Below are 242,711 nucleotides of genomic sequence, written 5' to 3'. Positions count from 1 at the left end.
GGAGAGGAGAGGAGAGGAGAGGAGAGGAGAGGAGAGGAGAGGAGAGGAGAGGAGAGGAGAGGAGAGGAGAGGAGAGGAGAGGAGAGGAGAGGAGAGGAGAGGAGAGGAGAGGAGAGGAGAGGAGAGGAGAGGAGAGGAGAGGAGAGGAGAGGAGAGGAGAGGAGAGGAGAGGAGAGGAGAGGAGAGGAGAGGAGAGGAGAGGACTGCAAAGAGATGAGACATCACATACCAAGATAAATAAGTTTCATCAGGTGTAGGAGAGGAAAGGGCTAATCATCTGTCCTGATGTAAGGAGTTATAGGGGAAGCCTCTTAATCCCCTGCTTAAAAATGCTTTTGGTTGGATAAATGAGCAGAAGAGGAGAAAAGCAGAAAGGGAAACATATGAAAACTTAGAAAAGCAAAAAAAACCTAACTTTTCTTTTGGGTGGGGGAAAGAGAATGTGCTGGAATGGAATAGAATGAAATAGAATGGAATGACAGAGAGTGGGAGTAGGGTGGAACAGGATAAGAATGTTGGGAAGAGAACGTTGACCAGTAAAGTTAGGAGGCACGTAGGTGATGGGATGCCTACCTGCACTTTGAAATGTAGCAAAATGCCAGGGAGATCTTTGGTTTGGTTGTCTAAAATCACAGAAAGCAGAGAGACTTTTAAGCCTTCTAAAAGATGATAATGCCTTGGTGTTTTGTTTGGGTTTTGATTTGTTGATTTGTTTTTTGTTTATTGGTATTCTGCATGGCTTATTGATTTCCTTATATGTCATCCTGTTGAGTCTGACCTAGTACTCTGAGGTTTTTCTTGGAGGTTTGTACTTACATGGTGTATTACTTGTTCATAAAGTGTGTGTCTAGTGCAACCTTCTTTAACCTTGAGCTTGGCTGTACATTCAGCAGAGGGTGGATCAGATACTCTGTGACTTATAATGTTGTGAAAAGCTGTGCATTGGCTGTGTATAAATCCAGCTTAAATGGTGTCAGCCTAAGAACAGCTTGACTCTACATGGAGCAGGAGAAATGTATGTAAATGTTGGGGGATGTTTTTTGTTTCTAGAGCTAGAAAGTGTAAGTAGTCTTAGTTTCATCTTTCATGATTCTCCCTTAGGAAGCTTGTAAGGGCATACAGAAAATAATCTAAATATAGTCCATAAGTTAGAGATAGCACCTGTAGAAATGTTGATAGGAACTATTATGCAAACAATGCCTGCGTAGATACATTGGAAAAAGAACTAGAAGCTGTCCAAAATCTGTGTGAGTTAATTGTATTATGCTTTCACTGAGAATCACTTATATAACCTGGCTTAGGTATACAGAAACAAGTCACATGGTAACCAAGATAAACCTCTGTACCTTGTCCAAAGTTCATTGTTGTCCTTACCCTGGCTCTGTGAAAGAGGCAGCGCAGCGTTCCCTGAACAGAGGAGACTTCCTCACGTGTCTTGTTTAAGATCCTGTTTGTGCTGAAATGCCTGATCATTCTCTCCAATCTCAGGGTTTTCTATGTCTTTCTACCTCTGCAATATTTGCTTCATGCTAGTATGGTAAGTGAAGGCAAATATGTTTGTTTGACAAAAAGAAGAGTCTTTACTTCAAGACAGCCACCACCACCAGCTCTAGAAACAAACTTTTAAATACAGAAACAAGATCTGGGAGTTTGAAACCACTCCGGTTCTCTAAAAGAATGCCTAGCAGAGTATGAAAGTCTAAGTGTTCAAATAAAATCTCTGCATATATATATTTGTGAAAGAAATAACACAAAGGTTCTTCACTTCTAAATAAAATTCTTGAGAGGTCCAACAAATAGGATTTAGATGAAGCAATTTACTGCAGGTAGAATATTTTCACTCCTAAGTGTAACAATGTAGTACTTTAAGCTTTATTTGATGTCTATATCTGTAATCTGCAGAACACGAATACTCTACTGTAGTACTGCCTCCATGCATGCCAGGTGTTTTGGAAAGCCAACTTTCTTCCATGTCTTTCATAAAAATTATGTATTGGTGTGTTGATTCAAATCCTTAGTTCAGCCCTTTTGGGGTTTTGTTGGTGCCCAAGGCCAGACGGCATGTTTTGAGCATACTGACTTGCCTTAATCTAGTGCTTTTAACTGTGGCATTTATTTAGCTAGGTGGGCTGCTTTGTGTCTTGCTACCTCCTCCTTCCAGTGGATGTGGGAAAATGGATGCTGGGACTGTGAGTTAATATTCCTCCTAGAGCCTAGGGTAAAACTTGTTGCAGGATTGGGTAGTGTGTGTGTGTGTGTGTGTGTGTGTGTATGTGCCAAAAATTGAATTTATCTTAGAATCTACCTTAGCCTCCTCATACCACTACATGTATGCATCAATGCACTCTCATGTGTTTTAATTCTAAAGGGATTACTGTTGTTGCTATAGTAATAGCTGAAACACTGTTTGTGTCACAGAGTAGCTCGGCTTGTGGAAAGAAATAATATTTTCATACTGGTTCCCATCAAGAAGAGGTGTTGCTTCACCTCAACTGGCAAAATAAGTGCTGGTTAAAAAACCCCTAATTGCCTAGAGGTTATGTCATGGCAGTTATAATCCAAAGGGAAATACACTGTCAGCAATTTTTTTTGCTCTTGGCTGTTACATCTTGTTGGTGTTTTTTTTTTGTTTTGTTGTTGTTGTTTTTTTTTTTTTTTTTTTTTTTAACAGAATCCTATATCTGACAAGTTTCTTCAAATATCTATGACTGTGGTTTGCCCCTTTTTTTTTTTTTTTTTTTTTGCCTGCTTCTAACTCAGTGGAGCAGTAAGAAATTTCATTCTCTTGCTCTTGAAAGGTGTTCCTCAAATATGGTGATTCTGACTCTCTCAAAAAATATTTCACAAGGTGTTTTTGTGGGTAGAGTCACACATAGTTTGTACTGCTCAGAGTACTCACTGTTCTAATAGGTAGTTTATGAAACAGTACTACTGGAACTAGGCGGGAGTTGGTTTCTGCCCTGCTTACTTGCCCTATCTCCATCAGGAACCTGCTAATTGTTTAATGAGTGTTATTTACAACTTTGCAGTTTGAGTCTAAGACAGAGTAACACTGCTGGAAAGTAGCTGTAGCACTGCTAGGGCAATTTCCTAGGCTTCTTTTACAGAGAGCCTATTCACATGGATAATTTTCTAGTCTTCAAGGAAATTGAATCACTACCAAGTGTTTATACTGAGCTGGATTTTATTCTTCTATATTATCTAATGATAAGGGGCAGAATAGGACTCTTCATCCATGTAAGATCTGAATTTAACTGCTTAAACTGAAAACAATACAAAAAGAAAGATACTTCTTTTTCCAAATTGTCCCATGAATTCTTATAATGAGATAAATTCACAGTGAATAGCTATACTGTGAAAGGCTACACTAGAAGAGTTATTAAATGTCCAAACAATTTTAACACACAGAAGCATGAAAGTTGTGGCTGTGAAAATGGGGAACATGTAGGCAGGCTTTTTTGTGTGGGAATTCTATCCAGCTATACTTGACAGAGAACAGACTCTCAAGGTCTTGCCTCCTCTGTCAGATCACAGCAAAATCTTTCAGCATATCCACTGGAATGTTCCCTTAATACTCTTTGAAAGATTAGCAATGAAACTCATAATCTTCCTAATTCTTTCTGCAAGACACCTACAGTCAAATGGATAGAAACAAGACCTGGCTGAGAACCGCTGCAGGCTTCTCAAAGGATTAAGACCTATTATTTTTGTTCATATTCCTTCAGAAGTGATATGTTTGGTTTTGTTTTTATAATGGAAAACTGTAAGAGGAATTTACAAAGATTTTCTTTAATCCTTACATTTCAAGTGAGAAGGGGAGGAATAATTAAACTCAATTAAAGCAAATTGGGGTGTGGTTTTGAGATGTCCTTTTTGATATTTGACAATTATTACATTATTAAATTACTTTAGTAAAAGCATGCACTGTGGAAGCTTCTAAAAAGCAAGTAAAACTCACAAATGGCTCTGCCATTCCCAGGGCTTGTATTCAGACTTCAACAGTAATTTTCCTGCCTTAGCTACCTTGATCAGATGTGATTTGATGCAGTCATCTCCTCCACAATTATTTTAGTATACATCTTTGTTCTGACTGGAGAAAGGCTATTGATATATATCACCCTCAATCAGCCCAAGAGTAAAAATGAACTAAAGGACTTGGTGGGGAAGAGAGAATATAATCATATAAATGAAACCTATAAAGAGCTAATTTTGACAAAATGGTGATGAACTAGTCCTTGATCCTGAGCTTGCTGAGTACATTAACTCATGGAGCTATGTCTTCCACACACAGAGTAACCAGGCATGACTTAACACTCTGCACATTGATGGTATTTCCCCAACCTAACTGTAGAAGTGTTGGTGCTATAGTACATTAACAGTTTCTACAAGAACTTGATCATGCTCATGCTATGTTTTTATTCTCTGTTGCTAGTGCATAACTGCTTACATGTGTGGCTTCTACTGAATGGCAAAGCTAGTTCTCATCCAGACCTTATGTATTAATTGTTATCCTATACATATAATGCATATCCCACAGTATTCTGCTAAATAATAATAATGGTTAAAAACTAGGTTTGAAATAGAGGTAGTATGCTGCTTTAAGCTAAAAGATACCTCAAAGTGATTGCCTTTGAAGTGGAAAAACAGAAAGGGAATCATTTCTTCAAAAGAGATTGATAAGTTGCAGAATAATTCTTGTGAGCATCATAAAAAAGGTTTCAGGTGGAGCTGATGTGGGCAGAAATGACTGTGCTGTGAGTCAAATACAAAGCATGTATGAGCCTGTCTTCTGCTTTTGCATGACTGGTATATTTCATGTGCTTCAGTTCAATTCTAGAAAATATTAATATCACTGGAGTATCTTCCAGGAAGTTTCCAGTAAAGTGAAATATGAGAACGCCATTCAAATGCAATATGTCATTCAAGTGCAATATGAGAATGGGAGAAGAGTGTGTCTGTGGTACCCTAACAGAATTTTGCAGGAAAGATGAATGTATTTGTGCTAGGTTCCTCTCCCCTTTTTACTTAGCTGAGCTGGGTAAAAATAGCAGATATAGCAGATCCGTCTGTCTAAGGTTAGTGGGGACACTTCAGTTGTCAGTCTACAATGAAAGGCTACACTTCTGCCTGTTCTTAGTCTTAAGGACCTATCTAGACTATATTCTCAAATCTTGCAAAAAGCTCTTAGACTGTATCTTCCTCCTGGTTAGCTGAATCTGTTCAATTCTCTTTCTCTGGTAATCTATCTCTGGTTCTGATGGAAGCTAGACTAACAAGGACTTTTTTAACAAGGACTGTGACAGACAACTAACCAGTAGGAAGTGGGCATCATGCTTCCTGCCTTTCAGTTGGCATTGAACTCAGCTGGCAGAATACAGAAAAGCGGAAATTGGTAGATTTTGAGCAAAGATCACTATGATACTGTGAACCAAAGACAGAACAATGCCAGGTGGGGGACTCTAAAAGTTTTCAGAGAGCTGCTTTGTGGACTTGTTTTGCAATAGCCAGTATGGTGATGAAGCCGCTCTTCCCCAGATCCTGGCCACTGGGAGCCGAAGCGCAAGTTTCTCCCAGACATCAGATACTGAATACCTGTAGTCACTGACAACATCGGAGGGGCAGGGTCTGCACTCCCCTCCGCACACGAGCACAGCCCGCGCTGCCCTTCCCTGGAGCAGCCGGCCAGCCGGCGCGGCAGAGCCCGGCCGAGGCTGCTGGCGCCCGGCACAGACCGCCAGTCCGCCACCGCTGGTTTCGGGGCGCTGAACCGGCCCGGGCTGCCGCTCAGGTAACCCGGCACTGCAAAGGACACCGCGGGAAGGACTGCGAGAAGCTCTGCGGCACCTCGGTCAGTGAAGCCGCTCACGGTGGCGCGAAGCGTGGCTGGAGGTGGGGGAAGGACGGGGGCTTCGGCATGAGTTTGGGACGACGCTCCGCTTGCTCCGACCCGTCCAGCTGCACTCGGACGGCCCCCGGGTCCGGCGGCCCCGGGGCACGCCGTGCCGCCCCGGCCCGGAGCGGGCGGGCGCCGAGGGCCGGCGGGCGCGACCGGCGGGGGCGGGCGCTGCCATGCAAACGAGGGGGCGCGGCCGCCGGGGCGGCGGGGCGGGACGGGGCGGCGAGCGCGGCCCGGGCGGCCCGGGCGGGAGCAGCGGGGCCGGGCCAGACCGGGCCGGATCGAGCGGGGGCGGCCGGGAAGGGCGGGGGGCGGTGCCGCCACCGGGCTGTGAGCCGCGGACGGCGCCCGGCGGCCGCAGAGATCTCTCGCGGCGGGCAGCGGAGAGGGAACATGGCGAGTGTAGGAAACGGCACGGAGGAGAGCGGCGGCGGCGAGGAGGTAAACCGGAGGGCGGCTGCCGAGGGGCTCCGGGCGGGAGGGCAGCGAGCGGCCGTCCCCGCCGGCGCGGCGGCGGCGGGGGAGATGCGGCAGGGGCGCCTGTGCGCCCGCCGTCCGGTCACCCACCTGCTCCGCGGCGGGGCCGGGCGGCCGGACAGGATAGGGGCAGGCCTGACCGCCGCTCTAGAGGCGAGTCCGTCGCCTGGAGTTGGGGAGAGTTGTCCCGGCAGCGGGGCCGCAAGCTGCCCCTTCCCACATCCCTCTCATTTGCCTTTTTTTCTTTTTCAAGTATCCTTTCTTGATTTCTTCCTTTTTTTCTTTTCTTTTCTTTTTTTTTTTTTTTTAATGTTTTGTTTACCCCCGGCTCCTGCGCTGCTCCGTGCGCGGGTGCCGCGCCGCCGCTCCGCCGTGCGCCCCGCGGGCGAGGTGCGGTGCGCGGGCAGCGGCGACCCCGCGGTGCGCTTGGCCAGGCCTCGCTGTCGGGGTGCCCGAGAGGGCCCCGTGTGCCTGGGGTCTGCCCCGGGCACTTTCTCTGCCTGCGAAATGCAGCTGGTCAGAGCTGTAGCTTATGTAAAATGTGTTTTTAATTTCACCGTTGTTTTATTAAGCGTCCTTCAAACAGCCCAGACAGAAACCCTTTCAAACGATCGCTTGAACTTGAAGATTTTCCTTGTTACACTGTCAGTGTAGGAGAACGCGGTAGCAGGATTCCTTGACAACACCTCTTGGAAACTGGTGATTGGAAAGTATTGTCCTAGATGAGCTTTTGAGAATGCTACCGCCAAACTGTGACAGTTTTAACTGGGGCGTGCTTTTAAACACAGATACACAGATACATGCAGTCCTGGCAGGCACGTGTGGCAACATAGACTTGATTTTTGACTGCACAGTCTGGAATGAATGATGTGTGCATCCAGCAGCTTCTTCAGGAAGACTGGCAAGGCAAATCAGCCCAAATTTTGCTGAAGACACTTTATGAATGAGTACTTAATAGATTGGGGTTTTTTTCAGAGCCCAGTGTTTGAGGTGTGGCAATATTTTGTACGATGTGGTAAGTGACTAATGTTTACGTAGGACTTGCTACGCTGTGTAGTTCAGTGGAACTAGCTTGTTCTTGATTAGGGAATGGCAATATATGTTAGCCTGTATTTCAGAGCATGCTGTGAAAGTTTCTGCTTCCCAAGGTTATATGTGGCAACAGTGAAGAGGATGTGAAATGCTTGAATTTCATTGTATACCAGAGTGAATCACTGCAAAATGATAAAGTCATCCCTCTGAAGCTGAAATTTTTTTCCAGAGGAGGGAGAAAAATGTTATTAACTAGTTCTTGCAGCTCTCCCAGTAAGCAAATAGTTGGAATTCACAGCTGTTGAAACAGGTGTTCAGCAACTTTGTTGTAGCCCAGCTGTTCTGTATGAACAGTAGGAAAGAATATACTTCATTAAGTTTGGTGTTAAATGCTAATGTTTTTTTAAAGGAAAAGAAGCTGCCATGCAAAAAAAAAAAAAAATAGAATTAAAAGGTAGGCATAAAAGCCCATGAAAGAGGCATTATTTGAGCAGTACCTTAAAAAAAGTGTAAAATTTACTTAGTGTAAACCTAAAAGATCTCATGCTCTTTGCGTGTGCTTGATTTGCTTAGTGCTTGATTCTTTGGAATCTGAAACAGACCTATAGTGGTAATGCAGAAAGTACTTTGATGTTTTGTGGTCACATTCCAGAGTTCAGGAGGAGAGGGGATGGTCACTGCTTTCGTAACAGAAGTTGTCTAGACTACTGTAGACTCTCTTTGCCTACAGGTTCAGTATAGTCTCTTTACTAATAAGCTTGTTGTGATTTTTTGCACATGGTAGTTGTTTTTAAGAGTCAGCATTTTTTTTGTTGTTTGCAGTGGCTGTGATGCTGAGATACAGAAGTAGCAGAACACTTATAAGCCTTTATGAGCTATGTGCATCTAAATAGTATTGTTTACATAGAACATGGCAGATGGGAGCTCTTCTTCCTGATTTAAGTGTGCATGCTTAGTACTATATGAACATAGCTTTTAGCATAGAATTTTGCTTTGCAGGGACTTATGAATGGTTCTTCGCCCCTGAAGCTTTGAAGAGGAATATGTTAATCTAAACCTTGAAGTTGTTTTCTACTTAACAGCAAGAACCCTTCTTCTAAAGTCCAAGCATAAGGTACCAGGCAGCTGCCCCCTGCTGTAGTCTGTCCCTGAATAAAGTTTGTGCTTTTCCTCATGCTTCTTGCAGCTCAAGGAAGTGCTAGATACCATGGGGTTTTTGTTTGTTTGGGTTTTTGTTTTTCTTTTTGTTTGTTTGGGGTTTTATGGCGGTTGTTTTATTTTTTTTTCTGATTTATGTCTTGTTGGCTGCAGCTGTAGCTTTCCAGTGTGAGCATCGAGAAAATGGCATGAAGCGTAAATAAATCCTTGGATTTTTTTAAACTAACATAAGTGTATTAGTCCATTGGTGGTTTTTTATTTAAAGGAAAAGAAACCCACCAAGAGGAACCAGAGACCTAAGACCAAGAGGCTGTATAAATGAGATAATGTTAAGGGTATGCTATCTGGGAAAACAAATAGCTGTTAAATTCAGGATTTTCCTGAGTGAGTGTTGCTTCTGTGGTGTTGAAATGTGTTTGTGGTCATTCTCTGCTAGGAAGCAGTTCCTGATTATATGCAATCGAAGTGTTCACCTGTGGTGTGGCTAGTTGTGAACTCAAACCTGATAAACCATCACCTAAACTGCTATATGACACTGACTTCACCACCTAAAAGAATTCACACTGGTATTCCTTTGGAATGGGCTGGCAATCTAGAACAGATACACTTAAGGGCATAGTAGCATTCCCAGCCACTGGAGAGTCTTCAAGCAAAACTTTAATTCTTCTCCCCATCCACCCTTTTCCCATCCCCCCCACCACTGTCTGAAGATTACTTAAAATAGCGGACCAGATCTGCTTCCCATTAAGTTCACTCTTTGCTGCCCTGGTTTTTCAAAGTCTTAAAGCCAGCTTAATTGGTTACTTGGGGATTCCCTATCAATTAAAAAAAAAATTAACCCACAAACCCAGTCGCGGTCCTTGTTTATCTGAGGGTTGTGGCAAGACAGAAAGATTTATGATTAAGAAGCATCTAGATGCTAAAAGAATTCCTTGCTTGGCTGAAGGGAGCCAGACTAAGGATTATTTACAGATCTGAAGGTGATTTGGTGCCCTTGCTGTGGTAAACTCTAAGGTTTGTCCTGACTTTTTCTGGGATAGAGTTAATTGGTGCTATGCTGTGTTTTGGATTTAGTATGAGCATCCTTTGAACAACAGTGATTTCTAGCTGTTGCTAAGTAGTGCTTACCCTAAACCAAGAACTTTCAGTGCCTCATGCGCTGCCAGCAACCAGGTGCACAAGAAGCTGTGAGGGAGCATGGCCAGGATGGGTGACCTGTATATTCCATACCCTTGAATATCATGCCCAATATATAAACTGGGGGGAGTTGGCTTGGGGGGGAGCCAATCACTGCTTGGGGGCAGTCTGGGTATCAGTCAGCAGGCAGGGAGAAATTGTATTGTGTATCGCTTCTTTCCCTTGGGTTATTTTCCTTTCTCTTTCTCCGTTTTATACTGTTATTACTTTTACTTTTTTTCAATTATTAAACTGTCTTTATCTCATCCCATGGATTTACCTTTTCCACCCAATCTTATTCCCATCTCACTGGTAAGAGAGGAGAGCAAATGAGTGGTTGTGTGATACTTGGTTGATGACTGGTGTTAAACCTTTTTCTCATGTCAAATGGAAGGTATGATGAGTTCAGGTAATAACAAATCTGACTATAACATGTTAGAACAAATTTTTAAAAGCATTTGTTATATTAGTGACATGAGAGGATTAGAGATGCTGCTCCCCATTGTAAGGAGAAAATCTGTGTGTTCAATGCTCAGCTGGAGTTGAAGATGGCCAGGACTGTCACAAGAATTAAAAAAAGGTTTTGCCGTTTGATATGTCAGTAGCAAAAGGCAATGCAGAAATAATGTTATCCCATTACATGATGAGGATGAGCACTTCACAAACAAACACAGACAAGGCAGAGATGGTTAACACTTTCTTTGCTTCTCTTGTCAATACTGAAAAAGGGGTAAGCATGTCCCTGCACCCTGAGCTGGAGGACCATGGCTGTAAGAAAGAAAAACTAGCTGGATCCCCAGAAGTCTGTGGGGCCTGATGGGATTCAGCCACAAGTACTCAAAAGAGCTGGCTGATGTCATTCATCACAAGATCTCTTTCAATAATTTTTAAATGGTCTTGAGAATCTGGAGAATATGTTCATCACTATAAACCAGACTGTAATGACAATTTTATACTTTGGGGTCCCTCAAAAAGAATCCCAACAGCCCTTCTGATGCCACAGGAGTAGCACTGAAACAATTAGACCGATTAGGGTGTTGGCTGAGTAAGTAGTTCAATGCTACCTCCCTTGCATTAAGTGATATGTTAACAGATATCAAAAGTACCAGTCAATTGCAATCTTGGCTAACATTTTCCCAGGAGAAGGGACTATGAAGGTGATTCTGGAAATTACAGGCCTCTCAGTCTCACTTCAGTGACCAGTAAAAGTGTGGAGAAGATTGTTCTGGGAATTACTGAAAAACATCCAAAGGACAGTGCAGGTATCAGAGCCAGTATGGCTTCATGAAGGGAAAGTCCTGCTCAGTAGCATCAGAGGAAGAGAAGATCTTTAAATATGTCAAGAAGGTGACAGGCTCTAACTCCATTGATGGGCATTGCAACTGGAGCAACCCTTACAGGTATCAGCCACTCATATAAACAAGAAGAAATGAACAGAGAAGAAAGCTCATAGTAAAGTAGGGTGAAGCAGGGTTATTGCAAGAGTAGGAGGAAAAGACAGAAAAGAGACAACAATTCAATACCTTATGTGTGAGTGTGAAATATGTGAAGAGACTTTACCCATCCTCCAGATGAGCACATTGTTACCTGCCTGCTTTGGTGCTGCAGTAACAGGGTTAGTAGCCTGAAATTTTAGAGTAGAGAAGCAGGTGGGATTATTTTCTACAGAAGGGGGCATTAACAAGGCAGTTAGGAAAAGGATACAAGTCATCAGCCTCTGGAGGTGACTCCTGTCAAGTGTGAAAGAGAGGTATCCCTTCAAGGGACATGTTATATGCCACCCAGACTAGTGGGATCATCATGTCCAGTACCTGAGAGAATTAACAATGCTAGAGATGATTTATTATGACCAAAACAATGTGCAGTTACTCACAGATCCAGGTGAAATCCTGTGTACATGACTGACAGGGGTGGTAATATGAGTAACACGCACCATGCACCATTGTTATGTGGCAGTTTATTGGTGGTAATGAGACAAAACTGGGTAGCTGGGGAGACAAAGAGGCAGTGATGGTGGGCAAAGTGGCTTGCCAACTCTGGCAATACTGAGTCACTGTGGATTTGCTGTGGAAAAACTGGTTGAGAAATGGGAAAAACTGTTCTAAGAAGTTCCAGCAACAACAACAACAACAAAATATAGATCCTACTCCCCATCTGTATTGGCCAGTATCTTTGCTGTTAAGAGTAAATGTTCTTCTGCTCAAGAGAGAGGATGTAGACGGTAGACTCAGTGGGTTGCTTTGTGTTTTTATCTGAGGGATCACAGAGTAGATGTGAGAAAGTGGGATAGAAGACCTATCTTCAGCCCTAGAGGCACTGGTACCTGAGTTGTAGGGAAAGAATCCCAGAAGGTTTTTTACCAGGAAAGTTGTTCCTCCAGTATCCTGTGGGCAGTTTACCAGAGTAAAAGGTCTTATCTTACTCCTAATTTTTGGGAAAGAAATTCTAATCTCATTTTATTTATATGAAGTGGACAGTCCAGTGACCGGGGGAGGGGGTGTGGGGCATGCTCCAGCCAGTTGGAGGAGTGGGGCAACCATGTCTGGATCCGATAACCTAGCATGTCAGACCCATGGGTGTATAAGGCTCTAGCAAACACCAGTGCAGAGTGAAGCTATAAAGAACTCATTTGTACTTTTGGAGTGACAAAGGACAAGGGCATCCTGGTAGCTGACTATTGGAGGCTGAAGTGAACTTGACTGGGAATGAGTGGCAAAAGCACCATACTATGATGGCCCCAGGGGCCCTGTATATCCTTGGCACAGGCTACCTCAGGAGAGTACATTTCAAGGGATTAAAGGGTACCAGTGGGCTCTTGGTTTCTCTGCCTAGCACCAGCAGAGATGCCATGATTCTCACCCAGAATCTGATCAGTCGACTCCTGAACCAAGGAGTGATCAGCAGGACACACTTATCCTCTGATAGCACCATATAAGCAGTCAAGTCTAAGTGAGAGTGGAATCTGACAGGAGACTCTTGTGGCCTGATTGAAGTCATGCCACCTCTCAGTGCTGCTGTACTGGATGTGCTGGGGCTTCGATGGCAGCTGGAGTCAAAGGCAGCCAAGTGGTGGCACAACTGATATTGTTAGTGTATTTTTCTCAATCCCTTTGGCAGCGGACGTGTAGGCCACAGTTTGCTTTCACTTCTGCTTAGAGAGGTGTCAAGTACACCTGGAACTGACTGCCTCAGGGTTGAAACACAGCCCTGCCGGGGTCAGGGGGATGGGATGGGGAACACGAGGTGTGATGGGGTGAGAGAGCATCTGTGTGGTATTTAGTTGCTGGCTTAGTTGTAGGTACAAGCCATGATAGGCTTGTATTAAGGACAGCTTGACCAATTCAGCTAATCTGTGCCTCATCTCTAAACTAAGCTATTAAGGAAAATTTAGGTAATGAAGGTCTTATGATGCATGGTGTACTCTCTTGAACTGCCCAAGCAGGGATAAACACTGTATAGGCTGGCTTTACCAGCCTGGACAGTTGATCTTCAGAGCTAATTTCAAATGAAACCAGCATCATCTTTAATTCAAAAGCCGGTTAGTACTTGGTTTAAGTACTCAAGAGTTTCATCCACTGCTGCAGCAGCTGCTGCTCTTATGCTGAAAGAACCTCCTAGTGGTATGCTTCTTTACATCAGTAGCTTAATATAATAATGTACTTTAGAATAAGTTATAGTATGTGCAGCACTGGCTATTTTCTTTCTCCTGTTTATGCTGAGGATTCTTCAGCAGTCTCAAGATGGTGGTAGCTGCATTTCCACAGAGACTTTGAGAAACTGGAAGCAAGCTATTGTGGTGCCTTTCTTACCTTAAAAACCAGATGTGTTGGAAATCTGGAATTGGGAAGCAGTAGTAGGGGTGCTTTCTCTCTTGAAGGATAATTAAAAAAAAAAAATCTAACTCATCTAACTTGTATGGTTTTGTTTCCTTGAGAAATACACTTTAGTCAACTGAATAATGTAAAATTTGTACTCCTCTTGCCTGCTTTTCCCAAAGTGTTGTGCTTTGGCACATGGCTCATCTGTTTTTCCTGGTTCTTGGTGTTGGTCTTTCCTAGTGTCAGAGCACATCTGCATCTAAGATAAGGACCATTCTATTTCAAGAGCTCAAATGGAAAACTAGACATGACTAGTAATTTCTTTTTTATTAAAAAAAATTAGGTCGCTATCTATGCTTCCAAGATTCTGAAGTTCTTAAGTTCAAACAAAATTTAGCTTTACTTATAGGTGTACTATTGAGAGGTCTGTGTTTCCTTGTGACTACTATTCAAAATAAGGATGTGTACTCCAATTTTATCTTACCTATGCTGTTCTTAGATGGCTTACTTTTGTTTTTTGTGTTTTTCTATTTCTTACTTGCTTCCTAGAGTCACGCATTTGCATTCCTTGTCTGACTGCGGCCAAATCTGAAAGCTGATTGCATTAAAAAACCCTGAGTCTTTGTTGATTTACTGGAGGGAAAAAGGAGTATGGAGAATTCCAATTAAATTTTCTTATTTAGTATTCACTATTATTAACCTGTGAGCTGTTTCTCCACAGAGCAAGTGATAAAATGTACAGAAGATATGGGAAAATGTGGGATCACTGTAGAAAGCACCATGTGCCTCTTAGGGGGGTAGAGCTGATGTAAACTGGGAAAGCTATGTACCTATGAAGTGAATTTTAAAAGGGAAGTAAATTTTGCCTTTACTTCTTTTCTGAGGCTGAGGTTTGATTTGGTTTTTGGGTTGTTTTTGTTTGTTTGGGTGTTTTTTGTTTTTTTTTTTAATTGGAGGAGGGGTGTGAGGTGGTGATACTTGTATATGAATGGAAAACAGTATAACCAAAAGGAAGAGTTAGCTTTTTTTTCTTAAGGTTTTGGGTATTGTTTGTATATTGAACTGTTGCTATTCTGGTGTGGGAAGTAGCATCCAATATCTTTTAATGTAGCCTTTTCTTGGAGCGGTGGAAGTTACTGTCATTGCAATTCTAAATTGTACAACTGCCTTAGTAATTGTAGCTAATAACTTGCCAGCCTCTGTAGAATCACAGAATGTTAAGGGATTGAATGGACATGAAACATCATCTGGACCCAATCCTCCCACCCAGGACAGGTACACCTCCTACACGACCAGGTTGCTCAAGGCCTTTTCCATCCTAGCCTTGAACACCGCCAGGGTTGAGCCATCCACAACTCAAGAAAGACAGCTCTGTTTCTTACACAACCTACATGGGAAGCCAGTTCTGTTTCATATATAAGCTTAAAGGGGGATGGTTTTCTTCTTTCAGTTCCAGTCAATCCATGTGAGAGTTATAACTTTGTGGAAACAGGTTTGGTTCTGCAAATGTTCTTCTTTTGCATATTGGTGCCAATGTGCTTGGAAAACCCTTGAGACCAGATGAGCTTGTTGAAACTGCCAGAAGTTGATGCCTAGGCTTGGATAAAGGTTCTTGCTAGGCCCCCTCTCTTGGCAAAGTGGTTGTGTGTTGAAAGAGAAAAGGAGTTGGTTTCTTGGCAGCCTATACATTACTTCACAGCATGGACCAGGATGACTCAATATAGGAGTAGGCCATAGACATGTCTGATCTTGTGCCTCCTGTCTTAAGTAAGTCTTCCATAGCTTGCCTAACCATAAGGACATACTGCAACTAGTTGCTATTGCAACTAGTATGACTTTCTTTTCTGTGTGACACCAGCACAGGAGGTAGAGATAAGATCACAGTTTTTGGTGGCAGGCTGGCAGGAATACTGCCCAGCACACCATGTCCATCTAGTGGGCAGTAATTTCAACAAATACTATTTCTTCTGGATTAATAGAAACAGTATGATATTCGAGGGAACAGAAATGATAGATCACTGCTCTCATTTTGAAAAAGGAGCAAAACTGTGCAGCTAAAGACTTGAGAAGCAGTCTGAGAATTGGATAGATGTTGCTGTTAGTATGTGTTTTGATTAGAGCCTGGACATGGCCAAGACCTGTGTGCCACAGTTAGTCAATTATCTGCTTAAATAGTCAGAAATGGGAGAATCTGTAAGAACTGAAAATTCCTTCTGCTTTTCTAAGCCCTCTCAGGTTAAAAAAAAAAAGGTTTCTGCTAAGTCAACAGTAAGTAAATATCACGGACATGTGGACTTAACACCAAGGCCCAAACACCAAGTGCTAATGTTTGTTTTCTTATCAAGCTAGTAAAGACTTTCTTGTCATCATATTCTGGAGTAAGGAAGTGTGATGCTGTTACCACATACTATGGCAAGATAATCTAATATTTTAGTAGCAATGGTATTTTTTGTTGTGATGCAGTGAATGTATCATGCTTTTATTCCAGTTCTCTTATGCATTCACTTTGCAATAGAGTGGTATATAAACTTTTGCAAGCCAGTGTTTGGATGTGCATCACTCTTTTGACTTCTTGTCATCCCCAGAAGTCAACCTCACACGCACTCTTGTTCTCCAGAAATCCTCTTATTGAAGGGTGAACGAGGACAGTCTGTCATCCAAACAGAGAAGAGGTTAGTGGAAAACCTGTTTCTGAAAATAAATGTGTATCTGGCAATTCTTGACAGCAATGGTTCTTCTACAAGTTGTAGTGTTTGATAGGTGAGTAGGAATACTTGTATGTAACTAGTAGTAGGCCAGAGGAAAGAAAAAATATTTCTATTAATTTTAGTTGAGCAAAGTGGGATTATAGTGATGGTAGAGTATATCACACTGACTTTTATTTTCACCAAGAAATAATGGACTAAGATGAAGATGTTTTATCTGGATTCTCTCCCTTAGGACTGTTATCAAATCCAGTGGGGCAGCAGTTGGTAAAACTGTAATGTAAAGCTGGTAATGGCTTTGTGGCTGTGTCATTTTCTGTTTTGTTTTTGATATTTATGTTTTGGTTTGGTGGTGGGGATTTTTGTTGTTTTGGGGGGTTTTCTGTTTTGTTTTTTTTGTCGTTGTTTTGGTTTTTTGTTTGTTTGTTTTGTTTGGGTTTTTTTTTTGTTTGTTTGGTTTTTTTTCCCTCTTCTGCAAACTTACTAAGTTTCCAGGGCTGGAGAATATTGAATATTTTTCTTTTTTTTTTTTTCCACTTCTCTTTAGTATATATAGCTATTTATGGTTAAACAGCTACTCTAAGATCCTGTGGCAAAACCTAAGCTTGCCACTGGAAATATGGGGGAGAGGTAGAATTACTAGTTGTGGACTTAGTAAATCCATCTCTTTTTAGGTGTATATTATTGTTTAAGCCCAGCTGACAGCTCACACAGCTGTTTGCTCACTACCCCACCAGTGAGACTGGAGAAAGAATCAGAAGGGTAAAAGGTAGAGAACCTCATGGGTTGAGATAAAGGCAGGTTAATAGAGAAAGCAAAAGCAGTGCACAAAAGCAAAGCAAACCAAGGAGTTAATGCACTGCTTCCCATGGGCAGGCAGGTGTCCAGCCATTGCCAGGAGAGCAGGGCTCCATCCCAAGTGACAGTGACTTGGGAAGACAAACACCATCACTCCATTGACTGTCCTACTTTCTTCTTCTTCCTCCCTTTTATGTACTGAGCATGATGCCACCTAGTCTGTAATATCCCTTTGGTCAGTTTGGGTCACCTGCTCCTGCTGCGTCCCCTCCCAACCTCCCATGCACCCCAAACTGGAATACAAAAAGCAGAAAACAGAAAGCCTGTGGGTAAGCCCCTCTCAGCAGTAATAGAAATGTGTCTATAGTATCAACTCTTGTGTTCAGCACAAATTCAAAAGACAGCCCTATACTGGCTACTGTAGAGAAAATGAACTCGACCCTAGCCAAAACCAGCAGAGTGAGGCATCTTACACATATGTTCAAAGTTCTTCTAGCTAAGCTGGCTAGAAGGAGCTGAAGAAACATGCAAAAACTGAAGTTAATTTTTGACAAAACCCTCCCAACTTAATTTGAGGAATCAGTAATTTACAAAAGCAATTTAAAATAATGATGTTGAGAAAAGTAATATATAATATGGGATGTGAAACTTAAGTATTTTCTGACTTTTTTGATGAACTGTAGCATAACTGAGTACTTAATGAAGTACAGCTTTTCTGGCTCTTCTCAGTAAGAGGAGTATTTTGAAAAGTAATTTTGTTAACTGCATTGAGGGAGAACAGCACTGTTTGAGACATTTTAATCTAAATATTATATTAATGTTAATAGATTATGATGTTAATTATTATGTTCCTTTTCAAAAGAAGAGTGAAAAGCTTAGGAACTAAACTTTGGAGACAAAGCAGTCTGCCTAAATTTAAGTGTGTGGTTTGGTCCAGAGAAAGAATTTTAAGGTAAGACTTGATGGTGTAAGCATATTGCTAAAGAATATTTAAACTGTGTCGTGTCCAGATGGGGAATCTTACGCAGAAAATCAAGTGCAGCTCTGAGAAATCCAGTTAAATGTAGCTGGCTGTATAGTCCTACTTGACACCACTGAAGTTACGGGGTGGTCTACTGAACTTAAGTAAAGTTTTCTTAAAACCTGGGGAAAGAGACATTCAGTAGCAGCTCAGTGTCTGTTTTTTAATGTCATTTGGATTGAAGTGCCACGCATGGTTATAGCTCTGGAAAATATGGGGTAGCTCATGGCTATTCACTTCTAGAAGACAGCATACTTGGTTTGATGCTTTGCCAAATTGCTGTATCTTCTGCTAAATGTGAACTATGTAATTTCAAGTCATGCCGAGATGAAGGGATGATGGAAGTTGTATAGTTAAGCTTTAGAGTGAATATATTTCTCAGCAAGTGACACCAAAGGAATCTTAAAATCCAAGTTAAAATAAAAAAAGTAGGTTGTTTAAAAGTCCATTTTACCTTTTTGAACAGTGTGATTTTTAGCTGCTGAGTTCATTAAGTTATATCTGGACTGGAAGTGCAAACTAAATGCAGGTTTCCCCAGCTTTGTTCTTTTTTGTGAACTGGAAATAGAAATACAGGGTCATGTCAGTGCCACAAATCAGGTCCCATATAGGAGGGTCTTCCTGGAAATCATGCTCTGTATTTATTCTCTTCTGCAGTTCAGAGTTCCACTGTGAAAGACTCCTCCTAACTGCTTCCTTAGTTAGTCTTGTGAATTTGTACACTGGAGCACTGAAAAACTGCTTGTGATTTTAGATAGTAATGTGTGTGAGTGAAGAGGAGGGTGTTCAGGTCTGTAAGGGAACGTAGGCAAGAAGTTAGTTGATAGACTGTACAGGTGTGTGTTCATGGTGCCCTGCATTGGGGGTTTCATGCTGAATCAGCCAGGATGTTCATCTTACAGGTGTGTCATCACAAGTAGCTGTGCATGGGCACAACTGAAGGAATTGTAAAGAAAACATCATGCGGATAAAGACTAGAGATTGCGTAGTGGAAGCGGCTTATGTACTTTCTCCAAATAGTTTGAGTTGCAACATGGAACGCAGTTTGTGGTCCTGTAGTTTCTCTATAAAAAGCTGCTTGTCTTGGCCAATGGGATTTGTATTGCCTTGAATTCCTGTCAGTGTGTGTGTTCTTCTGTTTGAGTAGAGAAAGGAAGTCACCTGACATCATTGAAAGAGCTGACATCCAGTGTGGCTATTTTGGCTTAGTTTCTTTTTATTTTTTAAACATAACATGCTGCTTTGTGTTTGATGTTTGTGGAAGACCTCTGGTGTTAGGAGGACAGGTAGAGTGCAAGAAGGGGAAGCTGAGGTTACATCTTGTGATGGCAACCATAGACACAGGGCTTGCCTTTGCAGTTGTCTCTGAAACATGCTCTTCTTGTCCTTGACTGAAGGTTTTGTGTCTGATATGTTTACTTTATTTTAGGTCTGGTCTTTGCTGTAGATGAGATAAAGCAGTTTTATGCTGGGAAGGTAAACTCTGTATCAGTTTTGTGGTAGATCATACCATACCACTTGGTCTTTTCAGTTTATGCATGCGAGGTCTGATACCTACTGACCTTAGATTTTAATAGTTGCAGAATTTGGCCTAAATTGTGTCTTTCTAACATGAAAAAAAACTCACCCTTTGGTAAATGTTTGTGTGGTCTGAAAAAGTAATTTAAAAATCCATGTGAAATTTCAAAAGCTTTTGAAACAGTGTTCACAAATTGAAAAAAACTTTCTAGTAGACTGTGGGCTAAAGTGAAAACGAATAAGGATGCCAGTAATAGGTAGAGATCAGCTATGACATAAGTAGTTTCCTGGCAGCCTGGAAAATTTGTCTATCTGATACTTCTCTTTCCATAATTTAAAAGAAGTTCTCTACACCTCATGTAATGTTTCTGGCTTTCTCCTGTTCTGTGTCTCTGGGTGCTGGCAGAAGGAAGAACTGTGTAAGAGGAGGTTGTGTGCTTTGGGTTGAACCATCGTGTGGATGTGCAGGATTTCCTTTGCCAATATATGAGTCATGAGAGCCAGAGACCCTTGCTGTGGTGTGGGCTTGCTGTAGAGGAACCAGTGCTCTGATTGCTCATGAGTACTCAGGAGTAGGAGGAAGGAGTGTGTGTGCATAAACAGCTGCCTAGAGGCATGCTGTACATGCTGTTTACATACTGTAAACTTACATTTGTGGTAAAGTGGCCCTTTGAGTAGAAGGAGTGACAAATCTGGTAACAACTGTGCATTAATCCTGTCCTTGTTATTACATGCCATCTGGACTTTTCAAAGGCTATAAATTCCCCATTACGTCAGTAAGCTGTAGTGGAGGGTGTGCATCCTGGGGGCTGGAACTACAAATGTCTGTTGAATGTTACAACTTTGACTGGGAAACACATGCTGCTTTCAGAGCACCTGTGTAGTCCATTTGGTAGGTCTCTATTCTGGATTCTGCAGCTGTCCTGCAATACCTGAAGAAATACCATGCTCTGCTTGGGGGTGGACTGGATGAAGAATTGACATTGGGGGAGTATGACAGAAGGAAAGCTGTAGGTTACATGGACACTTGCCACATTACCAAAAATTATGGGGACATTAATAGGCTAACTAGTACTTTATGTTAATTAAATTTTTGTGTTACGTGTAGGGTTTTCCTGTTTTACTTTAGGGTTTTCTGGGTTTTTTTGTAAGAATTATTGTAACTTCAAATGAGAATGTGTTCTTTTTCTGTTTGTCTGTAAGTAGCCCAGGAAGAACGAACACTTTAGCTTACTGGGTGGTTAAATCAAGATCTGATTCTGCTTAGTGTAATTTAATGTGACATTTGGTCTGAATGTGACACTGTATTTCTGTGTTAGGTGTTTGGCTTTTTTTCTGTTGAAAAGAATGAACTCCTTAGAAAGCATGTATAAAGCAGTTAATAATTAATTAATTTTATACTAGTAATGAAGTTAAATTGCCACAACCTTGAGACAATGCTTTTCTGTTAATGAAAATATATAAAGTAGTTTTCTGAAGAGATGGAAGCTGATTTTGCACAGAGAGAACAAGCTGTACTCTGGACAAAAGTCACTGCTTTGATCTTGTATTACAGCCACTTTTAACTACAGATAATGTTGATTTCTAAAGGTCTCTTCTGTTACTGCAATTAGTACTGCTAATGGATCAGAAAATACAGAGACTTCGAAGTTCTGAAGTAGGAACAACTTTATCAAAAATAGGGTTGTTGGAATTAGCATCACTGCAGTCTTCTTTTAAAGGAAATGAGCCAGTTAAGAAAAATAACTTAAATTGCTTTTCACTATAAAATAGAACCTGCTGGTGCTAAATATGTGGTAACTGCTATTATAATGCTTATTTACAAATGAGTGATCAGCTGTGTAGTCAAACAAATACTTAACCTGAGGAAGACAGGAGGAAGTTAAAACCTAAGATACTAATTTTAATGTCCCTTTCATCCTCTTTTATTAGTTCTAGATGAAGCTAGGCTTTATTAGTTAGAGGGAGATTGTTTTTAATATGAGGTAAGCCTGTTCTGTTCCCTAGCTTGGGGTCATCTCTGGACTATATTAATATTACCAGTGGCAAGGTATTGTGTCTTTAATGAGAGTTAATGTAGGATTGTTGGTTACATGGTAGTTGATAAGCATTCTGGAAAACTGCCAAAATATCTCTCTAAGGAAGCTGTAATTTGATTTTGTCCGCATAGTCTATATTAAGTGCATGGTGAACCATAATTAGGGTTTTTCCAGGTATCTTTAGACATCCATTGGAAGCAGGAAGTATCAAGCAACTTTATATGAAATTGCTTAGTAAAGTCCAGGACAACACAATATGCTCTTCCTCTAGATATCTAATTTAGTGGGAGGTAGGTAGACTCCACTATGTCTGTTTCTTGAGTCAAGGCTGTCTCTTAATTGTAGTTGCAGCTTAACTTTCATTATGTCTGTGTGTTGAATCCATCCTGATATGTCTGTGTGTTTAATCCATCCTGATATATGTGAGTTATGTATAAGTAAAAACTCTCAGGTTGTGCCTTATCGGTCACATCACGAAGACTGAATTATGGGACTAAAGATGGGAAGGTTAGATGAGACCCCTAAATAGACCTGCCCTTTTAAGACAGGAAGCAAGATATTCCACCTCCAAGAAGAGCTCTGGTGTTTGTTTGTTCTGGTGTTAAATAGATCTTCCAGTCATGTTTTTCTTTCCTCTCCATGTAACTTTTTATTTTATTTGGTAGGTTGTGTTGACTCACGTGAAGGCAAAAAAGTATCTTGGCTTCTTATCTATTGATACTGTATCTCTTAAAGTGATAATATTTTGTTAGCAGCAAACTGTCTAGTGATCCTTTGACTAAACTGAATTGAAGTTTCTGTAAATGTTACTGAGTCATGGAAAGTTAAACTTGATGAGAGAGAGCCAGTTCTGAACTAGAGTAGGTGGTAAGTCACTGGCTGCACAATACTAACCTTGCCAGATTGAGAAAGACCAAGCTTTTTGGTTTGAGTTGCAATGTGGCTAGAGGCTTTCAATTTGCTCATGTCTTGACTGCCTATGTTGAGAGAGTAAACACTTGCTCTGTTTCTGCTGCTCTACCTTCAGTTAGTGTCTGAAAGTACTCTCTGTCTGTGTCTCTGAAATTACGTTGTGTTTACCTCTTTCACTGAATGAAAAATAATAACTGATTTGTCTTATTTGGAAGCCAACAGTTTATTGAAAGTTTATTGTTAAGCCATATGGCTGGAAGTAGGAAAATATTTATCAGAATGGTCTTTCAGCAGTGGTATCTCATCCACATTAGTGTCCTGGAAAATACAGCTGTAACTAGTACTTACTGGTTATGGTGTTGGAATTATTAGGATGAGAAAGATGTAGTAGAACTCTTGCTAACTTTATAAATATAATAAATAGCCTCCTAAAATTATTTTTTATTCCAGTGGGGTTTTATACAATTTCTGTGAAATGGCTGGATGATGGTACAAAATTTTACAAAAGCTGATGAGCTTGACACTAAGTTCTTGCAATACTTAGAGGCTTGTCTGCTGCAAGAAGGATTAATTTGATTGAATAATCTTTCTTATGGCTAAGAAGGAAAAATTTAGTGTTTTCCCTTGTGTAGTAGTATCTATTTTGAGAAGAATGCTTGTGTATTCTTTCTGTCTTCTCAGGCTCCTTAGTTGCCTTTGCATTCTTCTCAAATCTCTCTTCCTTCAACAGGAAAAAGAAGACGTATCCAGACAAGATGGTTGTTTATATTTGTCTTTCAGTTTAGGATTGCTTGGCAATCAGCTTTGTGTAATGAAGTTGTCAAGAGTAGAATCATATGCAGTATTTGCAGAGATTTTCTACAAGGAGTGCTGCTGCGTCTCTCCCTACAACTCAACAGAGTGCACTTTGGTGCAAGTGTACTGAATGTTAAACTCCTGATTGAGTATGTAGTTTGTTTGTTCTGTCTCTATTTTGGTTTGGTTTTTTTTTTCTGGTACTGCTTTCAAACAAATAGAAGCTATATTACACTCCTTTGGTCTTAGGGGTGACCAAGGAGGTTTGTGTGAGACCAACAGGAAAGGTGATCAGCTAGGAAGATCAAAGCATTATTGCTGCAGTGAAGTTCTATGCTACTACCCTATGATTCTGCCTCTTAGAAGTGCTTCCTGTGTAGAAACAACTGCAGGTTGAATAGCAAGAAGGTGCCACTGTAAACAGTAAGTAAAGTTGTCTTGGTGTTTAGCCAACTTTAAACTGAAACTATTCTGCTTTCTTGTGCAGCATGTTGGAGATGAATCTGATAATGGATAACTGTTGACAGCATCCATTTGTATGTCAATCAAAGTAAAGTGATCATAATGCTGTACTTGGCGAGTGTGTAACTGAATCTGCTGATTTCCACTTTTCAGTCATGAGGGAGGGGTGCCGTTTAAAACAGTAGAAGCTCATCCAGTTGTTCACAGCAGGTGAGAGTGATATCAGTTTATTAAAATGTGACTGCCTGGTGCCCCATCATTACAAGTAGGTTCAGAAAAACTGTCATTTTGAGGCTGCCTCTGGTATGCAGCCAGCCACGTCTGACTGCAGTTCATTTGGCTGAGGTTTGTTCTTCGTCCTGCCCTGTTTTATACAGTGTGGCTGTCTAAGAATCATCTGGCTGCATGCATCTGAAGTCAGAGTAGGAACTGTCCACATGTGCTCTTAATTATAACACTTGTTTCCATTGCAAATGTCTGTTCTCTGTAAAAAAATGGAGGGTAGATTTTTTTTTTTTAAGACTCAATTTTCTTGTATCTTCTGGAAATGTTTGGGTAACTAGCAGCATCAAAAGGCCTTTGCTTTCTAGACTGTCATGGAGAAACCTTTGTTCTTGTGGTTACTGGCATCTAATTTTTGGGCTAAATGACACAGAAATTTGTTTTAATTTCTAATTGTTTATCAGCTCTTTAGTTAACCTAATTTCTAGCAAAAGTGAGTTTTACCTTACCAGTTCCTCATTTCTTCTTGGTGTGTGAATGTGTTTTTTGTGATATTTGGTGTCTTGTTTTTGTGGTTTAGTTTTGGTGTTTTTTGTTAAAGCATGTCGCCCAGTCAAGTCTTGAATGTGGCATGTTCTATTTAGATGAGAGTGAATAAGTAATTCTGAACTACTAAGTCTGATCTTTGGCTTCTGATTACTGAAGTTCTTCTTCTGCAATGGAAAACACAGCTTCTCCAAAACCACCACCATTGTCTGGCCACTCAGCTCTCTGGAAAAAACACTCTTATTTTAGGCAAATAATCTTGAGAGTTTTTAAAAAGCGGATGAGTCGTGGTTATATTTCAAACCAATAAATATGAAATAATATGTAACCACAAAAATATGTGCATTTTTTCTTTTAGAGAAATTAATTTCATTTTTTGCTTTTCATGTGAAAATTGGTTGTACCGTGTAGAGCAGAACTTTTGCCTTTTCATACCATTCTTGCTGCCTCAAGGCTATTTCTGTCTCTGGTAAGGGGAAATAATTTTCCTGTTTTGTAACAGCTTCATCATCTCCTTCCCCTTTGAACTGAGTGTTATTCATTTGTTTCTGTTCCTAGGCTATTAATTGTTAATACCAGGATCTGGTGTTGAAGTGTCAAATAAGGCATGTGTAGGTGGCAGGGATGAAGAGATGGAGATATCTTTTCCTTCTTTTGCTCCTCCAGGTTGTTTCTCTGCCAAGGCAGCATTGAAATGATGTTTCTCTCCTATGTTTGGGGGTTTTTTGTCGGTAAACATAAAGATGTAGTTTAACTTCCATTTTATTTTCTGCTGGTTTGTAGAGTAGACTGCTCTTTTCTGTAAGAAATTGCTATGAAGTCTAATGAAACAGTAGCTAAAAAGTTAGGATTTTTAAGCACTTTATAGTGCACTTTAAAATACTTATTCTTTACATCAATACTTTATAAATTAGCTGAAGATATGTGACAAATTAGCTTTCGGGTCCTGCTGTAATGCTGGGGATTTTGTTTCCTAACATATCGGAAAATATGTAGTCCTGAGTTGGGTTTTCTCATGCAACTGGCCATTTAAGCAACAGTTGTTCTGTCCACTGCCATCTGATTGTTATGGAGACCTTTCCTGCATATTAACAGATTATTTCATAAGTCAAGTTCTCAGAACTACTTTTCTTTTTTTAGTTCATGCAGGTAGTATCTGCAGTTTGTAGATGTGTGTTAGCTGTGTTACTCTACTTCTTTTAACTGCAGATGAATCAAACACAATTTTCATAGCTGAATGTATTTATTTTGGACTGAACAGTCTTACAAGCTAAATTTTTGTTATTTAAGACTGATGAGTTGCTCTGTTGTTCACCTCTGTCATTCTTTTTTATGAAGTAGTAATTTCTGATATTTCACAAAAAATCCACAAAAATGTCCACAAAAATCAGAGTTGTTAACTGATGTACAACAAGCTAATAATTCCACAAGAGAGACACTAATTATTTATTTCAGAGTTGCACAAGCCTGGGTGCTCAGAGGCATTCCACAAGTCAAGTATGCCCTTGCAGGCTTCCTATGCTATTTAGATACCTTCCTATGCTATTCCTATGCTATTTAGACAGAAAGTTCAGTGTTAGCAACCTCCCAAGTACGGCCCTTCTATTTAATTAGTGATTTCCATAATCACAGGGCTGGGTCTTCACCTGGGCAAGGGTCTTCTTGACTTGTACATCTGGGAGTTTTGCCTGTTGTGTTGCTTTCTTTGTGATTTTCCAGCTTCAATTGGCAGTTCTCAGTTCAGTCAAGTCAGCTAAGTGGAGAGATTGCATGCTGTTGTTTGGTATTCAGGAGTAATGTAATATTCTAAGGAGCTTTCATATTGCTGTAATGTTTGGTAACTTTTAAATGTGCAGTGATTTTAAGTTATCACTTTGTGGACCTGAAATGTAAAATTCTTAGCAATGAGTTTCTTTGAATGATTTTTAATGTAGTCCTGGCTAAGGAGAAAAAAAATAGTCACAAAATTTCATAACAGAAAAGGGAAAAAAAAATATATATATCAACTCCTTCTCTGCAATCCATTGGTGGAGATTACTTTCTTACATCTTACGTTGGAGGTCAGGTGTTGTTACACCACGCCTCCTGGTAACAAACTGGCCTTCTCCAAATGCCCTGACTACTAAGGCTATTACCAGAGGGAGGGGAGAGAGGACTGTGGGAGGACATATTACAGTAACATCGCTATTTGATGCTAGGACCTCTAACATCCAAATAATATCTATCTCTTAATTTTGAGAGCCAACTATTACATTACTCATCTATAACAAAACAAAGACCATATGGAAGGTCTTCTGTAGCCTCTGTTGATATTATTAGCATTGTAGGTCAGTTTCTTGTTATACCTCGCCCATTGTCTTCTCACGATTGCATGTGTTTCCTGTGTTCAGTATTACCAAGGGAGAAGAAGTTTAATGCATACTCCCACATGCAATGTATATGCTAGTGCTATTTCAGCTGAGTCTGCCAACTTTTAGCCAGGGTCAATAGGAAGCCTCTCCTGTAATTTTAGGAAGCTGCTTCTGAGCTTGTTAGTTTTATTTAAAATCCCTTAAGTGCTGTGGGATGAATCCACATGCAGAATGATAATTTTAATGTGAATGCAGTGAAAGGTGTGTTATCCTTTCTTTTCGGTTAGAAAATTTAGACCTCTTAGTGGAGCCTTTTTCTCTTCATGTAGAATTCAATCACGAACTTCCAAACTGGTAACTGAGCTTTCCATAGACAGCTGCAGGCGGTGAATAGGCAGGGCAGCATGCCTGAGGCCAGAGATTGGGTTTCCTGTGCATTACTTTCAATGCCCTTTTGAGAAGAAGGATGGTGTGAGTCAAAAAGACAAAAGGATAAAATAGTAGTGAGGATGTACCCATACTTGAACAGAAGTTTTGACAAAAACATCTTGAAGTGCATGTGCCTGCTAAATATGCAACTGTCTTCATAGATTTCCATGCTTTGCAATATCTTAATATGTGTGTTTCCCAAAGAGGGTGTTACAGATAAGTTTGTAGTTTTTCAAGTCACCTTAAAACTATTGTTTATTTAATACTGACAAAATAAAGCTGTGAAAAGGACAAACAGTGTGGTTGAGCAATACTATTAAATGCTGGGTAGGAATGCATTATTATTTTATGTGGTCTTATTTATCTGTCAAATTAAAAAGGACCCTTATTCATGTTATATTTGTAGTTTTGAGTTAACACTTTTGGTGGGGCTTTGTTTCCTTTGCCCAATCAGTATGCAAATTGTAGCTGGTGTATCTAGATACTACTGAATTTAGTTTTTTGAAGTGATGTTGTTTTCAGTGGGGAGAACCTAGATGCTTCATACTTTACTTGGTAGTCATAGCTTATCATAAATCTGAATTTTAAAGGAATAGTTTAGATTGATCAAATTGGCCAGCTTCGCTTGGAAAAGAGCAGTGTTTAAACACTTAGCTTGATAAAACATTTATTCAACTTAAAACAACAGTAGAGTATACTGAACTTAAAATAACAGTATCACAGGATGTAGTCTGAAATTCCCTTCTAGTTGATTTATGATGAATGTGGAAGCAGATAGAGTTCACATTTGTTGCTAGGATCTCTAATAAGGCAAGAAGTTGTTTCTTCTTTCTTCCAGTGCATCACAACAGAAGTTTAGGTACTGATCGAGGTCCTTGTATTAGTGAAAGAATCTCCCTTACATGCTGCTTTTGTGAAGCTTGAGAGGTGAATTGTCTGTGAATTGTGGGTGGTTTCTGATCTCATTGCTAGAGTGCAGGAACTCTTCTATTTTTCTTATTAGTACACTGTGTCCATTTATGTGTCTGTCTGATTTTCACTTTCTTTGCTTCATAAAACATATTAGTATCTCTGAGTTATGTAAACTTAGTTGTTTTTAAGCCCGTTTGCATCTTGAAAATGATAGATCATAAAGATTTAAAGAAATAACGCAATTATGAAACAAACAAAACAGAAGACTATGCAATTCAAGAAACACAATTTTGAGACAGCTTTATTTTGCTAAATCTTGTGATTTTCGGCTGTGTAAAAGTCTGAGTCATGCCATCTAGTGGCAGTTTTACATATATATGTTTTAAATTCGTGGATGGATATGTACTCTGGAAAAAGTGCACTAAAAATCTGCAGATTGCAGCATTAACCAGCATTGTATTGCGCAAGATAGTTGTCAAACTGTTTCTCTTGGTACTAGTTTGTGTTCAGGTATTTGTTTTTCTTGAGTAGAATGTCTGAAAAAAGACTCTTGTCCTTTGTGTCAAGGAAAGAGCAAATACTAATTGATTCTTTACTGTTTTTGAATAAATACAACTAGGAATTGTTAAACAAAGGTAGCTGGGGCCAGGTCCAAGTAGAAATTCTTACTTTGCACAAAATGGGTATCAGGCTCATGGAATTCCTTACTAATGTTATAATTCATGAATAAAACAAAGTCTATGTGGGATTGAGGAAATTGGACTGGTATTTCGAACAGAGACCTACTGAAAATCACAGCATTGTCAGACTGTATTTGGGCCTTGATTACATGGGGTTGCCAGAGACTGGAAAGTGAACTGGAGAAGGATATGTGTGGGAGTGTTGTAGCCCATTTGTCCTTGCTACTCACTTCTAGAGCCCAATTTTTTAAACTGGATACAGAAATTAATTATCCTAGAGCTAAGCTGCTCTGCCCATTTTTACATTTGTGCATTTCTTCCTTTATTTCAATTTGAAATTTGAACCTAGGTTGAAAGAGCTTTGAATCTAGGTGGAAAGAAACAATTTCTAAATTTCTGGACTAATCTGTTCACATAACAGCTTTTAATGTGGGAGCTGGCTGTATGTGCATGCTATCTGTCATGCATTTCAGACCATTTGTATGTACTCTGAGTACCAGGTATATGCACAGAGCACCTTTCGTTTCATGTGTAGATTATATTGTTCAGCTACTGCATCCTGAATATGTCATGTATGCAGCATGAACTCCTGAGGCATAAGCCTGTATTGCCTTCTGTGATTTACATGGTAGAAGCTTAGGATCTAAAAAGGAAAAGATCTTTGGTTTCATTCAGCTGTAGTCTGATGTAGTGGGCCCATAGGAAATCTGTCTGTATAATGATTTGCAGTGAAAGCTTAGTAAATGGTCAGTAGACTGTGACTATTCTGATGATTACTGTCTATTGCAGAAGTAAGTGCTACTTGGTAATGGTAAATTTCTCCTGTGTTACAAAACATAATACACATTAGATTGAAACTTCTTTCTTTCTTCTGCAGGAAAACTTTGAAGATGCCTATGAAAACATCCCTGTGTAAGTAGAATTTTTTAAAATGTGTGTTTGTTGAAACTCCTTATAGAGAAATGGAATACTGTGTGCACACCATTACAGGGAAGCATAATTTTATATGCACTGGCTACATTCACATTTTTCAGAACAGTTAAGTTCCTCAAGAGCTGAGAAATGAAGTATGATTAGGTTGATATATGTGATGAAATATTTGCCAACAAATGTGAAAATTGTGAACAATTAAACCAGGAAATCTAGTAACTGAGTTACATACTGATAGCTCTAGACACTTTTGCATTGTGAAAATATAGTCACTTAACATCATTAGGAAAGTTTTGGATCATACATTATGTAAGACCATCTAAGTAAGATTTTCAAATGGAAGTTCCTATGTCTTTATAATGTACTGCTGCACAGATTTTTCCCCTAATGAAGTGAGATCATCACTTCTCTGGTGTAAGATCTCATGCTGAAGCAACACCTTTCTTAAACTGTGATGAAAACACATTATGCTGTTTGTAAGTGGTTTTAGTTTTTCTCCAGGATTTTATTTCATTTTTGTGCCATGAAACACATGAGGAGTGGACTTCTGCTGATATCCTCAGATTGCTAAAACACTTTTCGACCCAGCTGTAGGTTTGGACTGAACTTCATGGCCAAAACATCCATGGTCTTGGCAAATTGTATTTTACAGATTACAAGACCCTCTGTATCTTTCCTAGAATAGAAAGGTCTGATCTGTGTAGAACTGAGAAAAATTAAACACTGTTTCTTGACACTCAGAAGGAAACAAGAACCTGATATGTTCCCATTGAGAATTCTTTATGTTAATGATTGCTTATTCTTCCTTCACTGCTTAGCAGTTTGTCTATGTATAACTTATCTCTTTGGCCTCTGTTTTCCCCTGGGAAAGGGACGAGAGGAACTTGAAATACTGTTTGAGAATATTTATCCAATATTCATTCATTCTATGAGAATGTGTGGTTTTTTAAATTTTTTTTGTTTGTTTTTTTTTCTGTTGATGTCTGAGCTGGGCATGGTTGTTTATTTTTTGCATTCTGAGCTTTGATTTGTTCTTTCCAAGTGTCTCTTCTGTGTTCGTAGCTGTCTTACAGATACAGTTTTTATAACAGAAGTTAAGATGTCAGTTTATTCTGGCTCGTATTGCTTCCACCTGCAATAAGCATTGTCTAGAAGAGTAAATGAAAGATGATAGAAAGAATATTAATTGGACAAAAAATTGTGTTGTTACTTAACATCACATTGAACATAGTGAATGTATATATTCTTTTGTATCTGGGCAGGAGTCTTCACTGGATTAGACTCCCCTTTCTCAAATTATTTCAAAGATATGGCTATTTTTAAAAATATGCCTAAGGAACTGAAAAAAAATTTTGGAATGTTATGTGAAAGTCTTCCATCTTATCTTTCTTGAAATGCTTTGATTGTGGTTTTCAGATTATGCTAGTAGTTTGCTTGAGGGAAAGTCTTTCATAAATTTAATGCCATACTGGTTGTTCATGACCTTTCTCTATCTATGAACAGAGAATTAATTGTAGTTTTTTCATTATTATATTGAAACAATGAATGGCCAGAGATTTAAACTTCTGGAGAGCTGTGTCTATATTTTTATTTTGCTTTTGTTAATATTCACTTTCATAATTTTTCCGTGTCAGTGTTTCTTTCTCTCTTATTTTGGATAGGAAGGTAGCATTGTTAGAGCTCTGTGATGATATGCCTGGCATTGGTTTGAGTGCTTTGTTGCAGTTAGTTATATCCTATTGAATTTAACTAAAATGGACCTTTTTTATAGGGAGTTGGGTCAACAAAGACTCACATTTACTTCTGAGATCAGTTTGGATTCAGATTCTGTCAGATCATCATGTTGGTTTAGAGAACTAGGAAAGAGCGTAACAACCAGATCTTCATAGTATTTCACACACCACTCTGCAATTCTTAGTGTAAAATACGTATAGGGTAACACGGCTCTGTATTTTGTGCCAGTAGATGCTAGTGAATGGTTTTGCTAATCCAACTTTGCTTCAACTGGCTTTATTATTTAAATATTATTGCGTACTGATAGATACCAAACTGTGCAGGTTAGATGTTGAAAGGGCAATGTGTTACCTTAGGTAAAATCCTTCCTTAAATCTCGTGTGCTGGCTTTCACGTCTGATGACAGGCCCAGGAGGAAATCAGTTTTTGTTCTAGTGGTTTAAATTTCAGATTCTCTGTCTAAACTCGTTTGTCATCTTCGACTTGTGGTAAAAAATATGTAATGATCACAAAATACTTGCTTTGTAGAAACATTAAGAAGCCTTTAAATAGAGTTATTTACTGTAAATTTTGTTCACTGGTACTAAAGCTGAAGAAAGACTATTACAGTAGGTAACTCTGCTGTTTTAGTTATAGCAAGCACTAGCATTTAATACCTTCTCTGCCAACAAAACTGAGTTTTCAAAGTTCTGGTTTGATAGTAACACTTGATAGACCATCTTCAACCTTCCAAACATAATAGGTGGACTATATATCAAAGTAAATTCATCATTACCTGTTTGTGTTAACTCAGAGCTACTCTGATTGGCATAATGTTTTGTAAAAGGACCTGAGTAACTAGTGGCAAACTGTGATTTTTGTTGTGGAAACTGAAGCCTCTGACAAGAAGTTTTGTGGTGGTAGGATGCTTTTTACAATTTTTGCACTGGAGTGCCTGCTTCCAAGTTTTGGCCTGGGTGGATGTGTTTGACTAAGTTACCCAGTGGCTGCCAATCATCTACAGGTACAAAAACATATGTAGATGGAACAGATTTGTGTGTGATTCTTATTTTATTTAATGCTTGCTAAAAATGCCTCATCAATACTTAAATCTTACTGTGGAAAAACTAGAACTTTTAGTCTTACTGAACAAGATCATTCTCTACTTTGATTTTTTTTCAAAATATTTCTGCTGTCTTAAGTTTTACTCAAATAATTCTGAAAATCTCTTTGTAGAATGTAGATATTCATGTTTCCTGTTGCCAGAGTGTAATTTTCTAAATTATATTGTCTTTTCAACTAGATTGAAAGTGGTTTGAGTTCTCAACAGTTTTTAACCATCACTGTATTATGCTTAGCATGTACTAACCTTGCCACTGCTATTTTGATTTCTGAAGTTCTCAATTTCTTTAGAACATATATGAAATATTATTTCTGTTGGTATTTCTGTCCATCTCATTTTACTAACTGTTCCTTAAAATGTCATCTGTATGTGAAAGGAATAAGTAGCCATCAAGTTTTTATGTTTGTCCATGCAATCTTCTTAGATTGCCATGTGGCCTTTCTTTTTGAGGTAAAGGCGAAGATAGTGCCTTTATTTACTAACCCAATGTCAGAGGCTTACGTAAATGAATAGCAGCATTTAGAGCAACTGTGTTATGATAACAGCATGGGTATGTAGACTCTCTGTATGAAGATGCTCTGTGGTTGTCTTTGGGAAGAAACACACTGGTCTGCTGAACTGCTGCAAGAAGTCATATGCAGAGGAAATCTTCATGTTGTGCTATTTTCATAGAAATTTCAGACACCAGACCCTGTGTTATGGCATCAGTGGAAAATAGGGAGATCTCATTTAAACACAATTAAAACTTTAAGTATTTGAAAAGTGGGAGCTTGCATTCTGTAAACAAAGCAGACAGATGATTTTTGATCAAGAATGGAACTCCTGGGATTTTTTGTCATTTTCAATTTGAGCAAAAGGAGACATACTTCATTGATTCTCTTTTGCATTTTCTTTGCCTACCCGAAGCTGTGTACTGTTAATCCTTGATCCTGCCAAAGCAGCTCTGTGTGGTATTACTGGGGTGATAGATTAAGGGTCAGAAGTGTTTAAGGAAGTTAGAGCAGGTTATCCTTGTAATCTTAGATGTGTAGTTAAGATTTCAGTTACACCTGCACATGTGAGTGTTTTGTCAGTGAATGAAATTGAACAGTTAAAGAAATGGCTCTAAATTCAAATTTTAATTCAACAAGAATTAAAAGAAGCCAACAACTTTTAGGAACAGTTCCTGTCTTCATGACTTTAAACTCACATTTTGACAGTCTTGAGATGGTGAGAAGCAGCTGTGACAATTTAAATGATCAAAATTTTATTTTCTTATGTTTAGTGCAAAAAAGGTCTAGTAAAGGTAGTTTTTGTGTCTAGAAGATTTTTTCATAGGTGCATAAATATAAAAATATGACACAGTAGCAACTTTATATTTTGAGTTTCAAGATTTGAAACAGCAGTAATGATACAGCAACCTTATCTCTTTAATCTTTCTCTACTCCAAACAGTTCTAAGATTATAGATTAAATTTGGGGAGGTTTCCATTGGTTGCACATTTTCATGGTTACACATTTTCATGTGTAAACATGTGTTTATTGCCAATACATCTTTTGCCTGTGCTGTAAGATTTCTTTGTGCTTGTATTTCAGTAGAAGACTTCAAGCCACATTGTGCTATTGTTTGCATTGGTATCTTCTGTTTATTTGAAATGTGCATTTCCACTTGTGTTCGTAGCTCCTTAGAAAGTGAGGAGAGGAGGTAGACAAAAATCCAAAGTCAAACAAACAGTTTCAGAGACATTGTACATAGAAGAGCCCAAAACTCTGCATATGTTCTCCACCCTGTTATTCTTTTTGCAAGCTTTGCTGAAAGTCTAGAGCACAAAAATATACCACAGCATGTTTTTCTTTTATTCCATGTTCACTGAAAAAAATCTGTCTTAATTGAGTGTAAATATTTCTTTGCTGTTCTGTGACTTGATCTTTCATTACAAATTAATTAACACTGTGGCTTTAAATTCATATAATATTTTAGGGTGGGACTTTCTGGAATTTGTTTAAGTATCATGTCGGAATCTTGATATTATGCTGGAATATGTGATCATATCTGTGTTTTCTTTCTTTAAAGGTCTTTCAGGAAAATAATGTTTGTTCTGTGCTTTAATAAAGACTGCATAATGCTATTTGTAGCCCTGCAGCTCAGGAATTGCCTTCACTGAATAACTTCTGAGACTTGGGAAGTGATGTAGACTTTTGGATTTGTGGTACAACTGTTAAAATGTAAGTGCCTCAGATAAGAAAATGGAAAGACGAGTTTTAACTCGTCACTGAAGAAAAAGAATAAATTGGTCAGAAATTGTTGAGAAGTAGGATTGTTTTTAAGGAAAACAGATGGAAACCCAGATTTGCCTGTTTGTTTATTTTAAGCTATCAAACGAAAAAAAGCAGTCCTGTTTTTTAATAGTGTTGCTTTCGTTGTTTGATTTGGTTATGTCATGTCCATCCCTTCCTTCCCTTCCCTAATGATTAAATGCTGTCACAGCGTGTTTTGGGAATCAATCTGTGTGGAAGGTTTAGTGTATATGTATAAGTTCATTTTCCTTTAATCAGTCCAGGGGAAAACTTTTGAGCATGTGCTGATACCTGCAGAGACAGAAAGCTTATTTTTGTCAGTTTTGTGGAAATGTTCTTCTGATTCACTCAGCTTTTTGTAGAAAGTAGTTTCTGAGCCTTGAATATTGGCCTGTCTGAAATGTGGACTGTCTGAAATTTACACTGCATTAAAAACAGAACACCGTATATTTTGTAGGGAAATTGAGTTGACTTCTTTGTGACTGGGTAAACTTGACTGAAATTTGTCTATTCTTCATGTGTAGGCAAGGTCACAGAAATTCTGGCACTTTTACTTTCCCTGCCCCTAATATTGTTAGTATATTAACTGACAGTATGCATAAGCACTGCTTCAAATTACATGATGGAGAACTTGGGTCTGAACTCCTTGGTTTTTAACACTATGGGGTCAAGTTTTATGGAAAAGGTAGAATGTCCTGACTTTGAAGGTGCTGTTGTCCATAAATTACAGGTGTCAGTCTCATCTCTTTGAAAGGTTTACAAGATTTATGAAACCTTTTTCATGTCATCATAGCCCTTGGTTCCCACAGGTGGTGTAGGAAATACTGGGCAATTCTTTTCCAGTATGTTACAAATAAGAAAATTTTAACAAAAGTAAATTGTTTAAATAAATTGATTTGAAGCATTACTGTGATGCTACTTTGCATGTACCTGAAATAAGTAAATGCAAACCTGTGGTTTCCTGCATTTTGCTTTAAAAGATTTGTTTGAGCCAGTTCATAACTGTAAACATAGCTAGAACTAGGTACTATTAGTCCAGTTGGTACAGCTTTAAAGAATACCTTTTGAAGCTAATAGTGGAAGACAGTTTAATTTTCTGCTGCTTAGCTCCCTTGTATTGAGCTTTCATCATATCTCATCTAGAGAGATTATACCAAGGGGATAAAACTATTGATGTTGTATGTTTTGCTTTTGACTCCTGCTTTCTTCTGTTGCAGCTGATATTCATGAAGAGAACTGTTTATTAGCAGCTCTCTGTATTAGTGATTTATTTTGGTCATAGAACTCTAGCTGAAAATTTGGATTTCTGGGGGAAAGACTGTTGAAGGGTTAATTTTTAAAAAGTGATGTTGAGTACTATCAAATAAAGAAAATCAAACATGAGTTATTTTTCTTCAGTGTTCCTTGCTATGAACTCTCATGTATTTGATCTATTTTCCTGCAGTGGCTTTAACATACTTTACTGCAGTTTCATTAGCATAGTTTTTTTTTTTTTTTCTGTCTGACTTTAATTGTGGGTTTTTGTTTTTTTTTTTTTTTTTTTTTTTTTTCAGGAAATACTAAAGTGTCTCCTTTTTTGTCTTTAAATATAAATTACTTTGTATTCCCCATGTCTCAATTTTCCCGTTGCAGTTAGGAGTGATGGATTAGAATTAGGCTGCAGCACAGATTGGTAGAATCTCCCAGCATCCTCTTCCTGCAGAGGCATCAGCTTCCAGCATTGACTGTAGCTGCTGCCACTCTCACTGACATTTTTTTTGAATTCGGCTATGGAGAGTGCCTCTGGTGCCTCTGTTGCTAGCTGCTGGCATGGAAACTTTTATTCTTTTTGATTGATAACTCATTAATGAAACCTCATGGATATTGAGAAATAAAACAGAATCACTTTTCTCTTTATGCTTTTCTTTGTCTTTTTGCCTTTTTTTTTTTTTTTTTTTTGGTGTGTGTGTGCGCACGGTGGAAAAGAGTGAAAGAAGCAGCACTTATTTTTACATAAGGACTGTATTTACATACCTGAAGTTAACTGAATTAATCCTGTAAGTATATTATCTCTGTCTAATAGTCCTTGAAATCAGTAATGGGTTAGTAAGATTTATAGGATTTTTTTCTGTGAAAATTTGCTTTGGAATGTGTGTCAAAATACAACATTGTTGTTATTTTATATAGATTTCCTTTTAGATAAAAGAAAAAGATATATTCACAATGGGATTATGAAATAATTGCTTTTCCTCTGCACTTTGCAGTGGTGAACAATGCTTTTAGAGAGCAGAAGCTTCTCTGCTGATGTCAGTGCTTAATCAGCTCAGATACTGTAGGTTGCAGAACACTGCAAGGTGTGTATTTTGGGATTGTATTTTGGGATTTTTCATTCTTTAAAATGTAGTAATTTAAGGACTGTATCAGACTTAGAGCTACTTTTTCCATTTATAGACTGTCTTCTGCTCCTGGTAGCTGTGCTGGTTTAACCATTTGAGGTTATATAATTTTTTACTTTAACGTAAATAATTTATTTCATGGGATGCAGTGCAGTGCTTTCAAGGTATTAAATGTTAAGTATAATGCAGTGTGCTTTTTAGTTATTTCAGAATATACCTCCAGCATAGGCTGTAAGTTCCCTATGTAATAAATTCAAGTAAATTGCTTTGAAGTTTAGGAAGAGTGTCTTGCTGGGATCATGGTGTCCTAATTGTCTCTTTGGATCTGGGCCAATATTTGTGTGACGCAGTGTTAGTCCCAAAAACATCTGGCCTGATCTGATGTCCTACTTGCAGCATGATTTTTTTTCCTCTATAGCAAGATAAGTGAAATTTTTATTCATTTAATGTAAAACTGCCAGTGAACTGTAATTATTTCATATATGCTAGCTCTTCAAGGAGATTCCTTCTCAACCTATTTTCTTGTCAGCATGCCTTATTTGGACCTACTTTCTAGTAGAAATATTGAACAGATCAAAATTATGTAATTTTTAAGGTGAACATCTATTTGTCTGTATCTGCATGCTAATATGTTAAGTTTTGGCAGTATTACTCTCTGCCATATTCAGGTGATCATTTTTGTACACCATATTGCATGCATTGACCTCAGCTTATTTGATACAAGCTATTAGTCTGATAAGGAGGATACAAACATAGTAAATTCTCAGTTTACCTGCAAAGATCTCATCTTAAAACTTATATCTGAAAATACTGTCTAAACACTGAGTTCCATTAAATATATCTGATAATCTTTTATAGTGTTGTGTATTCCCATTAATGTTGAACAGAAAAGTGTAAATTGAATTTTTCTTCTACTTGTTAACCAATATTGACTCTTACTTGATTTTTCTGCCTTTGCAGTCAGACTGGTCAATTCTAAATGCCTGTGATCTGATTGTTTTGTTGTTGATTCTAAATGCCTGTGTTTTTGTTTTAAGCTTTCATATATTTAGTGTCAAATTCATGCTGGAGTGACTTAAGTAGGATTATTTTGTAATAATTTTAGTGATCAGATTAACTATGCATGCCTGTTCAGGTGGGTAAATAGTAACTTAAGGAATTGGCCTGTCTTGCTTTCACAATATGGCTGAGTCCTTACTGGAAATTTGGGTCTCCCCTTCTGTCCATGTGCAATCTGCTGTTGAACTTAAGAACTTGTTATATAAAGCTGCTGATGTTTCTCAGATGATAAAAAAAACACCTGACTTGAAGTTAATGGATTACTTAATCAATTAAGTAATTAAAGTTTACTGAATCTGAATAATGATCAGTCAAAATCTGGAACACTTGGCTATGCTCATGTATATTTTTTAAAATACAAACAAGATAATAAAGTGGCAAGAAATGCAGCCTGTGTTGTTTTCAGTGTAGTAGATTCTATTGGCAATGGTGGATTGATGGTGAGCCAGCAAGATGAGCTTCATCTTGGCACTATATCCTGTGGCACCTGAGATTCAAGCAGATGGTCAACTTAGTCTAGATTTTCTTCCTTTGTGCTTATTCTATTGCTTTGTTGCAACTCTAGAGCAATATGTGAGGAGACACCAACCAGTATTTTCTTGCATTGTTCAGCTGCTGCATTGGTAGAGATATACAGATAAGCAAAATCCATGTTTTAAATAAGACAGATGACCAGGAAAGTTCCCTGTCTCATCATCCATCTCCACCCCCTTAGTCATTGAAATATTTGGAAGCTAAACCTCTTGATCTTTCTTGTAGTCAACTGTTAGATTCCCGAGAGGCAGCGCTGTGGGTGCTGGGCTGCTTTCTGACTGGAAGGCAATCCAGTGCATATTCTCTTAAGTTGGAGATTGCAAACAAAACTTACATGCAGAGCGTAAAGCAAATAAACATTCATCTCCAGACACATGGTGATCTGAATTTAAATTTCCAAGATCAGATGAGACTTCCAAGATAGAATTTTTGTTTGTACAGAAAGGTTTTGTTTGGTTGGTGGCCTTCTATTGCATTTCATTTGTAAGACAGCATTACAAATGCAGCAGCATTACTGCTGCTGTGAGCAGTAATAACTCCTAAAATAGAACATTGTCACTTGTAGGTAAATCTGTTTAGTTTAGAAGAACTAAGACCGAGAGTTCTAGTTCTAAAAAGAAAGAGAGGGCAAACACTTTTCCTAAGTGTTAGCTAGCAGGTTTCCCCAGCTCCCAGCTTCTGGTCTTTAAGACAGAGCTGTATCTGCCATCCTTGCCCTTGCCTTGTTACATTATATGTAACATTATAGCTGTTAATGTATAGCAAGGGATCAATTAAAATCCTCTCTTAGTGAAATTCCAGTAGTCTATGAAAAGCTATCAGCCTCACCTTTTTGAAAATGCTAAGGTATAGCTAAAAACTGTGAAGTCATTCTCAGCTCATTTTAGTGTATATTATTTTAGTAATAATTGGTTTGCAATAGGAGCAGCTGTCTCCTTTTTTCTCCCTCAGTTACCTCCTCCTTTCTCACTGTTTTTCTGAGTGCCATCTCCTTTTCCACAGCTGTTCATTTTGAAAAATAGTTTTCAGTGCTTTCTCTTTATGTATACAAATGCATAATATCAGCTAGCTTCTGTTTCTTTTTACTCTGAATTATCTTTTCTGACGCAGATGTAAGATGAGGGAGAAGAAACATTTTAAAAAATCCTAACCCAAAAATAAACAAAAGCCCAAAACAATGAAAGAAACCTCCCAGTGCTATTAAAGGAAAGGAAAATGCCCCAGTGGTGAGTTGGCTTGATCATTCAAAGGATTGTATAGGCAGGTCCATTGGTATTGCAGCAATGATCCAGAAATTCACTGATATACATACAACTAGCTGGTTAAATGCTGCTATCTCATAGTCAGGTAGTGCTGAGGAGGGAGGTGCAGCAACACTGACCTGAATTGCTTTCTACCATGGTGTTTGCATCATGCACATATTGCCAGCTCTGTGGGTGGATAGTTGTCTCGAAAAATTCAAACGGAAGGTAGTACCAAGGAAGGGCTTGGGTAATAACAATGCTGTTTGTCTCTCTGCTATAGAATAAGATTTCAAATACAGTGTGAGGAAGTCCTAAGGGAGGAATAAGTGAAAATAAGTGTGCTACCCTGATGGCTTTGCCTGAATACCAAGCTACATAGCCTAATGTAATTTAAAATAAATGACTGTTTAGGGGTTGTTTTGTTACTCAGTTGTGTGTTTTCTGGTGGGGTATTTTATTATTTGTTTGTTTCTTTCTTTTCAAATTTGCCTGATGTTTGGTATATTTTATTTAGTGAGCTTTTAAAGTAATTTTTGCCCATTTGCAAATTTGGCTAGCACAGTACTGCATAGTTTTGCTGCCAGTTGGATTTTTTAAAATGAACATTCAGCATACAGAATATTGCATACATTAGTGAAGTTCTGGAACAGTGAGACAGTGAACCTTCAAAGGAATAAAGTCTGCCTTGCATTGGCAAGAATTTTTTTTCACTGCTTACTATAAATAATTTATTTACCTAAAATTCATGCTTGTCATAAAATGGGGTGTATGCATCATGAATGCAGAATTTGCTGTGGTGGTATGGCTAGTATATACAATACATGGGTAAAATATGTTACTGCTTACTATACTGACCAATTGACTGAAGTTTTCAGACTTTCTATATTAATGGTAATAGCCTGGAATAGGAAATGCTTTATTTAAATTGCAAATAATTTCAAATGCTTAGCGGTATACCTTAAAGCATTTTTCTTATGGCATTTAGCCATTTTTCTGTTGTGTGATTATAAGTGGTGTTGAACACTGAGTTTTAGAGTTCACAACAATCTTTCTGTTTTCATTTAAAAAATATTGATCACATGATCTTATATTTCTCCAGGATTATTTTAAATTAATACAAAAGGTTTAAGGATACGTTTATTCATAAACTGGATGTGATAGGCCACTTTAAAATATTGTGATCCCTTTAATCTCAAGGATGAGGTATACTTAAATATCTTTACAGCAAGAAATGCTCAACTGTGAGACAGGTTACTCAATTTGATTCTGCATTTCTGAATTATTTTCTGGGTGAAAGCATGTCTGTAGGTGAAATAATAAAATTTCAGCTTCGTGAGACTTGCCTAATGGCTCTTCAGACGCTGAGTCCTCTATCTGTCCAACAAGATACTGAAAGATATATGCCAGCTCTAGCATAGTGTGGGATTGTGCAGTTTCTTGCATATGTCAGTAGTCCCTCAGAATAATGCACGTTCATAAGAATTCTTTAGTTTCAGACTTGACACAGGACTTGTTCCTGAAGGTTTTACATTTCTGCTTGTATTTGTTTAAAACCAAATCATACAGAAGTCTCTGACTTGTGACATAAGAGTAATCCCTTGTATAAGAAAATCCAACACAACTAAAAAAGCTATTTCCATTTGCTTTTTTGAGCATTTCCTGAATGTGTCAGTAGATTATATTACCTTCAGCCATCCTTCACTAAACAATCTAGAACATAAAATGTACACCTAACGGAGTATCTCAGTAGGATTTTGCAACAAGTTATTTTTTTCATTTCATGATGCTCTTTGTGGTCATTTGCCATGATAACTAGTGCAACCCACTGCTCTGTGGTAGGTAAGGTAGTACTCCTACAAGTATTTCACCACCTCTTTGATGACTAGTGTTGCAACTGTATGTCTGTGCAAATGACTAATAAGAGTGATAGCAGATAATACTGTTCCTTAAGAAGGGATTGAAAATAAATTTGGGGTACAGCACTAGACAGAAAAACTACAGTATTACTGTTGTCTCCTATATGAGTGATGTGTAAGAGAGATAAAATGCAAAAGCCATTTTTCTTTTCAAATTACAAACTTAGTGGTGAGAAGTCCATTGCTTTCAAAACATGAAGAAAGTTATTTGAAGGAATATTTCCAGATAGCAGAAGTAATATCTGTGTTGTCTATATGACTGCTCAGGTACAGTGAATACACATGGATGTATGCCAGTCTTTATGTGAAAGTAGTTCCTGCTGGACATTTCAAATCTTTGCTGTTGCTAGCCATGCATATAAAAACATCAAATGCAGTCTTAAAATAGGTATTTCATGGACAAAACATTAAAAAAAAAAATGTTCACGAGGAGATAAGTTATCCTGCAAGCTTTTCAGACATAGGAGGCTGCTCTCTATTTGGATGAACATTAAATAGGTACTAAGAACTAAACTTCACTGGTGCTTCCTTAAATAAATACGGTAGAGATGCACAGACACACAGTTTGCATTTTCTACTTAAAGGTTATTGAAAGACTATGAAACCTTATAGTGGAAAGGTGTTGAATCACAAGAGGAATTGACACGTGTTGGTGGACGATAAAATAGTACAAGAAAATAAGAGAGATGGGGTTTGTAGTGGTATTTTACAGAGCTAGGCAGAAAGAAAATGTCTCTGCCACAGTAAAGGATGACTCTTTCCGCTTCACTGAGATTGAAGTAACAGTACACTACAACAGGACTTCCAGTGTTTAAATGTTTGAGGACCGACAGAAATCAACATCAAAGAAACCATTCCTTAACAATTTACTTTTTCTTAATATAAGATTTTTAAGTGTTACAGAATTAAGGATGTAGTGACATACTTCTAATGTGAAGCGTAGTTTAAAATTAAAACAGCAAAACAGAATTATGCCAGGAACAGACTTTTGTTGCAGTAATACAAGGTGTTTGGGTCATTTCAATCTAAAAAAAGAGTGGTAATATGGTGGTGACAGTTTTGTCAAATGTTTTGGATCTTTGCTGTATAGTAAAACCAGGCAGGAGGACATCAAGTGCATTTTGGCAATGTAAAGTTGTGCGAGACATGAACAGGAAGTGATAATTTAATATCTCTCTGACCTGTAAATTGTGACCTTTGATACTATGGTTTTAGGACAGCTTTTGATGTTGGGTGGGAGAAAGTCTTTCAAGGACACTGGGTTTAATGGGTTCTTCTGAGTGCGACCAGTGCTTTCGGGGCCCAGAGCACGCTTGCTACAATGGCTGGTGAAAGAGGCAAAGGACAGGTCTTTCTTTGGAGATTCAAAAGCTGATTATTGCTTCCAAGGCAGTCCAGGGACAACAATGAACTTGTGCTGAGGGCACAGGATTTTATATGGGGGAAAAAAAGGGGTAGATCTGAAGGTCAAGGACCAATGGGGACAGGTAAAAGTTGTGCAGAGGCAGGACAGCCAACCAGGAGAACCAATAGGGTAACAAGAGTGGAACACTGCAGCAAACTGGGACCAATGGGGATCAGGAGAGGGGAGAACATTGCAGGGAATATATAATTATGGTGAACTGAAGGCTGAACTGGAGTGGGGTAACTGTACAAACCAATAGAACTTAAGACGTTTATGTGTGCCTGCATAGACCTATGGGAGGGAGGTACTTCTCACCCTAATCTTAGAGGGGTGTTTCTCCTTGCCTGCTTCGGCCTTTTGAGGGCTGGGCTTTATATGCCTAGTGGCAGGCCCTTGGATCTCTACATGGGAGGGGTTGGATTTGAGTTTATTTTATGCTAAGTAGGCACGGAAGTACACAGCACAGGGTCAGATGTGTGGAAAAAGCATAGTGTGGTCTGCACATAGTCCCCTTGATACGTGGAGGGAGGGGAAGAGGAATCCTATAAAATAAGAAGCAATAGAATGGCCACTGCTCTTGGACATTCCAAGGGATCAGTAAAGTTGAAGGAGAGCAGTGTACAGTCAGAGCCTTGTAGCTAAGAAAATGGAACTATGGGATGGATTCTACTGAGGATCCCATTTCCCATTCCTGTTTCCCATTAAGAAGTCATGTTGTGGCTGTTTTAAGACTGACAACCAGATAGTTACTCTTTTTGATATGGTAGAACATAAACAGTTCAATATTGAGTTTTCTTGACCAATTCATTGCTGCAAAAGGAAAGATCAGGAAGCATATAAACATTCTGTATAGTGACAATATCAGATTTTGACAACATATTACAACTATTTGATTTAACAATCTTCCTGCAGAAGACAAGAACCAACTGAGAGCTGTTTTTTTTAAAGCTGTTTTGTCATTGTTAGTTTGGCAGTAAATACTCCAGCAGACATTTGCATAAATGTTATTCAAGACCAGTACTGCATAGCTTCTTGCTGCCTTACCTGTCGATACTGTAGATCACACACTAGGTGATTTGTATTTAAGTTTATGGAAGTAAATGCCTTTTAAATACTTTCCTTCTGATTAAGCTTCTGTAAATATTAAGTGTCACTGGTTTGCTAAAGTATTTATGTTCTGGGAGGATGTTCTCTTAATTGTAATGAATCTTGTTTTCTTGATACTTGTACTCAAAATAGCATTTTCCCCATATCCCCTGCATTAGAAGACCTTATTTTTCCTCCTCTAGTTTGTGTCAGATTTGCATCTTAATATGATTATCTTAAAGCTGTTATTGATAGTTTCACTTTTTTTTTGGTCTTAATTACTTAAAATTTTGCTTGATTCTAACTAATAATTACAAATATTTTTGGTAACTGTGGTGATACTTCCATTGTTAAGAACAATTGGATTTTGATAAGAACAAAATAAATTTGTTTGCAGTTCAATTCAGATAAGGCTGATTATTTTGGCTGTGTTGTAAAAAGAGCCTACAGAGTATTGCAGAAGTTTAAGAATGAAATTCTTCAATCCCTATTCATGCTAAATGATGTTTAACATTTGAGTCTAGCTGATATTAATAAAGGGATGTGGGACTTAGTCCTAAATATTTAATATAAATGGTGAAAAGCATTGGTAGATTACAGGTAAATTTTTTTCTGCAGTTCTCCCATTTCTAGCTTCTGAATCCCCTTCTAAGAGAAGAATTGGTAAATCACTGCACCTGGGGTGATTGTTAAAAGCTTGCTAAATCTGCAAATACGAAGACAGCCACATACACCAAGTTAATGTTTAACTTTAGCTATTATAATGGATTTTCAAGAATACTCTTACACTAAGCCCTGATGTAGAGAGATAGATGTCATTGCCTAAGTTATTACTCATATTTACCTAATTTTTAAATACTAATTCAGTGACTTTTCCTTTGTTTTAGGCCAGTAATTATGCTCCCTTTTTATATTAATGTATACCAAGGGGGGAAAAGGAAAGGAACTTAAGCTGTAAACTGTTTTGACATTTTAAATTAGTAATGTTCTTGTTCAATGTACATCTTGAGGACTATCATCCTAATAAGTGAATATTCCAATTCAGGTTTGTCAGGTTGTACTCTTATGCTTTGTTTCTATTGTGGTTCCAACTAGTTTGTTAGAAGAACCTACTTAAAGTTGTTAATAATTAACTTGCTTATTGACAGTATATCCCCACTGAATTGGAATAATTTCATTAGTTTAGCAGCAAGCTCAAGGTGTGCAAACTATTGCTGGAATTCTCAGCATTTCCTCTTTTTTTCTAAAAAGTTGGAAATACTAGTGAGAGGAAAACTTAAAACATGCTATGTGTTGGGGAAAAAATACCCCTAAAATATCAGGACTGGAACACAGTAGTAATTTTATTCTACTCTTTATTCTCCTTGTAATGTGATGTTACTGTCTTTGTGTAGCATTCAATATTGCACATTTTTCTGTTCCTTTTTATTTCATTTAGAAGTGAACCTGATTTTACTGGTTTTGGCTGGGATAGCATTAACTTCACAGTGGCTGGTATGCAGCTGTCTTTTTGAGTTTGTGCTGAGCACAGGATTGATAGTACAGAGATGCTTTTGAAACTGGTGAGCAGGACTTACAGCCAAGGCCTTTTTTGCTTTCTGTAATGCCACATTGATGAGAAGGCTGGGAGTGCACAGGTTAGGAGGGCACACAAGAGGGACAGCCAGCATGGATTTCAGAGGTGCAGGTCCTGCCTGACCAACCTGGACTTTTATATGACCAGGTGACCCGACTGGCGGACACAGGAAAGGCTGTGGATGTTGTCTATTTGGACTTCAGCAAGGCCTTTGACACTTTCTCCCACAGCACACTCCTGGGGAAGCTGCAGCTCACGGCTGGGACAGGAGCACTCAGTGCTGGGTTCAGAACTGGCTGGATGGCTGGGCCAGAGAGTGCTGGTGAACAGTGCTGCATCCAGCTGGTGGCTGCTCACTAGTGGTGTCCCCAGGGGTCTGTGTTGAGCCATCCTGTTTTATATTGTTATTGATGATCTGGATGGGGAGATTGAGCAAATTCATCAGCAAATTCACAGGTGTCACCAAATTGGATGCAAGTATGGATCAGCTGTAGGGGAGGTAGGAGGGCTCTGCAGAGGGACCTGGACAGGGTGGATCAATGGGCTGAGTGCAACAAAATGAGGTTTAACAAGGTCAAATGCCAGATCCTGTGCTTTGGCCTCAACAGCCAGTGCTACATTTTGGGGCAGAGTGGCTGAACAGTGGCTAGGCAGAAATGGACCTCAGGGAAGTGACTGACAGCAGCTGAACACGAGCCAGCTGTGCCCAGGTGGCCAAGAAGGCCGATGGCATCCTGGCCTGTACCAGCAATGGTATGGCCAGCAGGACCAGGGCAGGGATTGTCTCCCTGTATTTGGCACTGGTGAGGCCAGTCCTGTGCTGACACCCTCAATTTAAGAAAAATGTTGAGATGCTGGAGTGTGTTAGGAGAAGGGCAGTGGAGCTGATGAAAGGTCTGGAGCACAAATGCTATGAGGCATGGCTGAGGGAGCTAGGGTTGTTTAGCCCGAAAAAGAGGAGGCTCTGGGATGACCTTATCATTCTCTACAACTGCCTGAAAGGAGGGTGTAGCCAGTGGGGATCAGGCTCTTTTTGCAGGCCACCAGTGACATGACAAGAGGACATAATCTTAAGCTGCACCAGGGGAGGTCCAGGGGACATTAGGAAGAATTTCTTCACAGGAGGATTGACTCCACATTGGAATGGGCTGCCCAGGAAGGTGGTGGAGTCACCACCCCTGGAGGTGTTTAAGATTCAAGACTGGGTGTGGCATTTAGTGTGATGGCCTAGCTGACACCATGGTGTTTGGTGATAGATTGGACTTGATGATCTCAAAGGCCTTTTTCAGCCTAGTTAATTCTGTGTGGTTCTATGGTTCAGGTGATGCAAACTGACCAAAGGGATATTCCATATGATGTCATGCTCAGTATATAAAGTGGGGGGAAGAAGGAAGAAGGGGAGAACATTCAGAGTGACAGCATTTGTCTTTCCATGTGTCCATTATATGTGATGGGGCCCTGTTTGCTTGGAGATAGCTGAGCACCTGCCTGCCCATGGGAAGCAGTGAGTTGATTCTTTGTTTTACTTTGCTTGTTTGTACAGCTTATGTTTTCCCAATTGAATCCCCTTTATCTCAACCCACAAATTTTCTAGCTTTTACCATTCCAATTCCCTCCCTGATCCTTCCAGCATGAGAATGAGTGAATGGCTGCATGGGGCTTATCTGTCAGCTGGGGTTAAACCACAAGAGTCTCTTTTGGTGCCCAATGTAGTGCACAAAGGGTTGAGATCAGGAGATACCTGACCAGAGTGTGTTAGAATAAAATTGTTACAAACATTTATTATATTGGTTTAATAGTTGCTGGTTAGAATGTAGATTTATTTACTCTCATACTGCTGGTATTTTGTCTATACTATAAAAATAATTCCTTACTTGAATTACATGTTCTGTGTAGTCTATTTTATGGAATGGGCTTATCATATGATAGTGTCGCTGGTCACCAGTCTGGTGTGTCTATATTCAAGACTGCAGGCACCTTTGTGCTTTGGGTGTCACCTACTGGGAGCAATTATTAATCACATCTTTGTTTTTTTGGTTCCTCAGAGGAACAGCCTATGAGGGAGACACCTTCCTATGTATTTTTCTTCTCCTTTATTTTTTCTTCCTTGTCTTCCAGGCTGGTAGTCAGGATTTTAAAGATTTTTGAATATCCTTTGACTGCTCTTGAAACCAACCTGGGTTTTTTTTTTTTTTTGCTAGGAGCCAGCATGTTGTTGCACATGGTTCAATTCTTGTTTAAGGTCAGACTAATAACGTAACATCTGCCCAATGGCAGGGTGTTTGGGTTGTATGAGCCACTACCTAGGGCAGTGAGCACCTTCAGTATGCTTACACCTTACTCCTGAACAAGTGCAGAATCCAGAAAAACTAGTAAAATACTGAAAAAAGTTGTTCTGTCACTGTGTTCAACACTGCTTGGTACCTGCAGGAGGAAAAGGTCTCTAAATATGACAATGAGATGACAACAGGCCCTGCAGCTGCTCCAGCCACCTGAAGACACTGTGCCTGCTCCACTGCCACTGGAACCACTGAAGCAGCATGGTCTGGTAGCAGTGGACCCTGCACAAAAGTAGAAGAAATGTACATGAAAATCACCCTGTCAAAATGCTTTAGCAAAAACAGTCAAGGACAAGGAGAGTGAAGATGATGAAGCAGAACCATCACAAGGGTGATTCTTCAGAGCCATTATCAAGGCCATCACAGGAACCAGAAGAGGAGACAGAAGAGACATGACTTGATCCCTATGCCTGAGTGTGCTATGTGAGGCACAAGAAGATTTCAGCAATCATCCATGAGTGTATTACTGCCTGTCTAGTCTGCTGGTGGGACAGTGGAGCCAACAGTGTGGAATGAGAGGGTAAGTAGCCAGGCTGAGATCAATTGCTAAGGACCCAGACACTGACAAAGTAATGGGGAAAAAGACAAGTCTTTATTCTCTGGAGGCGATTCTTATCAAGTGTGAGGAGGAAAGATATCCCTATAAAGATGATATTCCATGTAATTTAGGCAGATGGACTGCAGCAGAAAAAGTGACTCACTTCCTAAGGGAATTAGCTGTTCAAGAAATTAATTATTTTGATGTGGACAATGCCCTGGTCCACATTAATCCAGACCATGTCTTGTGTCAGTTACCCATGTTGCAGAAATTTCTACAGAGTGCTGCAAGGGTACACGAAACCCTTTGACAGCAGTAATTTGGAAAGATGATGCATAAACAACAGCAGATGATGCAATTTGGCAACTCAGGTAATATGAAGACAGTATTACTTCCTCCATCACAGCATCTGTGGAGAAGCTAACCGATGAGCTGACTCAGGAGCTCCAGCAATTCAGAGGGAATGTGTCATACTCCCTACCTGTGTGGGCCTGTATTTCAGTAACTGAAAGCAGGTATCCTCTTCCTTTGAGAGAGAGGATATAGAAAATACACATCACAGGGTACCTCTGGTTTTACCTGCAGGACCATGGAGATGATACAAGGAAATGGGATGGATTGAAATACCTCAATTGTAGATGCACTGGTGCGGGAATTGCAGGGAAAAATAACCATAATTGGAAGTTGTTGCTCCAGTCTTCAGTGAACAGTTTTTCAGGCAGACTGAAAGGTCCAATCATACTACTAACTCTATGTAGAGAAGCAGAAGTCCATTTCTGCAAGGCATTAGTGGGGAACATTGTGACCAGTTGGAGGGGCCCTGCCTCCACCTGGGCGTAGGGGGGAAGGGGGAGAGAAATAACCAAGTTATTGGACTGTGTGGGTTTGATGGCCTTGCACAGGAGCCCCACAGCAGTACAAGGCTTCAGTAGACACTGGTGCACAATGTACCCTAATGTCATCAAACTGCATAGGGATGGAATCCATTTGGATTTCTGGGGTGACAGAGGGATCCAAACAGCTGACTATATTGGAAGCTGAGACTAACCCGACTGGCATGAGTGGCAGAAATACTCCATCTTGACAGGAGCAGAGGCTCCATTCATCCTTGGCATAGACTATCTCAGGAGAGGATATCTCAAGTATTCAAAAGGCTCTTGATGGGTTTTTGGTATACCTGCCCTGTAGATGGAGGAAATTTCAGACATCCCTTTTATTCTGGGGCTGGAGAACAACAGGTGCCACTTGCTACCACAACAATGCACCAGAAGCAGTGTCTCACAATCTACTCTGTAATTCCCATTTATAAACTAATTTGTTGCCTAGAGAGCCAAGGAGTGATCAGCAAGACCTGCTTAGCCTTTAACAGCCCTTTATGGCCAGTATGAAAGTCCAGTGGAGAGGGGAGGCTAATTGTAAACTGCGGCCTGAATGAAGTCACACCACCTCTGAGTCCTGAAGTACTGGACGTATTGGAACTTCATATGAGCTGGAGTTAAAAGAAGCCATGTGGTGCCTCAATGAATAATGCTATTGTGTTTTTATCAATCCCTTTGGGATAGAGTGCAGGCCACAGTTTGCTTTTGTGTGGAGCTGTGTCCACAGTACCTGGAATTGACTGCCAGCCAGAAGGAAATACAGCTACTGTATCATCTGACACAAACTGATGAAGGCTGGAACAAGGTAAAGCTCTGGTACACCTGCAGTGTGTTAGTGTCCAGATTGAGAAGCAAGATGTTTTCTATTGCCATCTGTGTAGCAGTTGTCCTCTGGGCAGTTTTCCTTACCTCCTGTTAATGGGCCCATCAGTGTCTCCCCACATGACTCAGAGTTAACTCCCTCCAGAGCCAGTTCTGTTTAACAAGTGATCAAGGACACACTGCATGACACAATGACATCAGTGAGATGCTCTGCCTGGGGGGAGGAGCTAAGCATCCCCACCTAGATATATCCTGGGGTTTTAGGACAGAGCAGTCAGCCTTCCCACCGGTTTTCAAGAAGACACACCTGAGGTTTTCCACTTGACTGACTACGCCTTTTCTACAGGACCACTGCCCCAACAGAACCACATCTGCCACTCCAGGAGGACTGCAGCCACTCCAATTTAGACTGCTACCAACACGCTGGCCAAAAAGGCGTCAAGTTGAATTCTGACTTTGACAGTGGTTTTCCTTTTATATTATTGCATGTATTTTATTTCTTTTCTCTTTTCCCAATAAACTGTATTTCTGACTTAGAGTCTCTCACTAGTTTTGCTTTCAAACCATAACAGTTAGTCATAGTGTTTTGTGAGAGAATACAGCAAAAGAAGTTTTTTAGAAAGGGAAGCAAATAATCCAGTCCTTTTAAAAGCTGATTTTGCCATAAAACAATAAGGTAAAGGGACCTACAGAGATCCACCTTTTAGGAATCAAATGTCAAGATGGACATTGTCAGATCCCAGTGGTTTTTATTAAAATAATAGTGATGCCTCCACCAACTAACAAGAAAAAGACACAAGACTTTCTAGGTGTTGTGGGATTTTGGAGAATGCACATTCCAACTTGCAGTCTGATTGTAAGTCCTCTCTATAAAGTTACCTGGAAGAAGAAAGATTTCAAATAACCCTCTGAGGAGCAACAAGCCATTGAGCAAATCAAATGATGTAGCCTTCAGGCCAGTCTGAACAGGGGCAGATGTAAAAAATATGCTTTTTATTGTAGCTGAAGAGAATGGACCTACCTGGACCCTCTGGCAGAAAGCACCAGGGGAATTTTGAGGGTGACCTCTAGGTTTTTGGAGCTGAGCATACAGAGGATCTGAAGTCCACTATATTCTAACTGAAAAGGAGATACTGGCAGCTTTCAAAGATGATTGGTACTGACACACAGCTTCTGACACCACAGTTACCTGCGTTGAGTTGAATACTCAAAGGGACGGTCTCCTCTACACATCATGCAGCAGATGCAGTATGGAGTAAAGGAGGTGCATTGATCACATTAAGAGTTTGGATAGGAAACCCATGTCATCCAGTAAAATTAGAATTAATCATGGACTGGCCAGAAGGCAAAGATTTTTGGAATATCACCAGGCTTGTGCTGAATAAGCCCCACTGTATAATAAATTCCCAGAAACTGAGAAGCAATATGCCTTGTTAACTGATGAATCCTTCTGTCTTGTGGGAAAGCAGCCGTATGGAGTCCCCTATGACAAGTCACAGAAATTGCTGGAGGAGAACATGAATTGAGTCAATATGCAGAGATGAAAGCCATCCAAATGGCCTTAGACATTGCTGAAGAAGAGAAATGGCCAATTTTTTTTTTTTTTTTTTTTTTTTTTACATCTGTACTGATTCATGGGTGGTGGCTCTGTGGGGTTGGTGGCAGCAATGGAAGAAGAATAACTGGCAACCTAGGGGTAAACCCATCTGGGCTGCTAAGTTGTGGCAAAACATCACTGCCTGGTTGGAAAGGTGTCTTGAATTGAAATGACAGGTGTCTGCTGAGGAAGGCAGGAGCCTCTCTTGAAATAGAAAATGTAAACCCCCTCCTTCTGAATTATTATAAGTTTAAAATTAAGGGGCTTTCAGGAAAAGATATGAGAGTAAGAATAGCAGTTCTTTACTAGGAAAAAGAAAAAAACCACAAAAATAAAAAGGCAGTAATAAAAAACAACACTGACAGAGTCAGAATATGACCTGACACCCTGTGGGTCAGGGTGTTGGTTGCAGTCTGATTAAATGGTGGATGCAGTCCTCCTGGAGTGACAGATGTGTTTCTGTTGAAGTAGTGGTGCTGTAGAAGGCTGTAGGTTTCCTTTGAAAGTCCTGTGGTGGTGTAGATGAGCCTGGTCTTCCTCTGGGAATACAGTGGGAAAAGGCTGCCTGTGGTGTTCCAAATCTCAGATTTTATCCAAGTAGGAATGCTTGGTTTCTCCCCCTGGGTAGAGCATGTCACAATGGGATGATGTGATTTTTATCAGTCATGCAGTGAGACTCAAAGGCCCATTAACAGAAGATATCTTTCTGGAGGGAAGATGGGTTGTGGAAGAGATAAAAAAAAAAATAAACTCTGCATAGACATGCCAGCAAAGATAACAAAGTTGCTTCTAAGTCAGTAACTGTCTTCTGACTATTCTGCTACCAAGTTATGAATCGGAGTTGAAACAAATCCTTTTGGTTACATTCTTCTGCTGCAGGATGTCGGAAAACAATAGAAAATATACATGAAGAGTAATGAAACAGGAATGAGGAATTCTCTGGTATAGAATATAATTCACTTACCAGAATAACAGTTTGAGAAAACTGGCTACCCAAATTTTATTCCTGAAGTGGCAGAGTAACTTCATAAGCCATGCTTGATGCAGGAAACAGTAAATACATTAACTTAAGGAATACTGTTTGCATTGTCTGCAGACTTTGGTCATATATAGGCAACATCAGGGGAACTCGTCTGTAATAGAGGGGAAAACCATGATAGCCAGGTGCTGGAGAGACATGCTGCTTACTCATTTAACTGGGAAAATACAGTTTTGTAATGATGCCAGATTGTGTAAGGACACTGGTTTATGGGATCAGTTTGCAAATACTGATATATAGTGTGGTGATGCTTGAGTTGGTGGTGTGATGGGATTTGGAAGCCTGATGGCAAACCATCCACACCTGCAGCTAAAACGCTGTCATGTCCATGGGTGCTATAATGAAATAAAGATTAGCTTTTCTGTCCAGGGGAAGTTCCAGCAGTTTCTGATTGCAGAGTAGGAAATGTGCAGATTTACAACATACAAGTACAGAGAACATATTTCTGTTCACTAAGATGAGGCTTAGTAAAGCAGTTGAAAACAAAACATTGCTTTTACATCTAGACCCTTGTTTTAGGAGAAGTGCTACAGTGGTGGAGTACTGTAACACTACTTCTCTGCTATTGCTTCTCACATGAGAATAATACTCTTTTGAGGCTGAACACCAGTACTTTGAAACTAAGTGTTTCAGGCAGTCATGAGCTGTTAAATTACCTGGAGTTACCAGTGGTCTGCGCTTCCGCAGATTGTTTTACATGTCTTGCTTGCCACTCTCTTGACTTCAGATCACTGTTCATATTCTCCATAGTCTGTGAAGCAGAAAATTGCCTCATATGGGATTTTTCTGTTCCTAAAGTTGACAGTTGACTTTTGGCCCATCACAAAGTTAGTAAGCATGCCTGCAAGGGGGAGAGGACCAAAAGGTCAATTTGTTCTCTGTAATTTTGAAGATTCCACACACCTTAGTACTGACCCTGGCATTTGTTTGAGAAGAGACCTGGAACAGGCCACTGCTTCAGTGCTAGTCACAAAATAATTGTAGTGTGCAAGTATGAAAAAATAAAAACTCATTCTTTGTTTCTAGTAGATATGAACTTCAGTTACTGATGTGCTGGTGGTTTTTTTTATTTTGCCACTAAAGACAACTAGTACCAATTTGGTATTTAAAGGAAAGAAAAATTACCTCCCCCACTCTCCCACCTCTTTTTTTTTACCTTCTTGAAAAACTTCTGAAAGCAACTAACCCATTTGCAGAACAAATGGAATGAGTAATCCAACTAGGTATGGACCAAGTGAAGTACTTCCATTAGACACAAATGTGAAAAGAAAATATAAAAGCATAGGAACACACAGGCGGTAGGGATGATATGTTAGTAAGGGACTAACTCAGGTCCTTGCATGTGTACAAGGAAGAAAAATCATCAGCCTTTAAATCTAGCTAAAAAATACTTATTTGGAATGTTTTTGCTAGCAGATGGTGTTCTTGGAATTAATTAATAAAAATGAATGGTTAAAAAAATTTTTGATCTTTATGAGCAAAAATTTTGGTCTTTATAACCCATTTTAACATTCTTCTTTGGAGGGCAAAAAAGCCCCCTGTCCAGTCATATTTTCATGTCCACTTCACTCTTTGTTTGTTTTGTGTGTATGTTACTGTTAGATTTAGAGGAGCTGTACTCCTCAGTTGTTCTCTTCTTAAATTCCTCCTTTAGAGTTCTTTACTACTCGTCAGTACTTAAATATTTATCTCATTGACATGATCTGTTGCTTACCACTGCTTAACCGTACTTGGAGAAAGCCCATTATCTAGTTTAAACCTGTTGTTTTAAAGCTGTAGAGAGATTATCTTTTCCAGATCAATCTGTGGATGTTGATGGCTGTGTAGCTTCTAGCTGTATGTCACTCCCATGATTGTCAGTTTGTCCCCACTTTGGCTCATGGAATCATTTGTAAGCACTCCTATTTCTGGCAGAACTGGCCAAAGAATGGGTTGTTGGGATGGCTTCTGCTTAAGCAAGTGCAAGTGCTTTTACTTGAAGTGAATTAGGCCAAACAAAAGCTTTTGGCATAGCTACAGGTTTCTGACAGGACTATTTGTAGTTATACCTGTTTGCTGAATGAGGGTCTGTTTACTGCTTTTTTTGATAAAAATATTACCTTGTGACCTCTTTCAAAATTCTGATATGAACACAGAGCCTGAAACAGTATTTGTACTGATGGAAAAGATTGAGAGCTTGGATACAATGATAAATTTTGAGAATTTCTCTGCTAAGATTAGGAGGACAAAGTTATAAACATTGCTTAAATAAGCAGAGGGTGCACTTGTGTAACACAGATAAAATGTTAGGCATATACTTTGGTTTTTAAAAGGTAAATTTTGAAAACAAAATCACCACAACAGACCTTCTGCATTACATAGGGAAAAGACATTTTAAATTTTTTGGTTTATTAACAGTTTGAGTAAACTAAGAATCTGTTTTTTTAGGGCATCCAAGATGGATCTCAAGTGTGCTCTGGAAGAATGTTCAATGGCACTGAACTTATTTCTAAACAATAAGTTCTCTGAAGCGCTGGAACTACTTCGTCCATGGTGAGATTCTGTTATTTCCTGAAGTTGTTGTTAACAGGCAGTATTTAGTACCTGAAGATTAATTTAAAGCCTTTGAAGACAGTAGTTTTAATTTATTTTCTTTTGTCCAGAAGCATTTCTCCATATTTGTGGTTTTTTAAATTTATCTTTAGGTCATTAAAACAATCTGAAAAACTGTTCATGAAGCACTGAATTGTTATGTTAGACTTGATCGCTCAAGCTGTCTTTCCTCATGCAGAGGGGAGAGGCTGGGGAGCAACACCTTATTCAATGCATCTTCAATCAAATAATTTGCACAATGAAACTGCTTTTGACAATACATAAAATCTGGAACAAAGCTCCAGAATAGTATTTTTGTTATGTTTTATATTATGTTCGAGTCTGGTGTTTATCTTTAAGCTCATCTTTCTATGTTCTGACTATTTTTCTTGTTCCCCTGTTGCTTTTCCTCCACTGAGAAGAAAACTATGACAATGCAGATATAGGGAATAAAGAATATGGAGAAGTTTACAGGTGAAACCTGTCTTTATCTGTGACTTCATGGGGAGGCAGTTTGAGTGGCTGATCTTTAGGACTGGGACCTGACTCCCATCCACCATTCTTCTCTTGTCTATGTCTGAAAGGAGCATGTGGTATTGATGGATGCGTTAGCAAGAGGGATATGTAACCCACACTAATAGAGTGGAGTAATGTTCTCGCTCTGCAGTTTGGTGCTAGTAAGAATGGGCTGAGAGTGATGTGTTGGTTGATGTTGCATGAACAAGTTCAAGGACAGCTTTAATTGAAACATCAGAAGGATGCCACAGCTACCAAGTGTTTGCTTTTAGTGCTCTGGAGAGCTTAAGTGAGGAAGGCAGTAGGCCAGAGATATTGTCTCTTAGAATTAGTTATAGTTAGGCTCATTGGAAGATGATATTACTGTTGGAATACCAGGCTCTTTCTTGCTCCAAGGTCAGGGTGAATAAAACTTGGGAGACGTTGTTTTTGAAGTCACATGCTGAAGTTTATTATCCTTATCTATTACAAACTCACGAGATGTGCGCACTCACTAACAAGTCAAGAAAGTGAGCTAAAATGGTGTCTGTTCAAGGCTATTTAAGTCCCAGTTATCCAACAAACAGTTATAGGTTATATTCTCAGATCTGTTATTTTCCTGCTTAATTCTTCTGTCTTCACAAATTAATACAAGTGCCTCTGCATTTAATTTTGTATTGCAATGTAAAGTGTTGCTTAAATGCACAAGATTCATGTTTTCCCTAGGTCCAAAGACAGTATGTACCATGCACTTGGATACAGCACTATTTTAGTTATGCAAGCTGCCATGACCTTTGAACAGCAGGATATACAAATGGGAATTTCTACAATGAAGGAGGCTTTGCAAACCTGCCAAAGGTAAGCCCAAGCAAGCCCAACTGTTATGAGATACTAAACTCAAAAAGTGTTTTTTGTGCAACACCCCAGTTCTCTGTATGCCTTTAAAGCAGACTCTTGTCTGTGTGAGAGTGGTCTAAATTTGTAAAGGCGGAGTAAATCCCACTACACAATTATTACTGATGAGCATATTTTTCTATGTGGTATTGTGGCAACAACAGACTTGTCCTATGTGGGTATTAATAGCCACTACAGTTAGTTAAATGGTTGTTTCCCTGTGTATACCTACGCGTAAACTGACATCACATGATTGAACTCTCTGAGCCATTGACTGCTGTGACTTCTTGTTTTTCTAAAAGTTTAAAGGCCTATATTTTGAATTTTCCCCTCTTAGCATGAAAACAGTCTTCTTTAAAAAGTTGTTTCTAAAGGTTGAACCAATAGTCTAATACAATTAAGCTTCTACTAAGGTTTCTTCTGAAAACAAAGTGGTTTTTTTGTTGTTGTTTTTACGTTTGTTTTTATTGGTTTTTTATTGTTGTTACAAGTGTGTTTAGTTTACCTTAAAATGAAAGATTTTAAGAGCAATTTCTGTTGTTTATATCAGAAATTATCTGGGCTGAATATTTTGCTTCTGGTCTTTCTTTGAACAGAAAAAAAAACCTTGGAAAATGGGTTGTGAAAGCTGAAGCTTTAACAAATCTCTGACAAAAATAGAAATTATTTTTGCTTTGTGGGTGGTTCATCACACTGGTTAGTCTATATTTTATCACAATGATCTCCCAAGAAATGCCAGATATTAATTTAGACATTTAACATCATCATCTTAGCCATGGCAAAAAAGAAAAGAAATGAGAAAACATTATTAGATGCTATCTGAACAAGAGAAGGGGTCAGCAGTTTTTGCATTTTTTTCAGATGTGCTATCAATTTGCAGTTTCATCTGAACTATTTTGTTTAGTGTGTCTCAAGATTAGATGTCCCTCTAGTCTAGACAGCTGTAGTACAGGATTTCATCTCAGCAGGATATAAACTTTAATTCATGAATACTGTGGTCTAGTGTATTGCAAAACTCATAAAAATGCAAGAGAAAGGCAATTAAATGTTCAAAATTGAAGAATTACCATAACTACATGTACCTTAATTGACTCTTTTCTTGTATGCATTATGTTAATGTGTAGTGTCATAATCTTGTTCTCAGGATCCCATAACTGACCATGCGTAGTGTAAAATGATAAGCTAATGCTTAGTATTTATAAGCCAGTGTCTCCCTGGTTTACAGAGTGCATTCATTTTCTGAATGTAGAATTGTTTCTCTAGCTTCTTCATAAAGCTGAGTTGTTCTTAATTTGTTGTCAATAAATAATTTTTGGAATTAAAACATGTAGAGTTGAGATCTCTTGGAAGTGAAGTGTTTGATTGTTTTGGCACCTTATCTGGCATAAACCACCATAAAATACTGAAGCATTTTTGGTGAAAACAGAAGTCCTTTTCATTTTGTCATTCTAATTCTGAGTGCAAGTTTAAGTAACAGAAAAAAGCAATTAATAAATCTTTGAAGTCCAGTTGAAGTGTCTTTCCCAGCATCAGAGACACCTCTGCAGCTGGTGAGTGACAGTGGGGTTGAAGCTGTCATATATTTAGTGTAGATGAATTGAAGTTGCAAGCATGCATTTAATGTTGGATAGGTTCTTTAGCCTAGAGGCATACAAGTCCTTAGACTACTGAAAGAATTGAAACAGTTGACAAATGATAATTTTGCTAAGAATCTCTGTAAATTTTGGTTGGAAACTATTAAGAATTCCAGTAATTAAAGTTTGTGTTGAAATGTATGGCTTTCTTTTCTTCCATTCACAACCTATGTAGATTCAGGAAAAGAAGCACAGTGGTGGAATCCTTGTCCAGTCTAGTTTCTAAACAGCCAGTGGATCAGTTGAGTGAAGGTAAGTAGTTAAATAATACAGTTAAAATAAAAAAAGTGAAAAAAGCTCAAAACTGCCCCTATTAATGTGTACAAATACGCTTAACTCTGTGACTTGACTAATGTCCTACAGTAATAAACATACAAATGATGTGTATAATCTTTTCTAATTTGAATGCAAAGCTTCAGTGGAAAATTCATTCTAATTTTTTTTTTCTCTGAGCATGCATGAATTAAGAATTGAATGCCTTTCACAACACATTCATTATAGGACTGAAGGGAAATTTCCTTTTTTTGACTTAAGAGAGCTCCCAAAAGTTTAAGAACCATTGATGCGGAGGAGTACATCCTTGTCATTAGTTGCATTGGAATCTGAATATATTAACAAGTTTTGTGCTTGTCTGTTTTGCCTTAAGGTGTTTTGGGAAATGGTATCAGTACATTGTTCATGGCTCTGAAAATGCTGATCTCCTATTTCTGATTCAGGCAGAGTCAAGTATGCATTTTTTTCTAACCTGGCACAAGAATCCTCTTTAATACTTGGACACATCAAACTCACCACGTATGCACTGTACATACAGCAGCCTTGTGCATGTGGCTGGTCTTGCAGCATGGGTGCAGAGCAACTTGTGTCATGTGTGTTAAATCAAATGTACTTTAGTGCTGCATGAAGACAGAAAGTCTGCCTGGGGCTTTCAGTTTGTTAAGCATGACTTGGTGAAAACCTGTCCATAATGTCTCAGTGGATGTTGGAAAAGCCTGAACCTCCATGAGGGTCACTATTCATTTACAGAAATTTCTTGTAAGACATGGAAGGAGGCCTGAAAGGCCAAGTTGCTGTGGGCTGTTAAGCTTAGAATCAATGAAAAGGACAGGAGATCATCTACCAGAATGTCAAGTAGCTTTTGCCATAGACTGAGGACAGCTCTGACAATGTTTTGTCTGAGAAGAAGGGAAATAGAAGAATTCTGTTGGGATTTGCGTGTTATAGCTATTACTCAGCAGTTATTGAAATGGCAACAGCAGAATTTTGCGCTTTTTTTTCCTTTCTTTTCTTTTTCTTTCTTGTCTTGGCAGCATTTTGTTTGTTCCATTGACCCCAAGAAGACAATGTTGACAATGACTTCACTGATAGTAAATAACTTTTCTTTCTTATATAGAGGAAATGCATGCTGAAATCTGCTATGCTGAATGCTTATTGCAGAAAGCAGCTCTCACCTTCGTACAGGTAAAGTCAATTTCTCATTTTGTGTGACAGAGTAATAGAAATAGATTAGTACTTATAAAACATCATTCCAACAATAGATGTGATATTTAAAGCAAAACCTTTTGCTAGTGAATGTTATTTCATGGCAGTGATTGAAATCTTATGCTGCTCAGCCACTTCTCTCTGTTTGTATGAATAACCAAAGATGATACTCAGATACCAAGGCATTACCCTAAGGTATAAACATACCACCTTTTAAACATACCTGTTGTGTTATACAAGATGGTATGTTTAAATGATTTGCATCACATTGGACAGTGCCCAGTACCTGTATAAAAATATTTTCAAGTATGAGGAAATGTGTTGTTTGAAAGTGGAAGTAATTTTTTGCATGAATGGGTAGAACGCTTTCCAGCTAACAAAACTTCAGCTGATAGACACATATAATTTCCCGTTCAGTCTTGCTCTAGATCTATGTATGTGGTGTCAGGAATAATACAGTAATGAATGCTTATAAAATGGGCATGCTTAACTTTGCTGAGGTAACAATTCAGCTCACAAAAAGTTCTGATATTTTATACTGTGTGGTGCTAGTGATTTAGGTTGTGGTTCAGGGACTTCATACTATGGAGTTTTCAAATTCAGTTTGAAATTTAATTCCTGAAAATAGGAGTTGTTAGTCATAGTTAGGGTATGTGAATGTTTGACGTTTATTTAATATAATTTAGATAATATTTTCCAGTATTAATTATAAGAAAGAAGTGAGGCATATAGATACTAAGGTCAGATTAAGTTCCTTTGGCAAATGCTTATGAACTACTTGATTTGGCCAGAAGTGTCAGGACATACTATTAATGGAATGCTAGTCTTTCCTGTAACTGGCTTGCTCCTTTACTAACCAAGTGGAAGCAGCCCTCTTTATTTTTATTGGGTGTGTGGGGTCTATGTTAACCATGAAAATAATTTTGAAACAGTTGTTGATGGAGGTGAGTTAGGACAGTATAAAATAATAAAAAAAACCCTTAGATGTATATTTTCTCTGAAACACCACATCTGTATTGCTTTTAACTGTGATACCCCTCTCTGCTGATTGTTGTGCTGCCCCACATTGACTGACCATGATTCATGTTAGGATGATGATGATAACAAAAATGTAAATGCTCAGAGGGAAATAGAATTCTTTTACTGAAACACTTGTATTTGGGTGTTCAAACTTGCAGACAAGAGAGATGAGGTTTTTTGAAATGGTAATCTTAACCGATGCCAGAATTTCCTTTCGTTGATCCTTCTGAGGCCTTTTTTTTTGTTGCTTTTTAATTTCCACGTTGTATATACTGTTCCTAAGTATTTAAATTTGCATTTCTGAAGTGCCAGCACATGTTCCCCTTTTATGTGAATTCTAGGAGAAAAAAATTCATCCTGTGGATGGATGTCTTGCTTTCCAGGAATTTAGTTTTGATGGCAAATACATTTTGGCTTTGTTTTGGTTTTTCTATAGGTTAGTAAGCACATAAATTGAGTAATACAGGTAGTTACTTTTGATCAGCAGTGGAATTTCATCTGTTCAGGGGATTTTTGAGTTAGTCTGCCAGTTTCTGTACACTTCCTTGTGTATGTCAGAATCGTCATTCCCAAATATTTGAAACGGTTCCTGCAACGCCATCTGGTGGAAAGCTTTCTTGGTTAATTTGTATACCTCGCAAATTCTGCTATAAGTAACACTTTAACTCTCTTTTTCACATCTCTCTTCAGTTTTAAAATTTGTTATGTGCACCAAAGAAATGTTACCCTGACAACTTAGGGCACATGTTAACGTCAGTCTTAGAGACACATCCAGTGACTGAAAAACATTTTTAGTGTTTCCTATGACATTAACCAATAAATAAATGTAAATGTAGCTGGAGGATTTCTATGTGTATGTTGTGTAATATGAATGCACAGTACTTTACAGTTAAATCTTTTTGTTCCAGGATGAAAATATGATCAACTTTATCAGAGGTGGCCTGAAAATCAGGACAAGTTACCAAATATACAAGTAAGCTATTAGAAAACACTTGACTTCAACATTAATATAAACAGTTGCAGTGGCATTAATGCCACCAAAATAAAAATTAATATTTTTGTATCAATCATAGTCACTTCTGTGTTGTTTCCCCTTTCCTCCTTTTCTTCTCCATCAAAAGGGAATGTCATCAGGTGCTACAGGCAACTCAGGGGAACAAAAGCAAAAATGAAACATACTGCCAGTTTGAAGGAGGAGTAAAACTTGGAATTGGAGCATTCAACTTGGTATGACTTCTTCCACAACAGAAAGGCCATTGGGTTGTTCTGTAGGACTGTATTTCTTTGTATATACATTACTGTAACTGATTTAACATTTACACATTTGTAAAATAGAGATACAGGGTTTGGAGGTTTTATGTGATATGAAACCAGCAGCAACTTCTGGCATGCATACTTTCTGGGATGTTTATTATGCAATGTTTCATTCTCTGGGAATAACTAATAGATGTATTTCTGAAATGAAAAAGTAGCTGCATTTACCTGTGTGTAGCAGGATTTTAAAAGATGCTTACGCTGTGGTTACAGAATGCCTAGAGTGACTGTTTAATTCTAACTCCCCCATGTATCCCATTCTTTTGCTCCAGTGACATACTCTAGATTCACATGGGTAATTATAGTTGGAAGAATGAACAGTAGTTTACTGCGTTTGTGCAAAAGAGAATTGCCTTTTCTTTACAATTTGCTACAGTTCCCTTTTCACATCTGTCATGGCAATGGTGAAAGTTGATTTCTGCCAGTGTGTTAATTTCTGTATCATTCTAGATTGGAGATGGCCAATTTTAAATATGGTCAAAAGAACTCAGGTCTATCTGCACCAGACTTTAAAATTCAAGTAACTGTGTTCATAAGTACTCTTACCTCTCCTATTCTTCACGGAGTCTTCTCAGTAGAAGGCTTAACAGAAAAAGTGTCTGATGGGCAAAATGTATTAGGGTGAATGGAGCTATATAAAAAACTGACCCTCAAGTTGATCTGCTTCTTAAAGCTCATTGAAAAGTTGGTTATGGTGTTGGTACATTTTCTGTTGTGTAGGATGTGGAGGATGCAGTTACAGAGGGAACAAAAATGCCTATAATAGAGGGCTAAAGGATGATAGCAACAGCTAGAATTTCTAAAACCACTATGCTCACTGATCTGCTGCTTCAGTGCTCCCACAGGAGGAACAAGTAGAGTGTCTGTGAGACTCCCAGGAAAATGGAATAATGGTATAGGAAGATGGCAGTTATAGGTTGTAAGTAATAATAAAATAGATAAGACTACTGTTCCAAAAGACCCACAATTTTCAAGCAATTCTGACCAGCTGAATATAGAAACATCTGTCATTATCTGAAGAAGCACAGCTGAACTCTGTCTATTTTCATGCTGGATGGACATCAGAATTCTGAACATGCATGTTTACTTTCTAATTCTTTCATGTTTTAATTTTTTACTTATGTGTAATAAGTTTACTTATGTGCATTTAACATAATAGCTGGCCTTTTTTGGTTCAGATTTATAGCAATGTAACTTTTTTTTGAAGTGTGCATGTTTTTAATTATCTTTTTATTTTAAATGTATTTCAGATGCTGTCACTTTTGCCAGGAAGGATCCTTCGACTTTTAGAATTTATTGGATTTTCTGGCAATAGGGTATTTGATTTGATACTTGCTTTTTCAAATTAATTTTTTCTCAGATAAAATACTGGATGGATTTAATGCCATATATTCCACACTTGAATTATAATACCAACTGTTTATCAGTATTTTAGAGCTGTTAAAAAGATAAATAGGTTAGATGATGCAGGCATAGAAGCACATATGGTGATATACTACTCTTTAACATGCATTGGAAATCACCAGTTTATTTAAAATGAGATTTTGCCAGTGCAACTTCCTTTCCTTTTGCTGATCCTTAAGTTGAGGATATCAGCTTTCTTTTCTTGTTGACATGGTCAGAAATTGACATTCCTCACCAGTAACTGAGGGAAGAATCCTATTTCTACATTTTTCTACCCAAAATCTGAGCCCATTTCTTTGGAAAAAAAATTCTGTATATCATGTGTCACCCTGGAATCTAGATACATCTTTCTCTTGTGGATGAGAAAAATATTTGTAACTTGTTTTTTAAGTAATTTTACAGCTCTTTAAAACTTTTTTCGATGCCCATAAGAAAAGAAAAACCCAAACTAAACTTAGGCAAAAAACTGTAATAAAGTAACCCACAGAACAGTACACAGTTTAACTTCAAGTTATTACTGCTACAGTCACCATATGGTCTTATTACTGTTAGATTGTCCACAATATGGCTCTCCTGCTGTAAAATTAGACTTCAGTAGAGACCTGTTTATTCAGTTTCTTCCCCTGAAAAACCTGGTTCTTGCTGAGGCTCTTCCAAAATACACATTTTTCCATGACTGAAAATGCAGTAAAGGCTGAAAGAAAAAGAAATATCATCACAATTTTTTTGTGTGGTGCTTGAATTGTCCTATAATTCATCAAGTTGCTATGCAATAAAACTGATCTTTTAATATTTGTTTTGAGGCAAAATTATGTTTCTGGGGAGTCATTGCTTTTGATCAGGGAGGCTGTGAGCTCAACGCCACTCAAACAGTCAAGCTGTTATGTAATGGGTCTAAACAGAAACATAAATCTCATATATTAAGATCTGTTTAAGGATCCATGAATCTGGATCTGTCTTTAGACATTGATGTATATCAGCAGAGGTAATATATTGGTCAGTGCCTCAAGGTAGTGGCTGACTTGATGGAAGAGAATTGAGGATAACCAGGGTTTTCAATGAAAGAATTCTCACACGAACAAGTAGCACTGGAACAGCTGGGAGAGTTTCCCACCAAACATAGGTTGAAGGGTGTTATTCTGAAAGGCTCATAGTCAGAACATAATGGAGAAAGGGTTGTAGACCTGTGTGTCTGCATGGTTCATGTGGTGTTCCCATTTCACCAGAGCACTGAAATGCATGATTTTATTAAGAGTTAGATTAGTCTTCTCCTTCCTGAGTGCTGTTAGCTGTGACAGAAGTGTTTTGGTAGAGGGTTGTGTTGGATTTGAGGTAAGTACTGAATTATTAAATAGTTACATCTGAAAGGAAAGCTGAATTTTGGTTAGCCAGAAAAAATTGGTAGTAACTCTGTATACTCATAGTTAATTCTGCATGTGTTTGTGATATTTCTTAGGAGTTGGGCCTCCACCAACTACGGGAAGGCGCATCTGGCAGCAGTTTGAGGGCCATTCTGTGTACTTTCACCCTGTTGGTTTATCATACTTACGTCTCCTTAATCCTTGGTGAGACCCACTGTGTAGCTTTTTAGTCGTGCTACACCTTATGATAGATATTGTGATATATTTTTATAACTGAGTTTCAAAATTGTGGCCAAATAGGAGTTTGCTGTATACTTAATTATGATTTAAGATTAATATCCATGACATAGATATGTCTGCAGAAACAGTGAGGGTAGATAGCATTATATTAGCATCTTGCTCCATTTTCACGGCTGTCTGAAAAGCAAAATATTGGAAAACATTATTAAGTTCAGAAAAATCATTATCCATAAATTAACAACAGATGCTGTAAAAACTATCTCCAGAAAAAAGCTATACAACCAGAATTAATTGCTGCTTTTGCCGTTTAGAGTTGGAAGTCATAATTAATTCTGTATGCTTCTTTATGATATATTTTCACATTTTAATATTTGAGTATTTTAGTATTTGTCCCTCAGGCTCATCAGGAAATTAAGGAGAACTTCATTTCTTCCAGTATCACTCGTATTTCATTACTGAGTTCAAAATTAGGAAAAGAGGCGGCTGAGGAACGTTTTCCTATCTCGCTAAAGCAATTAAAGGGATTTTAAAATATAACTAGGATCAGTAATGGAGCAGCCTAAAAAAATATTTATATAATTCCAATTTGTTTCTACTTACAGACATTTAGTATTTTTAAATAACTTAGTATATTTGGGACAAGAATTTAATTTTATAGAAACAGAGTATGACCAAATAATTCTGAGTTCACGTAAAGCAGTCATCCATTGATCTGTCAAATACGATGTGAAAACAAAACCATAGTCCATGAAACTTGGATTCTTTTAAGTACATTGAGATTGGTTTGTAATGTTTTCTAGGTACAGGGGAAGGCAACCTTCAGGAAGCAGACAGTCTCCTCGAACCCTACCTCCAGAAATTCCCAAATGTGCGTATTTCTAATACATTTTATAACAGAAATGTATTTCCCTATGCTCAAACTCCTAACTGGTTATTTTATTCATGTCTTTTCAAGGGTTCCATTATTCTATTTTATGCTGCCAGAATAGATGTACTGAAAGGAAATTTTGAAAAGGTAAATCAGGTTTTCTTTCTAAGATTTTTGTTTAGTGTTTAGCCTAAGCACTAATTTAGGAGGAAAAATAATTAATTCATCTACATATCAGTTGGACTGATGAGTATGCTGTTATCTCTGTTCATATTTACTGTCAATGTTGATTCCAGCTGTCTCTCTAAGTGAGACTGAAAGGCAAGTTTATCTTATTTTACTTGTCAGGTATTTTCCAACTGTGTGCTAGGTAAGAACTTGTCCTGTAATTAGACACTGCTCTCACACGGAGCTGTAATTGAGACAGTTTTCATCATTCTTCCTTAACTGCTCACTCATAGGCACAACTGACGTTCCAAGACTGCATAGCAGCCCAGCAAGAGTGGAAACAGATTCATCATCTCTGTTACTGGGAACTGATGTGGTGCTACACCTTCCAGCAGGACTGGCTTCAAGCATATCGGTATGCAGACCTGCTCAGCAAAGAGAGCAGGTGGTCTAAGGTAAATAGGCAGGTGGACATTGTTGTGATATGCCAGTGGTCTCTACGGTTAAAGTTACTTTTCATTTCACACAACAAGTGTAATGTTTGCCTTCCTGAGAAACTCATAAACAAAGACACAATGGGACCAAAATATTTTTACTGGGTGCTTAAGAATGGCTTTTTATTTCATGTTTCAAAGCAGCAGAAGCATAAGCAGCAATGCTTTGGCCCCTCCAAAAATTGGTACTTACCTGGGTTGGGAGAAAGAAGAGGGATAGGAAAACTGCAAACTGTTCTCTCAAGTCAAGTTCTACCATTCACTAGTAAAATTTGGCTGAAGAAACTGTGTTTGGTGCTTATAAACACACACTCCTACTCAGCAGATGCTTTGTGGCACAAAATGAGAAAGGCTGCTGGGGACAGGATCTCACAAGAAAAGCTAGGCTATCAGATAAACTTTTCCTTGTAACAATGTTTTTCAGAGTATGAACCAAGCGCAATGTGCCAATGACCTTTTATGCATTATTATTATCTATTCCTCTATAGATTACTGTTTTATTGTCTTAATAAAAAAGGGTATACATCTAATTCTTGGCAAAAGAGGACGAGAATAGTATATTTAACATTAAGTGCAAGTATCTTTAATAGAATTACAGATTTTTTTCCTGCAAAACCGAGTTATTAAACTTTCCTTGAATCAGTACCCAGATATTTCTTTCTGTTTTTTTCAAGCATGTCTCTACATGTAATAGATCATATGATAACAGTAGAAAACTTTTAGATAAGTTAAGTAATTTAACCTCATCTCTTTGACAGTGGTTTGCATAATAAATTCTGCTGTTCTTTGCAGGAGATACCTTTAACTTTCTGACTAATATAAAATATTAATATAAATACATAAAAAATAAAATTACAGCATAAACTATGTGACAAAGGGAATACTGAACTTTTATAGTTATATCTGCCTGAGAATTATGGAAATACTTTGCTGTAGCAATTGGAGGGAGAGATTTCAGTCTTTAATGTATTGATGAAACAAAATTAGATGTGGTAATCTGTTGCTGTTTCTTTTTGAAATAGGCAATATATGTATTCCAGAAGGCAGCAATTCTGTGTATGCTTCCAGAGGATGATTTGAAGAGGACTGGTGAGGACATAGTGTCTTTATTCAGGTAAACTTTTATAAAGCAGCTGAACGTGCACTCTTTCTCCTCTTGTGTCTTTATCTTGTTTATAACCATGATATGCCCCGTGTTTATAACCATAAACTTTCCATTTTTTCTCTTTGCCTTTAGCATTAGAATTGCTTTTATCAGCAAAGATATATCCTACACCTCTGGTCTTCATGGCGCAAAACAATTTAAAGATGTTATATTTCAGAGGAAAACAGTAAATCTTTCTAACTGAAATGAGATGAAAAAAAAAACAATAAACAACTTATTTTTTCCCATTTTCCTTTCTTGTAGACAAGTGGATGGTCTAAAACAGAGAATTGCAGGAAAATCTATCCCAACTGAGAAGTTTGCAGTAAGGAAAGCTCGACGCTATGCATGTCCTCAGCCAGTGAAGCTGATCTTACCTGCCTTGGTATTTGTTCTTGCTTTGTTTTCATTCTTTTCAAGGAGAAAAGAAATCAGAATAGCTCATTGTACAGGGAAGGAATAATATTGTCAGGTATTATATGCTTGCATTTTAAATTTTTAAAGGACATACTGCATTAATGTGATGTGATTTTGGTGAAAAGTGTTAGGGACTGGATCATACTACCAACTAAGCAGCAGTCTGAAACAAGCGACTTATTTTTCATGTGAAAAATTCAGCATACAGAAAACTACATCCTTTAGGTTGGCAGGATTTTAGTCCTTGTCTCCTAGACTCATTAGGAAGTTGAAGAGTACTTTGGTACTTTCTTTTATTGATGAAAATGAAGAGTGGTGGTCAGTTTTTGTTGTGATTTTTTATTCCCCTTGTATTGAGTCTGATTAAAACATGCAGAAGTATTTCACAGTCTGTTTTTATGTGCACTTTTCATATGTGTATGCTAAAATGCATAATTTACCAACAACATGAAAAACCTAATTCAAGAAGAAATTTCTTACGTTAAAGTTCATTGATATAGAAAGAGGAGTCCAAAGAAAATTAATCCACAGGTTCTAAAATTAATTCTATATTAAATTCCATGTAGAGGACTAAGCAAAATTTGTCTTGGGCTTATACAGCAGAGTGCTTCTAAGTTGTGAGTATATATATTTGGTCTTGCTGTCGAATCAAGTATCTAATGTTGTAATTTAGGAATTTTTTCATCATGGACTGAGCATAACCAAACATCATGTATGGTTTATTTCAGTATGTATAAGTTAGACATGACTGCAGAATTGAAACAAATCTAGCATGATGTAGTTGATGATGTTAATAACACTGTTTCAGACTTTGATACAACAAGATTTTTTTCTCAGTCTGAAAAGGTACATATTTACAGTATAAATGCAAGTGGAAATACTTCACCATTGTATTGTATCAGCTTCAGAATGACATTAGGCTTCATATTTCAGAGGTGTAATTTCAATTATGGTAGAACAAGTGTACTCTAGTTTGTAATGACTGAGTAAAGCTCTTGGCAAAGTTACTTGTTAGCGTTGTTGGTTAGCATCCTTGTTGGTTAATGCATTGTCCTCAAGTTTTACAATGTGATGCTGTATCAAAACAAGATTTTTGCTTACTGTTGTACTGAGGCATCTGGGAGGGCATGTTTCCAAGATTTGCCTTGTTTTTTTTCCAGCAAAATTTTGTAGAAATGATACTCAAATAATGGATATGCCTGCCAGAATCACATTTTTATCTAGAAAGTTGTATCTACTTGCAGTTTTGCTGTTGATTAGAGTGTATATATATATATATATAAAAACACCAGAGCATGTTTTTGGGTGCATACTTACATAAGTATACTGTATATACAAGCACACACTCAAATGCACTTCAAATTTATGTATCATCCTTTAGACAGATACTACTTTTAGCTCCTTCTTTAGTTTAGGCAGCAGAGGCCACAAGTTGAATATAATGCATCCAGTTTTGCTGATGTGTTATATGAGTGATGGTAAACTGTCCTGATAAAATCTGTTCAGTTTAATTTCTGAATATCTGTGAAAATATATCATAGTAGAATCCATTAAAAAGGCATCAAAACACTGAAATCTTAAAAACCTATATGTTAACTTCTCAACACACGTTCAATGTAATTTTTCCTTTCCTATTCATAGATATGTTGTACCAAAACAAACTTTGGTAGTGTACTCAAAAATGTTCCACAGCAGCCTTTTCAGAGGCACTCTTTAGTTAAATATTTATGCACTTCCTTGAGTTTTTCTCACCTTTTTGTTTTGGTTGGCAATTGGTTTTGTTTTTTTTTTTTTTTTTGATCAGGAAATGATGTATGTCTGGAATGGATTTGCAGTTGTGGGCAAAAGAGCAGACCTCACTGATAACTTACTGGTAACAATTGAAAAAGAAGAAACCGCTCTACAAAATGAAACTAGTAAGTGATCAATTAAGATGGAATGAATACTCTTGTAAGGAATGCTGATACTTTTCTATGCTTTTGTCTTCTGATATTCTGCGAGGTGAATGTTGCTTTGACAATGATTTAATTAAGTCTAAGTATGGAAATTTTGTAGCCTCATGAAAGTTAGGAGTGGTTCTTCTATACGTTCTTTATGTAGTGTGATTGATGCTGCAGACGAATACAGAAAACTCAGGGAGATGATGTTATTAGTTACAGAACACGACTGGTCTAGGTTAGTTTTTCTTGTCTTTGAGAGTGTTCTTGGACCATAATCTGCTAATGTCTTAAATGTCTGAAATCTGCTAATGTCTTAAATGTCAGAAAATGTCTTTTTCTTAACCAATTTATATCATGCTTTATTGCATAGGACACATGCTGCATAGAATATGGCAAAGTATAAAAGATACGATGAAGTGCTATGCATGAATGATCTTTTTTGGTTTACTTTCTGGCAAAATAAAACATGTTTGCTAGTTGTAAAATGAAACATACTTAACAAATAGACTTTGACCGTGGTTTTACATCTTGGAGTAATTTTTAGAGAATCAGCCCATAATTTACTCCTAAAAGAATTAAATTCATTTATTATAACTGGTTTACTGCACAAGTACTTGATTTTTATAATATTTTTTCATGGTGGTTCTTTCACCTTTAAAGTGAATTTTTGGGGAGAATTCTCTTTTGAGTTTTTCTAGAATTAAATATTTAGCATGTGAAACTTTTAAAATTATAATTAACTAAAATAATTTCTATTGAATCCAGATTCTAGTTACACTTACGAACAATTTAGCAGTGGTTAAAACAGCACTTCTGAAACATAATATGTATCTAAGTATGATTTACAGTGTAAATTGACACGATGCATAAGAAATTATACAGGGACATGCAAGAAATATATAATGGTCAAATCTGGATGATATAATAAACCAAATGAGAGTAACCTGTATGGCCATGTTTGAAATGAGTTTCTTTATTTTCTATGTTGCCCTTCACTTTTCTGCAGAATCAGTAGCATGCCTCTTAAATCTCAAGCATTTTCCTTTTTTCTTGTTGTTGTATTAAAACAAAAGTGTAGCGATATGCAAGATATTTGCAAATAAACTAATTCCTGTGAGCTCCACAATCAGGGCTTTGGCAGAACCTGTTGGAAATCCAGTGCTGTATTGTGCAGAGATTTGTACTAGAAATGCTCATCAGTTATAACAGTGAAGTAAATTTCCTATTGAATCACTGAGTAAAGACATATAAGGTACCAAAATTAAAGCAATGGAATAAAAGCACTCTGTTTTATTTACGGAAATTCAATGTTTGCAAATAGAATATAGTCTGAAAGTGCATATAATTTCTGTGTTGTTTTTTTGGTAATAACTTCAGTTACATATAATTTTATTCTGGACATCACATATGTGATTTTGATCTGCTTTTAAAGATACAGAATCGGTGAAAATAAAGACTTTGATTATCAGAGTTGCTGCTGCATCCCTACAAAAAAACGAGATTAAGGCTGCAAGCAGAGTGTAAGAAGGTTACAATGTAATTTTAAGAGACAGTTTTTAGTGGTAGTAATATCAAAGGATTGCAAAAGTGCTGTGAAAAAAGGGTGTTGATTATACATAAAGGACACATAGGAATTGAGACTTAATAGAACTGTTTTTATTTCATTTGCTTCATATGAACAGACACAGCATGGAATCTCTCAAGGACTGAATGAGATGATAGAAGAAACAAATGGAAGACATTAGAGATGGGGTTTTTATTTTTTTTTCCCAAAAGGATTTCTGGGAATCTTTTTAATTTAATTTCCAATATATAAAAAAAGAATATTTGACTTTAAGAAAAAATAATTTTTGTTTGTTTTTTTGTCCTGGTAATGTTACTTCCTTTGGTGTAGACCACTGCAGGTGCAAAGATGGTTGTCCCACATTTATTGCAAGGTTATCTGTATTAAATTGGCCTGTGCATTTGTAGTTTGTGCATTTAGTGTTAATGTTTTGGCATAATAGCCTTTATTCTTTTGGGAAATAAAAGTACTAGTTGAAGTTGGTAAAGACTGGCAAGCCTTTACTGACATCAGTGCATGCCTCCAGTAATTTAAATGATTGAGTCCTTCAGGAGACAGTCACAGAATCCAGTACGTTAGCCTAGCAAAAAACAGGCTAGAGAGAATGCAAAGTACTCATGCGCTGCACTTCTACTATCACTAAAAGCACAGTCTGTCAGTTATAATCTATCAAGACTTTCTGGGTTTAAACACAGACAGAAATAAGGCTGAACATGGTGGCAAAGCACTTTGCTGAATCCTAAAATGCGTTTGTCTTGCATGTTTCAGAACTGTTTACGTAGGATTTCTTTGGCAGACTATTAAGGAAAAAATTAATGTGACCTTAGAGAGCTGGTAATTAGTTGTAAACAACATGATCTGAAGGGAGAGTGTTTTGCTTCCTGAATTGTTAATGTATGTGGTGCCATCTGTCTATCCATATGTGTTTTCCTTCCTTTCTTTTCCTTCCTTGTACCCAGCAAATGCTACAAACTAAGGGAACTAAAAAGGATCACACTTGTTAAGTAAATTTTGAATTGAATCAATTACCCTCTTTCATCTGGTATTTCTAGTCCTATTGAACATAAAACTTTCATTATAGTTTTTTAAATATTATACACTACTACTTATTTTCAAATATTTTTCAAATATTATACACTACTACTGAGGTTTCTCAAACATTAGAGATGATGAAAACACTAGGAAACATGCTTTCTTGAATTTGTACTGCAAAATGATGCTTCTGAAGTGTTCTGTTAGAGAGTCGTGGTGTGGTTTAACAGGTTTTTTATGCTACTTATGCTTCTGGAGGTCTGCCAGTGCTCTGTAGCAGGGAAGCTGTTAAGATAATATGATGGTTTCTGTCTCACTGTAGTTTTAGCTATTGCAAGTAAGAAATCGTTAATTAATGACTGTTTATGTAATGTAAGTTATTTAATTAATGACTGTTTAATCTTCAGTTAATGATGTTTATTCCTATTTGTTGGATGTTTCAATTCCTTCTTATTTCTTCTTTGCCTGTCTTGTAAGAAAAAGATTTAGATGTCATGGACACATCTACTTTAGTAGACAGTATTTTAAGTCATGCCTGAAGGTTATGTACATTTTGAAATTTAGAATATATGAAATAACATCCTATGTCTGAATACATATTCCCTGTTGAAAATCAAATTTTTCTTTTCATGATGTCTTCAAATTGTTTGACATATCTCTCTTTTGCTGTTAGATCACAATGAATACTATGTGGACGATATGTGCATGTTGCAGCTACTGAAAGGCCTTTGTCTGAAACACTTGGGAAGACTGATGCAAGCTGAACTGTGTTTCAGCAAAGTAATTCAAAGGTAAAAAAATAACAGAAATAGATTTTATAGCTCTTGGTGACATTTTTGATATTCCTGTTGCAGCTGTCATGTTAGAATTTTGACTAATTAAACATTGTGTTAAGGACCTGGAATTAAAATACATCTGAAAGTAATTAGAAAACCAGAAAACTGCTGGTATTTTTCTGTAACAATTTAACATTTACTATAGCTTTATATATGTGGTGTTTGAGGCTAAATAAATCTAACTGGTAGGTAACATACCCAAATAGATTTGTAATTGTATTTGCAGAGCTACCTTTATAAGGACAATTCAGATAGGTGTCCTGTTTGTTTGGTTTATTTTTTTTACTCAGTATTTAGTACTTCAGTAGTTAAAGCTCCTCCATGTAGATGAGAAGTTGTTACATATTTCAGCTGAAGACTGGTTTCTTCTGTGTTACAGATTTTCAGGTGTCAAGCTCCATATCAGCTGTAATAGCTTTTCTTTATAAAACACGAGTCAGGTACTGGTTGTAGTTGAAAACTTCTTACAAGATTTTAGGTATTTGGACTGAAGAAGCATACTTACATGTGCAATGTTTCTAACAAGTGATTTAGAAAAATTAATAATTGATAATAAAATTGGTTATTGAGAATTATGTGTGTTTTAGTTCTCTTGCCATCTTGTTTTCTCTTACCATTTCTAAGATCCCATGTGAGTTTACTCAAGCACATTGCAAGTTACAGGGCAGAGGGGTTTGATTCATTACAAGTTAAAGGAACACCATTTCTGAAACATCTTTTTCCAAAGGTAGTTGGCAGCAAGCAGGCTTTTATAGCTGAGAGATCTTAAAAAAATCTAAAGACAGCAGTTCTTCATAAACTGTATGTTTTGCATGGGTAAGAGTAAAAGTTTGCTGGTGCATGGATTACCTACATTTTGTTCAATTTTATTTTCTACATGTTTAGGGATGCTTTGGTGCTTTAAGACTGTTTATCAATGTGTACAGAATTAACCAGTAAAAAAGGCTTCAGAATGTTTTTTCTGGATATGTGCTGTTACATGCAGTGATTTTTCTGGCTATGTGCTGTTATAGGCAGTCACTGCTTTTAAACTTCTAACTAGTCACTCAAGACAGGGTTGCAAGTAACCATTTCTGTATTTTTATGGTATTCTAGTGAGAAGCAAATAAAATATGACAGTTACTTGGTGCCATTCACGCTGTATGAATTGGGTCTTCTGTACAAACAACAGGATGAGAGAGAAAAAGCAATAAGATACATAGAAACTGCAAAGTAAGTGGATTTTATAATTTTGTAAATCAAGAATAACTGTATATTTGAAGCAATGAGGACACTTGTTTTTTCTTCCTGACAGCTTCTTTGCAAAATCCAAGTAATTATAAATCTCTGTTCTTGATTTGCAGGACTTGTCCAATATAGTTGAATTTTGCAGTTAAGACACTGTATGAAGGAAAAATGTTTCCTTTTGTATGGGCTGAGGGTCCACTGCATGCATGGGATGAAGCTGGAGAGTCCAGGGAAGGGATATGTACTATTCTGTCCCAGAGGGCAGCTGTGGGAATTAAATCAGTTGCACTAAAGGTGTCCATAAGAGAAGGTCAAAAGCTAGTACACCAGTCTGACCACACCCCTTTTTCCTTTCACATTGTGTTGTAGAAGACCAGTTGAGAGTTTAATTTACTGTAGAGGAGCATATTTGCATCATCTGTAGATTGTAGTATAACACAGAATGTGCCTTGTCTTTATAGGGAAGTTGCCCAGTCTTGTAATAGTGTCCACCCATGGGGTTTTGTTTGTTTGTTTTGGGGTAATGGGATTTACAGAATACAATTTATGATGTTTACTACTCTGGCTGAATTGTGTTCTGAGTTGAAGCATACATTTTCTACTAACACCTGTTGTATTTTCTGTAGTATTTTGGCTTGTCTCTTCACAGCAAATTTCAGTAATTGGGAGGGCTGTTAAAGGATCAAAATAAAAGAAAGATGCTAAGACACAGGTTCAGTTTATCAGGACATTAATTTTAGTACTGGTCTAAGTTTTCTTTGCTCAATTTGTGGATGTAGTTTTAAATGTCTCATAACTCATCTGTGTGTCAGTTTCTGCTTCGTGTTGAAGGAATAAAGACACCTTACAAACATATGAAGTATAAATAATTCAGTCCAAAAATCTTTTTCTTAAAAAAATTGTCTTTTTTGCAGAAACAACTACAAGGAATACTCTATGGAGTCCAGGTTGCACTTCAGAATTCATGCAGCACTTGACAGCTTGAAGGTGTCACCTGCTTCTACACCTTGAATGAGGAGCGATGCTTTTCATGCACACAATAAATAGCCTACACAATCTTTTTTCAATATTTTTTTAATCATAGAGAAGAACATAACGATTGTTTTCTGTCACTTCTGATTTGATGTATGTAATTCTTTTAGACTTTTCTGTATAGCGCATATACTGTATCTACGTGCTGTTTTAAAGAAGACCTTATATTTTGTTGATAAAAATAATTTAATATTTGACTTGAATGGGGGATATTTTTAAAAAAAATGGTGATGGTGCAATAAAATTTAATGAAAATACTTTATTTTTTTTTAATATGAGAACAGATGCAGGTTATGCAGTGGAACTGGTGATAATTTCTGTATTTTATGAAAGTTTTATTTTCTGCAGTACACTTAAGACATTTTTCCCTCTGGAACAAAAATGCAATGTCTGCAGATAACCTTAACCATGTTTTTTGGTGTACCATATTCTGAAATTTGTGTTCCAGAGGAAAGAATTAGTGATTTTTAACTTAAATTTCATTTTGGGAACAAAATTAACCTGTCTGAAGTGCAATATTTCTGCTCTGTCAGATGAATCTAAGGAGGGCTTCAGATGAAGCTAAGCAGGGCTACAGTTACAATGTCTCTGCAGGTCTGTTTCAGTCAAAAGAAGGGCATACAGGGGATATTTTTCACTTGTAGAAAAGCAGAGCTACAAAGGGCATTATGTCCTTGTTCTAAAGTAGAATCAGCAGTCTTAAGTTGATCCTGACAGATTCATTTCACCTGTTTAAGAAAAGAAAAAAACCAAAGCACTGAGAAAGTAATTTTCTAAGTTACACAGGATGGTCTTTCCCAGCGAGAAAAGATGGAGAAATTTTGCCTGATGTCTACCCCAAATAGTTCTTGACACAAATGAAACTGATTGTTTCCCAGCTTCCCTGTTGTGGATCTGGAGAAAGTACTGTTCTTTCCCTTTTTTAAGCAATCATTTAGTATTTGTAGATTAGCACGCTGGTTGGTATTCTCTGTTTTTGGATCCCAACCAAAGTAAATAAAATATTGGTGGATTTATGTATTTTCCTAATAATGAGTTAGAATTCATATTAACAGAAGTTGATTTGCATCAAAAAGTGAATCCAGTTTTAAACTTGCCATTAAGAAAATATGCATATTCTAGTCTAATTTCTACCAAAAATGCGCAGTAAAATTGAGATGCTTATAAGTGTATTTTTCTTGTCATGCTTATATGCAATCAGCACTATTAAATAGAATTTTCCATTTCCCTATGAATTTCTTATAGAGACACACATCCTACCTGTCTGTTCTTAAAAATAAAAATGCATTTTTTTAAATTTACATATACACCCAGGAACTCTTCTTTCACTAGCTATTGCAAAACTTGCCATTTCTGTATTTTATCCATGTTCAGTATGTTTACTTCTGTGCAGTAAATTCATAATACCTAATTATGAATTACATAATTACATAATTCATGTATGTAATTTGCTGCCCTTAACTACCACCCAAGCAAAATCAGGATGAAAGAAATAGGTGAAAACTGTGTCCTTAGTAAATAAATAACTGAAGTTTCTAATTAAACAGTAATATCATTTAAATGCTATAGCACTTCTCCTCAGGTTACTGAGAACACAGCTTTCTTCTATGACTTATACATATAATAAATTTATAATAACTTATACATTTAATTGCTTATAATTCTGTAATAGAGTGGTATATTTACAGGAGAAGTAAGAGTATAAAAATATTAGCTAAATAAACATAATGGGTCTTTCAAAATGGAAACCTGATCCAAAGTGTTTCTTTGTTGAATTTGTGCCTACTGTAAATGTGTAACTTAAGTTATTGTGTAAAATTATGCACATGTAAGTTTGACACTTAAATACCCAAGACACTGAATTACTGATAAAATATGCATGTTTATTTTCAAATGTATTCAATTGACTGTAGCTAAAACTCAAAACAGAGATTAGCATATGCTGTCGAATGACTTCTCTAAAGATTTATCCATTCTTATATATATCTGATTGTAAACTGTAGTGAGCATAAACTCATATATTTTCAGAAAATACTTTTAATGTATCTGTGGGCATTGTTTGTTCAGTCTAGGATTATTTTGGTTTAATCTGATTATTGGATTAGGATCTGCTTCATTTTTCTGTAGAAGGTGATGGGAACAATTGCCAGTAAAACTTCTGTAATTTGTGTTCCAAGCAGTACTTTGGTTTATATAATTGGGACTACAGATTCTCAGGGCGGAGCGTGATGTAGTCTCTGTTGTCTTGTTTTTGAGGGGAGTGTCTTACAGCTAATATTTAGGGATGATTTGAGATAGAAATTAAAATTCACAAAAAATGAACAATTATCTTCCTTAGAAACTGATTTTTTCAAAGTTTAGAAAGCTTCAAGAAGCTGTGTACTTTTTTCCATGGGTGATGTTACTGACTGAAGAGAGAGTAAAAAGAAATATTTTATTCAGTTCAGCCTTCCAAAGGTAATATTAGTTCTGTTGTATGTTGTACTGTGTTTCTTTTGGGATCAGCCTTTTTTGCACTACTGCAGAGGGCAGGCTCATCCACACAAATTTGCAGTACCCTCCATATTGTTTTGAGGACCCATTATTAAGTATTTAGAGCTTGCTTCTTTTTTGTGCTGCTGTTCCAGACTTTGCTAGAAAGATTGACTGTACAGAATTCTTACTTTAAGCTTTATTCTGAACATTTTTTTTCAAGTTATTAACAGTGGACATACAAATGTGTGAGAGTGATTTATAACCCTTCAGTTAAGGTAGGTCTCCACAGAGCTGCAAGAGATGCTTAGTTTTCCAAATGCTTCAGAAAAGTGCACGTATCCTTGACACAATACTGTGATGCAGTATTATTTAGGACATTACACCTGAGTTAACTGATTTCTGTCTAAGAGTCAGACAAAGGGTCTGTGGCTTTTTTAAAATATTTTTTTTATCTGTTGTATTCTGTACTGGGCCTTAAATACAGCTCTTAGTCTTAACTGCTGTTTATAATATTCACCGCACATGCTCATCTTCCACAGGAATTTTGAATATTGTGCTGAGACTTAATTAAGCAAAGCTGATAATTTACCTATGATGATATAGCCTCTCTTGATAATAGTAGGAATTACAATATATACAAGAGCAAATTTAAGTTGTTAGTTTAAGTAAGAAAGGCTGAGCTTACATTATGACAAAAAGTCATTTAGTTCTTTCTTATAATAGATGTTTTGGGTTTTTTTTTAATAAGCAATAATAAATTAGCCTGGTTATAGGACAAAGCTTCTCTTTGATTAAGAATTGCCTACTTAGAAACTATTACAAAAAACTTTGTCTGTGCAAATCAATCAAATGTTTAATCTGTTGAAAGATCATTGTACTATGGTTTGTAAGTCTTTATTCATCAGAATAAAGAATAAATTTCTGTTTTTAACAGAAAGTGGAAGTGATATGTTAGAAGAAAGCTGAAGCAAGATTGTTATATATCTGTTCTAATACATATGGGGTAGCAGCTGTATGTAGCACTTTATGGCCAGAGAAATGTATAATAATCAGATCTTAGTAAGTTTGTAAAACATCTTGCAAAGTAATGTCTAAAACAAGTAATTTCTTGTAACAAATTCAACTTAGACTTTGCACTTATTTTATTACTAATCCTAATGTTTCATGTCTTTTGTTTCTGTATATTCTTACACTGCCTAGTGGAACAAAGAATGTTTATATTTGCCCTGGTGCTGCAGTCTCTTTGCTTCTAATCTACTGAGGTTTGCACATGTTCTTATCTGGTACTTGATGAATAAACGATGAGGGCAGAAAAACAGAAAATGAGGAATGAAGTGTGTTCTGGTTTAAAGAGCATATAAAAGTGTTCATTGTGATGGACTAGAATGGATTTACACTTCAGAGGAATAAATCACATCTGCTTGTGCTACCAAGTGCTGAATTTGCACTGTATTCTGTTTGTACATCAAGAACCTACAGCTAAGATTTACCAAGGCATTATAATCAAAAAAAGCCTGATCTCTAGTTTATAAATGCAACCTTAAGTGTAGAGCTCTTATACAACCTGTCCAGACTGAGAGGTTGTACAAAGCTGTTAAAGTCAATTGAGTAAATAAAGGATCCTTTGAATGTAGATAGCAAATGTAAAATAAGCTGTGGGGTTTCTTGATTTTTTGGGGGGCATTTGTGGTGCTACTTGTGTTTAGGAATTTTTGTGTTTTGGGTTTTGGTTTGTTTTTTTCCTTAATCTGGTAATAAATGCTGTAAGACAGCTTCATGAAGAAACAGTGTGGCTCTTAACTTTACAATAGGTAGAAGAGTACCTTTCTGGAAAATAAAAGTCAAGAGTTCAATGTTGGCATAACAAATTTAATGCTTAGTGATTGCAAGACTAAATACTTTACTTTTTGTAGTAGTGTAAGCATGTACTTCCAGTCTGTAGAGGAGCATAAATCAACTAGTAATCCCAGGTAGGAACATCTTCCTAGATCTAAAGAGAGAACTCTTCAAACACATAAGCAATAGGAGATGTTTCTGTTTTCTGAGTCAGGTCTTCTGTTCCAGGAAAATTACAGTAGTTGAGATTCAATATCTGTGCCATTGAAGCATGGAAAATACTTAGTGTTCATGTCATATGACTCTGGGAAAAGTTACGGTTTTACTAAAATCCTGTCTGAGAGGTTAATGGCCTTATCTGCTTGAGCATGTAAATGTGGACCTCAAAACTCAATATTCTTACTGTACAGTGGATGTAAGAGTATATAAGGATAATTTTATTGACATGCTTAAATGGCATGTCAGTATTTACAGTCAGCAGAGTGATCTGTAAAATCAGGTTAATGCTAATTATATAGCTTATGTTAGGCATAACTTGTTCCCAGAGCATTAGTGATCTTCACAACTAGGCTTGGCTGTAGAAAAGAAGGCAGTATGAATTTAAGTATGATTTTATTTTCATTACAGTTTTGCTCAAGGTTGTGGAAATTACATCTAGGCAAAACACATTGTCTACATATACTCAGGTGCAGATATAAAACTTTCATTTGTAGCACCCCACCCCCAACCTTGATTAAATTGTTTCTCTTTTAAGAGAGGTCCTGTGTTGCATGCATGAATGATCTTATGTAAGCAGTGTTCTACAAAGGAATCTAGCTGTAGTTAAAAATTTCATATGGTGTAGAATATGCATGCTCAAGCTTTACTTGGAAAAGATGCGTGGCTCAAATCTCCAAATTCTGGTTGTACCAGTAAAGTTGCTTCAAATCCATCTGTATTAGTTTTTAAACAGGAGCATTGAAAACTTGTTGCTGACAATGAAAAGAGGGTCAGATGTTCCTTCACCTACTATTAATTAGTTTTACCCTTTGAAGAAAGTTTAGACTTTTTTTTTCTATAGTATGCATAAAATTAAAGATCAGTTTATTTTCACAATGCAAATGGAAAGTATTCCTCCTGTTGTTTACATTAATTTTATTAGACTGTTCATATGCTGTGGAAACAACTTACTTCCTTTATTGCAAGTAATAATATTAATAACACTGTAATAATTGTGTCTGCTTCATAATGAATTTTTGGTGTGGAAGCTGCTTTAAATAGATTTTTGTGATTTGAAAGAGTGGCCATAGAAGATGAACAGTTACATCAGGATGATACTTTAAATGCAGTGTATTCTGGAGGCCTATGAGAATACATCTAATGAATATCAGATTACAGGCTATTTTTTCTACAAGCTGAGATTTTAATAGTTTAGGCAGAAAAAAAACCAAACAAAAAACCAACACCAAAAAAGAAAACAAAAAACAAACAAACAAAAAAAAAAAACTTTGCCTGAAAAATAAAACCTGCAACCCAAAACACTGTATGCTGTTGAGTAATAACAGTTCTTCTTATTGAACAAGTCTTTTGAGGAAATCTGTGAAAGTTTTGGTACTGGGTTCACTGCAAAATTGAATTCAAATTTTACTGAGTGACATTGGCAGAACAAAAAATGGAATTCTGGCTTCTGAAATAAGCAGTTTAATTTTCTTCAGGAATCTTACCTATGCAACTAAATATGATTAGGTCGACCAGTCTGAATATCCTCTAATGTGTCATCTGGAAATTTTATCCTGGTAGACTTTGGAAACTGTTACATCCCCAGTATTTCTGTTGAATGAAACCCCAGAGAGAATTTGTCAGCATCTGTTTTCCTTCTGGAGAATTCTGCAGCTGAAAAAGGAGCTTTCCTTTAATTTTTTTTTTCCTTGAATTTTTTACTGCTTTCCTAGGACAGCAAAGTTGGATTCCTATTCTCACCTCTTTGCTAAACTGTCTGAAATTGGTAGGAGTCTTCAAATAAAAATCTTGTTTTTCACAAATGTCTAACTCCTGGAATAATGTGCAGCTGAGATACCTGCTTGTCTTTGCTGGCTGTAGCACTTGCCCCCACTCAGATGGGAAAGAGGATACCCACTAGGAAAGGGAGAAAATGCAAGAGAAATTCATGTGTGATGGATAAGAATATGTTGGGTAGGAGTTTCTGTGGCGCATGAACAATTGATGTCATATTAGACTGTGGGACCAAATAGAATAATATGAAATGTTATCACAAGGATTGACAGAAACGTGTCTAGAAAGAGAAATTATAGTGCAGAGTACTCACTTGCTAACTAAATGGAGGCAATGTAATCCAGAGGTGGTGGTGTCCTAAACAAATTAAAATCAAAAAACCCACAAACAAAAACCAAAAAGAAAACCAAACCAACGAACCAAAAACCCCCAGACTGCTCACTTTGCAACAGGGAGGACCTGCTGGGGTGTTACACAATTTCAGAAATAGCTTCTCCATCTGGAAGTTCTTAGTTACAATGTTGTTTTTGTAGCATGGCTATGACAATAAAATGAAAAATTATAACAACTGTATTGTTAACTATTATAATCAAAAGCATTGCTTGTCAGAAAATAGATCAGTGTAGCTGTAGGCTCTGTCTCCTAGCTATTTCTTAGGGAACATTGAAGGAACACTTAAACTGTCCTAACTAAGATTGGCAGCTGCTGCCCAAATTGTGTGGTAGAAGCCTGGCTCAGTAGCCCTGCTGGATCTCACAGAAGACTCTGCATTGTAACTCCTAATCTGTATGTGCCAAACAATGCACCATTTTCTACCCAGTGTGTCCATATGGATTTCCGTGTGCTTGGTGCAACATGTCTGATCCTGTGCTGTCAGTCAGGCCCTAAGAAACAATATACCATCATCCAAGGCTTGCTTATATTGGATTGACTCCAACAGTGTTTGTGGAAACAGGTGTTTATTAACAATCATGATACTGTGTCTGAGCTTTTTAGGGGCCAAATTAGAACTGTTTTCAGGACCAAATTAAAGTCTCAGACTTGCATTTCGATTCCTTCAAAACCACTAAAATTTGCTCTCATAGATGCGAGAAAGGCATGTATGTTCTAAACAAAGTAAGATAAAACAGCAGTGCAAATAGTGTTCATTGTTTCTTATTTATTTACAACGTGAAGTTACCTTACTAGTAGCTGACCATGAACATATGCGGCATAAAATCCCTCTTTTTTGAGACTTGAGGCACAAGTTTGAGCACTATGCAATTCAATCCAACCAGAATGCACAGAGGATAGAAATATTTGGCAGGAAAATAATTGTTACAAAACAAAATTTTGTTTGCTCAATCTTATTTTGTAGGCATCTTGTCCATATTCTGTAGCTAACAGGTCCTTCATCACTTGTAGATTTCACCCTCCTTTTGTGACTGGGTTCAGATCTGGAAAAGAGAAGCTGGGAGGGGTGGTGATCTTGCTCAAAGAAAATTTCCTGCTCCCCTGCCCCACTGCCTTTGCCCACCCTTAGCAGGACCTAGTTTATCTTGTCTCTCTTCTCCCAGCTCTCTGAAAACTCAAGCCTGCATCAGCTGGTTTCTGCCTAGCTCTCCCTCTTTGCCAGCTGAATGGGGGTGCAGACAGTGACACAGTTCAGCAGCTCACAGAGCAGGGAAATGGCGCGGTGTATTGAAGACAGATGCACCAGGGGTACCATGTAGAGCCAGGGGAGCAGCCCTTATCCTGGGCACCTGGCTTTGCCTGCCATTGGCTCACATTGCCTCTATGTGTGGAAGTGACCCTGGTTAATGGCAGCTGTACATGGTCAGCATGAGCAAGGACAAGTGAGAACACAGAGAAGATGCCAAACCCCACAAGGTGCTCTTGTTAAAGAAAAAAGCCCCAGCAAACAAGAGCCCTGTGTTCTCCATCACAGACATGTTATTGACAGGAACATGTGCAAGAGACTAGACACTCACCAGGTCTTGGGCTGATCTGCAAACCTTAGTATGGAGCGAGCCTTCTAGCAGCTGGGGGATCACAGTCACTTCTGCTGGCCAGAGGGTGCACACTGGGAACTGGGCTAAGTGGTTTCTATGGGGAAACTTTCCTCTAAGCAGAGCACCCCAGACTGGCAGTCTCTCCAGTCTTGAACTGCTGTTTTGGCACCTGCCTGGAGGTGAGGTGCATTGCATAAGCCATTTCTCGCACTTGGAGCATTTAAAATGAGAATGCAATAGCAAAAAATGACACTGTGAGCTTGCTCAATTGCAGAGCACAAGATACAGGGTGGCCAGAACCATAGGTCAGCAGAGAAAATGAGATTTTCTGCTGAAGGTGAGACAAGCCACCATCGGTGAGAATAAACTAGTCACAGTCCTCCACCTCTGTGTCCAGGATAGTGAGAGACAGCAGCAGAGCCTGGCATGTCCCAGTTTCAGAGTCCTCAATGACAAAATGTTCATCCTTGCTGACCTGCTCACAATTTGCAGGTGGAGCTGGTTGTAATCAGAATGTTAACTGATGGTAAAAATAATAAGTACATTCATATGTGTAAGAACAGAGCCTTGAGCTTGAGATGTTCCAGACTGCTTAACATGCTGCTCAATATTAGTACAGCAGAAACTGCAGGCTTATTGTGCTGGCCCAGAATTGCAATGACTGGACAAGGACTCTGGAATAACACCTGTAATGGGATCTTGCAACCTCTTAATTTTTCTTCCCCTCTACTATATTGTTCCAGGAAAATAACTTCAATGACAAGATCAGCAGTGAAAGGCTCTATTCCTCAGGGAGGGCACTGGTTACCAGAAGCTAACCTCACTCTTGACAATACAAAAAACAAAGGATCCTGAAATTACACCAAAAAACAGAGGGCTTGCTCTTTACAGGAACTAATTGAATTGGGAATACAAAATGCTGTGGGAGTTATTTTCCAGGATATGAAATAAATAGCTGTGGCTGTAATAAGATTAGGAGAAGCTGATAAATGTGTGCAATGTTACTAAGGACAATCTTCTAATTGCTGGAGAATCAGTTGGAGGACTGAATACAGGCATCTGAAGATTATAGAGAAAGGAAACAGTAGTCAGAAAGCAGTACAGGCAGAAAGCAAGACATGGAGACTGAAAAAATACTATTGGTATCACCGTGGTAAAACCTCTTTAAAAACTAGTGTCACGGCTTTGGTGTTCCAGAAACTGTTAAACCAGTCATTGCCTTTTTGGCTGCCTTGCCTGAATGAGTACATGACAGAGTAGACAGCCAAAATACCAGCTGAGAGAGCACTTTGGATTGGAGGCCCATAGGTACAGTGCATGACAGATCCAAAGCATGGAGCTCTTATGGGGGGCTGGACCACCTTCTTTAGACCTTTAGGGTGGGAAGGGTAAAGAAGTATCTGAAGGGGCGGTTGAGACAGATGGATGTTTATTGTTGTCAGACTACTCTGAGTCTTGTGCATTGCCTGTTTGGATCTCATGCGATTCACACTTGGGGTCTGTTCCCATTTTGGAGAAGAGCAAGAGCACAACTGTGGTGGACACATAGAGACTGAGCCTGATGCTGTCACTGGGCTTAGAGTTCCTAATGCACGGATGTCTTGCTCCACCCAGAGAAGAGAAAGCAAGCATTGCAAAGCTTCAAATCTGCAACTTTCCTGCTAGGAGATTGCAGATAGATGTTGAAAATGAGAAAGGAATGTAAAACAGGGGTTACTGAGAAAAAAGCTGTGCATGCTGTGAGCATGGAGGGCAGCATAGCAGTAACCAGAGGTGTTATCCTGACAGCTCCTTGCTGCTCTTGCTATGAGAACCAAATTGTGTGCCTTGGAAGAAATAAAGACCTGTAAGAAATATTAGCTAAAAATGCCCCAGAGCCAGATGGCCATACAGCTGATTTTATGGGACATTCTGTGGCAAATTACTTCCAATTGTACATAAAGATTTTAATGCACTTAAAAAACAAAACATTCTCTCTTAATTATCCAGTTAGAAAACCAGAAAGAAACCCAAAGAAATGTAGCATGTACAAATCTATATAATAATCTTGACAATGCTTTTAAAATCAATTACTTTTATATTAGGGGCCAATATTATAAGATTTTCTTAGAGCAAATTTTCCAGAAGCCACTGCTCTCTTCATCACTGCATGAACTGAACATGTCAGCTTTGCTCTGGCATTACAATTTGATTGACTAGGAACATCTCAGCAGGGGATTCAATTTGCCTCCCAAAAAAGTAAGGCATTCACTCAACAAGTTACTTTCTCAATCTACATGCTGTAAGACCAGCAATTACCCTTTTCCAGTGGTGCTCTGGCAAGCAGAGTACTCTTGCCTTGCATGTGTCAGAGCCCCATGGGTTCTGTGCAGCCCTGATGACTCTGGGGCTCTCAAAGTGCTGACACAGAAGTTGACAGCAGTGGACACCAGATCAGTGTGTAGAGAATTAAGCCTTTGTGTGGGTCTGAATGCACACTGAGTGTGCAGTCATTGGTAGAGTTGCATATGCCATTCCCAGAGCCTTGCAATAGTAACATTTTTTGTCAAGAAGTATTTCTGAGTTTTAGGTTGTATCAGATAAACAGAGATTTTCTATCTGTGTAGGATGAAATCCTATCTCCATATTTATGCACGTGGATATTATTCTGCAGAATTACTTCTGTCAGAGATGAAGACTGAATGACGTTACCCATTTACCAGAGCCTGGGACTTTGTTCAGCATCTTTGTTGTATTGTACATGTATTTCAAGTACATCTCTATTAAAATGTATTTGTTTGACATTGGTAGCCATTTTGTGTAATACACATTCCTGATATAGACATACATATGAAAATGCATGCATATATATGTGTGCTATTTTAAAATGTATCTAAAATAAATTAGTAATTATTCAGTTTAGGTGTAATTTCACATAGCAGTGTCAACCTTAGGATTATGAATTTCTGTGTGCTGGGAGAGCACTTCTCCTGTGTTAATGCTTGCTCTGCAGCTGCAGCATAGGCACTAGCACAGAGGTTGATTGAAGGAGGTGAGCCCAGCTGACTCCCTCCATTTAGAGGGTGTTGGGTCACTGTCACATGCTCAGGCAGAGATACTAATTTGCTATAGATGAGGTGTGATTGCTTCTGGTGCAGGATGAGCCTGGTAGCTCTGATTTCTAGATTCAAACAGGGGCCCATTTGGGGCAGAATACTTCACCCTGACAAAGCTTACCTGCTTGGCCTGGAATCCGGTCGGAAGATACAAACAATGCAAACTATTTGTTGTGAGCTACTGGAGGTGCCAGTAATTTTTTGTGTTGGATATCCTAAAAGCCCTACTTGGCTTACTATCTTCAAACCCTTTGAAGTAAAATTTGACAGATAAGATGCTAAACTGACCTGAAGGCATATGTCTCATAGCCAAATCCTTTATGTTATAAAAGTCCAGAGTACTTTCTTTCATTTCTTCCATGTGAAGTATATGGAGTTTCTCTCATGGATTGGGATGCCTCTTCATGGTTGCTTCCCAGGGACTGATATAAAGAGGAAGAAGTATTCCACATAGAGAATTGTGGTGAGATACATCAAAACTTCTACTTAAAGTTTCTTTTGCTAGGTTTAATAAATAGTTGCTTTAATATAGTGCATTTTTCCATTTTATGTAATAGATAACTAGTTTTTTAGCTTTTGTACTGTAAGTAATTCTGATACAGGTCTTCTGTTTATTTCTCTAAACAAATAACTCATATTTTATAAATATATCTGATTTGCCATCTTTAAAACTTTGGTTCATAGTTATGAAAAAAAAAAAAACTGTTGACAGTCTGAGGCTACAATGAGATCCTAAGACTCCCCTCTGTGAGGTGGAGTTAAGAAAGCAAGGGGGATTTTTTGGCCACTTGTGACTCAGTGGCAGGGTTTCTTTAATAGACTTTGTCTGAAGCTCCCACTTCATGGACAGCACCCACCTGTGAGCAGCCAGAGCCAATGATTTTTGTTCCACCAGGAGGCACATGAAATCTGTTGTGGAGCTGATGCTCTCTGCTGTGCCAGGCAGCAAATTCATCTGTTAGCAGGGAGGTAATATTTTGATGAGGCTTTATTTTTACCCTCATTGACCACATGCTAAGGAAAACCAAGATGCACTCTGAGTCTTCTCTACCTTTTATGTTCTGATTTTTAATTTCCATGTCTCCATTAAGGTTATTAATAGCATTTTTGTGTTTATACATATTTTACCTAAGAGAATGTGAAATGAAAGCAACACTGTCATGCTCAGTGATGTCTTCACATCCTGTGTGAGCACCCTCTGCCTTTCTCCAGGGCCATATTATATTCTATGTATTTCACAGTAAAGCATGCTGAGAGAACTTTCCAAACCTCAACAGATCCTTCTGAACTTGTTAACAGGTAGTATTTCTCAATGATCCTGCTGTAAAGGCAGACTCTTAGTTTCTTAACAGTACTTCTAATGGGCCTGTGAGGTAAATATAAATTACCAGTATAATTCTAGAAATGGCTACAGCATGACATTTTATTACCTAGCAGTTTGTGACTAAGGACATCTCAACACCTCAGATGGTTGAGAAATTATGTTCCTTGCTGAAGTTGGGAGTAATTTTTTTCAGTAATTTCTAGGTTTGTAAGGCAAAATCTAGGACTGATTCACGGTAAAACACTGCCTTTAGAGCTTTATGTGGAGAGAGCTTTAGGAAGAGAAAGAGACATATTTCTCTTGTTTATTTGGTCCTTTAGAAACTGTATAGAGGTATTGAGAAGCCTTTATAAACAGTCTATGAGAGCAAATATGCCTGTAATATCTAATATCTTCAGCACAATTAAATTTTTTTCACCTTGTATTTTCTGGTAATGCTGTGTTGTGCTTTCCTCAGTAGGTGGCAAACTTCACAAGCTGTAGCTGGGTGGATTTTTTTTTTGCAGGCCTTTGACCTCAGATAAAATAACGTGCTGGAAAGCTTTGCTTGGACCTCATCCAAATAATATTTGCCTTCTTTCACTTGCCAAGAAGGAGCCATTATTGCTCCTCATTCAAACATTTTCTCTTCTGAACTGATCTGTGAAAAATTGTATAGCTGCTGTAATGAAGTATTTACTCTCTGTGTGTATTGCTCTTTGAGATCAGTGAATAAACAACTGGGAAAATATGTCCTTTTTGCTATTTAAAAGGAAAAACAATGTATCCATGAAACACAGGCCTGGTTTGTTGGTTTGTTGATATGACAGATCAAGCACTAGTTAAAATAAGAAAGAAGAACTCCCTTTTTTGAATAATAATTATCCTCTGTTGCTACCATTTTTTTTAGTATCATTAAGTGTGTGGGAGCACATGAAATTCTTCATATTACAGAAACAAGGGTCATCTTCAAGAAACTTAAGAGGTCCCTCTGGCATGTAACAAAAATTACTCCAGTTTCAGGAACTGTGGAATCCAATTCCATCAATGACAGAGTAAGTAGGCAGGTGAAATAGAGAGCATCCTCTTGGGATAGACCAGAGGCATTTCTGCTAACCATCCATGGGCTTTGCAGAGGACCTTATGTCTCGGGAGCATTTGGAAGGAAAAAAGTGGATATCTGATGCACAGGGGCACAGAAAAGAGCTGAAAGCATAAGTGGCTGTGACCTGCCTCTTTTCAAACAACCTGGAAATATTTGTGGTCACATTCACAGTATAAGATGTTTTGCATGTAATGTGTATATTTTTTTTCTGTGGATATTTTTTCCTCTGGTGTTTCTTCACTAGGAAGAGGTAGTGAAGAAAATTATGGAAAGAAACAAGAAGTAATAGAGAGATTTTAATGAAGACCTGAAAAGAGCCAGGAAGGTTCAGTCCCTGGGATGACTGGTTGAAACTGTTGTTGCAGCTGTTCAGCCTGTTTTTAACGACATTGAATTTAGACAAAGAACAAAGGCCCTCTATTCCACTGCAAGCAACTCCTCTGTGGGAATGTTTCTGGGTGTGTGAAAAGAGATTGCTTCCTCATTAGCAAGAATGAAGTGTGTTGTGGGGGAAAAACTGAAAACAGGTTGGAAAGGAACTGTGGTCTAAACTGGAATTTGCTCTTCTGAGTGGTAATGATGACAAGCCATACATCCGGTGGCAGATAATTTCATTACTCTGTGCATGTTTATTTGCTTTTCAACCATGAGAGCCTGAAGCAATGATGGGAGTTGTTTTAAAACCTAATATCTACTTTTTGAGCTGGAGGACCAAACTTTCAGTATCCATTTAAACTGAGGAAAGCATATTGGCTTGCTGTGGGAGAACTCTGTTAATACTTTTCTCATCCTTGGATCAAGTCTTCACTCTCCTTTGCAGCCTTCGCCTGCCCCCTCCTTCTTCCCCACCATGTATTTCTTCATCTTTAACCAGCAGGCTCAGTAGATCTATTAACATAATCACCTGTGGTGAGCATATTCACAATACAATACCCTGTTTTCTATCTCCTCATTTGTGCTCTCTCTATACGCTGCATATTCCCCATATAACCTCTTGATCCTGTCTGAATTACTGTTCTTAATCATGTTATCTCTCAAGGTTTAAGGTAAGGTTTTTTCTTCATATTCTGGCCCTATAATTTCCTCCTCTTTTTCCCCATGTACTTTCTGCATGCAACTAATTCCTCATTTTTTCACCTCTGCCCTCAGTTTAGGATGTGAGAGTTATGTGTCCTGGGGGAAAACCAGCCCCTGACAAAGCAAAGAAAATAGCAAGAGCTCGTAGCTTTCCTGAGGAGGCACAGGGATCTGTGCTAGCACACTGGCTCTGCTGGGGCTAAAATGGAAGACTGCATTCCAGTAAGGAATAAACAGTATTGTATGTGAACTACAAGATACTACTGCAAGGAAAATGTTCCTCTCCTAATCAATAAGAGACATTCAAAGCACAGAAATGTGGAAAGGTTCTGCAATCATGGTCCTTAAGGTCTGCTTCTGACTGTTGTTATAAGAAGAATGAGAAAGCTTGAACTTTATAACTCATCACCTGGGAAGAAGTGGAAAGAAGAGATGATGCCTGGATATCAAAGCTTGACATGTCCACAAGCTTCTGAGACACCAAGCCAGAAGGGATAGTCCTTTCAGGGCTATCCCTTGCAGCCAGCTCTAGAAAAAGAAAGGAGGAGGGCCATCTGGCTCTGATTTAGCACATGCAGTCAGTTTGTCAGGCAAGACAAAGCAGATGCTTAGGGGTATGTGGAAAATGGGCATCAAAGCCAGGGAGTTGGAAAAATATTTGGGGTAAATTTCAGGGAAGGGTGGAAGAAGATTGAGGTACGTGTGTCAAACTGAATGCTAAGAAAGAAGATGGTGAAGAGGCACATCTAATATGGAGCTCATGTTGAAGAGCACTATGTCTTGTGGGAAGTTGCACGTGTCTTGGGAAATACAATATGATTTATAGGGTGGGGACCATGGTGGCAGAGGACATGTACCTGAGAATTTAGCTGAAGTATACGCACTGGCCCATTGATATCCAACCAAAAGTAATCTGTTTCTTTCCCTTTCAGGCACAACCCAAGGTCCCTCAGAGGGCTGGGATGAGGACCAGAGGACTGTGCTGACTAGATGTTTACCCAAGCTCAGCCACCATCACCACGTGTACCTACACTGAGCAGCACACAGGCCAGCTGTGGGGCAGTGGTGAGAACAAGGGGAGCTGCACAGTGCCAAGGCTGCAGTTCCAGCTCCTCACGGCATAGTCCTGTGGATACAGGAGCCATCAGCCCACCCAGACTGCACCAGAGTTAAAGTCCCATGTTCCCTGCTGTATGAGAAGCCATATCAGGCTTCAAGGGTCTAGGCATGTCTCCTGTCCCACTGACCATGATCTGCTTGATGGGTCAAGACAACCAGAGCTTCACAAAGCACTGGCTTGACTGGCCCTCCCTTTACCGTGGCACAGGCTTTGGGCTAATTTTTACAGCTGACATCAACAGTGTGCATCCATCACAGGTTTCCATGCAACCTGTGCCTGTTGATGGAAGAAATTGAAGCTATATACGTTAATCTCACAGGCCAGGATCTCCTCCCTCTGCATGCTGGCCTAGTGAAGCCAATGTGTTTACTGAAGGAAAGAACATTTGAGTAATGTTGATGAGTGTTTACTGACATCCTGTGCAATCTGACAGGGTCCATGCAGAAGGAAAGGAAAGCTTAGTCCTGGCTCCATGAGGGTTGAACACAGAAAATGCAACTAGCAGCACAGTGAGGACTTTTTCTGCCTTATTGTGGCCATGTGATTGGCAGCGTGTAATGTGACATACAGGTGAATGAATGTTGACTCTGATGTAAATAGTCTTTTCATGTATGTCTCAGTGGTATCCCAGGTATTTAAGTCGTCTTTTCCACTCTGTGTGTTACTGTATGAGAGAAACAGTGGAAATCAATATGTTCATATACCTGTGGCTGCCTTTTACCATCTGTGGTGTTTGTTCAAATATATTTCAAAGTAGTATTTTTAATTTATATGACTTTCAGAAGCTCTCTCTCTCTCTCTATATATATATATATTCGTCTGGCTTATTGTATTTAGTGTTATTTGTTTGTTTTTAATAGCTAATCCTCATCCTTTAGTTTATCTATTAGCTGTGCAGTCTGCAAATTCAGAATAGCAAGTAACTGACTGCCAATTCTCCTTGTGAATATCAAGCATGCCTCCTTTTCTTTGCCGTGGCATTCTTGGGGTTTCATGATCCTGTTTCGTCTCCCAGTTGGAAATCTGATTTGGCTACATTGCTGGAATTTAAAGCATGCAAGCACAATTGCAAGTAACTTATTGCTAGTCTGGTCATAATTTCTCTTGTGAGTTGTAGTTGTTATCCATGGCTCAATTGACTGCTCTTCATCCATTAGTGATAGAGATGCATCATTCAAGTAATGAAACTATTCACAAGGCACCTGGCTGGTCTTTTATAAGATAGAAGGCTTGTAAGCAACATTTTTAGCTGCCTGTGGGATTTCATTATTTCATTTGCTCATACAAAGACCAGAAAAAGTCACTTTGCAGAAAATCTGTAGAGGAACTAGGAATTACATATAAATTCAGAAAGAACATCATGAAATGTCTTCCCATGAATACCAGTAATTTCTTCACTGGGAAGAGGTGTTCTAGCAAATGTTTATCATTTCTCTGGAATGGTTTTGTTCAGCACACATTTGATAAAAAAGCTACAGTTTTCCACTGTGTTGCACTCTTTGCTGTTAACCTTTCTGTGAATTCTCTGCATCAATTCTTGTGACCCTCCCTATGACTATTTAGATAATTAAAAAATATTTTATAACTAGTAATTATTCAAAATATAGGTAGGTTTGAATGGAAAGACCTAGGGAATAGAGTCAGTGTTACACTTATAACTAAAGGTGTATCGGGGTGAAGTATATTAGGGACCACTACTCAAAAGGCAGACTTGTACAGGTGCTTTTTAGGGACAAAATGCAAAACTAGTGTTAGTACACTATGGTATTAATTTGATTGGCCTAGTTTCACTTTCAGTTTGGGAAGTTGCTGCAAGAAATAACTTCACAATCATAGTTTCACAAATTAACACTTAATATATGAACACTTTTCTTTAGCTATTAACCTGTGCACCTTGGTGAGATAAAATGTTTCTGTGTTATTCATCTTTCTGATTTTGACCAGTATATTTTACTTGAAATTTGCTGTGAAGAAACAACATGCACCCAGTTTGCCATAGTGAAATGCAGAATAACAACTTTGTAAGATTTGACACCTTTTGATTTTCCGACCTCCTGTCATTGTGTATGCCTTAACACTTCCTGGAATCTGATATGAAGACAAAATTTATAGCCAACAAGCCTTGTGTTTGCCAAAGTTCAACCTGTTTACCCATAAATTTTCATTCCTTTTAATCAGAATTCCATTTGCTATTAAGCAGTCAAGCTCAGTCATCCAGGAAGACTGGCAATGTAATTTTGCAGCTTTTACTCCCTCAGCTCCCACTGGTTGGAGGTCTTGCTGATTAGCTAATAAAGTGCTTTTTGGTCTGCAGAGTGGAGGAGGAGGAATTCTTGTTGGCATTGTTCTTTCATTACAACCTGGACATATTATTCTCTCACACATTTTCCCAGTTCCAGGGTAAAGTGGGAATCACTGCCCTGTCTGTGGGATTTTTCACTTTGCTCACTGTATGCCTCTAGGAAGTGCTGCAACTGCACCATAATTTTGTTTGGATTTGTTCATCAGTTGATGAAATCTGTGCTATATAGTGAGTTTAGCCCTTCAATGAGGTGCTTTTACAGAAGTTTTTATTTGGCCTACCAAAATTTATGGTATCAAGTATAATGTATTCATTCCAAGGTCTGTCACAGATGGTTGCTTTTTAAATGGCAGATATTTCAGTGTTCACTTATTTCACTGTTCACTTCAGAAGATAAAGTGACAACTGGAGTTTTCATGCAGAAATTTTCAGGACAACACCATTTTTCTTAGTTGTCTCTGAGCAAGCTTGAGATTATTGGAGTTTTCAAGGTATTTGCATAATACCTGTTATTCAGAGCCTGGCCAATGATACCCATCTGGAAAATCTCAAAAATACTTAAAGGCAGAAACTCAGAAATAGTTGAGGCAGTAACATTGAATCTTATTACATACATTGGGGTTATTTGAACCTATTACAGTAAAAATATTACCCTTAACGAGTACTGGAATCTATTTACCACTGAGTCTGTGTGTGTCCACAAAACAGAGAGCAAGAATGGTGCGGTGGGGCTGAGATTCCAAGAATCTTCTCTTGCCTTTTATTCTTGCATCTTTCAGGTTTAGGAGCAGTTTTAGTCAAATGCAGCCAACTCTAGCAAATGTTCATGTCCTCATTGTGGTCATATGTGTTGAGAGACCAGAAATGGTACTCAGGTTGGGATGCAAAAGTATATCTTTCTGTAGTTCCAATTTAGCGATTTTCTGTCACTTTAATTGCCAGCTTGTGATTACCCTCAATAGATAACTTTTGAAACTAAATAGGGCTTGGAGAATGGAGGCGAGTAGATTAACAAGAAATTGAGAAAAAAAATTCTGGTTTTTTTTCTAAAAGAATCTTGAAAATAGGCATAATCAGTTAAACACTGCCAAGAGCAGTGTTTTAAATAACTCAGTTGCAATTTACTTGAGTTTTGTGGTGGTTTTTTTTTTTTTTTTTTGTATTGTTGTTTTTTTGGGTTATTTTGGGGTTTTCTATTGTTTCATTCTTAGTTTGGTTTTGTTTGTTTGTTGGGTTTTTGTTTTGTTTCTTTTTTTTTTTTTTTGTTTGAAATATTTTGTTTAGGAGAGTAAAAAAGTTTGTATGTTCTTATCGGATAACTACTGCAACTGGACATTGTTTATGTGACTTTGCAGCTACATTTCCAGATGTAAAATATCTCCATAAAAATTAGAAGACTTATTCAGAAAAGACACAGTTCCTCTTTCTACAAAACAACAAACACTTATCCTAATAAAAAAGGAACTGAATTGTGGTTATTAATGTCATTATTGGGAGCTATTTTTATTCTCATTCTAATCTTAAATGTGTATTTTCCAAAAACTTACCAATGGATCTGCATTGGATCTGTGAAATGCTTCATCCTCAGCTGCACTTCCAACAGTGCCAAAAGCAGGTGATGAGGAAAAAGGGTAGAAAAGAGAGGCAACCATGTATTTCAGCCTTTTCTGTTCCTCTTCCTGCCCTCTGTTCTGTCCAAGCCTTCCATGGACAATTGACAACTGCAAATTCTGTCTCATATTTAGCAGTTCCTAAGGGCAATGTGGCCATATAATTTTGCTAAACACACGATCATTTTATACCTGGGTTCACCATGTAGGGAAGGTGTGAAAACCCACCACAGGGTTAGAGGTTTTTTTATTACCAACTCTATGACTCTTGGAAGAATTTCTCTCCAGGTGGGAATTCATGGCCCAAATTTCATTTAATTTATCTCTAATTTTCAGTTTCCAGATCTAGTAAGAATTTATGGTGTTGTTTTAGCTCTTGCCAGCTAAGATACAGCACTTGACCCCCTTTGCCTCTCACCAAATGTAGCTGCTTGAGGTTTAATATTCCCTTCTCTGAGGTGCTTTTTCAAAAACTTTTTTTTTTTAAGTGTGAAAGCCATATGTTCCTTGTCACACAGAAGACCATCAACCAAGCCAAACCTTTTGCCAAATATCCTGGAGCCTGTGAGATACTGTATTTCTGGACATGCTTTCCTTTTTTATCTTTTCAGTATTTCTCTCCCTTTTTCAGGGATCTGGCTGTAATTTACAGCTGGTTTAACTAAGAGAATGTAACACAGCTGGATTTTCATCTTCAGCTGCTCTAGGAACAAATCACATCCTAGGCTCCCTTATCAGCTATGAATGCTGTTACTGACACAGAACAAATTGCTTTATGGCTGCACCAGACAAGTTATGGGCAGAGATGTCAGCCTGATAGGCTTTTGCACAGTCCATGCTTGAAATATCTCATGTTTGTATGTCAATTCTGGTGAAAGGGAGTGAAAAGACAGCTGCCTTAGACAAGTTACTACTATTAGGTTTGGTTCACTCTGGTATTCCTAATGTTTTATTCTAATTATAAATTTGAGCAAAAGACAAGAAAATGCATCAGTTCACAATATTTATTTAGAGGCTTTCAGGATCATTTAACATAGAATGTGGTAGAGTGCTTACTCAGGATTTTTGTTATTAATGAGAAGCCTGTGTCAGCTTTTTTTTTTTTTTTTTTTTTTTTTTAGCAGTGGTGCATTTTAGTATTAGAAAGGATAGTATTTCTTATCATCCATTGTAGAAGAAAATAATTTTGGGTTAGAATGAACTGGACTACTAAAACTGGCAACATTCCATCTAATTTCTTTAAAGAAAAGTTGAATTTCTGTAAACATAAACCCTGTAAGAAATCATGTAGTACTACATAATACACTTGAATAGGAGATCCAATGATGACACTGAACAAAGTAGATTAGAAGTTTTGATGGCGGAATATCACCCTTATGCTTGCCCCTGTGGGGTTATCTCCTCAGGGCAGGAACATATCAGCTCTTTAAAAAAACACAGCTTAGGTACTGGTGCAGCCATATTTTACAAATACATTCCTGAGGGATAAGTAAATGTTGTATTTCTTTCCTCCCCTTTAAAGCTTTCATGGACTAAAAAGGTCATGCATGGAGGTAAATAGCAATTGTACATGAATAGATCTCTCTGTTGGCATGGAAAGCAGCTGTCTCTTCTGGAACTGATATGAAGCTCGCAAGGACAGAAGAGCAGACAGCTACTTTCCTGTTCAGCCTCCTGTCAGAAGTTCTGCCCTGTAAGTCAAAGGCTGCTGGAGACCACACAGAATTTTTCTCCATGAGCTTTGCATTTCTCCAAGACTAGACTGAGATCCCAACTCCATGACTTGGACCTGCCATTTCCAGTAGTCTTCGCCACTTCCATTGAAGCAAAGTCCTAAGAGCTCAAAAATAATCCAACATACAAAAATTTCTAATGTTTCAGAAATAAAACAGCAATGATTTTGTAGAACACACATCAACACCATTGTGCCATACTTGTTTAACCACAAGAGGTTTGGGAAGAGAGACATTTGCTCATGTAGGCTAATGAAGGATCATTAAGGATCCTCTTTCCGAGCATGTCTAAGCGCTGATATCTCCACACCATGTATTGAAGAAAACTTGTATTGGCAGCTTCTGGCAACCTTAACTTCTCTGTGTTACCTGTGGATTATTTTTAATACATAATTGTTTTACACAGATATGTGTTCTCTATTAGCATACATGTGTCCCTAATTGTCTTCTGTAAGTCTGCCAAATGTTAATTTGTAATTCTTTTATTCACTGTTGGCTTTTTCTTTCTTTCAGTATTTCATTTATATAGGATTAAGGTTCAAACTGATTATAACTCTTTAATGTGTAGATGCGAATACAGTTTGTGGTTTATTTTAATTCATGTTGGGCCTTATTTTAGCTTTTTTTTTCTGTATGCACAAAGCTCTGAACAAATATTGTAAAGTATTAGAGAATGTGGAATATTTTTTCAGCACTTAAATGCTTGCCTGGGACAAAAGTTTATTAATAAAATTCAATGCACTGAAAATGATTAAAGGAGCCTCGTTACGTTTTCTGACCATTTTGGGAGTTTTAGTACCTGTCAGAAGAAATAAAGGATGTGAACTTTTTTCACTCCCTTCAGACTCAGTATGCTGAGTTACCCCAGAAGTGTAACACCGTTTCTTTGTCACTCTTACCAAACACACATCTTTGCTTTTGCCTGTGGAGAAAATGGTGAATGAGCAGTGTGTTAAAAACAATGGAGGGAAATCATGTGTTCAGTCACACTGAGAAAACTGCTAGTTTTGACTAAAACAAATTAAGTAGATTAATGTACGATCTAAGGGAGATATACTTGATGTTCCATGGTTATCTGTATTTCATTGAATTGTCTGGGGAACACGAAAACTATGCGTGACTGCCTGCCTATTGTGAGAGCAGGTCTCAGAGCAGTTTGTTCAATTCCAGCTGTCTCTGGCTATGCTAATCACAGACAAGATTTAGTAGCAGGGGTACCATAGGGTGACTTCTCACAGTTTAATCTTTGAGCAAGGTAAGTTGTGGTGTATGGTTAGACTTCTAAAACTTGCTAAGACCTTCTAGGAAGACATTTATCTAGATGTGGATATCACAACCAGTACAGTGTCCAGAGAGACAGACCATGGTCCTGGGGAGGACTATCTACATCCATCACACAAACTGGGCATGATTTGAAAAAATGGGAGGGGTTTTTCTTCAGCAGGACCTGAAATTTCCAGTCACAGGGAGATGAATCAAGATGAAACAATTAATAGCATTGCTGGAAGTGCAATACAAGTGCTTTTTCCACCTACATTTAGGTTTTTCCTCATGCTTATTTTGCTCAATCTTCCAGGGCTACTGGTAGAAATAATGAATTGAACATGATGACTCATTTAACCTACTAATGGTTTTGAAAAAAAAAAAACATATGTACCATACAGGTACAACACTTAAACTGGATATCTTATTATGAAGTATTTTGGTGTGTTTTTTTGCTGGTTTGTGGGTTTTTTGTTTGCTTGTTTGTTTTGTTTTTTTGTTTTTGGTGTGCATTTTTTTTTTCTTTTCAAGAGGGTACACTACACATTTGTGTTGAATTAATGCAACCACTCCTCCTATTTTATGGCAGAAGAGATCCATCCATCCACTGTTCAGGAACACAAAGGAGATATGTTATCAACATGTCACTTTATTAACCTACATTCTTGCTGCAAAACAAGTATCTTCCAGACAGGTGAATTTTTGTGTGTTTAAACACAAAATGCACTGTAATGAGTCTATGCAATGAAATCTGACTAGTAAATATTTAATTGTTTTGAACAGGAAACAAAAGACTTGACACTACAATTATGATATTATTTTGTGGTGGACCAAACTATAACCCATAAAAGAGCTTTTAAATCTGCTTTTTTGACTTTCCTGGCTGTTAGAAAGAGCTGACCCTTTCTACTCAACCTTAAAATTTCTGATTTTTAGAATAGTCTCTTTGCTTGTTTTCTTTCCTGACAAGCATCAGAAATAGCTGCTCTACCCAGTGCTGGTTCAGGTGAAGGATGTCCTGACAGAAAAGAAGGCTCATATATGTGTTTTCTGTGTGTATTCTTTGACTGATGGGAAGATATTTCAAAGTGTTAGCCAACCACTATTAAAATCAGTATAAAAAGCTGTGAACAAAAGCTTAGAAAGCCCCCAACGTGATAATTTCCCCAGGCTCTTTTTGCCATATTGTTTGCCTTCAATTTCTTAACTCCAGTGAGAAAACAATTTTTCCAGTTTCCCCTGTATCTTATATTTGAAGTGACCGTGATTGAATGTTCTAATCTAGCAAGAAAAGAGTTTCTGCTGCAATAGACTTACTTCTCTCTCTTGTACACATGCATCTTTGCAATTTTAGTTAAAGGATATTATAAAAAAAAAGAAATTAACTTCCCCTTTTTTTCCCATATTCCCGTAAAGGAAATTTGAGTGAAAAGATGAGAACAAAGAGACAGGGAAAATAAGACTGTAACCTAGCAGGCAAAATACTACTTGTCTTTTCCTACAAAAATATTCTGGATGGGCCCCTGACCCCTGAGCTCCCTCTGCTCCTGGCAAAAATTATAGGAAACACTTTTGTCACGGGGAAGGAGCAAATTTCTTCCAAAGTAAGCAAATGCTTCCGCAGTGTAGCCAGCAGGAGGTTATAAAGCAGCATTAGCAAAGAAACGTGTTTGCAGCGAGTAGCATTATGTTTAATTTCCTAAAGAAACAGTTCATTTTGTTGTTAAACTGTACATGATGTAACATGCGTCAAGTATATTGACTCTTGCCATTATTAACAGTCTGTTATTTTTGGGAACATTCCTATCCAGCTCCTCCCACAGCCCATCTTTCAGAAATATGCTTTTCATTATCCTAGTATCCTGTTTTAGCAGGGCTGGGAATGGCATGCTAAGTAGTCATATGAATGTAACACAGGCCTCCAGATTTTAAGAATATTTGGTATGGGTAGTGAAAAGAGTGTTCTCATTAAAGAATAAAATTATATAGTGCAAATCCAGTATGAATACTAGCTCTGGCAGTTACTTTGTTTATGAAGGGTGATATACTTGCTCCATATGCTGTTGTCTCCAGTATTTGGCAGTGCTCTTAGCAAGAACTGGTTGGGTTAATACAGCAGAACACACTTGGGGCCCCTTGGACTGTGACTATTCAAGAAGCCATAGTCTTGGTTTCAGAGGGGAATACTGAAATAATAGTAGTCCCTTTAAATACATTTAAAGGCATTTCTTATATGCAATTTACTTCTGTTTACATGAGATGTTATCTAGAAGATGCAAAAATTTTAAACATCATTCTTCATTTGTGCTTACTGGGAAAAGTTGATTGTAACCATCTGTTGTAAAACAAACTCAGAAAGCGATGACGTTTCCAGTTTCTTGCCTGCCTCAGCTCAGCCTAGCAAAGTGAGAGAGCAGTGACTACACTGTTGCATTGCTGGGACCTGTCTGACTGCTAGGTAGGATAGAGGGGATCCTTCAACACTTCATGAAAATGAAAGTAGACATTTCTCTTTTACAGTGCTGTGTGGTTGTGTCAAATTTTTAAATGCAATCATTTGGCAGGGTTTTTGGCACTGGCAGGATTTCTGCTTTGTTTGCTAATAGTGCTTCTACTGAATTGTTGATAAATGATGAATTTTGGATCCCCTGATAAACTCTGAATAGGGAGAACAAGATTTATTTCAGTGAGGCTCCATGGAAGCAAAAAGATCCACCTAGACAATGATAATTCATTGCAGAATTACAGGTTGGATGCTTGGACTGCAGGGTAAGCAGCTTTTTGACTAGTGTTTAAAATCAAGATAACTGAAGTTTATTGTTTTTGAATCACATTTATAGACTATGGTTAAAATGAATATACTGTTAAAAATACAACATCTGATCTTACTATCGGGCCTCTGATGGTGTGCTGTTGTCACCTGAACACCTGGCATCAGCAAGGGGGGATGCTAGAGGCTCAGCACCTCTGCATATCAGGGTATTGCAGGAGGACATCGAAACACAGGGCAGCCAATTGTCATATTCATATATATAATTGTCAAATGTCCCAGTTTTCATGGGAATTTTCTGGCCCAGTCTGGTACTGACACAACTGAGCAGGATTCACTATGACAGATTTCTGCAAATAGGAAGATGTTAAAAATTGTCAGGACACAGGTTCAGGACTGAGAGGAATGAGGCTCCAGAGGGTGTCATCCATGACTTAAATGAAGATTGGGAAGGAGAAAACATGTGCTGGACACATTAATACAGAAGAAACAGGTCATCAGTTTGGAGTAAGGGTTTTCAATTTTTTAAAATAATAACTTCAGTTAGACCTTCCCCTTCTCTTTTTGGTTTGATACACAGTGACTTTCTGGTTTTGGTACAACATGTTTGGTCTACTCAAATAAATACTTTAAAAATAGAGGTATAAAATGTGTTTTGGCTGAGAATGTCAGTTATATAGAGACTTTAAAAACACAGGTTAAGTATAAAAGGTCTTTTTTCTATTTGCATGATTATCTTCTCAATGGTCAATAAAAACTGGTGGATTCTAAGGAGTAAAGCCTGGTCCTAAAGGAAAAAAACAATTCATATAATTGTCAGGTCTTACTTATTTTAGCGGAGATGGTCTTCCATCTCAAAGCTGACCAGAATTCTGTGGTTTTGTAGCTTTCCTGCACCCTTGTTTATAACAGTCCTGATAAGGTCAGCTTTGGGAATAAAGGCAAGATAATGTTTTCTCTCAGACAGATCATTTCTTTTGTCAGTTGTTTTGTTGGTCAGTATCCTGCATAGTGCTGGAGAAAAAAGGGAAAGGCAGGAAAAAGGGAAAGGCATGTGAGGAAAGTGAGTGATATCTGCTGGCCAACAGATTCGACTTACTTTGAATATTGAAGTCAACAGATAGTTTAAATTAAACACCGAGGTCTGGTCAAGAACTTGCTCTTAAACTTCAAGAACTGCCCTTAAACATTGCTTATAAATGTAATTGGCTATACTTCCCTGAAGCTAGAAAAGCTTGACTAAGCAATTTCCTGCTTCTGTGAGTCCCTCTTTTGGAGAGGAAGTCAACTATATTAGGAAGATGCAGTAGTAGAGAGAGATCAAAAATGTAAAGAATAAATTTTTGGTAAAAATATGGAAACTCTCCAAAATTTGCTAATGTATGTATTTACCAGTTTATCAATGCATCCCTCAGTTGTACTAATGACCCTCTTCTCCATTCAGTAGTCTTGGTATTTGGTTCTAAATATCATGCTCTTTTACACTATTTTTTTCAGACCATAGCACAAGCTAGGTAACAGCATATGTAAATCATTGCCTTCTTTGGCCACATGCAGAATATAATTCCATGGCTTGTACATCTGTGCTAAATGTTTGTAGGATGAGGTTTTTCTGACACCTCAATTTTCTGTAGAAATGCTGTGGCAGTATTGTGAATGGAGGGAATAGGCGTGGTGAAAGGAAAGAAATGTTCACTGTTAGTTGTTTCCTCATACTCCACTCTCAACCCCGTTAGACCTGCCAGTTCACAAGAGAATGGTTTCCTTGTCATACTGGGGAGACACAGCAGCCCAAGCTGTGCCTGAGGAAGGAATGCTGTTTGCAGTCATTGACAGGAGCTAGGTCTGCCATAGCTGGGATTTCTGCTACTATCCTGCTCCTCCACCTTGAGCTCCACCAGGTCCCACCCAGTGGCACCATGTCCATATTTATCAAGAGCCTCCAGCTCTCTCTGTGCCCAAACTGGTGGGCACAGAAGTAGTGAATTTCCCATTTTGGTCTGGAGCCAATGCACCACATGTGGGAAGAGTAGTTCTGTCTGATTTCTTTGAAACATTTCCCCTAGCAGCCATGTTCTGGGCTTTTCCAGGATATAAGCAGTGCACAGAGTGTCTTCCAACACTGGGACCCAACAGTGCTACTTCCCTCTGAAGTCAGTGTTGGAGGATATACACTGTAGATGCACACATGTGCTCTAAACTGTCAGTAAGAGAAGGATCCTTGAACAGTGTTTGCACAGCTTTTCCTGTAAACTTCATGGCCATGCAAGTGGCTTCAGCTGAGGAATCTCCTCACTTATGAAAATACTTCCCCTCTCCTCAACATAGCAGTCAGGCTCTCATTTCTCATGTTGCATGCATGGAAAGAGAGATCAAAGTTTGTTTGTTTGTTTATTTTAAAATAGGGCAAACTTCTCTTGTGTTATGCTTTCAAACTCTTTTACATCAATAAGTCTTTTTGAAACCATTGTTTCTACCTTTTCTTAGGATGAAAGAAAAATTAACAGAATAAAATAGCCTCAACGTAGTGAAATTCCTTATATTATAAGGACCATAAATCTTTACCACAGGTAAGAGGTCCTTGATACTGCCTCTCCCTTCTGTGTGATTACAGATGTGTCCTGAGTACATGATTTAAAAAGATCAAACTACAGTTTTTGCCTATGTTCTTAACTGGGTTTTTGTTGATGTGTGCATTGTCCTGTTAAAATAAAGCTACTTGCTGCAAGATTGAATATCTCAGTAAGTGCCACTGGTGACTCTTCTGGCTTGTCCTGGTTCAACTTTGAACACGAGTGAAGAGGAGTTTGGTACACTTTTTAATGGTGACCCTATGATGCATATTTAAATATGTCTGTTTACAATTTCAGACTTTATGTTCCCAGACAATTTGAAGTGCAGTCTATAAATTTGTGAAATTAACACTTTTTTTTTAACCAAGTTGTATTTTAAAAAATGTCTTTTTTAGGTTTTGAAATATCCTTAAGTATTCAGTAATGCTGTTGCAGGTAGTCTAACCTGCTAGGAAGTAGGTCCTGTCAGTTCTTAAATCTGCAGAGGAAGGGATTATCTCTCCTCAAAAGCTATAAAAAAATTCAGTTCCAATGTTCCATCTCACTGGAAAATGAACCAAGATTCACCCACTGAAAAACTCTGTATATACTCAAAATACTAGGGTTTTTTTGGGTAGAGGTTAAATCAGAGTCAGATCAAAACCCCCTGTCTGTAGATTCAGGTAGAGTTATCTGCTTTTAATAAAAGGCTTATTCATGTTGGTTTACATTTCTAAACCCTCAGCTGTTTCAGCTGGTGGCTGAAGAGTCTGGTGGCTATCTCAGTTCTTGTGCTGAAGCTGCTGAGGAGCTCTGAGGCCAGCTCCTCTGGTGACCCTGCTTCAGACCCAGTAAGCTCTGAACAAATATAATTGCAATCTACTGGAGCTGGGGTCAAACAGATGCCCCTGAAGTTCTCCTGACTGTTCGTGTAGTGCCTTAGCTCAGTACTGCTGTATACTCCAGGACAAAGGTCCATGTTGACATGGCCACACATCTGCTGGAGTGAAGTGAGCCCCTTCCACACTAGCCAGGCAGTGTTTGCTCAGCATGATGGTGTCCCACAGGAAGTTTCCTTTGGGCTTGCAGTCACACATGTTTTCAAGGAACTTAGCATTCTTGAATTTAAGGTAGATTATTTTTTTCAGATCATTCAACCTAACATTTAACTCAATCTGGAAAATGCCATTTTCCAAAGTTGTGAGCAATCCAGATTTAGGTGTGTGCATATCTTATTTTCTTAATTACAGCCATGTACACTGTAATGCTGTTAAGGTTGAGTAGGTTTTTAATTGCTCTGCCCAGGCTCTCTTTGGCTTTCTCTTCGGTCTGCACTAATAAAGTTATTGTATATTTCAGTCTAACAATACTTGAAATGTGCCCCAATCCATCCTATGAGATGAGATTTAATGAGACTTTGAGCAACCTGATCTTGTAAAAGACACTTCTGTCCATGGCAGGGGGCATAGGATAGATGATCTTTAAGGCCCCTTCCAAACCAGAACACTCTGTCATTCTATAAATCTGTGAGGCTTGTTGGTGGCCTGGAAATACTGCAGCTGGTTCAATATATGTGATTTAGTGCTCTCACAGTCTGGATTTAACCTTCGGTACCTTTGGCTTGGGAAAGTCAGAAAACAGGACAAATTTCTCTGTCCCTCATTTATATTTCTGTTCTTTCACAATATCCCAGCTCTTTCTGCAAGCATCCGGTTTTTTGGCCAACACCCTACATTCCTCAAAAACTTTTTCACTCAGACCTAGGCTGGCTAATTTAAAATTCTGTTTGGACAAACTGCCAAGAGAAAAGACACCTCACATTATTATTCACCATTACTCTGTAAAGGACCTCAGCTGGAAAGTGGTTTTAAATGAAGTATATTTACTTCCTTTAGCTTTTTTTTACGGGTTCATCCTTTTGCCAGTTCAGGAAGGATGGTTCAAGCAAGAAACATATACTGTGAATAAAAACTAGGCACTTCCAGGTGAAACTGAAATGGAGCTACATTTGGTCATTTGAAGACTTAGAAAAGAAAGACTTAAAAAAATAGTGCAAATAATGAAAGAGGAAGAGAAGGTAGAACTGACTTTTTTATAATGAAAGAAGAATCTACTGACTACAGTGACTATGTGCTGAATTTTTAGAAATTCCCTGTTTTTCATAGCATGTCTTTTGCCATTTCCTTTTTCAGATATGGAAGTTCATGAAGTTACCATAATTCAAAACATCTATTCGAGATTCTTTCTCAGACATTTAGAGGTTCTTACTTAAGAATTTTCTCCTTCTCTTTGTATTATCAATTATAATCCTAAATTCTTGAAAAGGAAAGTATATTTCCTTGCTTCCAGTGACCAAACTTAATTGCATTACTTGCATAATTTCTTATAAAATTCTTGCTGAGTTGTATCTGTTTGTACACATAAAGATACAGATCTGTGTCAGGCTGGGAAAGCATTTCCTTGGTCTCATAAGATCATGTCTTAACACTAGCATGCTGTTCAGTGAGAATGTTGAGACAAAGGTGTGCCTTGGGCTGTGTGAGGTGAAGCTGTTTTCCATAGCTGGTGTCTGGGTTTCAGGCTCTCCTTTCCAAGCCAGTATTTGTTCTGCCCTCCTCTTCTTTTCTTTTTGGCTTTGTCTCCCAAACCTCTCATGTTGCCCATTCTGTTCTACCTTCCTTAGGTCTGCATCTGCCCAGATGACAGTGGGTCCTGCTTGTGCCACAGCTGGGCTTTGATATTAGAGCAGAAAGATGACAGGAATAACCACATGTAAAGTGGGGATATTCTGAACAAGTCACCATTTTTCCCATCGCTATGTTTCATTAATTACAAGCAAGAATCATATCTGGTGCTGTTGGAATTAACATAACAGATCTTCAAAGAATTCCCTAAGCTGTCCTCAGCAGGTGCCAGCTAGTGCAGTTTCTTTTCTTCTTCTATCTCAGAAGGCTCTTTCAATTTTCTTTAATTAACCTCTCATCTTAATAACACCTTAGCTAAATGCCAAGATATGAAAATTCTTCAGAAGTAATCTTTTTAGAGGATTATATCAGCTTAAAGCACTATTCTGTGCTTAAAGACTTCTGCATACCTTCTGAACAGTTAGGGATTGCAGTGGTTTTGGGACTATGCTGTCACACCTAAAGCACTGCTGTAGGTAAACGCATAGACTTCAGAGGCAAGGGAACAGAACCAGTGTTCCTGCTTTTCAGCCTCCATTCTCTACATAAGATGTACAAGGATAAGCATAGGATGATTTCAATATTCTAAAAAGTATTGGTTTTCTGAACTACTGCTAAGGTCAGGAGCAGTATCTACTATGTGTTAGACCTACCATATTATGCTTCTGAGATATATTCTGCCTTTGCAGAACTTACACCCTTCTGTAGAATAGAAAAATAAAATCTGTGACATTGTTTGGAAAATTATTTTTGCAAATCTTTCATAGCCAGTGCCAGAGTGAGCTAAATAAGGAAAGTCAGTGAAACTTTAGAAACATGAACTGAGATGAAAATCCATTTGTACCAGCTGTAGTCTAAATCCATATGTGGTCTAAAGCCAAAATAAAGGCCCTGCCCCACAAAAGGCTCAGTTTTCAAAGACTGGATAAAAATCTCCAGAGTCTCATTAAATTCACTTTGATTGATCTCAAGGAACCTTTCCTGAGTGCATATTGCTTTAATGGCAATAAGGTAATGTTCCTAAAAGTCTTCCAGTTTGAAGTAAATTGCAATTGAAACAATTCCCCCTTTGAATAATGAGGACACATGGTCTGTGGGTTTTGGTGGAATGATTGGACAGGTAACAACAGACTTTAAAGACAGAGGGAAAACACAGGCATTTTAAATATGCATTTTGAAGCCTGGTTGTGAGCACTGTTACAAGAAATTGACAGACTGCCAACATGAGCCAATCCTTCCTGTGTTTTGGGATTATTGTTAGGTTTTTTTAGCCTAAATTTTGTACACATAGTGTTTATACTTTTTCTCCTATGCTTCTTGATGTGTGAAAAATTGCTTTTTCTATCCCTTGTTAGGTACCTTAATGAACAGGCCAGCTCTTTGCAAGAGGGAATATAATTATTTCCTCTACCACAGAGACATTCCCATTCCTGCAAGGTCTTCATTAAGTGCTGCTCTCCAGTGGTGCCAAATTGATGCTTTTCTTGGTGCTCAACCTGTCTAGGATCTCTTTGGCCAGGAAGAGGTAAGAAAGGGTTTATTGTGACCTCATGTGTAATATTTGTGTGGCAGACCAGACCCCAGCCACCCTCAAAAGTTAGAAATGCTGATGGTCATCTTAGCTGCTGCCACCTATTTCATACCATGTCACCTGAAGGTTTGAAAAGCCTAACCTTTAACTTTTTATTGCAGATGAGAAGGGTATGGCAGCAGCTTTGAAGACAAAGATTTAATACCTATATAGGTATATACTTGTGCTGGGAGCACAAGTACAAATACTCCTGATTTCTAGAATTGAAATACTATGATGAAGCTTACATACACAAACATATCTTTTAATGCTGCAGAAAGTGTCTTGAAGAATGGTGATAGCTGAGTTTCTCTTCCTACAAAATTATTATGTGTCTCTACTATCCTGGTCCAGTGGGGGACAAGCCTCTCTGGTCACACAGTCCCACAGCCCTGGCCATGCATGCTGCAGTGAGGCTGGCCTGGAGGGCATCGAGGGAAGACTTTGCTGCTTTCTATCCAGCTATGCCTAGTGTATACCATGGCCATGAAGAGGTATTTTTATGATTTACAGCATGTATGCTAATCACTACGGATGTATAATTTGAATAAACCTTACTAGTGGTGACGTGTTCTAGATACATTCAGGCAAAGGACTACAGGGGTTGCCAAGATGCCAAAGTCTCTGAAGATGTCCTTTCACTGTCCTCTGCAATGTCTGAGGGTCGAGCCCAAGATACAAAGTCTTCTGGGAAAATATCAATGTCTTTAAAAGTTGAGATAATAGAACTAAATATGGATTTCTCAAGGAAGCTACTCATTTTACTGGAAATGCCACTTATATTTGTCTCAGATATTCAGGCAACATTTTTGATCTGCTTGACACAAACCAAATATATTTGTGCTGCCTTGTTGGATTTTCCATAATGCCATTCTGTATGCCTAATGCCCCTTCTGCAGTCAAAAGTTTGAATGATTTATCTTTGGTCAAGAACTTTGCTATTATAGATTCTCTGCATGTATTTGCCAGTGAAGCAGCTGGCAATAACCCAGTATATTTGATCTTCTGACAGCTGTACTACATGTAAGACATGGATGCATTAGAACATTTTCTTTAAAAGTTGCATGAAGAATGGACTGATGCTACCAGGTATTTTTCCTCACACAATAAAATTTATGTCATGTAGTAAATGCCTGGAAAAGAATTGTATTGTTTCCCCTCACAATGCAGAAGATCACGTTCTTGTACAGACCTCAGATTAGGACAGGAACAATTATTTTGCTCCTTTAAGAACCTCATCCTCCTTACAGGAGTGTTGACTGAATGTGCAGATATCAGACAACAGGAGTTTAGGCCTTTGCTTATCAATGTAAGTCAAAATGAAAGAGCAGAGATGGGGCTGTGTGTGAGGTGTCAGGGTGTGTGTGTGTACTCTTGCCTGCTTTGTGCCTCAAGTATGTTCTTTTTAAACTATTTTTCAAATAAAAGCCTGTGAAAAAAGTTGCTGATTTTGACTGCATCTTGTTAACATAAGCTTGCAGAAAACCTATAACTTATTACCTTCGTACCAACAATCTGGACTGCATGATTTTACTAAAAATTTGTAAAAAATATATCCTGTGCATAAGTTTCATCTATGGGAAACAGAACTACTCTATTTCCTGTGTGGGCAAAACTTGAAATGGAAAGACTGAGCATTGTACAAAAGGCTTATCTTCTCTTCAATGCTCTGGCATTTATCAAGAAAAGCTTGGGTAATTTTGTTCTATTCTTTAGATAACAGGACCTTGATATTTTGCAAAAATTAATTGTAGTTAAGGAGTGCAATAAGAAATGAGATGTTCAGTTCATTGCTGCAGTAATAAAACTGGTTGAAGACAGGTTCTGCAATGATATTATTGATTAATATGTCACAGACTTTAAAATAAGCTGCCACTATTTTAATCAGCCTATAAGGACAGTTATGCTGATGCTCCTAATCAGACCACTGTACCATACAGAGAGGCCATTCATCACAGTGAATTAAAAGCTATGTTTCAGCAAGCAAAACTAGAAACACACAGGCTAACCCACAGCCATCTACACAACTCAGAGGAGACAAATATTTATTGCAGGTTTTTCTGAAACCTGACAAAATGTGTGGTCTGAAATCCAGGAGAGTACATTACTCTAATATGAGTAATGTACCTCAAAGAAATTTTTTTTGCATGGTGTTTTTTTCCTAGGGAAATATAAACCAGATTGCATCGTATTACACATTGTGTAGCTTTGAGTTTGTTTTAATTTTTAACAGCCATCTGTTTTCTTCATCTGTACATAAGTCATGCCACAGGAACATCTGCTGGTTCTTTTCTTTCTTCCTATTGACTTCAGTTTTGCATTTTTATATTGTGGTTTTGTTTCCATATGAGAGTCAAAGTCAGCTTGCTTATTCAAAGAAGGACAAGGGGAGACAATGTTACAGCACTACAGTTATGCTAGATTTGACTCCTGTTTATACAAGCAACCTGGAAGTCAGTAGCTCTTCCCCATGGTGTCCCTCTTGCCATTGTCACAATGCCCTGTTGCTGGGCTGAAAATGTTTTTCTGGATACTTAAAAACCTTTTTGGGTCCCTGTGCTGAGGTGGATGTAGGGTAGTCTGTCCTTGTATTGTGACTTTGCAATACAGTCTTTGTGCTCTGAAAATTAGGGCTGCCAGGTTTACTCCTCAGGTTGCAAGAGCCACTGTATGGTAACAAATTTTACTTAGAATCTCATCAGGTAGTTAAATCTCATGTGAATCTCATGACAGAAAGCTGGAGAGATTGAATCCTATGAGATATTTAACAATTGGTAGGATTTTGCTCATACTCTTCATCTTTCTTGCTTTTCTGAATGGGAAAAAAGAAAATTATAATTTGAATAGTACTATGGTAGAGTGTTTGTGTGGATTTCAAAGGAAATAAACAAGGAAAATTGAGGGGAAAAAAAAAAAAAAGAGTGAACATTAATAACAGCAGCTTAGTTTTTGGTCCCAACAGACTTAACTAGCAGAAGGGGAAAAGAAGATCTAGGGCTGGCTAGCAGAGAAACATTGCTGAGTGTAAACACTACAAGGCTTCTCTGAGTGCTTTTATCATACGGAGCCTGAAAGTATTTGTAATTTGTGACTCTCCAGTCAGGAGCAGTCTTGCAAGCAAGGAGTGTTTGTTGTGGATTTTCAGTACAGAGAAAACTACAGCCAAGCTGACCAGAAAGACTGGAATTTCATCTATCTCTCTCCCCTCCCCCCTCTGCTTTCTCTCTGTCGCTCACTCATTGGATTTCTTTCTCTGCCAGCCTTTTAAAACAGAAATTACTGGGTCAGTGACATACATTTTTCCTCTTTTTCTAGTTTGATCTCATGTTCAGCCTCCAGCAGAAACACTACTACCTGTAAGTATCTTATTCAAGTTTGTTGTACACACTGAATGCCTTGGTGTTTGTGGTTGTAATAGTGCTTAACCGCTTGCAGAGTCCAGTTTGTTGCTGAATGTTGCAGTAGAGCAGCCAGGCAGTAATTTTTGAGCTCGAGATAGATGAAAGCTCTTTCTAACTTTGAGGAAAGCAGGCACTGGGTTTTGCCAGTGGTTTAGTAGATGTTAACTTGAAAGTTTGGATTCCAAACATCTTCCTTTATCCTAATATTCAAGTCAATATATGTTTCTCAATTATGCTGTTGTTTTTTTTTTTTTATTATTCAGATATAATAAAACTTTGTGGCTTTGAAAGCTTGGAAGAACTAAATAAGATTTATTTGCTTAAAGTTATAGCATTAATGAGACACACTAAAAGAAATGTGATAAAAAGCACTGAGACATATGCTAAAAACATTTGATATTAATAAGTCTCTAAAAAGAATATAATTCAGTCACTTGGGATAACTTATTTTTAAATGAATGTTTTAAAATTATACACTTATTTTGCAGTAAGAATCTGTCAGCAATTTTACATTTTCATGTTCATTCAGACAGCTGATTCATCTAAACTAGGCAGAGGCTTATTAGTTATATGCATGTATAAAAGTTTACATGTATCCCCTAACACATGTGTGCTTAAAAAGGTTTTATATTTCCTGCTAATTTCTATATATTTATCTGGAATCATCACCTTTTAAAAATATGTTGCTTTTATGTTTTGCTGAGATATTCCAACAAATTCTGCAGATAATTATACACTGTTTCTTCAAATGGTTACTAAGAGGGGATTTTTCAAGTTATTTATTTTCTAGTTAGGGAATTTTACTAGTCACAATCTCAGCTAATTCAGGATTGCACTTTAGGCAAAATGCATCTCTGCTGTTGGCATGCGTCCAAGGTGTAACTACTTCCAGAGTGTTATCTGCCATTCCTTAACTCAGCAAATACCTTGCCAAATACTTAGCTTCTTGGTGACCTGTAACTTTTGTTTGTAGTGCATGGAACAAAACTATTAAATAGCAAGCAGTCCAAGGGATGCATCTGTTAAGTACACATTCAGAAATTATAACCCCCTAATTTAATAGCTCATGATTCATTGCCCTGGGCTAGATTTTAATTGCTGTAATAATATTCATCTTGTTTCCTAGAAATCATGGAAAGCTCTTACTTGTTTTCTTTAAAACTGTCCTCAAAATTTTATGTATGTTTTTCTGTTTCTTGAAAACTTTTTCTGGTATTTATGAAAGCAAATCATTCTCCATTATCCCCTTCCAGCTTTGCAAAAGATTAGGGCAATTTTGATCTATCTGCTCATGGAAATATCCCAGACAACCAGAGATTTTGTCACATACAGAGAAACTCTTGAAGTCTCATCCAAATCCCAATGAAGGCTTTGGGCGTCATTGAGACTTGGCTCAAAGTCACTTGTGATTACTGGTATTTTAGTCAAGGTTTAGTTATTAAAGCTGAGACTTACTAGTGCTGTTCCATATTTTACTTTCAGTTGTTTTGTGTTGGTAGATAGCTATCTAAATAATTTGTATTAATCTTTAACTTACATCAGTGTAACTCTGCTCACAATCAGACTCACTAGCTTCTTGTGTTTGTAATTCACCATTGCATCATTTCTCATGTGCACAGCAGCCCTGAGGGAAAACCACCTCTGGCACTTGGAGGAAATTTTAACAGAAACCATCCTCTTCATTGTCCCTGGTTTGGTACGTCCCTCTGTCAGCTCTGCAGAGTCGCATTCACCACCTCTTCAGAGGCCCCTTCTCCTCTGCCTTCCCCCCAGCCTCATCTGCTGAGTGGGCAGGAGTTCCAGCAGATGAGCAGCTCCTTAGCCAAGTGTCCCTTTTTCAATGCCTTGAGCATATCTTTGGGTCTTACCTTCCAGACTTCCAAATCTCAGAGCCAGCTTGGCCAATTGCCTAAAAGTATGGGAAAGGAGATTTCCTTGATTGTTGCCACAATTTTTTATACTAGTATGGGTATTGGATATCAGGGGAATTACTGGATAGGTGGCAAGGTATAACTCTGTGTTTTGCAGAAATATACCAGGTAATTAATTTAGATCCTAGCAGTCAGATGGCTGTGTCTTTTCAGGTTAGAGTTAGCACATGATTTAGGGTGAAAAGGACCTCTGCAGGTAACTGTACCCATTTCTTTCTCCATTAAAAGCAAGTTTTATGGCAAATCTGGCTTCAAAGTTTGATCAAACAACTCAGGCCTTGATTGGTTGTTTATTAAATAAACCTTGATATTTTACTGGGTTTGTAGGTCTCTTCCTTTTGCTCCAGGCGCTCCTCTGTTAGAAGTCTAAAAATAAGCAATACCGCCTCTTCTTCAGGCTGAACAAATCCAGCTGTGTCAGCCACTCCTCATAAATCATATGCTCCATCCCCACTGAGAAATAACAACTAGCATATGATATATCGTGGAACTGACATGACAGTTTTGCTTCTGGGAACAAAGCTGGTAGCTTTTTGTGAGATATGCACCTGGAGTTGTTCAGTGGTTTCAGTTATTTTGGCATTATAGACAGACCCTGAGGAAGTTGATGAGAAAACAGCTTAATTTCAGCATAATTTCCTTCTATGTCATTTGTGAATGCTGTTATTTCTTTAGGCCATTAAGTACATGTGAAATATTTTGGTACATTTAGAATTAAATAGTCCCTTAGCTCTATGTCCATTCTGAATACACAGGTGGCATGGCAATGAGTAGCAGAGGAGAATCAGGTTCAGCTGTGATATTAAGGGCAGAGAAGTAAGAAGATTGTAAGGAAGCTCAAAGCAGCCACAAAATGTGACAGTGGCATCACCAGCAGCTGTCTATCTGCTGAAGAGCAGAACACTGTCAATCAGTATAAATACCATGTAGCACACACATGAGTTCATTGAAGCAAAGACCTTCACAGATAGGGAGAATGTTAATACCTTGGCACTCACCTCAAAACCTTTTTATTGTCATTATGTCCTAAAAGAATCTCTTGCCATTTCATCTTGCTATGGTTGTGTAAGTAATTAAGGAAGTGAGGTTGTACTTCCCAAGATCTTTACTTGGCCACCTCAAGAGACAGTCCTACAGTATCTAAGTAGAGGCCAGTGGCTGGAATATAATGGATAAGTATATAGTGATACAGGAGCTCTGTCTGCAAGACTGTAATACACAGTGACAACAGGACCAAATTTGTAGCAGAGAATGTCTCATACATCCACCATTAAATAGACCAAAATGCTCCTGATTCCTCTTGAACACTTTCTGTTCTGTTTTCAATGCAGGAAAAGGCAACATAGAAACCACTAGCTGCACCCAAGGTTTACAGTTGTATTCCATGCTGGGATTTATGGGGCGGGCGCCAGAAACAAATGAACCTGGGCTGTAGCATAGTCAAGATGCAGATGTTTCTGCATGAGTGTAATTTTCAACCTGTTGATGAAGCTGTCTCTCAACTTTAACATTGTTTTATGATAGCTATCCACACTGGAGTGGAGAAATTCAAAACTATCCAGGCTTTAATTTTATAATTTCTGAAGAGGTGCCATGTAAGAAAATGCCTGTGGATAAAGCTATTTTGCACCATATTTCTATGCTTCAGCCTGCTATTATGGAGCAGAGAGTTAGTGGCATTGTTATGAGATATAAACTATGAGGTCTATGTGTCAGAGTCATTAACGACCTCTTAGCTCTTTGCCAAGTCCTAGTCTGAAATAAAAATTTCTAATTGTTTTCTTATTTGAATTTTCTACCATGGATTTCATTTTATTCCCACTGGCTAAAATTCTACATGTTCTCTCAGATTTTCTTTAGCCTGGTATGATTTCAATATTTTAAACCAAAATGGAAAGACTTTCAGATAAATACCTAGAAAACTAAAGTAAAAATTTGCATTCCAGCTACATAGTCAACATACATCTAACTTTATATGTATGTGAGACTCATTGTCTTCAACCTTAAATATGGGATAAAGTAAGTGGATCTGTCTTGTTTAACTTTTGGAAGTGAATCATTTTACAGAACTTCTGAACTGCCAGTTGTTTTTCAGTGAAGTTTGAAACTGGGTAGATATGTGCATTCAGTTACAGGCTGCTCAGAAAGTTATTCTGCCAGAAACAGTGGGGTGAACACTTACCTATTAACAACAAAGAAAATAAAGACATACAAGGAATTTTTTTTTTTTTTAAAATTCACTTTCAGGAAACTTCACTGTTGGTTGCAAGGTTGTAGCAAATAAGTAGTCAGGGCATTAAAAATTTACAAAAACGAAAACTTTACTGTCTTGGAATTCTTATGATCTCGAATTTAATTAAATCAATATCACTTCCTATTCTTTGTAACTTCAGTTACTTTAGAGGATTGTAGATATTAGGCTTTTAAAAGGATTTCAATAGTGCTTGTTTAATGTCAGAAAAAATTCTTATGAGGTTATGAACATGAAAGATGAAGAGTCACTGTAATTAGGGGCATGAGAAACTTGTGTAATTTATTTTCCATATTATCTTGTCTTCTTCATTTCCATCAAATTTTTCTCAGAGTTTGGGGTTGTCTGCTGTTTTCTGATCATGTGTCACTGAATGGTATTGAAATGAGCTGCATTTGTGAGAAATGGTGGAAATATTTTATATATGTAAGTTGTTTTGTTTTTATCCCTATAGTTGCCTGATGACTTATAGAAATCTCCTTTCTCTTGTTTTTTTCAGGATTTACAAACCTTGGAAGGACTTGGAGAACACATTCATTATTTTGTCAGGCTTAATCAATGGATTTTATAAAATACCTAAGGATATTTTGAAAATATCTGCCCAATAACTGCCCAAATTTCAGTCAAGTAGAGTCTATTAATAGAAAACATGTCATACATTTTTTATCTGTGACTAATAATGCCTTCATTACATGGTGAAAGTCTGCTGGTGGAGGAAGAAAACTCCTTTTGTTAAGAAATTTTTTCACTGGTGTAAAAGGCTGGCACTCCCTTATAATATGAAGCCCTTTGAGAAAAGCTGGCTGTTTCTACTGCTGCCTGTTATGTTAAGAATTGTGTACTCCTCCTTTATTAGTGTGAACCTTGGGGTGAAAGTGATGAAAGGACAGTCTGTCTTTCTATCAGAAGAAGACCTCAACTTTTCCATCCCCAGAGAGAAAGATGCCTGTAAAGTGGAAGTAATCAATGAACCAATAACACAGAGGGTTGGAAAACTTACTCCACAGGTATTTGACTCTATTTTGCTGCCTTGAGTGTTAGTGTGTGCAGGTCTGGGAGAAACTAAAAGGAGTTTCTTGATTGATTTTTGTTCTTTGGGTAGTGACTAAAAGGCATGGAACTGAATGGTGTGTGGGATTCAGCCCTTTGCTTAAGTAGATATCTGGCAGAGAACTGCAACCCTGAAATCCAAAAGCTGAGGTCAATAGCACAGCTGCACAGAAGACAGTGCAGTCAGAGTCTCCTTTCACAAGTGAAGAATGGGTATTAAAACTTCCAGTTAGGAGATATCCTCCAATCTCTCAGCTGCTTATTTTTCTCCCATGAGGGTAACCAGTGCCCCTTGAATAATGCATATCCCACTACAGCATTTTGAATTTTAGTCACGGAGCCACTACTTAAGGAGCAATTAAGAAAAAAATAATCACACACAATAAGCACATTTTGTGCAGCATTGTTTGTTCTGCTCTGCAACAGCCAAATTGTTAGCAGATGGCAAATACATTAAAATTCCCCTGTCTTCTGTTCAAATATTGAGCTTGTAGTAATAATGAAATATATTTCACATATTACCATTCAGCTACTCATCTGCTTTACAAATTGCCCACCTGAGTTATAGCAAGAAGGAGTTGAACACAGTTGTCATGAAGATGTAATGTTATAGACAGAAGATAAATGATTTTAATGGTTCATAACCAAGCAGGTTTTGGTGATTGAAAAATTCTGGTTTGTGCCACAGCATATATTTTCATGTGACTGTATACAAATCTATTTTTTAACCTCCTTTCCAGGGTTTTTGGTGGCTTCTGTGAAGATAGGTGAAGAACCACCAATCTCAATAGATTTTTCAAAACTTCTGACTTGGTTATCAGTATTATTTTTGCAAACCACTGACAAGTACTTCAGCTGAATCAGCATTCCTAAGGAGCAGAGACATATCAGGAAAAACAGAAGGTGATAGACAAGACAATGTGTGATCTTTAGAGACTGGTAGTAAGTAGTGTAGTGCATCTGCTGAAACTACCCAGGGCTTGTTTTCTGCCAGTGCAGGGACACTGACCATAGTACCCCACCTCTACTTTCCCAGTATTGTTGGCCCTTGATTCATACAAACATAGAATCATTAAGACTGAAAGATCTTGAAGAACATTGAGTTTAACCATTAACCCAGTACTGCCAGGTGCACTACAAACCATGTCCCTAAGACCTACCTATATATAATTTTCGAATGTTTCCAAGTATGGTGATTCCACCATTTCCTTGGGGAACCTGTTTTAATGCCTGACCAACTTTTCAGTAAAGAAATATTTCATGATATACAACCTAAAGGAGAGGAGGAAAAGAGGGACATGCATGTGAAACCTACAGCGAACCTCTTCTGTAGGCAATCTGTCTGGCTTTGCTTTTAATTTCTGCCTCAGCTTCTATGTGCAGTAGGACCCAGGTGTTTTGAAATACCACTTAGTCCTGTGTAACCCAACATGTTTCAAGCACGTAGCTAGAGGCCCTTTTCAAGAGATGCCAGGAGATGTGCATTCCCTGCACCTTATTTTCCAAACTACCTCCCCTCTCCGAGCCCCACTTCTGTTGAGCACCTGTTCTTCCATGGCCTGAATATGTGCCCAGGCAGTTGGGTGTGGAAGTGGCAGGCACACATGTGGAGGGAAGAGCTCTGCTGGGCAGGTGGCTCTAGGGCACCAGGCTGGACAATGGCTGGGCCTGCTAGTGGTGCCTGAGCTTTCACCATTCCTGAAAAAAGGTGCCAGAGTCCAGATCTCCTAGTGCCACTCACGATCTTTCCACAGGAAATTCTGCAGCCAGAAAATGTCTCTGGTTCACTTCCATTAAATAATGTTCTAGAAATGTATGACAATTTAATTATAAATTGTAATTAAAAAGCAGTTGAAGTGGAAAAATTCCAAACTCAACAGTAATTAGGAAAATATTTAGATTTCCTTTGTCTCACCCAGTGAATTTATAGACAATTAGAGTTGCCTGTTCATACAAAAGGAGAACATATCAGGAAACATAAAACAGATGTTTTTTTCTGCAAAGCAGATTGTGTCTCTATACACATATAAACTGACTGTCAGTCAGTGGTGACAAACCTTTGTGAAAACGTTCTAAATTTTCCAATCTCTTGTTGCCAATTAAGATGCGGAACTAATGTCTTAAAAACAAGAACATTCATTCTTTGATATGATTGGACCCAGTGAGATGCATCCCAGAGTCATTAGGGAACTGGATGATGTAGCTGTTCCATGATATTTGAAAAGTAATGGCAGTCAGGTGAAATCCTGGTTTTCAGACTGGGAAAAGGGACATACAGTACACATCCTTTAAAAGGGTAGATCTTTCCTGGGAATTATTGACCTGTCAGCCTCTGCTCTGTGCCAGGGAAAATCCTCCTAGAAGCTGTGCTAAGGCACATGGAGAACAAGGAGGTGATTTGGGACAGCAAGTATGGATGCACCAAGGGCAGGTCCTGCCTGATCAACCCATTGGCTTTCTGTGATGGCTTTCTCCATCAGCGGGCAAGGGAAGGGCTCGGATGTCTTTTATCTGGACTTCTGTAATCCCTTTGGCCTTGTCCACCACAACACCCTTATGTAACCAAAATCCTATTTACTCTGAGGGCTCTACACTGATTTACATCAGTGAAGAATCTTACTTTCATTGTACAACATTAAGCTTCTGAAAATGTTAGTGAGTTTTGTATAAAATATATTTTTTTTCTTTAAGATAGCGTACCACATAAGTTCTTCTTAATTTTATTTTCTGTTTTTGCAGACTATCATATAAGTAATCCAATTTATTACTTAAATATCATGTCCTTTATGTTAGTTTGTACTAAAAAAGAAGGGACATTAACTAAGAAAAAGACATAGAAAAGACAAAGAAAAAGACATTTTTTGGTTTTCCTTGGGAAAAAAAAAAAAAAAAGAGCACATATTTCTATGGCATTTGAAAATAATGCACGACAGAAAAGCCAGAAAATAGTCAAAACTTTCATTGTATGAGAGTAATTTTGTTTTTCACATATTGTTTTGTCCTTCCTTTCTAAACAGTCCCAACAAATAAAACAAAGCGTACTTTCCATAACACCACAGATTATTCCAAGAGGTTAATCCATGTATATATGTCTGAAAAGCAAACATCTCATCACTTAAAAAAACCCCCAAAACAACCAAATAAAGGAAAGACTTTGTACAATGCACTTCTTGATGAAAGTTAAAAGCAGGCAATAAATTAATTTTAAAACTGCTTGGAATGTATAAAAATGATCACATTGCTTGAGCACCTGAAAATGCCTTCAGTGGAAGTAGACCCTTTCACTAATAATGAAAACTGAGAAACTAACTATTCTTCCATTATAGAAGAATGTAAGTTCTATTCTGTGCAATAGTGAGAAAGAAACAAAGTTCAATAATTCTTAAATCCTTTACTGTAAATCCACAAGGTGGTAATGAGGTGCTTCAGTTAATAAGTATTAACAATTAATTTAGAATTAAATTATTACATCAATTTTACACTGAAAGAGCATCCAGAAATGTTCTCTATGAGCTACACTTTCAGTCAAAATTTTAAAACCTCACTAAAGTCCCTCAGTCATTTCACTGTCATCTAAAGTGTTTGGGGAAATGAAGAAAATTCATGCAAGGCACTTAATTTTCATGATTCTTTTGTCATATTTTTAAAAATTACTATCATTAAGAAATTACCTCTTATTTTTTTAAAAATAAATGGCTAGTCAGTCGGCCATATACATATATTAATTGCTATTAGTTATGGTCTCATTATGTCTGTGAGTGAGTGTTGAACAGATTTCACTTTAGTGTGTGGAAGTCCATAGAACCATTTGTGAATACTGCCCTGGAAAAATGCAATGAAAACTACATTTAGATTCACAGTGAAATGCATTTTACTGAGTGGGAACAACTCTAAGTTAGCAAAGTTTCTAACAGAAATTTCACTGTTGTACTTTTGTGGTATAATTATAGTGGACATAAAGCAAGATTTATTATATAATCAAGCTATTGTCATGAGCAACTTTAAAAGCCAATAAATCTCAAATTATAATGCTGGAGCTTCTGGCTTTTCAGTACCACTGCAGTTGTATGTACTGCTGGATATATCTACACCCTTAACTCCACAGGCTGCAGTAGTAGAGAAGGTGAGGTCAAATTATTTGTTGTATTAGGGAGGGCCTTGGCAGTATGAAACAATCACATATGACTTTGCCCTTCTAATTGTGGAGTGTGGGCAGCCCCATGTTAAGTAGTTGCTCTAACTCTCACTGGGAGATTACAGTACAGGTAATCTCCCAGTAGATATTACAGGTAATACAGTACCTATTCATAAAAATGAATTACATATTAAACATTTTGTCAGTCTGATGTATTCCAGGCACTCTGGAATAACTCTGTGAAGTTAACATCTTTGGCAATGTGGTGCCAATCTATTCTTTCTCCTTCATAGGTTTTTGACTGTCACTTCCTTCCTAATGAAGTCAAATATACCCACAATGGATGTCCGATTCTAGATGAAGACATGGTCATGCTTAGGCTGTACAGGTAAGCAGCAGCAGCAGATCACAGTTCACTCCTTTACCAGGAGCCCAGATGACATTAGGAAGAGTAAGCAGTCCATTTTTTACTGTTAAAGCATGTTCTGCTGTACATGTTGTAACTATTTAGATTCAGTAGCTGCATCATTAGTCAAAAAGTGACCATCTGTTTACAGAAATATTTCTCACCATGTATTGCAGATACACTCATTTAATGTTCATTATGTATTGCTGAAAAACCAGTGATTTTTCATTATGCTATGGAAAGTGGCAATAGAACTTTCAGAGTACTGCATGTCCCCTGCTGTCCTGCTGACAGAACTCTCATATACACACAGAGAATAACCTCTTCCTTCACACACACCATTATAAGTAGGGGAATTTGGGCAGCAAGATCTGGGTTATGGTGATTTAAGGCTTGAGAACACGAGAGAAATCAGTTCAAGTAATTCCATTTTGAAGATGAAGACGGACAATGCCCAAATCACAAAACAACAGAATATGGCATGAAGAAGCATAACTAATTTTCTTGTGTCCCTTGCAGGTTTACAGAAACTGAAACGTTTGTAGAAACATTCACCTTTCGTGTGCAGCTACTTGAGCCAGACTGTAACATCATAAAAATGCGCTCCCATGCTTTGGAGGTCCCTGAATACTACGGTCTGTCTAGGGTGATTGACAAGAATGTCCTCACCTTTGATTATGACGGGAAGATTAACCTGGATTGCACCATTTCCATAATCTCTTCAGAAACTCACCTGCCTGCTCATGGCCAGCTTATCACCAGGAAAGTGCAGCAAGGGCAGTTTCATGGAGATCAGTCATGGAGCTTCTTCCCTGGCACTAGTATGACGTGCTTTTGTTGTTTGCATTAGCACCTCCAAAGAGACACAGCAGATAAGTCTGCAGCAGTGGGTTGTTTCAGACATGCTGTGTAACAGTGGGTCATGAGAAGTTTAATGAACATCTTCAGCTATTGTGGGCGTGAAAGGGACATGAAGTTTTTGTAAGATACCATGTAGATCACAGATCTGAGTCAATAATTCCTTGACTGGATTGTGTTTCTGGCCCACAGATATGTGGGCCAATGTGATAGCTTTGTGTGTGCCAAGGCTCAGTAGAAACAGCACAGGTAGTTGCTGGAAGCAGCACCTAACCAAAACACCAAGGTAGGATGTATCTGGAAAACATCAGATGAAAACAAAATCCTCTAGGAGAAATTAAGTCAGGAAAGGAGCCTCATCACACTGTCTCTCTCATGGTTACTTTAACTACATGGGCAGGTTCCCCATGGTGGTTTCTGCTCTGGTAACTTTCACTATTGCTTTTGTGTTACAGAGCACAGCCTGGGCCAAGAGTGCAGAAACGGGAGCTGTACACTGGGCCAAGGAGACATTAACAACAAAAAGATGAGTTGTGAAGAATTTCTGAGGATGGGAATTCAGTACCGACACCTTGACCCCCCCTCACCTGACACTGATTATATTCCTGTGAGGTTGGATCTCTCAGACAGAAGAAGCAAAACTCTGCACAAGGTAGGTTTTTATGCAAGTTTAAAATGTCTGATTGTCATCCTGTGTTTTTGTCATTGTTGTTTCTTTTTTAGTATTTTTTTTCTCCTTGTCCTGTTTGAAGAGAGAAAGGGAGCCCTTAAATTTTTTCAGTTCTTAGAAATGTACCAGCTAAGCTAATGATAGGCATTATCTTCATGCCTCTATGATTAGACCATTATGGCCACAGAGAAACACCTCTGGTTGATTACTGTCAGACGTAAGTAGTTTATCCTAAGAGAAAAATTAATTCTGGCATAATTCCACATTTTTTTACAGCATGATCAGCACTGACTTCAGCATACACAGTAATTAAAGTTAAGAGCTCTGTGAACATATTCAGTTAATAATAATTAATAGCTTGTGCATGTTTCCGTCAGATAAAGTTATTCATTAAACTCACATCAAATTAAGTAAGTAGTTTCAGACCCAAATTAAGGACAAATAAGACTAGTAAACCTGAAAGTCATATTCATAATGTCTCAATATTTAGTCTAGGCATTTTCTAATTAAAATATTTTAGTTTTTCTTTTAAAATTAATTATTGTTTCAATATGTAACCTGATTTGCTATGTGAAGATAGAAGAAATTTGATTTATTTTTTCACTTTACTTTGCCTTTTCAGTTGTCTCATTTTTTCCTTTTGTAGACGGAGTATGCATGGCTCCCTGTTCAGATTAGAGGTGCTGTTCCCAACCAAATACCCAAAGCTGCCCCAATGGCAAAGTTCATCCTCGAAGTAGACCAATTTATTTTAACTCCTATTACAACCACAACTATTGATGCTGAAGACAATGAAACTCCAAAGTCCCTGCTTATATTCAACATTACCAAGCCACCTCCACAAGGCTTTATCACTCACCTCTCTGACCACACAAAACCTATTGGCTCCTTCACGTGGAAGGATCTCAGTGACATGCTCATTGCTTATCAGCCTCCAAACAACAGCCACACAGAGAGGAGGAATTATGAGGTAACAGTGGGATTTGTCAACATTTGCTAGTTTTCACCTCCTTAAGATTAAGTAAAATGGAAATAAACGTAATTGTATGTAATGGATATTTTTCAGGAAAAAAAGTTTTTAAAACTATATGCAATACAGGAGCAAAGGCAAAATCTTTTACCACTTTCTCCTATGACACATCATCTTAACTAACACAAAATAGATGTTTATTGCTCACTACATAAGAATTTCTTTGTACTGAAAACTTTTTATCCTCTCTGACTGAGAAATATCTAAACAGGATTTTTGGTTAGTAAGAGAAATAGTGAAATAACAGTGCTTGTACATCTACCCAAGAGTCTTTGGAAGGATCAGTGGTGCCTTTTACACACAGCTTTTATCCCTGCATGATGTTACTGATCCCTGTGACCTATTTAGAGGTGACATATTTAAAGTAATGAAAGACCAGTTAAAGACCAGGATTGCTCTTTGGCCTTACAGCCTACCTGCTGTGATAATAGTGGTTTAGGGATAACAAAAAGGGGCTCCCAACAGTTCCTGCTGTGAGTAGTAAAAGCATATCACTAACACAGAGAGCATGATGCAAATAGTGAATGAGATCAGGCTTCTGTCTGCAGGTTCTTGAGTAAGTTATGAAATAACTGTCTGATAAGTTACTTAAGGAATTATCCAATCAAACAAAATGGTTAGTACTAAAGTAATAAAACTGAATAAACAGGAAATCAGAGCAAGGAGATGGTTGCCTGGAAAGCAGAGCAACAGCAACAGTAACTGGCAATTAATGCTCACAAGAGTTGTCTCACATTTTTTTTTTCTTGGCTGTCACAGGAACCTCCTTTCCCTGTTTCCTTAAAGTGGGGACCAGACATCCTACAAAAACATCTGCTCCTTAAGTGCCTCATCTTAGTTCTGCTTTCAGCATTGTCTGATTGCAGTTTCAAAAAAATTGACAGTTCTGGAACCTGAAAACTCCAGAGTTTTTTTAAATTTTATTTTTTTCTGTAGTAGTGCATGTATTTTCTGTCATTTCTATTTCTGGTCCTAATCATCTTAAAAGAGCAGGAAATGTCTCCTCCACTTTTTATTACTACTAATTTAAAAAAGCTCTACATTAGCTGATGATTGAACGCCAAATAAACGGAAAATTACACACACTACAAACTAAGTTTCACAGAATTCACTGCAAAGAGCAAAGAAGGTAGATACTCAGTTTCGTGCATAGCTTTCATGACTCCTTTTAGAAACTAAGTCAGGTATTAACATATTATCAGATACCTGTAAGATCTCTCAGGAGAGAATGCACTCTATGTGTTTTGGATTTCCAGTTTTCAATAAGCAGTTTATCTGTTTTCACAACAGGTGGAGTTTGAGGTGCATGACTTCTACTTTGAAAGGAGTTTACCAATCACTGTGCATCTTTCTATCAGAACCACAGATACAAATGCCCCTCGGGTTTCATGGAATACAGGTGGGATCTCTTATGCTAAGTTAATTTTGCTTCAGAATTAATAATATCTTGACACACGTATTCGACAAAGCTCTAAAAATCAGATTTACACATGGAATCTACAGATAATTAAACTGAAGGAGCAGTAATCTATTTTCCCCTATATCCATTTTGGAGGGAACATATTACAACAACTTGAAAAAGATCTAATGTCTTAGCTGGAATGAAAAATAAAAATGGAGTTACAGGAAAACTGTGATTTATTTATACAGCATTTTCTTGAAGAATGAACTGTACATAAAATGTATGAATATTAAGTAAAAATATATGATGGACTAGGAAGAGTGGGGTAGCATGTGGGAAAGACCAAGGCTTGTTGGTGTTGTTTAAAGTAAAAGTGCAAAAATTAACATCTAGGAAAAAGGGTTGATATACAACCAGCCATTTAAAGCCTGAAAAACTTACAGGGTTAGGTATAATTCAAACAGATTTATAATGCCTGCACTGGAAAGGAAACAGTCTCTCATGTAGAGTGCATTGATATTTAATCATCAAAAGGAAAAATACAAAAGATCAAACATGTCTAGAAGTTAACACCAGGGAAAGTGAAGTTTTCCTATAGTAGAAAAGGAAAGGAGCTGAGAAGAAGGTATCCCCATGTCCTCCAGAGAAACCTCACCTGAAATGGCTCTCTAATTAAGAAGGAGCACTGTCCTCTGACAGGAAGATCAACATAAGTTTTTAACTGCAGACTCACTAAAGAATCCAAATACCCACTTACAGACATTGTGAGATTTCAAGTGCAATGCTCCGGTCAGTGCAAATGTCCAGAAATGGGCCTCCTTAGATTATCAGATAATTAGAAACCAGATGTCAGTGAAATTTCCTGCTCACCTTTTCAATATCCCTCTCTGTGAGCCACAATTGCACTACCCAAGACTTTCACTGCTGGGACTGAAGCCATTCACAGCAGGCGGCTCCAGTGACCTGATGGATGTCCTGCTTGACTTCCTACACTCACCACACACATAGAAACAGACATCTTTCTGTTACTGGCTCAACCTGGGTTTCTCATATTGGAATCCTACCTATCTGTTTCCTCTATGTGGTTCAGCAACACAAAGTTGACTCAAACTGGGTGTCTCCAGGGAGGAACCCTGAGCAAAGGAATTCTTGACTTTTATACCCCCACAATCTATGTGTACTTGTTCCAGTGTTGATATTTGTTTTTGTTGCAGTCTCTGGGTGAGCAGCCACACCCCATTCCCTCTTTCAAACAAAGGGCCCATTGACAGTTCTTTGCCTAGGCCTCCAGATATTTCCCCCTGACCAAGGGCAAAATGTGAAGCTACCTGCACTAGGTGCATTCTACAACATCAGAATTGGTTATTTCTCTGAAAAAAGTTCCTTAAAGAAAATGAAAAAATCAAATATGTCAGAAGCTGTTATCATATTTTTAGGTGGCCTTAGAATAATAGCATTATAGAAGTATTAAGGTTGAAAAGTACCTCCAAAATTATCTTCATCTGAAGGTCACCATGCCCACTAAACTATATAATGAAGTGCCATGTCTGCTTTTTTTTTAAACACTTCCAGTGATGGTGACTCCACCATTGCCCTGGGGAGCTTGTTGCAAAGCTAAATTACTCTGTGCGTGTAGAAATTTTTCCTAAGATCTAAACCTTCACTGGAATGTCTTTCACACATAGATGAGTAAATGGAATTAAATATTCTGGATTTTTTCCCTGGCTGGAAACACCTTTAGAAATGTTAGGTGCTGACAGTGACGTAACTCTCTGCTCTTTGCAGGCCTCAACCTTCTAGAGGGGCAATCCCGACCCATCACATGGCAGCACTTCCAAATTGTAGACAATGATGACATCCAGAATGTTCGCTTGGTCACAGTTGATGGTTTACAACATGGGAGACTGTCAGTCAGAGGTAGGTAATTTCAGCTGCAGACTGGAAAAATCTCTATGATAAAACAGCAACTTTGCTCCCTCTGCTGACCACCTTCCCCTGCTACAGCCATACTAGGTGTAGGTATTAAAACAAGAATGTTCAAAAAGTTAAGTATTTAAACCTTTAATTTCCTAACATATGATTACACTCCAAAGGCAAAATTTTAAATAAATTAGCTATGCTTTCATTGAGAAACACGATTTGGGAGAATCACAGAAGAATTTTCAGTTCTTACATTTTTGCTTGCAGATGTTAAGGAATATCAAGTGCTTTTGTTTTGTTGGCAAATGCAGACAACATTTGGATATAGTAGTTACTGGCAGCTTTAAGGTTTATTTCAAAAAAGTTGAAATTAAATAAGACTTCTAACTCATTAGCCTTCTGCATTATAAATATTACTAGTTTTCTCTCCAGCATATCAGTCACCACAGTGCTTGGGTAAAAGGTCATGTAAAGGAAATCACTCTGCTCTTGGCAGGGTGAGAACATGTTGCCACTATGAATGCTGAGTTTTTTTGATAGTTGAATGTGTTCATGTAACCTAAAGACATGAAGAAACTATTTAAAGAACAAAGAAGGTGGTGTTTTGCATAGAGCAAACATAGAAACTATTCAGAAGTAAACTTAAATCCTGGAAACTCCTGACGAGTAGTCCAGTATCTGCAAGATCATCCTCCTGCAAAACTACAGACAGGAACTGTGTGTTGTCAGCAGTGCTGGGTGTGTTCAGCCCCAGAGACAGCATTAGGGAGGCTGTGCAGCCACTCAGGGCCCATCTCCTGGTGGCAGTCCTGCCCCTACCATGCACCAAGCAGAGGTGGAATTTTATCTCCAGTGACTGTGTCTTGTTCTCTTTTGTCTCTCCTCACACCAAGGAAAACATAACCACAATTTTTGGCAATCCTCTATTTTTTTTGTAAAACTTTAGAGGAATGCTTGGCTTCTTTTCTTGGTGGCCCTTTTAGTGCCAGCTTGCAGTTCTTGAATCCTTTAGCTTGCCTGAATATTTGTCTGTACGCATAACATTTCTAGTGAAGCAGAGGTATAAAACTGTCTTACTACAGATCATAACCTTAATATGCCAAAATCCCTACATCATTATATTTTACTTGAAATGAAATCCTGATCTTTAATTATAAATATATTTTAATATATTCTTTGATGCTTGAAATAACTTTAAAATGCTCTGATAAGAAAATAGAGGTTGAAATTAAATTGGAAACAATCACAGTTAAAATTCCTTGATGTCTCTGGTTATCTTTAGTGACATTTGGAGGATTTTCTCTGCTCTCACACTTACAAAATTTGCATTCTTATCAGCTATTCCAACTCTTAAAAACTTTTTTTGGTAGGTGAAGTTACATTTGATTTTTTTAGTTAGCAAGAGTTGTTCATATCTCTCCTTCAATAATCTTCATATTAGTGGAAAGATACTTTTCTCAGCTGAACCACACATTTTTATGTGCTTTATTCCACTATTTTGACAGGAGGGAAAGGATTCATGTTCACTGTCTCTGACATTCAGGCTGGAGTTGTCCACTACCATCATGATGACAGTGATTCTACTAAGGATTTTGTGGTATTTAGAATTTTTGATGGCTCCCACAGTATTCGCCACAAGTTTCCAATAAATATTCTCCCTAAAGATGATAGCCCTCCATTTCTGATCAGCAACGTGGTCATTGAAGTTCATGAGGGACAGACAATCCTGATTCAGCGCTCCATGCTTCATGCTTCAGACATGGATTCCAGTGATGACTACATACTATTCAATATTACCAAACCATCAAAGGCTGGAGAAGTCTTGAAGAACCCAGGATCAAACATGTTAGGTAATGAAGCACATTCACAAAAGCACACTTTCCTTTGTCCCCTCCTTTAAAAATTGCAGCAAATGTTACAGTCAGATGCCTTATTTTGGCTCAGGACAAATAATGGCAAATTTGGACTTCTTTCATTGTAGTGTAAAACCTCTTGATTAATTAATGTTGGTCTCTGTACTAGAATAACTGTCCCTGTGTACACAATTTATCCTGCAATTCTTCCATTCCGAGTCCATTTCCCTGCAGTACTTTACTCTGGAAAAACTATTCAGCTAATCAGAAGTTAGTGTACATGCAAGGATCTGTGATAAAGTCACAGCTAAGACATGATCCTAATTATGCTAAATGATGAGAAAACTCTTCTTCCATATAACAACACAGAAATTCTTGTGCTAGGCTATAGAGGCTGCTAGTCCTGCAAATTCTCTTCTGGCTTTTGAACAAGGCTTTCAGCCTGTTTGCTGTGTTGCTTCATTTTTTAAATGATCTTCAAGTGACACAGAAAAGAAGTTGATGGTGATCTTCAGAGAATATGGAAGACAATGGCAGAATATTTAGAAGGACTTGCTCCAGTTAGGGTGAAAAAGAGGACATTATACTTCTCCAGTTACTTGGACAGCTAATGCAAAACTTTAATGTAGTATTAAAATCATGGAGTGTTCAATAGAAGATGAATTCTTCATTTCAACAGGGTATTCTGTCAACAGTTTTCTTCAGAGGGATCTATTTAATGGAATGATTTATTATCATCATTTGGGAGGAGAAGTATTTGAAGATTCCCTTGAGTTTGTGCTATGTGATAGCCATGATCCTCCAAATCTCTCAGAGCCACAGGTACGGAATGGAAGCAGCTTTGCAGTCTTCTGATTTTTTTCTTCAAATGCATGATATCTTACATGTTGTGACAGGCTTTCAAGTAGAACTGGTATAGATTTTTTCTGATGACTGTCATCACCACAAACAATGGTGCTATTTCTTTTCAGGGCTATTTCTTGTTCTTACTTTTAATGGGGTAATTCCCTCCTTGGCTGAATAGAGACAAGTTAATTGAAAAATCTTCCTATGTTATAAAATGAAATGTTGAAAACATATAGCATTTGGGTACAGCATAAAAAAATTAAACAACCCATCTGAAGTCAACTGAGAATAGACTATTTTTTTTTTAATGCAAGAGCCCAACATACTGAATTTAACTGCACATTTAATTTAAAGGGAAACCTCTAAGATTCAAAAGCTTTGCCTTTAACTGTTATATACCTCCATTACTCATGTGTTGATGGTATGGCACAACAGTCACATCCTGTATCTCACAGTCCAGTGATCCCCTTCTGCACATGCATGTTGGTAAACAGCTGCTTGGGACACTCTCTTATTGAGAGCAATGACCTGATGATTCTACTGTCTCCCCAATTCCAGGTGATGATGGTTCACATTATCCCTGTGGATGATCAGCTACCCAGAGAAGCTCCAGGAGTGACCCGTCACCTGGTTGTTAAGGAGACTGAGATTTCTCACCTAACTAAGAAACATCTCCACTTCATAGATGTGGAAGAGCAAGACAGGGAACTCACATACACCATAACCACTTCCCCTTTTTTCTCTTGCACCCATGGGTAGGTGCAACCTGACATACCTCTCAGATGGGACAGGGGAATAACCCATGTAAGAGGAGCAGCCTGAGTGGCAGTAACATATTTGTCCCTCAAGTTCTTCCTCTGTTTGTTGAAAGTGCAGGTGACAATAGCTGGATGCAGCTCTCCTGTTGATGATTAAGGGTAAGCTAGAGCCTGAAGCAACAGTAATACACAGAGTAATAAAAAATATGTAATTCATAGTTGAACAAGAAATAAGAATCAGTAAATCTTGTGAAGTACTTCCTTTACTTCTGTTTGATATGAATTTTACTGGCTTGTGGGATCATGTACAGCCTCAAGCACAAGTCACAGCACGTCTCCTGTTAGAATGGGGCTGACCTGCCCCAGACTGGGACCAGGAGGTGCTGCAGCTTTTTCAAGAATTTGTATCAGACACTCCTGATTGTGGACTAGGAAGATGTGGAGCAGAGAGCAGACAAAACACACTGTGTGAGCAAGGGAGGTATGGACTGAATGGGTGCAGTGGCAGTCTACATCAATTGCTGTAATCTCATTAGAGCATCAGCAACAATTTGCTAAATGAAAAGTTTTAAATCCAGAAATTGCATGGTTTAAGCTGAAGAACAACACTTTCAATTTTGACCTCAAGCAGCAAAGGATCATTATATAGCTGGGGAAGAAGGCTGTTTTCTAATCAGTCAAATAGCCACATGGTTATCCAGTTTGCTGGTTACTGCTGTTGTACTGGGTTGCTGGAAACGGGTTAATTTCAGAGTTTATAAGATGCATGAAACTAGAAATAATTAATTTTTCCCCTTAAAGATAAATGCAAGTGTACAAGTAATAATAACACTGTGATTGACTAGACTTGCAGATGGTGTAAATAGTATCTGGGGTCTGTAGAGACACTTGCAGTAATTCTAGAGCTTGGTTAAGAGATGATTTTTCATGATCATCCTGAAAAGTATTTCTTTTGGTAAGTCTTTTGTGGTAATGTTAAAATGGATAACAAGAATGGAAGAAAGGAAAATATTTTTCCTTTCAATGCAGTTGGAAATGCAAAGCTAATTTGAAATGCAAGATTGAGCTATTTTTCTTGTTCCTTGGTTTTGCTAGCCAAGATGTGACACATATTTTTTGTGTAGCTACTCAGATGCTGGGAAGCTGTTTATGGTGGACACCATCCCCAAACTGGTCAAGGATCCTGCTGCTCTTGCACTTCGGTCATTTACTCAGGTGAGTTATGTTACCTGATACCATAAGGAGTTTCAAATAATTTTCAAAAGTTACAAGTGTGCAGCTTTTATTTGACAGGAAAACAGGAGGTGAAAACTGAGGAGCAGTACTATCACAATCTCTGCTTAAGAAGCTCAAAACTCTACTATTCCAATACAAGATTTTAAAACTAATTTCTATAATGTTTCAGTTTTCCAATATGTCCTAAAAGCCAGCAGGGGATACAGTTGCTTGGGTAGGCTGAATTTGGCTTCACATGATGAAAGAGGAATGAAAAAGTATGCAAAATGTGGAAATGAGATCTTGAACAGTTTTTTGCTTCATTTCAGTGTCTCATCAGTAGATGTAGTACAGGATAGAACAGGCTGGAAGAGACTTTTCCAGGATTTTGTAGTTCAATTTTCATGCTTTTGTAATTTGACAAATAAGCATCACTGAAGTGTTCTGTTTTATATCCTGCTTGTATGGATAAACTTGCATAATGATCATTGCAGTACCATCATGAGAGCTCTGACCCTACAGATCCTAAACCATGTGCCTAATATGGGTATCTGAATGCATGATTTTGATGTTCCTATCACCAGCCTGTCCTCACCGTTAAACACAGGGCATGCAGTTACTATTCATACAGATGAGTGCAAACTTCAGATGCTATGGGAGGTGTTAGCTTTTATGAATTGTTTATTTAAAAGTCACAGTTAGAAAAGGTCCTTGGACCAGCATTTTGAAAGGCATCCATAAAGAAGTTCAGGCCATCACCTCTGTGATCGCTTCTAAACTGTATCTGTATTTTTTGCTACAGGTTTGAGTACTCCAACCTGTACTTACCTAATTTGTACCTAAAGATGCATTTAATCAAGGTATGGCTGGTAGATAAAGAGTATATGAAAAATTTCTAAAATTTATTTTGATGGCTGGATAACACCTAAAGACAAGATGATAAAGATCCCTAATGTAATGGATTATGGATACCCCATTAACTCCTCTTAAATGCACCCCTCTTCTCTTTTTGTAGCATGCTGTGAACTATATGAAAGTTGCTTACATGCCACCCCTGCAGGACATCGGACCTGAACCTCAGCAAGTCCAGTTTATTTTTTCCGTCAGCAATCAGCATGGAGGCACATTGTATGGGATCTGCTTCAATATTACAATTCTTCCTGTGGACAATCAAGCCCCAGAGGTAGGGTGGTGGGTAGGGTAAGAACATGAGAAGGAAGGCCTTGGAAATTGGTTTGGGTAGAAACAAAATCAGAGAAATGTTCTGATTTTGCTGAGATAAAAAATGAATTTTCCATGGGATCAGGGTTTCAGATCTTGCACACAGCTTGCATTGGGATAGAAGTAGAAGGTAAAGTCTTGCGAGTGTGCAATGTCATTTTTTTGTACTAAGCTGAGGATGATCTTTAGCATTGATATATCTTTACAAAAACATGTATGTTGCATTTTGGTTAGCAAAACTGCATTCCTATATTTTGTGTTCTTATTACCTATGGAAGTCAGAAGACTTCAGGAATGGAATGAGAATTAGGATGCATATATTATAGCCCACTGTTGGTGATTTCCTTAGCTTTTCTAAAACAGCAGAAAAGAGTATATCCTTTGTCATATTTTTTTAATATGTCACACATCTTTATAGCACAACAAATGGGAATAACTCTGTTTGGTGTGTGTTTAGAGGTGCAGCAGCACAGAAAGCTCAGCATTTCTCCTCCCTGCAGGTTTTTACAACCCATGTGAGAGTGCAAGAGGGTGGAATGACCCCTATTACAGAGGGACACATTCTCATCTCTGATACAGACACGAAACGAGAGCATCTCTTCCTGCTCCTGCAGAGGCAGCCACAGCATGGAGTAGTGGAGCTGGATAACATTCCCATGAATGGAGGTGACAGGATTTCCTGTGAGGACCTGCGTACCCTGGCAGTCAGGTTAGAAGAGTGGTGGCTGTCTTTTGCAGTGGCTGAGGCTTTCAGTTGAATGAGCTAAAGCCTGAAGTGGTGCAGGGTGTAGAGGTTTGCAGTGCTCACCAGAGCTCTGGCAGAGCTGCTCCAGGACAAGATTGCTGGCTGAACCTTAGGATTGCAATGTCACCATGAGATGAGCTGTTGAGTGGCCAGGAAATGGGAGTCAGCATGCCTGCTCAAAGTAGATTTCTGTATAAAAGTGCTGCTCCATGCAGGCGAGGAGACAAATTCTATATTCAGCCATGCAGTTCCTGTGAAGAAGGCACTGGTGCCTGCTTTTTTCTTTTAAGGAAGGTGTGTGTTTATTGAGCTTGGTTTGTTTACAAGAAAACTTTTGTTAACATTAATTAATGTCGAGAAGAAAATTTTGCTTCTTTATTTGTGGCAAGAACAAGACATGACAAATGCATGCAGGGTTAGAGCTCCCTGTCTCTTTTTCCATCTATTAGAAAGGAGGCAATAACCACAGTCCTGAAATACATGTTTAGTAAACACCTCAAAAGCATCCAAGATGTAGATGACAAATCCTTAATGAAACCTTTTTCCTGACTGATGAAATGGTTTGCTTTGGGAGTTTTCTTTTTGTAGGTGACCCCAAAAGCCCTTTGGAGAAACTCTGATTCAGAATCAGCAGTGTTAAGTGGACATCCTTACACATAGAGCAGCTTTTTATACTGGGAGGGATACACATTGTAGGGCATGACCAGAAATCATGGATTCTTTCTATCTGTGAAAAAATTGTGTAGCTCTATTATGATCTTTTCTCCACAGATATCGTCATGACGACTCTGAGACTCTCATTGATGATGTTTTCTTTGCAGCCACAGATGGCATCCATTTTGTAGAGTTCATTCTGCAGGTCAAGGTTAGTGTATTGATTGTTTCTGAGAGCAGTTGTCTGTGTGGAGGCAAATGATTCAAAGTTTGGCTTATGAAAGTCCTTGCATTACCTTGGAAACAGGAAGATAATGGATATGTTAGGCTTCCATTTCACCCCTAGGTTTCAGGTTCATGTGGCAAATTTAAGAGGAACTTTGACTTGCACTTTGTACTTAAACTATAATTATCTAGTTTGGTTTACTTTTGTCTTTTATTCTTAATTCAGATGGTTTCTTTTTGCTCATAGAGAAAGCTCAGTGTACTCTGACAGTGGTGTCAAACTGTTAGTTTGAGCTGCAAAGAAGTGCACTGAAACACCAAGCTTCCACTGAAATGAACATTAAGAAAATCTTAAATTATTTTTCTGATTAGGTGTTGCCTGTGAATGATGAGCTACCTGTTATGCAAACAGGCCTTGTTCCCGTGCTTCACTGCCTGGAGGGTGAAGAAGTAGTCCTCTCCTCGGAGTACATTTATGCCACAGATGTGGACAGCGATGACATGGAACTGATGTTCATGCTGGCCCACCAGCCCTACCATGGGGTAGTGAGGAAAGCTGGCCTTGCCGTGGATCGTTTCTCCCAAGCTGATGTCATTGCTGGTTTAGTCACATACAAGCACACTAGTAAGTGAGTTAAGGACAGAATTAGAATGAAAGGTGGTCAGACAAGTAATAGTAAAAAAATCTTAACCTGAATCAATGCCTTTGCAGAATTTCAGTAGGAACATTTTAGAAACCATGTGTTTTGACTAGGGAAAAAGATAAATTTGCTTTAAAAAAGAGTTGTCTGTTAGACAATTACCAAATGTTTTAATATGTTCTCCAAATCCCTGCTTGAACTGAAAATTATATTCAGACAAGTATATGAAAACATCATAATCCAGGAGGAACTCTGTCCCTGTTGCTGACAAAATATCTTGGGCTTTTAGGACAAAATTATTATTAAGTACAAACTAGAGTATTTTGATGTGTTTTATGACAGTAAAAAACCCCATTTTTACTTCTTGCTTGCCTCTCCAATCTAGAAGGCTATCTACTTTGGAAAGCTTGTAGTCTTTTCATACCACAAGATAAAGGAAGTTCTGACTTTCTTAATGAGAAACAAAATGTTTAAAAAGGTTTTATTTTGTCATTTTATTGTTAGTGTATTTTTTTTTTAATGACTGGCAGAAATCAAGGGCTGGTTAGCTCCCTTTCTTGCTTAAATTGATCCTTCCGTTTGGATTAAAGAGGTTCTACATCTCTGAATAACAGCTTTAGTTTTTTTTTTTTTTTTCCCTAAACATTCTGGTTTTCTATTTAATTATTCTGTAATTCTGTGTTAGCATGGAGAATAGATGTGATATTTTCAAGTTTGGCACTGTCTAAAATGAACAGCTGGTATTTGAAAAGGAAGTACTTAATTGTGACCACCAACAAACTTCTCTTCTACATTCTAAAGATATCACAAACTGTATTTCAATGACAATATTTTGCAGGGGCAATGAAGTTTTACTTTCAAGGGTGTAGCATTTGTGGTTTTTATTTCCAAATTTCTAACATTAAATGTGATGTCTGTAGCTATCCCTGAGATATCACAAGAGAAGTCTGGGAGTCACTGCCTTTCCTTTGCAGGCTGCTTATTAATGAGATCTTGCAGCAATGCAAGACACAATCTGCCAGAAGTGCTGACAGCTGGAATACTCTGAGTCCACAGATGCTTCTTGCAAGAGGTGGCTGTTCCCAGTCCTGTATCAGCCCACATTTTAAATGTGATTGCCTATAGGCATAATATACAGTAGAGTAATAAAGAACAGCAATAAAATACAGCCCTTGTTATAGTCCATTTTGTAAGGATAAGAAGCATCTAGGAATAGATTGATTACTTGCTATACTAAAGAGCTTTATTTTGAAAGAGCATGGATATTACTACTTGTCATAGAGGAGCACACATATAAAAGAAAGATTTTTCCTACATTCCTTGAGAAAGAATGCAGAAAAAACCACTTTTCCCACACAATATAAATTTTGTACATACATTAGTACACAAAGAACAGAATCTTGAGGACTATTAGCCTTTTTATTACAATGTAACATAATATCATAACATTATAATTATTTTATAACAATGCTAAGACTCTTTTCTACACCCTCTTATTATATCATAGAAGTGAGCTGGTTAAAATTAATTATGAACAACAAACGAAATCTCTAATCAAGCATCACCCCACCAGTCAGAATTAAGAATTCCAGTAATTTTACTGCTTCTTTCTTTTGATTCTGACTTGATACTGGAGACTGTCCTTGCAGGATAAAAATAAGTCATCATGAAATTTTGGTCAGTAATTTCTTCTAAATATTTTTTCACAGGTGGTGAGATTGGCCTGACTCCTTCAACTGAGATATTAACCTTGATTGTCTCAGATGGTGAGGCTGGCCTAGATGTGAAAGACTGCTGCTATGATGGACCTCCTTCTCCCCCACTTTCACGTGATCCATTTCCTGTCTATGACCTCAACATCACTGTACTTCCAGTGGACAACCAGCCTCCATCTATTGTAACTGGTAAAAGCTTCCTCTCACTATAGGAGTACAAAGTGGGCTACCCAGTACTGTAATGGCTAAAGACTTAGGGTGGCTTTTTTTGTTGTTTGATTTTTAGAATTAGAAATAGTTAGTTGAGATCAGCATACAAAAGTTTTGTATCAGAATTTTTGTCAATTTTATTTTCATTTACTTGTACAGTGCAAACACCTAATCCAGCTGCCACTGCAAGTATGAATTTGTTGCTCTTCAGCTGCATGTTTAAAGTATGCAGTTAGAGATGAGAGCACTCAGATCTGCTCCCTACCATGTCTACATGCTGATTGCTGCATATGTAAGCATTTCTAGGTAAAAGTGATCTATATCTTGTCTTTGAACTAATGGCATCAGGTTTATACAGGGCAAAAGCATAAACATAGAGATGTTTATTTATCTTTGTATGTAGAGCATGAAACAGAAATTTGGGCCTTACATGAAGGAACAGCATCATTATATTTAATTATGTTAGCAAATAAAGACAAAAGCTATACATTAATACACGTAATTCTTTAGAATCTAAGAAATCCATTTCAAATGGAAATAGAGTTCATAATGTACATCTAGTCCAACTGCAGCCCATTATGTGAAATTTCCATCAGTTTCCTGGGTTTTTTAGTGTGGTTTGTAGTATACATATTAAAAGTATATTTTCTATATGCTTGTGTCTTTCACTGTCATTTGTTTGTAAGTATCAGGTATATGGTATGTATCTCAGAGAATATTTAAGCATATGTATGAGTAGTTTTGTAATTTGCAGGCACTCACCCAAGTAATGTTGTGGAAATGAAGCATTGTCCCAGCAGGGAAATTAAGCAGTGATGCATGAAGAATTGTTCATTATGAGCAATTCTTAACAGCTCTCACGTAATTAATCCTCTGACAAACAGAGGTAACAACTGTTTTTGAACAGTATATAAACCTTAGCTAATAACTTAACTGGTAAAATAATTTCATGATCCCCTTCTTCTCTACCTCTGTGATGGAAAAAGCAGAGATGTTGGTGAAAGCAAAGAAGAAAATGTTAACCCAAAACCCCTCAGTAATTCAGTATTTGTTGTATTCCCCCCCTTAGTTATTATTTCCATTGTTATTAACAAAAACAACAGTAAAATCAGCTCATGACCAATAATACTTAACATGCTTTTTGTGCACAGGTGCAAGCTTTGTGGTGGAGGAGGGCTCCTCAGCAGCCCTTACTGCCGAACATTTATTTGCCACTGACCCTGACACCACTGCAGATGACTTAGAGTTTGTGTTGGTTTCTCCTCCCCAGTTTGGTTACATTGAAAACATACTGCCTTCTCCTGGGTTTGAGAAGAGCAACATTGGAATAAGCATAGGTGAGTATTAACAATTCAGGATAATCAAGCAGATTAGGTCTGGAGGCTTGTGGAAAGCTCTGCAGTGGGCTCTGGTGGAGCAGATGCAGATGTGGGCATTAATATGGGCTTATTGAGGATCACAGGTGCTGACAAATGAAGAGCAGTGGGACTTTGTGGAGGAGTTCAAAGGGAGACTGAAGCAATGCAAATGTGAAGAACTGTCTCTTAAAGCAAATAAGGCAATCCTTGTGTTATGCAACCAGCTGAGATATATTAGGAGTCACTATATGAGATATTAATCTTCTCTCCCTGCCTTCCTCTTCAGTCCCCCACAAAAGGCTCCAGTGTCTCTTCACCTAGACATCTGTCAATTAAATACAATAGCCTGGGTCCGACCTTAGTTTCCAAGGCAAAGTTACAAAAGTGATAGAAGTGGTGTTTGACTTAAATGGTGACTTTTCTTGTCCACTTTCAAACTGTGTAAGGCAGTTTCACCCTCAGCAGACCAGATTGTGACATGCTTTGTAATGCTACCAGCTTTTATCAGTATCTTCAGCTGGATACCTGAATCTTTAAATTCTCATTTTTGTAGTCTGTCAGTCAAAGTGTAATTAGAATAATATAATCATAGAATCATTTAGCTTGGAAGAAGCATCAAGTCCAGTGATTAGCCTAGCACTATCAAGGAATCTTGGACCTCTGATATTTACTCCTACCTCTTATTTGAGTTGCTTTTATGTGAGCTCAGTTTTTTAGTTTGAATTGAAAAGTGAGAAGCTTCAGAGTCCCACCTGAAGCAAAATATTGCATTTCTGCGGGGGGAAAGGCTTGTGTACTGGAGCAACATGCACAATGTAACTCTTACAGTCAAAAAATTCTTTATTCTTTGAAAAAAGATATAGTTTCAATTTTAAAAGTAATGGGTAAGACTAGAAGGCATGAAAGTATTGTGCTAACTAATTTTCTTTTTAAAATCTGTAGGTTCATTTAAGGTGAAGCACCTGAAAGCCATGAGTGTAAACTATGTTCAAGCCAGGCACTTGGGAATGGAGCCAACGGAAGACAAGTTTGTACTTTATGTCACTGATGGGCTACATCGCTCAGCAGAGACTCCATTTTTTGTGCTAATCAGCCCAACCAATGATGAAGCTCCAGAATTCATAGCTAGGAATATTACTGTAAGGAAATAAGCAAAATGCATACCATAGAACTACTTTAACCAGGAACCACTCTAATATAAATAAGAACATTATCCTGATACTGTTCTTTTGCATATTTCCCTTACTTTGTGTAGTTTAGCCTACTTCAGGAAACAGCCCAATGAAATCCCACGTAAACGTATAAGACAGAACTTGAGTGGGATGGGAGCAGTGCATAGCTCCTGGAAATTTGCATTTAAGTAAAAAGAAGGGATAAAATCTACAAACAAATATGTGATCTAGAAAGCAGAGAAATCCTTTTTCTCTTTCTGCATTCCTAAGAGCTTTCACATTTTTAATACAATATCTTTTTATATTTCTAGCATTGCTTCTCCCCTCTCTGTAGACTGTTTTTAATATGAATAATTTCATGAGCAGAATGTAAACTTACTCTTACTGTAAAGTAAAAAGTGGATGCATAAATTTATATACATCCACATTTTTGGATATGTTTATACCTTTGGATACTTTTACAAAAGACTTTCTCCTTTGTGCATTTCTGAGCGCTCGATTTGGCCTTGACTTACTTTATGCATTTTCTATTAATTTGGGCAAATATGAACTCCTTTTCACAATTTCTCTCTTCATCACTGTAACTACTTACTTTCTCTGTCGCTTAAACTGGTTGAAATCAGTAGCTGGTTAAAAAGCTACTGGGTAAGGGGTGGATGAATCAAGAGATGCGCTTCTACACAAAAACATTCAAAAAAACATGCTAGAATTCTATTATTTCTTTTTATGTAAAAGAATTTGATGTCTTTTCTTTCAAATTCAGGTTCAAGAAGGGGAGATGAAACAGCTGGATCTATCTGTTATCAATGCTGTTGATTTGGATGTGCCTCAAGACCCTCTGGTATTTGGGATTGTGCAGAGGCCCTCATATGGGTTCCTTATTAATGGTGTTCATGGCAGTGATGTTCTACACTATAAAGAGTTAATTAACCATGATCACCACAGCCATGGGTTGATTGTTCATGGCTTTTCCATGGAGTTACTGAGGAATGGTAGGTGCAGCATTCTTCTGACAATGCTTTTTCATTATTTAAATGAAACAAGTGGCACACTAAAAGAAATCTTCATAATTTATTTATTCACTTGCCTTATGTTTTTTTTTCAAGACAATGTTTAGCAATGGAAGTTGTCCTATTTAATGCTATTCTTATCTTTTGATTTTAGGAATTGTCTATAAAATCATCCTGAGAGACCTCTGTATCAAAAAGTGTAGTAAAATTAGTAGGAAAACCCTAAAAAAAGGGGGGAAATGTAACATAATATAACATCATCAAATATATTTGTAAATGTTTTACAGTACTTAGACGAGAGAGAAAACAAGACTGATTTAAAAACACATTAAGTAATCATGGGGTTAAGTATTTCTTCAAATGATCATAGAATCCTAAAACATTTTTGGTTGAAAGGGACCTTTAGAGTTCAACTAGTCCACCTCCCCTGCCATGAGCAGGCACAACTTGCACTGGACTAAGTTGCCTGAAGCCACATTCAACCTGACCTTGAACACTTCCAGCATTCCACAACCACTCTAGACAAGTTGTTCCAGTGTCTCACCACTCTAGCCGTAAAATGTTTTGTCCTTATTTCCAACCTAAACCTACTCTTGCCCCTTGTTATGTCTCTTGCCCCTTGTTATGTCACTTACAGGCATTGTCAAAAATCTCCCCTATAAACCTTCTTTAGGCATTGAAAAGCAGCATATGTCTATATAGCAATATACCAAATTTGGACTCCACAGCTTAGCATGAGCAGGAAGCCTGCATTAAAGCAGCAAATCTGTTTCAAGTACATGTAATAAAAAAGTGTATTTTGCAGTGCAAGGAATACAGTGCATCCCTCCTGGCTGTGGCTATTTAGTAAAACAAGGAATCTATCAGTATAAAGAGGGGCATGGATTCAATACTGTCACTCAAATTTCAGTTCAGCCCTCAAAAATTGAGGAAAGATTGTTTGTTTCTCTGCCTGCCTAATATGAACCTCCAGAAATATCAGGTGTCCACCCCAAATTCTTCTGCCTTCCCAAGTCTTTGTTTTGACTTCTTTCTTGGCTTTTTCCTGTTGTTATACACAATGGTGAACAAGCCATCTTTGGCCTAGAACTTCTGATTGTCTATGGTCATAGATACAAGGCTATCTGTCCTTCCTAAGGCTTCCTCAAAGTTCCCTGAGGATTATTTAAAGCACAGAAAAGTATTGCCTGACAGTCTCATCCTCTCTATGGTTTCCATCAAAGTGATTTGGAATAAGGAGAGGAGAAGAAATGTAATTTTTTCAGATTGACAGAGACTTCTTTTTTGGAGAGTCACTCCTTACTTAGGTCAGGCTGGTGACCTTGATCAGTGTACTGATCAGCAGTGGCTTATCAAACTCACCTTCTGATAGCTAAAGCAAGTTTATTGTTACCCTAGCATACAAGGAAGGGAGATGGAAGAAAGGTGATTGAATCAGAATGAAATTATGAGAGGGATTTTGTAGGAGTCAGATTAAGTTGTTTTTTTCCATTTCTCTCACCCATTCTCCCTCTCCCTCTCTTTCTCTCTTATTTTTCTCCCTCTTTTTGCCTCACATAGGACTGAAGCTGATGTACATGCATGACAACTCTGAAAATCTCACTGACAGCTTTAAAATCCAGCTATCAGATGGAAAACATAAAGTCCTTAGAACCATTTCAGTAAAGGTCATTCCAGTTAATGATGAGAAACCAGTGCTGAGCAAGTAAGTCATATGTTCCTGTTCCTGACAGTGGAATGTGTTTAGACAAAATGATGGAAAAGAGAACAAAACACCAAAACATGGACAAATGTTTTGGTATGTGGACAAATAGAGTATGTCAGCTATCCTGGCATCCCCATTACGAGCTTCATAGAATCATATTGTTGTTAAGGTATCATATCGTATCATATCATTATGAGCTTCATAGAATCTTATCATTGTTAAGGTTGGAAAAGGCCTTTAAGATAATAAAATCCAACCATCAGTCTAGCATCCTACCATGTTTACCATTAAACCATGTCTTTGGTGTCTGATGCAAAGAGGAAGCCATAACTAGTAACAGACTAATGTCAGTAAAATGTTTCTATATAGGTCTCTCTCTATCAGCCTGTTTAACAAAAAAAAAAAAAAAATACTGAAAGGAGAGCATGCTAAGTATTAAGGAAATAGAGGAAAAATAAAAGTGTGTGGAGAAAAATTTTAGTTCTTTCTTTCATAAGTTGCTTCAAGGTGTTTGCCAGGTGTTGTACCTCTGCTGAACACTGACCACCATGGAACTGCTTTTCTCTTCCCTAAGACAAAGACCTGCCTAAAGCACCTCTCTGAAAGCAGCTCTGGATTTTGGAATGAGAAGATCCACAAGGCTGAAGCAGGAGAATGGCTTTCCAATTATAATTCTCTTCTTTTATAGTCTAAAATTCTTTTTCTCTGCCATAATTTAACTGCTGCGAAAGCACACACTAGCTTCCCTTACACTTCATAGCTAGGAGTCATAAATGAATTAGACATGATCAGAAATTGCCTGGCAAACCATTTATAGATAGGCAGCTGGCTGCAAGAGAGCCAAACCTCCTGGGCATTTAAAAAGGAGCTCATCCCTTGGGATCTCCATCATTTCTGATGACTTGTCACAGAGCATCAGGACCTCCATACTTTTTTCCTAGCCCCAGACTGACAGACAGGAAGCTAAGAGACCAAAGGTTTTGCAGGTATAGCTCAGAAAGTTTGCATTTCAGACTCACAACATGTTAAGCAGACTGCCACTAAGGAGGGATTTTCTGATCCCTCGGGATATTTGGCCTACTTTCAGATAAGAGATATTATTTTTTTTACCAGACAGAGCTTCCTGCAATAAAAAAGGTCAGTTTCTTAGTTAAAAGATTTTCAATGACCACATAATGCTCACATGAGAGAACGTCAAATTTCAGTTGGAAATAAAGAGTATAATTTATATATGCATATATCATGCACAGATAATTACTGATAATTGCCTATTTGTTCCTCACATGCTACAGCTTGATCTGCCATTTTCCACCCCCTCTCTGTGAAAGAAGATGATGAAGTGCAAGAAGTCAAGTGTTTTTAGCTTTGCCCAGCTAGATCCAGAATATTGCTTCCTTGTCTGGCAATATTAGGTCTCACTACTTGCCATTCCTGTGGTGAACAATTTCATAGATTGAGACATTTACTCCCAAAATGTCTATTTTGGGAGTAAAAAAAAGCTATTTCTTTAGATGAAGTTACTGCCTCTTGCCTATTTCCCCTCCACTTAGATGAGGTGTACTGCCAGTATTTAAGCAGTAGTGCTTTAAGAAAATCTTCAGTTTGGCACTGAGGTGATTTAGCTGCCACATTCAGTTACTACATCTTCACTGTAGGGTACAGAGTTCCTTATGCTAGTGCAGTTTTACAGGAGAATATTGGGCAGTACTTGAAAGCTTTTCTTAACCTTTTGATCTTGGGGCACTTTCCACCCCAGGGATATTTAGCTCTCATCCCCATTATTTATGGTCAACAGACTGAAGAACCTGTGATGGGATGTTTTTGGCTGGCAAACAGTGCCTCTTATTCAGAGGGATTGCCAAAACCTCAATCTGTCACCTCTTGGATTGTGTCCTGCAGCAGAGAGTGCCCTTGGGGAATGTAAAGCTGTCACACATTCCTCTTGAGAGCTTCTTCCCCAAATGAGGTGTGGGTGCTAGAAGGAGCATAGAGAAACCAGTTAGATATGGTTGTGTCTCTCACAGATAAAGGTGAGCCTTGAAGACTAGTTGTTTGAAAGACAGTTGTTTCCTAAATAAAAAATCAGTTCATTAGAGCCAGTGTTGCTGTGCTCTATATTAGCAGTTATAGTGCAATCTACTGGTTTACATTGTCTTCTTCCTATAAATTGTATGAAGGTAAGCAGAATAGGGCACAGGGAATAAAAGAGATGTGTTTAATCAGTTTGCTTTAGGTATCTTTTGCCTCTTACCATTGTAAGGAGAAACTTGTCTGCACTGCTTGCTGTTTTTACTCCTTTGAACTGAAATAGGCATCCTTCTTCTATTCTCTCTGAAACTGTAATTTCTGTCAGCATTTGGTTAATCTCTATTTCTGGCAGAGAAATTACATGTTGAAAAGGTTATTTTATTGCGTCAATACATGACTTTATTTTTTTCAGGAAGAACGATATAGAGGTGAACATAGGTGAAGCTCAAATAATTTCTAGTGCTGTTCTGTCAGCAGAAGATAAAGATACCCCCAGGGAGAGAATTTACTACTTATTTGAAAGACTTCCAGAAAATGGTCAGCTTCAGCTCAAGGTTAGTCTTTGCACTTCAACAAAACAAACAAAAAAGGCATGCAAAGAACTCTCTTTAGGACAAAATGAAGTTCATTTTCCTTTTCTCCCAAATGCCTATCATATTTTGAAGTAGACAGTTTGGCCAGTTTAATTGTTGCAGGAGCAACAATAATGATCCTGTCCCAGAGGCTTTGGCACTAAAACCTAGATCCTGAACAGGAAGAGATGGAAGGTAAAAAAATATGGCAGATCACCTGCGGTGAAAATTGAGAGAGATTCTGAGATAACCATCCCACAAAGGGGGAAAATCAAGCTGGGGGGAATGGAGGAAAGTCCTTGGTTACAGAAAAAAACCAAAAACAAACCCTTTACTTCAGTTACTTCAGGGTTCAGAATGCATGGAAGGAGTTGCATGTTAAAGAGTGAGTAACACCTCATCAACTAAAAAAAAAAGCATGGGCGAAAGAAGGGAAAAGAAAGATGATAGAAAGGATGTGTCAAGAGGAATCACAAAAAATAAGATTAGAAATGGAAGGCAAGATGATAATCTGTTGACCTAAAATAAGAAAAAGGAACAAAGATAGAAAAAATGCTTCTTTTAAATGCCGTGCATATGTGATAGAAATAAAATTATTTTTCTAAAACTTGTGATCTTGGGAAAGCATTTTGTTGCTGGATCTCAACATCAATCTGTGGATCATATGAGACTTGTGAATTAAGTCTAAGGCAAGAGACAGCTGCTGACTGGAGTCCTGTCATTTTGAACATATATGGTACATATATCTTAGCTCTCTGTCCTCGACAACCTTTGCTCTAAACCTAGTGATGCTGCTAAATGTCAACTTCATGGATCAGTTCAATTTAGGGTACTAGGCTATCTTCAGAAAGGCAAGAAAATTTATGGTGTAATTCAGGGTTTCTTTTTGTTGTTGTTGTTGTTGTTTTGTTTGTTTTGTTTTGTGGTTTTTATGTTTGTTTGGTTTTTGTTGTTTTTGTTTATTTGGTTGGATTTTTTGGGTTTTTTTTGCAGCTGAGGACCTCTGGGGCTTTAAATTTCTATGTTTCCCCAAAGTTATTTCTGATACTGTTTCAGCTATGATTTCAGATAGAACCAAGAGCAGATTTGTGAAATTAAGAAATAGAAAACATAAGCTGGATCAGGAACTGTCTAATTTTCATCTTGGTGTCTGACTGAGAAGTGTGCAGAATATGATTTCCTAGAGTAGAAGTGGCTAAACTCCATATTACTCTATTTTATTAATGATCATTATATCTTCTCCAGCCTTATATCTGCTGGAAGAAAACTCCAGTTATTTGCTGCCCTTCAAAACATACTATGAGGAAAGAGTGTATAAAAGGAAGGCCAGGTAGCTGTCACTAGCAGTCTATATAACTACAAAGAAACACAATTAACTGAGAAGGATGTGTGGGTCATTATCAGTTAATGAATGATGCTTGTGCTTTCTAGGTAGGACAAGGGTGGGTTACTCTCCTAACTGGAATGAATTGCACTCAGGAAGAGCTGGATATGAACCTTGTGAGATATGTCCACACAGGAACTGTGGGCTCCAAGAAAAAAGACAGCTTCACATTTTACCTCTGGGATGGGTACAACAGATCCCCAGCTGTGGACTTCTACATAAATATCAAGGACTTGGAAAAGGGTAAAGATACATTAAACTTGATGTTTTACAGTGCCTGTTTCTGAAATCAAGATATTTGATCACGTGTCCTGATCCATTCTTTAGCACTATATAGACCCTGGCAAGTGTCCCTGCAGATCCTGTAAATTTAACTGCTTGGATTTCACTGTTGGCCAGGTCCTGGGATTTGAAAATGCTCTGCCGAATACAATATATTGACATTGCCTCCCAAGACTCCCAGCTGCTTTGCAAATAGAGATGAAAATATCTTTCTGAAGCTAGCTTTGTGTCTGAGTAAATCAGCACAAAAAAAATGCCAAGAATATAAAAAGGTAGGCAAAGACTGTTCAGAAATAGCTCTGTCTCCCAGGTTATTCTATAGTCTTACAATCTCTTTTTCTTTACTTCTCTTACTAGAAACAAAGCTTTACCTGACACTGCTAAGATTGGAAGATGTGTCAGAAGAGGCTGTGGTCTGTTAATCCTTGGCCCCAAAAGTGCAATAGTTTTCAGGTTCCTACAGAATAAAGCTCCAAGTAATGTGGCTGTGCCTGATCTCATGGATGACCCTGCTTTGAGCAGAAGGTCAGAATAAAGATATCCTGAAATTCCTTCCATGCTGATTTGCTCTATAATCTTAAAGTCTTACAGTTTTTCTACCAGTGACAGCTTTCCAGCAACTAAACAATGCAGAAGAGATCATCCAGTTCAATATGACTATTTTAGTGTTGTTTTGTCTACTATGCAGGAGACATTGCTGTTTTTACAAAACCTCTTAGAGTGCCAAAAGGAGATCACAGCTACATTACAAGTGATGTCCTCCTTGCATTGGACGGTACTGACAGGCCAGAGGAGCTTCTTTATGTGATAACCTCCCCACCCCAGTATGGACAAATAGAGTATGTCAGCTATCCTGGCATCCCTATTACAAGCTTCAGTCAAATGGATGTAGCACAACAGATTGTCTGCTACATTCACAAAGCCAAGGCAGTCATTGGTGAAGATACATTCAGGTAAGGTGTAATACCTCACCCTTCAAGCCCTTCCCCTTGAGATTTTTTGGCATTTAAAAAACCTGCACTACACAATGCAAAACACACCCCCCCCCAGAAAAAAAAAAAAAAAAAAACAAAAAAAACCAAAAAAAAAACCAAACAAACAACCCAGAAGAACTTACTAAAAGAGCTGGAGGCTCTGTGTGAATTCCCAATGTTTATATAGCACATGTATTTCTACTGCAATAAATATATTTGGGAATACTTTAGTAATAAATGAATTTTCTCATTGACTCTGAAAACATAATTAGAGACACATTTACTCGATACTAGCTTCAACATTATTATAGCAGCCAGATATACACAGCTGGTGGAATTTTCTTGTGGTTTCTTGCTACAGCTGGATGTGGTAAAGCTGGTCCATTCAGGTATTAAATAACAGTTCTCTTATCTGTCATAATTTATCGTGTTAATTTGATTAGAGGTTTTTAAATGCCTAAGTATTCTGGAATATAATGAAAACAAGTCCACTTCATCTATTTTGACACTACCATTGACACGCTATTTTGACATGCTTGAAAATTCATGTAGACACATGAAATTTTCAGGTAAATCCATAGGTTTACCTACAGGCGCATTTCAGCAGCCTAATGATAATTATTTTCACCTGTGTTGGAAATTTTCCACTTAGAACAGTTTATACTAGGTGCATTCATTCTATTCTTAAATGAGCCTCTGTTGGTTATAAGGTAGAAAGATGGAATGAATTATCACAGATAAAGATCAGATGTACTGTGGACAGTTTTGTAAAAAAGATCAAAATTAGGGAAATGAAAAAGCTCAAAAATAAAGAAAATGTTTTTAAAAGAAGAATGCTTACTTTTTGCTAATATTGGTAATTTTCTCTGGAAACAGCTCTCAGTAGAAGACTTACTGTAAGATTCAAAATTAAGAGTTTATTATTTTTCATTTGTGGCTAAAAAAAATGAGAGTTGGCTCCTAAGAGCTCCAATTCAGAAAAGACCCCTTTTTACACTCTCCTAAAATAGATTTCTGATGTGAATGGCTTTTTATGTGATGCATTATAAAGTTTAAGACCATGTTGCATCATCCAGTTTGAGAACTTGTTTTCAGCAAGTCAAGCAAATGGGGCATGGAGACATCAAATAAATCTCCCTATGGTACTGGATCAGGTAGCATAGTCAAGAATTAACTCAAAAGTAATTCTGAAACTTTCCTCAGATGAAACATATTTAACCACCCCTTCCACTGCATTAAGTGTGGTGGAAACTCTAGTTGGGAGATTTTTCTGATTCATTTGTACTCACTGCAGAAAAAGTAAGCAAATATTCCCTGGTTTTATGTGTTTCAATTGTGCAGCACATTCACCAAAACTAGAATTAGATTATTCAAGTAAGGTTGCAGTCATGCAAGCCCTAGTTTGGGCAGTGTAGTATAATGGCTTGTGTTAGTATGGCTTCCCATATCACACTATCAAAAGCAGATCAAATTATTCCAGGCAAATTGCAAATGTGGATAAACCAAATGTTTAGGCCAATGGCTAAGAACCAAACTAAAGTCAGTCTTATTAAAGTAAGGTTATGATGCTTTAATAAATATTGATATTTGATAACTATTTTAATCCAAACAATTTAATTCCTTGATGTTATCATGTGGAAAATAATTTGCTCTTGTGTAGACATATAAATATTCTGGCAGAACAGTATTATTATTTCAACAAGGAATTAATTATATGGGTAATTGTGGGAGGAGGAGGAATTAACTGACCAGATTTTTACTTCTCACTAAAGTACTTCCTTCAGACATAAATTTACCTGTATTGTTTGGTGCTGTTGGCCTGGAAGAAAGATTTGGCAGTGCTTGTTTGGACAGAGGACTTCAAGTGATTAGCAACCTGACATCAGATGCTGGCAGCAAAATGTCAAAAGAACATGCTAATGCCCTCCATTTTGACATGCTGGCTCAATTTTGTAATGAGTTGGCACTATTTATGATTCCATTTTTATCTTTTAAATGCCATGACAGATGGTAGGTCCTGTAGCCAACTCCATTGCCATCAAACTGCAGAAAGCATGAAATGTTGGTAGCTGTGAAATCAAACCATGCAACAGTCCTCCAAATTTTGCCTGGAAATTGTATCCTAAATTTTATCAGAGTGAGAATACTGGCTGCTCTCCATTCTTGAGGAAATTACAAAGCAGACACAAACTAGAAATAAACAAAGAACCAAAATCTCCCAAAGTGCAGAGTGATATCTTGGACATAGGTAGTTTTATCACCTGTGAAACTAAGCAGTGAATGAAATTAATGGTAAATTTTAGTCTGATGTGTCCATGCAGGAACTTTGTTCCTATCTGGCATTCTGGAGAAGGCTTGATGAATTTTCAGATTAATAAACTGAATTACCTGTCTTTCATTAAATATAATTTGAGACATCATCCAAACATGTTTACACCATCAAAAGAATGAGAGAAAATTCACTTCTGCTGCAATGCTCCAGGCATTTTGAGAGAAGGTTAAGGTCTTGACTGAAGGTGCTTTACCCTTTTTTCTCCTAACACAGTATTTATTATCATTATTCTTGTTCTGTATTTGACTTCAGATAGTTTACAAATAGCACAACCCTTCTACCATTGGCACAATAGCATTAGGTCAGTGTAGGCAGATGTCTCTAGGTTCCCAGCTGGGAATACCATCCTCAGTAAACATATTTCAAACTGCTACATAGTCCCTGGTCTGTCTATGCTCATTCCCATCTGTTTCATGGCACAGTGCCAGTTTACAAGTGATCAAGCTCTAATCATCTAGTATTGGTGAAGGTAATAAGGAGTTTTAGATGGACAGTTTGTGTGACACAGTAAGCTGCTCCATGACCTACTCAAAGTCACTTACATTCAAGTCACACAACAATACACTAGGTGTTGACTCTGTTATTTTAAAAGTACTTCTTTGAGGTCTGCAGTCAAGAGACCAAGGGAGACCAACTAACCCACTAAATATCAGCCACTCCCCATTTCACTTCAGTGTGGTAGAAGAGTGTTACACAGAGAGCGGCCAGCTGGGCTGGCCCTCATACTGTCTGAAACAACTGTCCCACTCTAGTAGAGACAAATTTCTTTACACACTAAACTCTGCTCTGACCCAGGCAGAACAAACCTGTGTGAAAACCACCTTACAAAATGTTTTTGCATAGACTGTGCAGCATAATAATTGAAATTTATGTAGAAAGACAGGTAACTCATACATGCTATAAATTGATGGGACATGAAGGATCATGAGACATTTTCAGAGCAATTTTTAGTTTCATATACCCTCAAAAGTTTTTGCTACAGGCATGAAAATGTTCCATGTAATTATTTTTAGAAGAAAAATACATAAATAGTGATCTTTCTCATTAAATCAAAGATGAATTTTAAAAGCTAAAAGATTGGTTTTCTCCTTATTTTTCTCCACAACTAAATTTAATAATAAATTTCTGCAGACCATGCTGTCAGTCAGATGGTAAAAGCCCATGCCTGGCTGGTCGACTTCTGTCATGGTTTAACTGCAACCGTCAGCTAAGCACCAGGCAGCTGCTTGCTCCCTCCCCACCTGGTAGGACTGGGGAGAGAATTGGAACAGTGAAAGTGAAAAAATGCGTGGGTTGTGATAAAGACACTTTAATAGGTAAATTGAAAGCTGTGCTTACAAGCAGAGCAGAACAAAGAATTCATTCACTGTGGGCAGGCAGGTGTTCAGCCATCCCCCGGAAAGCAGAGTTCCATCATGCACAACAGTGACTTGGGAAGACAAATGTCACCACTCCAAATGTCTCCTCCTCCCTCCTTCTTCTTCCCCCAGCTCTGTACACAGATGGTCTGGGATATCCTTTGGGTCAGCTGGGGTCAGCTGTCCTGGCTGTTCCCCCTCCCATCTCCTTACGCACTCCCAGCCCAATCACAGGCTGTGCAGTGTGAGAAGTAGAAAAAACCTTGATGCTGTATAAGCACTGCTCAGCAGTAACCAAATCATCCTTATATTATCAACACTATTTAACTATATTTTGCACAAATCAAAACCACAGCTCCATACAAGGGACTATGAAGAAAATTAACTACTCCAGTTAAAACCAACAGAGCTTCCAACGTATTTTCTCTACAGCCTTGGGCACCTCTCTCTTAGTTTTGAAAGGAAAACTATCTGTAGTGTATAATCAAATCTTTAGTGTTTCTAAAGAAACATCACTACTTGAGAGAGAACTACAAGAGTGGCTATTGATAGAAATTCCCAGCATGGAAGAACTGTGCAGAAATGACCATTTGATAAATCTACACTATGGATATCTATGTTATTAACATTATCCTATACAATTTGTACAGTTCTGCCCAATATCTTAGCATTTCAGTGAAACTTTATTTGACTTTTGTAAAGAAACATAAATGATATTCTGCTGAATAGATGAAAATTTAAAGATACAGTTAGTGCCTAAATAAACCCATGAAGTGAGATAAGGCTGAATCTTTATCCATTTTGGTTTTTCAGATAGTTTTGAGGTCATTGGGTAGAAAAGAATTGTAACAGTGAAGAGAAAGAAACCCAAACTAAACCAAACCAGGCAGGTCATGCACTTCACATACCTCTTTTTGTAAGCTGTAGGTGCAACTGCCAGGTAACCAAATGAAGATAAATTTTACGGATGTGTAAGTATGTATGCAGAAGCTACAGTAAGCCCCCCAGGCAGCCTTTCCTTTTAGATCTGTTCCACCTGTATCTCAGCAAGAAGCTGAGATTAGCTCTGTTATGACTGTTGATCTTCAAGGTCTTTCCTCTGGCATCTGCTCAATCCCTGCCAGTGCATTGTAACTCCTGGCTGCCTGCTTTCATGTTTTTAATTTTACATCCACTCCACTTAATGTCTGGGTTTGTGCTCCACCCAGGTCTTCTACTTTGCAGTATCAAAACAGGCAAGTCCTGTAGTAAAGGTCTGCATTATCATTTCATTTCAGTACATGGTGAATCGAGAACAGATGCTGAAGACTGCCTTGCCTCTCTTTGCCAGATTCATCATCAGCAATGGACTGAGGACTAAGAATGGGACATTCAAGATTGCCTTGGAGGCAGCTGACCAGGCTTTGCCCACTCTATCTAGGAACATGGGATTAAGATTAACTGAAGGAGCTATGGCACTTCTTACTCCTGACATACTGCAGCTTTCAGACCCAGATACTGTGAAAGAAAACCTTACCTTCCTCTTGGCTCAGCTCCCCCAGTACGGTCATCTCTATTATAATGGGGCTGTGCTACGGCAGTACAATTTCACACAGCAAGATGTGGACAACAGGGATGTTGCATACAAGCACCGAGGTGGGAATTCACAGATTGACAGATTTACATTTGTTGCCACAGATAGGACTAACCAAGGCTTCATTGTGAATGGGAGAGTGCAGAATGAGCCAGTGACATTCACCATTCAGGCAAGTGTAATCACAGACTTACGTAAGAGAGATAAATAGTATGATAAGGTCAAAAATGTAGCAGTTTTGATGACAGGTTGTACTAGCTGCAGTCTCTGATTTAACTGTGCAGCTAGTATGTTTGCTTTCTGTGTTCCATGAATAATTAACCTGGAGAACTAACTACTTGCCAAAATGCATGAAGATAAGCAAGTAAATACTTACATACTTAATACTTGCATGCAAAAAAATTTCCATAGGAATCTCAACTATGGGAAGAATAGAACTTTCTCCTGCTCTGCTTTTCCACTTGGTGCCTGACCTTTTGATTTGCACATATGGGAGTGTGAGTATGACTGCTGATCTTCATATCACAGGAATCTTTGCTTCCCCATGTCACAGCCACTTTGCTTCCCCACCTAGACATCCTGTCCTCTCTGAGATGCCTGCTCTAATTCTTCTTTCTTTGCTAGAATCATTCTGTTCACTTCCCATTTCCCCTGTTTTCAAGTCCTTTATACTTCATCATAGACTCAGATTTGTTTGCTGTGATTTTTTGTATCTATCTATGTGGCATGGGCCAGTAAAAAAAATATGCCTGGTTGTGCTCTGTGTCAAAATTATGTTTCAAAACCCTGATACTAATGAAGAGGCTGTTAATATTTCCTGATGACAAAGTTTTAAGTTATATGATAAATAAGGAATACTATTTCACCAGAGGGATATTTCCCATATCTCAACATGGGAACAGCAACAACCATTGTGAAATTCCAGAAGGTTCACCAGAATTTGTGAAAGATTGCATTGTTATTATAAAAATGAAGTGACAAACCTTTGCTGCAGTTATCTTTTGCTGTGAAGAAAATCACATAAAAATTAGGATTATGGGGAATGTGGAACATTAGGGCAGAGGTATATAGAATTTGTGTTACATTCCCCAGAGTGTACTATACCCTGCTACTTGTGGGGGTGATGGGAAATCTGGGCTTGGAAACTTTTCATGTGAAGTACAACTTGACTAGAACTCACAGGTCTGCAGCAGACTGTGGGCCAAACTGGCTACTGCCACCCTGATCTGGCTACTGCTCTTTTAGCAAAAGCAGGACAGAGAATATCCTGATGTTATAAAATGAATGTCTAACTTTGATTTAGGTGGACCGCTTGGACAAAATGGCACCAAAAATTATCCATCTCCATTGTTTTTCTGATGTGGAACTGCTGAAGAATGGCAATTATGGGATCTATATTACTGCCAGGCTCCTGAGAGCATCTGATCCCAATACAGAAGATGATAAAATAATTTTTAAGATTTTGCGAGGTCCTCATTATGGTTACCTGGAAAATGTAACAACAGGTGATTTCTTTTATAATCTCTATTTTGGGCCATACCAGACCAGCTTTCAAACTCTACCCTGTTAATATGTGCTTGATAGACAGAATCAAAATTTTTTAGCAAACTTTGGGCAAAGTTTGACTGTAATAAAAAACTTTTACAATAAAACGAGTCTTAAGTTTGTTATGACTCCTCAAAGAGTTTGAGATAATTTTTAATAGCTGTTGTTGAGAAACATTTTTATTTCTATCAATAAAAAAATATTAATATTGAACTTGGCCTTTTGATAAACAGGTTACACATAAAGAAATTGGTGGGGGCTTATAATGAACAGATGATGCTGTTTAGCTATAAACCTACATTTTTCAAAGTTCAGATTCTCAACAAATAGAAAAGTTGAAAAGAGTCTATATGACCTATATGGTTCTTATTAGCAGGCTTTTGGATCACCTGTGTATAACTTGTCTTTCTTAGGTGGATTCATTCAGGAAGGATTTAGCCAAAAGGATTTAAACAGCAAAATCATACTTTACATTATCAACAAATCACGAGAAGTGAATTCAGACAACTTGGAGTTTCAAGTGACAGATGCCAGTGGAAACTCTGCGGCACCCCAAAGGTAGCTCCACTCCTTGTGACATGAGCTGCACTGCACTGTGCTTGCCACCCCTTGGGGCAAATGAACAGCTGCTGGGCTTGAAGCCATGCAGACATGGACATAGCTACAACTCAACCTGCCATTGCTTTTGTGAGACTAGAGAAGGTTTCTTCCCCTCAAGAAGGGGAAGCCTTCTTGAAGCTCAGCAAGGGTTGAGCTCCAGGTTAGACTGTGTCACAGTTCTCAAGGGCCTTCAGGGCTTCACCAGGAAACATAGTGTATTTATTGGGTGGGGTTGGGCATTTGGAGACCTGAGATGCTGCATGCTGAAGGATGGGACTACTGCTTCATGAACATGGTCCTGCAGCTGCAGGTCACTCTTGCCCTTAGCTGATGGCAGTGCATTTTTCACAAGCTTGAGATGACAAAGGAGGGGATGCTCTCAAATGACAAAGCTATGAGAGCCACTTTTCTGCAAAAGAGCACTCAAAGAAGGTGGAGAGAACACAGCACCTTCTTTGTCACCCTCTGCATGTATTAGGCATACTATCCAATATTTCCTTGTGACGTAAGCCATAAGCCTCATGTAGAAAAATTAGACTATCATCCAAACTGGGCTTTGATGATAAAAGCGAGAAGTGCAAGTAGCTCTTCAGCAGAGGCAATGCTTCTCTTTATTCCTGAAAATAGGGCTAAATGTTCAACTAAATTATTTAATCAGAAGAAATCACAAAAAAAAAAAAAAAAAACAATATGCTTTTTCTGGGCTAAACTCGCTACTCACAAACCAGGACTCATGGTGAAGAAAGAAAAGCAGAGAGCTGTACCCAGGAGTGCACTTCTCTGCACATTTGAGAGACAACAGGGACTGAGCTGAGCTGGAAGCAGCATTTAGGCAGTTATGTGCTGAGCCAAAAGATGTCCCCATACACAAACACATCTGAGCATGGACAGCCCAGTTGCTCTGTGCTGTCTTGCAGATGAAAAATCACCATTATGTGATGCCACTTCTCATGGGAAAATGCACCTCTTTGTAAATGAATGGCAATGCATAGCACAGCTTAGGACAAAAAACTCCTGTTTTTCAGAAAATAGGTATTTCAGTGAATTTATCTGCTAGTAGACCAAAGGGGAATTTTAGTGAAAAAATAGTATTTTAATATTGGATTTAAAAGCTTGTGAGGTATTCTTTCCATTTAAAGTCATTATCACCTAATGATCACTGTTTCAAAATACACAATTTATTTTTCATGTCCCAGCTTTTATTTGAATGCTGCTGGACTACATCTGACACATCCATCTTCTTTAGCAAAAATAAACAAGTCAGTTTCTAAATGGATTTCCCACAAAATTAGCATCAGAGGATAGAGGAGGACAGGAGGAAACTTCCACTGTGATAGAGCTAGTCAGCTGTGAAAGGCCTAGAAGTTAGTTTTAGTAAAGTTCAAATTGTAAATAGCCCAGCTTACCTTCCTTCTTTGCACTCTCATTCATCCTTCTCTGACTCTCACTAATTTTTATTACAGCTTTAATAAAGGAAAGATCTTTATTGATGATCCAGTGCAGCACACAGTCTTCTGAGGTTCAGACACTGGTGCCATCCTCCATAAACAGTTCTAAAATTCAGTGCATAAAACACCTGGAATCAGACAGGGGAAATGTTGAAGAGTGAAGTGTGTAGAATACTAAAGTAAGGGAAGGAGAGAAGTCCCTTGCACAGAGGCAGAAAAGTCCAAGAGCATACTCTGTTTGTTACAGGAGGAGAGTTAGAGGATAGATGAGGGCAGATGGGTGGAAAGGAGGATATTGCTGAGAAAAGACTGGGGAGTGAGAGTATAATAAAATTGCAAGGCTAAAGGGAACCAGGATAAACAGTAATAACTTGTCTTGGCCTATTCTCTCTGCTCTTCTCAAAGTTACTGCAAAATCCCTCTGCTGCAAAACAAAGCTCAAGTGTGGTTCAGGGTACATCAGGGCTGGTCTGGAGGATTTATTACTAACACTTCCTAATCAGTTAAATCACACTCACAAGTATGTTGTTTTGGAGGCAAAGACTCAGTATGTGTATTGGCTAAATCAACAGTCGGGAGAGAAGGCTCTGAGCAGCAGGGGCTGGGGGTGGCTGGCTGGGCAGCTTTGCTCTAAACTCACATTCCTTTCTCTTCCACAGGCTGGAGCTACAGTGGTCTCGAATTGAAATGCCACAGACTGAATATGAGGTGTGTGAAAACACAGGAGTGGTGTCACTGAAAATCACCAGGGCAGGACACTTGGGGGAGTCTGCCTTTATAACCGTGAAGGTAAAGTCAAAACCCAACAACCTAACTTAATAAAAAGAAGTGCAGCCTTATTCTAGTCCTCAGATGTAAATATAATTCAATAATCATCAAAGAGGCCATGTGATTAAATCCATACTTAGTGGGACATTGTCCTTGCTACTACAAATGGCTGAAACACTTCTGACAAAATTTCTTGAGTTTTAAGTAGAAATGCTGATTAACCAAACCTGGAATGTTTTGGAGCAGTGTTTCAGTTTTGATTAAAAAACAGAGCAGTTTCCTCTGGCACTGTACTCAGAAGCTTGGTTTCCAGGATCTGACACCTTAAAATCCAGGTTTTAGGCAATCTGGGGCCTAGGGTCTTTTGTTTTGCCTTCTCAGGCTGGAGGAGCCCAGGCAGCATAGCTGCTTCAACTACACAGCCATGACAACCTTCTCCATGTCACCTCCTACTGCCCACAGCCGAGGAAAACTCCCTATATCTTCAATGACTGCCTCTGTCTTATGTCAAAAAAAAAAAAAAAAAAAAAAAGACTGAAAGATGCAGGCTATAATTTTGTAAAACTGGTTTTGTGCAACTTGCCTTCACAAATTTTATCTTTCATCATAAAATGGAAATCCCAGTGTTTTATCAGCTCCCCTTGCTAGAGGAATACCATTTTTTCCCCTCACAGATTCTCAGGATTATAGCCTTAATAAGAAACATAATTTTGATTTTCCTTCTACTGAAGTTAGTGGGAATTTTGCTAATGATGCCATCAGGGGCCATCTTGTCCTACCCTTCACATACTTGGGTGATTCTGCTCCAGCAGTCACTTGCAGAAACAGAGCAGTGAAATTTATTCCAGCTGGAACATATACACAGTGTGGAAACTGGCATCCTCTGGTGCCTTCTATGAAAATTCAGGGAGTTGCTGGAATCTCTATATTTACATATGTAGGGTTCACATCTATCCTAAAGAGTCTTTGGGAGTGACAGAAGACTCTGTGCAAAAAAGCTTCTTTCAAGATATCACAAAGGGTAAAATAGGAAAACATGGCCAAGTTGTTGCTGCTCTTCTGAGATGACAGAATGTGCTTTTCCAGGAGCCAGGTATGGCAGGGGCCCTAGGCATGGTGAACAGCAGTGTTACCTGGTGATGTCAAATAGCAATCTCAGAGGAGAATGATTAAAATTATAAGATAGGGATTTTTTTTTTTTTATGATGCATTTTTAAGCCATGAGCAAGAACAGAATGACAGTTGCACATAAGAAGGTTTATTCTTCAGGTCTTTATATTTTTTCCAGCCTGAGTATATGTATGGGTTGGCCTGTCTCTTTGAGACATGCAAAGTACCTTCAGCATGCAGCAGAACACAGTGGTTCAGTGAAATGGGTCACAGCATAGTATTTACTCTTTGCTTTCTTCTCAGGTCAATGAAATATCTGCTAGGCTGGGAAAGGACTTCACAGTGACTCCCTCTAAGCTTGTTCAGTTTGATCCAGGTATGAAATAATGCACTGAGTAACTCTAAAATGAATTCACTGATTTTAGAAGAGTAACCTCTTCTTTGGAGAGTGCAATTTATTACCTATCTGTAGCTAGAGAAGCTGAATAGAATTTAAGACTTGGGCTCCTTTTTTGGAAGTGCTGTGGGCTTCTTTAGTGAATTGGTATGCTTATTACTTAGCATGAGATTGCCTACAGTCTTTTACTTTGTTTAAAATATCAAAAGTACTGAAATGATGTCTCCAATCTCCCAACAACTAGACTGGATAGGACTCACCCTGAGCTGAGATGTGGGATGCTTTAAAGACTTCAGTCATTATAGGTAAAGCCCAGGACACAGGTCAAATTTAGAGAAAACTGAGAACAACTTAGGTTATTCAAGATGTCCAAGACCTTTTTACATTCACATACAATCCTGAAGTTACCCAGTAAAGACAAGGAAACAAGCAAAAACAATCGTAAGATTTGACTAAAAGGTTGCACTTCAATCTAACCTTGTTTTTGATCCATTTGCATGTATTTTAAATAACTGTTCCATCTTTAAAGTCGAACTTTTCAGATACAAATCCTGTGATAAATTTTCTCTTGAAAATCACAGTGGAAGTCCTAAATCTATGTATTAAAGTGCAATTCTGCACATCTACAGCAGCTTTTTGTTACAGTGTATGCACTTCAACTGAATCATCATTGCTTAGGAACAAATTCAAACTTAATGTTATTTGGAAGAACAGCAGGAGTCCAGTCAGTCAGTAGAGGCACAATAGCATACACAATCTACTCCACTCTAGCTGCAGACATGTTAATTAATCTATTTCTTTGACATCCAGATTGATTGAAATAGCACTTAAAGAGTAATTAAAATGTTTATTTCTGTTAGGAGTGTCAACCAAGATGTGGAATATAGCAATTACCTATGATGGATTAGAGGAAGATGATGAAGTCTTTGAAGTGGTTCTGAATTCCCCTGTGAATGCTGTTCTTGGCACACAGACAAAAGCTGTAGTGAAAATTTTGGACTCAAAAAGAGGTATTCTCTTTTAATTTTTGTGACTAAGAAGGTGGGACAATCTTGGCTGAGTAGCTACCTATTTTCAACCACAAGTTGTTCCTAACATTCACCATTAGACCAAACAGCCTAATTTATTTTTATAGAAAACAGGTTCGACAGTTGCAGGCCCTTTATTCTCTCACACAATCATATGCATCCTCTTAGGAAACACAGCATGAGAAAAGCAACCAGTACAAAATGAGAAAAGTGCCAGGAAAGAAACTACTTTTCATAACACCATGAGTTCAGTTCACATTTATTAAAGTGGGAAAAGTTTGTTTTAGATCCATTAGATTTTTTTCCAGTTATAATTTAGTTGTTACACACCCTCTAAAAGAGATTTACTTTCTTCTCAAAAAAGAAATGTAGCAAATTAACCCATCTCTTAGCAATATATTTTCCAATGCTTAAAAAACACAGTCCACAACTTCACAGCGAACAGTTTAGTCTTTGAAGACTGCAATATCATTATGTTTTTCAGTGATCAAATGTGGTGTGTCTAAAATCAGACCTAAAAGGAGGCACCTGTAGAAACAGAAACATAGGAAAACTGCAGAAAAATAGAAATAACTAGAAAAGCAGCTGCATCCTCTGAAGAGACCACTGAAGAGTTTTTTTTTTTCTTCTGGTGTTTAGTGAAACAGTATTTAGAATACCCATATTGCAATGAATGAGGCTTCATGGTACAAAAAGCCCCTTTAAAATTTCAGACTATTTTCTCCTAAGCATTCCTAGTGTAAATCAGGACTTAATTGATGCAGCAATTTCATTGGAACAAGAGTATCCTGGATTTCCAAGAAGAAGCTTCTCTAGGCATGATGGAAGTAGCATCAATGGTAGCTAAAGATACCTGTACATTAATGGCCAAAAACACCAACGCTTTAAAGCCCAGTATAAGAATGAAAGCAGAAATCTGCTTTCAGCAGATACTTTATTAAAATTCTGACCTGTGGGTAGACAGACGCATCACATATAAAATCTTACTTATACAGATAATAGTTGCTGTTATAGTCATATATAACCCCAGAAACGAGGGTGACTGAACAAACAGCAAATCAACTACTTCAAGTGAAAGAATCATTCAACTTTTAAGGACAAGCTGTTTATGTGCCCATGTCAACATGACCAGTTATTTGCTCATGCAGTTAGAGCTGACCATCTGCTATTTTTTATGCTTTCAGGTCAATGCAGATATTCCCGTTCTTCTGGCCAAAGCAAACATGACTTCTGGGGGAGAGGCATGCTGTTTCCAGTTTCCTTGGGCTCCTCATCACCTTCCAGGCCTGGCAATGTTTCCTTGGAAGGGATCCCACTGCCTCCTTCCAAAGGGATGAGAGAGCGTGGAGGGGATCTGTGGCAGGAGCACAGCTTGGCTAATCGGTCAAGGACCAGGCTGAGAGTAACTGGAAACGGCAGAATAGTAAGACGCTTCTGTAGTTCAGTGATGGACTGATTTGTGAATTTATTGTGATGTGATATCTTCATTTAACTGTCATTTTTGTAGCAATTCTATCTGACCACACAATAACTATAAACCACATGAGTTCGCTCTGTGTCAGACCTGGGGCTATTAAAAAAAAAAACCTGTAAGGAAAAACCAAAAACAAACCAAACATTTTGAGGATCCATGTATGCAAGAGACGAATAAAATCAAGACTTGGGGGAGGAAACAGGTATGGAGCAACTTCAGCAATTATGTAACTTCCAGTCTTATAAAAATTATGGGTAAGTTAGAAATTGGTGGAACCAGGCAGATGTGTAGAAGCTGTGTATCTGGTATTGAAGTTATAAAGCCAAAAATACTCTTAGCTAAAACAGGAAATAGTTATTTAAACCTTGCCCGCTGATTCTCCTGCTTAAGCTGTATTGATTTAGCTAGGTATTTAGGAACTCTCTGCTATTGTGACCTTAAAAGATTCCAGAATCTGTTTTTATGAACACTGAGCATTACACTTGAAATTTGTGCTTTTTAATGGTTCCTTTCATAAATGCTGTATTTCTATACTAAAAAAGAAAGAACTAAACCAAGACATGCTCTGCATGATGTACAACTTAGTAGTAAATGGTACATAGTAAAAATCTTCTTGTTTTTATAATATATGAATAAACCCATCTCATTCTGCTGTTCTACATTTTTCAGGTTCATCCTTCTTCTGTGTTTAGAAATGAAACAGATGTGGTTTTCAAAGTAAGAGTATTATGGGTATTGGTTGGACATTTCCATGATTTCTTTCTGATTCTGCTCTTTCCAGGCTTTATCACTCTTAATAATTAGTTATGTCTAATATTTTATTTTTCTATCTTCCTTTTTCTTTGGTGTAATTTCCCTTGATTTATGATAATTTGTATAATAATTAATTTTTTTTATTTTTAATTTTGTTTATTTAAGAGCTTCTTTTATGTACTAACTCTCTCTTTTCCTCTCCTGTTCCTGTGGGATACTGTAAAATGAAGTATCACGGGATGGTATCACTCAAAATAGAGGATGACACCTCCTCAGCTGAAACCAAAAAAAAGGCACAACCACAGATAAATGTAATCTCCACTAGGAAAACAGAAATCCCACTGGCTGATAAGGCAGAATTTGTAGCTGAACCAAGATCAAGACATAAGGTGTGAATCCTTTTTTTCCATGGGCATTTTCACCATCTGTTTTCAGTCGTGCGGTTTTCCAAAATGATTTAACAACTAGAAGAGTTTTCATGGCATCACATTTTAATATAAGACCTAATTAATCTGTTTCATTTCACTTGTTTTGTGCAATTATTTTCCTTCCAATGTTCAAATGACATTTTCTCTTTCCAGGACTTCTACCCTTTTCAAAAGGCTTGTACACTAGATTTAAAGGGTCTCTTGCATTACGAAGAAAGCACACAGAAGTTATTTCAGTGTGATGGGATATCATGGAAGTTCTGGAATTCCCAAAGCAAGGTAAAAATGTAACCATGTGCAGGTAGGTATCTATGTCAGAGCATGGAGTCTATGATTGGTGATACCCTAAAGCAGAGGACCTTCCTGCAACTGTTATTTACTTGGACAGGGCATAAACGTTATCCAGATTCAGGTTTGCTTTCAGCAGAAACAAAAGTTTCCCTGGAATATGATGAGGACTTGACTGCTGCAGTTTTCTTTCCTCTCTGTCATCCACAGGTGCTCCTGGACAAACTACATGAGCTCTAGTACTGTGGTGCTTGTGATGATGGGGGCATAACACAGGCAGTGAATGAAGTCTGTGGGAAAATAGGTGGAATTTAGTAAAATAAGCTTACTTAGGTATTCTGTAAACATACATTCCCCCCACCACGTAAAATGTCATGCTGAATTTTGTTAATATTTTCCCTGTACAGAGTACAGGAGACAGAAAAAGGTGTCCAAACTAATATAAAATCTTTAGAGGATTTTTGGAACTGAATCCTACTGTCACCATTAAAGCTACTAATTATAAACTGTAGGATTCTCTGTCAGCCATTTATTTAAATCTTTTAAGCAATGCTGTAGCTTTATTTTTGGACACCAAAGTTCATTCTTCATTTAATTCTGGATGCTAATGCACAGACTATCTGTGCATAGACAGAATTTTTTCTTCTTCCTCTTTTATTTTAGGAGGTAACTATGAAGAAATGTCCCTCTGGATGGACTTACCATGAGGGCAGCTGCTACTTCTTGGTAGCAAATCACAAGGTCACCTGGAACACTGCTGCTCGGGTTTGCAGAGAACAGTAAGAGACCATCATGCATTGTCTGTGCATGGCTGTTGCCCTGAGCTGAATGCTGCTTTTGAGACCAAATTTATTTGGATGAGCCCAGCTTTGGCTGTTCTGTACAGCTCCCCGCAAAGATTGCACAAATCCTGGGAATCAAGCACAGTATACAATAGAAATATTAGTCTCATAATGCTTCAGGTGGTGATGCTATCTTAATTACAGCATGAATTCCCAAAGCTGTACATCTGCAGTGATGATACTTTCCTAATGGGAGAGATAGTTTGGGAGAAGAGGAACTCAGAGTCACTAGAGACTCAGAATTTAATCCTCTCTTACCCACTTCCTTGGCAGTACTTCCTCTTGATATAGCAATGGTAAAATTTTACTAGCTCCTGTGTGCCTCACTGTATTTTTCTGAAGCTGCAGCTTTGAAGATTCTGTAACTATTTGAAAATTTTTACATTCAGTTTAACAATTTAGTGCATTTCTGACTTTTTAATAACAATAACAATAATAATAATAGTTGTATCAAAGTAGGAGATAAAAAAAATCTGCCAGTGTTATTTTCTGGATACTTGCTTTAAGATTTTGGCTTTAGGTATATCAGATTAGCACTGGCAAAAATGTTAGCCATGGTTATCATGAAGCTTGTCCAAGGATAGGCATGCTCTGTAACTTGTCTTGAATTGTGAGCACCAGGTTGAAAACCAATCTGAAAAATAGGAGAGGTTTAAATAAACCTCTCGATTACTCCAAACCTCTCCATTACTCCAAAGGAAAATTGAAACAGGGAAGAGTTGGAAATGATAGAATATATTCCATAAGTAGTGGAAGGACACGCTGAATGGTGAATCCTGGCCAAGCATGCAGAACAAGCATTGATTCATTCCACTCAGTTATGCCAGACTATGTTGTCTTGGTAACATGAAAAGAAAAGTCTTGATACTACTAACTCCCAGCTGATGGAAGATATTCTTTACTAAAATTTAAATGTCCTCTTGTGAGTTGACCCCAATTATTATATTATTACTTTGTTTACTTACAATTTTAGGTCCTGAATTTTTTTATTATCTACTTTTATTATGCTATTTTTTAACAAGCAAAGCTATAAATTATGAATATTTTTTTTTTTTCTGAAGGCTTCAACAGTGAATTGATCTCTTGGAACAATATGTCACTCTTCCAGGAGGTGTTTCCTATCTTCTAAAAGAGTGTGGTCCTTGTGACCCATATTCTTTGTAGGCAGTAGCTTCTTGATAGTGTGCAATGTAGATATTAAACTGAATAAAAGTAAATAGATGTAAACAACAGTAACTAAAGTACAGAGTTTAAAAAACTACACAGAAAATCAAGGCATATCACTGAATCCACAAGGAAATGAATCCTAGGGCTGTGCTAATTCAATTAATGTCATACTAGCATAGACTAACGAAGATTTATCCTGGTAAATGGAGTACTCCTGGCCTCCATCTGGAATTGATTTACAAAAGTACAGCTCCAGGAACATGCTAAAAGGTAGTACAAGAACATAACTTATTAAATTTTAGTTTTTGCTTTTCCCCACCCAGCTCCTCTGGCAATCATCACCACCACTAATTGTGTTTTTTTTCACTTATTAGTACTGACTCGATTGAAATTTAAATGTTTCCAACAGAGAAATAAAACTACCATGGAGGTCAGTCCTCAATTTTCAATAGTTAAAACAAACCAGATATTAAATGAAAATATGAGAATTGACTTTCAGTAAGTCAGCCAACTTCCATGAAAAAAAGAATAATTTTTTTTTACTACTACAAAAATGCCGTAATTTTAAGCTCCTATATAATTTGTCTTGCTAGATTTTTTCTATTATGCAGAACATGGAATCCCAAGCATTGTTGAAATTGATTCACTAACAGTCTCCTGCCCTACCCTTTTTGAGACAACCCTGCAATCTTGAGCTGATGGACTTGGGAACAGGCTATACAAAAAGTATACAGAAGTTGGCAGGCTGAAAAGTGTCTGGACAAGGGCCACAAAGTTGATCAAAGGACAGTAAAGCCTGCCATGTGAAGAAAGAAGGCATAGGTGAACCCTTATCACCGTATTTCGGTATTTAGAGGGTGGCTAAGAAGAGGATGGAGGCTCCCTTTTAACAAGGAGTCAATAGAAAAGATGAACAGCTACAGGAACAAGTTATTCCTGGGAAGATTCCAAGTATACACAAAGGAAAATTTTCACTGTGAGGTCACCCATTAGAAGACTCTCCCCAGAGAGATAGTAGATTCCTCAACATCAGACACTTTTAAGGTTTAGCTAGACAGAGTGCTAGCCCATCTTGTCTGGACTGTCCTTTTGCCAAGAAAGGTTGGAACCAGATGATCTTTGCAGTTCCTTCCAACATGATAGTCTGTGATTCTATTCCAACACAGTAATGCTATTGATATATTGTGTTCTGTTGTCTGGACATAACTGGGGATGTATGGGCTAATGCAGGCCTATTTGAGTTTCTGTTGACATACATTGTATCCATCTGTTACAGTTGGTATACCTTTTCTTTAGTTTACATATGCAGAGGCAGAAGCAGACAAAAATATGTGCTTGTCTTGATGTAAGTTCTATATATCAGTGTTAAACTGGGGATGGGGGGACAGGGAAATCTCAGTTAATTGCTGTGAAAATCTCACACTATTTCTAACCCTTCTCCAATTCATTGGAGAGAAAGGTGGTTTAAGAACTAATTTCTCTAGCTTTGTTTGTATGCATGAAGAGACTCTTGGCAACATGAAGAGAAGCATCTGGGGGATATTATGGCTGAGTGATCCCACAGCAGTCTGATTTAGAACCAATTTTGATGATTTATGCCACAGCTCTTGTTTTTCCAATAGGAGCACATCCTCCCCAAGGGTCAGTACAGCAGGGCTCACTTGTGTGTGAAATGGTTTCACTGCTGCCACTGAAGGGGTGGAAGAACTGCATTGATTGAACCCACAGTTATGTATTTTACCTTGTTAGTCATATTGTACCTTTATCTTTTTTGAAGTTGAACATTTAATCAAAGCTCAAATAGATTTGAGCTTTGATTAAATGATTTCAGGTCCTTTACTGCTAGCTGTGTAAGGCAGGACATGTTATTTTGTTTGATGGCACTATATCAGCTACATGTGGCCTCAGTCCTTGGGAAATACAGGCAGAACCACATCTAAAGCAGTAGATTATATCTTTCATGATGGTTCAGTGTTTCCTAGTGCAAAACAGGACAGCAGCCCTCTTCTAGTACTGGTTCTCTGAGTGACTGGTTTAACTCATATTATTGTGCGTGACTCCAGCAGAGGGATCCAGGTACCTAGAGTAACTTTAAAGACCTTGTGTATGCTGTCTGGCTTTCAACTACCAGTCTGGAAATGCAGGTCTCCTGCAAGCTCTGCATCATGTCTGCCACTCTCATCTGAATGTTCTGAATGATAAGAGGTGTTGTAAGCAACACTAGACACCTATTTTAAGGTATCAGGATAACTCCCTAGGTAACCAAATAAAAGACCGAGATAAGCACAGTCTTTCAGTCACCCTCCACACCCTTCAACATCAGGATAGGACATAGATTTACTACAGCAGTTCAAATAAAATGTTATGTTCCATGGAGACCTTCATACTTAATCAAGTGTGCTTTTGCTGATATAAAATTTACCAAAATGGTGCAAGACTCTTAAATGTATCAGAAAATTTAATAGAGAATCAGTAAAGTCTTTGTGCTAAATATTTCCATGCAATATTTCAAGGTCAATAGCTACCCAAAGTAGCTTAATTAAATTTCCTTAATTTGTACAACTGCTCCAAGATAAAGGGCACTCTTGAATCAATAACAAAAACTATAAAGCATGCAGGAACAATTTTTAATGGATGGTTTAGCTCAGGAAAAAATCATGTGTGTGGGTTTGTTGTGGCTTCTTTTGGTTGGCGTTTCTTTGTTTTTGGTTTTGTTTGGGTTCTTTCCCTAATAAGGCATTATTACCCCTTATCTTGACTAATTTACATTAGGAAGTGCTAGATGCACACTCCATAAAAAACATTATCTTGTAATTTCCGGTGTCTGATCCTATGCCTCAGGCATCAGTAAGTAACATCATGGAAGTGCTATGTTCTTTCAGTGCTATGTCCTTTCAGGATGGCTCTCATCTCCCTAAAATATATAACCCCTCTAAACAGGTATAACAATTAGAACAGTTGTTCTCTCTTCAGTAATATGGGTCTGAAGTTGTACTTAGAAAGCACTCCTATAGAGAAAATATTAGATTACATTATAATCATTGTAGTGCTTTCCTTTCACAGTGATGAAGTCTGTCCCTGGTACATGGATTGAAGTCTGAAACTGTTGTTGCTCAGACTACGGCTGTATGTCATAAAAGATAGAGCAGTTACTGACACATATTGATGCTTTTTGGTTTCACATCTTCAAGAATAATCAGAAGATATGCTCACCCAAAGTAAATTACTTAGTTCCTGGGTTTTGGCTGTCCTTAAGCAGAAGCCAGATAAAATGCTCTATTTTTGTTCTTGTTCACCTAATAGCGATACCACAGAGACCTCTTCTTGGGTCCATTTGGTCAGTGCAACCACAGTCACTGGGAGGCAGACTGGTTCAGTTGCTGAAGCAGTTAGCCTGGGAGGACACCATGAATTAACTATGCCTGTTTTCCTAGAGTCTGTCTGTAGAAGAAAATGGAGTATGAAAATTCCCAGCAGTGTTTGTCAGTGTAACAACTTTGTTCCTAGCTCACTGGAGATTCTGTGCCTGGCAGATTGGCCCGGAAGGGTGGAAGCCAGTCACCCTTGGGACATAAGGCCTGATGGGAGGCACAGCTGAAGCCCTGCTGACGCCTTCACTGGGTGCAGTTTTGGGGGCCCCTACCACACAATCAGGGTGCACAATCCTGACCCCTACCAGACAGTTCTGAGGCTGTTCTGCTGCACCTCTAGGTTAGGAGAGGGTACACAGGTGTCAGTATGACCCTTTCCATGCTGTTCTCTGGTGGCCTGGGAACTCAGAGTGCCCCATGGGCCTGCTGTTACTGCACAGTGCCCACCCCAGGGCAGCTGTGATTGCACAGGCAAGGGCTAACACCCAGCTGAGCTGCTGGCCTTGGAGATCCACCGCGCAGCATGGAGCAGAGGGCAACTCTGCTGCTTTGGCTGGCCTGCAATGGTAACAGAGAAGGACATGCAGCAGGAGTATCCCCCCTCAGAAACACAATGATTTTATTTCATATCCTGGCCCTGTGGGCCCAGATTTAAGGAATGGTCCAGATTTTGTGCAGTAGGGACTGTGCAGAATATTGTGGACTACTTTGAATTCTTCTCATGTAAATTCTTCCTGCTTCTCTATTTTGTGTGGCATCATATAGAATCCGTGGGAGTGGTACTCTTAGAAGACATACAGGACAATAATGGGAATGGAGCTCCATGCATGGATCTCTAACTAGGCAGCATGCTTAATGGTGGGCTTTCATTCTAATATCTGTTCATAGTCTCCAAAGTGAGCTCAAATCTGCCATTCCATTCTTCAGGCCTGGTTGCTGCCCCAGCTCTTAAAGAAGACAGTCATCATTTCATCTGGAGCAATAGTGATCTTCTGTCTCTGTTAGCTATCAAAAGTAACAAAATTAGTAAAATCCTTACAATACCATTTACTTATCCTGATATTAGAAACTGTTTTTTTCTCTCTTAAAATGTTTTTATGAACAGTGTTGTTTGCTCTGACCCTATCAACTGTCACCCAGGATATTCTGGGAGGCTGAAGGGGTTGGCATCACTTTTAGACTGAGTGGCAGTCAGAAATAGGGGACAAAAGAAATGTCAGAACCAGAGGTTCAGCATCAAAGGGATGGCAATACCAGGTGTGACATGTAAAAAGGTGATATATCAATGCAGACACAAAGATGGATAAATAAGAAAGTGGAGCCACTGATGTCTGACAGTTCCCAGCAAATTTGAAGAAAGACATCTGTCTCTTAATGCCTAAAGATTTATCCTGATCTCTAAATGATTTAAGAGTAGCCTGCTGGTGCTTGTATGTTTGATACTAGTTGGAAGACTTGTCAGTGGCAAAGCCACTCTGTGCTAGGGTTTGCAAACCCTTCTTTGGAGCTGGTATACTATAAGTACAAATGCAGAGCAGAGTTTATGCATTGACTTAATTCAGAAATAGTCTACTTAATACAAACCACAACTTCTCTCTAATCTGACCTAAATGCTTAGTCACTGCAGACAATCCTCTGAAGAATGTGTTGCTTTTCAGATTCCAAATTTCTTGTGATGAACTGGAATCCATGGGATACCTGCATTTACTTAGTAAAGGTTCATAGGAGAATGGAGAACCAGAATGTCTCAGCTGACACTGAAAATTGAAAAGGATGAAAATGCAAAAAATAAAGAGTTGGGATAGAGGGAGAGGAAGGAAATGGAGGAGGGGAATGATGTTAACAGCCTGAATGTTGATTTTAGAGGATATCTGTGTAACTGTGACAGGGGAGATTTAGATTAGATATTCACTCAGAGGGTGGTTGGGTACTGGAACTGTCTCCCCAGGGAAGTGACAGAATTCAAGAAGTGTTTGGACAGTACTCTAAGGTATATTTTGTGTTTCTTGAGGCTGTTCTGTGTATGGCAAATAGTTAGATTTTGATGATCTTTGTTGGTCTCTTCCTACTCAAGACATTATACGATTTTGTGATTCTGTGATTACTTCTCAGAACAATACCACCTAAACAAATTATTCAAAGCTTCAGTATTTTCAAAACATGATTTTAAAAAGATATCTCCTGCTCTACTGCCAAACAGATGAAGTTGTAGCCATCTTTAAGTGGCTTGGATTTCAGTGTAGGAAGTTTATTATTTTATGGAAAATAAGGTGTCAAAAATTGTGACAATGAGTATGTGGCACATAATTCCTGTGTACATTTCCTTCAGTTGCTAAGTTGATCGAATTTTTCTGTTAGAAAAACTAGACTAGGACTTTCCCTGGTAGTCCACAATTTTAAGACTTCTTCATGTAATTATTCCTTCATGCCAGTAAGTTGTGGTTTTCCTGTGACTCATTATTTATATGCTTTATACTAGAACCAACATCCGTTGTTGATAAGTTGATGGGAACTGTCTGTCACTCTGTGGAATGCTGATTACTTTGCCCTCTCTTGTTGAGCTTAGATACTTGGGGAGTCTAACAAGTGTGGCTAATGAACAACACATGCAGTGGCTGTGGGACTTCAGTGGGAAGATGCCCTTTTGGATAGGTAAGTATATTGGCTGCAAGCCCCCTCTGTAGATTGCAGTCCCTGTACACATTGAAAAGCAGAAACTGCTGCAGCAGTTCAAGCTCAGTCTTCAAACGCTGTATTGTCCTCAAATTTCTGCTGCTTTTATTATTTCAATGCAAGGCATAAACCAAAAGCCAAAATGTATCTGGCTACTTTTATAAGTTTTTATCAAAAAGATATGTTTATCATGATGTCTATTGCTGGAATGTTTTTGTCTTGAAACCTTTCTTCAAACAAGCTGATGAAAATAGTTCTTATGCAGCTCCTACAATTTTATCTCCTCTTTCTTTTGACTGTTCCTTTATTTATCCCTAATTTAGCTTTTTCTTTTAACTTACATAATTATTTGGGTTACTCCTAATTTAATGGCATCATCTAGAAATCTTTTTAATTATTTAGATGATAAGCTAAAGAACATTTTATAATATAATTTAAGATTTAGCTATTTCTTATTAGGCACTTTACATTTAATCAGAAATGGAAAGAATTTGGATGGGTCTTCTTAGTACCTCCTTTCTGTGAATGACTGCCTTAGCTCTAACACTAGTGCTACTGCTTTTTTCTAACCCCTCTTGTTTCTGCTATACTGTCCTCAGTGTTCTTTTTCTCTGATTCTGAACTGCAATTATCAGCTCTTAGGAATTTGCTGAGATGGACCTACTAGGTATACTAAATTAACTTCAAAAAATAGTTAGTTTTGGATCATGTTTAATGCTATCATAATTCTGTTAACTTAAAAGAAATAAATTTGTTTGACAAAGACCACAAGATTGTTATGCCAATTTTCTTATTTTGGTCTCTCCTAAGAAGAAAAGTCATGTCTGAAATTATGCCATGCCCATTGGTCTTAGTAACTCAGAGGCTAGGGGAATAAGATATGTTTTATATTGTACTAATTAACACAAACTAATTTTACAACTGTTAATTTAAAGAGTATAAATCAAGTCCACAAAGATCTGCAGAATTTTATATTCAGAAGAAATCCGAAGGCATGTGATGCTGTCCAGACTCCTTGCTATTTCAAGTATCAAAAAAAAAACCTATGAGGGGATAGATATGTAATAGATGAAAGGAGAAAAAAACATTTTAGATATGCAGTATTGCAGAAAAGTGTACTTTCCTTTAATCATATGGCACTAATTGTGATTCAAGTGGACTAATTAAATCCTAAATTGTGTTTTGCTTATGTTCTATCAGATGTTTTATTTTTCTCTCAGCATGTAACTGTATGCATTTTTTCATGAAGAACAATTTACAGAACAGCATGACTCTCTTGGCATCTGGCTCCAGTCACAATAAACATCACTGACTTGGTCTTACTGATTTCATACAGGTTTGAATGACCAAGTCAATTCTGGACATTGGGAGTGGAATGGAGGAGAACCTGTAACCTACATAAACTGGAGAAGAGGCTCTTACCATTTTCCAGTGAGAGGAAGAAATTGTGTATTTGTGCAGAAGCGAGGAAAATGGCAAGCAACTGACTGCAAGAAGGTCAAACCTAACAGCTATATATGTTCCAGAAAGTTGTAATGGATGGAGGATACCTCTGAAAGCATAAGGACATTCATGCTATTTCATTTTGTTAGCTGTGTTAGAAAACAGTTCAAATTATCAGGAAGGTTTATTTTATATGCTGCCATGCATATAATGCAGATGCAGAGGCCATGCAGATGCACTGGACTCTAACCAAGGTATGGAGATCAGCTGCAAAAAACTAAGCCCAGGTTAAGGTTTTGAAATCTCTGCAAAGAGTTTGATCTGTCCCTTACTCATATATATTTTTATACCAAAGAGCCGGGTCCCAAGGCTTTCATCACACTTCTATGTAAAAGTACTTTTTCCTAAAGGAAGGGTTGTGAACTGCAGGTTTACTCTGCAGTGACAAAAAGAGGAATGCTGCTGGAGTTGGAAATGAGGGTAGATGTTGTCTAAAACCAGATCTTTCGGGTGATGTAAGTGATGTCCTGTAAACACTGGAGTTTCTTTGGTGGATGCCCTAGTACATCTTACAGAAGAACCAATGGTTGGACATTGCCTGGTGACAGAGTACGAACAGGAGCAACGCCTTGTATTTCTTCTACCTCCCGAGGCTAGCTTCAGAACCTAATGGATCAGACCACACAGAGTTGCATCTGTTTCACATTCCTAAGCAAAATTTTTCCTTTTTTTTTTTTTTTTTTTTCCAGAACTGCAGGATGGTGCTGTAATTTTTAGTGTAATTAAATAATGGGACATCTCTAAATCAAATGTTATAGCAAATTATGATTTATTTAAAAAAATGTATACTTAATCCTAGGATATTATCTGGGGATATTCACTGAACATCAATAGGATTTATATGTGTGTATAAACCAATGTAATCGTGGGACATATTTTGTAGTAAAGCAGCTAGGGCTTTTGAAAAGTATTAATCTAAGTCCTTATTAGGGATTTGAGGCTTTTAAAAATAATTTTTAAAAATCCAGATTTATTTCCAAGAAAGGCTTAAAACTCAGCAATTAATAGGAAAAAAACAGCTGGCCAGAACTTATTATTTTAGAAAAATACAGTTGCACTATAAGCATTTTGTAACATTATAGTAGATTTATATTTGACCTGTCAAAAGCTTGATTTTGGACATTTTTACTGCCAGTCTTAAAATAAAATAAAAAAACCAAAATCTAATTAATAAAGAAAACAAACAAACAAACAAACCAACCAACCAAAAAAAGAAAGAACAACAACAAAAAAAATAAAAACCCAAACAAAACAAAACACCAAAACAAAAAACCCCAAACAAAATGAAATGAGGATCCAAGCACAGGCTTCCTTTCTAGACAAAAAAAAATTAAAGTTGCTCTCAACAGGAGCCAGTGTGTGACAGTTGGTTTGGAAGTGAGTAGGGTGAATTTGCCCTGTACCTATGATCTCTCATCCTTCCCATCTGCCTGCCTGCTGCCAGCAGTTGATCCCCTGCCTTGCTCGTCTGTTCAGCCAGTCTCTGGATCAATTTTGCAACAGAGCTGCAAAACCTCCTTCTCAGGTTCGTCATAGCAATTTCTCAGTCCTGCAAGGGAAAGACAGAGCAGAAACACCTCTCCTCTCTGAGCTGAAGAATACTATTTCAGGGGTTATATCTTCCTCCTCTTTGCCTTTGTCACGCATGGGTTACTCATCCTTCCTCCTTGCCTGTGACAAGTTATATCAACATGTGAGCAGCTGAACAGTCCTTGTATATAGGAAAGAACCTCCCTGAAAGGATGGCTGCCAAATAAATATGAGTGCTTTGCAGAATTGGAGAAAAAACATATCAGGGACAGAACCTCCTCACCTTTTTTCTTGCTATCAACAGATGAAGACAACATATTTACAGGATTTCTCTCAGGTTTTTTTGTTAGACAGAAACTCCTTTGTTTAAGGAATTTTCTAGGTCAACATAGATATGCTACTTGTCTCCAAACCAAGTACTCCTGAATGTCTGGTTTTTGACCTGATTTTATTCCTGAAGGTTTTCATTACAGGGAAAAAAAAAAAAAAAAAAAAAAAAATATCTAAAAAAGCACTCTCAGTATCTTTTAGTGATGTATTCTAGAATTCCATGGAATATTGACTGAGACATAAACTATTATTTCTTTAGGGCCTTTTTAAAATAAAAGATGTAGAATTTATTGGTGCTAATTTGATAAAGCCAACTGAGATTACACAAATACCTCTCCCAATTATTTAATAAATTAATAATATCAACAGAGTGGGGATTTTGACAAAGGTGCTTGTTACTTGATCAATAACTAATAAATGACTCATGTCATCGGACACAACAGTGACCTCAGGTTTGCTTTTGTGAGAGTAGAGGAAATTTTCCCTTTTTTGTACTTAATTTGAACTACTTTAAAGTGATTCCAGCATATGAAGATTTTTAGTTGTGCAAACTGCATGAGTTTATTGGCTTAGTTATATCTATCACAATACATTAATGAAACTAAAATTCTTATATTGCAAAGCAAGTATATTTCTGCCCTGAAAGGCTGCTGAATTTTTTTCCAATATAGTTAACTGTTCCAAACATTAAATAAATTTTATTTCCTGCCCTTAAATAGGTATTTTTTCACAGATCTTTACATCTTCTATTTTTATTATTAGATACTGTTTCAAAGAACAGAACAAATCAGAGAAAACACAAATAACTATGGCTTCTGAGAAGTTTAGTAATGGATGGGCCTACAGCTCCTAATGAGGAGCTTTGGGGATTTTTTTAGCTTCAGCATTTTTTAATTAGGCTCTGAGTAAACTCCAGGAAAAATGAGTATTTAGGGGATGAGCAGCATGAAGAATATTTCAAAAGGCTGAAAGTAAGAAAAAGGAGCATGTAAAATCTGGTGTTCACATATGGATGCCACACTTTCTGGATAACAAAGGATATACTATACTAAAACTATCCATAAATCCATACGCAAGAGCAATAGAACCAAGATGCTAAGTGAAAATAACTTAGCTGTTACCTTAGATTTCTATACAGTAGAGGGCTGTGTGAGCACTGTGTGTGCTTGTCACTTTTAACCACATTCACTCCCTGAAAAATATATTTTAAATATGTCAGTATTTCAAACAAATTTGACAGGGAAGTAGTTAACTCAAAGCCAATGATTGTGAAAAAAAATGGATAGGCATCAGGTCACAGGAGCACTTATTCTAAACCAAAGTATTATAAAACACTTGATTTTTTTACTAACTTTATATATATCAAGTATTTAGTGTGAAAAATATCGGAAAAGTTTGCCAGATCTTCTTCCTACATATGGATACTTTACTGAATGTCTTCAAGTCTTTATTCACTCAAATTATAAAAATAACCTGGAGAGAGTTATACATAAGATTCAGTGATTCTGCATTATTTACATAACAGTACTGGTGCTATGGTAATTCTTCTATTTTATATATTGTCATGTTTAACTATGTAATGTGTGTTAATAAAAACCCCAAAATATACATTGGTGAATTTCTTAATTTCAAAATTGCACAAAAACTTATTTTCTAGTGATAATAGCTTTAGTTATCAATATAAATAATATACATAATATAAATTTATATTGATCATTTATAATATTATAAATGTATACTTATATAGTTATATAAAATTATATTTTATATAAGATATATTAATATTACATTATTTATATTTATTTATAGTTATTCATATATTTATATAATGATATATAAATATATATAGATAATTTATAGTTATAATATACCTGCTGTTTACTCTAATCAGCTTCTGAATTCAGTGTTTTCTTCTGTTTGGGCCTATTCTTGAGGAATACTATAAGGACATTTGTACCATGAGTTGACTACCCATAAATAAGAAAATGCTGTTTGTTTTGAGACATAAATCTAAGAAAATATATAGGTCTGCAAGCAGATATACAAGAAGAAGACTGCCAGTCTATAAAAATTAGTTTTAATATTACTCTTGATTTAAAGAAGGATGTGAAAAAAGTCCTTATCCCTCAGAAACTTCAGCCTCCTTCAGAGGAAATTCCCCCCCCTGCTACCCTATGCTGACTACAGTATGGATAACTCTGCTACTCTGTGTTACTTAAACACTGTTCTCAGTATCAGTACACTTAAATGATTTGAAAACATTAGGCTCTTGTTTTCAAGGCTTTTTAATGTTGGGGGTTTTTTTTGGCATTGAGGTAATGTACTGTTTTCAATTAGAAGTAGTCCTATTCACCAGGATCCCATAGCTTAGAGGTATAGAAGACAAAGGAGTACAGGAGAGCTGATCAGTATTCAGCATTCCTCCCAGCTCAAGACAAATGTATCCCCATGAGCAAGAAATCAAACAACAGTAGCAGAAGACCTACTGGGATGAGCAGAGAGCTTCTAGCCAATCTCAAGCAGGAGAAATTTATAGAACATGGAAATAGAGAGAGGCTGTATGGGTGGCCTATAGGAATATAGTGGGCATCCTGGAGACAGAAGATAGAGAGAAGGTAGAGTAACTGAATTCCTTCTTGGCCTCAGACTTCACTGCTGAGGCCATTCTTCAGTAATCCCAGACCCTGGAGGCATGAGAGGAAGACTGGTGAAAAGAAGACTTGCCCTTGGCCATTGAGGGTTTGGTTAGAGGTCAGCTAGGCAGACAAAACCAGAAATCCATGGGCCCGAGTGGGATGCACACACAGATGCTGAGGGAACTGGCAGATGTTGTTGCTAAACCCACTGTACATCTTCTTTGAAAAATGATGGAAGAGAGGTGCCTGATGACTCGAGGAAAGCCAGTGGCACTCCCATCTTCAAAAATGCCAACAAAGAGGATCTGGGAAGCTACTGGCCAGTCAGCTCCACCTCCATCCCTGGAAAGGTATTGGCACAGATCACTCTGGAGGCTGTGACCAAGCACATAAAAGAAGAGAAGGTCATCAGGAGTAGTCAGGGTGGACTCACCAAAGGCAAATCATGTTTGACCAATCTGATGGCCTTCTGTGATGGCATGGCAGGATGGGTTGTTGAGGTGAGAACAGTGGATGTTGTCTACCTGAGCTTCAGCAAGACTTTTGACAGTCTCCCATAAAATCCTCATAGATAAGCTCAGGAAATGAGGATTAGAGGAATGGACAGCGAGATGGACCAAGAACTGGCTGAAGGCAGAGCTCAAGGAGTCATGATCAGGGCAGCAGTGTCCAGCAGGAGGCCTGCAGTCGGTGGTATTCCCAAGGGATCAATATTAGGACCAATCTTACTGAACTTACTTGTCAGTGACCTGGAGGAAGGGATCAAATGTACACTCAGCAGGTTTGCTGGTGACACCAAACTGGGGGCAGTGGCTGATCCACCTGAAAGCTCTGCTGCCGTTCAGTGGGACCTTGATCAGCTGGAGGGTTGGGCAGAGAGAAACCTGATGAGGCTCAACAAGGGCAAGTGCCAGGTCTTGCACCTGGGCAGGAACAGCCCCAAGTGCCAGCACAGGCTGGGGCTGACCTCCTGCAGAGCAGCTCTGTGGAAAAGGACCTGGGACTCCTGGTGGATCACAAGCTGTCCGTGAGCCATCAGTGCCCCCACGGCCAGGAGGACCAATGTCATCCTGGAGTGCCCTGGGAAGAGTGTGGCCAGCAGGTCGAGGGAGGTGATCCTCCCCCTCTACTGAGCCCTGGTGAGGCCACAGCTGGAGTGCTGTGTCCAGTTCTGGGCTCCCCAGCACAAGAGAGACAAGGAGCTACTGGAGAGGGTCCAGTGGAGAGCCACGAGGATGATCAGGGGTCTGGAGCTTCTCTCTCATGGGGATCTCATCAATAGATAGAAATATCTCAAAGATGGGTGTCAGGAGGATGGTGCCAGACTCTTTTCAGTGGTGCCCAGCAACTGGTTTTAGTACAGTGACCATAAACTAAAGCACAAGACATTCTACCTCAACATGAGGCAGAACTTATTTACACTGAGGGTGGCAGAGCATTGAAACAGCTGCCTGTGGAGGCTGTGGGGTCACCCTCTTTGGAGACACTCAAAATCCACTTGGATGCATTCTTGTGTCACCTGCTCTAGGTGACCCTGCTTTGGCAAGGGGCTTGGACTGGATGATCTTCAGCGGTCCTTTTCAACCCTAATGACTGAAAGGGTGATTCTGTGATTAAGAATCTGGTATCTTAAGTATTGCATATAAGCAGAGTGAGCAAAACAATATAATTTTATGCATATAGAAGAAATTTTATGGTAAGTTTATATCTATTTTTATTTTAACTGAAGAAATCTTGTGTGCATCTTCTTTGGATTTTATTGCAAAAATATTGTTGGTGGTGTCAAATTCTTCAGTGAATAATCTGTCTCTCTCAAATTATTCACAACAATCTAGGAAGATGCAGCTTCCTGAAGTCTTTGCTCAGACTCCTTTTTCCCTGTCCCATGGGTTTTCCCAGTGTCTTTCTCCCTGTCCCATGCTTTAGCAATCTGCTGCTATCAATTACATCCCAAGAGAACTCCTCAGGCTGGGTCTGAAATTGGATACACTGTCAATTAGGCAGTACATATGTGCCAGTATCATTCAGAGACAGAACCACTCATTGTGTCCTGTGTATGTACCAGCAGCCAGGAGAATGTGGTCCAATACATGTGAAAGGACGCTCATCCTAGCTCCCCTGAAGACATAAAAAAGAATTCTAAAGTGTGAGCACCTTCATTTTGGCTGCCGTATAAAACTTAATGCTGTTCTTAGTTCTGTTGCCAGAACACAGAAAAGAAACAGAAATGTTAAGAGGAAAAAAATGCATGGAGAAACAAACAGTGCAACAGAGGTCTTGAAACATAGGGCAGTTAATGATGAAGAGTAACTATAGTCGGAGGTACAAAACTAAACAAACCTATTGCCTATTCTTGCATTTCATACCTTGTTAAGAGACCCTTGGTTTCACAATTAGAAATTTCCCATGAGGCCTGTATGTGATCTGCTTCCCTGAAACTCAGTAAAACAAAGACCACAGATGGCCTTCTTTGATAAGTACAATTATTGGAGAATAAACTGCATAGTGATAATTCATTAGTTCTGAGGTCTTCATATGGGGTCTGTGAAAGATATGTCTGGATACAAGTTTGTCTACATTGGACGTGTTTTGAAAATTACAAGATATTGAATTGGATGTATATATAAAATCCATTTAAATGATTTGATCATCAATCATGGTATGATGAGTCTATTTAGCTCAACAGACAGAAAGTAATTCAAGCACTGCCCAAGAATTATTTTTAGGCATCAACTGGCAGCATAGATAATGTCCATTAATGACTGAATAAACTCCAGCTTTGAAACAAATGAATACCATTTTGCATTTGCATAGCACTCATCATCTATAGACCTGACAGTTTTAAAAGGATGGGCAGACATTCACAGTGATTATTTCTAGTGAAAACATAATGTCCTGAATAAACTGCTTCTATGAAGGCAAACTAAAGCCTGCTTGGAAGACACTGCTGCATATAGTTTTCAGATTTAATAACTAGAAAAACAGTGAAAACATGTTATGCTTATATGAAAGGGTGATCAGGCAGGAAAACAAGTTTTTAGAAAAGAAACAACATTGAGTTTTTTTGTAGAAAGCTGAGATTAGGTCTATTTAGAACATAATGATTATGTGCCCAGTCCAATGCCTGTAGTCAATTATTAGTCTATGCAGTCAATGTCACCACAAAGAGACTTGCAAATGCCTAGTTTTAACTTTAACTATCTTGTTGTCTGAGCTGAGATGGCTTCCTGTTATGCATGTAGGCTCTTGCCTAAGCAGAGAGGCTAAGGAGAGACCTGCTATGGTTATATAGGCAGCCACCTTCAAAACAGATTGTGGTAGTGTTTAGATACTGAACAAACCATGCCCAGATGTACAATGTCCCATATTTTACCCGCTTTGCCTCTTGGAAAGCAGCCATAGCATATTATTATAGGCATGAAGGAACAGTGCTAGACTTTCTTAGCAGAACCAGGCACACTGCTTTTTGATCTCATCAGATCTTCGGAAACACCATCCTAACCCCAGGAATTAGAACTGGCTTGACCTAGAAGTGAAGAGAGCTCTTTTATCAGCCTTTGGGTTGCAGAGCAGCTTGCAAAGTGACTTGCTGACACCACTTTGCTTCAGTCTTCTGAAGTCTTCTACTCTTCTGTAAATTGTGCATTTACATCTGAAAGTCTCAAAGGCCTCTCTTCTTGCTGTATGTTACAGGACAGAACATATGTTCTGTATGTACCAGAAGTGGATTCTGATCTCAAAGAGGTTTTTTTCATTGCCAGTGCACTACAATGTAACATTAGCAGCAAAACATCTCTACATATATATCAATAAGATGATTTTTATACATTCCTTGATAACAGTTACTCTGCAGGAATAACCCAGGCCAGTTTAGTTTACATAGTCTAGGAAGTCAAATCATTCCAGTTCTACAATTTACTAAATTTTTATCTGTGCATTATCAGAGACATCCTTAGATGACCTGCAAATATGTATCTTGCCTCAAAAAGCCAAATTTAATGTATGAAAGGCATTGCCAAATGTGTTAAGATTCTCTGCATCAACATAACACAATACAACACAACACAACACAATACAATACAATATAATACATAGGTCTGAATATCAGCCCAGTCTTTGGGCTTTCCAGCAACTAAAACAGAGAGAAAAAGAAGGAAAACTCAAAATTTAATGTTCTTGTCATTGCTGAATAGTTTTGAGTGACTGTTACCAGTACATAGGTATTTTAGCTACATAAGTCAACTGCTTCAGTTGAAATTATTGGTGAACACAAATACGATGTGTGGATTCAAAGTGCAGCTCTAAGCAAGAAATTAATTCCCTGAAAATTAAAGTAATATCATACATCTAGTGCACATAATTTTTCAAGAATAATACAAACTTTAGAGTCTACTGACAGAGTTTTGTAGAAACAGGAGTGTGAAGATTAGTGCACCTAAATGACAAATTATCTGAAGCAGAATTTCTTTTGATATTAGGATCCCTATTTGCAATGTTTATTGAAAATAACTTTTTCTTCTCCCAAAACTTTTCTCTATATCCTGTTCTAGTAAATTATTTTTTTCTTACATGCTGCATAGCATGATAATTATGATAATTGATAATTGTGCTAAAGATATTTCTATTTTAAGGCCTAGTAGACTTTAGGTATTTCTGTTGAGACTTTGATAGCTGGAAACATAAATATCTATTTTTAGCATGTTTTATTTAAATATTAATTTATCATTATAACTTTATAGGATGTCTGGAGTGGCTTTGGTGCCTGAAGAGGATGTGGCACTGTAGGATAATCTTTGAAAACCCAGGAAGCAGAGTTTCTTCACCTTGAGACTTTTTGCTCTGTGCTGGTGACATGTCTGCACTCCAGCTGCAAACCTGCTGTGAGGAAGATGGAGAGAGGGCTAGTGCTTCCTGATTGATTTCTTTGACTGTCTGAGCAGTAGTCTGTTAGTCATGCAGTCAGGTCATATCCCAAATCTGAGTCCAAAGATAGACTTAACCTTTGAAAATACAGTCTCCAGACTGAGCTTACTGTTTCAGCAAACTTTAATCAGCTTGCCTTTTCCTACTGTAATTAAATAACACTGTCCCTGTTTTGACAGTCTTTGGCTGTATGGAGTGGAAAGTCAAAATAAACAATGGAGACCACACTGAACATTCTAATACACAACTTCAAATGTTTACTTAATTTCTCAGCCTAAACTAGACACCTTATCCAAACATTTCCTCCTGTTGACTCCTTCTGTCCTCCACAACACCCTGAGTTACTAGATTATAGATAGGAGCTTCTAATACACATAACTCAGATTGAAAGCAGAGTTTCATTAGCACAAACTTCCCTATCATAATTGTAATCTACAGTAAATGAATGCAATTAGCCCCACCAGCATCTCCCCCAAGCCCTCCTCTCCTCTGCCATAATCTCTTCTTGTATAAAGCTAGCATACTACATTCACTGCAATAGCAGAAGGTCTACAGGGTAGCCCTTTCCAGGATCATGTCACTGCTTCTCCTTCAGATGTTAGTACTTTCATGTCTTGGAGCCACAGAGCTACAGAGAAATTCACAGCAAAGGAGAAGCAGAAGACCATTTCAACACTTCCTCTACCTGAACAAAAATCTCTTTGAAAGCCAAAGTTCTCCTGAGCTGGTAAGTGAGAACCCAGTAGAAGTTGAAGAGACCCTGAAAGTACCAAGCTTTTTTGTATCAATTCCACAGACAGCATCTGGAAGTGAGAAGAAAGAGGATAAAAAAATGTCCAGATTCATACTTCCCAGTGCAGGACTCCATGCAGACCAAAACCTTAGAACGTGGGTTGCATCCAGAGAGACCTCTCCTGTGGAAAACCTCTCTCCACCCCATTATCCCAGCAAGAGAGAGTCTGAATTTCCCTACAGAAAAGATGCCAAGAAATTCTGGGACCATTTCATGTTAAAGAAAAATTCAGCATCTGAAGAGGTTGTCCTGCCAATCAAGACCAATGAAATGCACCAAGAAAACTGCAGAACCCTGCCTTTCACCCAGGTAAGAACAAGCATTCAAGATCAACAACCACACCTTTCCCCCGGTCTCTTGTAATCAGCAACTAAAGGGACTTAGTCCTAGTCAAAGGTCTTCAGAACACTTGCTCAAAAGTGGCTGAAAGATTCTGATGAAAAAATTAGTCTGATGAGGCAAATAAACTGCAGCACTGGAAAGCCGCAGACTCAATTTTTATAGAGTTATTTATTATTTTTATGCACAGCTATTTGGACATGGTCTAAGCAGGCAGGAAATTAATAAGTAATTATCCATTCAATGAATATACATCTCAACTGTTTTGTAGATCTGAATAATGATTCTCTCTCTCTCTCTTTATATATATATATGTACACATATATATATGTATAAATATACATATGTGTGTATACACACACACACGTGTGTGTGTGTACATATACAGACTCTCAGGACAAGTATTTACAGCAAAAGCTGGTTGTTCTCTTACACATAAGCAATGACTGTTTTATCTTGTGTTAATTAGAAAACTGATGCTTATGTCTAATTTTGTGTTAAGAATTTCAGAGAACTGGTAAGTTGTCTCATGTATAGATGAAGCCATTCTGTCACATTGTAACATTAAGACAAGCAAACAGTAAAGGTAAAAGTGCTGCATTCTTTGTAAATCACCATCAATTCTCAGTGTTCTGTAACCATGATCTGTCAAGGACTATGTCTTTTCACATCCAGAACTAAATTTATTTCACACAGACATACGTATATACAGATGTTGCCTAGAAACCTGTACTATTAAGTGCAGTAGTTTTTGTTTCCTTTTTTTTTTTTTTTTTTTTTCTCATGCCTTCTAGCAAATTCCATGGGCCATTTCTGCATCAGAAACATTAAATTGCTTTCTGTTTCAGGGTGTTACTCACAACAGCTGTGAGAAGGTGACAGTACAGAATAATCTGTGTTTTGGAAAATGTAGTTCTTTTCATGTTCCTGGTTCAGAAGATCATCTTTATACCTTTTGTTCTCGTTGCCTGCCCAGCAAGTTCTCCATGAAGCGCCTGGATCTCAACTGCACTGATTCTGTTCCAGTGGTCAAAGAAATCATGATTGTAGAAGAGTGTAAATGTGAAAGTCGGAAGATTAAAGACCCTGTGATTGGATCTCTACTGTCAGACTTGTATGAAAATGTACATGAGCACAATTAACTTGTGCAAAGTACCTCTTAATTGATCATAAGAATTTACAATGAAAAAATTCAAACAAGTTGTCATCACTCTAGTACAAAAACAATTAAAAATGTATATTTTCTACATCATCTCTGTTTCAATAATGAGTTTACCTAAAGTGTAACAAATGTTTCCTTGCAGCTGTTAAGGAAAATTAGGTGAAATTGTATGGCTTATGTGTAAAGGTCTTACTTTAACAAGAGAAAACTTTAAAAATCTTCCACCCTTCCTATCATTGTTTCTAGGCTGCTAGTAAACAAAGACTGAATTAACATGATTTATCTGCGTAAAACCTGAATATTGACTAGTTTTTCTTGCCTTTGCTTGTGAGGAGTGCCAATATAGCTGTATTAGCAACAAAAATGAGATTTTAGCCTGTTCCTGACAAAAACAGGTCTACTTTTACAGCAAGATAATGGCTGGGGAGTGTAAAACATAAATGGACATGAGTTACATGTAAAGCTGTGACTAGTTAATGTCTGTGACTAGTTAAAGCTGTGACTAGTTGATCTCAGTTGGAGTTCAGTTCTCATTGAAAACTAATATACCAACAATTTACAACAATAGATAATGGGAAGGGGTATTTTGCCATAGAAATCACTTGCGCTCTTTTCCACATGCCTGCATTCACCATTATTTTTATTTAAAGTGTTGAACTGCAGAAGAAGAAAAAAAAAATAAAATTACATACTCCTACAGAAAACATCACAGACAAATACACTGTTATTATTTAAATTCACCAGTATTTAAATTATTTAAAGACAATGCACATTTTCTAGTCCGATAAATATTTACATTGTTACTGAATCTAAGATAAAATTTAAATAATATTCTCAGCTCTTAAACTAAAGCAAAAAAGGCATTTATGTGACTGCAAGTCTGAGAATGGCTTTATCATTATAGCAATACCTTAATAACTTTACAGGAAAAGCTGAGAGAGGCCTGCTAGGAAGCATTGGAGTCTACTGCTAGGCAGCACAGCACTAGCGATTATTAGCTGAAATGCTGGCTTTCTGGCTCTCTCCAGCTGCTTCTCCCTAGATTTCTCCTGCAAACCTGGCACACTAGATAGAGATCAGCTTCCAGCAGAAGAGTTCAGCATATCTCTATGCCATTTTTTTCAGTCCTCTGAAAATCTGCTCTCAGACCTGGGCCACTGTTGTTAAACTGTCCAAGCTCTTTTTTATGGTATTGGAAATCACTATTGACTTAGCATATTCAAGGTCAAATTCAAGGGCTGGGGTAAATGATTCCTTATATTTGAACTGCAATAGAATTAGAAGTATCTTAATGTTCTTTCAGAAAACATGTGCAGCATGGCTTTGGAGTCCAAGGCCCATGTTGAATATTTACTAAAAATTGCATCTGAATTATATTCTGATATTGGGTGTGAAGCTGTTTGCTTTTCAGGCCACTTGCAGTGAATGAACTAAAGACTGGTACATAGTTACCTTTCCTTACATATAAACCTGTTTTTAGATAATAAAAATTGAGTACTAAAACTCAAGCAAGTCTTCTCTCTATTACTTTGTATGAAGGACTGATGTCAAAACTATATATGGCTGTTTATATGCTATATATAATGCCATTCCAACTAACTAGCTATCAAGGTGTTATAATCCCTGCATTGTGTGTGAAAATTAATGTATATTTTTAATCAAGCCTAAGGAAGAAAAGTACACACAGCATTAATGTTATAAACCTTTTTCTCTTTAGTGATTATTTTGTTTAATCTGAAAAAACCAAGTGTTCTGAGATGTTTTACTCAGAATTTTTGACACATGTTTTAAAGCTGTCTGAATATATAAAAATGTTCATCCACATTTTTTTCTGTTTTCTGAAATACAAGTATGTTTTTAGGTTTGCAGGCAACCACTTGAACTTAGGACCTACATACACTCCAAATAAAATCACATCAATTAAAAAGAAAAAATCTTTCAGTCTTGTAATTTTGACAAAACTGATGGATATAGTATGAGTTTATCATGAGGATGTCTGAATCAAAGCTATACTGTGGACTGAAAAGTATTCAGCCTAATTTTTAAAGCTTCTTCTCTGTGCTGAAGCATTACTGCAAAGAAAGCTATTCATGTAAGGATTTTGCAGGACAACATTCTTAGTGTGAATTTGCACAGCTTAAAAGTAGGTGAAAAGAGGTAACGACAGCTGTAGTAATTGCTAATTAGATTAGTGCTGTAGGTTTTTTGGATGCATGTTTAATTAACCCAGCAATGACTGGTTGCATGTAATTAGCACAGTATTTTGCAAAATCAATCAATGTGTTAATTGGATCAGATTTCTCAGCGTTTAAAAAATCCAGATTAGGAATATGTTTTATCCAGGCCCTAAAGCGATTTTTCTCTCTGGGTATAATGATTGCCTCTACAAGTAGAACACTGTGGATTAGAAAGGTGAGGAGTGTGATCCATATCACTATATGGATGCTTTCAGTAGTAACATTATAGCAACAAAAACTAGTTGCAACTGCTCAGAGCTTGCATGCATTCTGTAATGAAAGCTTTTCCAGTGTAGTTAAGATGACAATATAAGTGCTGCTAATGTGATCTATTATGGAGCATTCCTGCAAACCTACTTACTTCTACTTTATAGAACAAAATATAGTTGCAGAGCTCTCTGAAAATTCTAATAAATTCCAAGCAGTTTCTACACTTCTGCCCTTTTATTTGTCCCACTGTATATTTTTCAAATGGGTGTGCTTTGTGTAGAAAATAACTGAAGTGCTGTTTTCTCCCTACTGCTTTAGCAAAATAAATCTTCAGGCTATTCCTTTAAGTGTGGATTTAATGCAACCAACTTTAATGCCTGTAAATACATCAAATACCAGGTTTACATCAAATTCTTATTGAATTCTGCACAACCATATATTTCAGGGAAAAGTCTCTGAAGCTGCACTTCATGCTGTGCTTGGTACTGTTTTCACTGCCTATGAAACATTCACAACTAACCCCATGGCTCTCAGCTGACCAGCTTTTACTGGCAGGTGGTGAAATTGCTTGCGGTGCTTTCTCCTAAATGTATGTACTCACTCGCTCCCTGCTGCAAGAGCAAAACAAGACTTACTCAGACAGAAGCTCTCTGCCAGCTGCATAATCATGTCTGGAATCATAATATGCTGAGTTGGAAGGGACCTCCAAGGATCATTGAGTCCAACTCCTGACCCTGCACAGGATAACCCCAAGAGTGTGCCTGAGAGTGTTGTCCAAACACTTCTGGAGCTGTCAGGCCGCTACTGTGACCATTTCCCTGGGGAGCTGTTCCAGTGCCCAACCACCTTCTGGGGGAAGAAACTTTTCCTAATTTTCCTAACCTCAACCTCCCCTCACACAGCTTCAGGCCATTGCCTTGGATCCTGTCAATGGTCACAACAGAGAAGAGTGTCTGTCCCTCCCCTTTCCTTCACAAGGAAGTTGTCTTCCAAACTGAGGTCTCCCATCAGTCTCCGAAGTCAGGCTGAACAGACAAGTGATCTCAGCTGTTTCTCATAAGGGCTCCTTCCCTCCAAGACTTTTCACCATTTTCACTGGTTTCTTTTGGATGCTCTCTAATAACCTAGTCTCTTTCTCATGTTGAGGTGACCAAAACTGCACCCAGAACTCGAAGTGAAGCTGTCCTGGCTCAGAGCAGAGCAGGACAATCTCCTCCCTTGCCTGGCTGGTGATGCTGATGCCCCCAGGACAGGATTGGCCCTCCTGGCTGCCAGGGCACTGCTGACTCACGTTCAGCTTTTCACTGACCAGAGCCCCCATGGCACTGCTTTCTCTTGTTGAACTTCATATGGTTGGTGATTGCCCAGCCCCCTGATTTGTCAAGGCCTCTTTACAGGATCTCCCTGCCTTCAAGGGCATCAACTCCTCTTGGTTTTCTATCACCTGGGAACTTGGTTGCTATCCCTTCCAGTTGTGTATCCAAGTAATTAATGAAGATGTTGAAGAGTAAAGGGCCAAGGATGGAACCCAGCTAATGACAGGTCCCCAGTCCAATGTCACCTCATTCACTGTAACTCCTTGTGCCTATGAGCCAGCTGCTCACCCGTCACAGGATGTGTGTATCCAGCTGTGGGCTGGCCATTTTGTCCAGAAGGATCCTATGAGAGACAGCATCAAAAGCTTTGCTGAAGCCTAAAAAGATTACATCAACTGTCTCTCCTTGATCACCTGCATGTGTTACCTTGTCACAAAAGGAAATCAAGTTTGATAAGCAGGACTGTCTTCTCATGAAGCCATGCTGGCTGGGACCAATGACTGTGTTGTCCTTCAGGTGTTCTTCAATACCTCCCAGAAAAATCACCATAACTTTACCAGACACTGAAGTGAGACTGACAGGACCCTGCAGTTTCCGTCTTCTGCAAGATAAGTTCTTTGCCCTCTCGTTAAAAACCAGACTATGTTATCCAGCTTCCAGTCAGTTGGGACTGCTCTGGATTCCCAAGACCACTCAAAAATCATTGAAAGAGACTTTGCAATGAAATCAGCTAGTTCTGTGAGGATTCTCAGATGAATTCCTTCTCATAGACTTGCAGGGATCCATCTGGAGCAGCAGATCCTGCGTAATGTACCCAGAACTATGTGCTGTGCCAGATGGTGCATTTTTAAGAGGTGTGGAACTGGGGCAATTTTGGGTCCTCCATCAGACAGTTTACCAGTAGAAACAGGAAACACTGGTAACAAATTATAAATATTTTACATTTTCTGTTGTGCTAAACCTAGCTCCTTGAATATCTGCTATGTAACAACTAACTTCAACTCACCTGAAATCATTCTCTGACAGCTGTGCACAGTCCTTCTGCTCAAGTGAGAAAGAATGGGGATGAAAAGATTCTGTAGCTGGCCCTAATACAAGAATATTGATAAAACTATCCTCATTGAGAACAAAACTATCCTGACTAGAGCACCTCAGGCTCCATGGCATCAGCAAACTGCATTTTCACTTCAAAATTAAAAAATTAACCAGAAGCTAAATACTACTACTACTACTAATGTTAATAATGATAATGGTAATGATAATAACACTTATAAAAATAATAATGATAATTACAACAATAATAAATAATAAAGAGCAAGCCTGATGTTTCTCTAAGGGCTTTTCTAAGGCATTTTAATTTTTCCTGGTTTAACTACTGCTTTTGTCAGACATTTAATCAGACATTCTGCTGGTGGCTGCAGCCTACAGTCAGGGTGTTCAAACTGAGCAGGCATGTACCTAAGCTACCTTCTGAACAAGGCTGTACCTGCTGAAGCTTTTTCAAACTCACCTCACTGCAGAGATGTGGAACATTCAGTCTGTTGCCCTGCCTGGTTTTTAGACAGCAACTCTTGGAGGAAGAGAGGCATTAGAAGAACTAATACTAGGACATCTGCAGCTGGACACTATCTGAGCAGAACTCCTCATACCACTGAAATGCCTGAGATGAAAATCAACTCCCCTAAATTAGACTACTGCCTTGTCTACCTTAGTACCCTATTTAATCTATCTGGGCTGCAGGATCAGGAGATTTCGCCATGTTTACTATTGAGGCAGGCAGATTAGAAAACATACATCGTGTTTGATTTTTCTGGCTATTAAGAAAGAAAATGGAGCCTGAGACACAATTTCCTTTAACACCTACAGCCTCATCCTCAATATGTCACACTGTGCCTCGTGGGCCACAAGAGGTTTTGTTTCAGCATGCTGTTTCATTGACACAGACTTTTTGCTTCATGATGCAGATCTTCATGACATCAAGAATTCTGCTCCCATTCTGGAGTTTACAACTGTCTTCTATGTATGTCACCAAGGTTTACAAGAAAATGAGCAATGCAGCGCTGCTGCAGAAATCTGGTAGCAACAAATTTTAGAAGGACCCAAGAAACTGAATACTGCTGAGAAGGCTGACTTCTCAGCTCAGTATGTATCTGTGCACAGAAAAAGTCCCTTCTGAATGTTGGTCAAGGGGCACAGTTGAGCTAAAAATGAATCCTGGAAAACAGACTCAAGAAGCAGGGGCCTTGTAAGCTGTAAGAGTGCACACCTCTCTCTTGCATGTGTTCCCTATAACAGAGCCTCAGCTGTTACTGCACATGGCTTGATTTTAGCAGGCTGATTTAATATTTACAGAGTGCCAATAAAATTTATAGGATGACAGCTGGTGGCTCCTGTGGTAATTTATAAACAGCAACAACACAACACAGACATCAGAAAATCCAAGAGGAATTCTATGCCATTGTGCAATATTCAGCACTAAAGAAGGTGAATAATTTTGCAGTCTTCTAATGATCTTTCTGTAATACATCCATATTGGATTTTATTTAAATCCATATTATGCAAAGCTAGGACTCCCATAGGTATGTTTTTTTCACAGAGAATGTAGTTCACCACAAAGTCTCATTATCTATCTATCTGGATTTGATATTCTGGCAAAAAAGTCAGGTAGTATCTCTAAGCCAGGACTTTTCAGTAGGGAAGTCCAGCACACAACTGCCTGCTTTTCCTCCTGCAATGTGCTTTCTCAAAAAAAAGCATTAACAAAAGTGGATTGCTGTGCTATGACTAAGCCAGAAAAGACCACTGCCCTTGTTCCACAACCTATGTTTACATCACATTCCTGAATAAAAAAATATATAACCTGCCTGGCAGGACCACAGGTCTAAAAACTGGCCATTATCTGTGTACCACTGTATAAATGCAAATGCTTGGTACTTAAATGGAAGATAATATTACTGACTGATTCTTTTTCATGCCATATGAAACCTTCATTGATCATACTATTATTCTTTTATTATGCTTCCATTTTGCTTCCCTAGAACATGGTTTCCTTTTAATTTCTTGATTGTTTTGTTTTTTTTTTTTTCTTTTGAAATTAATTCTTCAAATCAGTGAACAGTCTTCACAGCTTATTAGGTCTTTTACATATAGACATAAATATACATATAAAATTTGTCATGGAATTGTGCCAGAGGCTGGTTTTTGTTATTTTAAAATATTTATAAATGAACAACTTTTTTAGGGTTTTTTTCCCTTAGTAGATATATTAACAGTCCAATTAATAAGTCCATTATTTGCAGTGTTACCTACTCTTATTGATGTATATAAATTGTTCTGAAAGAACTGATCTCTGATTTTCCTGGAACATGCATCTTTCTCCTTCCAGACAACCTCCAGGTTCAGCTACAAATATTTATACTCAGGTTAGAGCAACTTCAGGTTGAAATGTTAACAATTGCCCTGTGTAATAGTGGGTTTTTTTAGGGTTTTTTTTGTTTGTTTTGTTGGTTTTGTTTGTTGTTGTTATTTTCCCCCCCAGAATAATCATGTTATGATTAAGTTTTAGGAAGAATATGATCAGTAATAAAGGTGAGTTTTCAACATTGGTAGTCTTTACAACACCCCTCTTCATCTATTATTGTGGAGGGAAACTGCTCCAGGGTAAGAGCCCATCAATTTGCAGTGGGAACTATGCCACTCAGACAGATGGGGTACCTTTAGGTAGCCAAAAGATCATATATGTTCATCAGCAATGGGTGCACGAGTCATGATTCCCAGCTGGAAACACTGAAAATTTTGTCTGTTACAAGCTGTCTGTGGCTCTTACCCAAAGGTAATCCCTTGCAGGTGTGAATTATCTTTTTCAAATGAATATTGGCTTCTGTGGACAGGTAAGAGTACTATGTGAGCAAGAGGCACAGTGCAGCCGATGACCTGAATGTCATAAAAATTTTCTAACTGGTCTGAGCTGATTGAGGGGAGAGGCAAGGATGCAAAGCACAGAATTACAAGAGCAGTTCTTCATTCATAAACATGAAGTGTCCTATTCAAGTCAGGGCACACTGTGTTTATCAAATGGTTCTTATCCCTTTCATGCGTTCATATAAAACATGATTTGACAACTCACCACATAACCCACATTCATGTTGCTATTCTGGAAAACAGCAATTAATCTATGGTGTCCACCATCCAGCTGATTCTTTCTTGACTTAGGTGTCCCTGAAGCTGGTCTTGCTACAGCCACTTATGCCAGAAAACTGCAGGGTTTGGCCAGAGACGTTGAAAGTACTGGGATTCTGATGTTATCTTCATAGTCCAGAGGCATTTTTCTTCTTCATGTGTGGCTTTAAGATTCTGAGAGACAAGATACAGGATAAGAGGTGGGGGTTGTCCTCCTCTCTGCAGTGAGCTGGGGCCTTTCACTACCATGAAACCGCGGTTATGTGGTACACAAAGTAAAGCAAGTCTCTCTTAAGGAAGCTAGTGTGAGTTTATACTATTAATTTAATACAACTTCAAGCTACAAGGCCTAGCTGGGCCAACTGCCAGATCCTCCTAGGAGCAGCCTGGAGACTGAGGCAGAAGCCTTGCCTGCAGGGCTGTTTTGACAAGGACTGTAAAGAGACGCTGGAAAAAGGAAGTACGGAAGAGAGCTCATGCTGAAGTCCGTGCTGGGGAACGAGCAAGTGAGAGCGAGCTGAAGCCCTGGCGGGATGCGGCTCATCGGTCACACGGCTTTCCCACAGGGCAGGGCGGGGCAGCACACCCCTCGGCCGCTGCGTACACTGAGAGCCGAGCCGAGCCGAGCCGTGCCCGCCCGGACGCCCCGGTCCCCATCCCCGAGCAGCACGGGCGGCCCCGAGCGCGGCTCTGCCCCCGCCGCTCCCGCCCCGAGGGGCGCGGTCCCGCCCGCCGGGCGCCCGCAGCGCGCACGCGCGGCGGGAGCGGCGGAAGCCCACGGTTGGTTCCGCCGCGTGCCGGGGCGGGGGGCGGCGCGCGCGACCCCCGCGGGCGGGACGGGAGCGGCCGGGACGGGAGCGGGGCGGCCCCGGGCACGGCCCCGCCGCGGCGGGCTCCCTCCGTCCCTGCGCTCCCCTCCAGCATTGCTGCGGTCTGCAGGGAGCTGGGAGGGAAAGCCGGGCAGGCTTGCCGGGTACCTCCGCAGCTGTGCAATAAAGAATGGCGCTGTCGCTTTCGTGCAGGTCCGGGGCGCTGGTTGCCCCGTGGAGGAGGAGGAAGGTGTTCGCTGGTAGTGAGGTGGTGGTAGGAGAGGCACGAGGGTTTGATTGGTGTGTGTGCCAGCAGCACAAGGAAATGCGATGGCCTTGGCGTCCCTTGGGTTCGCACTTTGATTTCCTAGCTCTAGTAGTTAGTCCGATGAAATAGCAGGTCTTTGTTCACCTCAGACTGATGGTCCAAACAGCAATGTTCTTAAAGAAACGTACATTATCTGACTAAAAGTGTCTGGTCAGCAGTAGGTGAAGATAGTTTTGATGGACTTCCGATAATCAAGCCACATCCCTCTCCAAGCCCATTTAAAGGCGGTAGATGTTTACAGGTATGCTTTGCTAGATCCTATCAATGAAAAGTAACTAGGTGGGAATGCCTTGCCTACCTCAACAAACCTGTCAACAGCCACCTAACAACTGCTTTGTGCCAAGTCTCTGCTGCAACCATCTATTGTATGAACAATACTAGGTGTGGGGGGTTTTGTCATAGCACAGATATGCTGTTGCTAATGTCAACTGGCTATTCAGATGCCTATTCTGTTTTATTGAACAGAGGTGTTGCAAAAAGCTTAATGACAATTTTATTCTGATACTTGGTAATATAAGGCGACTTCTTTAAAATCTAGTTTGTAAAAAGTTTAACTGATTGGTTCAAGTCCACCTTGGTTTTTTTTTTTTTTTCTGTTAAAGTGTATTTTTTAGTATCAGTTAGCTTTGGCAATAATTCTTCAGATTTCAGGAAAGTCACTGGTGTAAAAATGCAGGTGGATCCAGAAATTGGGGAAGGCTGTTGATTGTTGCTGCCTTGCAACAAGTTATCACAAATACTGTGATATAGTTGCCTTTTAACTAGTTATCACAAATATTATGAGAAGTGTAGCTCTCTTATGTTTCTACTCTTTGATATTTTTTCTGACTTGCTTAGGATACAGCCTTTTTAGAAACTGGTGCTTTTTCCAGTTTCAAATTCTGTATTATTGAGCATAGTATTGTTCAGTTTGTGTGGAGTCTTAAAGTTATATTTCGTGGTGAACAATACAATAAGTTACTGATCTGTTCTGTTCTGCATTTGTTCAAGGATTTGTGAAAAATGTTCTGCAAGTCAGATTTACTTTTTGTAACAAGCAGGGCTACAGTGAGGCATAGTTCCTAGTTGTTTATCAGTGCAACACATCCATGAACATGCAAGAAACAGGATGTCCCCAGAGATGACTGTTGTGCTTCTCAGAGTGAGAAACTGAGTACTGCTCATATTTGGTGTATTTCTGAAATATAGTTTTCTAAGTATGTTTTCAGACATTCTTGCTGCAAAATGGTATACCTTTTATTTTTCTAAGGTTGTCTTCAAATGAGCCTATTAAAGCAATTTATATTTCACCTTAACATTTCTGGTCAGCACAAAACTTTCTCATTTCTTGGACTTGACCTTCCACCTGCCTGACTCATTCTGTGGTCTCATTATTCTGTAGTTGTCGCGCAAAAAGTCATATTGCAGGTGATTGTACTGATCAAAATACTGATACCATTGATGGAACTGTACAGAAAGAAAAGGGTTAGGAAAAATGCTATCCAGGCATTCTGTAATAAAATAAAGTTTTTTTGGAAGGTCAAGAAAGAAAGTAATGTAGGAAAGACACAGTCATGTTTTGGTGCAGCTGAAGCTTTTCACAGACACAGCTACTGTTGGCTTTCAAATGACTTGTATTTGAGTTGCTTATTTAGAAGAAAGAGCTATAAATTAGAGCACAAGGGAAGAAAACCTCAAAAGCTCTGACATTAGTGCTCTGTATTTTCTCCTAAATTATTTAATTGGAAAATTGCTTGGAGAATTTAATTGGTTGTATGAGTCTTGAGTGTATACAGATATAAATAATTTAATTGTTTCTCTCCGTTTATTTGTTGCAAACCTTCTCATTGAGTGTTTTCTTTGCATATTGTAGTTTTTCTGATCAGAAATTACGAATTTGGAAGAACAAAATTATATGAGATCAGTTGTCTCTTTTTTTGGCACTGTGTTTGAAAGAGTAATACATTAACTTTGTTTGTGACTTAAATTTTAATCTAGTACTTCCTTCCTAGTTATCAGATTTTGAGCCTCTTATTTTTTCTTTATTCTTCACACTTTATATATTTATGAATGGTACATAGACCAAGAGAAAGAGGGGAAAAAATCTCTGCCAGAGTAAGTCAATATATTGACATAATTTATTTGCTATTACTGATGAAGTATAATGAAAAATATAAAACTTAATTTACCATTATAGGAAATGGGAAGCAAATATGTGTAACTGAAATACACTGGTAGTACTGCAGTTTTGCACAGACCTTTCTCTGAACTCTTACATCCTATTAAATATATATTAAAATTGTGAAGCGGCCTAGAACTGAGGAATGCTAGTTAGAATTTATGTGTCAGTTTGGAGACAGCTCTACGCATTAAGATGGGATTTGAAAAGCAGATAGAAAGTAACCTGTTATATGCTGCCTTTCAAACAAGTGATAATGGTTGTTTGTGTATCATGTTATTTTTTGTCTCTTTCAGAAGATGCAGAAGACAGATGAAAAATGACCCTGTCTTGAGAGTGAGGCCTGTATTTGCATAGTTCTTGCTTAATTCTGGAATTTGCTCTCCAAGGTATGGCTTTGAGCATGGCTTATGTTTGTTTTGGTTTTCTAATTATAAAAGTGCATATGGTCATGCAGGCAAAAGTAAGTTATTGAGGGATAAAAATTTGGAGCATATTTTCTTGATAGGCATTCTTACTGTTTTCTCCTGAATCCCTCTGAATACGTATTGCTCACACATTGTACATGTAGGTCATTCAGGAGCAAGTATTTCAGTAATTATATCTGTTTTGTTTGTTGAGCTGTTATTTCCCATTCTGAGGAAGTGCTGTGAAGTCATGGGATCTCTGCTGCTCTGGTTAGATGGAAAACAGATGGATTCCTCAGTGGTCAGCAGTGTTTCTAGCTACATTTGGGGTTTTTTTGCCTCTATATTTCTATTAGTCTGTGTGATTTTCCCTTTGTAAATTCATGGTGATTACTCCCAGTTGCTTTCTTGTCCTTCATGTGTTTGAAAGTAGTTTCCAGGATTGTTTGCTTCACTTTCCCAGGAAGAAGGGTGAGACTAGTAGGCCTGTAGATGCCTGGCTCCTCCTTCTTGTCCTGGAAAACAGGATTTTCATTGATACTTGTTCACTTGAGTCCTCTGGAATGTCACCCATCAGCATAAAACTTCCAAATGCAGTTGAGAATGACTTCACAATGACAAACCCAATTCTCTCAGCACTCAGGCTGGCACCTCAGCAGGTTACATGGAAATGCTAGGTCCAGTTCACTTAAAAATTTGTTAATCTGATCCTCTCTTGCTCAGAGTAAGTCTTTTGTCCTCTACACTTTCCCACGCATCTCAGGGGCCTGCAATTCCAGGAGGCAGATCTTAGCCATGAAAGAGCAAGATAAACAAGGTGCTTTGACATTTTTGTATGATTTTGATACTTTCAGCAGCAGGTTGATGTTTCCTCACTAGCCTTCCTTATGCTGCTCCTGTACCTGTACAAATCTTTCCTGGAATTTCATATATCTCACCAGATTCAACTCTAGGACGATCTTGGTTTACCTAACTCTATCCTAGTGCTCCTTAGTGGTGTTCCCGTGTCAGTTTTATGCACACACTTGGTGCAGCCCCACTTCACCTTTGTTGGGTTGATTATAAGATCATTTTTCCACACCATCCTGCATCCTTTGCTTGCAAACTGTGACCACCACTTCCTTGCTCATTCAGAGGTCACCACCTTCCTCTGTCATCATTCCTTGTTTATGCATTCTCAAAGCTGATTAACCAGCCTCTTGGCAAAGATGCTTTTACCTCATGTAATTTCAGGTGGGTCTTGTTCCCCTTCACCCTCAGTTTTTGAGCCTCATTGAAGGTTCTATGGATGCACAACCACTTGCTCATTTGCAGGATCTGTCTGCTTCTCTTCAAGTTCTCCCCCTTCATCAGCAGCATAAATGGGACACCACTTGGCTGCCAGACTTTGGCCAACACCCTGTTAACTGTGTAGTCATGCTTGGTAAACTCCTGTCTCCCCCAGCTGTAGCCATGGTGCCTGAATGGAAGAGCAGGTAATAGTCTGAGGGCCAGACTCCAGCCAGCCTCAGTAACACAGGACCCAGGCCCCTGTCAAGCAGCATACTTTACAGGTGACAGAGCCAGCAGAGGTGTCTTTGTCCCAGAATCACGGACCCACCATTGTTCCTTGCCCCAAGTATGTGTACTGCTGCAGGACTCAGGCACAGATGGCTCAGAGGCTTTCTTGGACAGAACTTCCTATCCATGTGTGCTGCCAGGGCTCAGAACCTGCTTTGTAGATCAGAGCTGCAGGTAGAACAAGAAATGTCCTCTTGGTGCTGGAGTTCAGAGGCTTGACATGCCCGACTTGACTGTCTGCTTCTCCTCGTGTGGTGGGGGTTTCTGTAACTGCATGAACTTGGTGGAGATCTGAATGATACTTGAATGGGAACACTGTTATGTTAGAAAATAGCAAACAAAGGTGATTAGAAATAACACAAAGTAGAAGTGTGGAAAAATGACACCTTGTTTGGGTCTGATTTTGATTAGACATCTAAAAGAGAAAGAAAAGAAGACAATGAAATTTGTGAATAGTATTTGTGAAAGTAAATTCTGAATGCAATTGAGGACAGTCAAATATGAAACAAGTAAGCAAAACCCTTGGAAACAGAGATGTTTGATAAACAATTTCAGTGCAACAAGTAGAAGCTGAAAGGAATGGAAAGAAATTATCAGAAATTGACAAGATTCCTGAAACCCAGGAATTATTGGGTAGGAGGGATTGGGATTTATGTGTGTGTTGCAATAATAAAATATGTGTATGAAAGTAGTCTGACAAAAAAAAAATAACAGTAGTAATCCTTTCCGTGATAGTTGTGCTGAATAGTGGCTAGGACTTAGTGCTGTGTTGCTATGATGATCGGTTTATGAAGCTCAGAAGTTCACATTAGTAGGACTGGGTGAGGTTTTTTCAGTCTGAAACTAACAGGAACCCAGCCCACTAAAGTGTAAGTATGGAAACCTTGATGTTTTAAATGTGATTAATAGAAGACTGTTTTTAATAGTCTTTGTGAAAGACGTCAGGGTAATGACTCCTTTCTCCATTGGTTTGCTGTTAATATCATGAAGGATGTTTTTTAAGCAAGGAAACCCTGAATTCTTAGTGAAGCTTTCGACTATTTTTGAATAAAAGCTTTTGGAAAACAACCATGAAATACAGGGGGAGACTGTGATAGGTGGGTGGGTTGAATCTTTGTGGAACATAAATAATTCCTTGTATTTCTTATTTGCTTTGCAACCTTTTTACTTTGATGGAAGAGTTTTCTCTTTTGCTGCCACCTGGCCGACACTTACTGCTTTATCTATTACTTAATAGTTTTCCCAGGTAGTAGTTTTGCTTGCATCTTGGTGCTGAATGTTACTTTTTAGCCAGATATAACTAATTAATGAAATCATAAAATGTTTTGCTACCTGGTGTTTAAAAAATGTATGTAAAATGTTTCTAAATTTTTATGTAATTCCTTAAATCAAAAGCTGACGGGTGTTTTTGTTTCTTACTTGAATGTATAAATTTGAGTGTATGAACCCTATAGGCTGCACTAGTTAATTTACTCTTTTTTAAAAAAATATTTTTATTATTTATCCCTTTAGGATTATCTTCCTGGGTCGTGACAATTTATTATCTGTTTGTGTTCAATGGGGCAACGAATTCACTTTGTGGTTGACCCTCAGGGTTGGTGCTGCTTGGGCCTAATTATCTTTGTCTGGCTGTACAATACAATCTTCATTCCAAAGGTCATCCTTTTTCCTCATTATGAAGAGGGAAATATTTCAGTTGTGGCAGTTTTGTGTAAGTAATTTTAACTTTTTTCTACTAATAAAATAATGTCTCTACTTAATATACATTAAAAAAAAATCCTGTCAGAAAATAAAAACTAGGGTGAAAGTAAAAACAAATAGTAAGATAAAGGGTAAGAGTAGTGGATGTGTCTGATATTTTCAGGTTCTAAGAAGCTCTGACACTTCATTTCCCAGGTGTTTCTGTAGAACTTGTTTTTGTGGAAACTGGTGAAAATCCTGAATGTAGCTTTCATGCCCTGTAGTTAGAACATGTTGACAGCATTTCAGGTTCACATCTGTGAGTGCCTGTCAGAATTTGGTGTGACAGTAGTGATGACTGGCAGCAATCTAAATCTTGTTAGCCTTGTCATATGTCCCTTTATGGGTTAGTTTTTACAAGTTTTGCTAATAGGTTTGCTGGGGAAAATCTTGAATTATGGCTGGAACAAACTTCAAGGTGAAGATGCACTATTGGGAATATCTTTCATATGGAGGTTTTGAGGTGTGGTATGTTGGTGCTTATGTGATAAGACGGTAGAGGAACTTCTTAAAAACAGTACTATGGTCATAGTGCTTTTTTCACTCTATTTACTGGGGAGTGCTTAATGTTGTGTACTTAATATCAAAAATATATCTGAAATGAGAAGGCTGAGTATTTTTCTGCTTAGTTCTGCAGCAGCTGTATTTTTTGGTATGGTGTGCTTTGCACATAGGAAAATGTCTAACAAATGCTTATTTATTTTTTTGTAGGTTATTACTTCTGCTCGTTGTTTTGTATAGCTTCATTATTTAGAGCCTCAGTAGCAGATCCAGGAAAACTACCTGAAAATCCAAAGATACCAATTACAGGTACATTAACTTGTTTCTATATAACTGACTGAAAGTTATTTTAATATCCTCAAAATAATTAGGAATAAATATAATGGAAACCATAAGCTGACCCTGCTGAATAAAGTTAGTATGTCACTGTTTTAAAGTCGTAAATTTCTAGCATTTTTCCTTGTGTAGTTTCAAAACTTCTTTTTCTTAAACTTGTATTCTACCAGAAAGTTCAGTTATGTAGGACTTTCTGCTAGGAAATTGTTCCACAGGAAGATTTTTATTTGCATTCTAGACTTTCAAACATAATGCATATGCTACTAACTTGATAATATTTAATTAAATATGTTTATAAATAGCTAGTTATTTTAATTCTATATCTTTTGTCTAAGTAAATTTATATGATGTTGAAAATGGTGGTGGAAAGTAGTCCTTTGCTGGTTTTTACCTGTGTATTTTCTGCTGTTTTTTTTCCAGAGTCTTATAATTTTATAGGCTGTTAACAAAAAAACCCAAACCATGGTGCTAGTTACACTGCATTTCTATAAAGTAGCAACTTAATAGAGCAAGTCCTTTCTGTCCTTGCAAATTTATCTCACAATTCCTGTATGGTATCCAGTGCTCCAGAAGTTGGAGGAAATTTAAAACCTTAATGATTCTCCACAGAGAAGAACAATATTTTTATGAACTGTTGGGAGCTATTATCTAATGCATAGGGTTTTTACTTAGGAGTTTAGACTGGAGTAGGGCTGTTGAACAGCATGAGCTTTGTCATATTAACAGATAACACTTCATGAATGAAGAAAATGTATCCCACCCAGTGAGGGTGAATTCTTCAGTCTTGTCTTCAAATGTGGTGAATGCCCAGAATAAAATTATGCTCTCTTTTCCAGATGTTACTGAAAGTCTAGGATGATGTGTTTGGAAACATGGTCATTTTAGCCTTAGTGCTGATGATATGATGTGCATGAAGTAGACAGCTGATTGTAGAAAGGGGTGTATCTCCCTGGGATTCACATGTGTCCCCACTAATTGCAGAAGTTCTCATGCCAGTGTTCTTTCTGCTTCTGGCAACTGATCCTTTGGTCTAGTAAAACATCAGGTGTTTCTGACTTGTGTTCTGGAGTCAGAGTTTTTGCTGCAGGAGGAGCAACATGGATTTTGCAGTCTGAACTGGATAGTGTAGACATGCTAGTTACAGACAGTTACATTTATATTGGAGTTTTCATTTACCTTCAAAGTACCTGGAACAGTGCAAATCCCCTTTGTACATAAATGTTTTCTTAATTTAAGGTATCTTTTTGCATAGCTCTCCGAACTTTGCATGCTCCATTCAGTCCATACTGCAGTCATACTTAATAAGTACTTCCAAAGGTGAAATATTTCAGCTAGATCATGACTTTGCTATTTTGATTTGATGTGTATCAGGGGTATTGTACTTTTGGAGGTAGCATTTCAATTGTCTGGTATGCTCTAGGCTGACAGGAGGATACATTTTTACATAGTATAAATGGTGTTAAAAATGAGTTGGGGTGTTCCTGAACTCTGCTGGTAGCTACCCTATTAGTGAGTGACGCCTTTGTGACACTGGATTTATGTGAACAGATTGTAAATCAGTTTCCATCTGTCATTAGTACTAGTTTAATGATCTCAGATATTTGGTTTCTTTACTTCCAGTGTCCAAATGTTATTTTGCAGCAAGCCAGACCAGATTAGAGCTGCCTGCAGGTGGCTCAGAAGTGCTAAATATAACTTTATTTTGTTTACATTGGGACAGTGTTTTACAGTATAAAAATTCAGAATGTCCTACTGTAAATATTTTTTGTCCTTTTTTTGCCTTCTATCCCTGAGATACGAGAAATTTTTGTGCCTCAGAAAAGATTGTTTAAGTAGAAAAGATTTGAACAGTCAAAGTATTTCTAAGTTGTCCACCTGCTTTCCTTAAAGACAGAAAATCTATGCTTTTGTGACTGGAATTATTTCTGTGTTAATCTTATTGTTTCACATGTGAAGATGAAATTTTTAAGCATATAATTTGAATTTTCATTTTCAAAGAATTCCTCTAATTTGGTTGGTGCATTTTGAGATAAATAATTGCCAAGCTGCACAATAGTTCTCTTGGTACTTTCAGCTACTCAGTATCTCTGGAGATTAGCTTTTAAAGAATCTCACATTTGTAATTTAAAAATAGTATATATTTGTACAAGCCTCTCCTCTATATCTTTCTTTGGTTGTCTCATATGTAAAATTGCATGTGGTGATATGCATGTCATTAAAATGCTTTGAGATGGAAGATGCTCCTGAAGTGTTCACTGTGTATCATATTATAGCTAGCAGTAGTAGTATTTCCTCAGGAGGTTCTGGAATAGCAGTGAGATTGTATCTTGATTCTGTCTAGCAGATAATTTTTTCACAGTATATATGTAAGGGAATAATTGAATTGCAGTCTTCCTTGTCTGAGTCACAGCTTTTGTTCTGTAATAATTACTTTGTAGAAATTTATAGGAAGACAGGGCATTTTGGAGACAGAAACTGGCATGGAGTAGCAGTAATATCTTCCAGTTTAATTAAGATCACAGTGGGAAAAAGCTTTTTATGTGGTGCTTATCCTTCTCAGATCATAGTAAGATTTGTTTTTTTTAATTAGAGTTACAAGCATATGGATTTATTATGAGTATGCATTATTGAGTTTAAATCTCTCTAACGTGTCTTTACATTTTCACCTAGAACGAGAACATTGGGAGTTATGTAACAAATGCAATATGATGAGACCAAAGCGATCACACCATTGCAGTCGCTGTGGACATTGCGTGAGGAGGATGGATCACCACTGTCCATGGTAAAACCAGGACATTTTCTTCTAATTATCTACTGTTGTTTTAGTGAATCATTCTGAAATTTGTGGTTTTGACTGCTGCTCATTCTTCTGTTTCTTTCCCAGTGGTACTTAATCATTTAGGCATTTAAAGCAAGGAAGTAATAAATTTCAGCTTTTCTGTATCTACCAGTAAAACTCAAAGTGAAAATAAACATTTCTGAGGTATAATTTTTACAAGACAAACTGCACAGGACAAAATTGATGTCAGGACTCCCTTATGTTGGTTTAGCCATTTTTCAAACTACCTTTTTTTGTCAAGTTTTCCTGCTTCAGAGACTAGTACTAGTATAGTGCTTCTGTCATGCTGGCTTAGGTTGGTACTATTGTCTGTGCCAATGCTTGTATGAAATTGCATTCATGTGACTTTTGATTTTGTACCTAATACAGATAGAATCCTTGTGTTTCCTTGACTCTTTTCATGTTGGAGTATGGAGGAGTTTCTGAATAGGGATGCCTGTATTGTCTTCTGTGCCTTTGGTTCATTTTTAAGTCATATTTCTTTGTTACTGGGGTGGCCTGTGATCACATTTTTTTTAAAACATATGTTTGCATTTCCATTTTGTTTGTACTTCTGTAGTTCACAACCTGTGAAATTTATTGAGTAGCAGAAGATAAGACATAGTACTCTGAAATTTTGCAGACTTTCAAAAAACCATTTTATTACTAGAGTTTTACTTAAAGTTGCAGCAGTATCTTTGCTACATAAAAATACAGAGAAGTGTGTCTCCTGTTCTAAGCAATGATCTCAGTGGCACAATGTAGGCTTTAAGTTGTGGTGCAAGGGATTCAGTTATTTGCTTCTTAAGCAATCATAAAGTCTTCTAGTCACAGTATCATTACTTTAGTATTTTTATTTTGGTTTTTATAAATGCATATTTTGTTTCTCTGCAGGATTAATAATTGTGTTGGTGAAGACAATCACTGGCTCTTTTTACAGCTGTGTTTCTACACTCAGATCCTTAGTTCCTATACGCTGATACTTGACTTCTGCCATTACTACTACTTTTTGCCTCTGAAAAAAGAAAACTGGGTAAGAACCTGTTTTCTCTGTGAAGTGGACAAAGAGTATTCCAATGTAATTTGTTTTGGCATCTAGTTATTGTACATTTTTGATGGCTCAGGTTCACTCTCAATGAAGAGAGTTCAACTAGATGTATGTTATTAAGCAAACTGATTAATGGAAAGTAACAAAATATTTTTATGAAAGGGCATTTGATTTCTTTGTGTTAAAAACACAATGCTAGTTCTCTTAGGAATCTAGGAAAGGAGGGAAGAACCAGTTAGCTTTCCTTGGATGTGATTATTAGTACTGGAAAGACTTAAGGTAACTACTTTAGATGTATTCAAATTTACTTTTACATTTTCCAAAGTAGATTTATGCAGAATCTATAGCTATCCTAATACCATATTTTTAAAAGCTGATATTGCTTTTTTCAAGAAAGGAGAAAAACACATGGTCGTTTTACAAGGGGAAAATATACATTGGTTTTGTAACAGTATTTTCTATTGCTTTGAAAAGGTTATGCGGGTTAAGGGAGAATTAAGTTTGGTTTGTTTCATGTGGACTATATATAAATAGTTACAGTATTTCCATGTCTTGTCATCAGTAAAAAGCAGTTGTATACACAGATAAAGTGGATTTACTGACTGGACTAGAGTAAAAAATCAAGGACTTCCTTCCACTATGAAACTTACATTGTAAAGCTGCTTTCTGGTGCTCATTTATGCCTGTTACCTGTAGTATTCAGAATATTGAAGAAGATTGCTTGAAAGTTGTTCAGTGCTTGAAAGTGCCAGAACAGCAAAGTTAGAACTCTTTCTTTATAAGAAAACCATTATGCTCTCTTGCTTATGAAGAACCATAAGAATTTCTAGCTTAAATCTGAAATGAACTTTGTATTTCTACTGGACTGTAACAAATACGAGTACACTAAAGAGAAGAACCTAGAAAGCAAGTTTAAAACATTTTCAAAATTCAGTAGAATTCCAAATGTCATAAGAGAGTAAGATAATCTCAGATACTGCACTCTAAATTTTGTTGAGATTTTTTCACTGAGGTGAAGAAGATACTGAAGTGCAGAAGATTTTTTAATTTTGTGTTGATGTGACACCCCAGCATGCTCTCTGCTGGTGATATCATACTCATCTTTCCAGGCTACTGGGACCCTTTATTTTGGATAAGGCAAGTCCCATTCTCCATTTTTTTGAACAACTAAAGTTTGTAATGTGGTTTTGTCCTACATTATATGAGAATTTCACTTTGTGAAAAATTCTGCTTCTGGAAAAGGATGGGGCATAGTCTTCTGAGTTTCTTATTTGTTCCTGTGTCAGTCTGAAGTGGGTATGATGTTTCTATAAAAGTATATGTGAAGATTATATGGCAAAGGAGAGCTGAAAGTATAGGAAGACTATATTACTTGGATAATCTAAAACTGATAAAAGTGTACATAGATACCAAGCTTTTATTATGTAGAACATTCCAAAGTTGAGGATTTTTTGTAACATGTTCTTGAAAATATTTGTATTCTAAGGAATTGAATTATTTTTTCCATCTACATCAATACTTCCATTTAAATCATTAAAGGGACTTTAAAATATATAACAGAAAATAATTTTCTGTCAACTTGGAACATTTTTCAATAGGCACTGAAACAGACTTGTTAGCCTCTAATAGTATAATGTTTGGTAGGATATTTCCTTTTTATTGTGAATATTCCCTGAATGTATTGCTTTATGTAATTACACTGTATGAGGTAACAATCCAAAGTTCTGTCCATTAGTGTTGCTTTTTAAAAGTAATATGAAAAGTAAGCAAATTATTTGCTTGAGGGTAGTTTGCGCAGAGAGGGACATGGAAATCCTGTTTACTTCAGATATTTTACAATACCTAAAGAGGTGATAATAAATAATCATTAATAATGATAATTCAACAAACAAGTATGAATATGTATAAAACTTGTTCTTGCCAGTAAAACTGGATTTATTTGAATTCGCTGGGAGAGAGACCTAATTTTAACACCTACTCCTTTAAGTAAGTATTAAGTTTTGACAGGTTAGAAGGCAGAATACATGTGCAATAATTATTTTAACCCATTTTAAAGTGTTGGCCTGAGGAGGGGATCAGGTTCCTGTATTTGGCTGCATAAGCTTACAGAGAACTGTGGAAGAAATCACTTACTTTGCTCTGTTTAGTTTTGTTTAGTTTTACCTGTGTTTTTTTTTTTGCTATATAAATTTCCATATGTGAACGCTTCAAATTAAACTCTTCCTTTTACAAAGTAGATCTGTGCTATAGTATACAGTATTCTGTGTCCCAAAGAGTAAAATATGTTTATACAATATAGAAAAACAATAGAGCAGGTCTGGGCTGTTCAGACCTTTGTTAAGTACAGTGTAACACTGAATAGTATTTAGCTTTCTCAGTTTTTCAGCTGCAGAACAGGAGAGCACAGAAGTAGAGAAAACTAAAATAGTTGGCATGCTTAGTCAATGTATCTGCCTGGAAGGTGACACCAGAGTTCCATGAAGCTGATTTTTTTAAGTGTTGCTAAGGATATGATGCTGTATAGATTTGTGCCACAGAATATTTGTCCAAACTATATCTTTTTGACACCAAATGAGCAGGACTGATTAAAAGATTGGCTTAGTATAGTAGTTAGCGTTTTAGGCAAGCATACTGCAAGATTCTTTTTATCTCCTTTATATCAATTAAAGCTGAGGTGGCACAGCATTCCAGAGAGTGCTGTACCTTCAGCCTTTCACAAAAGCGCTGTTCTTTGTTGAAATTTTGGCTGTGACTGAGTGCATACATTTTCTGAATTGACAGGGGCTAGTGTTTAGAACAGATTCAAAGAACTGTATTATTTTTTTTCTAAACAGCCATCTGGAATAAGCTTATTCTTGCTCATTAAAATACTTGTGAATTTTTTGGCAGTGTGCATTCATCTAAATTTTTATTTTTCAGATATAAAGTAGTATAAAATGCAGAAGCTGTAGAATTAAAATTGCTTTTACTGCTATTGTGAAATAATAATTTTGTTACAGTACTGATTAATGCATTATGCAAATTTGACCAGCATGTTAGTATCTCTTTCTGAATTAAAACGTGTGGTTTTATTTTTTAAGGGTCAAGAAAGAAAACCCCAAAAAATTTTAATTAACTGTTCTGAGTTAAGGGTGATAGCTCTAAAGGTGATGGATGAAGCTGTTTCTGTAGAGATGCAAACTTTCACCTCTTACTGCAGAAAGTTGCTTCATAGTAGTCTTGGTCCTTGTAAGTGATACACTGCCAGAAAGTTAGGGTATGGTTGTTACTTCTGTTTGTCCAGCAGGAGGAGTGCAATTACTGCTAGAAATAAACCAGATCATAATTAAATTGATTATGTGGGATGATAGCACAAGAAAAATACATTGTTTGAATAAAATCAGCATATTAGTTCTTCTGCAAGCTTTGGTGATTTTCAGAGGTTAACACAGGAATATTGTTAATTTTACATCTTTATGAAAAAATGTCAGGAAGCCTGTATCTTTTAGGAACGAGTCAATCTCGTGAATAGTGAGATGAGAAGAATAAATACTAGATTTATCACCACATAGTTGTTCTCTCTGTGGCTGTGCTGGCACAGATTCTGGATACAGCTGGTTAAATTGCAAAACTAAATGCTTTGGCAGTATATTTTACCTTATTTATAGAAGGCTTTAATCTTTTAAGCAAAAGGAATTCTGCTGATATATTCTGTTTGCTAGAAATGTTGCTGCAATAATTGTCAGCCAAACCTCCTGACATACAAAACTTAGGACCCTTTGTTATTTTGTTCCTATTTCTGCAATTAGAAATCATTGCTATTGACTTTGAAAAATGATTTTTTGCAGTAATATTATGCACTGACTAATAATAATGAAAATCTGGAAATATGTATTATCCAACATTTACATTTATACTGTAAAGAGAGTCTAAAAGGAAACTTTTTCTCTGAGAAGCACAAAATTATGTACAGGATGGGAAAGTTTTTTAAAAAATGGAAACATCAAAATTTTCCTTCTCAGTGTTTTGCAAAACCAACCCAACCTTGCTCTCTTACAGTATAGTTATAAGGACAGTACAATAATATTAAGTCCTTCCTCTTTCTTCCTACAAAACCTGCAGTCTGTATTTTTTAGCTTGCTTTTTGGAAAGCCCCTCTTTATTTTTGTATTATACACTGTTTTTGCAATAGCCAAGTTGATAGATTGACTTCATCAGCTGCCTGGGGTAGACATCCCAGGCATTTATACCTGAACACAGACAAGGACGTTATCATGTGTTACACAAAATATTGTTCCCCAAGAAAGGAAGAGGTCTCTTTATATATTTTCTCGTATACTGATCTCTATATTAATCTTGTATATTAATCTCACATCTCTAATATGTGTGTCATATTTCAGTAAAGAATAAAGATTGAATAAATTAATCTTCCATTGTAAATTAAAAATTATGAAGATACAATAGTCCTATGTTTCCTGCCAAAAGCTCTGTCCTCAGTACTGTGTGCTGCTTTAAAGGAGTACTATAGATCCTTGGAAACAATACCACAATAATGCACAGGGCAGGGACTTGTTTTATGTTTTTGAGCTTTTTTTTAATTGTTATTGTAAGTAGATGGACTACAATCTAGGGCTGAACCCATTGTGGTTTTTGACCTTTCTCCTGTATGATAGCATGAAGCTGTGGTAGCTGTTGACCTAGTCAGTGGTGGCATTCTTCTGTAGTGGTTGATGCTCATAAATGAAGATGAGGCATGTATTCTGCTATAGGTTTGAGGAAGTCTATTGTTTATCTGTTCTGGAGACTTCTTTCTACAGAGCATTTTAGTATTGTCTATTGACATAAAGATACCAGATCTCATGGTTTGTAGTCCATTTTTCAGCATAATCCTATAGACCTACACATGTTGTGTGACAAATACTTATTGTTCACATTTCTATGCATTTTTATGGGTAACTAAGAATCCTTGCAGTTTGACTGGATAGATAGAAATAGGAGCTAAATGGAATTTAGAAACCTTTAGAACAGACAGCAGCGAAGAGGGAGTATACATAGGTGTGGTGTAGGAATTGCTAAGTAGAAAGGCAGTGGCAGCAACCCATGTGAACGTGAAGTTCTGACAGACCAGTTAGGCTGTGGAGCTGACATAAAGAAAATTAGAAAGAGGCTACCTGAAGGAAAGCTCTCGTGTTGTAAAGAATATTCATTCAACATCTGTGCCAAGGCCCTATATGACAGCTTGGCACAATGTAAAAAAATCTGTTCTGGAACAAAACTATTGTGCCATGATAGCTGAGTGTTCATGCACTGGTGATGTCAGGTAATCCGTGTGTATGCTTTGTGGTTCAGTCTGTATAGTTCTTTCTGTTAGCAAAAGTAGCCTGCACCCCAAAATCCAAAATCACACTAACTCAGTAGTCACACTGCACTGAGACTAGTGGTATTTGAACAAGAGATTCTGTTCAAAACACATTGAAAGAGGGATTGGTTAGTTATTGAGAAGTTTTGATTGATTATAGTTTTGATTGATTTTCTCAGCTGAAAAAAAGTTCTTGTCAGCTTTGAAAAGGAATAATAAAAGCAAATTGCATTGAGCTTTGCATTTATGCAAAGCTACAGCAGCCTAAATATATTATTATTATCATTATTATAATTTTTATTACTATTACTATATTTTTAAAATGGTCTTTTCTTCTGTTTTCATGATGTTAAACGTTTCTATTCCCATGTAGAATTGTGTAATTCATTATATTATTAAAGTCTGTTCACCAAAAACCTCAGTTACTGCATATATTTTGGTTTTCTATAGAAAAATATTGTTCTGTCTGTACAGATTTGAGGGCCCAGTATTGATTTCCATTTCAGAATTGCTTAGGAATTCATTTGGTAGGGATGTGGAAAAAGAGAGAGGGCATATAGGAAGAATAGAGTATGGACAGGGAATGCAGGGATGCAACAAGAAAAGGCAAGGCCCATTGGAATTAAGCCTATAGAGGAATATCAAGGACCACAAGAAAGACATCTACATATCCATGAGCCCTCAGTGCCCCCATGGCCAGGAGGGCCAATGTCATCCTGGGGTGCCCTGGGAAGAGTGTGGCCAGCAGGTCGAGGGAGGTGATCCTCTGCCTCTACTGAGCCCTGGTGAGGCCACAGCTGGAGTGCTGTGTCCAGTTCTGGGCTCCTCAGCACGAGAGAGACAAGGAGCTACTGGAGAGGGTCCAGTGGAGAGCCACGAGGATGATCAGGGGTCTGGAGCTTCTCTCTCATGAGGAGAGACTCTGGGAGCTGGGACTGTTTGGTCTGGAGAAGACTGAGAGGGGATCTCACCAATAGATAGAAATATCTCAAAGATGGGTGTCAGGAGGATGGTGCCAGACTCTTTTCAGTGGTGCCCAGCAACTGGTTTTAGTACAGTGACCATAAACTAAAGCACAAGACATTCTACCTCAACATGAGGCAGAACTTATTTACACTGAGGGTGGCAGAGCATTGAAACAGCTGCCTGTGGAGGCTGTGGGGTCATCCTCTCTGACTCCAGTAAGGATGTCTGGAAATCCACCTGGATGCATTCTTGTGTCACCTACTCTAGGTGACCCTACTTTGGCAAGGGGCTTGGACTGGATGATCTCCGCAAGTCCTTTTCAACCCTAATGATTCTATGATTCAATGAACTGGGTTTGTTCATCTTGAAAAGTTAAGGCTTCCATTATCTGAGGGGATCCCACAAGAAAGATAATGTGCTTCTACTTACAGGAGCATGTAGTGGCAGGACAAGGGGGGATGGCCTCAAACTGACAGAGTAGGTTTAGATAACATATTAAGAAGATTTTCTTCACTCAGAGGCTCAGGAGGCACTGGAAGAAATTACCTAGAGAATTTTTGGTTGCCCTGTCCCTGGAAGTGTTTAAGGCCAAATGTAATGGAGATTTGAGCAACTTTCTGTAGTGAAGTGTCCCTTCCACAGCAGGGAGGTTGGGACTAGGGTGTCCTTAAGGTTCTTTCCAGTGCAGACCATTCTGTGATTCTATGATTCTGTGTTCTTTAGTGTTAAAAGGTCTATCTACTTTATCTCTAGTGTAATGGTATTTTTAAAGGTAACTCTAGTTTAACATGGTTTAAAAGAGTCAGAAGAAAATGCAACTTCTCTTGTGTATTCTAGGGTTTTCTTTTGTCATGTGTTTGGTGGTGTATTTTTTTCAGGCTGAAAATGGTGTTCCAGAGAAGGAACTCTTGTAAATGAAAGTTGCAGGAGATGCTAATGAGGGAGTGTCATGCTAGATTCAGAATTTAACTTTGCTGTTGGCACTCTTATATTTTATTGTTTTCTGTGAAGTTGAGCTTGAATACATCATAGCATTTCAAATATAATAAAGCATAACAATGATGATATGAAGGAGTATTTTAAAATTAGTAGAAGGTGTGTCTTACCTTGCTTTTTTTTAAAGCTGTTATTAGCTAATGGAAAGGGAAATAAAGGATAGTGACTGCTTTTATTTTGAGTTGATTTATCTTTGAATTAACTCATTAAATGAGTAAGAAGCATTAAAAGAAATGGAAATTAATCTATTTTCTACAGTGTCAAGAAAGGCCAGTGTAAACAAGTGAGGGGAGAGGGGATGCATCATTACAATAGTTCAGAAAAGACTGTTGGGGATTGTTTTCTGGTTTAGCTGTTTAACTAGTGATTTCTAGTTGTTCACTAAATACTTACTTTCTTTACAGCTTTAATAGGTAGTTTAAACTTTTTTCCTGGGTTTATATGTGGAACCTTCATGGAAATTTTTTAAATGAAAAATTCAACTTTTTTTTTTTTGTTTTTTTTTGCTTAACATAATTAGTGTTAACTATTCTCTGTTTAATTAAAACCCAGTATTCTGCTTCCTCAAGTTCTAGTGCTTGAACATAAACAGTGTTGGGGGGGGAGGGGGGGTGGGGGCTTATTGTTGTTTTTTGTTGTTTTGTTGATTGGTTGAGGGATTTTTTTGGTTGTTTTTTTTATTCAATTCTCTTATATATTCTGGTTGTAATATAAAATTTACTTGGAAGCTTTTAATATTTTCCTGCCATGATCTAGCTTTACTAAGTGGAAAAACAGATGAGTATATTCAAATGAAAGCCTTAAGAACATAATTGTAACTTAAAAATAAGAGAATATGGTCTGAAGTCACAGTGCACCTAATGTAACACCACCTTATTTTTATCTGTGATAAAAATAAGGTGCTCTATCCTTTTAAGACATTACATAACATTCTGTAATGCTTGTCTTGTTTTCTGGTGGTTGAGTACAGACTTTCCACTGCAGATATCAAATACATCCTTATTTTTGTGTGCCCTGAAGCATCTGTACTGTTCACCCTTATCCAAAGTGGCAGTAATCCTCTCAAGGCCAAAATTTAAAAGTTGGAGATAAGTTTATATTTGATAATAGACAGCACTACAGTAAGAACAATTCAGTATGGGTACTTGAACTTTGTAGGTACAATTTTCAAGTGTCAATCTTGCATTGTTTATTTTCTTTCAGAAGAGGTGATGTAAAAATGAAATGTGCTGTGCCTAGTGGCTGAGGTATAATAAATCAGACCATTTAACTGAGTAGTTTTACTGTATTATATAGTTTGTGTGTAATAGTCTGGCACAGTTTGAGATGGAAGATTTAGAAATAATCCATTTGAGCTTGACCTATTTCCAAAACCTCAACTACTTGAAGGAGTTTTTTTAACAGTCTGGCAATATAAAACCTCAACTGGTAACATGTGTAAAGAATATATTATTCGTTCCTGTTTTTAAAACATAAATAAATATACCAGCGATGTGCAATGTAGCTCAGAATTCAATATTTGCCTTCAGCTTTAAGGCTTTGAGAGCACCTCTTACAGCTCTTATCTGCTATTTTCAGTTGGTTCAAAGACTTTAATTAATTTGTAACTGCTAAAGTCTCTCTTCTTTCTATCTTGTTCTAGGATGTGTTTGTATTTAGACATGAACTTGCTCTCCTAAGAATATCTGCCTTCATGGGTCTAATAATATTAGGTGGAATAAGTCGACTCTTTTACACTCAGCTAGTGGGTATTTTCACTGTAAGTATCTAATTTTAGAAGTATATATTACTTTTATTTTCAGTACAGTTAGTCAAAACAGAAAAGCAGATTGCATTTAAGGGAAGACTATGAGGCACTTGTTTGATACATGGTCTGTCAAGCCTTTGGACACTAGTGAAAACTAAGAAGCTTCCTAACAAATAAGTGTCTAATAATTACACTTTCAAGAAAGTTTCCTGATTTGTATTAGTAAAATAGACTCATACCATATCCTGGCATTACACAGTGTACAAGATATGTAGCTGATTCTTGTTTTTATTTTAAACTCTTGTGAAGCCTTGTCAAAATTTATGTTACAGTGAGGCTAACGGATAAATCAAATTTTGAGAACACAGCATCAGCATCTTTGTTAAGTATTTTGATAAATATGCTTATGTTCATCTCTTTATTTGCTAAACTGTGGAATATAAGTGTGCTGTTTACAGTCCAGATGGGTATTCTGCATTTAGATGTACAGAAAAAAAAAATATCCTCTGCATGGAAAAAAAAATTCAGTTAAATGAATTTGATAATGTAGTAATACTTACAGTATTACTTATAGTAATACTTACAAGAAACAACCTTTTTTTGGTGTAACATCCTGTTCTGTACATTAGAATTTAATAGCTGACAGCAAATTTTTGAAATTATCTTGAGAATCCATACAAATGTTTAAAATATTGTTCAACATGACAGAGAGAGTGCATTAGTTGGCTATATACATGTTGAAAGAGTCTGTGATGTAGCCTGCTGAACTTTTTTTAAAGACAATAATGTACAAGATGGCAGCATCTTTTTGGCTACAATGTTGGAGATCTGCCTGAGATTTTACTTTGGAATTATGAAGGTTTGCACAGTATTAACTTTTGTAAGTACATAATGGAAAACCTAACTGTATAGTGTAATTCTTTTGTATGTAATAAAGGAAAAAACTACAGTGTAGTTTTAAATTTTTAGATAAAGCAATGATATGCTTTTTGGTTTCACCTTTTCATATTTACTGCCTTTTGCTTTTCCTGTCATGGTAGTTATACTATCTATTATTATTACAATTATTACTGGCTATTATTACTACCATTTTCCAGCTACTATACTATATTATGTTCTACATGTACTCTTAACCTGCAGGTCAACAGATTTACCTTTGTGCACCTTTACTGTGTGGCTGATTTCTGTTCCAGGGTCTTGCTGACATGTTTTCTCTTCTCTGTTTAAATGTTGCCTTCATGTCTGCATGATCTAGAGCTGGGATGTTTTTCTGGACCACCACTATGGTGGCTAACTGGCTGATGTGGTGAATTCTGCTCACCTGTAACAGGTGAGACAGAGACAGAAACTTAGTGAGCCTAATTGTTCAGATAATGAAATATGAATATTGTTTTAGTTATCTATATATACTATGAGAAAGATATATCTATGAGAAGGATCAGAAAACCCATCTGATCAGTACTACACTAAACCACAGAAAGGATAATGAAGAAAACAAGGAACCTGGACCCTAAGTATGATTTTGTTCTATATGCTGTCAGAAGCTGGACTAAATTTTAGCAGCAGACCATCAGCATCCATTCAGGTACTATTACTGGATGTGAAATAAGACCTCTCAGACTGAACCTGTTTCTGTCAGATATACCTGAAATCTGGGCTGTTTCTGTTCTGACACAGGATACCAATTGCACTGCCACTGTAACAGGCACAAATGCCCAGTTGTAAGTTTGCTGTCCTGAGCCTTAACACTTTCAGGCTGCTGCCACCACTGCACTCTATTTATAAACTGCTGCCAAGTCTTTTTGTTTCTGTCAGTTGTAGTATATTGTGAAGCACATCCTATTCACTTACAGAGCTGGCAGCTACACTAGAAGAGGTGTGGGGTAATAACATTTTTTACTCCAGTTTTTCTGCTGAAATCATAATCGCTGAGCTGCAGCATGCCTGGACACTCTTCTGTTGTCTTTGCCAAGCTTTGTAAAGCAAACGTGCTACAGTAATTGTGGATGTGGATGGTCTATGAGAGATAGATGCTAAAAAGTACAGGTCTTTATTAGGGCCTCTCACTGCGCCCTACCTATCCCCCAAAAGTAGAGGGACTACTGTCACATGGACAAGTTTCTAGGCTTGATGGGATTGCTGGGGAAGTAGTAAGCCATTACTGGTGTATCTCCAATCATTAATTCATTCACATCATGTGGATGGTGTTGCATTGACTCTCTGAAGAATGTAGGTCATGTAGTCCATCCCCCACTCAGAGCAATTCATAGCAGCAGCATAATTGTCTTCTCCCTTTTCATTCCTTTCTTTGTAAATACAGAATTAGGAAGAATAAATAATACAGTCATTTTGAGGAAATATGTTTGGCAACAATCAGTCAGACTTCAAACAAACAAAGCAAGCGTGTTTGTTGCAGTTGTGCTTGGTCTATAAGTGGTGTCAGAAATTTTTTTGGTGCAAATGTTTTTTGCTTGCCGGCACTGTAGTGTTGAGAATTGCTTCCTAGAAAGCACTGATGCTTTGCTGGAAAGGACAGAGGAGAGGGCAGCAGGTGAGTTACTATTTTCTCTGCAGGCTCCCAAAATACATGCCTGTGGTGGTAAAGCAGCAAAACTGGTATACTTACCCAGAAGCTGAGCGCATTGAGTATGCAAGACGTTCAAGTGCTGTAGAAGCAATGAACCATGAACACAGATGTTTCTGCTATGTTCTGTGCTGGAGTTCAGCATTTAGCCTTCCTGTGTAAATTAAGTAAATAGTATCTGAAAAGAGTTCTATATTAAATACAGAATTAGTGATGAAATGAACTTAGTATAAAGTGTAGATCAAAACTTGATAGCAGAACACAATCGTTAAAGTGTGATAGTGCAGAAAATGACCATGAAACAAACTTAGGATGCTTCCAAGTATGGATATACAGTTAAAGCATTCATGTCATATGAATTGCTCCATGGCTATTCTTGGAAGTATTAATTTCAATGATTGCTGAACCTGCCTAGAGACGTGTGCAAGAGACAAGAGCATGGATCTTTTGAAAGAGGGAAACTCTTGTGCTTGCATGGGAAAGCAGGTAATACACGTTCTTGTAGTTCATGCTCTTGTGCCTCTTTTTGCAGTTTAACATCTACCAAGATTAATTCCACAGCTCCTGGGAAAAAAAGCTGGTTTTAAATAGTAGAGACAATAAGTGTTGCAGCTCTGTGATCTAAAGTTTGTTGAATGAGTCCAGCAGGTTAACGTTCATTGGTGTTTAACCTTGCAACTTCTGCAAAAACTTTTGGAAAGAAAGATAAATTTAAGATTAATCAAACTTTAACCCTTTTGTAACAAGACTTCCTGATTCTCCATAAGGTAAACTTGCTTGACTATCATTACATAATATTCCAGAAATGAAGCCAATCGTTTGTGTTGTGTCTTAGAACATACAGCTAAGGCCCATTTTTTCAAGGAATATTGGATATGCTTATTAAAAAATTCCAGATTCTTGATTTATAATTACATAGGTTTATCCTTTTGGTAAAGCACCAAGATAGATAAAGTTTAATGTATAATAAATTTGCATGTGATCTTTGTGTACATTTTTAGAAGCAGAGTTACACTCCACTAGAATCTAGCAGTAAGTGCTAGATTGACAAACCATAAGAATGAGCTGAAATTTTTCAAAGGTTTTCAGAGGATTGGCATTTTCTCCTCTTTGATATATATTTTCAGAAGTCATAAAATATCTGGCTGAATGCATAAATGTCCTCAATCATGTTTTTCTGGAACAGGGCAGTAGCTAAAAACAGAAAAGCAAAGCAGCACAGGATGAAGTGAAGGCGAAGTATTCTGCCATGTGTGCTGGCAGAATCCAGGTTTGTTGCACAGTTGACTGATCTGTGCCTGTCATTGCGTAACTGTCATTGGTTATAACAGTAGATCAATTTTTAAAAAGGTCTTTAAGAAAAATATGCATATATTCTCCATATATGTGTGTTCTGCAGTTATCCTGCTTCATGTGTGTTCAGTAAATGGAAAAAATGTGCTCTCTAGTAAAAATGAAAACTTCGTGAGCTGTATGCTAAAATTTGTCTCCTACAGGGAGAATGTTCTTGAGGCTCTAGTGCTTGATAAGGTGATTAATAGTCTAAGTACCTACCATACAGTAATTTCTCCTAGTACATTTGCCACCACTGTGATTGCAGTATCACTGTTAGAGTATCATTAGCACAAGGCTATTCATAACTCATTTGGAGGTCCAGGAAGCCAAAGAGCAAAGGAGGTGACTTCCTACAATGAGAGGAGAACAGCTGGCTGGCAAAAACTGTCCTTAGAGGAACTTTTGACATGAATTGTTCTGATGAAGAGGGGAGCAGCTGAGGTGGCCTCTGTATACAGGATTAGTGCTTTCTCCCTAGAAACTAGCATATGTGAAACACACTTCTATCAGAAGGGGCACATGGCTCATTTCTTCCTCCTTCCCCAGTTGCTTTTTCTGAGCTTTATTTGCCTCTAATTTTGTTATCATCCTGAATTTGCATACTTCTTCTAGCATGTATTTTACATTACTCTCAGGGAAGTTTTATTTGGATACTTTGAAAATAAAAATATCTAGGTTATCTCTAATTCATAAGCCTCTGAAATAGAGAGAAATTTAAAATCCTAATTTGGGAACTCTAGGACTCTTAAGAAGATACTCCTCATAAAATCTCATCAACAATTAGTATTCTCACTTAAAATATTCAAGTTTTTAGAGAACTGGATGGAAAAAATTGCTTTCACCCGTTAATTAAAACATGGGTTTTAATTTCCAAAAGGTAATTTCCAAAATGATTATGCATTTATGTTGAAGGCCGGCCTGTCTCTAGTACTTGGTACTTCCTTTATCAATCCTCTATTCCTTGTCATTTCTTGTAGAGCAATTTAGAATTTTATATTCCTCAACTGGAGCCTGTGTTCTTTTTAAATTACATTGTTTGAAAAGTAGAAGCAAACTTTTAAGTAAAACAAAAACATACCAGAAAGAATTTTGGATCCAACTCTTTTACTCTCTCACTGAAAGTAACAATTTTAAAGATTATTGTTGCTCTTTACTTCAGACCTCCTGTAGCTGCTTGTACTCCACAAGTAGTCTTTCCTCCTAATCACTGTGGGATAACAAGATAGCTCCCGTATAGACACTTAAAATCCATGAAGGTAGAGATGTTAGTTTTTATTGGGGCTTTGTTGTATGTCATAGAAGTATAATTTATAGGTAAATTATCACTTTGTCCATCTCAGATAGTTTTAAAATCTTCTGTGAAAAAAAAAATACAGGCAATCTGTATTGTGCAACAGTTGCTTGCGTGTATTAGTGACATTGTGTTGAAGTGACAAAACCAAAGTTTATCTAGAAAAGAGGACTTTGCACTTAAGCTAGAAGAAAGTATTGAGAAGGATGTATCTGTGTCACTATTTTTTATTTCCATTTGCTTTTTTCTGTGTCATTATATGAAACAATAAAATTTACAGGGAAGCTAAATCAAATAGTACGCAGAATTTACTTGCTTTCTCAAAACATATTTTCTTGACATGTGTTTTTCAAGAACTTTTCTCTCATATTTATATGTAATAGATGTTTAAAAACCCAAGCCCTCAAAAAAAAAACCAAAAAAAAACCCAAAAAAACAACAAAACCACAGAAATCCATAACCTGCCTATTTATTGATTTATTTAAAGGAAAATGGAAGAATTCACCAAGGGAAAAAAGTTTGTTTTATCAGCCCCAGATTGTTTCTGATGTATGGTTGTTGAAGGCACAGAGCTCTTTTAAAAAGAGCGCTTTGATTCAGTCTTTTTAAAGAAGGTGGAATGACCAGGATGCTCATGTATATATTAGTAGAAGATTAGCCCTGGCTTTTGCATTTCTTTCACTCATATTCCATTTTAGTTTTAAGAAATGATTTCTCTGTCTTTCACATTAAGACTTAAATGATAATAACCCAGTTTTTCTGTTTATAGTGCATGATTATTCTATTGTTTATGTTTGATCTACAAGGCATTACTATAGAACATGTAAAAAATGCCATGGTGTACTGTTTTTTAAACAATGTATTTTCTGATTATTTTGATATTTGCTCATATCTAGTGAGTTTTTAAATTGCACCAGAAACTGCTAAGAAGTATTCAGTTTGTTGACTGCTTTTTAAAAGCTGGTACCTTTTGCATATATGAGATTTTCTTCCTCTCAAGATCTGTGGTATTCTTTATTTTGTTGGCTGCCACCTGTCTGAAGCAATCAGCCACTTCTTTCTCTTTCTCTGTACAAAAGGAAAATCCGGTCTTCCCATGGATGGTGGAAGGTAACAGGATAATCAGTTCAACAGTGATCCTCTGATGTCATTGTGGGAGCCGTGTAAAAGCGGATTATCTGTGACCCAGATAAAATAATTAGAAATTACTTGGACACTTACAAATAACTGATCTACTAATCTCATTTCCAAAGTTAAAAAAGGCCTGTCTCTCAACGTAACACTACCAGATGTTTCAGTTAAACAGCATCCTTTGCAGAGACTAATCTGAACCCTAATTTTAAAGGATTACCTTTGATTGTTTTTATCTCAAACACTAAACACTGTTTTCATTTTTCCATATGTTGTAAAAAACTATTTTTATGGAAGAAAAGAAATTTTCTTAATTCTTCTGTTATGATCCATTAAATATGATTTAATGTGATTTATGCTAGTATTGCAGAGGAAAAAATTTCATTGAAATGATTTAGTAATTAACTTGTTTCTCTGGGGTAGAACTATTTAATGGATAGGCTTTTATAAATTTAATAGATACCATGTGGCCTTTGTACAAGGTAGTGGATGTATTATCATAAACTAAGTGGACATTGACTTTATTAATTTAATTAATGCTACCAGGGTTTCCTGTTAATTAACTGTTTGAATGGTGTACAGTGATATGCCAATATCCTCTAGCATCAGTACTTTCTGGATGTGGAAAAGAGAAATTTCCCTTTATTTTCTGTAGGAAGGATAGAAGGGAAAATAGTATTCAACAGCCTGCCTGGTGCACAGTATGGAATCTACTACATACATTTTTCCCCTTAGAAGTTTTTAAAAATGCTGATACTTGCTTTTGTTGTTGCTGTGTTTCTCCTTTTCACCTTAAATTAGCAACTGTATTTTACTGGGTAGTTTTCCAATCTTTTTACCAAGACTGTGTTTCAAAATAATGAAAATGTAGCTGCAGTATATAAATCAAGAGCTTTTTAATTCTTTGTGTATTTTATAGTATTGATCCATTGCTGATTAAATATGCAGAGTGTCGAGTGATCTAGTCCTGCTTAAATGCTTTTTGTCTTTATTAATAAGTATCTTGTAATTAAAAATATTTGCAATCATATCTTTAATCAGATAATCTATTAAATACTATTTTGATTAGTGAATACTAAGGGCTTTCCTGTTTTTTCAAACATGGCAGAAGTGTAATCAAGGAACTATTAATCCTCATAATTAAGTTTAGCATATTAAAAATTAGGATTGGTGGGGGAAATTGGGATTTCCAGGTAATTGTATTCTTTATGTGGCTACAGTATAGAGTAAGATATAAAATAATTACAGAGGGAAAGCAATGTCTATATAAACTATAACCCTGAAAGAGTAACTGGAAATTACTAACAGAAAATAAACTAATGTTAACATTATCTGTCTTCCTCTTCCTCGTTATTCTTATCCCTTCTCCTTTTCCTGTCTTTACCTTTAATCCACCTATAGCTAGATCTCCTATTAGAAGACTGTGTGAAGTTCTATAAATTGAATTGTCAGGAATTAGTAATGTCCTGGTTTTTAAATATGAGTTTGTGTAACTATGTAAATTTTTTTGTATCTTTACCTTATTTCTCTCAAATAGATTTGCACTTTGTTTAGCATTTTTATTGAATGTATTCTGACATTTTTAAATACATATTTATCATAAAAAAACCCACCCTCTTTTATGAGCTATTTAAAATGTAGGAATAAATAGAAGTGTAAGACATTCTAGGTAGCAAAAAATCACTGCATGGTGTTATGTAAATATAAATATTTTTATTGAATTTAATAATTTACCATATTTTGAGGAAAATGTTAGAAAGTTAGAAAATGTAGTCAGATTTTATATTGTACTAGAAGTATAAAATATCATCATGTATCATGTCAAAATTATTCCTGGTTCATCACTCAAAGAGAAAGTCCTTTAACTAATATATTTTCCTGTTAGGGTAGCACCTTTAACCACTTGAAGATAAGTAACTATAAAAATAATATTTGAATGTCCCAGTGGCTGAATAAATTTTGTTTACCTGTTGCTTGTCAGATTTAGACATGAGACTATTAAAATGACTTCTGTGTGAAGATCAACAGCTATTTCTTAAATATTTTTCCCTTATATTTTTGAGGTATTTATAAGGATCAGTAAATATAATATGTTTTGTCATGTCTCTTGTTATGTATGTAGCTATCTGCACCAAACATGCCATGGATTGGAAATAGCCTGAAGTTAAGAGATCTGCTTGTAGTGCCTCCATTTTTAGATTTTTTTTTACATTGAGTCATTATCTAATAGCCAAGAAATAAATTGGAAATCTATTTAACTAAATTAATCAGAACATAGAGGAGTGCAGAACTATTCCCTAGAAGTAACAGAGTGTAGCTTTATTTTTCATTTAGCATCAGTCTGATATGGGGGGTTTAAACTTTAAACAGAACTAATAGTTTTCAGGCTGAACGTAATTGTAGTTGACAAAATTAACCATTTTATACAAAAATCTAGATTAAAGAAAGAATGCTAAGAAGTGACCAGAAATAAACCCAATATGTATTTAATGCCAAAAAAAAGAAAATTTTTCAAATATTATTTATTCTTTCTATGTTTAGTATTTTATATTCTTGAGCTGCTCACCTGTCACTTGCATGCACACCATGAAAGAATGTTAGAAGACAAAAAACCCCCCCCTTTATATAAAGTATGTGTTGTCTTCAACTTTTAGGTAAAAGCAAAGGCTGCAAATCAGGAAGGCTTGCAAGTTTTGTTTTCTCTTTTTCTGCTTCATCATACTTTTCTGCTAATTCCCCTACAGTGAACATTTGAAATACTAAAAGCATGGCATAGAATACTTATATTCTACTACTGCAAGTATTTAATAAAGCTGTAACGATTGCATGACACTTTAAGCAAACACAAAAGAAAAACTGAACCAGGGGTTGGAGCTGCATCCTTTGGAGTTAGTCCTGTAAGTTACAAATTGCAGTTTATACTTTGGAAAACATGAATCAGTAAGTGAAAAATATCCTTTGTGTGTGCCTTTTTCATGATTAATTAGTTCATGAAAAGAACCTATCCTATAGGAGAGTTTGTTAAACAGTGCATGTGATCTTTCTAATTTTTTTTGGCAGTTGGTTATGCTAAATAGAAGCATAGATGTGAAAGATGCAGTTCTCTTTGGAGCTAATGTGGGTGCATTCATTTGTGAGTGAATCTGAGGATGGTTTGCAGAACTCTGTCAGTGCTTTTACATATGTCTCTTTCTCTCCATTCTTCTCCTTCCTTTTATAGCTGTCTTAGCTGTGGCAGTAGCTATCTTAATTTAGAGTAAGCAAACTTCTCTTACGGATTTGTAGTATATCCTCAGAGTGAAAAATACCCCACATTTTTTCTCCCCTCAGCAGAATCAGAACACTTTACCCTTTTCCTATTCCTATTCCTGTGTTTATTTCCTCTGATTTCTTATTCCTGTCTCACTAAGGTGTGATTTTTTTTCCCTGTAGTTGCTTTAAGATGGTTATGATTTGGTATGTATCTCTGAATAAGGTGTAGGAGCTATTTTTATTGCCATTTGGGATGATGACTTTGGGAATCCAGATGATCCATCATGTCAAATTAATTAGTTGTGTTTGTGAATTTCACCTTGTATTCAATTGAAAATGTCAAGGTATTTTTAGTGATTACAAGGACACCATAAGTATGTGCTGTTTGCTCATACCAAGTTTTTTTTAAACTTTCAATGAGTGCCAGTTCTCAAAAAAGGTTTTAACATTATTAGCATTAGCTTTGGGTCTGGAAAAAAAATCTTAGCAGAGTTCTATTTGTATTAATAGTAATCCAAGCTGATAGTAGATGCAGACAGCCAAAGCCTCTTAGGCTGAACACAGTAATTCCGATGTTCTAGCAAAACCTTGGTATACATCAAATGCATAAGAGAGATGATACTCTGATTGGAAGACATTTATGTTAATGAGCAGACCATCTTTTCATTCAGCAGACTACTGTTAATGAGCAGATCACCTTTTTATTCAGAAGAATAATGGTTATTCTGGTCCTTTGTCTCCAAAAGAAAAAAAATTCATGTCTGAGAAGCAAGCCTTAAATAACAGGTCTTAACTCAACTGTGGTACTCTCCTTTTCCTTCATCTCCTGTCTCCAGAGGGCTACTGACTTTCCTGGGGTGCTGTGAAGTTTCACTTTCATGTGAAAAGGTAAATTGGTTCACTCTCAAATGAAAGTACATTTCAAATGAGCCTGTTTGGCAGCAGTGTTGGGGGAGGGAAGGTACTTTGTTTCTTAAGTTCAGTCATTAGTACTTGTTAAGCGGGTAAACTTCAGAGCAATGTTTCTTTGCTAGTTTGCAGCTTTTAAAATGTGGCTCTAAAATTTTTTTAATGTTGAAGAAGTATCCAAGAGGCAAAGGACTCACTGCTCAGCCCCAATTTCTTTATTGTAAAGCAAAAGTAATCTGAAGTTGTCATTTTGGAATTTGTTGGTATTTTAAGGTAAGGGAAAGGAAGAAGGAATCAGGCAGGCAATGAAGGAAGGGAAGGGAGCAAAGGGAAGAGAGGAAAGGGAAAGGAGGAAAGGAAGGAAGTTAGTTCCTGATTTGATACTTTAACTTAGTTAATTTACCGGGTTACAGTTTGGAGGGCAGCAGACCTTTCAGGTCTTGATAACATGCCATGACAGCACTTAAATTGAAATATAATCTCCAGTTTCCAGTCTGTGATTTTCCCCCCAAAAAATCTCACAGTATTTTAGGGAGCAGTATAAGTGTATTAATGAATAAGCAATGTGCAGAAACACAGCAGAAATCTATGTTTAAGGTATTTGGTGATGTTACTTCTACACCCGAAACTGGTTTAAAGGCCCCTCTTTTGAAATGTTAGAATAAGTATTCCATAGCTACAAGTCCATTTAGAGTCTGGAGTAGCATGTTACTGCTTTACAAAAGACCATTTGCCATTATTGCTTTCAAACATGCCAGTATTATTTTGTACTATTTGATAAACAGCTTTGAGTAGACCAGAGAATAATTCCTAGAACTGAGATATTTTTGCAGTTACAAAAGGAGCTATAGCATCTCATGAAGATGCTGTTACCACCTTGCTGAAATGCCATGGAAGTAATCTCTTGTTCACTTAGTCCTTTTTATTCAAAAAGCCACATCTGAATTTTTGTGGTAGGCAAAGATGGTGTTTTCTCTGACAAAAGCTGAATAAAAAGCCAGTCCAAGGAAGCAAAGTGTTCCTTGGTTGTGAAGTCAGGTCCTGTCCTAACGAGGAGAATGACTTTTGTAATGCCATGCTTGTGGCAGGAGAGGGAAGACAGGCCCATATTGTGAGAAGAACAGCAGTTTATATGTGGGAATCAAAACAACAAGCAGTGTTTGCAGTTTGTTGTCTTCAGTCCTTTCCTCCCTCACTGCTGAGTGAGTGTTTAAACCCACCTAACAATGGGGCCACCTTGGTTTATGTAACTTTGACCGGGCATGCCTTCTCTACACAAACTTCTGGGCAAGAACTTGTGCATCCTGGTGAATTGGCATGAGAAAAGAGGACTTCTCTCCTCCGCTGTAGTGCATCTGGAATTCAGATGGATAGGTCATGGACAGAATTAAGATTTTTGTTGTTTGGTGGGTGGTAAGGGATTCTGTTCCAAAACTCTTCAGGGCTGGGAAGTAGAATAGGAAAAATTGGCAAGGGGGTTGGGGCCACCCATGTCTGGTGGAGCAGGAAATCAGTTATTTCCCACTCACATTGCACCCCTCCCCCTTAAAACTGTATAAAAGATAAGGGCGGAGTCCCAGCAACGCCTGCGCTGAATTGCATGCAGGATCAAGTGTGGATTTTAGTGCTAGGTAGTGCTTCCAGATGATGATGAAGTTGCAGCCTAATTAATAAGCCAGAATCTTTCTGTTTGTATGTGGTTGGGACAATTGAGATTAGCTCTTGGTTTTATTCAAATTCTACTGTAATTTGGCAGGTGCATTATGTGCATACTTGAATCAATGAAAAGTAAAGGGAAATACCAAACTACCAATGAAAAGGAGTTGAAATAATGAAGAATATTTCAATTGATTTTGTTTTGAACTTCACAAGTGATTTTGAGATATAATGTACTATAAATGTGTATTGCAGCCTCCTATATGATACTCACAAAGGAAGCTTTTTGTGACATCTGTAGTGAAAAGTGAGAAAAATGCACTATTGGTAATTCTAAAAGTTTTATTTGGGGATGATCTAAGCTAAAACTGATCTGTTACTTTCCTTAATGTTTTATAATTAAAGTATGAATTTAAGTTGCTGTTAGCTGCAGAGTTGCCTTCACTCTGCACATTATTTAGCTTTTATATTTTAAGAGAATGATTTTTATATTTATACTTAATTATAGGAACTGTAGAAACTCATGTTATATTTTCAGTTGTGCTGTTTGCATTATAATACTCATGAAGCTAATGATTTAAAAAAAACTTCTGACTAGCTCCTGCTGTTCAAATTACTACATCTGTTAATGACTGCATTTTACGAGCTTTGTGGTTATCTCAGTGGGATAGTCCAAATCTGGAATGAGTGCTCGCGGAAAGTATGGCAAGAGTGGACCTTATAACATTGCTTCTAAATGTCCTGTGCATTAATTGTAATATCTAAATTAATTTTAGCTGTAAAAATGCTATAAGTTTTTGTTGGTGTTCTTTGGTAGTTTAGTCAAACTACACAATATAGTTTCATATCATGCCTGTAAAAATAATTTAACAGCCTGAGTTAAAATATATATGTGTAATCTCACATTAATCTAAAATTATGGCATATATGCAATATGCAGTCTACTGAACTAGTGTCAAAACAATATAGATTAATAATTTGTTCCATTGCGATCTTTCATAATGACATTTTAAAAATTGTGAATGTAAATAAATACTTTTTCATTGTGTTTTTTTTCTCTTTAACAGGACACTACAAGTATAGAAAAAATGTCAAACTGTTGTGAAGACATGTAAGTTTTGTGAAATTCCTACATTGCTGAAATGCTAAGCGAATAGCTGTTTGTTAAGATGATTTTACATGGTACTGTGCTCTGTGCTTCCCATCTTAGTAGCAGCACCTCACTAATCTTTTAATAGTGGTTGTACACAAAATAGCCACGTGTTGTTCCCTTTCTTTCCTTACCCAAAGCCAGCAGAACTATATTTTCTTTTCAAAAGTAGAGATCAAAAGATACTTTCTGCAGTGTTTTGACATACATTTCATTAATATTGAGGTCTTCTGTGCTTCAAAAGGTGCCTTTGTTTGATTGATGAGGCAGATAGTTTCTGTTTTCTGAAGCTAAGTCTCAGCTGCGTGTCATAATGAAATAAAAGTTGTGTTTGTGATGCTTGGACGCAATTCATCAGAGTCCAGTACTGGATCCCCAGCCAGCCTACATTGTTGTAGCTGACTGAAGTGCACTGTGGGCATGCTGTCTTTCACTAATAATGCTGTCTTCTGTAGATCGAGGCCCCGAAAGCCATGGCAGCAGACCTTCTCAGAAGTTTTTGGCACTCACTGGAAGATCCTGTGGTTCATTCCTTTCAGGCGGAGGCAACCACTGCGAGTTCCCTACCACTTTGCCAATCACGTCTAAACAGATGGATGGTGGGCACAGATGCGTCCTCCATGCTGGAAGTGCATTACAGGTTTTATGATAATAGGACTATGACAGTCTTCAAGTCAATTAAAATCCAGTTGTAGGCATCATAGTGTGCCCTGGGCATTATTTTAGTTATGGTCTTCATTTTATTCTGAAATTAACGCAAGTTAATCAACTTCAGGCTTATTTACTTTAAAATTGGCTTTCCAAAGAGAATCCTTTTGTCTTCGAGGTTAATACCAGAAGTAAGCAACTGAAATGTAGTCTTCATCCAGTTTGATACTGACTCTTTTTTTTTTCTTCTTTTTTTTTTTTTTAATTTTTTTTGTTTTGTTTTATTTTTTGTGTAGAAAGCACTGAAGTTTATATTGATGGTTAGATTTCTCACTAAGTGTCTTATTCTGCCTTGAAATTTTTTTAGGGTTTTTATCAGTAGGTCTGACTGGATAATAGTAATGTCTTTTTTTCCTGCTGCATATATTTGAAATTCTGTGATTCTGCCAGTTATTTATGATATGCAAAAGTAATCCTGCAGCACTGCACTATAAAAGGTAATGTTTAAAGCTGAAGCAGAGTACTTCCTCAACCTTTCTCAGAGAGGATTTGTAGAGGCACATAAGTGTGTGTGTTTACATAGAGAACAGCTTACCATTGTCTTCTGGCCTAGATATGATGTTAGTGAAAAGTGTTCATGTCTTTATGTCAGTGAGAGGGATTAAATATTTCAGGGTAAACTATGCAGATACAAAGCATGTTTTCCCTAAATCCCAAGGATTTGAATTAGCAATAATCAACAAAGAAGTGTCATGGTGCAAATACTAGAATAATTACTTTAAAAAAATATATATGTAGTTAGTTAGCATAATGTATCATAAAGAAGAGTATATTGTGAATAAAGTTAAAAATTTTATATTTACTTTTCTTTAGTCTTGATTAGCTGGAATTAGTCTAAGTGTTTGTATATTTAAAATAAATGTCATTAAAATATTTATACATAAATGTAGATTTGCTATTAATACAAACAGTGAAGTATATAAGAACATTTAATAGGGTACTATGTTGATGTAGATAGATTGTTGTTCTTTTTAAGTATGGAAGTAGTTAACCAAAGAAAGTGTCTTTCAGATCTGGTAAAATGATAACTATTTCCAAAGTACCAGCTCGGTCTTCTTGCATTTCGAAAAGTTATGTACTTACTTTAACCCTCTGTATCTATACAAATTGTGAAAACTACTGTGCATTTCTAAGAGAAATTCACAGCTCAGTGTTTCCAATTATGCTCCTTGCTGTGTGTTTTGAATAGTCTAACAGGCCTAGGATCCACCTTAAATAGCAGCCATGCAGCAGGACACAATAAAAGACACAAAGGATTTATACATGTAGATTTTGCAGAAAGTAATAGTTTATTTGTGAACAGCTACTTCAGAAAAGAAGGGTAAGATTTTTCATGACTGGTATTCGCAAAAAATTTTTAGCCCAACTCTCTTAAAGTCTTAGTACAGTTACTGCCAATGTAAGGTGTCACTCTATTGAATTTACAGATATTGATGATCCACTGAAAGTTCCAAAAAGTGCATCTTAAAAATCACTTGAACTTTAAACTTTTGTAAATGTTTAACATTTGATCTAACTTTACTTCTTTTGTCCTATTAAAAGTTAGGTGCAATGTTCTGTTTAATTTAAATTTCAAGGCTAATGTTCAGCCATTTTCCTTTTTTTCCTCATGCCAATTGTAGTGGGGTTAGACTTTTTTTCAAGTGGTATTGGCATATTGTAAGCAATATTTAAACAAAAAGAAGCTCGAGGAAATGGATGAGAAGACTGGAGCAGTGCTTGAAATTGAAAGGAATGTGGATATACATAATAAAGTAATGGCTCTATTATTTTCTTTTCCTTCTCTCCACTGTTTTAGTCTCTGGAAATAATATTTACAGGGAAATAATATTTCATGCCAATATTGAAATGTTTTATAAGCAAAACATAGTTTGAAGTTTTTAATACTATTCAATTATCAGAGCAGATTGTACAGTTCTGAACCTTATTCAGAACCAAGAATTTAACTATTTTTAATATATTTATCATGGGACATATAATTGTGTGTTGTGCTTCCCAGTATTACTGTTTCAGGGTGGAATATCAGTTACACTTTCCAGCAAGTGATGTCCATGAAAATCTTCCCTGATTCTGAAACAAAAGTGCTAATTTCACAAATTCATGTTCTCAAATCTACTTTTTCTTAGTCTCCTACTCATTAAAACTGATAATACTCATCATAATTGATAGGAAGTAATTTGCAACATGATTAATACTACTAGTTAATTTTTGTCCCTTTTCTAAGCAATTGAGGGACAGAGTGGAGAATTTGGAGAGTCTTGATATTTTTGTAGGTAGTAAACTTTATTCTTTGAATGAGAGGCATCTAAAATGGTGAAAGTAATAATTTTTTCTCAGTTTAATTGAAGGACCCTATCATGTTATTGGTTTCTCCAAATAATATTTCGGAAACTAATTTTCAGAACAAGTTGTTCCATCAGGAAAAATCAGACTTTTATCAATCCTTCAGACCTTGAAATTCTTGAATCCCTTGAACCATTGCCTTCTTTCCCTCCAAGTGTTCCTTAGGATTCTGAGTTTTAATGGAAACTGCATTTTTAGGATTAATTAGTGTTTGTCATTTTCATGCATTTAAAAAAGAAAACTTATGGGCAGTGTTACTAAATTTCATGCTAATACAATATCAGAACAACATATGCTTTGCTGAGAAAAGTGAATATTATCTTCTGACTTGGCAATATTTGTTTTCCTGAAAGGCACAAAGAGAACTTGAAGAACCAATTAACTCCTCCCAGAAAATATTTGAAAGTTGGTCTATATGCTGGTTTATATGCAGTGTGGGATAGCTTCTGACCAAAAATTGCTAACTTGCTATCTTCTCATAATCAGAGATTTGTGATTTCATTTTAAAAATGCTGATGTCTAAAATAAAACATAATGTATTAAATAATATCTGTGAATCTGTCCTCTGATCTGTTCCTTTGAAGGAGAGGTTCTATCATATAGCAGTTCTAGTAGTGCAGGTACACAATCATTTTCAGTCTTGAAGGAGGAGTTATGAGTCTTGAATTCTCATACACATGGAACTTTAAGAATAAATTTTCTATGTATCTGTCTTTATTAATATACATAACTTTTAAAATATGTTCTGAGCTGTTCTTCAGATATTCCTGAGAATTACTTTAATTGACTGGTTTCTAAATACATGGTTAATAAAACACCAAGTGGAATGTCATGTATCTTGGTTTAACCCCAGCCAGCAATTAAGCACCACAAAGCCACCCCAGCAGGATGAGGGGGAGAATTGGAAAAGCAAAAATGTGAAACACTTGGGTCAAGATAAAGGCAATCTATAGGTTTGATAAGTAAACCAAAAGCCATACAGCCAAGCAAAGCAAAATAAAGACTTAATTTATTGCTTTCCATGGTCAGGCAGGTGTCCAGCCCCCTGTAGGAAAGCAGGGCTGCACCACCCGTGATGCTGAGTGGGGAAAACAAACACCATCACTCCAAACATTCATGTGTTCCTCCTTCCCCCAGTTCTATTTGCTGAGTGTGACACCTTGTGCTATGGAATATTGGCGTTGGGGTCCCAGCTGTGTCCCCTCTTAACTCCTTGTGTACTCCCAGCCTCCCTGATGGGATGGTGTAAATAGGAAAACAGGGCCTGTCACTATGTTTCCTTGTGGCTCAGCTGTAAGGAAAGTATTCCTGTGCTATCAACACTCTTCCCAGCACAAATTGAAAACAGCCCTGCATTAGCTACCCTGAAGAAAATTACTTCTTCCCAAGATCACATTGTTGTTTGCATTCATTTGCAACAATATTTCATTGTTCATGCTATCGTGTTTGGTTGATGAGAAGCTCTACACAACCTGGTAATATGTGCTTTCAGCACAGCAAACATCCTAAGAAGTGCAGCCAAGAGGTTGAGGGAGGTGATTTTCTCTCACTAATAAGTTGAATCTAATTCTCAATTAGTTGAAGTATTAGGATCTCAAAAGTAACAGTGTGATACTGAATGCTGCTAGGAACTGCTTTTGGGAAGAACAGGTATTTCTAAACACACTGTCCATACTTAGGTAACTTAATATGTGACTGGATACTTAGAAAATGTTCCTCAAAAGATTTTTGTACTACTATCTTGGTGGCTGAGTATTTGCCCTTGGTAGGCATTGAAATACTTGTATTTGCGGACTGCATAGGATTGAGAACTGAAATCCTGGAAATTATCCAGTGGCATCTTGCATCTTGGCCAGGCTGTGGCAGAATGGTTAAAGCCTGTTGTAGCAGCAAGGGCTGTCCAAGTATCAGATGTATAACTGTAAGAATAACTTACATTTACAGAGGTTTTCAAGTTAGAAAATAGGAATTTTAGCTTTTGTGCACTTCTGGGTATTTCAATGCTCATTCCCAGGACTCATATCTGCATGTATATCACAGTAGTCTGCAGACAGAAAAATACCACTTTGTCTTTTTAGCAGGCAGAAAAATAGTACTGATTTTTATGAACTAACATTCTGAATTTTGTACCTGAAATGTGGGCATGTGATTGAGTTTTATTCATTTGTTCTTAGTTTGATCTTGACTGTTTTCAAATAATGCTGAATGAAAATTATGAGGTCTAACACTGGTTATGCCTGAATGGTAATGTATGAGGTGAATGACTGAATAATAGCAGAACAAGAAAGCTTACTTTGGTATTCTTTTAATCAAATCTGAAAATGCATGAGTGTGTTCAGCCGTTAAACAATGTATTTTTTAAAAATTTATCTTTGTTAATTTCATTCATGTAATGGGTTTTTTTGATTTTTAAAATTGATTAAAATTACAGTTTATTTTTTTCATTCCTACTGAGATTTTTTTTGTCCTGTATTTTTATGAAATCTTATTTTTAAATAAAAAAGAATTAAAAGTTTTTTTCTCTTCACTGTATTTTATTTACATTGATTTAAAATTGTGTAAATTGTTTACTAATATTCTTAGATCTGTTTGCAGATTTTTCTAATTATGTTATAAATTATTCTCACTGCTGTATATTTTTTATTGTAACAAGTGAAAAAGCTACAACCCCAAATGATTGTTTTGAAAAAATGAACTGTGAAAAATTGCTGAGTAGTTGGCGGGGTCCTTACTATCCAAGCTTTGTTGTTTGCTTTTAAGAGAAGAGATGAATGTTGATGGAAATATTGAAAGCTTTTTCTATTAGGAGTAGCCTACCAACTAATGTTGATATACAACACTAATTACAGCATTGTTTAATTTTGTTGCCTATAGTTACAGCCAGAGTAGGAACCTCTGGTGTAGGTATTAACTAATATTTATATAAATGGCCATTTTTCAAATTACAGAAATAGAGTTTGGGGGTTTTTAATATTTGGATCGTATTTTTTTTTTTTAGATTGTTCGTCCTTGTAACAGTTTTTAAGAGAGGGAAATAATTTTGAATCAGCAGCTCTTCTCTTTTGTGTACATGGTAATTTATATCAGATTTCGATGCAGAAAAATTTCACACACTTTGGTCTATTTCAAATGAGATTCTTTAAAGATGTAAAAAGAAGTGCATCAATGGCCACAGGAAAAAAAATTAGAGAGCAATAAAAAAGCTGCTGGGTGTGGTGCAGCCAGTAATCTCAGTTTTAGAAGTATAGGGAAGATTTTAGACACCTGGGAAGATCACTACAAGACTAGTAAACCCAGGAGAAAAAAAGCAGTGGCTATGTCTGCAAGGAAATTATTAACATAGCTGAACTGTGTCACTTCATGAATCAGGAGGCACAAGCTACTTGGTGATGATTTGTGGTACCGGCCTTGCATCTTCTGTTTCAACCCAAGAGCCGGATTCTGCTAATAACAGCAATAAAAATCACTTCCATGGCAATCTTTCCAGGCTTGTATGAGTGCATGCTATCTTTTCAATATGTGGAAACTGGGATCTATTCCCAGTTGCCCATAAAAGTAATTTTAAAATGTACACTCCAGTATTTTTAGTGCCCAAGGCTTCTGAAAGTACTTCTTGATGTGTTGCTCCTAAAAGTACTTCTTGATGTTTTGTCATTTTATAAACTGAACTAAACAGTATTTTTGAGTCTATAAATTTATTTAAAGAGGCGACAAGGTAATACAGATGAACAAATACATGCAAACACTCCTCTAGTCTGATTTATTACCCTTATGAGCCAAATAATACTGATGTGGAAGGGCAATTGGAGGGAAAATTTGACCCTGTATTCTTCAAGCTGAATAATTAGGCTTGAGGAAGATGGAAGATGTGTTATTCTGACCCAAATGATGCTAAGCTAAGCTGAAAAAAAAACTGGCCATAATTTGTATTAGTTATAGCACATTTTTTTGCATGTCTTCTAGTTTCAAAATATTTTTCTCATTAGACTTCCTATCTCAAAAACGTTCCCTTTGGTGAAGGATTAGTGTGAGAACAGACATGTGCAGCAAAGGCTTTGTATGGAGTAAGCCAAAAAACTGTATGTAAGTTGCACAGAGATAGACATTAAATAAACTGGATGGGTGCTGCTGAGAAGTAACAACTCTTTCAAACCCAAGTAATAATTTATTCCCAAATACAGCATTATTTTGCTGTTTAGGATATGCTTCCTGACCTCATTTTTATTCCATGAAGCTTGGACTTTCCTGTAACTGGTGCCCGAACCTCCAAAATCCAGTCTGTTGTCTGGCATAACGGGCTCCTCTTTTTTGGTAAGTATAAAGTGTAAGATATGTAAGTGTAGTGTAGACGCTGCAGAAATTTGAGCCCTATAGAGGTGGAATGTGATAATTTGTTTTGATGGCTGATGGATGCTAACCCACTGGGTTAGACTGCAAGTCTGGGGCTCAGAATATCTGCCTTCAGTTCTCTTCATGTCCCATAGTTCTCTTAGCAAAGACACACGGATTTTGATGAGGAAGTTGTACAAAGCTGCAGTGCAGAAGGTGAGCTGCCCACATCACAGAAGCCTGGATAACCCACTTCAGAAGAATCAACCATATTCCACACGTCACATGAGGAATTAATTTGAGCTGCCTAAATCCAGCAGTGCATAGGTGACTGGAATTTGAAGCATATTTGTTTTCAGCTCATTCCCATAAATTTCTTGGATACACCAAGAAGAGCGATCACAAACTAAAAGTTGCATTTAGAAAACAAAACTGTATTTATTTTTCTACTTCAAATTTGGGTTAAATTTAAGGATAACAGATGAGCATGTCATAGGAAATCACCTGAGATAAATTTATTTTGCTTTCAAATATTGAAGCTTTATGTATAGAAATGCTTTTTATAGAAAGCATTTATAAGGAAATTGAAAATATCTTTCTGAATCTAGTTTGGCAATTTTCTACACAGTTAAATATTCAGGGCATATTTTTACAAAAACACACATGCAGCATGTGTATGGATGAAGAATAATTCTGGTTATTTATCACTAACATACAGGACTGAAATTTTTTATTGTAAGTCCTTTCATTCACCAGTGGTATATCTTCAGCATCACCAGCTGTTCAGCTTTATGTCAAGATTTTTAATCTGGCACTGAAAAATCAGAATTTAGTTTCCCTGTTCTACCTCAATACTCTCAGAACAAAAAAGCTAAGTTTTTTCCCTTAGACTAGTTAAACGATCTCATAACCTCATAAATCTGGAAAAATATTGCTACAGCATCAAATGCAACAGGTACTAACTACCTTCATATCCTTGGTTAGTGAGAAGCCACAGCAGCATGTATGAACTAGAAAAGGAGCTGCAATGCCTTTTCTGCTGGTCCAAGTGTATTCTTTTCTTGCTGCATATTGGAGAGTCTGGCATCTTGTTTGATGAATAAAACATGTATGTTTTAAGATAGAGGAAGTAACAGCACTGCAGCCACAGCATGCCAGGCAAGGCTGCAGAGGAGTCTGTGAGTAGCAATGTGGCTCTGTGACCCTTCTTTCTTGCTTGCTTTGCAGATGAACAGAGATATGGCACCATCCTCCATATCTCAGATCTCCCTGGGGGTGGGAGATAAAATTTTTGCCACTAAGTTTATATTAATTTTAAAGTAATAACAGTTTTAGTTGAAAACAATCTTGGTCTTTTTATTCTTTCTGCTGCCATCAGTTCAGCTGCTTTTGTTCTGATAAGCACAACTCCTTGGAGCTTCCCTGTGGAATTGCCAAATTATGAATGGGTATCTGGATGTGACATACAGTGCACCCTTCCCGAATCTTCCTGCAAATTCCCTAGAGATCTTACTTTTCAAAGTAGACATTTCAACTGTGTCAAAACTGCAGACACTTAGAAGATGGAGCACTGATGGAACTGTTGAACTTCAGCCATAGTCATGTCCAGTGATCAGATTTCTTACCTGTATGTCTTTTTCAAAGCAGCAAAATTATTCCTTTCTGAATGTACTAGCCAGTCAAATTGAGATCTGTGTACCTTGGAGAATATTCTCATTAAAATATAAGTGGTGTTTTCTCATATATCAGTTCAAAGGCAGTTGAAAAGCCAGAGGTCAATGTTACACCTAAGATGTGTCACTCCCTACATATCTGCTTAAAAAAAATAGAGAAAAATTAACTGTCACAGTTTATATTTGTGGGTATTTGATTCATAGGATCAATTTTCCAGTTTTGGAGAAGTCTGAAAGGAACCATTATTTTTACAAATAGATCTTGAATTAGTAAACGCAGATGATACAGAGCAGCATTTAGTTGAAACAATTATCTCAATTACCTCTCTTTTGTTTGAGAAAGTCAACAATGGCAATTTTTATGATAGTTATTTGCAGCTGATTCTGATAAAAGATTAAACTATTTTTTAGCACATTTTTCCTGTATATCAAATTTTTGGAAAAAAGATATGTGAATGGGTGAAAGAGCAGTTTGTTTTCTCATAAAAGATAGGCAGTAAATAACATTAATGTATTGCTTAAAAGGGTTTGGAGAGAAAGTTATTATCTCTCCATCTAGGAGACTGCTGATGAGGCCTCATATGTCCACGTATCATTACTAGGTCAAATAAAGGTTTTGGCAAACGTACCTTAAATGCACTTTATACTGTATATATATATGTATATATACTTATTTATAATGCCTAAAGGCTTTGAATTTGAAAGTCTGTATTGTATTACAGTTGCAAGTGTACAAAACCAATGCTATAGATATTTGTATTTATTTATCATATAAAATGAATGTCAGTTATGCAATATGTAATTAGTTTGTGAGATGGACAGCAGCTCCAGGTTCAGTGAGCTCTTTGCAGGATGTTATCTCAATCCATACATTTTGTGCAGTTATTTCACAAAGGCATGGGGCTAGCTTCTCCTAGTGCTGCACCACTGAGCTCCCTGTGGACTTCTAAATACCCATGTTTGCTCTTCCCTGCAGGTTTATGGTGTCTAATGGAAGCAGAGGATTTGTCAATTTGTTGAGTTATTTCATACTCTGCCCACAGTGTGCTAACCTTTATATGGTAAAACTGGACAAAAGGAAGATGCAGGAACACATGAATATGAAAGGAAACACCTGAACAACAAGTCATGTCAAAACTTGTATCAAGTCACAATAGCATTGTGCACAATAGCAATAGTCACAGTAGCAGGCATTAATAACTATCAGCATATATGGATATGTAGCTAAATCACATGCCTGTAGTCACAGGGATACTGGTAACTACTCAGTTAAAAAGCTAGTGCTTTTGTTGGGAAAATTCAATCCTCCCCTCTGGCATGACAGATACTTGTGTGAGGTCCAATGATCTGACACCAAAACACAAGGCAAAATATGTCTGCATAAACCCTTCACACATTTGGCTTGCCTACCATGGGCTGCAAACTGAGGAATAACCTCAAGTGCTGTTTGCTGGAGCAGCACTAACCTTTCAGAGCTGAGTAGGACAGAATGTAGAAGATAAGATCATGGCAGATGCACTTCACTTTCTCAGGAGTTTTGTTTCATCAAAGAAAACTTGGAGACCATATTTTCTGCCCCAGCTGTGCCATCTCTCGTTTGACCAGCATGCAAACCAAGGAACCTGTCGTGCCCAGTCCTTCTGCCCTGGGAGAATTTGCTGTAAGTGCCTGGAGTTGGTACTTAACCACATGGGAAAATCCCTGTCCCATAGCCAGTTACCCATCACATTCTTCCCATCCCAAGTATGGTCTTCTTACTAAGAGGTTACCTGGACAATCTCTAGCTAAGGAGCAATGATGGCCATTCAGAATTCAATTCCCACATCTCCTTACCCACAGCTGGTAGAAGACAGGCAGAATACTCAATATATGTGGTGACTATGGTCTCAGTGTCAGACCTGCTTGCTTTAGGCCCCAGAAGCACTGTTGTGGGTTGACCCTGGCTGGATGCCAGATGTCCACCAAAGCTGCTCTGTCTCTCCCCTTCTCAGATGGAAAGAAAATATAATTAAAAAATAGTTGAGATAAGGACAAGGAGATATGACTCACTGATTACTGTCATGGGCAAACAGATCCAACTTGGGGAAATTAGTTGAATTTATTACCAATTTAAATCAGAAAAGGATAGTAAAAAGTAAAATTCTAAAAACACTTTCCCCCCCACTCCTCCCTCTTTCCTAGGCTTAATTTTATTACAGATTCTCTACTTCCTCCCCATCACTAGTGCAGGGAGACAGAGAATGGTATTGTGGTCCGTTCATCACATGTTGCTTCTACTGCTGCTGAAGGACAGGAGTCCTTCCCCAGTATGGAATACCTCCCACAGGAAACAGTCCTCCATGAACTTCTGCATTCTCAGTCCACCCTTTCATCTGCAGTTCTTCTTAGACTTCTCCAGCACTGGTCACATTCCACAGGGTGCAGTCCTTCAGGACTAGGTTTCACCAGCATGGGTCCCAAGGTCACAGTTTTGTCAGCAAACCTGCTCTAGCATGGGCTTCTCTCTCCACAGGGCCATAGATCCTGCACAAAGTGGGTTTTCCATGGAATCACAGCCATCTTTTGGGCATCTGCCTGCTCCTGCATCCTCAGTTGGCTGAAAGTGTTTCTTTGCCCCAACATGGGCCTCCATGAACTGCAGGAACAGAGCTGCTTCATAGCTGCAGGGGAATCTCACATCCAGGGGTTGGAGTACCTCCTTCCCCTCATTCTGCACTGACCTTGGAGTCTGCAGGGCTGTTTCTCTCTTCTGTAGTAATTGCACAGAAGTATTTTTTTGCACAGAAGAAATTGCACATAATAAACTTTTCTTCTTTTATATGTTATTACAGAGGTATTACTGCCATTGCTGATGTGCTTAGCCTTGCTCAGCAGTAGGTCCATCTTGGAGCTGGCTGACATAGGCTCTGATGGACATGGGGGAAGCTTCCAGCAGCTTCTCACACCTGTAGCCTCCTGCTACCAAAACCTTGCTGCACAAACCCAATACAAACCATACAGAGCTGCAAAATCACTGGCAAAGATTTTAAATCTATCAAATTAGGAGAAAAAGTTGCCACTTCTGATGGGTTGCAAGCAAAGGAAACATCTGCGTTAAAAGGGAAGACAAGGTAGAAAGTATCTTGGAGCTAGTCTTCTCACACCAAAATGTGGCATATGTGGTTTCTCTTTGAGAATGTAAGTGTAACTGGTATGTTTGCTCCAGAGGCAGGTGCTGGCTTTGAGCACCAACCACTCCTGCCCACCTCAGCAAGGCTGTGAGGGCACAGCATGACACTGCAGTCTTCAGACACTGTTGTGCAAAAAGGACAGCATTTCATGGCAGTGAAATGGCAAGGAGTCACTGCTAAGGAGTGGGTTTGGCTTCCAGATTTTTACTGCTTACAATGTCTGGGGAAAGGGGAGCAATTTGCTTTGGTTTTTTTAGTACCTATGTCACCCCTCAGATTTGCAATGCAGACTGAGGTAAGGACATTGATTTCCCTAGAGCCCTCTGCTTTTACTGTTGGCCACGGTGGCTCACAGTGAACATGATGTAATTGTTTTGGTCTTGGCTGATAGAGCTGTTTTGGCAGCCACTGAACTGGAGATCGGCGGTAAGCAAAGTCCCTGCTCCACATGCATTTACAAAAGTGCACTGTATTTGATAAAATCCATCAGTATGCCCCTCTCTTCAAAGAAAAGGTGAAAAGAATCCATCCCTTCTTCTAAGGAGATGTGAGCAGGCAGCATAATGACCTCCATTTATTACTGGGCTTCTTAGCACTGCATCTCAGGGGATACAATTCAGATTTGTATGATTCTCACATTGCTCATAGGGATGAAATCCAATCCACAAATGAGATGGATGGCGTATTATCCTCTACTGAACATTAAAGGCTATCCTCCTCATGAAACAGGTACTTACTGAATAAAGAATGCTTGTGTGAGACACACAATTCTTAAATGTCAAACTTTTTTTTTTTTTTCTAATGGCAAGTGTAACTCCACCTTCACATTTAAATAATGGTTTTCCTTTGGGAAAAGTATTTTTAGACATGAAAAAGTTATGTACTGCATTTTATAAACTTTTTAAAAGAAATAAATGTAAAAGAATGCTAGAAATTTAGCATGTTGATTTATTGTGCATTGGATTCATTATTGCACAGGGGTTATTTTGATGGAAATTATGCAAATGAATAATTTTCTTAAATTTTTCTTGTAAAATTGAATGTACAATTGAACATTCCAGTTCTGGGCATGTCTCCATCATTGACTATCTGACTGTCTTCTGTACAATTTGCAATGTATTACAGCCCACAAGCCTACATATATATACACACACAAGCTGCATCAGTTCTTTGGACATAATGAAATTGTATCATTATTCCTTTTTCAAGTTAAACTATCATATTTGCCTCTCAGTTGGACTGATGTGTGCTTTTGAATATAACAGCAGTTTTCACTTCTTTGCCTTGCTACTCAGCACTTTGCATCTATTACTTCAAAAAGCTGTTTGAAACAAATACTTTAGTATTACTTTTGTTCCTGAGTGTCATCAGACCAGGAACTGAGTCTCTAGCCTTTTGGAAGCCAGCTTGTCCACCCCAGATGGTACCTGCCATCCTCTATTTTCTGCTTGTCCCAAAAAAGTGTTCTGCTGGGCCTGGAAGACTAGCAGGCACTTTTGACAGGAGAAAAAGTAAGAGAGTTGGAAGAACCCTATTAGTCAGCCTCTCTGTCAGCCTTCACTTTTACTTTCAGTGGAACTGCTGTGGCTTCTGCTGGATCCTCTGCCAGGAATCTTTGTGACTTTACTGTGAAGCTCTTCACATTCCTGGAAATATCCTGCCATGTCTTGGACCCCCTAGACCTTCAGAAAAGAAGAAGTATTTCTACCCACAAGAAAGAGAATGCTTAGGGGGAAGTGTCTGGTTGGCTTAATAGGAATGACGGCTTTTCATCACTGTGGAAGTCAGCAAAGATGTTTCTTGGGCAAATACTGCCATGGTTTAATTAATTTTTTAAAAGTTTTATTTGTCTCTTCACTAATGTCAAATGAGAAAAAATAGAAAGGCTAAGCAAAGTTAAAAGCAGTTATTCCCCACCCCCATTACTCCCATATTATAAAGGAATAATCCAATTTATATTTTCCAGGGTATGTAACTCAGTCAAAGGCAGCAGATTGCCAGGCTTCTGTAGCCATATACTGCTCCCTTAGTAGAAATGAAAAGGCCTAATGCCATTAAGGATACTTCTGTGTGAGTTTATCTCAACGGGTTTTGCAGCTGCCAATGATGATGAATTAAAATATTTACCAGAAAACAGCAGGAGAAACAGAAAAGGTACATGCTGAGGAGGAGTTAGGGGAAAGTCTCCTTAGGTCCTGGAGATCAGCAATCCTTCTGAATTCCCATGAAGCTCAGAGGCAAGACTGTATGTGCACCTGGTGAAAGAAGGGAGCACCAAAGGGGCTTTCCAAACACCTATCTAAAACCTGCAAAATCTGTCACTGTAAATAGCTGGGACTGATGTCCCAGCTTCAGCCCATCACCAATGAGTGTGTGCAAGTTTGAATGAGTTTGCTCACTACAATTACTTAAATCTACAATGCTAGTTTGGGTCTCTGTCCCAGCACTTCCTATTGTCCAGAGGAGAGTACTGTAAATTCTTTCTTTGAGTCTATTAGTAGGTGTTGGAACCTTATAGAAATAAATTAAAGCATTCCTAAAAGTTCCTTCTGGGTATGAAATGGAACTTCTCCCTGGAGTAGAATCAAAAGCTGAGTCAGCTTTGAGAAAACAAATCTTTGAGAAAACCTAAACCTTTTGGGAAAAGCCAGATTGAAATTTATTTCTTAATGTGTTAGGAAGACAGATATTAGAAGTGGGTGAACTTGCTTACATTTTATTTATTTTAAATATGAAACATATTTTAGTTATGCCAAATTTTTGTATTTTCATACATGTCTTTTTTTCCTTTGAAAATGTTTTACAAAATGCTCAGCCAAAGAAATTTGGGTCAAATTCACTTGAAAAATTAATTTGAATATTCCAGCTCATTCAAAAATTCAAATTATTCAATTTTAAAAAACTCCAAACTTATATCGATATGGAAGCCTGAATTACCTCGAAATTCATTAGTATTATGTAACAAGCAAATTGTACCATATGCTTTCTTCATAAACCTGTCTTTTTCTGAAAGGAAAAAGAGGTCATCTGAAAAATTTTGTCCAATAACATATGTGTCTATGTTGGTTATGACTGTTTCTTCAAGCTGCATAGGAGATGTGGTATCTCCACATATTACAGCATTTTAAAAAGTTTCATCTGCAAAACAGACATAGCTGGGAGAAAGACAGACATCCCAGCTGGGGGGAGGAGGCATGGGAGCAGCATGTGTAGGGGAAGCACTGCAGGCATTGTCTTCCTGGGTGCCAGAAATCCCCTTTCTGCCTTCAGTTAATGCCAGCTAACACACAGCAGCAGACGGGAGGCTTAACAGTACCTCTATCTTTCCTGGAGGTACATAAGCAAATATCCATGTGATGCTTGTGGCTATAGGAGATGCATAGTCTGCCTGGAACTTCAGGAGCTTTCTGGGATAGAGCATCTCCACTGTTGACTGACTTAGTAAAAGAAGATACTGTAAGATTGGATCTGCTGTAGGCTGGGC

General features: G+C 37.8%; 4 protein-coding genes across 11 annotated transcripts; all 4 read left to right on the top strand.

The window, feature by feature from the left end:
• The first annotated feature begins 6,191 nt into the window (after positions 1-6,191).
• TTC39B (tetratricopeptide repeat domain 39B) lies at positions 6,192-80,791 on the top strand. 6 transcript variants are annotated; one of them, XM_021525530.3, is made up of 19 exons: positions 6,192-6,337; positions 29,825-29,859; positions 55,825-55,929; positions 57,190-57,321; positions 59,167-59,243; positions 60,382-60,449; positions 62,399-62,463; positions 62,612-62,717; positions 64,055-64,120; positions 65,665-65,773; positions 66,610-66,677; positions 66,765-66,824; positions 67,139-67,300; positions 68,362-68,453; positions 68,748-68,868; positions 70,705-70,816; positions 74,110-74,227; positions 75,368-75,484; positions 76,414-80,791. In XM_021525530.3, the coding sequence occupies exons 1-19, from the start codon at positions 6,290-6,292 to the stop codon at positions 76,508-76,510; spliced, it is 1,758 nt and encodes a 585-aa protein (XP_021381205.2). In that variant the 5' UTR covers positions 6,192-6,289; the 3' UTR covers positions 76,511-80,791. The 6 variants fall into 6 exon arrangements, with proteins under 6 accessions (XP_021381205.2, XP_021381212.2, XP_021381209.2 ...); XM_021525534.2 differs by lacking the exons at positions 6,192-6,337; positions 29,825-29,859 and adding exons at positions 36,951-37,025; positions 48,615-49,043; XM_021525535.2 differs by lacking the exons at positions 6,192-6,337; positions 29,825-29,859 and adding exons at positions 45,590-47,688; positions 48,615-49,043.
• A 31,453-nt stretch (positions 80,792-112,244) lies between these two features.
• Positions 112,245-174,743, top strand: FREM1 (FRAS1 related extracellular matrix 1). The gene is made up of 37 exons (XM_031507351.2): positions 112,245-112,365; positions 117,092-117,599; positions 122,071-122,165; positions 122,703-123,004; positions 123,497-123,693; positions 124,358-124,681; positions 126,032-126,140; positions 127,929-128,060; positions 129,569-129,913; positions 130,596-130,738; positions 131,321-131,517; positions 132,645-132,735; positions 133,751-133,918; positions 134,457-134,665; positions 135,473-135,566; positions 135,953-136,205; positions 137,931-138,125; positions 139,298-139,483; positions 140,447-140,643; positions 141,440-141,668; positions 143,247-143,391; positions 145,832-145,973; positions 147,423-147,618; positions 148,346-148,610; positions 153,652-154,066; positions 155,198-155,399; positions 155,853-155,997; positions 158,147-158,276; positions 159,669-159,741; positions 160,623-160,772; positions 161,975-162,213; positions 162,934-162,981; positions 163,248-163,406; positions 163,599-163,724; positions 164,397-164,512; positions 171,680-171,765; positions 173,123-174,743. The coding sequence occupies exons 2-37, from the start codon at positions 117,285-117,287 to the stop codon at positions 173,320-173,322; spliced, it is 6,618 nt and encodes a 2,205-aa protein (XP_031363211.2). The 5' UTR covers positions 112,245-112,365; positions 117,092-117,284; the 3' UTR covers positions 173,323-174,743.
• Positions 174,744-183,282: 8,539 nt separating this feature from the next.
• On the top strand, positions 183,283-184,982 carry CER1 (cerberus 1, DAN family BMP antagonist). The gene is made up of 2 exons (XM_021525574.3): positions 183,283-183,810; positions 184,689-184,982. The coding sequence occupies exons 1-2, from the start codon at positions 183,283-183,285 to the stop codon at positions 184,980-184,982; spliced, it is 822 nt and encodes a 273-aa protein (XP_021381249.1).
• An 8,714-nt stretch (positions 184,983-193,696) lies between these two features.
• ZDHHC21 (zDHHC palmitoyltransferase 21) lies at positions 193,697-227,879 on the top strand. 3 transcript variants are annotated; one of them, XM_021525540.2, is made up of 9 exons: positions 193,697-193,724; positions 196,536-196,628; positions 199,719-199,917; positions 200,658-200,756; positions 203,454-203,565; positions 204,496-204,634; positions 213,592-213,708; positions 226,922-226,965; positions 227,460-227,879. In XM_021525540.2, exons 3-9 carry the CDS (start codon positions 199,764-199,766, stop codon positions 227,590-227,592), a joined length of 798 nt encoding a protein of 265 aa, XP_021381215.1. In that variant the 5' UTR covers positions 193,697-193,724; positions 196,536-196,628; positions 199,719-199,763; the 3' UTR covers positions 227,593-227,879. The 3 variants fall into 3 exon arrangements, with proteins under 3 accessions (XP_021381215.1, XP_021381218.1, XP_021381216.1); XM_021525543.2 differs by lacking the exon at positions 193,697-193,724 and adding an exon at positions 194,045-194,322 and having other exon boundaries at positions 196,539-196,628; XM_021525541.2 differs by lacking the exon at positions 193,697-193,724 and adding an exon at positions 194,045-194,322.
• Positions 227,880-242,711: the final 14,832 nt, after the last annotated feature.

Source organism: Lonchura striata, chromosome Z, assembly GCF_046129695.1.
Source record: "Lonchura striata isolate bLonStr1 chromosome Z, bLonStr1.mat, whole genome shotgun sequence".
In the NCBI taxonomy this organism is placed as follows: Eukaryota; Metazoa; Chordata; class Aves; order Passeriformes; family Estrildidae; genus Lonchura; species Lonchura striata.
The sequence above is the reverse complement of the archived record's forward strand: the minus strand, read 5'-3'. Positions and strand labels throughout refer to the sequence as shown.

Bases quoted from the DNA above. Each gene is read 5' to 3' on its own strand.
- TTC39B (XM_021525530.3), top strand. From the start codon at position 6,290: ATGGCGAGTGTAGGAAACGGCACGGAGGAGAGCGGCGGCGGCGAGGAG. The intron at 55,930-57,189 runs GTGAGATTCTGT...TGTTTTCCCTAG, and splicing joins CTGGAACTACTTCGTCCATG to GTCCAAAGACAGTATGTACC. The intron at 62,718-64,054 runs GTATGACTTCTT...AATGTATTTCAG, and splicing joins GAATTGGAGCATTCAACTTG to ATGCTGTCACTTTTGCCAGG.
- CER1 (XM_021525574.3), top strand. From the start codon at position 183,283: ATGTCACTGCTTCTCCTTCAGATGTTAGTACTTTCATGTCTTGGAGCC. The intron at 183,811-184,688 runs GTAAGAACAAGC...TTTCTGTTTCAG, and splicing joins GAACCCTGCCTTTCACCCAG to GGTGTTACTCACAACAGCTG.
- FREM1 (XM_031507351.2), top strand. From the start codon at position 117,285: ATGGTGAAAGTCTGCTGGTGGAGGAAGAAAACTCCTTTTGTTAAGAAA. The intron at 117,600-122,070 runs GTATTTGACTCT...TCTCCTTCATAG, and splicing joins TTGGAAAACTTACTCCACAG to GTTTTTGACTGTCACTTCCT. The intron at 132,736-133,750 runs GTGAGTTATGTT...CTCTTTTTGTAG, and splicing joins CACTTCGGTCATTTACTCAG to CATGCTGTGAACTATATGAA.
- ZDHHC21 (XM_021525540.2), top strand. From the start codon at position 199,764: ATGGGGCAACGAATTCACTTTGTGGTTGACCCTCAGGGTTGGTGCTGC. The intron at 199,918-200,657 runs GTAAGTAATTTT...ATTTTTTTGTAG, and splicing joins TTCAGTTGTGGCAGTTTTGT to GTTATTACTTCTGCTCGTTG. The intron at 213,709-226,921 runs GTAAGTATCTAA...TCTCTTTAACAG, and splicing joins AGCTAGTGGGTATTTTCACT to GACACTACAAGTATAGAAAA.